The 243,793-nt window shown below is 47.8% G+C and overlaps 2 protein-coding genes across 7 annotated transcripts; both read left to right on the forward strand.

Moving 5' to 3' along the window:
* The first annotated feature begins 87,763 nt into the window (after window positions 1–87,763).
* SALL4 (spalt like transcription factor 4) lies at window positions 87,764–107,649 on the forward strand. 4 transcript variants are annotated; one of them, XM_026503753.4, is made up of 4 exons: window positions 87,764–89,537; window positions 99,701–102,031; window positions 103,087–103,367; window positions 105,597–107,649. In XM_026503753.4, exons 1-4 carry the CDS (start codon window positions 89,408–89,410, stop codon window positions 106,014–106,016), a joined length of 3,162 nt encoding a protein of 1,053 aa, XP_026359538.1. In that variant the 5' UTR covers window positions 87,764–89,407; the 3' UTR covers window positions 106,017–107,649. The 4 variants fall into 4 exon arrangements, with proteins under 4 accessions (XP_026359538.1, XP_044241841.1, XP_044241840.2 ...); XM_044385906.3 differs by having other exon boundaries at window positions 88,688–89,537; window positions 99,701–100,711; XM_044385905.3 differs by lacking the exon at window positions 87,764–89,537 and having other exon boundaries at window positions 97,660–102,031.
* A 9,449-nt stretch (window positions 107,650–117,098) lies between these two features.
* On the forward strand, window positions 117,099–242,975 carry ATP9A (ATPase phospholipid transporting 9A (putative)). Of its 3 annotated transcripts, none has more exons than XM_026503749.3 (28): window positions 117,100–117,223; window positions 146,156–146,300; window positions 147,799–147,912; window positions 152,969–153,077; window positions 166,024–166,082; window positions 167,369–167,420; window positions 169,129–169,223; window positions 172,573–172,653; window positions 173,429–173,504; window positions 181,121–181,197; window positions 182,650–182,810; window positions 184,953–185,095; window positions 186,598–186,710; window positions 195,673–195,885; window positions 211,545–211,706; window positions 219,800–219,892; window positions 220,560–220,643; window positions 222,049–222,219; window positions 224,721–224,819; window positions 227,561–227,650; window positions 227,776–227,920; window positions 228,705–228,769; window positions 230,078–230,233; window positions 233,282–233,346; window positions 234,772–234,880; window positions 235,557–235,614; window positions 237,206–237,409; window positions 238,671–242,975. In XM_026503749.3, exons 1-28 carry the CDS (start codon window positions 117,156–117,158, stop codon window positions 238,805–238,807), a joined length of 3,144 nt encoding a protein of 1,047 aa, XP_026359534.2. In that variant the 5' UTR covers window positions 117,100–117,155; the 3' UTR covers window positions 238,808–242,975. The 3 variants fall into 3 exon arrangements, with proteins under 3 accessions (XP_026359537.2, XP_026359534.2, XP_026359536.1); XM_026503751.4 differs by lacking the exon at window positions 117,100–117,223 and adding an exon at window positions 134,343–134,461; XM_026503752.4 differs by lacking the exon at window positions 147,799–147,912 and having other exon boundaries at window positions 117,099–117,223.
* The last annotated feature ends 818 nt before the right edge of the window (window positions 242,976–243,793 follow it).

Genomic DNA, 243,793 nt, shown 5'->3' on the forward strand with positions numbered 1-243,793 from the left:
CTCAAGTATTTCAAATGATACACATTATGACTGTTTTTTTTTTAAGATTTTTATTTATTTATTTGACAGAGAACACAAGCAGGGGGTGCAGCAGGCAGAGGGAGAGGGAGAAGCAGGCTCCCCGCTGAGCAGAGAGCCCAACATGGGGCTCCATCCCAGGACCCTGGGATCATGACCTGAGCTGAAGGCAGACACTTAACCAACTGAGCCATGCAGGTGCCCCAACATCATGACTTTTGTCCCTAAATCCCTCAGGTTGTGTCTCTAAAACAATAGAGAGGTTTTTAAAATACAATCGGTTTTCCCCAAAATATCTTTTACAGCAAGTTTATTCAAGCCAGGATCCAAGCAAGGACCATGTGTTACATGGGGCTGTTATATGTGCCATGGCCCTTGTAAAATCCAGAATATTCCCCACTCCTACCCCACACTTTTTTTTTTGGTACCCCACACTTTTTTCCCCCCAGGACATCAATGTTTTTTAAGAGCCCAGGCCAGTTGTCCTTTTCAAAAATCTTCCTTCAGGATGATTTCATACAACTTTAAACTTGTGTCTCATCACTGTTTATATCTGCATATCTAGCACAGATGAATGCATGTTTTGTTTGGTTTCAGAGAGAGCAAGAGAGAGCAGACACATGCACACGCACTCGGGCAGTGAAGGGGAGGCGCAGAGGGAGAGGAAGAGAGAGAATCTTAAGCAGGCTCCAAGCTGAGCATGGAGCATGACGTGGGGCTCAGTCTCACAACCATGAGATAATGACCTGAGCTGAAATCAAGAGTCCAATGCTTAACCAACTGAGCCACCCACGTGTCCTTTGTATTGCTTTTTTTTTTTTTTAAGATTTTATTTATTTGAGAGAGAGAGAGAGAGAACAGGGTAAGGGGCCGAGGAAGAAGCAGACTCCCCACTGAGCAGGGAGACCGATGCCGGATCTCGATCCTGGAACTCCAGCATCCTGACCTGAGCCGAAGGCAGACGCTCAACTGACTGAGCCACCCAGGCAGCCCTGCATTGCTTTTTAAGATTCTTTTTTTCCCTTTTTTAGGGGGAGGTCTGTTAAAAGTTATAATTTATAACGGCATACATTTAGAATATTCTACAGTATTGTATATCACGCAGTTTAGTTGTCATACTATACTTTCAATTTTTCTGTATATATTATATATAACATATTGCATATTATGAATATATAGCTATGGTTATATATTATATATTATATATATAGAACATTCTGTATCATATATATAGAATATACTAAGCATGCTGCAATTTATACAGAATGTATATAAATTATTCTGTGTATATAGAGAATGAGTATATACCAAGAAACTCAAGCAATGGAAGTGATTTGTGACCCTCATAGCCACTGATGATATGTTCAGGGTAAATGTGGGCTCATCCTAAATTGGGGGGGTTCTCGTTCACTCCATGCATCATTATTTATTCCCAGTCATGTAATATAGTCGTTACTACGCCCAGAGCTGGCTGCCCCAGGGCATGTCACCTGCAATACGAATTTGTCTCCAGCATCGCCAGGCCGTTTCGGCCACGTCTGCACCAAGGCCTTCCCAATACTCCGACAATCACTTCCTGGAGATTAAGCTGAATTATTTAGCCAGCAGCTCATGACTCTTTTTTCCCTTGTCACCTTAATTTCATGCCAACCTTTTCTGGGATGGAGGAGTTTTCCTCCTTCAGTACAAAAGCCCTCTGCTTGCCGGTAGCATAGATTCTCATCTGTGTTGCCTGGAAGGATTATTCGATAGGGAAAGGTCGGCTGAGCTGCCCTCGATGGGATGAGCTAGGTAAGCAGTGGTTGTATTCAGCCATTAAGTGCTGGGGTGGTTTCTTATGAAGGAAACAGCTGATTTTTGAGAATGTTAAGTTCATTGCTAACACTTAACACTTAGGCACGTTTACGAAAGAACTCAGATCACTGGTTCTTTTGACTAATGGGCAGGTGTGGCCACACTAGGGTTGTTCAGGCACATAGCTACAAGTAACCGGCTGTGGCCAAGGTCATCAGTCACTCCCACTTCTGCTACAGAGAGGGGAGCAGAAGCCCTTAGAGGGCCATGTAGGGCCACGTAGAGTCACCCAACAAAATATATTTAACAACTATTATGCACCAGGCAAAAGAGTAAGCAAAAACAGACACAGTGCCTTCCTTTGAATATTCTAGAAGGTGAAATAGATAGTAGTCCAGTGGACAGATATTAATCACTCCACAAATAATGACTGAGCCCTACCTGGTGCTAGACATGACTCTAGCAGGAGATAGAGCCGTGAATGAAGCAAAGTCCCCATCTCGTGGCACTCACTGTGGGGGGGCAGGGGGGAGGGGGAGAAAAGAGACACAGACAAGAAACAAAATAATCTCAGTAAAACAAATAACCTGTTAGATAGCAGTATGAGCTATGGATAAAATTAGTAGAGAGGGGAACCAGGATCAGTGGGTAGGGATTGCCACTTTATATCCAGAGGTCAGCGAAGGTCGCAGAGAAGGTGTTTTGAAAGAACAGAGCAAGGGAGGCAGGGAGGCGTGGAGGCATCTGGGAGAAAGTGTTCCAGGCTGAGGGAACCACCAGTGCCGAGGCCCAGAGGTGGGATCGTGCCTGGCATACTTGTGGAGCAAAGAGGCCAGAATGCCGGAGGAGCTAGCAGGGGACAGTGCCAGGAGAGCCACGGCCAGGGAGACTGGGGGGTCGGCTTTTCCTGACCTGAGCAGATGGGCCATGCCGCCGACCTGCACCTTCACAGGACCCCTCTGTCTGTCTGTGTTGAATGATGTTGGAGAGGGACAGAAGGAGGCACGGGGGTGCAGCTAGGAAGCCACCGCTGTGCCCACACTTGAGCGGGAGGGAGAGATTCTGGTCAGATTCTGAACTGTTTGAAGGTGGAGATGGGTGGGGGGTGGATTGCAAGGGGATGACCGAGAAAGAAAGGAGTCAAGGAAGTCCCCTGATTTTTCTTTTAAGATTTTATTTATTTATTCATGAGAGGTGGGGGGGGAGCAGAAGCAGAGGGAGAAGCAGACTCCCCACCAGGCAGGGAGCCTGAGGCAGGACCCTGAGATCATGACCTGCACCAAAGGCAGAGCTTAACCGACTGAGCCACCCAGGGGCCCCAATTCCCCTGTTTTTTTGCCAAGTGGTAGGATAGAGTTGCCATGAGCAAAGCTGGAGAATCGGTAAGAGCAGCCAATGTGGGGAACACCAGGAGTTTGGTTTTGAGCATGTTACCTTTGGGGACTTCTCTGGGCCTAAGTGGAGGTGCTATTTGAGCCTGGAGTTCGGACACAGGGATGAGCTGATGCTTTGCTAACAGACAGTTGGTTTATAGCCATAGAAGCTGGATGAGACCACGAACAGAGTGGGTGTCCAGAGAGATGAGAGAGTCCCAAGACTGAGCTCTGGCCATGGCAGCGTGACAAGGGTGGGAAGATGAGGGAGAACCAGCATGAGAGACAAAGGAGTGGCTTGTGAACTGAGAGGAAAACCAAGCCAATGTGATGATCTGGAAGCCAAGACTATGTTAGGATATATTATGTTGATGCTGCTGGCAGGGTAAGAAAGATGATCTCTGAGAATTAATTGACCATCGAATTTAACAACGTGGAAGGGTCAGTCTCTTCTGGTTTCTGGATTCATCCCCCTTCAGTTAACAAAATCATCCATCCATTCATTCAAATTCTAAATCAAGCACCGTGCTAGCCATTCTCCCAGAGGGCCCGCAGTGATTCTTGCCTCCCACCCTGAATAGGGCTAGCCTGTTAACCAACGGGATGTTGCAGAAATGAAGGTGTATGACTTCTGAGACTAGGTGTTAACAGACATATGTCTGGGATTAGTAGTGATGATTTTGCAACTTGGTGAATATACCAAAAAAAAACCCAAAACACTGAATTGTGTACTTTAAAAGGGTGAATTTTATGGTATGTGAATTTATCTCAGTGATACACACACACACACACACACACACACACACACACACACACGAAATAATTGAGAGGATATGAGTCAGACCAGTCACGTCAGTTACCATAATAAATGTGAATACAATGAGTTATTCTACTTACCAAAATAAAGTCATTGTGGCCACCAGTCTGCCTCTCCCTCAGATCTCTCACTGGTGCCATGTTGGGAGGATCCTCAGGTAGCCCTGTGGCAAGGTCCACGTGAGGACACTCAGGTAGCCCTGTGGCGAGGTCCACGTGAGGACACTCAGGTGGCCCTGTGGAGAGGTCCACGTGAGGACACTCAGGTTGCCCTGTGGCGAGGTCCACGTGAGGACACTCAGGTGGCCCTGTGGAGAGGTCCACGTGAGGACACTCAGGTGGCCCTGTGGCGAGGTCCACGTGAGGACACTCAGGTGGCCCTGTGGCGAGGTCCACGTGAGGACACTCAGGTGGCCCTGTGGCGAGGTCCACGTGAGGACACTCAGGTGGCCCTGTGGCGAGGTCCACGTGAGGACACTCAGGTGGCCCTGTGGCGAGGTCCACGTGAGGACACTCAGGTGGCCCTGTGGAGAGGTCCACGTGAGGACACTCAGGTGGCCCTGTGGCGAGGTCCACGTGAGGACACTCAGGTTGCCCTGTGGCGAGGTCCACGTGAGGACACTCAGGTAGCCCTGTGGCGATGTCCACGTGAGGACACTCAGGTAGCCCTGTGGCGAGGTCCACGTGAAGACACTCAGGTAGCCCTGTGGCGAGGTCCACGTGAGGACACTCAGGTAGCCCTGTGGCGATGTCCACGTGAAGACACTCAAGTAGCCCTGTGGCGAGGTCCACGTGGTTGTGCCATCTGGAAGGAGGGCCCTCCTTCCCCAAAGCTTCAAATGACAGCTCTCCAGCCTACATCTGGACCTCATGCGGAACCATAGGCCAGAGCCATCTGAATAAGCCACTCCCAAATTCCTGACCCACAGAAACTATGAGATAATAAATGTTTATTGTTTTAAGACACTAAGTTTTAGATAACTTTCTGTAGCCGTAAACAATACAAGCACTGACTCTGCTCTAGGCTCTGGCGACGGCAAAATGAGAGAGGTATATGATTGCCCTGTGGACTTAGTCAACTCCCAGGAGAATCATCTCCATTACAGCACTCAGCCCAGTGCAGGTCATGTCCCTGTGATCCCCATTTTCTGGGTACAAAAAACGAGACCAAGCAAGAACAGTGACATGACCACTGTGCTCTTCCGGACACAGACAAGAGCTGTGACAGTTGCCTGAATCCAGAGCTGTGCAATCGCAGAGGATGGAGCTTTTCACTCAGTTTGAAAGTCTAACCAAGAACAGAGGAGGAGCACACCTGTCGGAATGGCTAAAGTCAACGACATAAGAAAAAACAGGTGTTGGTGAGGATGCGGAGAAAGGGGAACCCTCAGGCCCTGTTGGTGGGAACGCAGACTGGTGCAACCACTCTGGAAACCAGTATGGAGGTTCCTCAAAAAGTTAAAAATAGAACTACGCTAGACCCAGCAATTGCACAAGTAGGTATTTACCCAAAGATACAAAAACACTAATTCAAAGGGATACATGCACCCCAATGTTTATAGCAATATTATCCACCACCATTATCTATAATAGCCGAATTATGGAAAGAGCCCAGATGTCCAATGACAGATGAATGGATAAAGAAGATGTGATTTATATATTTATATATATGAATATTACTTAGCCATAAAAAAAAATGCGACCTTGCCATTTGCAACAACATGGACGGAGCTAGAGAGTTATAATGCTAAGCAGTATAAGTCAGCCAAAGGACAAATACCATGTTTCCAGTCGTATGTGGAATTTAAGAAAGAAAACAAATGAGCAAAGGGGAAAAAAAGAGACAAACCAAGAAACAGACTCTTAACTCTAGAGAACAAACTGATGATCACGGGGGCGGGGGGGGGGGTGATGGGGAAACAGGTGATGGGGATGGAGGAGGGCACTTGTTGTGATGAGCACCAGGTGATGTATGGACGTGCTGAATTGCTATATTGTACACCTGAAACTAATGTTACACTTGTGTTAACTAACTGGGATTTAAATAAAAATTTAATAAAAATTTTTAAAAATTCAAAAAAAAAAAAAAAAAGAAAAAAGGAACAGGGGAGGTATAACGAAATACTCCTGCTGGAGAAGTATAACCCCAAAGCCTCTTGAGATATATCCGTATCAATATCTATACCCACATCCACACCCACATCCATATTCTTATCTATCCATAGATAGAGCTCTCAGAAATAAGAAACAAGGCTATTATGGGGGCACCTGGGTGGCACAGCGGTTAAGCGTCTGCCTTCGGCTCAGGGCGTGATCCTGGCGATCTGGGATCGAGCCCCACATCAGGCTCTTCTGCTATGAGCCTGCTTCTTCCTCTCCCACTCCCCCTGCTTGTGTTCCCTCTCTCGCTGGCTGTCTCTGTCTCTGTCGAATAAATAAATAAAATCTTAAAAAAAAAAAAAAGAAACAAGGCTATTATGGAAAACTTTGTGTCTTTAAAAAAGTGTGTTCTGCAGAAGAATCTCACTATCTGTTCCAGCTTTTCCTTCAAGTCCCAATTCAAATGTCACCTTGTTGGTGGAACCTTCCTGGAGATACTCCCATAATGCATTATCTATTCACTGAAAAACATTTATTGAGCACCCACTTCATACCAGCCTTGTGCAAGGAGCCAGGAACACATCAGGCAAATTCACAGCCCTCAAGAACTAGGGTCAGTATCTGATTGGGAGACACGGTGGCTAACAAGTACAACAGTTTGAGTCGCACAAGCAGCCAGGTGTACCGGGACGTGCCATGCAGCTTTATGGCAGAGAACGCTACCTTTGGAGAAGAGCGAAAGGCAGTGCGGGGGTAAGGGTGGTGACGATATAATGGCTACACAAAGAACTCCTCAACCCTTCAAAGATCAGGAATGGTTTCATGGGTGAAGTGACATTTGAGCTGGGTTTTGAAAGCTGTATCAGTGGCAAAGAAGTGGCCATCGACACCGTGCTGGTCTTGTTTTCCCAGCCTTACCGAGGCATAACTGACAAATACGGATGATGCGTACTTACGGTGTACAACGTGATGATTTGATAAACGTGTGCGACGTGAAATGATTATCACAAATGAAGGTAACTAAGCACCTCCGTCGCCCCACGGAGTTACCGCATTGTTGTTTTTAATGTGAGAAATCACCATACATTTATCAAAAGCACTGCGTGGGTACAGTCGTGTGGGGTAGACCAAGGCAGAGCTCGTCCCCAAGGCTCCCATGTCCATGTGAAAAAGAATTACTGAATAAAATTTGCTTTTCTCCTGTTCATCTATCTGCCTTGCCTCAACTTCATTCTCAGGCCCACCCAGAGACCCTCACTGGTAGGGAAGAGTTTGCCTTCCCTACAGTACTAGCTTGCTTTGCTAACAGCCGCATCTCATTGTCTTCAAAGTGAAATATTGTTAACATTGCCTTCCAGGCTTTGTCCTTAGATGCTGGGCCAGCCAAAAGAGGACCATAGTCAAGGACTGAAGTCCGTCTGAGCTGCTGGCCTGAGCCTTCCCAGGTAGGAGCGATGGGAAGTCATGGTTACAATAAATTGTCTTAGGACAGACAGTCAAAGGTTGAATGGAGGGATCAGCTCTGGAGAGGGACAGAGCTGAGAGACCAGCTCTTGGGGTGGGGATTTGCCAGGCTCCAGGAGAAGTGCGGGGCCCTAAGCCTGGGCCTCCAGTCTTCCTTCCATTCTCTCCAAGCCCACTTCTCTGTGGTCTCCCCACCAGCACCCCCCACCCTACGCTCTTCCACTCTTCTGTGGCCACACCAGCTCTGGGGGCCAGCAGAGCCTCACTGATCACAATCTAAGGAAAAGCTAAAACAACAGTAGCTCCCACTTCTTGAGAATTGTCCTCAACATGCTGTATATATACATATGTACATGTATAAAGTATTGCATACGTAATGTGATGTATTATACGGTATATAGATGCACATAAAGATCCATGCAATGTTATGCACCGTATAACCTCAAAACAACCCAGCAAGGGAGGCACTGCTATCAGCCCATGTTATAAGGAAGAAAGGAAGTACAGAGAGTTAAGGAACTTGGCCAACACCAAGGCGGGGGAGGCATGGGTTTGGCCCCAGACAATCATGTTCCAGATTCCACCTGCTTAACCACTATGCCATACATTGAAAGGGTTATGAACAGGTGAGAGGGGTCATCAGAAAGCTTTTTAAACCAGAGCACATTTGATTTAAAACATTAATGCTTCTGGGAATATCTCAAGCCACCAATTCTTCTGATTTCATATTTTTAATACCCAAATATTGCACAAATAGAAATGTCAGTATTGTAGTTCTTGGAACGAGCACCATATACAAGGATATGAAAATATCCCAAAATGGCTCTGCAATGAGTGATTGCTAATTACAAATACCATTTAAAAGGAGAGGGGAGTTCCTGTTAAGTAACTACAGTCCTAGACACAGGGTGCGTCGGATAAAGGATTGGGTTCCCACAGAAGTCTTTTCACTGTGGCTGTCCAAGAAGAGGGAGCCCTTAGCCTGCGGTTTTTTGTTTGAACATGCCTTCTTCTTGGATCACTCGCAGGACCCCGATTGGCCAAGCTCCTGGCCATGCCGTAAAAAGGCATTGTCCCCAGAACATATTTAAATTTCAAATACATGCCTAATAAACCCAAGCTCTGTGCTGATTAAATTCTCTGCATAACTCAAGGGGTCATTTCATTTCACTCCAGTTCTGCACTTGGGTTTTGTCCACCCGCCCCCAAGCCTGTCTTCCTTTTTTTTCTCTGCAATTTGCTAGTGGCAATTAGCCTAAAAGTGTACCTTTCTGCTCTGGTTTGGTTTAAAAAGGCATTAATCTGGGTTATGGGGAATACTCTATGCTAATGTGTGTCTTATTTTCAACAAGTCTTAAGGATCTGTACTTTCCATTCTTCCTTATTAATGTCCAGCAACCCAACTTATAAAGGGTCAGATTTCAAAGAAACTACATCCTCTCCTTGGGAAGTACTCCCCCCTTGTATTTCTGGAAACTCGAGTAGGCTATCTGGCCCCTGATCCATATGCATGGATTGGTTCATGCAAGCATCCTGTGGGTCCGGGGCCCTGAATGTAATGGTACCCAAAGGAGAATTTCTCCAGGTTACTGTAAAGCTTTTTTTAGAATGCTAAGGGGGAGAAAAACGTCAACATCTCCTCTTTAAATGTGAGAATCTCTATTTTCCATTTTGGAACTCCCTAAACTTAACATTTCAATACTTGCCTGATCTTAGTGCTGTTTATAGAAATGCTATTTATAGAAATTCCAAGTGTGGTCATTCTAGGGACTATTGTTAAGGGCACCAACAGAAACTGAAAAGCTGAAAGATCATTCCAACTTCAGAACTTACCTTTTTAAAAGAAATTTCTTACTTGGGAACGATTTTAAGTTTACGGAAAATTGCAAAGACAGTTTTGAGAGTTCTCACATACTCTTCACTCTATCTCCCCTAATTTTAGCATCTTACATACAGTGATACATTTGTCAAAATTGGGAAATTAACAGAGGTAAAAAAACATTAAAGTCCAGGCTTCATTATGATTTCATCCGTTTTCCGCTGCTGTTCTATTTTCTGTTCCAGGGTCCAATCCAGTATACCACATCACATTTTTAGTAATATTTTTCCTAATCGTATTTTGTTTTCAGCACCTTTTTTTTTTTTTTTTGCCACTCAGTAAAAATATCACAGGACAGTGGATTTTTGAAAGGAATCCTAGAGTCTATATCTTTCAGTAATTCCTAAATGGTGATAAACATTCTCACTAGTGGTACACATGAGCTAATTTTAGGTAGTATACTGATGAATATTTTTAATTTAAATTATTATTATATTTTAATGGCTTTTAGAAAAATATGTAACAAGCCAAGAAGACCATCGTACAGATATTATTTCCAAGGATGAGTCTAAATGTAAAAAAGTGAGTCCATATAAAGATAGCTTAAAGGAAAATATTAAGTTATTGTACAAGGGGATTCACAGGAGAGTCAAGGTTGGAGTTTGGAAACACTCATCGCTTTTGAACCCTTCTTTTATGCACATGAGGGAAACTGAGGCCCAGGAGGGAAGCGGCTTATGCCTCCATTTCTTCCCTGGGTAGCCCCATCCCAATGAGGGGCTGGCCTCTCTGCAGACCCAGGGGCCTGGGTGGTTTCGTGCGTCCTGCCAGGCAGTGGGTCCAGTTACGGGCTTGAGATCATTCTGGTCTGTGAGACAGAGAGCAAATCCACTAGAGGCTTCAGGAAGGTTTTCTTCTATCTTTAAAAGGGACCCAGTCATCAACCATGGACCAGATCCATTAACCACGGCGCCTCCACGAGAACGAAGCACAGGAACAAGGACTGCATGTTTATATACCCCACTGCAGAGGGATCGCCAGAGCTTGCTGTCCTGAGGAAAAGCCGGAAGAAGTATGTCTGGTACGTGTGCCACCATCCATCTAAGGGAGGGGATCCGGGACACAAATACATATACATGGGTGCCTGGGTGGCTCAGTGGGTTAAGTGTCTGACTTCTGCTCAGGTCGTGATCCCAGGGTCCTCGGATCGAGTCCCACATTGGGCTCCCTGCTTGGCGGGGAATCTGCTTCTCCCTTTACCCCTCCCCCCTGCTTGTACTCTCTCTGTCTCTCATGCTCTCTCTCTCTCAAGTAAATAAATAAAATTTAAAAAAAAAAAAATACATATACATGTTTGGCTATATTAAAAAACAACATAAAAGGGAACCAAAAATTTTTAAAGACTGGTTACCATTAAGGAGTGGGAGAAGAACACAGAAAGTCATGCCAGAACCTTCTCTGAAAATTTTTTACTTTGATTCCCTTTAAGTATCTTGCATAATGAAAATTTAAATTCAGTTCTTAAGAAAGCAATCCCTAAAATACGAAAACAGAATAAAAAAATTAAATGAACGGGGCGCCAGGGTGGCTCAGTCAGTTGGGCAACCGACTGTTGACTTCGGCTCAGGTCGTGATCTCGGGGTCATGGGATTGAGCCGTGCTTCAGGCTCTTTGCTCAGTGGGGAGTCTGCTTGAGATTCTCTCTCTCTCCCTGTCTCTGCCTCTCTGCCCCCTAAAATAAATAAATAAAATCTTTTTTTAAAAAATTAAACAAAGAACCTGACTGCATATTCACTTAGTAGCATAACCACACTCAGGGGAAAGGTGTCAAGGGACATAACACATGGAATTTAACTGTATATCTTTGGTTCCCTAAGGACAAAGAGAACTGCAGATAATGAATCTTTAAAACTATGTTTCCAGGGTCACCTGGCTGACTCAGTCGGTGGCGTGTGCAACCCTTGATCACAGGACCATGAGTTCAAACCCCATGCTGGCTGTGGAGATTACTTAAATAAAAACTTAAAAAAAAAAAAGTAGAATTAAAAAAAAAAAAAACTATTTTTCCAGAATCATACTGTTGGTAGTGAAGTTGATACTGCTATTCTTAGATGGTTATGTATGTACAGTGGGATAAAACAAGAATTTGTCTCCGAGGTTAAATGATTATCTGAGGAAAAAAAAATCCTTTTAAATACATTCTTCTTCCTCATTAATATGTATTTATTCTACAAAATGTTGAAGGAGGCAAGTAACCTTCATGAAAATTGCCCCATAATCTCATTGCTCAGAGATAGCTGGTGTTATCTTTGAATATCTTTAGGTTGTTTTTCTCTGTGTGACAATGTACTTCTTTTACAAAAATGACATCATCCTGAATATATGTTCAGTATCCCATTTTTCAAACGTTTTGTGACTGCATGACATTCTTTTCATATTCCTCAAGTGTTTTTCTGCATCTGCTAGACGGTAAATGTCATGAGGGCAGAGCCTTTGAACAGTGTTTCTCCAACCTTATTTCCATACCCCAGTCTCAAGTTTTGCCATATATGTATAACGTCTCGACAACAATTTACTTAATATTTCCCTTTAAAGCAGCTCACATTTTTTTCTTAGCCTAACCTTATGCAATTGTCTTCTTGACATGATAGGCTTGATAAACTAGCTATACGTTCTTTTTTTTTAAGATTTTATTTTTAATCTCTATACCCAATGTGGGACTCAAACCCACAACCCCAGGATCAAGGGTTGCACGCTCTACTGACTGAGCGAGCCAGGTGCCCCTAGCTATACATTTTTCTAATATAAATTAATATAAATACATAACGAATATATTCAAACATTCGTCAGGGTATGGCTGTTAATCATCTTTGTACACCCAGAGGGGTGTATACCACATTTTGACAAAGCTCCATAGGATCATGTCTAAATAGATTTTAGATTTTATTATCACCTTTGGGTATGTGTCTACATTCTATGAATTTTAACACACTTTGAGAGAGTTGTGCAACCACCACACAATTAGGATACAGAAGAGTTCCGCCTGCCCCCAAAATTCCCTCCTGCTGCCTCTTTGTAGACTTCTCTCCCCTGGACAGACCACGGTCTCCTACTGTTGGGTCATCAAGTTGTTTCCTAGTTTTCTCTTTGATGATTAACTTGCTTCCTTTCAGTATTGTTGTGTTTGAAGCCCTCTGGGATAGCTTCGAATTGTAATCAATCTGGGACTTTAAGCACTTATATAAATACCCAGACAGACATAACTTATCCGGTTTTTCTTCTACTTTAATTCTCTGCCTCCCCCAAGATTTTATGCATCCAGAAGGAAGTCATGGTTTCTGTTGTTTCTGAGCACAATTAAAGACGAACAGTGGAAACAACTCAAAGATGGAGTATCTCAGCTCTAATACACAACACACATGAAGCCTGATTTTTGGTTTGGGGCTTGTCTCTTTCATTCCCTCCGTCCTTCCCCCAACTCTAGTGGTCCGCAGTCCAGCCCTTATGCTAACAATACTACCCAGCATGTGGGCCACCTCTCCACTAGCCTGTGTCCGTGAGAGACATCACTAATCAATCACTGCACTCTTCATCTGTCCCTCGGATGCCTCAGAGCCCTTCTCAGCCTAGCATCCCAGGCGGCTGGCTGGAGGGAGCCCGCCAGATGACATGTATTTGCTGTCCTAATTCAGTCTCACGTGAAGGTTGAAGTCATGACTCTATCTCGACCTGCTGGGTCTCCTAGCCCACATGCCGTCAATCTTCACAGCCGAGTTCACTTATCCCCAGGGTAGATGCAGATCCAATCCCAGCTTAGGGCTGGGGAGAGGGTATGGCTAGAAAGGGGTAGCACAAAGTAGTTCTTTGGGGGTGATGGGACTGTTCTGTGTTCTGACCGTCGTGGTGGTTACACAAATCGGTATGTGTGTTAAAATGCATCAAAAGGTATACCTCCCAAAAAAAAGAAAAGTTCACTTTAAAATGTTAACACAAGCGGGAGTGGGTGCTTTTTATTCCAGAGGTGATTTTGAATCTGTTCTAATTTATTTATTTTAAAATGTTCCTTTATTTTTTAAGATTTTATTTTCAAGTAATCTCTCCACCAGCATGGGGCTCGAACTCACAACCCCAAGATCAAGAGTCTCATGCTCTACTGACTTAGCCAGTCAGGTGTCCCATGAATCTACCCTAATTTATAAACAGAAAGTAGTGAACCAGTTTCCGGCCTGGGTCCTCTGCCTCGTTAGGCAGGTTGCTTGGTGTACTTTCCACATGTCAGTGTCCTTATGTCCTGACCCCAGGGAGGCTGGAAGGTATTGGTCAAGGGCAAAGCCAGCTATCTGGTTTTGAGCTTTTCTGTCTTGGCCATAGGTATTCTCATTTCCTGGCAAGCAGGGTCCTTCCTAGTGGGGTGGTTGTTAACTACCTGGGGACCCTACAGCCTTCTGCCTGCCAGCCTCATTTCTCGGTCAACTCTTCACCCCATGCTGCCCCTGGAGCTTGGATCCCAAGTGTCCTGGAAGAGCCAGCTGTGTCTCCTTCTCCTCACTTACCCTGGTCTGAATCCTGCCTGCCTTTCCGCCCCAGCCAACTCAGACGAAGAGACGACTTCATTTCACTTCACACAGCGCCTGTCCTGATCTGGGCCAGGGGAAAACTTTCTGGAAGTGGATTAAGTCAGTGCTCAGCATGGTCAGTTCTTAGAAGGGAGAGAGTACAGTATAGTGTCCATCATTACACACGCTCCCCCGACAAGAGGTGTTTACCAAAGCTATTCTTTTTTTTTTTTTTTAAGATTATATTTATTTATTTGACAAGAGAGAGGGAGCACAAGCAGGGGGAGCAGCAGGCAAAGGGAGAAGGAGAAGCAGACTCCATCCCAGGACCCTGGGATCATGACCTGAGCCGAAGGCAGACACTAACAACTGAGCCACCCAGGCACCCATACCAAAGCTATTCTGATGGCCACCTAACGCTGTGGTTTGCTCCGGATGTGGGCCCAGGCCAGCAGCGTCAGCAGCACCTGTAAGTTTGTCGTGAAAGCAAATTCTCGGGCCCCACCCACGACTTGCTAAATCAGAAACTCTGGGGGTGCCACCTGACAGCGTTTGCACAAACCCTGCAAGTGATTTTCACACTTGCTGAGAAGCATTAAGGTTTGAGAGCCACTGGCCTTGGGACCCAGTGGTCCCCGTCTCCACTGCATCTTAGAGGGGGCCATTAAATCCCGACACCCAGGTAGGCAATGATGGCGTCTGGGACAAAGCTGGCAGTGTTGGAGGGGCTGAGAGGTGGTCAGACACGGGGTGTATTTTAGTGGGAGAACCAGCACAATTCACTGAAAAGCTTTGGAGGAGGATCCAAGAATTAGAATCACCTGTGGGGCTTTAAAAACAGCTGAGCCAATCCCCGTCTGCCCCGATCCTAAGCATTGCTGCGTTTCTTAGAAGCTTTCCAGACATCTAATGTGCAGCCAAGAGCAAGCGCAGACCTAGAAGAGCACTTCTCGAAGTGTGTGTGCACGGGGAGCACCTGGGAACCTCAGGAAATGTCCGTAGGTGGTGGTGGAGACTGGGGGTCTTCATTTCTAACAAGCGCGCACTTGATACGGGTGTTGCTGGGGCTGCTGGCCCGTGGACCCCTCTTTGAGGACCTAGAGCTGGATCCCAGCTCCATCTGAGGCTCGTCAACCTGCCAGCTTCCTTTGTCTCATACCCTGCACCCAATCAAAGGTAAGTCCCGTCAACATTGCCTTGAAGTATCCAGAATCTCACTGCTTCTCACCTCCTCCACCACTCCAGTCCTAGCCACCACCCTTCACTCACCCGGTATATCCCCATTTCCATGCTCCTCCACTGATCACTGTTCTCTGTGCAGCAGCTAGAATCCCCATCTTAAACCCTGGCTGAGATCACACCATCACTCTGCTCAGTTCTGATCACTGGGCTGACCTCATCTGCAATACCCCTCCTGTCTTTCTGACTTCATTCCCTACCACTCTCTCTCTCTCCCACATCTCTCCAGCTATGCCAGCCAGAACCACAAGTACATTCCTGCCACAGGGCCTTTGCATGTGCTCTTCTCACTACCTTGAAAGCTCTTCTCCCGTATCCACATTGCTCACTCCCCACTTCATTCAGGTCTCTGCTCAAATGTCCCCTCAACAGAGAGGCCTGCCCTGACCATCCCATTTAATTAGCACTCACCCTGACACCCTCCACCCCATCACTCATCCCCCTACATTAGTGATCTCTTATTGTATAACAGATTATCTCCAAACTCCATGGCTTAAAGCAACAATAATGATTTATCATCTCACTTCGTTTCTGTGGGCCATGAATTCAGAAAGGGCACAGCAGGGATGGCTTATCTCTGTCCACTCTGATTGGGACTTCAGCTGGAAGACAAAAAGGCTGAGGCCTGAGATCATCCGAAGGCCTCTCGCTCACATGCTGGCTGTCACCTGGAACCCTCGGCATGGCCACTCCACGTGGCCCTAGCTTCCTTTCAACATGGTAGCCAGATTCTAAGGACAAGGGTCCCAAGTCACAAGAAGAGGGCCCGGCAGAATCTGTATCCTCGGAAACCACATCGCAGGGCTCTACCACATTCTGTCTGGAAGATGTGGGCTCTCAGTCCAGCCCACATTCGAGGGGAAGGGGATAGACTTCACCTCTGAAAGGAGGAGGAGGGTCAAGGAATCTGCAGACATATTTTAAAAGGCCCCCCCTCCCCCTTACCTTGGCTGTATTTTTCCTTAGAACCATTTCGCTTCCCGACATACTGTTTCTATTTCTGTGTGTTTGTTGTCCGCCTTTGCTGTCCACATGTCAGCTCCTTGTGGGTCCTGATCACTCCCCTACCCGCATGAGGAATAGGAGGTGTGCAATATATATTTTCTGAGTGGGTCCATTACCATGTAGTAATGCCTGTTTGATTGAGGAAACAATCAGGCTGTTTTCTGGGAATCCAAGGACACCGCGTGAGGGACCAACAGTCGGCTAATGGAGAAGAGGACCAGAGAAGCTCGAGAGTGGCTAACAGATGTGCCTTGTCATCCACCTCCTGGAATTATTCCAGATCTGTGGTTCCAGTGAGAGGCCTCTGCGGCTTGCTGCCACAGGGGAGGGCCGTGAATGTGCCCTCGCGCTTTGCTGTTACGTCATGCAGCATACTTCAAAACCACCGGCTACCTGGATGGGAGTCGCCAAGCTTTGGAGAATAACGACAGCAACGGCTGATCGGGTGTGTGCTCGGTGCCGTGCACTGTGGTAAACATCTGATGGGCCCCAGCTCTTGATTCTCAACAAGAATCGTGTCCCTGCCGGGATGAGCACACCAAGACCCAGAGTGATAAAGAGCCAGAGTCTGAAAAAAGAAGAAAAAAAAATTGGGTTAAGGAAAACAATGTATACCAGCCGCGCCTGGCTGGCTCAGTCCACAGAGCATGCGACTCTTGATCTAGGGGTCGTGAGTTCAAGCCCCACGCTGGGTGTGGGGTTTCCTTAAAACAAAAAACCCGAGTCTGGCACACTGTTGGGAACTCCGTACGTAGCTGTAGAATGATTGGATTCCTGTTATCTGGTTACGCCTCCGCACTATATACTGTGTGGAAATACATGACTGACGTGTATAATTTGGAGGGAAATAAATTTCTCATTTGGCCGTAGGCTGCCAGCTCCTGAGATGCCACATCCAGACGAAAGCAGGGGAAGAGGGCGCGTCGCCTAGAAATACTCGGATACTGAGGTGCCTCCTTTTGGGTAAGTCTGCTTTACTAGATTAACACTGGGTAGCTGAGGTGGCATTTTTGGACTTTTGGGCAAAGAAGAAGGATATGTATGTCTGTGTGATTCTCCGAGATTGCCGGCCCCCGGAGTCGGGCAACAGACTGCGCCTGTCTTCCAGCAAGCTTTTCTTCAATGGCCACTCCACTTCCTTTGGGGAACACCCGCCCCCCTGGGATGATGGGGAAGCTGCCAATCAAGGTGTCTTATTGTATATCCCCTTATTGGATAGCCCCACCCGCAGAGATCCGCCAATTAGAGGACTCTGTTCCAGGCTCCTCCTACCAGCACTGCCTCCGTGATTGGTTCAGAGATGAACAAGGGATCACACTGAGCCAATCAGAGTACTCCCTGGGACTCCTCTGCCGGAGTTAACATGGAGAATGAATTTAGCTTTAAAGGTTCAGAGAGCTCCCCAAATCAGCTGCCTTTAGTCCCATGTTGTGCTCAGCTCCTCCTCTGTCCCAGGTAGGCGACTTACTTAATGGCATCATCCTGAAGGCAAAGAGAGATTTCTGTCCCTCTCCATAATGGCCGTCCTCACAATACTGAGTCACATAGAGTGGAAATTTGATACGGGGACGGAGAAGGGCTGGCAATTATAGAGCCAAAGAAAGTATTGGCCTCCTTTCTTTATATTGAGAGTATTCTTTTTTTAAAAAGGGTAGGGGCGTCTGGGTGGCTCAGTCGGTTAAGTATGCGACTCTTGATTTTGGTTCAGGTCATGATCTTGGGCTTGTGATCTTGGGGCTCCATGGGAGTTTGCTTGAGATTCTTTCTCTCTCCCTCTCCCCCATTCCCCCCCCCACTCGTGCGCACTCTATAAATAAACAAATAAATAAATAAAATCTTTAAAAGAAAAATGGAGGGGCGCCTGGCTTGCTCAGTCAGTGGAGCATGCCAGTCTTGACCTCGGGGGTTGTGAGTTCAAGCCCCATGTTGGATGTAGAGATTACTTAAAGATAAAATCTTTTAAAAATTAAAAAAAAAAAAAAAAAGAAAAGAAAAAATCTCTGGTTGCATATTGGTACCAGCAAAGACCATGTTTAAGTTGGGGTGGCAGATTTCTGGGACTGAGCCTCTCATGCCCCATCATGTCTATTGCACAGCAGTTGGGTGCTAGTCACGGTGATAAGTGGGGAGGGCATAACTGTGAGAAGACACTGTGCTGGGCAGAGCAGCAGGACATGCGAATTCAGCTCCCCCTTGCCAGTAGCTATGAACATTGTTTTCTAAACCCACTTACCAGGGGCTCCCACGGTAGCCTGTCAGCCCCAGCTGTGTAGCCTCAAAACCGTCGGACTCTTCCTCTTCCTCAGGGCACTTGAAACCCTGATAAATCCTAGCAGATGCTCTCATATTTGCCCTCCACCCATGTCACCTGGTCACTGAGCTTGCAAAAATTTGATATCCAAGTTGGGTTTTATTTTGTGGGGTTTCTTTCTTTTTTGCTTCAAAATAAATTCAAATACTGTATGAGTACATGGTATTAATAGGGAAAGTCCACAACATGTCCCAGAAAAAGCCACTACTTCTTGTTTGGTGGATTTTCCATCAGACTTGTTTTAATGTGTAAAGTGACATATATTGGAGCACCTGGGTGGCTCAGTCAGTTGAGCGTCTGACTCTAGATTTCATCTCTCGTCACGATCTCAGACTTGTGGGATCAAGCCCCGAGTCGGGCTCCATACTGGACATGGAGCCTGCTTGGGATTCTCTCTCTCCCTCTGCCTCTCCTTTCTCTCTCTCTCTCTCTCCATCTCTAAAAATAAATAAATTAATTAATTGAATTTAAAAAATAAAGTGACATATATTGTTTATTATCTTTTAAGGGAGTCATACTCTTCACACTATTTTTCAGCTAAACTGTTCTTCAAATAATATTCTCGATGTGTGCTGTCCAACACATTACCATGCACCTCATGTGAATATTTAAATGTAAATAAATAAACAAATAAGTAAATAAAATCAAACCTTCAGTTCTTCTGATGCACTTTGCACATTTCTAGTGTTACATGTAACTGGTGACTACCACGCTGGACACAGAACATGTCCATCATCACAGAAAGTTCTATTGGACAACAGTGGTGTGGATACCTTTCTACATCCACATATAAACTTCCTACTTCATTCCTCTTTTGGGGGGCCATCCTGTCATTTTTCTAGATATGGATATACAGCAATGTATTCAATCATTTCTGCTTTTGGCCATTGAGTTTCCAGTTTTTCGCAGTTGCAGACAGTGCTGCAAAGCACAGCCTCATGTACAGAACTGGGCTCATCGGAGCCATGTCTGTGCGGAACGAAGTCCCAGAAGGGAAAATGCTCAGATGAAGAGTATAAAACTCTACTCACATTTTTAGCTTTGAAAATAAAAACTTTGTTTTCCAGGAGCTGAGACTGAGAGGAAATATTCTCATTGGTTAATATGTCTGGGTCTATGTCAGTATAGAATAGAAGAAAGGAAAAGTTCTGTGCCTTTGGGTTATTTTAATATCCATAAATTATAACAGTACAATTTACGAAGTTGCATGTGAAGTGGAGATTCGATTTTGAAGCCAGTATGGAAAGTAAAAAATGCATATAGTCCAAAACTGTCCCTCAAAAAAATCCCTTAAATGGCCAATAAAATACAGTCTGAGTTGGTGCACATTATACCTTCCCTTCGTAAGCCTGACATAGCCCATCATTCCTCTGTGGCAGGAAGCGCTGAGCCACGAACTGAATAAAGAAGTGGCCTTGTATAGAAGGGCCAGTGGAGCCAGGCCTGCTGCTGGCCTTCTCCCTCCCGGAAACTTCGCTAACCAGACCCAGGCAGCCTTCTGGGAGCCATGACTTTTGGTGTTTCTTGATCCCAGGGCTGACCTCCAGCCTCTCACAGAAGCATATTTTGTTACTCTTCCTGTCATTGCTCTGAATAACACAGACTCTCCTCCACGTGGTATGGACATTGCCCTCCCATGCAACAAAGAGAAAGCTCATTCTGTGGGTCTGGTGTGGTGGGTGCTGGCCCAGGAAGTCCTGCACGTTCTTGGCACCATCTCCTGTGAACACCCACAGGAGGCCTGTGTGATCACTGCTTCTGCAGAGATTCCAAAGAGACTGAGAAGGAAGAGCAGGCAGCTGCTGGAAAGGCTATGACCCAGGAGGAATTGGGTGCTAATGGACTGCTCTGGCTCCCAAGTTCCCCGCTGCTCAACCCAAGGTCACAGGCTGATCTGAGGGCATGCAGGTACTCTCTGTGCCCGTTCAGTGGTTCCTTGGTGAGGACCACAGGGCTCAGCCCACCACTGAAGACTGACCTGCAGCTCCCACTGCTCAGGTCACCAAATAGGCAGGAATGACTTCTGAGCAGTCTGAAGCTGTTCTTCCACAAAAGCTTAAACAGAAAATGGAAATAAGTTTGGCGGAAAATAAAATTTCTAGAAATAATAATAACAGTTGAACACAGTGTAGAAAGAGAGGGGGAAATTTTTATACTGGAGAAATTTAACAAATACAGCCTGAGCCAGGGGATCAAAGTCAACATCAACTGTGGTAAGTCATGTTGATAGGATGTCCCCCTGATGTGATGGAATGAGACTGGCCTTACCTCTGTGGTCTTCCTCCCACAAATATATAACATCAGACAAATCCCAACTGAGGACATTGTACAAAATACCTGACCAGTAATCCTCAAAACTGTTATGGTAAAAAAAACCACAGGACAGTCCGTGAATCTGTCACAGCCAAGAAGCCTAAATTTAGGACAACTAAATGTCATGTGGTGGCCTGGAAGGGATCCTAACACGGAAAAAGGACATTAGGTGAAAACCAAAACAATATCAGGAAAGTATGCATGGTAGTGAAAAATAACAAATCTATCCTGGTTCATTAATTGACATGAATGTACTATGTGAATGTAAGAGGTTAATAGTAGGGGAAACTGAGTGTGGGGTGTGGGGACCCTCAATATAATCTTCACAGTTTTTCTGTAAGCCTAAAACTTCTAAAACGGAGGGGTTTTTTCTTCAAGATATTTGCTTAAAGCAAAAATAACAAAGCATTTCAGGGTTTTTAACATAAGTAGCGGTAAAATTTATGACAAATATAGCAAGAAGTATTTTGGAAGCATTTTGTGACGGGATTTTTACATGATATGTGAAGTATTTTAATAACATTTGACAGTAGGCTGTGATAAGTTAAAGATCCATATTATAAGCCCTCGAGCAACAACTAAGAAATAAAGATATAGCCATTACTCCAACAGTGGAGATAAAATGGAATCCTAAAAAATAATTAATCCAAAAGAAAGCAAAAAGGGGGGGGTACCTGGGTGGCTCAGTCATTGGGCCTCTGCCTTCGGCTCAGGTCATGACCCCAGGGGTCCTGGGATAGAGCCCTGCTTTGAACTCCCTGCTCAGTGGAGGCCTGCTTCTCCCTCTCCCACTCCCCCTGCTTGTGTTTCCTCTTTCACTGTCTCTCTCTGTCAAATAAATAAATAAATAAATAAATAAATAAATAAATAAATAAAATCTTTAAAAAAAAAAAAAAAAGGCCAGAAAATATAAAAGAACAGGTGAGAAAAATCTCAAAGAGCACGATCGTAGACTTAATTCCAACCATATAAAAAATTACTATAAGTATAAATGACCTAAACATTCCAATTAAAAAGTCAGAGATTGTCGGGGCACCTGGGTGGCACAGCGGTTAAGCGCCTGCCTTCGGCTCAGGGCATGATCCTGGCGTTCCGGGATCGAGCCCCACATCAGGATCCTCCGCTATGAGCCTGCTTCTTCCTCTCCCACTCCCCCTGCTTGTGTTCCCTCTCTCGCTGGCTGTCTCTATCTCTGTCAAATAAATAAATAAAATCTTAAAAAAAAAAAAAAAAGTCAGAGATTGTCAAGCTACATGAAAAAGGCAAGAGCCAGGAAACCAACTTCAAATATAAAGCTACAGTTTAGAAGTAAAGAATTGAAAGAAATACACCATGGAAATACTAAGCACAGTCAAATGGAATGGCTATACTAATTTCAAAGTAGACTTCGGTACAAAAATGAGACGTCACAAAATGAAAAAGGGGTCAGTTTACCAAATGACATAAACTCCAATGTGTATGTCCTTAACACAGAACTGGAAGAATAATACATGTAGAGGTGCCTGGGTGGCAGTCAGTTGAGTGTCCAGCTCTGGGTCTCAGCTCAGGTCATGATCCCAGGGTTATATGATCCAGCCTCACCTCAGGCTCCGCGATTAGTGCAGAGGCTGCTTGGGATTCTCTCTCCTTCTCCTTCTGCTCCTCCTGCTTGTGCTGTCTCTCTCTAAAACGAAAAGAATGGATCTTAAAAAAAAGAAGAAGAAGACATACATATGCATAGAACCCAAACAAAAATAATCTGTTTGACACAGAGACTGGGGGTTTATCTGTCAGAGGAGTTCCTCTAAATTGAATTACTGGGTCAAAGTACATAATGATTTGAAATTTGGTGGATACTGCCAATTGCACTCAAATGAAGGTATATCAATTCATACTTCCCCAACAATGGGAGACAAACGAGTGAAGGAACAATTGCTGTTAACAATAACCAAATAAGAATAACAGCTAAACCCTATGACCCACCAATTGCACTACTGGGTATTTACCCCAAAGATACAAATGTAGTGATCCGAAGGGGGACCTGTACCCCAATGTTTCTAGCAGCAATGTCCACAATAGCCAAACTATGGAAAGAACCTAGATATCTATCGGATGAATGGATAAAGGAGATATGGTATATACACACAACGGAATACTACTCAGCCATCAAAAAAAAAAAAAAAGAAATCTTGCCACTTGCAACAATGTGGATGGAACTAGGGGATTATGCTAAGCAAAATAAGTCAATCAGAGAAAGACAATTATCATACGACCTCACTGATATGTGGAATTTAAGAAACAAGGCAGAGGATCATAGGGGAAGAGAGGAAAAAATAAAACGATAAAATCGCAGAGGGAGACAAACCGTAAGAGACTCTTAATCCTAGGAAACAAACTGAGGGCTGCTGGAGGGGAGGGGGGTAGGGGTACGGGGTAACTGGGGGATGGACATTAAGGACGGCACGTGATGTAATGAGCACTGGGTATTATATAAGACTGAGGAATCACTGACCTCTGCCTCTGAAACCAATAATACAGTATATGTTAATTAACTGAATTTAAATTTTTTAAAAAATGGAAAAAATAAATTGCATTAGAGAGAGGAAAAAAAGAGAATAACAACTAAGATTTTTGAGCATCTACTGTATGCTGGGCTATTGCCATTTGTTAACTTTAACTCCTATGAGAGGGGCACTCTGCTTCTGTCCCATTTTGCAGAGGATTCTAAAAGGGGCTGCGAGTGCGGGGGACACAGCAGGTTACGACTATCACAAATGCTGGGTATCTTCGCTTATACACATTTTTTATTTTTCCTGCACAGTTGGGGGGCTAGAAATGGAGAACACAGTAGCTAATTCGTCTTGCATGTTTCCCTCTCTCACAGGATTTCTTTGCTTTGCTTTACTATTTTATAGCTCCAGAGGCTGGACGCCGAATTCCAGTAAAGTTTTCTTAATGGATAGTGAAGTGTAATTTTGTATTATTTTCATACATCATGAAATCGCCTTCTTTGGTGTTTTTTGTTTTTGTTTTTTTTACTCTTTTTCAACCATTTAGCCAGAATAAAGTGTTTCACCTTTTTGGGCGTGTGCACTACACAGTAAACTGAACACCAGTAAACTGAACACTGCGCCCCTCCCTTTCAAAGATTTTCAACCACTTCCACACCCCCACCCCACCCCCACCCAGCTTAACATGTTTCCTTCTATTGTGAAAAGAAAATTCCATGAATGCAGAAGCTGAGACTCATGAATTTTTTTTCTGCTCAAGGTGCTTACCTAAGATGAGCTTTGCGATTGGAATGCAAAGGGGCATCAGACGGAATCTCAATCGCATTAGAGAAGATAAGCAGTTATCAGATGGCCTGACTGATTGGGTGGTTAAGCATTTTACTAAGGAAACCACTTTCAGTATTGCATTCAAGGGGCTTAACGAGAGGGATCTGGCCTGGTGAAGTCCTCTTGCTAACTTTTGCTCTTGGTAACGCCATTTCTTTTTTTCTATCACTTGCAGGCAACGCAGGTTTTGATTTTCCAAAGAAAAAGTCTGGACAATCTCCCTGCTTTCTTGCCCACGGAGGCAGTCCCCAAAACACTGAGGTCACATCCCCACTGTAATCAGAGTCCTCTGTCTTCCAAAACGAGGGTGCAGAACAAAATTAGGTTATGGGGGGGGGTGTTCTTCCAACACGCACTCCTCCATTTCTGCAAGTAGAATTCCAAGGCCAATTGAGAGGCAGGCACTGGCGAACATTCTTAGAGACTTAGAAACCCAAATTCACCCTGAGCCCAAAGCAAACTAATCATTTTGAATCAATTGCTTTTCTTTCTCACTAAAGACATTCTCAGCATTTGAAAAAGCCCATTCACTGGGCAAGATGTAATAATTATTATAATCTTAAAAATGACAAGGATTTAAAAAGCCAGATGCCAACCCAGTGAGAATAGGGCTTCACAGGGCTTTCGGGCAGAGGGACCCAGGGAGGTTTCCCATCTGCAGTGCGTAACTTGAAGGGAAATCCTGACTCCAATTATAAAGCAAAGACAAAATCCCTTGAATCCTTTCAATACATCCATCTCCTCTGGCCAAATTGTGTTCTTTCTCCTCCCCCCACCCCACGCCCTCCCGCATTTCCATAAACAATATGACTATCGGCTGAGCCCCTTGGTCAGCAAATAAAGGCAGAGGGCTAAGTAAATTTGCTTCCCAGCAATTATTTTTGTGAGGTCACGGAGTTAAGCATTAAAAGAACACTACTGCGGCTGGGGGTATTCAGTAACTGTATGATTTGTGCTCAAAACTGACAAAAGGACCCGGCCAGTCTTTTACTTCCATACCCACAGAAATCATTGACCACAGGGTCTTTGTTCTCTAAATTCATCTAAGAGGAATCTTTCACATGAACGCCCCTGCATGGCAGCTAATCCCCTCCTGCACTCTGCTTCCCAAACAAAGTCCGTTTGGTCATTTGGTCTGAGTCTACACCTGCAAATTATCAGGATAATTATGATCTTTTAAAAAATGAAAGAAAGTAAAAGGAACGTCTAAGGGGTTGAGGGGAAGAAAAAGAAAAATCTACCAAGATCTTTCATCTCCACAGTAAAAATTAGCAAGCTTTTTCTGGAACGCGGTAGAGGAGAGTGAGTGTTTTCAGCTTTGAGGGTCACACGTAGGGTTTCCGTGGTGAGACCACGGACTCTGCCTTGGGCGTGAAAGTAGCCACAGATTAAAGCAAATGATGGCCACGCAGGCTTCAAAACAACTTCGTTTGTGGACACCGGAATTTGAACTGATGTAATTCTCATGTGTCATAAAAATATGATTCCTCTTTTGAGTGCTTCTCAACCATCTAAAAATGTAAAACCCATTCTTAGCTTGTGCTAAGATTGGCCCAGGGGCCATAGTTTGTGGATCCTCCTTGATCTACAAGAGCCAGCCTTTGAAGACCCCTTTTGGTCTTGGTGATATGGATCGTTCTTGATGGGTCTCACTACACTGCCAGGGAAGTATGGACATTTGAAGACACAGCCGGATAATGGTTTCTGGATCTTAATATCCTATGCAGAACGCAATGAGGAATTCCGGGAATGGAAGCCAGGAACTGGACATCATGCCACATACACTGAAAAGTCCTCATCAGGCTTTTAATTGCAATTCATCCATCTAAATCCTGGGAAATTTAGCATTCTGGTCAGACAGAGAAAATTGTCACCCAAGTGACTTCCTGTGAACCACGATTCTCAGCCTCAGCACTACGGATGTGTTGGGCCAGGTGATTCCGCTGTGGGGCTGGCCTGGGCGCTGTGGGAGAGTTAGCAACATCCCGGCCTCTACCCCCTAGACCCTAGTTGCGTTCCCCAAGTTGTGTTCCCCCATCAGAAATGTCTCCAGACATTGCCAAATGCTCCCGGATCTAAATCAGCTCTGTCAACAGAACTTTCTGTGATGATAGAAATGTTTTCTATCCCAGCTGCCTATGCACCACTCTTGAGTACGGAGTACTTGAAATGTCCTAGTATGCCTGAGGAGCTGAATTTTTACTTTTTTAAACTTTCATTCCTTGAAAATTAAATGGAAGTAGCCTCATATGGCTAGTGGCTACTATTTTGAATGGTGCGGCTCTAACTCAGGACCACCACCCCGAGCACCCCTAGCACCGTCCCAACCACTGCGCCAGACATGAGAGGAAGCACAGCTTTGTGTCTGCAGCAGGGACTCCCCAGACACTGATTCTGAGCTTCATTCATTCATTCAGCTAACGCATTTATTGAGCACCTACTGCATGCCTGGGAATAGGTACATAGATGAACAGAAGGATAAAATCCCTTAGGGGACTTTCATTCCTAGTAGTGAAGACAGACCAAAATATAAATTTAAATGAAGTAATTGAAAGTCATGATCAGGACTTTATGCAATAGAAAAAGTGGGTTGGGAGAGGTTCTCCTTTACAGCAGATGTCTGGAGATAGCTCTCCAAAGTGCTATTTAAATTAAAATTGCAATGTGAATTGCTTAACACAATGCCTAATGCCTGGAACAGAACAAAGACTTAATGAATGTTACCTGCTCTTCCTTTTAAAAGCCAGCATTCCTTAACCTTGTAAGATGTTTACTACTTGCCAGGTATTCTTGTAAGGCTCACACAATGTTACATCTATCATGCCCATTTTTACAGATGGGAAAACTGAGTCCCATTAACTTGTTCAGTATTACACATCTGGGTTGTAATCCAGCTAGGCTTAGACACCAACCTGTGCCTGCATTACATGGATCTGAACAACTCATTTGGATTTTCCAGAGCTAAAATATACTGAATTTTTTTAAATCTCATTTTTAAATTTGCCTCAGTTTTTAAATTTGCCTTACAAACTAAAGATAGGGGGCTAATTAGATGTGCCTTTCTGTCCTGGGGAAGAAGGACTTCTGCAGCCTTCATCTCCTGATTGAAATCTCCCAGCCACCAAGAATTCTTCCATAATAAATTGCAACTTGTCCTGAATGTGTACAAATCTCTGGTTTATAGGTACAATGAAAAACACTGCTTTTGCTTCCTAATTCCTGAAACACGAGAAGCTGGGTCAGCTGGGAGACTCTCAGCTATAAACAGGAGAGAAATTTTAATTCGACATTTCTCCTTGCAGTAGCCTGGCACCTTGACCATCAGCACAAGGAGGCTGCCTCGTCTGACCGAATTCACACAGAGGCGGGCTTCAAAAGGGAGTGTATCCTCATCATCCCAGAAATGCATGTTTTAGCCTGCCCCCTATAATTTCTTTCCAACCCCAAAACCAGTACTCTGGGTGCTTTCTCCGTCATTTGCAGACATATACAGAGCAACACCTAGTACACATTGCAATTTCTTTTTTTCTTTTTTTTTCAAGATTTTATTTTTCAGTCATCTCCACACCCAAGGCGGGGCTGGAACTCACAACCCCGAGGTCAAGAGTCGCACGCCCCACCGACGGAGCCAGCCGGGCGCCCCATACATACGCTGTCATTTCTCATTTCAGCTCTCATACTGTACATGTGGCCCTTTCCCATCTGTTTGGTGCCATATTTCACACATCTTTTTGCTTTCTGTTGGTGACTCGGTTGTTTAGAATGGCCCCCCCAGTGCAGGGCTGAAGAGCGGGCTAGTGTTCCTGAACTCGGGAAGGCTGGCGTGTGCCTTAGCAGGGAAATCCCAGTACTCCTGAGGCTTCCTCCAGCATGATGACTTCCAGTGATGTTGGCCATGGGGTCCATGTTAATGAATCAACTATGTATATTAAATAAGGTGTCTTTCAGCAGAGACACACATAGAACATCGGTTGATAAAAATGTTGTGACCAGAGGCTCACAAGAACCTAACCCTGTATTTGTTCTAACAGCAATGGTTTAGAATTTGAGAATTCGGTGTTCATGGTGACTACAGAACACTACCTTGAATGAGGAGAATCAGTGTATGTAGCTAACGTGGGGGAGTTCCATCAGAGCACATCCTGGGTATAAACCCGCTGGATGGTTCCCCCAGGTCATGCAAGCGAATCCCTGCTTAGAGCTGGCCCTAACAAGCACTTATTATATGTCGGCAAGGTTTATACTGCTGATCTTGTTTTCTCTTTTATGGCGTGGATTTTCAATGAGTGTAAGATGGAGACCAGAAAAATGTTCTAGGCTGTTTTTCAGGTACACCATACTAGTGCAACCTTGGCATGAGGACTAATGACAACAGCTAACATTTACTGAGTAGAAACTAGATGCCGGCCATTTTTGTAAGGGCTTTACTTGTATTTGCTCATAACTCTCCCAACCACTCTGTAAGGGAAATTTTATTATTGTGCCCATGTTACAGATGAGGAAACTAAGGTCTTAAGAGGCTAAAAATACTGGCGTCACCTCACACAGCACATGGAGCCGTTGAATCAGGATTTGAATTCAGAGCCCATGCTCACAACCATGAAATCGCACTGCTGTCTGGCCCCTACGCCCTCTCTCTCCCTCCCTGTCCTGCCACCCTGTGCCTTAGCAGGTGTCAAACAGGAAGGAGCACATCTGCTCTTTGGGTCAGGTTCAACAGTACAAACTGGCTTCTCAGAAGATCCTGAAGGCTGGCTTTCTCGAGGAGCTTCTATAGAAAGAAAGGTTGTTGAATTTTCAAGATGTTCTTTTGCAGCAATGATCTAACCACATATGACTAAATATGCAAGTGTCCCTTAATTCAGATTGTCAAATGTCTTCTTTATGCCTTACCCGATGCATCTGTGTCCAGAAATCCCGAGACTTTTCAGCATCTTACTTATTAACTCCTAGTCTTTCTTTCTTTCCTCCCTCCCTCCCCCTTCCTTCCTTCTTTCCTTCTTTCCTTCCTTCCTTCCCTCCTTCCCTCCCTCCCTTCCTTCCCCTTCCTTCCTTCCTTCCTTCCTTCCTTCCTTCCTTCCTTCCTTCCTTCCTTCCTTCCTTCCTTCTTTCAAAAGAGAACCCCAACGAGCTGGGGACGGGCAGAGGGAGAGAGAATCTTAAGCAGACTCCCCGCTGAGCACGGAGCCCGACTCAGGGCACAGGGCTCGATCTCGGAGATCATGAGCCAAACTCAAGAGTCCAGTGCTTAACCAACTGAGCCACACAGGCACTCCTTTGAACGCAATTTATTAAGTGCCTACTGTGCACCAGGCCTATTCTAGTAGCTAACAGTGAACAAAGCAGACACAGTGCTGGCATTCGGAGCATCTAATAAGAGAGGCAAAATTTTAACAAGAATTTATACAAATCATTTAATTTTGCTTTTGAGCAGTGCCACAATGCTTTTGAGCATCAGGAATGAAGGGCAGGGAGAAGGTTGATGTGGCTGTCACATGAGAAAAATGGCCCCAGAGAGCAGAGAATGAGGTTGCAGATGCGACTGGGGCCATATCGCCAGGGGCCTGGTGGACGGCAGAGAATGGGGTCTTTCTCCTGACACAACAGACAGCTATGGAAAGTGGAGGTTGTTTCCTCCAACGCTTTTTTTTTTTTTTAAGATTTTTATTTTTATTTATTTGACAGAGAAAGAGAGAGAGAGAGCACAAGCAGGGGGAGCAGTGAGCAGAGGGAGAGGGAGAATCAGGCTCCCCACTGAGCAGGGAGCCCGATGCGGGGCTCGATCCCAGGACCTGAAGGAAGATGCTTAACCAACTGAGCCACCCAGGCGCCCCTATCTTTTTAACTAAGGCATATATGTATATTTCATATACCGTAAAATTCACCCTTTTACCTATTTTTCTAGGTAAGATGTTATTTTTTTAGGTAATCGCTACACCCAATGCGGGGCTGGAACTCACAACCCCGAGATCAAGAGTCTCACGTTCCTCCGACAGACCCAGCCAGGTGCCCCTAAAATTTGCCCTTTCAAAGTGTAAGATTCAGTGCTTTCTTAGTATATTCACAGAATGGTGCAGCCATCACCACTATCTAATTTGAGAACATTTTCATCATTCTCCCCCAACCCCCACAAGAAACAATGCCCATCAGCCCTGACTCCCCATTCAGCGCTCCCTCCAGGCCCTGGCAACTACAAACGTAGTATCTGTCTCTATGGATTTGCCAGTTCTGGACATTTCACGTAAATGGACTTACGCAGTAGGTGGTCCTGTGTGTCTGGTTTCTTCGCTCAGCGTCACGTCTTCAAGGTTCATCCATGTTGTAGCCTGTGTTACCCCTTGTCCCTTTTTGTTTGTTTTGTTGTTTCTACCAGTTTCTTTCTTTTTTGTTGTTTTAGGTTTTATTTTGTTTTTTTAAAGATTTTATTTTTAAGTAATCTCCACAACCAACTTGGGGTGCAAACTCACAACCCAAGATGAAGAGTCACGTGCTCCACTGGCTGAGCCAGCCGGGCGCCCCTGCAGTATTGTTAACTACGTGCCCGTTGTGCGTTGTGGCACAACAGATCCCTAGGACTTACTCATCTTCCAGGACTGAACCCTGTACCCACGGAACAGCAACTCCCTGTTTCCCCCTCCTCCCGGGCCCTGGCAACCACCCTTCTTCCTTCCTTCCTTCCTTCCTTCCTTCCTTCCTTCCTTCCTTCCTTCCTTCCTTCCTTCCTTTCTTTCTTTCTTTCATATTTTATTGATTTATTTGAGAGAGAAGGGGAGAGAGCACAAGCAGGGGGAGGGGCAGAGGGAGAGGGAGAAGCAGACTCCCCACTGAGCACGGAGCCCAATGCGGGGCTCGATCCCACGACCCTGAGATCGTGACCTGAGCTGAAGTTGGATGCTTTTTTTTTTTTTTAAGATTTTATTTATTTATTTGACAGAGATAGAGACAGCCAGTGAGAGAGGGAACACAAGCAGGGGGAGTGGGAGAGAAGAAGCAGGCTCACAGCAGAGGAGCCTGACGTGGGGTTCGATCCCACAACACTGGGATCACGCCCTGAGCCGAAGGCAGACGCCCAACCGCTGTGCCACCCAGGCGCCCCTGAAGTTGGATGCTTAACGATTGAGCCACCCAGGCACACCTACTTTCTATTTTTATAAAGTTGATTTTTGATACCTTATATCAACGGAATCATTTGGGGACTGGCTTATTTCACTTAGCATAATGTCCTCTGGGTTCATCCCTGTTGCAGCACGTGACGGAATTCCCTTCTTTTTTAAGACCACATAATACTCCGTCGTATAGATATACCACCTTGTCTTGATTCAAATGTCGATGGACATCTGGGTTGTTTCCACATCTTGGCTATTGAGAATAATGCTGGAACGAATGTGGGTGTGCAAGTATCTCTTGGAGGACCTGTTTTCAACTGTTTTGTATAAATACCCAGCAGTGAGATTGCTAGATCGTGAGGTAATTTGTTCAGGAAGCTTCATACTGTTTCTCACAGTGGCTGCCCCATTTTACAGTCCCACCAATGGTGTGTAAGGGTTTTGATTGCTCTACATTCTTGCCAACACTTATTATTTCCAGGTGTTTTGACAGTGACCCCCCTAATGGTGAGTATCTCATTGTGGTTTGGATTTGCATTTTCCTGATGATTCACAACGCTGAGCATCTTTTCACGTGCTTTTTTTTTTTTTTTTAAAGATTTTATTTATTTATCTGACAGAGATAGAGACAGCCAGCGAGAGAGGGAACACAAGCAGGGAGAGTGGGAGAGGAAGAAGCAGGCTCATAGCGGAGGAGCCTGATGTGGGGCTCGATCCCGGAATGCCGGGATCACGCCCTGAGCCGAAGGCAGGCGCTTAACCACTGTGCCACCCAGGCGCCCCTCACGTGCTTCTTAACCATCTGTGTATCTTCTTTGGGGAAATACAAGTCTTGTGCCCATTTTTAAATCACTTTGTTTTTCTTAATTATCGAGTTGTAGGAGTTCCTTTTTTTTTTTTTTTTAAAGTACTCTCTACGCCCAACATGGGGCTCCAACTCACAAATGACCCCAAGATCAAGAATCACATGCTCCACTGACTGACCTAGTCAGGTGCCCCAAATGTTCTTTATATATTCTGGATATTAACCACTTATCCAAAATATGGCTTGCAAATACTTTCTCCCCTTCCACCTGGGAGAAAACAATCAACAGAGTGATCAGGTCAATCAATAGAGTGAATCAACATCTGTTGATTGTTTGCCTTGCTTTGCAGACGTTTTTAAGTTTGCTGTGGCCCCATTTGTCTATTTTTGGTTTTGTCACCTGTGCTTTTGGTGTCATATCTGAGAAATCATTGCCTATTCCAATGTCATAAAGCTTTTCCCTATGTTTTCTTTAAAAAAAAAAAAAAAGAAAGATTTTATTTGTTGGAGAGAGAGAGCATGAGAGAGAGCAAGAGACTAAAAGAGAAAGAGAGCACAAGCAGGGGGAGCAGCAGGCAGAGGGAGAAGCAGACTCCCCACTGAGCAAGGAGCCCAACGCAGGGCTCGATCCCAGGACCCTAGGATCATGACCTGAGCCAAAAGCAGACACTTAACCAACTAAGCCACCCAGGCGTCCCTTCCCTATGTTTTCTTCTGGGAGTTTCATAGTTTCAGATCTTACATCTAAATCGTTAATCCATTTTGAGTTAATTTTTGTATATGGTAGAAGATAAGAGTCCTTTTTTTTTTTTTTTTTTTGCATGTGGACACCCAGTTTTCCCAACACCATTTGTTGATGAGACTATCCTTTCCTCGTGGTATTGTCTTGGCACCCTTGTTGAAGGTCATTTGGCCTTATACGTGAGGGCTTTCTCTGGTCTCTGTTCCACTGGTCTACTTCATTCCCTTTTATGACTGCATAATATTCCATCGTATGCACGGACCACATTTTATTTATCTAGTCACCAGTAGCTAGACATTTGGGTTGTTTCCACTTTTTGGCTATGGCCAATAAGGCTGTGATAAACATTTGTGTACAAGTTTTTGTATAGATATATGTTTTCAATTCTCTTGATTATATACCTAAACATAGAATTTCTAGGTCAATGGAAATTCTATATTTAATATTTTAAGGAACTGTGAAACTGTTTTCCAAAGTGGCTGCACCGTTTTACATTCCCATCAGCAATGTATGAACATTCCAATTTCTCTACATCTTTATCAACCTTGCTATTGTATTTTTATTATTGTAACCACCCTAGAGGATATGACATATCTCATTGTGGTTTTTATTGGCATTTTCCTAATAACTAATGATGTTGAGCATATTTTCATGTGCTTATTGGCCGTTTATGTGTCTCTTTGGAGAAATATCTATTCAAACTTTTGCCCACTTTTAATTGGGTCATTTGTCTTAAAGGCAATAAAATGGTTAGGTTGTAAGAGTTCTTTATATATTTTGGATACTAATCCCTGAGCAGATATATGATTTGCAAATATTTTATGACAGTGTATTAATTGGGCAGGAAATTACCAGATTAATGGTATACAAAGATACCTTGTACGGTTTCATCCATTCCTACCTGTTTACCAGGGGATGGAGTCGATAATGGTACATTTAGATTTCTTTGTATGTTCAACTCATCAACTAGGAATGGCACAGATTTTAAGAATATTATTGGTGGCTAGAATAGTGATACATTTATAAGTATGTGAGTTACCATGTGTCAGATACTGTCTTAAGCATTTCACATGTTTTAAACTCATTTAATCCTTCCACATTTACTCTATCTGCATTTTATAGATACAGAAACTAGGGTATAAAGAATTTATGTACTTTGTCCAGGGTCACACAGCTAGTAAATGATGGATCTCAGATTTGAACCGAGGCTTCTGGCTCCAAAATCTGAGTGTTTAACCACGGCACTGCAGTGAGTTTCATGGGCAGCTGGGGATCTTTCTTCTTTGGAGTATCTTTCCTAGTTTGTGACCCAAGGTAGGCTTCCAGCCTCATCGTTCTAAAATTGGGTTGTTTAATGAGATGATTCCAGTTCCTTTTTCTTCTCAAAAATCTGTGATGTCATGGCCACATCTCTCTCAACCAGGCATTTAGAGATGACTTTACAGCACATAGTCAGTCTCATTTACATCATCCCAAAGAGGCAGCTTTACATGGAGTGATTTGGGATATAGTTTTTGCCATCAGGTGTTCCTGGGTTCAAATCCCAGCTCTGCCACTTGGAGGCTATATGACCACAGGCAAGTCACTTAACTTCTCTGTGGTCCAGGATCTTCACCAGTCACATGGGGGTGCTAATAACTTCCCACTTTATAAGTTATTTTGGAAATTGAGTGACATAATGCATTATAGCACCCAGTTCAAAGTTTATACCCAATCAAAGAACTTTCAATTACAATGAAAATAAATAATAATACTTGAGAGCAATCAGGGACATAGATATTATCAGTTCCATTTTACTAATAAAAATATTTGGGATCCCTGACAATGAGTCAAGGCTCACGACCACACTATAGCTAAGTGTCGGGATATGCCTTTTACTCTGGCCTAATACCAAGTCTTATGGGCTTTTTCTCCCCTCATATCCGCCAGAGGATCTAGGAACCCAACATAGACATTTCACATATGAATTATTTATTCAGTTGGATTCTGAAAACACCATAAAATCTTGCATGACAACACATAATCTTCATACACTTTTCTTTTTCATATTTCACCCAGGGAGATATAAATATGTATTTTCAAAAAATAATATGTATATGTGTAGTTTAAAGTTAAATATAAATTGTATCCTGTTAAAAAAAAAAACTATGAAAATCAAATAGGGACCGTGTAAGGTGCTGATATTATGATTTAATAACAGTGAAAAAATAACTAAGCTGCACCTGTAAGATTTGAGTAGTCAAGAAGGGTCAATATATATTGTGGCATATGTGTTTTTTTTAAAAAAAAAAAAGAAGCTTCTGGGGCACCTGGGTGGCTCAGTTGTTAGGCGTCTGCCTTTGGCTCAGGGCGTGATCCTGGCGGTCTGGGATGGAGCCCCACATCAGGCTCCTTGGCTGGGAGCCTGCTTCTTCCTCTCGCACTCCCCCTGCTTGTATTCCCTCTCGCTGGCTCTTTCTCTCTCTGTCAAATAAATAAATAAAATCTTTAAAAAAAATAAAAATAAATGAAGCTTCCCAAATGGGGAGGATAAGGATTGACCTATTTCCTTGTTCTTTCAAATTATAGATTGCAAGATTAAACCTGAAATATCTGCCACACACTTTGCTTTATTTCTCATCACTGGTGGGTAGCACAGCTTTCTGGGGTGGGGGGAACCCTCAGCCATAAACGAGCTCTATTTCAGGAAGAATGTCAACTGATTAGAAAAAAACAAAACAAAAAAACCAACCCACTGTGTTTATTTGTCCAGCAGCTCCTCTCCCTGCTGAGAAGCAAAAGTTGCTTGGCTTTGTTGATTCTCGCACCGTCCCTGTTAAATTCCTCACCAGTGGGGAGAGGCGTGTGAACAATCTCGAGACGCTTTCTGTCCAAACTCAGTAAAAACGTGCAGTCCTGTCGGGGGACCCCACGAAGCTTCTCAGAGCTGAGCGGCCTGGCGGGGAGAATCCTCGCGGATGTTTGATAAGGTTTAATTCCCTGTGCCCGCGCGGCTTAGGCGTGTAAATTACAGGAAGCACGGCCGCAGCAAAGACGCTCCCTCGGAAGCTCGGTCAGGAAGGGGTGGTATCAAGGGTCGTAAATTGCCCTGTGGCTTTTCAGGACTTTATGAGCTCCCAGGCCTCCTCCACAATAGGCTGCAGGATGACTCTTAACACCTCATTAAGGTTGTTTTTTACCAAATGCTAATAATAAAAAGGAGCCCTAAAAGCCTGGCTCATTTTTATTCAGAATCCTCTCCTCTGGAATATAAAAAGATGTCATAAAATGGAAATACAATGGAGAGCCCACATCTTGGGGAGACCCATTGAAATTTTCATGTTGACAAGAGTCCAGGGAAGTCAAGGCTAGCCACCTGGGGTGGAAAAGTGCCTTCCCCTCCCAGCAAAGGTACCTTCAGTCTCGGGAGAAACGTTAATGCCCCTGAGGTCCCTAATTCCCATATTGCTGCTTCTCCTGATACAAAATATTATTTTGGCTTTTTCTTTCTGATCACAACGCTGGGGCCTTTTCAGAGCTGTCTCTGATGCCTTTTTATTTATTGTGTAGTCTACAGCCTCTATTAGGGCCACAATTAATTAAAAAAAAAAAAAAGGGGTCAGTGCTAAAAAGAGGGGTATACTCATAAATCCCAGGACAGGGAGAAAAAGATACTGCATATGAGCCCCCAAAGCTGTAGTCCTGGTGTGAGACAATGGAGCTCAACAGGAACCCTTAGAGTCATTGTCCAGCTATATGGCCCCAGCATGAGACCCCTTCTCTCTGCGCCTGCCTCTTAAGGTCAAGGGTGGGAGTACCTGCTTCCCAGATGTGGGAAGATCTGAGGATTGTATGAACGATCTGGGAAATATGGTCACCTGGGTGCTTCGCAGACAGAAAGCCCTCAGTGAATTGCTACTTAGTATTCTTTCGTCCACTCATTCAGCACCTGTTTCCTGAGCAACTACTTTGTGCCCAACACTTGCAGCAGCAAACAAACAAAACAACCATCTCTTCCTGGACTAACCTTTTAGTTAGTAATTGTTCTCGGAGGTACCTGACAGTAAGGGCAGAAAGGGTCTGTCCATTCACTCCTCTGCCCCTTGAGAGGCATGGGACATCCTCGCTCAAGATCTGGGGTGAGGGGTCCCCCAGGATGCACAGGTCTTTCCTTGGTTTAGACCAGTTTCTCAACCTGAGCACTATTGACTTCTGTGGCTGGAAAATTCTTTGTTGCGGGGGAGAAGGGGCTGGTTCTGTACACTGTCGGCTGTTTAGCAACACCCCTGGCCTCTCTCTGCTGCATGCCGAGAGCACTTCTCCCCGAGCTGTGACAATCAGAAATGTCTCCAGAATTGCCATGTGTCCCATGGGGGGTGGAATTGCCCCTGGTTGAGAACCCCTGCTCTGCCTAACTCTCTCAAGCTCCCCACACCTCAGTATCCTCATCTCTGAGCTAAAATAACAATCTTATCTATTTCACAGATAGTTAGATGTGAGAGGTGAGTGGAATAAAGCCTTGGCCTGGCACATAGTAAGCCCTCAATAAAAGTGATCTATTAGCTGATACTGCTGCTGTCCCGTATCTCACCTCTGAAGAGGACTTTGGTGAGGCCAGGGTTTCCCTGTGGTCACAGGTGCTCTGAACTCTGAGAGTGCCCTGAATTTGGTGGGGGAACCTCAGCCCAGCCTGGCGCTCGTCCTCGCCAGTGCCGGAGCGAGCAGGACGGCGTTTGCGCAGCCTCAGCCAGTGGACATCTGTGAGTGATTTATGGACCGTCCTTCCAACTTGGCCTTTGCCAGTGAAAAGGTCCAGACAGTTATCGAAAATTAGACTTGACTTTTTAACACGCAAATGCATTTCAGCTGCAAGTCTGACCCCTCGCGGGGCCTTCTCCTACCATTCTCATGAGCAAGTTTGCTTGCTTCCAAGTCTCTTTTTGTGGGAGGCTTCTGGAAACTCCAAAACTCCCAGTTTGTGCCGGAGGCGGAGTAAGAAAGAAGAGGGAGAACAGAGCAGTTCAGAGCACGAGCTATGGAGACACAGACACCATCCGAGCGGGACCTGAGACAAGTCACTTCGGCGCTCTGAGCCTGTTTCTGAGCCTGTCAAATAGGAACAAATAGGATTTGAGGGAGAAAAAGCAAGTAAAGAGCTGTCTTGCCTGACGTATCATAGAGCCCAATAAATGGTAGCTAACAAAGGAAAAAATCCTGTGGCCCTGCCCTGGGACTCACCAGGAGAGGCTCTATCCCCCCGGAACAGAGGAAGTCGGGTGATGAGTATGTCCAGGTTTGCCTGAGACTCTCTGGGGTTTAGCCCTGAAAATCTCAGGTCCCAGGAAACGCTACGGTCCTGGGCAAAGAAGGACAGCAGGACACTCTATGGAATGACTTTGAAAGTGATTTTCTGGTTCAGTGTCCCAGGCAGAGAGCCCAGGAGGGTTCAACTGTGACTAGCTGGTGGTTTGGGAAGAGCCGCGAGCCCCCCTCACCCCATGGGCCGCTCAGGAGAGAATCTGCTTTGTGAGTTTGGAGAGGAGGTTTACGAGCACTCTGCGTGATGGTTTAATGGTCCCGGGTGATTTATCCTATCTGGAGAGTCATTGCTCTAAGGAGAAACCTGCTTCTCTGAGCTTCTGCTTTCCTTTATCATCAGACCTTTCATCTTCCCTGAGAGTGGTCTCCATCCTCCATAAATAACCTTATTACGGCCACACAAAGGCAGGGCCCGGCCGCCTGGGAGACTGGACTTCTCAGACTGTGGTTTCATAAACCAGTTCGACCAGAACCTGGGAATACTTAATAGGATCTACTGAGGACGTTTTAAATGGACGGGAAGATGCAGGGGAGACTGGGGTGGTGGGTCCATGGAATGCTAAGCTCAGAATCACACACAACCCGCTCTCCGAAGTGGCAGCTTAACAAGGAGAAGGCATCCGCTGAACTCCCCTCTCCTGGACATCTCTGAGTCCTTAAAATGCAAGAACGCCTTCCCAGGGCAAAAATCCTCTCAAATGAGGTGGGCAATGCTTTAAATCAGTACTATTCAGTAGAGATGTCCAGATTGATGGAAATGCTCTATAATCTACATGAATATGTAGGGACCCACCACAAGCAACTATTAGGCACTTGAAGTGGTGCGAGTAGGACTGGGGAGCTGAATCGCTGATGTCATTTAATTATGATTAATTTTAACTTAAAGAGCCACATGTAGCTGGTCGTTGCCATATTTGAAAGCATAGGTTTTGTTTTTATGATTTTTTACAAAATTGAAGTATAGGGGCGCCTGGGTGGCTCAGTCGGTTAAGCATCTGCCTTCGGCTCGGTCATGATCCTGGAGTCCCAGGATGGAGCCCCGTGTTGGGCTCCCTGCTCAGCGGGGAGTCTACTTCTCCCTCTCCACCACCCCGCTCATGCTCTCTCTTGCAATCTCTCTCTCTCCCCAATAAATAAATAAAATCTTTTAAAACATTTTTTTAAATTACATGTTCATGGATTTTTATATGAAAATGGGATTGATTATGCATACTAATGTATATCTTAATTTTTAATTTAATTTTATAGGAAGTATATTAGAACATTTTTGTTATAGAAATGTTAAATCACACAGCACAAACAGAAGGTCCACCTCATAGTGCTAGTTCCCTACTCCCTGCTCAGAGGGAGTCGCTGATATCATTGTGCTGTGTAGACAGATCTTTTTCAGTGTATTCATACCTGTATAGAAATACATAGCTTTTTTGTGTGAGTAGGTTTTTAAAAATACATAAATTAGATCAAACTGTAAATATTGTTCCATAACCTCCCTTTCTCACTTGAAAATAATGACAGCATTTGTACTAGGAGTTAATCTTACTCTCTTGAACCACTTCATCCATTTCCTTAGCGTGAATGCAATCATTGGTTTCGCTATGTCTATCAATAACAGAAAGCAAGGTGGTTTGTAATTTATCATTACTGAACAGCACTGCCAAACGCACTTTATACCTACCATGCTGGGAACTGGGGAGTACTCCTCCTGGGTACGCAGCCCAGAGGGGATTGCAAGGAAGAACGGGATTTTCTTCCTTTGTTTTCTTTTTTCTCTCCTGCTGAGCAGGGAGCCTGATGCAGGGCTCAACCCCAGGACTCCCGGATCATAACCTGAGCCAAAGGCACATGCTTAACCAACTGAACCACCCAGGTGCCCCAAGAATGGGATATTTATTTATTTATTTAACATGTTTTTTTGTGGGGTTTTTTTTTATTTTATTTATTTATTTATTTATTTATTTATTTATTTATTTATTTAATAGGGATAGAGCCAGAGAGCACAATGGGGGCAGGGAGGGGAGGAGGGAGAGGGAGAAGCAGGCTCCCCACTGAGCAAGGGCCAAATATGGGGCTCAGTCCCAGGACCCTGGGATCCTGACCTGAGCTGAAGGCAGACACTTACCCAACTCAGCCACCCAGGCGTCCCCGGGATTTTCATTTAAATCACTCTCTGTACTGGATTGATTACTGAACTTCTAAAATTCTTTTTCTTCCTAGAACCTCCAATGTTGACCTTATTTGGAAATAGGGTCATTAGAGATATAAGTAGTTGAGATGAGGTCCTACTGGCGTAGGGTAGACCCTTCACCCTGGGACTGGTGTCCTTGTAAGGAAAGGAGAAGAAGAGAGCATTATGTGAGCACAGGCAGAGATGCGAGCGGGGCAGTGGCAAGCTGAGGGGCACCAGAGAGTGCCAGGAGCCACTGGAAGCTGGAAGAGGCAAGGAGGGATTCTCTTCGAGAGCCTTCAGAGGGAGCATGGCCCTGCCGACACCTTGATTTCAGACTTCCAGCCTTCAGAATGCTGAGTGAATCATCTCCATGGTTTTATTTTAATTTTTTTCATAAAGATTTTATTTATTTATTTATTTGACAGAGAGAGAGAGACAGCCAGCGAGAGAGGGAACACAGCAGGGGGAGTGGGAGAGGAAGAAGCAGGCTCCCAGCGGAGGAGCCTGATGTGGGGCTCGATCCCAGAACGCTGGGATCACGCCCTGAGCCGAAGGCAGACGCTTAACAACTGAGCCACCCAGGCGCCCCCATCTCCATGGTTTTAAACCACCTCATTGGTGGTCCTTTGTCGCAGCAGCCCTAGGAAACTAACAAACCCCTAAAAAGGTTCCACTGGTCGATGTCCCTACAAACCAGTATGTGAGCGTTCCCAACAGTCCCTAATTCCATATCCCCACCACCACTAAATGTTACCCCTCTTTTTTTTTTTAATAAACATTTTGTTTCGGAATAATTTAAATGTACGGTAAAGTTGCAAAGGTAGTAGTAGTTCCCATATGCCCTTCAGCCAGCTTCCCACAAAGTGAACATGTTACCCAGGAGCATTTGTCAAAACTAAGACATTCCTGTTGGCAAAATGCTACTAGGTAAACTACAGACCTCATTTGGATGTCACCCATTTTTCCATTATTGTCGTTTTTCTGTTCCAAGATCCAACCCAGGAACCTACAATGCATATTTTTAAATACGTTTTTAAAATATTTTTTTTAAATACATGTTTTTCATTTACAACCTGGTGGACACATTTGAAGGATTCTTCTAATCTTTTAACGAAAGTTCTGATAATCTTGGGGCACCTGGCTGGCCCAGTCAGAAGAGCTTGTGACTCTTGATCTTGGGGTTGTAAGTTTGAGCCCCGTGTTGGGCATAGAGCCTACTTAACAACAACAAAAGTGTAATGATCTTATATTTGGAAGTATTTCAAACATTCGGAGAAGTACAAACAAATAATACAACAGGGGCGCCTGGGTGGCTCAGTCGTTAAGCATCTGCCTTTGGCTCAGGTCATGGTCCTGGGGTCTGGGGATCAAGCCCCACATGGGCTCCCTGCTCAGCGGGGAGCCTGCTTCTCCCTCTCCCACTCTTTCTTTTTGTGTTCCCTCTCTCACTGTCTCTCTCTGTCAAATAAATAAATAAAGTCTTTAAAAAAACAAACAAACAAAAACAAATAATACAACAGACAGATGTTTTATACCATTCAGATTTAATAACGCTAATACCTACAAATCCATGATTCCTTATTTGCAATTGCAAAACGTAAGAAGCCCTAAAAAACAAAAGTTAACATGAAGCTATTTATAGTCCTCAGATTTCACGTAATTTGAAATACATATGTTTTATTGTAAATATATCAGTATGTTTGATTACAGAGGCTGCCCCAGGTCCCACTGGGAACATAATGTAATATAGGCATATGCGCCATATTGCATCCTAAACTCTAGAAAATTATAAATTTGAAACATTATCTGGCCCCAAGAGTTTCAAATCAGGCATTGTAGATCTCCATCAAATTAGTTTCAAATCTCTTTTTATATAGTTTTGAAGAGAAAAATGTCATCACAGATAAAGCTAACATCCCACCCATCCTATATGATCTCATTTCCCTCCACCCCTCCCCAGAGAAAACCCCAGCCTGAAGCTGGAGTAGATGTCCAATAAATAGTGAAGAAGGAAAAAAAAAAAAACATTAAAATAAAATAAATAAAATAAAATAAAAACATGGTGCAAGATAATTAGTTACCTATAAGGAGACAAATAAAATTAGATCTCACCCTCATATCCTACATAAAAATCGATTCTAAAGGGTGAATTTTATGGTATGTGAATTATATCTCAAAACCAAAAGCTATTCTGGGTGCTCAAAGACTTAAAAGCGAAAGGCAAATGTTGAAGATATAATATAGGAAATGTTTTTATATACCTGAGTTATGAAATGATTTCTGTTTTCTTTTGTCTTTTTTTTTTAAGATTTTACTTTTAAGTGATGTCTGCACCCAGCATTAGGCTCAAACTCACAACCCTGAGAGCAAGAGTCACATGCTCTACCAACTGAGCCGGCCAGGTGCCCCTGGAATTATTTCTTACATAAGACGCAGAAGGCACAACCATAAAGGAAAAAAATTGATACTAGACTACATTAAAATACAATAAATTGATAAATACAGCTACAGCAGAGACACCACAAAGAAATTGAAAGGATGAGCTAGTATATGGGAGAAAAATACATTTACAGTTATTAGAAGGTTATCTGGAATATGTAAAGAATTTCTGTAAATCAATAAGAAAAAGACAAAGAATTCAATAAAAATGGACAAAATACTTGAACAGGCATTTCACAGTAGAGGAAACATGAATGCTTAACAAATGTGCAAAGTCATTATCAACCTCATTAATAATCAATGATGATTACATAATAATTAATAACTGTAGTAAGAAAATGCAAATTAAAACAACCAGATTAGCAAAAACTCATAAATCTGAGAACATCAGTATCAGTAAGGCTGTAGGACAACCAGGACTGTTTTGCACTGTTGGTGAAAAGTGTAATTGGTGTAATCACTTTGAAAAATAATTTTGAAGTATCAGGCAAATCTGAAGATGCATATAGCCTATGACCAAGCAATTTTTTTTTTTTAAGAGACCCAGGATCATTTTTTTTTTTTTTTGAGAGAGACAAATAGCAACAGAGAGACGAGTGGGGAGGAGAGGGAAAAGCAGGTTCCCTGCTGAGCAGGGAGCCCAACGGGGGGCTCGATCCCAGGACCCTGGGATCATGACCTGAGCCAAAGGCAGATGCTCAACCAACTGAGCCACCCAGGCGCCCCAGACCAAGCAATTCTACCTTTCGGTAATGTACCCTAAAAACGTATTGCATATATGCAGCAGGAACTAGTACAAGAATACTCCTGGCAACAGTGTGACAAATAGCAAAAAACCTGGAAACAACACAAATGCTTCTTCATAAGAAAATGGGTGAATAAATTATGTGATGGCCATACATGAGAACACTATACAGCAGTGAAAAGTAATTGTGTTCCTAGATGAAACTCAGGAACGTAATAGCAAAAACAGGACATACAAAGGAATGCATGTAGCGTGTTTCCATAAAAGTATGCAAGAACGAAAAGAATAGTTGCTTAGTGGTGTATGTATATGCAGTCAGTATAAAAAAAAAAAAGCAAGGCAATAATCGATCGAAAATTCAATACACGGATGGTGTCAGAAGAGAGGCTAGGGGCTAAGATCTGGAAGATTCGATGGTGATGTTTCCTTTCTTTGGCAGGGCGGTGGGTAGATGAGCATTTGTAGGATTGTAATGATTGTGATTCTTTCTACTCATATGTCTTAAAGATTTTTTTCATATACTCAAATTTTAATTTTTTAAAAAAGGTGATTTTTTTTCATGATAAGTAATAGATACGCAGAGACTTGGGTTCAAATCCCAGTTCCCGCCTTTATAAACTGAGAGCCTTGGGCAATTATTTACCTCCCTAAACTCTAGCTTTCCCAACTTTAAAATAGGAATGCTTGGGGTGCCTGGGTGGCTCAGTTGGTTAAGCATCTGCCTTTAGCTCAGATCATGATCTTGGGGTCCTGGGATCAAGTCCCACATCAGGTTCCCCGCTCAGCGAGAAGTCTGTTTCTTCCAGTCCCTCCCTCCCTACTCATACTCTCTCTCTGTCTCTCCCAAATAAATAAATAAATAAATAAATAAATAAATAAAATCTTTTTTAAAAATAAAATAAAATAAGAATGCTCTGCAACTGTCATATAAGTAAAAAGAAAGGGAGAAGGTAAAGCAAATGTGCCAAAATGTTAACTAGTGAATTTAAGCTAATGCTATGGTGCAATCATTTTGCAACCTATATCAAATCAACACATTACATAACTCAAACTTATACAATGTTATCCGTCAATTATATCTCATTAAAGGTGGAAAAAATTGGTGCGGAAAAAAAAAGGTGAACCTTTGACTATAAATCTGATTTCTTAATCCCTTAAATACTACTTCCTAAAAGATAGTTTTTAAAGTTTATTTTTGGGTGGCTCAGTCGTTAAACATCTGCCTTTGGCTCAGGGCATGATCCCAGAGTCCTGGGATTGAGCCCCACATTGGGCTCCCTGCTCAGCGGGAAGCCTGCTTCTTCCTCTCCCACTCCCCCTGCTTGTGTTCCCTCTCTCACTGTCTGTCTCTCTCTGCGTCAAATAAATAAATAAAATCTTTAAGAAAATAAATAAAATAAAGTTTATTTTTGAGGGGCACCTGGGTGGCTCAGTCGGTTGAGTGTCGGCCTTCGGCTCAGGTCATGATTTCCGGGTGCTGGGATCAAGCCCCACGTCAGGCTCCCCACTCAGCAGAGTCAGCTTGTCCCTCTCCCTCTGCCCTTCTGCCCCTCTTCCCCCTCGTGCTCTCTCTCTCTTTCTCTCTCAAATAAATAAAATCTTAAAACATAATAAACTAAAATTCTTATATTTGAAAGAGAAAGAGTAGCATAGTGGCTGAGGACATTGGCTTTAGCAACAAACAGATTTAGGTTGTGTCTTACAGCTGGGTGACAGTGGCCAATATGTCTAAGTCCCAATTTCCTGATCCCAAAGTGGGGATAAGAATAACACCTACTTCATGAAGATGCGAATGACAATGAAATGCTGGGCTCTTTGAAAGCTCGGTTATGTCTTATTTACGTGTGTCTAGCTTCTATCTGTAGTGCCTGCTCCATGAATATGTATTGAATGATCTTGATAAATGTATAAGCATATCCTCCCCAATATGGTCATGATTCCAACGAGATTTCTCATTCAGACTTCTCACGTGAATGTCAAAGCTGTATCTACCCAATAGTTACTCATTCGTCCAGTTTATCCACGCAACAAATACTTAGTGAAGACCAGGCTGAGCTCTAAGCTCTGGAGACGCGGCAGTGACCAGGAGAGACAAAGTCACTGTCCTCATGGAGCAGACGTTCCCCTAGGGTGAGGAGGACATTAAATACATGAATAACTGAACAGGAAAAATATCTTGGTATAAACTCACACAAAAAGATGGAGTAGTGGGGAGGGTAGGATATGTTGACTAGATGGTCATGGAAGGTCTCTGTAGAGAAGTATCTAGAAATACCTGGGCAGTGCCATTTCAGAATGACAGCAAGTGCAAAAGCCCTGAGGTAGGAACAAGTTTGGCTTGTACAAGAAAAATAAAGAGAGCCAGTGCAACAGATGAGAGTGAGCACAGGGAAGAGTGATGGGGAAGGAGTGATGGAGTGTCAGGACGGGGGAGACCAGCTTGTGCAGGGTTGTGAAGACCAGGGCAGGTGCTCCGGATTTTGTTCTAAGAGTGAAAGGTAGTCCCGGGGGGACTTTTGAGCAGAGGAATGAGGGGCCCTGGGTGACTTTTTTAAGGTATAATTTACATATACTAAAATTATGCAGTATTATTATACAGTAATAGTTCAATTAGCTTAAGCTTTAATAATCAGCACCCAAAACAAGATATAGATTTTTTTTCCCATCATTCCAGAAAGTTCCCTAATGCTCCTTTCTGATCACTCCACCCTCCCACTGGCAATTGTTTCTTTTCTTCTTTTTTTTAAGATATTTTTAAAATTTATTCATGTGAGAGAGAGAGAGACAGAGGTAGAGGGCGAAGCAGGACTCGATCCCAGGACTCTAGGATCATGACCTGAGCCAAAGGCAGATGCTTCACTGACTGAGCCACCCAGGCGCCCTGGCAATTGTTTCTAACTTACGTCATCACAGATTCATTTTGCCTTTTCTAGAAAGTCATGTTATATAAATGAAATCATCCGGTATGTCCAGCTTCTTTCACTCGGCAGAATGTCTGTAAGATTTATTCCTGTCATTGCTTGTACCAGTAATTCATTTCTTGCGTTGATGAGGCGTGTTCCAATGTATGAACATACTACCATTTGTTCATCTCTTCTGCTGATGGATATTGGCGTGGGTTTCGGTTGGGGGCGTTATGAGTCAAGCTGCTATGAACATTCTTGTGGAAATGTTTTTCATTTCTTTGGGTAAATATCTAGGAGGAGAATTGCTAAGGTTATAAGGTAGATGTACATTTCACATCATAACAAACGTCTAGACATTTATCCCACACGTTTGTACCCTTTTGCATCCCCACCACCCGTGTATGAGAGTTCCAGTTACTCTAGATCCTCGTTGGCGTTTGATTTTGTCGGTCTTTTTATTCTAGCCATTCTTGCGCGTGAGGCTTTCCGATACTGCACACAACTATCCAATGTGGGGTGCTGTCCATCTTTTTTATTTTAGCCATTCTAGAGGGTGGGTCTATGGTGACATCTCCTTGTGGTTTAATTTGTATGTTCCCAGTGACTAAATGGCGCCGAGCATCTTTTCATGCCGAGTTTCATTTTTATTAGAGTTCACTGTGGCTGCTGGTAGAGACCAGACCGGAAAGGTTCAAAAGAGGAAGTGGGGGATCTCTTAGAAAGCTAGCTGGGGAGAGGACCAGGAGGGATTCGAACAGGGATATAATTTGAGATACAGTGAGCAGGAGTTCCTAACAGGTGGGCTGTGGGTGGTGAGATGAAGAGAAGAATCAAGGAAATTGCTCAGCTTTTGCCGTGAAACCAGGGGTGGCTGGTGAGGCCAGTCCCTGAGATGGAGCCCACTGGAGAGAGGCAGGTCGGGACCCATTCATTAATCTTGCATGAGGCGATGTCTACGAGGCATTTCAATGGTGCTGTTGAGCAGAGTGATAAGCAGATCTGGAACTCTCAAAAGTGGTCACAGCTGACATCACCTGCATCTTGAAGCCATAGAGATGGCCGAGGCTACCAGGCAGTGGATGTCAGCTTCGCCTATGCTTTGGAATCACGTGGGGAGCTCTAGAAATACTGGGGTGCCACCCCAGGGATGCTGATTTAATTGGTCTAGGGGCGAGGCTCAGGCATAAGGATTTTTAGAAGTTTCTCTGGGGATTCTAAAGTACAGCCTCCCAGGGTTGAGAACCACTGATGGGAGGCCGTGGAAGGGAAGAGAAGAACTTTGGGAGTCCTGGCACGTTCTATGTCACCGGTAAGGTCTACTGTGTAGCCTCAACCCCATTTGCCATGTCTTATTTCCTACTGGAGCTCAGCGTCCCAAGCTTCTCCAGTCAAGCTCAACAACACATATCCACGGGGAGTGCGAATGAATGTATTGACTCTGTGGACACCAAACTCACCGGACCACTGAATCTCAGAGTTGGAAATGATGTTAAAGGTCACGTCACCTCTGTGATATGGGAAGTTTTCTGCCTCTGGTTGAGCGCTCCTATCAGTGCGAGACTCGCTGTCAGGGAGATAAAAGTGGGGGGAGAAAATAAGTCGGAGAAGAGCATTCCAGGGAAAGCTTGGGTGGAGACCTGGAGGCAAGAGAATCCAGCTGGAACCAGGGGCATTGATTTGGGGACAAGGCAATATTCCCTGCCTGTCCCGAGGAGTGTGATTTTCTGGGAGATGGATTTCAGGGGATAGCGATGCTATTCCTGGAGACATGTGGTCTTTCCCAGTAAAGAAACCTCTTTTATACTTTTGATTTCTTTTCTATGAGTCCGTTTCCCAGGGACTCTGCTCCTGGTAAGAAGACCTCCTGTGGGCCTCCTCCTCCAGACCTGACCAGGACCCATTCAGAGAATCTTCCTCAGGTCCAGGGAATCTTCCTCGGGTCCAGGCCGGTACTTTCACCAAGATTCATTTAAAAGAATGGTATGTTGGAAATGCTCAGAGAGAGACTCTACCTTTCTCTCCAAATAAAATGCTCACAAATAAAATGGACGCTCACCATGGACCCATTGCACTTCTATAAATCCAGCTCTATAAGCACAGCAAAAAAAAAGTGATGATAAAACACACAATAACTTGTACACATTTTTTTCTTTTCCAAATGGATTTGGTGATACAGTTTGGTCTTCCCAACTCTGCGGAAATATTTTTTTTTTCTCATTTTACTGAAGCTCTGGGGTTTTTCCTTACTGGACCCAAGGTCTCAGACCCAGAAGTAGTCAAGTGCAGAGGTCTTCCCACACTTCTCCCCAGGGACCCACCTCCTCCCTGCTGAAGAAGCAGAGGGTCTTCCCAGAGACTCTCAGTGCACCACCAGCCCAGCCTTTTGCAGCCCTGGAGTTGTCTTCCCAGCAGAAGGAGAGCAGGAAAAACGAGGGACTCACACATCCACACAGTGGGACGCGGGGTGGCGTCAAGCCCAGAAAAGGTTGGGACGGAGTCTGCTCGTTCTCCCTCCACGTCTTAGAGGTAACAGAGAGGAGCGCACAGCCAGCCTCCGTGACGCACACAGGCCCCTGTGTGGTCACGTGACTAGAGTCACATCTGTGACGTGTGTGGGCATGCCCGAGAAGCTTCCCAGGCAACTCCTTCTGGGGCTGCCCCCCCTTCACCCTCTTCCCTTCCTATTGGCCAGAGGGGGGATGTGGAGGAGAGCCCCCCGACCTGGAGACAGGGACCACTCCAGGCACGGCAGCAAGATGGAAGGCCGGACCCAGGTAGCGGAGATGCTGTCCCAGGCCTGGACGGCTGGGACTGGAGGTTGGCGTGTGAGAAAGCCATTCCTTATGTTCTAGTTCCATCCTCCGTTATGGTGTGTCCCTGTCATAGCAGTCACACCGACACCCTCAATGAGTACCAGCCCAGTGGCAGCTGGTGTCGGCCCCTGGCTGGTCCCTTCATCTGACCTGGAGTCCCCTGACCTCACCCCACCACGCCACACCAGCAGACCTTTGACCGGGCCAAGTGGTTCTCTTTCTGCAGGAGTCGGCAAATGTCCTCTGTCCAGGGCTGGATGGCAAATATTCCAGACTGTGTGGGCCAGCAGGCCTCTGTCGCAACTGCTCCCCTCTGCTGTCATGGCGGCGTTGGCCCCACGGAAACCAATGGGCAGGACTATGTTCCAATAAGACTGTGCTGATGGACCCTGACATTTGAATTTCAGATCATTTTCAGGGGTCATGAGATAGTATCCTCTGGTTCTTCTTTCCAACCATTTAGAAATGCAGAAACCATCCTTAGAGCACAAGCTGTCCAGAAATATGCCTGTGGCTGTGGTGGGGCCAGCCCTGATCTTTGGCAGCCCCTTAGCCAGAGCAAGCCCTTTAGGGACAGACCTGCGACCCGAGAGGGCAAGCCAGAGTCAATCTTGAGGCTTCTGGTGAAACTCACGGGAAAGAGAATCTCCTGTGTTTCTTCTGGGATTGCCCAGCACACAGCCTGTGAGCTGCCCCTCCGAGGGACTCATCATGAGTTGGCTGGAATGAGCCAGGAAAGCAGATCCAGAGATTGAGAGGTCAGAACCTGATGACACAGCCTGAAACCCTGGATTCAGCTGTACCTGCAGCCTGGAGGGGTTTTGTGGGGTTTTTTGGTAATTTCTTTTTATTGTGGTTAAAAATAATAACATGAGATCTACTCTCTTCATATATTGTTCAGTACAAAGTACAGTCCTATTAACTAGAAGCCCAGCATTGTAGAGCAGATCTCTGGAACGTTTTCACCTTGTATAACAAAAACTTGATTCCTGCTGAACAGCAACTCTCCCTGCCCCCTTCTCCTCAGCCCCCAACTGCTGTCCTACTTTCTGCATCTGTGTGTTTGGCTACTCTATGCGCCTCGTGTAAGTGGAATCATGCAATATTTGTCCTTCCTTGACTGGCTTGTTTCACTTCCACATGATGTCCTCAAGGTTCATCAAGGGGCTGGTGTATATTACAGGATTTCCTTCTTTTTAAAGGCTGAGTAATATTCCTCTGTGTGTCTGTAAGAGAGAGGGAGATTTCCTTCTTTCATTTGTCCGATAGACATGTAGGCTGCTTCCATATTTTGGCTGCCGTAAATAACATGCAGTCAACATGGGTGTGCAGATATCCCTTCAAGATCCTGTCTCTGGTGCTTTTGGGCTCATATCCAGAAACGGGATTGCTGGGTCATTTGGTAATTCTATGTTTAACCTTTCGAGGAGCCTCTACGCACCATAGAGTTTTGACTCCAGGAGTTTTTGATTACATGAACCAAAGCATCGGTACAGAGGGGCGGTATAAGTGGCCTTCATTGCATTCTGAAGTCTCCCTGCCTGGGTTCCAATCCACCATGTGACTTTAGGCAAGCTGTTTAACCTCTGTGAACCCGTTTCTTCATCTGCACAATCAGAATTCACTTGTCAGGGAAATATTTACTGAGGCTGTAATATTTCTGATGCAGGGGATGGAATGGTGAATAATACAGAAAAATTCCATTCCTCATGAAGCTTACATTCTATTTGAGAAGATAAGTAGATTTTTTTAAAAGGGTGGCAAATTTATAGAGATAAGCATTAAAGAAAAAAATTAAAATAGGAAAGAGTCATAGGAAGCATTGAGGGGGCATAAAATTGTATGCAGGATGGCTTGGGGAACTATCTCTAGAAGCTGAGGTTTAAGTAAAAACCTGCAAGAAGTAAGGAGCAAGCCATGCAGATACCTGGTAGAAAGGAACAACAATGGTAACAGGAAGTGCAAAGGTCCTGAGGCCGTAGTTGCATGACGATTTCAAGGAACAGCAAGGGGGCCCGTGTGGTGGAATGGAGAGAGCAAGAGTGAGACTAGCAGGAAATTACATCAGAGAAGTAACGGGGGCCAGATGATATAGGGTCTTGTACATCATTTAGTCAAGATTTTGGCTTTTATTCAAAGTGAGGTGGGAGCCATGGAAGGGTTTTGAGGCAAGGATCTCACTTAGGGTTTTGTTTTGTTTTGTTTTGTTTTAAGTAATCACTATGCCCAATGTGGGGCTCAAACTTATGACCCCAAGATCAAGAGCCGCATGTTCTACTGACTGAGTCAGCCAGGTGCCCCTTCATGCTTCTTTCTTGGTCTCTCCTGATAGATATTGAGCCTCATGAGGACAGGGCTGGTGACCATTGTCCACGCCTGGATAAAAAACAGCAGCTTGGGGTGCCTGGGTGGCTCAGTCGTTAAGCGTCTGCCTTCGGCTCAGGTCGTGATCCCAGAGTCCTGGGATAGAGCCCCACATTGGGCTCCCTGCTCAGCAGGAAGCCTGCTTCTCCCTCTCCTATTCCCCCTGCTTGTGTTCCCTCTCTCGCTGTGTCTCTCTCTCGGTCAAATAAATACAATCTTTAAAAAAAAAAAAAAAAAAAAAGCAGCTCCCTGGAGGCTGAGGCAAAAGACTGTAGAAACTAAACACTTTCCCAGGTTTTCTCTCTCTGTTCCCTTCAGGATTGAATGCTCCCTACAACCAGAGGCCTAATTCTGCCTTCACATCTAAACTGGGGTCTCTGTGGAGTCAGAGGTTATGTTCTGTTTGTTTCTGTAATCTCAACAATCTGGCAGCGAGCAGCAGGCAAGGAAAGCATCAGTAAGCGCGTGGGTAGGTGGATGGATGGATGGGTGGATGCATGCATGGGCGGACAGCATATAGAAGAAGGAAGGTGGGAAGAAAAGAAATGAAGGAAGTGTGGATTGATGAGTGGACAAATGCATAAAAGGAAGAAGAGGTGGGTGGATGGTTGGGTAGACGGGTGGTGAATGAGTGATTGGATAGATGGATGCAAGAATGATAATAATAGTGAACATTTTTTGAGCCCTTATTATGTGCCAGACAATTCACACAGATCCTTTGATTGAATCATTCCCACTATTTTCAAAATATCGAAAATAAGCGTCAACAAGGTTTAATCACAAGCCCAAAATGACACTATATTCTGCTGACTCCTGAGCAAGCATCTAAACCATTATATCCTAATGCTGAAAAATGGATGAGTAAATGAAAGATTTGTCTGTAAATAGAATTTTCCCAAAGTATGTACAAAAGCTAAACAAGAACAAAACTGATCTGATGTCTTCAAAATTACCTTTGCCAGAAGCAGACCTGAAAATTCTGCTCCCATAGCTTTGCAAACCAAACACCATATGTTTGGAGTTTGGAGCATTAAAAACAAACAAAATACATAGTATGAGTGTTTAAGGGGGTTCCAGCTTACAAATTAGCCTGGGGCCCTTGACCATAAAAGGGTAGAAAAACTATGGGTAGAGCCTAGGTAGAAACTGGGTTCTGGGGCGCCTGGGTGGCACAGCGGTTAAGCGTCTGCCTTCAGCTTAGGGCGTGATCCCGGCGTTATGGGATCGAGCCCCACATCAGGCTCCTCTGCTATGAGCCTGCTTCTTCCTCTTCCACTCCCCCTGCTTGTGTTCCCTCTCTCGCTGGCTGTCTCTATCTCTGTCGAATAAATAAATAAAATCTTTAAAAAAAAAAAAAAAAAGAAACTGGGTTCTGCCCCTGGTTGTCCCTGTGTGACCATAGAACTCAGAATCCTATCAGTCCTGTCAGGAGGTTGGATGATCATAAATGTCCTTTCCAGAGACTGTTCTGCTCAAGATTTGCACACTCACCCTTGACCAGGACAGGGTGGAGTCCCCCTGAGCCAAGAGGCAGCCATGACCGCACGAGGATCCCTCTGGGCTCCCGATTCAATCACCCGGGCCTCTGATTCCGACTCTGTGTGGCTTTAGACTACTGATTTCACCTCTGTGCCTCAGTTTCCTCCTCTGTAAAATTAGACTAGAAATACTTTACACCCCATAGGGCTGTTGGGAAGTATTATCACAGTGTTGGCCACTGGTAACCTCAATTCAGTGTCAGTTGTTGGATTTAAAAAAATTTTTTTAATATTAATTCAAATATGAAAATACATAGGTAATTCTGTTTCTTCTTTTTGTAATGCAGTTTATTCTAGAGTGTTCTAGAACAAAGTTATCGTATATGTCCTTCTAGAATTTCTTCTACATAAATACAGTCATTCTGTATGAAGCATTTCTGCCACTTGCTCTTTTTGCTTGATAATGGGACTTGGAGGGATTTCAGCAGAGTGGATATGACTCTGCCCCATTATTTTTCATGCTGCATTCTCTTTTGTGGGTTGTTCAGGTTATAATTTATGTAGCTATTCTTCCATAGATGGGCTTTCTTCTTTTCTTTAATTAATTTTTAAGGTCACTAATAATGCATGAACATATTCTCTTTGCAACAACTTTGCAAAAAAAAAAAAAAGCCAAAAAACTAAAACTAAGACATAAGTAAGTCTATAGTCCCCTTTGATGACCTGCTGACCCAACTTCTTTTCCTCCCTTCCCCAGTTAAAACCTCAGCCATCAATTTGGAATGTAGGTTTCTAGAACTTTTTCAATGCCTGTCCATCCATAATTATGCATCTATAGGGAACATACAGCCCTATTTTGTGTTTTCTGTCTTTTGTCTTACAACTTGCGCTGACCCCTCAGTAATATACGTGGAGCCTCCAAAGTCAGCTCATAGGGACTGTCTCTTTCTCTTTAACTACCGCAAAATATTTCCATAGTTCGCGTACCTCCCCCGGCTTCATTGTTTAGTTCCCTATTGATTGACGTTTAGGTGGTTTTCCTTTTTCTCTCTCACCATTAATGCTACAGCCCACATCCCCTCCATGTGCACATGGGACATCCATCCGTCAGTTACTGGAAAGCCACCAACGTGACACAGAGTCATCGACCAAGTGAAGGAATTCCTCCTCCGTCCGTTTAGACTGTGTGATCTGGTAGAAGGAGGGAGGGCAGCAGAACCAAACAGAACTCATTTTAACCCCAACCCCTTACCAACAGCTTTGAAACCTTGGGCAAAAGAACTTGTCTTTCAGAGTTTGGGGCATCCTCAGCTGCACCCCTCACGGAACGGACTTAAATTGCGTGTCAGGCACCTGAGGGAAGCCTCAGTCGATACAGACCTGTCACTGTTAAAATATAGTCAGTCTCTCTCTCTCTCTCTCATCCCATAGGATCTGAGGTGTCCGGTGTAGACTTTCCATGCCGCTAACTTTGTAAAAATTACTTCTGGCAACCTCTTTCTAAAAGTGGTGCTAAAATAACAAACCAACGTTGAAGAGAAATCTGAATATTTATATTTCCTGCCAAGACACCAGCATTATGTGGTGAAACACGGCACTCGAGAGACAGGGACACTCTAGGAGACTAACTCTGACAAGATTCGAGCTTCTCCCACTCACCCCAACCCGATAATTAATAGGAGCCAGGAAGAAGCCCCTGGATTTCTAAGTGCCGATTCCCGCTGTACCAGCGCTCCAAACATCTGAAGGGAAAACAGTTTGTTAATTGCTGTCTAGACAGTTTATTGCGGCAATAAGATCAAAACCCAGAATCCTAAGGTTTGTGGTATGAATCATGCAGACTAAACAATTGTTTTATTGCATTTACAGAGAACTTGATTTATAATGCCACTGGGTAATAAAATTCCTTCATGGTTTATCCAAAATAATTTTGCTCCTTTTACACCACTCTGTGATAATTCCACCTCTCTGGGGCTGTTAAAATGTGTTCTCTGTCACATCTAAACAGTTTCTTGTCAGATGTCTTGTCATCAAGGGCCAGGATTCATTCCGTCCTGGCAGAGCCCCTGGGAGGACAGGCAGCCTGGCTGCAGTGGCCTTTGTAACCCAGCTGTCATAGCTGCGTCCGCCCACCCCGAGATGAGTGGACAGTTCCTGAGCCTAACACCTTCCTGTCTAAGGTTTGTTGGCAAAGGCCAGTTTGATGGCTCCCCCTTCACCGCACTGAGCAGCTCCTGGATGAAATGGCGAGCCAGCCAGTTCCTTGGTGCCTCGGACCTAGGGCTGACCTCCCCTCTGCCTGCAGCCCCCTCTGTCCCCTGGTAATCTATGGAGTATGAGAGAAGGAAAGAACAGGCCCACGCGCACGCACCCTTACTTCCCCCATCCTCGCAGCTGCCCAGTAGAACGGGGCTGCCCGCTGTTCAGAGGAGGCACTCAAAGCGCAGAGAGTCAAAGCAGCTCGCTCAGGGTCAGATCCTGGAAAGTACGGGCTCTTCAGGCTCTGAGGCCAGTGCTCCCGGATGCCAACAGCCACTCCTGAGCATCTAGTCCAGCAAGATGAGAACTTCACATTCACACAAAAAACTGTGCGTGAATGTTTATAGCCGGTTTATTCACTGTCCGCTGGAAGTGGAAACAACACAGATGTTTCTCAACAAGCGCATGGTTCAACTGTGGTGCATCCTCCCCACGGAGCACCATCAGCAATAAAAAGGAACGAGCTGCTGACCCACTCAACCACCTGGTGAGCCCCCAGACTTATATGCACAAGAAAAGCAAACCCCCCAAAGTGACATAATGTATGATTCCACTTACGTAACTCCTAGAAAGGACAGAACTGTGGAAATGGAGACCAGATCAGTCCTTGACCCACCACCCCACCCCACCCCACCCCACCCCCTCCCCTCTCTAGTCCCCCCCCAACACCACCCCCTCCCTTTCCCCCCCACTCCCCCGCCTCAGGATGGGGAGGAAAGTGGGTGTGGCCACAAATGGACAACAGGAAGGATCCCTGTGTCTTGATTGTATCAAAATCGACAGGCTGGCTGTGATATTGTACTCTGGTTTTGTAAGATGTTACCATTACGGGAACTAGGTAGAGAGTACACTGAGCTATCATCTCTCCGTATGATTTCTTACAACTGCATATGAATCTACACATATCCCAAAATTAAAAGTTTAAGTAAAAAAAAATATATATATATACATATATATTATATTGAATCATATCAAATTTTTGTGTGTATATGCCAAAAATGGTTTAATATTGGCACTTTGACATGGTTCAACCTAATAGTTTTTTGCTGCTCAACTGAATTGGTAACATCTAAGACACTGTGGCAGCTTCTTTTTTTCATTCTGCTCTACTCTTGATAGAATATTCCATATCAGTCCAAACAGCTGCCTCCAGCTGCAGAAGTATACCATATTATAGATGACCATAACTTATTTTGACAGTTTCCTCTAATGGACTTTTTGGTTGTTTCCATTATTTGGCTTTTACATACAATGTTGCAGTGTATTTCCTTGGACATACATCATTTGTCATGTGTTCAGTGTGGATCCGTAGGATAAATTTCCAGCAGAATAATTGTTAGGTCAAAGGATATGAACATCTTTTATTTTAGTAAATGTTTCCAAATCCCCCTCAGGGAGGTTGAACCAATTTTAAACTCCCACCCGCCGAGGCCATGTATGAGAGAGCCTGTTGCCCCACACTTTACAGAGACAGTGTTATCAAACTTTGGTATCTGCTAATCTGATAAATCAAAAAAAAAGAGAGAGAGATATCTCATAGGAATTTATATTTGCATTTTTCTTATAATGCCTCGGGGTTAAGAATCTTTTCTTATACAGCCTTGTTAACCTAATCCACAATAATCATTTGCAATCTTGTAAAGGGATTTTGTTTTATATTTCTTTTTTATCACATAAGTATTTGCATTCGGTGGAAGATTAAGAAATACTTGAAGATTCATAGCCACACCTGCACCCAAGCCCCCCCCTTCTGAGCCTCACCCTCACCTCCTGAGGCTACGATGGGCAAATGGCGATGAGGAATTAGAAATGTGCTTTAAGATGAGTAGCAAATGGAATTGGAGGTAGGTGTGGGTCAGTTCCATTAGAAAGCCCAGGGTTGCTCTTGGGGTTATTTTTACGGGCTGCTGGGGCCCTAGATCCAAGGTCTATGAGCTTTGCAGGAGCGGAAGAAAAATACAGAACTCATAAATAGCTACAAAATGTAGCATCATGCTAACTGCGACCTGCTACTGAACTACAGAGTTTTTAGGGGTCTTTCGCTCTGAAGGGCAAAATATTCCATTTTTAACAAAATCGACCATCAAACATTTAATTTTTGAAATGTTCAAAACTTATGTGTGTGTCTTATATATGTATCATATAGTAACATACATATAGCAAAGTTTAAAGGGCTGTTTTATTATTCCTTGTCACTTAACATAAACAATGAGGCACTCATTAAAACTTTCCTTAAAACATTCATTGAAAAAGTATTTATATGAATTTACAAATCTAGACCAAAGGCAAAGACCTCTGTTGACCCTGTAAGAGATAGCAGAAGCTTCTTATTTTGAAATATGGGTGGGACTCAAGCTGATAAGAAACCTTTTATGCATTAATGAATGCTAACTAGGAAGATAGTTGGGAACATTCCAGAAGTTTATTCCTTTTTTTTTTTTTCCCCCTCTCGCTCTCTCTTTGGGTGCTCCTCGATAACCATCATGGCCCTTGGAAAGCTCTTTTATTAAGCTGTCCCATTGTATGCTAAGTTATGGTGGGCTCAAGACTGATCCCTTCACAAAAGTCCTTTGTTTGGGGATTCCTTCTATAAACTGGAACCCAGTGAATTATGCTCCTTCTGGGAAACCTTCCTTAGCCGATTATATTTACCTAAATAAGCATTATTTTCTGCCTTGTTTTCTTCTTTTTCTCAAGCATAATTCAGATCTCAGGAAAGCATGAGAAAGACAAGGAAATTGCCCACAAACAACAAGGTATTTCTGACTTCTATACTTAGAAAAGCATAGACAAGCATGTGCCACTTTTTGAAAAATTCTATTTCCAGTGGGCTCTTACAGAGGACCTGTTTTCTTCCCCCCAGCCCTGGAGATGACATGAAATCTTCTGATTTTGACATAATTTTCCTTGTCGACAGTTCCTATTCACTTTCATTTTTCTTAGTTTTGTTTCAGTAGTCAGGGTGGGAGAAGAAAGGGTCAAACCAGCTTTTTCCTGTTCATCATTTTTATTCTAGAAGATCTTTATTCTTTTTTAAAATGCAACGGGGGGGGGGGGGGTGTGCTTTAAAAGCAAAATTACAGAAATTTTTATTTCCAGTACTCTTGAAAGAAAATTGGTGAGACATTTAAGAAAAAAGGCCGAGCCCCATGAATTGAGAGCAGCAAAAGATGAGACGCCAATGAAGGGTACATGGGGGGGGGGGTGTCCCTTAGGATGGAGAATGTCCCTCTTCTCCCGTGAAAAGCAACTTTCTTTTCATGGGAAGCCAAGCCCCTGGGTTATTAGGTTCACAATGAGTTCCCCAGATGTAGTTCCCAGGAGTGAGGCTTCTCAGAGGAATAAAGAGAACCCTAGAAGCTTCTGTTTGTTTTGTTTTGTTCTTGTTTTAGTAAAGTTTTGAATAGGTAATGCTTCCAAGTGGTTCAAAAATCACAAAGTATCACAAACAGCGAAAAGTCTCTTTGCTGTGTCCTGCAGCCACCTGTTTCCCTTTTTCTAACCATCAAACACAACTACTTGATTTTATAGAGGATAATATTGGGCGGTCGATTGTGCATACGTCAGCAAATAGATATACATATTCTGTTTATTGCCTTTGGATACAATGTTAACATACCTTGCAGATTGGTCCTTTCTTCCTTGCATGACCCGTTTCTCTTGGCTATTGCTGCACTAGCTCTATGCCTGCCGAGCCCATGATCTTTTCCACGGCTGCATCATGTTCCACTTCATCTATGTAGCCCTTCCCAGTTGATAGGCGTGAGTTGAGACGGTCTTCGATCTTCTGCTATTATAAACAATGCTCCTTTGACTCCCCTTCCCCGCACATCATTTCACACGCGTGTGAGCAATTCTCCAAGTGGCATCACTAGGTCAGCCGCTGGTGCGGAGGAAGGATTGAGACACACGTATTCGTTGTCAAGTGAGCTTTGCTTTTCTTTACTTTCTTTAAGGTACATATTTTTAAGTAGTCTCCACACTCGGTGTGGGGCTTGAACTCACGACCCCGAGATCAAGAGTCACAGGTTCTACCCACTGAGCCAGCCAGGCGCCCCAGACTTTTCTTTTCTTTTTTTTTAAGTAATCTCTACATCCAAAGTGGGGCTTGAACCTACAGTCCTGAGATTAAGAGTCACACGCTCTACCGACTGAGGCAGCCAGGCGCCCATATAAAGCGAGCTTTTCATGTCCTCATGTCTTCAGTTTTACACAATCTTTATATTTAAATTTGAGTTACCCTAGTAATACATTAACAGGTTCTCCCTATAGATTAAACCAAAAAATAAACAATCCGGAAGGATGGATGGTAAAATGTGAAATTCCCCCCTTGCATTCCCAACCCCCTACCTGTCACCAACATTCTCCTCCAAAGCCATTCATCCTCTCAAAATTAACCTCTGTGAGCAGTTAGAGCCTATAATTCCAGACCTTTCTACACACTTCTATTTCTATGTATATCTAGATAGATGCATGGATAGCTACAATGTGCATATAGGTGTCTATGTGGTTCTGCAAATGTAAAAGTTTACAGTAATACTTGTAAAGCTCTTACACGCTGAAATATTTTGTTAAATTGCAGGTTTTGGTTCAGTGCGTCTGGGGAGGGAAGATAGTATGGATAAGGCCTTGCAAATCTAATGAACAGCTATGTACATAATGATATTATAAGTTTTGGGGGGAGGTTTGATATTATAAGCTTGTTTTCTTTAAGATTTTATTTTTTTATTTCTTTGAGAGTGAGCAAGAGAGAGAGAGAGCACAAGAGTGGGGAGGGGCAAAGGGAGAAGCAGATTCCCCGCTGAGCAGGGAGCCCGATCCTCAGGGGCTCGATCCCCAGGATGCTGAGATCACGATCTGAGCCAAAGGCAGATGCTTCACCAACTGAGCCACCCAGACGCCCCAATACTATAATCTTTCGTGAAAAAAAAATTGCTCTAATTGATTTTCAACTTGCGAAGCCTCTAAGACCTTCCCAAACTGATTAAACTGAAAGTAAAGATCTGTGGTGGTATTAGAAGCAGTTTTTATTTGCTAAAGAAATGAAGCTTTACACAACATAATTGTTTCTGATCAGTTTGCTCTCCCATCCTGGCACTGAGCCACAGCGTGTCTTTTTCGAGAATGCAACAGACATGAAGAGAGGAGAAGAGATTCTAGGGTCTCCTCATAATTCACATCACTGACCAAAAATAAGTTTTCATTGGGCATTTTCGGTAGCACAGAGAAAAACAAGAGCCCCGCACAGTCCTATCTTCAACGGAGAGATTTTCACGTGCGTTCTCACCTGTGTGAGGCAGGGGCGGGTGGTTTGAACGTGGGAAGGTCACTGCAGGATCTACAGCTGCTCTGGTCACTGGAACTGGAGGCCAAGGATCCCTGGGTCCCCTGCTCCCCTGCTGCAGCTCCCGATGTCCGAACTACATCATGAACCCATCTGTCGCACCTCCACGTGTTACCATCGTTGTCTCCAATCAGTCCGTGGGGTGCAGGGACCTTCCTCACTGGTCTTGCCATCCACTCTCACTCCCTCCAGTGGGTTCGCCAACTGCAGCCAGGTAGACTGACTGAACCTGGAGTGAATCCCCTGAGTGCCCTATGCAAGACCCCACAGATGCTCCCCACATCCCTCAAGGCCGCCCTCAAGGCCTTTCTCCCGTAGGTGGCCATCTTCCTCTCCTGGCTCATCACGGGACCCTCCTTGCTCAGCACCTCTACTCACCCAGCTATCTGTAAGAGCGTGCTGTTTCCTCTGCCTAGAATGCTCTTCCTGCCCCCTTCACCGAGAGACCCCATCCTATAGGTTTCAGCTCAGGGGTCTGCTCCTCAGAGAAGCCCCCTTGCACTCACCCCACCTCCTCCCAGCCATCCGGAGTGTGATAGCATCTCTTGACGTATCTGGGAATGACTATTTGCCTGGTATCTCTCTCCCTGCACTAGACCATAGGTTCCATGAGAACGGGAAGGCGTCTACTTCTGCTTATTGTCTAGACGTAGGGCTTGGCAAGTAATAGGTAGTCAAGTAATAATTTTGTTGCTCGTGGGGCGCCTGGGTGGCTCCGTCGTTTAGTGTCTGCCTTCAGCTCAGGGCGTGATCCCAGCGTTCTGGGACAGAGCCCCACCTCAGGCTTCTCCACTAGGAGCCTGCTTCTTCCTCTCCCACTCCCCCTGCTTGTATTCCCTCTCTTGCTGGCTGTCTCTCTCTGTCAAATAAATAAATAAAATCTTTAAAAAATAATAATTTTGTTGCTCGAATAAAGGGAGAAGAGAGGACTCAGGGCACGTTGGCTGTTGTTTTCACCGTGATGACATGATTTGGTGAGGATGTTGAGGGAGGAGGTGACAAATTACAGTAGATTGGGTTGGGATGGTGGAAGGGGCCAGAAAGTAAGCTAGAGCCTTTCTTTGTACCCAGGCCAGAAGGTAGGATGGTGGGTATTGATGGCCCCTCAGAGGTCTCCTGGGGCGACTGAGTCTTGCCAAGGCTCTCACTTGATGGGGGAAAAAGAACAGTCCCTGCCTGAATTTCAAGGCTACTTTTTTTTTTTTTTAAGATTTTATTTCTATGTAATCTCTAGGTCCAACATGGGGCTTAAACTTACAACCTGGAGATCAAGAGTCCCATGCTGTATGGACTAAGCCAGCCTGGCACCCGCAGGCAATATCTTGACACCAGCCCCCCACAAGGAAGTGAGTAAGACTCAACCAGACTCAACCAATCTTAAGTAACAGTGTCGAGTGGTGAAAAGCACCCACTCAAGGGTCATTGGGATCGTCTCTGTGAGTGATCTCCCCCAAGTTACAGACCAACTATGACCTCAGTCTGGAGAGATGGTGATAATCGAAGGTTCCCCCTCAGGGGGTACTGCATAGATTAGATTGGTCAATGGTCGATAGCATCAGGCATTGGTAAGCATTCAGGAAGTGGGCTGTCCCATTGTGCAAGCAAGTCCTGAGCCACAAAGGACAACCTAGGGATGCAGAATGGGACACCAAGCGAAGCAAGACAGCCAGGGAGGGCATTTAATAACTCTAAGGTGAGGGGTGGGCAAAAAACCATGTTTCTAGAACCAACTGAGCACCACATATCCAGCCCCAAAATGTGGAGACTTGATCACGTATCCAGCTTTATCTCTTTTTTCTTCATTTGTTTTGTTCGCTGCTATAGTCTTCGGGCCTACAACAGTGCCTGGCATGGTATGCGGACAAGAATGGGGCAAGGGACGCTCCTCGCATCTTGTGCCCCAGGTCCCCGTCTGGTCTCGCTCTGGACCCCAGCCTGGCCTAGCACGGGCAGGTGTTCCATAAGTAGTGCTGAGTGAATGAATGCAGATATGCGGAAACAGCCGGTATCTTTGAGTTCAGCTTTTCTCCCAGATGTTTTGACCTCAGGTTTGAGCAGCCTCGGGCTAATTTGGTGACAGTTTCTCTGATCTTTGCCTCCCAGAAAACAAACATTATGATCACCAGAACTTTGGCGATAATATTGCTGTTCGGCCTTTCTGGAAGCTTGCGTCTCTGTCTTCTCCAGTTCTTGCCAGAACATGTGAAGGAGTTATATTTGCTTTTTATGGGCCAGGACCGTGAAATAGGCCATGAGAGCAAAAGGGGAGAGAGAGAATTGGCTTCTGTTGATAGAGCTGATTTCCATGTAGAAAAGGGAATAGAAGGGCCGACTCCATCAGTGTTCCACTCCTGTTCTGATCTGCTTGCCAATTAGTTTAGTTCTGCAATTGACCTTCACATCAAAAGCAGAGTTATGCTGTTTTAAAACTTTGAGACATGTTGCCTTTGCGTTCCTGAAAGTTTTTCTTCATTTTCTCCTGTTTCTTTTCTTTTTTTTATTCATTTATTTTTATTAAGATTTTTTATTTTTAAGTAATCTCCACACCCAACATGGGGCTCGAACTCACAACCCCGAGACCAAGAGTCGCACACCCCACCAACTGAGCCAGCCAGGCACCCCTTCTCTTGTTTATTGTAAATGTTAAAAAAACAGGGCGCCCGGGTGGCTCAGTTGGTTAAGCATCTGATATCAGCTCCGGTCATGATCTCAGGGTCCTGGGGGGTCACTCCTCGCTCCGTGGGGAGTCTGCTTGTCCCTCTCCATCTGCCCCTCCCCCTGCTCGTGTGCTCACTCTCTCTCTCGAATAAATAAATGTTAAAAAACTTTTTAAATTTATTTTTTTTAACTTTTAAATTTATATTGCCACAGAAGGTTTGGGGGGAAAAAATTCAAATGGTCAAACGGGTGATACATTCACATGATCCAAAAACCTAGACAGAAGAGGCAGAGTGGAAAGACGCCCCCAGCTCCTGTGCCTTCTCCACCCATGCCCCGCCCCACAATGTCCTGTGGATTCTTGCAGTGCGTCTCCCCGCAAATACACTTCCCGTTTCTTTTACATATGATAGCAAACTGTCCACGTTTTCCTGCCTGCAGCTTGCTTTTTTGCTCTTTGTCACACTGCCTTGAAGAGCATTTCATATCTGTTTCTAGGAGCTTCCTCATTCTTTTGTTTCTCTCTCTCTCCCTCTCTTTTTTTAAAGGCATGGAGCCCAATGCAGGGCTTGAACTCACAACCCTGAAATCAAGACCTGAGCTGAAATCAAGAGTCGGGTGATTAACCAACTGAACTGCCCAGGCACCCTGCTTTGGGTTTTTTTTTTCCTTAATTGAAGCAGAGTTGACTCAGCTCCCTCATTCTTTGAAACAATGACATTATATTCCATTGCATGAACGGACCATAAACTCCAGTCCTCTGTTGATGACTATGTGTGTTGCTTCCTATCTTTTGCTATTTAGATTAGATGTCATCTGAATCTCCCAAGATGCCTTAGGTATTTATGCAGACATATTTCATTCCCTCTTTTGTGTTTTGATAAAACAATACATGTTTGTTACCAAAAAAATCAAGCAGTACACATGTCTATAAAGTGAAACTTTGCATCTGTAAGATTCAGTCATAACTCAGCCCTGGTTCTTACTCTTTGGAGTTTTTAACCCACCACTGTTAGTAGTTTGCTGATTATTCTTTTTCCATTCATACACAAATATATTAGAATAATCCGAGGGGCGCCTGGCTGGCTCAGTCAGCGGAGCACATGACTCTTGATCTCGGGATTGTAAGTCTGAGCCCCCCATTGGGTGTAGAGCTCACTTAAAGACAAAATCTTTAAAAAAGTAAAATTAAAAAAAAAAGAATCTCTAATATTTCATGTTATTAATATAAATTGAACATACACAAAGCAACACTATATGTATATATATGCATATATGCATATTTAAAGACACATAAATAAAAGTGCATATATAGAAAATGGATTGGAAGGATTCACTTTTTTTTTAAGATTTTATTTTTAAGTAATCTCTACACCCAACGTGGGGCTCGAACTTACAACCCCGAGATCAAGAGTCACATGCTCCACCGACCGAGCCAGCCAGGAACCCCGGAAGTATTCATCTTAAATACACAAGAGTGGCTGCATGTGTCAAAGAAGGAAATGGGATTAGAGGTGGAGATGAGGGGGAAGAATTGTAAAACAATATTCTACTCCTGCATATTGATCCTGTAGATATTTGCACATGTGTGATATGATGTACACATACGTATGTGTAAAATTATAGATACACTCTGTCCTCCCCCTCCCAGGGCATTGCTGATAATACAAAATACTAGAAACAGCCTAAATACTTAGGTATAGGTCAAGGGTTCTGACCACATTAATCACAGTCTATCCATATGGTGAAATATTATGCAGCCATTAAAAAGAGCGGAGTCGCTCTACAGGGGGCGCTACAGAATAAACTCCAAAATATTTGTTAAATGAAAAAAAAAGCAAAAAGCAAGACACTGCATCAACAGAAAGGCAAGTGTGTGTGTGCATATGGACTCCCACTCTCAAAGGACACAAAGAAACTTCCCCCAGAGGGACCTAGTGCGAGGGAGAATCTGGTGGCTGGGGCACGGGGGGAGACAGACCTTCTTTCCCTGTTATACGCATTTGAACCTTCTACATTTGCTAACGCGTTCATGTATAGATTGCATAAATAAATAATAGATTTTAGAAGCGTCTTCGTGCACAAACCAATGATGAGAGCGTGAATGGAGGCACACGGTTCTATTCTGTGCCCTAGCGGTTCCTCAAAATCCATCGGAAGGTTCTGTGAGACAGTGCAGGTGATAATACCAGTGAGCATTGTCCGTCGTCCGCCGGGCATCCTTTGATGGGCCCAGCCCCTGCTCCTGTTGGCTCTGTGAGCGTCGGCAAGTCATCATACCTCTCCGTGCCTCAGTGTCTTCGTCTGTAGAATGGGGACAATAGCGTGACCCTCCCCCTAGCAGCGCCGGGAGTATGAAATGAGATCAGACACGCGCAGCATTCGGAACGGCCCTGGCCCAGAGCCCACTCCTAATGCCTGCCACTTCTTTCTGTTTTGCCACATCTAAGTATTTCAAACTAGATGACGTCAGGAATCCAAAGCACTGAACCTTAGGAGAAAGGGGGGGGGGGGCTTAATTTCAGAGATTGATCCAGAATCTGCTCGCGGTGAGGCTCCTTCTGGCTTCCCCTCCTGGCCTCCACCTTCTCTGAAGAAAGAACTGGAGACCCGAGGTTTCTACAGGCTGTGAGGCTGTGCAAATTGCCTAAGGGCCATCAGGCCAGGGCAACCCCGGGCCATTTATTCTCCCTCTTTCAGCCTGTTCCTGTGTTTATACTACCCTGTTTAGCTTAATGCACATCCCAAGATTACCCCTAATACACAGCCTCAGAAATGTTTATGGAAATTCTTTATAAGCAAACGGCTTTATTTCCCTTGAGTAGCTGCAGATACAAAGCAGTGGTCACTTTTTTTTATTGACAGGCTTAAACACCTCGCGATGCCCCAGGCCCCCGCCCCGGGTGGATCTGTTACCCCAGCCCACCCACGCTTACATCGTGGGATACTGCAGTTATGACAAGCCAGTGCCTGCCCACTCCGGGTCCCTCCCGGATTCCCAGCCCCTAGCCATCTTCCCAAAGCGGGGTCTTGGCGGCTCTTTTAGACATCGGGCTCTTTCCTTTGCCGGTGGTTTCGGGCAGGTAGGGGGAGGGAGAGGGAGGACAGAAGCTATTTGTTTCTCCTCCCCCTCCCCATCTAGAGTTCCTCGAAGCGCCAGGGGGTGTTCTAGGCTCTGGAGATTCTGCAGTGAGCAAGGCAGTTCTCAGCTACCAGGGAAATTGCATTCTGATGACAGAGGCAGATCATAGGTTAACAAGCAAGGACATAAATATGATCGCTCCTTAGGGTGACCCATACTGTGAGGACAGTAATAGAAAATGAGGCAGTAGGGACCCCTGAGTGGCTCAGATGGTTAAGTGTCTGCTTTCTGCTCAGGTCTTAATCTCCAGGTCCTGGTATCGAGCCCCAAGTCGTGCTCTCAGCTCAGCAGGGAGTCTCCTTCTGCCTCTCCCCCTGCTTGTGCTCTCTGTCTCTCTCTCAAATGAATAAAATCTTTAAAAAAAAAAAAAAAGAAAGAAAGAAAGAAAAAGAAAATGAGGCAGTAAAGAGCTGAGGGAGCAGGAGAGCCAACATATCTAGGAAATGGTGGTCAAGGAAGACCTCTACGAGAAGGTAAAGTTCAGGCACAAACCCCAGGGAAGTGGGCAGAAAACCAAAGTTCTGGGAAGGGTATTCCATGAAAGGAACAGCAAGTGCAAAGACCCCCGATGCTAGATTCACTTGTTATATTGGAAGCGGAGCAAGAAGGCCCATGTGGCTGGAACGCAGAGATGAAGGAGGAGAGTAGAAAGTGATGTTGGAGGGTCAGACAGAGACCAGTATATTAGGGCCTTGGAAGCTAGAGCAAAGGCATATCGATTTTGTTCTATTTTTTTCTTTTCTTTTTTTTTGTCTTTTTTTATTCCAGTAGATTTTGTTCTAATTTTAAAGGAAAGCTACTAGGAGCTTTAAGCAGGGAAAGACGTGATGTGGTTCATGTTTTTAAAGGATCCCTTTGGGGGCGCCTAGCTAGCTCAGTCGACAGAGCATGCAACTCTTAATCTCGGGGTTATGAGTTCAAGTCCACATTGGGTGTAGAGATTACTTTAAAAAAAAAAAAAGATCTCTTTAGCTCTTAGCTCCTATACAGAGGATGGTCAGTAGGTAAGGGAGTGAAATAACAACAATTAATTTAGGAGTCCACTGTTTGCTCAAGCGATTGTCCAAGAGAGGATGGTGATGGCTCATTGTGACATCTAACTCGTAGAGATGGAAAGAAAGTGAAAGGATTCAGAAGGGAAGCGTCCAAGGAGAGATACCAGTCGGGCTCATGGATGGTGTGAGATGGAGAGGACAAGAAGAGAGGAATCATGGGGCATCTGGGTGGCTCAGTTGGTTAAGCATCTGACTCCTGATTTTGGCTCAGGTCATGTTCTCAGGGTCCTGGGATCGAGTCTCGCATTGGACTCCATGCTCGGCAGGGAGTCTGCTTGGGATTCTCTCTCTTTCCTTCTGCCCCTCCCCCTGCACTCTCTCTCTCTCAAATAAAATAAATCTTAAAAAAAAAAAAAAAAAAGGGGAATCATGATGGTTGAGCAACGGGTGTTTGGGTTGCCATTTTCATTGGTGGGTAAGATTGAAAAAGGAGCCAATTAGGTGAAGACACCTATTCACAACCAAATGGGCACGGTATCTACAAGTATCCCATTTTATTTTTTTAAGACTTTTTAAATTATTTTTAAGAAATCTCCACACCATGTGGAGCTCGAGCTCCACCCTGAGATCAAGAGCCGCGTGCTCTACCGGTGAGCCAGCCAGGCGCCCCATGAAGTGTAACACTTAGCAGTAACAGTAGACCCCGATTTGTTCAACATCCGCTTCGGGTGGTGCCCTTGAAGCATTCTCACACATGCTATTTCACGGCATCCTTGCATCATCCTGAGAAATAGTGGGGCGATATCACCTTCATTTCTCAGATGAGGAAATAGAGACACTGAACAGTTTAGGGACACCTGGTGGGCTCAGTCAGTAGAGCATGCGGCTCTTGATATTGGGGTGATGAGTTCAAGCCCCACGTTGGATGTAAAGTTCACTTAATAAAAATTTTTTTTTAAAAACCAGCAAACAGTTTAAATAACTGGATTTGAACTCCTGCACATGAGACTCTGTTGTGGGTTGAATTGTCTACCCTCAAAAGAGATATATTGCCGTCCTTTCTCCAGGACCTCAGAAGGTGACCCTATTTGGAAGAAAGGCCTTTCCAGAGGTAATCAAGTTAAAATGAAGTCATTAGGGTGGGCCCTGGTCCAATGTGACCCATGGCGTTTTGGGGAAACGTAGACATAGAGACGGACCTGAGAGAGAGAAGACCGTATGAAGGAAGAGACACGGGGAGAAGATGGGCATCTACAAGCCAAGGAGAGAGACCTGGAGCAGGTTCCTCCTCTGAAACCCCCCCCCCCCCAAAGAACTAGCCCTGCCGACACCTTGATCTTGGACTTCTGGTCTCCACAACTGTGAGACAATTCACTTCTGTGACTGAGGCCGCCCCATCTGTTACAGCAAACTGAATGCCAGACCCTTACACCAGTACTCTAACTGCTAAATCATGTTCCTCCTCATAGTACAGTTTCTGGTTGGATTCTCTACATAGACGTTTTCTAGTCAGCTGAAGTCATATATAGCTTGCCTCTAGTCACCGATGTAATAGGCACCGAACTGATACCAACTATTCCGTGTTCGGCTACAGTTTTGAGCTTGACCTCTCAATGGTGAGGATTACCTTCCACTGGGACAGGAAGCCATCATGATATAAGGCTCAAGCTCCTGGAATATTTTGATTTCTAACCATAATACGATATTAAGAAGTGGGTCCCTTCGGGGTGCCGACAAGAATGAGAAAGCTCACCCACGCAGGCTAACTGAAGAGCGTTTGATAAAGAGGATTCTACAAAGGTGCAGGTAGGGTGTGGAGAATCCAGTAGGAGCGGTGAGGCACCCTCAGGCTACCAGCAGCAGGGGGCCCTTACCTTCTCTGGGCCTGAAAAGACAGCAGGAAATGACCTTGCGAGAGCTAGAGGAGAGGGCCACCCACAGGAGCTGTGGCTTCAGTAGACAGGCATGATGACTGCTAAATCCAGTCGGCCAGGGAGTCAAGACCCCAACCTCACTCTCCCCCCACCTCTCGTCTCCAGCCCCTGCTCCCTTTGGGCTGGAGTCAGCAAAAACCTTGGGGTCAGAGGAGCCACTGAATGCAGTCCCCACGGGTCAGCCTCCTGGGTACAGAGCGGGGAGGAGAACACAGAGAGTGGATCAGGAAGGGCAAATCGAATATTCTGCACACCCAGATGTCCGCAGAGCTAACCCTGGTTGAGTCGACAGACCCCATTTCTTGAAAACCATCCAATCCCTGCTGGTTATTTACGTTGCTACTTTTCTGCAAGAACCACATAAAATATTTTACATGCTTTTAAAACTCATACGTGTAATGAAGCCAAGATGTTTCAGCAAATGTGCTTGACAGACAAATCCTGCCGAAGATCTGCTCTTAGCTGCTGTCAAGACCAAGGGCGATCTCGTGACCTGCAGAACATCTGACATCGAAACTAATAAATTCATCCCCTGGCCCACGCGGCTCCCAAGATGTCCAAGCTGTCACTAGATCTCGAGAACGTATCTATTCCTTCACTCGCTTCCTGCCGTCATCTCTTGCAATATTTACTGCTCTTTAAGAACTGAATGTGGCCAGTTGGAAATGCATCCGTTTGCAAATGCGAGGAGAGATCCCTGCGCTTTGGGCATTGTGCGTGGAACCTCCAATACGAACTTCCTGAGACATTAATAAAAGCTCATTACCCAAAATTTGGGTTGATCATCTCTAGGGGCTAAGTGTAAAAAAATCAGTAACAGTTTAACACAAAATCTAGCATATGAAAATAGTTAATCTTAGTATACATCATGTGTCAAGTATGGTTCTAGCCTGTTCCGTGTCGTAATTGTATTCACCTTCCTAGCAGAGGTAGGATGCGTGTGTTATTATTCCCATTTTGCAGATGGGTAAGTGTGGCCCAGAGGCGGCTGAATCAGCTTCCCTGGGGCCACATCGCTGGCAGATAGAGCCAGGAGTCAAATCCAGGCAGTTTGATTCCAGAGGACCTTTCTAACCTCTCTGCAATGAAGGATATTCTTGGGAAAATAGTTTAGGGCAGTAACATATGTGGATGGCATGGGCTTGGATGTTCAATAAATGGGCACTGATGGTATATTTGTAATTTCAGTCTTCAGATCTGGAACTCAGGCTGAGCCACGGTTCTGATACATGAGTGGGCCCAAAGGCCGTAGCTTAGGGTACCTGCTAGGTGTCTAGCACTACACGAGGCACTAGGGATACAAGATTGGATCAATGAGGGGCGCCTGGGTGGCACAGCAGTTAAGCGTCTGCCTTCGGCTCAGGGCGTGATCCCGGTGATCTGGGATCGAGCCCCACATCAGGCTCTTCTGCTATGAGCCTGCTTCTTCCTCTCCCACTCCCCCTGCTTGTGTTCCCTCTCTCGCTGGCTGTCTCTATCTCTGTTGAATAAATAAATAAAATCTTTAAAAAAAAAAAAAAAAGATTGGATCAATGGATGTGACCCCTACTCAGATGGCCCCTATGGTCTAGAGAAGGAGAGAGATCTTAGTCAAGTAAACTCATGAATAAAGCAAAATTGTAACTGATAAATGCTAGTGGGGAGGTGCCCAGCTCTCCAAGGGCCATGTGTGAGGGAGCCTATCCTAGTCATGGAGGAAGGGGAGAGAGAACTGAACTAGGGTTCAAGGTTGGGTCATTCACAAGATTGGAGAGGCAAGAGTGTTTCAGGCAAGGAGGTGCAAAGGCACTGTGGTAAGGGAGAAGGTCTTAAAAGAAGCTGGCAGAGGCTTGGAGACTCAAAGTGAGGAGGTCACGAAGATTTCATAGGAGCTGTGACTTCTTTCCCTGGGAGAAGAATATGCAGGCATGCACAACATTTTTTATGGGGTGGCAAAGGGTCTTGGCCCCATCCCCAGACTTTAGACCCTGGTTAAAAATCGTTGCCTTAAAGAAGAGCTTCATTTACACATGAAAAGGGCTCAAACACTTTGACAAGCAACTAGTATTTGTATCACAATAACTGGTGATATTAAGTCACCTGATAAATTAAGCAACAACCTTCTCTCCCTCCAATTTAGATTTTTTTCAGCCACACCCATCAGACCTCAAGCAAAAACACTAAAGGAACGAAAGAATGGCGGAAAGTGGGGGAGGAGGTGGAAATACTCGGAGAATATTGGAACAGAAGCATAACACAGGAGATCTCAGAGTCCTGAAATCCTAGAAAAAGATTTCTCCCCATACTGGGATACACCTCAGACTCCACCTTGGGATGCTTCCCATTTGCTTTTTCTGATTCAGAAACTAGAAGCATTTTAGGCAACTGGCTTAGAATCATGTCTTAAAGCAAAGGGAAGAAGTGGGTACTTACTGTTGTTGCTGGGATGGGCTATGGGATGTGGCAGGTCCGGGTTCAAATGCAGACCACAGGAACCTGGCAAGCTCACTTGACCTGTCCGTGACTTTGTTTTCTCACCTGTAAAACAGGTACAATAGTTAGGTACTGCTCATCCTCTTGCCTACTCCGGGGCTTTCCGGTATTTCTGCCAAACCAGCCACTCCTCGTGAACAACACTCTTGTCAAGATGGCTTGGGGGTCCCCTTGCCTAACCCCGGAAGCACAACCCCGAATCACACCACTCTTCACTTTCTCTAGGGGCCTAGTGCCACAGGTCCTCAAATACCTGACGAGCTCCTCCCCCCCCTCACCCCAGCACTCCAAGGAACACCGGAAGGGGACTCTATCCGAAGGGGAAACCCCCAGCTTGCCCACCCAAATATATAAACCCACTTTATTCCTAGATCCATTCATTCATTCACAAACAATTCTCAAGCATCTATCGTCTGCCAGGAGGTAGGAATACAGCCGGGAGGAAGCTGGACAAAGGCATGGAGCCTAAATTCTAATGAGGACAGACAGATAATGAACAAATAAATGGAAAACACCTAATCCAGCACAGGACGGTGCCGTGCAGAGAACCTGACGCAGGATGAGGGCACAGTGCCTTTGATCACGAGGACCTTGAAGGCAGAGGATGTCGTTACTCATGGGATGGTCGGGGAAGGTCTCTGGAAAAGGGCCATGAGGGGCTTCTGGGCGGCTCCGTCAGTTAGGCGCCGGACTCTTGATTTCAGCTCAGGTTGTGATCTCATGGTCATGGGATCAAGCTCCTCATTGGGCTCTGCACTCAGCGGGGAGTCTGCTCAAGATTCTCTCCCTCTGCTCCTCCTCCTGCTCGCAAATAAATAAAGAGACAGAGTGATAAAATCTTTAGGAAAGAAAAGAGAAAAGAAAAGAAACGAAAAGAAAAGGAAACGAGAGCAGACATGAGTGCAGAGACCCAGTGGAGTGAGGGGCCAGGCCACGGGGGGCTCTGCAGCAGGTGCCCCCGGCACAGGGAAAAGAGAAGCAAAGGCAGGAGCCTGGCTAGGGGCTGAGCAAAGGCAAGGGGGGCAGGTGGCCGAGCGAGTGGGGAAGAGGCCCCAGCTAGATGAGCTGGGGCAGAGCGAGGACCCTCTGGGAGGGATTTCCTGCCTTGGACTATCTCTGGCTTTGGCCATGTCCGCAGCTTCTTTCCTCCTGCTGAAGGTTGCTCTCCTTCTCCCTAAGGTCCACCCCTCCCAGCCCCTCCTGCCACCTCAGAACCTTCCCGCTCTCTCGCCCTCTCGAATACTGAAGCTCGCCTTGGGAACGGTAGCCACTCCTCCAGCGAGTCAAATCTCTCCTGTCTTTAAAAAAAAAAAAAATACCCTTCCTTGGGGCCCCTGGGTGGCTCAGTCAGTTAAGCGTCAGACTCCCGATTTCCACTCGGGTCATGATCTCAGGGATTGTGGGATCGAGCCCCGAGCTGGGCTCCGAACTCAGTGTGGAGTGGAGAGTCTCCCTCTGCCCCTCCCTCCATGCTTGCTCACTCTCTCTCTTTCTCTCTCTCTCAAATAAATAAATAAAATCTTAAAAAAAAAAAAAACAACCCTCCCTTGCCCCCACCTGCTGCCCCATCTCTTTCCTCTCCTCACATGCCCCCCTTATTCCAAGGCCCCTCACTTCAGCCCCCACCCTTCGTGGAAAGAGTCCTTACATGTGTCGCTGGGAGCTCTCTCCCGGCCTCCCAGCCCTTATCTCTCAATCCAATAGGCATTTTGTCCAGCCCTTAACTTGATCTCGGAGCAGCATCAAGATACGGAGGAGTGTAGACAAGTCGGGCCTTCCTTCCGGGGAGAGCCCCTCTGTTAACCATCACTCACCCTCGGGGCTTGGCCTTCTTTGTGATTACAGCCCCGAAGCACCATCCCTTGTCCCAGCTCCTGGGGGGGGCACCCAAGGACCTGGTCCCTTCCTCCCGAACGCTCTCTCCCCAGACCATCCTCTGCCCCCGCACGTCCTAAACCTTGTACAAACCAGTGTCCCCCCACGTTCTATCCCCAGGCCGGACTTCTCCTCTGAGGGCCTTCTGGAACAGTCGCATGGGATTCCCTGCTGGGAGCCAAACCCTGCTGGAAAGGCTGGGATTCAGAAGCGAAAAAAATCGTCCCAAATCCCAGCTTCTGCCACGCTAGGGGATGTGACAAAGAAATGTGCAAATACTACAATGTTCAGTGTGAAACGTCTTCTGTAAAAACAAGAGGGCAGCAAGTGACGGGGGTGTCCTGCCAGCTGGCACGGTGGCTCTCGGTGCCCGGCACGTAGTAGGTATTCAGGAACTAGCCAGGGAGCAGGTGTCAAGGTTGCGATGTGGCAAGGGGAATCTGGAGACACGCAGTGTCTCTAACAGGCCCACACCAGGAGAAGGGTGGTGCGCGGTGCGGCAGTCAGAAATCTGGATGGAATGCTATGTTGTATTTGTGTAATATTTATGAAACTATTTTGTATTCGCGATGATGCCGTGCGTCGTGATTCCTGGGGGGCGCTCCGTTGGAGGCTCCGAGTGGCAACACAGCTGTGGTCTCCGCTGATCCCCCGAAGAGTTTTCAGTTGGGTCAAAGGGAGCTTTATTGGCTTCAGAGTCACGCCATCTCCCTGTTGAGGACTGTGGCTCAGAGAGGTCTTGTTGAAAGCTAGGGGTGGGGGTGGGAGCAGCCCTCCAGCACAACAGGGACGGGGTGCATAAGAATGCAGGACTGGTAGCCGTTGACCCCCTCCGTGCCTCAGTGTCCCCAGGGGCAGTGTGGCGTCTAGAGCAGGGATTCTCACCCAGGAGCGATTTTGTCCTCCTCTCTAGGGGAGACAAGGCAATACCTGGGGCCATTTTTGGTTGTCAGACTTGGAGGGGGCGGCAGGGAGGCAGGTGGCTACTGGCATCCAGCGGGTAGAGGTCAGAGATGCGGGCAAACACCCCGCAGTGCACAGGACAGCCCCACAGCGAAGCACTGTCCGCCCCCAGTATATCAATAGCGTCAGGGTTAAGACACTCTGATCTTGGGTTTAGATTTAGGACGGTGGGGGTGAGCACAAAGGCCCATTTTTCTCCCCAGAAAAATGCCCCAAATCTGGCATCCAGAGTCAGAGAACCCAATCAGCCAGGGAACCTACTTCTGCATCACAAAGCTCGTGAGCCCTAGGTTTCCCGTAGGGTCTCATTTACACAGGAAACGTGTTCAAATTCTTGGCCACCATGTTGCAATTTAAAAAAATGGCAGGTATCATGTTTTCGCAACAACCGAGCAATCCATTTCCACATGGATTGTTGTCCTATCACCAGTGAGATCTTGCACCCCCCCACTAAAAATAGGAAGAAGAAAAATGACATAGAAGAAAGAGTACAAGGAACAAAAGAAAGGCCCCTTTTCCCTCCATCCTGTTGAGTGCTGTGCAGACCAGCGCCATCACTGAACGAGCACACCTCCTCCCCCTCATCCCAGCCACCCCCCAGCAGGACGCATAATCTCATTTAATTCTCACAACTTCCCCTCGAGGCTGGAACCCCGTTCCTCCCACTTCACAGTTGGAGAAACTGAGGCTCAGAGAGGTGCCGACCACTGCCCAGCTGGCCAACAGTAGAGCCTCTGACCCCAAACCGTCTAATTCCAGAATCTGACTTTCTCCAAGGCTGAGCCAGGGTCTCGAAAATCTCCTCCGGGTTTGACCTTCTAGGCCTTCCTCATTTCTGGGCTTCAAACTCTTCAAGCTCCTTCCTGCCTTGGGGCTCTTCCTGTTTTCGAGAACATTCTTCCCTCAGCTCTACAGGTCTCAGGTCAGAGGGGTCACCCATGAACATCCCAACTCAGGTGGCCTCCACCTTGAGTCACTCGCTGATGATCTTACCCTGTTTATGCCCTTTGTGACCCACAGAACAATCTGGACTTACCTGTGGGTGGTTTATTTGTTTATTATCCATCCTCCCCACTGGGCTGTGAGTTCCAAAGAGCAGTACTTCCATTGCTGAATCCTGGGGTCTAGGACCTTGCCTGCCCAGCGAGTTGTGTGAGGAAGCAAATGGACAACCAGCCGTCAGACAAGCCAACACAAAGCCTGCGTTTGCTGCTTCCAAGATGTGTGCCCTGGGACAGGTCACAGTTATCCCCATCCTTGGTTTCTGCATCTGTGAAATGGGAACAATAATATCTATTTCTCAGAATTGTGAGGACAGTTGAGGACATTGCCTTCGATTTAGTTGAAGCCAGTAAATACTGATCTTTCCTGATAAACTCTTCTCCAGACCAGCCCTCCAGAATCTTCTCCCATACCTCCCAACCACACCCATATTCCCTATGAAAATATCCCAGAGGTATATAGGGAGGACTTTCTGCATAGCAATGGAATTTTCTGTCAGGGGTCAGATATGGAGGACAATGGTGGATTTGCTCAGATTCAATCAGCGCTGCTTGGGTTTATGCCTAACAAATCCACCCTCCCCTCCAACAGCATTTCTGAAACTGAATTCACTGTTCCTGACTTTCCCCCTCTCCATACGCTCTCTGTCATGGTGAAAGGTGCTGTCAGTTTCAGCCACCCCCATGCCTACCTCCTCTCTCCTCCCACCCACTTATTCGTTCAAAGGCTAACATTTATCCGGGCGCCTGGGTGGCTCAGTTAGTTGAGAATCCAACTCTTGATTTCAACTCAGGTCATGATCTCAGGGTTAAGGGATCGAGCCCCATAGTAGTGGGCTCTGTGCTCAGCAAGGAATCTGCTTGTCCCTCTCTCTGAAGACTCCTCCCCTGCTCTCTCTCTCAAATGAATAAATAAGATCTTTAAAAAACAACAACAACAACAACTAACATTTATCTTATACCTTTTGGGTGACACCACAGGGCCGGACTCATAGCCAGCTTGGTTTTAAGTCCTATGAATTAGGCGCCGGTGATGATAACGCGGTCAACAATAACAACCACATTTATTGAGCATTTCCTCTACTGAGAGATATTTGAATACAGTCCAGGGGTTAGCAAACGTTTCCTGTAAAGGACCAGGCGAAATATTTTAGGTTTTGCAGGCCAAGAGGCAAAACAGAGGATATTACATAGATTCTTACACGAAAGACAAAAAACAAAAAACCAAAAAAACCCCAAAAAACCCAAACAGATTTTCATAAATGTTCAACTGATAAAGGACAAAATATAATAATAATTGATTATAATTTTTTCCAATGCAGGTCTACTCGCGAGAAGAATGGAATTCTTTGGGAGGATAACATTTTGTTTGGGTTTCAAAGTAAATATTTCTTGTCATCAGATAGATGGCAAATGATCACCTGTAAAGTGAACATTCTTAACTTGCATATCACGCAAAAATAAAGAGCAGGTGGATTTGGCCTTCAGGCTGTGGTTTGCTCGATCCCTGATATGGTCCTGAGGAAGTCAGTTGGTTCTGAATGTTGACCTAAGATGGTGAGACCTTGGGCATGTCACTTACCTTTCTCATCTTAACGTCCTCACCTGGAAAACGAGTATGATAAGAGTGTACTTACCACCCAGAGTAGATGATCAAACACACGCACAGTGGTTAGAACCGTGCCTGGCCCCAAGCAACTAAGTCCATGAATCCATTACTTCTGTGACCCAATCTCCACCCCACCCCCAACCCCCCAACTTTTCCCCAGTGTCTTCTGGTCCCTCATGGCAAAATCTCCCTTATGCTCACCCTTTTCTCAGAATGTCCCTGTATCTTTTTGTTCTAATTGACTCTTGGTTCCCCCTCCAGCCCTCTCACGGGGTGGCTAATTCCCTCTGACACCACTGTCCACCATCCTGGAGTTCGGTTAGGTGAGCTCTTTCCTTATTCCCTCAATTATCCCTTTTTTTCTCCCTCAAACCATTCAGTCCCTTGGAGGTCCAGAATTCAGATATTCCTTTTTTTTTTATTTAAGATTTTATTTATTTGGGGGGCGCCTGGGTGGCACAGTGGTTAGGCGTCTGCCTTCGGCTCAGGGCGTGATCCCGGCGTTATGGGATCGAGCCCCACATCAGGCTCCTCCGCTATGAGCCTGCTTCTTCCTCTCCCACTCCCCCTGCTTGTGTTCCCTCTCTCGCTGGCTGTCTCTATCTCTGTCGAATAAATGAATAAAATCTTTAAAAAAAAAAAGATTTTATTTATTTGACAGAGACCGCGAGAGAGGGAACACAAGCAAGGGGAGTGTGAGAGGGAGAAGCAGGCTTCCCGCCGAGCAGGGAGCCCAATGCAGGGCTCGATCCCAGGACCCCAGGATCATGACCTGAGCTGAAGGCAGATGCTTAACGGCTGAGCCACCCAGGTGCCCCCATTATTCAGATATTCCTACCTGCACCCCCTCCCCACCGCATCATCTGCAGATCCCTGAGATCCTGCCCCTCCGTTCTTTTTTTTTTTTTTAAAGATTTGCTTATTTATTTTAGAGAGAGAGAGGGAAAGAGCAGGGGGAGGGGCAGAGGGAGAGGGAGAAAAAGAGAATCCCAAGCAGACTCCCTGCTGAGCACGGAGGTGACGCGGGGCTCGAACTCAGGACTCAGAGATCATGACCTGAGCCAAAATCAAGAGTCAGATGCTCAACCAACTGAGGCACCTCCTGCCCCTTGGTTCTTAAAGATTTTGTTATGTTTTGCTCACCTACAGTAATTCTTGGTGTTGTCTACACCTATGAAGAGGGTCCTTTTTTTTTTTAAGATTTATTTGTTTGTTTGTTTGTTTGTTTATTTATTTATTTATTTATTAGAGAGAAAGCGAGCATAAGCAGGGGGAATGGCAGGCAGAGGGAGAAGCAGGCTCCCTACTGAGCAAGGAGCTGGATGTGGGGCTCGATCCCAGGACCCTGGGATCATGACCTGAGCTGAAGGCAGACGCTTAACTGACTGAGCCACCCCGGCGCCCCAAGAGGGTCTTCTTTATGGCTGGGATGCTCAGTTCTGGGACCACCTCTCCACTAGGGAGCTTTGCACACACTCCACTGCTCATACTCTCCTCATTTCCAATACTGAAATCACCTCCAGCACCTCAATCTCAAACGTCTCTCCCTTCAACCGTGTCCCATTATCTTTCTAGCTCAGTCCCTTTGGGACCCCAAGCCCACCAGTTCCATGACCTTCCTATAACCTCCACACTGACTGACTCTGTCACTGTTTTACCCTTCACCCCTTTCTGTCCCGCTAGGTAAGGGTCCTATGGTCCATCCTTACACTCCCTGACGTTCACCCTGAACGCCCTTGCTCTTTTCTTTCTCTGCTGGCTTCACCCAGCCCAGGTTCAATCTTGACTCTTAGCCCATTCTGCATCTCCACGGAAACAACTGAAGAATTGGGGAAGAAACACCCAACCCCGAGAACTTGTCTTTAAATGTACCACCACCCACGTGGTTCCAGCCACCCCCCTGCATTTCCCTCTCCCACTCGTGCTCCCTCTCCTGGAAGACAGTTTCACCCCCTCCTTTCTCAACAACCTCTCCCCTTCCTTGCTCTTATTTCTAACCTCAGGGACCTGGTAGACACAATAGTGGAGGACTTCCACGTGCTCCCAACCTCAATCAATCTACCTTCCGTGATGCGCACCCAAGTATTTTCCTTCCGTGCTGTTATGGATGAAGTGTGCAGTATCGTACGGTGGCCCAGCACCCCATCCCTTCCCACCTTCTTAGGATCATGGCTCCGTAGTTGTTCCTTTTCTCTCCCACATTATCCGCAGCTCCCTTCCCTTGGAGCCTTCCCGTCATCCTCTCACACCTGCTATGGTATCTCCCTTGAACTTAAACTCCCCCTGCTGCTCTTCTTCCCATCCCACTCTGTCCCCTTCCCCCCACTCACCATGAAACACCTGCAGAAGAGTGGCCCCTCCTCACCCCTCCTCCCATCCTTCTCAACCCTCTCTAATCGGCTTTTGCCCTATGGCTCCACTGGAGAGTCTCCTGACGACTGGCCACCTCTACGTGGCCCAAGCCAACGGTCAGCCCAGTGCTTGTCTGCTTTGACACAGACAGTGGGTCCGTCCCTCCCTTACGAAGCACGTTCTTTTCTCAGCTTCCGGGCGGCTCTTTCTTCGTCCTTCTGTTTCACTGGCCGCTCCTTCTTCGTCACCTTTGTAGGTTCCTCCTCGACTTCCCTCTGTTCAAGTCCGGAGCTCCTCAGGCCTCCTCTTTGCGCTTGTTTCTTCCTTATCTCCCTTCCCTGGCTAGAAGATCCAGCCAGTCCTGAGGCTTCAAATACCATCTCGTGCTGCTGTCACCAGACTCCAGAGCTTCACCCCTGAGCTCCAGACTGGTCTAGCTTCCTCCTGATAGGACTTTTCCGCTTGAATGTCCAATTGGCATCTCAAACCTAAGTCCCAAATAAGTAGGTCTCTCATTCCAGACATCCCTTCTCCCCCACCAGGAAATCAGCTTGTCCCGCAGCCATCCCCGGGCGGCACTGGCACCCTTCCAGGCACTCAGCGCAAGAACCCAGGAGTCATCCTTGACTTCCCTTGCCCATAGCAAGCCCCATCAGTCGCACAGTCAGGACATATCCCCCCAGTCCAGGCCTTTCTCCCCCACCACCACTTCGCCCTTGATCCAAGACTCCATCCTGTCCCTCCTGGACTACTGCTAAAATGTGCTCACACCCCTTCCCTGCCGCCCCCCAACCCCCAGCATGCCACGGTCTACCACGCATTCAGACTTCTCCTAAAACCTAAGGATAACATGTGATTCCTCTGCTCAAGCCCTCCAACAGCTTTTCATCTCAAGGGGAAAAAAAAAAAAAGGAGGGTGGTGTTTTACTGCTATTGTCTTAGCATTAAGACATTAAGATGAAGCCTAGTTAAGTATTTCAACTCTTAGATGGCTTTGGTGCAGGACAATTAAGACTTAAGCATTCCACTCATCCCCGCTTTTGAGTTATGCTTTACATCTTGGACGCGTCCTAGTGGTTGTTCGGGTGTCTGGTAAGGTGCCACTGTGGGATGACGCTTAAAATAAATGGGGAACAGCAGCTTTTGTTGGGCAGAAATATGCATATATAAAACCTAGAAAAAGATGCCCAGCATCGCTTATAGTTAGGGAACTGCAGATCAAGACCGTAATGGATACTACCTCACACCCATTGGATGGTTACTGTAAAAAACCCCACAAAACAGGGGCTCCTGGCTGGCTCAGTCGAAGGAGCAAGTGACTCTTGATCTCGGGGTTCTAAGTTCAAGCCCCTGTTGACTATAGAGATTACATAAAATATAAAATAAAATAAAATAAAATAAAATAAAATAAAATAAAATAAAATAAAATAAAATAAAATACAACACCCACAAAATAACAACTGTTGGTGAAGTGGCAGAGAAGTTGGAACCCTGTGCACTGTTAGTGGGGGGGAGGGGCACACGGAGAGTTATTGTTTAATAGGAATGGAGTTCCGTGGAGTTTCAGTGACACACGATAGAAACAGTTTTGGAGATTGCTCAACGATGTGAATGTTCTCAATGCCACTGAATTGTACAATTAAAAAGGATTAAGATGTTGAATTTCATGTAATGTCTATTTCACCACAATTTTTTTTTTTTTTTAATTAGAAGAAACCTAGGGGCACCTGGGTGGCTCACATGGTTAAACGTCTGCCTTCAGCTCAGGTCACGATCTCCAGGTCCTGGGATTGAGCCCCACGTCGGGCTCCCAGCTCAGTGGGGAGTCTGCGTCTTCCTCTCCCTCTGCCTCTCCCACTGCTTGTGCTCTCTCTGTCTCTCTCTCTCTCTCTCAAATGAATAAATAAAATCTTTAAAAAAAAAAAAAAGAAAAAAGAAAAAAAACCTAAAAAACCTAGATCACTAAAGCCATACAACTCCACCCCCATGACCTCTCACTTACTCCACTCCAGCTCCACTGGCCTTTTTAAGGTTCTTCAAACACGTCAAACATGTTCCTGCCTCAGGGCCTTTGCACTGTCTGTTGCCTCTACCTGGAATGCTCTTCCCATAGTTATCTGTAGGGCTCACCTCCTTCATGTCTCTGCTCACATGTCTTCTTATCAGTGAGTCCTTTCCTGATCACCCTACAGAGAAGCATCTACTGACGTTCTCTCTCCCTTTACCTTTGCTTTAACTGTTTTCGTGGCACTAGCTTTTGACATATATTAAAGGTATTTGTTTATGTGATGGTGAATGTGATGACCACGGCCCCTGTCACGGCATGTCTAGTCTGGAAGGGGATGTGTCCTCAGTTATGTCTTTCATGACTTCATCCCACCCCAGCCCCATTTTAGGCAGAGTCCATGTACCATACATCACCATGTCTGTGTGAACCCACAACGCTGACATTAAGCTTTCACACATTCTGGACTGTGACCGTTTGAATTTTTCATCTCTAAAATTCTTGGCACCTGGCTGAAGGCCTGGCACACAGTGGACAGAAGAATTACTCGTTGAATGAATGAACGAACAAATGAATGACTTAGTAAATCAAATAATTCTGGTCCCTGAACTCTCACATATATGGTAGGTCAATTAATATGATGAGGTTCCTTAGATGAATATTCATGCTGTAAAAAATGCCTGAAAAAAATGTGTACCACAAGGATAGATGTTTCCTAAACACTAGTCACATGCCAGAGATTTGACAAAAATCATTTCTAATTTTCAAGGCAATGCCACAAGGAGAGAGATTAGTCTCCCCGTTTACTGGGGAAGAAGACATAGTGAAATGGAGACAGCCCGGACAGAAATTGCAAGCGCAGGACCCACACGGGGGTCTGTCTTCGTGGGCTCTTCCATACTATGGCTTTCAGACATTAACCTTCAGATCACCTGCAGTGTGAGCAATGAATGAAAACTTTCTCGTGCTTCCCCGTGCTTAACTCTCGTTCTGTTTCCTTGGAGTATGATTCCTTCTCTTTCGCTGTGTTGATTTATTCCCCTGCACTCATCATCCCCCTGTATTTTTCTTCTTTAGCATTTGGTTTCTCCTGCTCTTGTCTGGGCTTCGCTCCCCCCCCACCCCCGCCTCCATTCTGGTACCCCCCAGTCCTTTTGTGACCCAACCAGACTGGGACCAAGCCATTTGTTTATTTCAGAGCCTGAGCCAGGAGGGGGGTGGGGGAAGAAGTTAAAATCTCTCCACACATTAAAACAAAGAAAAGAACATTTTATATTCCCTTTCATGGTCAAAAGATGATCCTTTCTTCCCCTTCACAAAATCCATTTAGGTGTTTATAGACCAGTTATCTTAACAATGACTGTCCTTTGCTTTTCTCTCTGTGCCAAATAACATTCTTAATTGCCTTGCTCCAACTGTCTCACTTTTTGTGTGTTCGGGAGAGTTCCCTGACAAGTTTATTTTCAATTATAATTTATATTGCAAAGACGGATAGATATTTATGACCGTAAACTTCCCTGCGTGCTGGGCTTTTAGCTCTCGAAAGGTCTGTTATAATAAAGAACGCTTGTGGCAAATTCACAGAAGCGACTTCTCAGTGATTTTTTTTTTTTTTTTTTAGAGACAGAGTTCAGAATAAGCACATTTGGGGAGGGGGAGGCAGTATTTGTGTCTGGTAGATAAAAAAGCGAGAGAATGCTTTAGAAAAGGTTGCGGGTGCCAAGGCAGAAATGTTTTAAGCAAAGAATATATCAGAACTGCTCAAAAAAGGAAATGAAAAGCAAAGCATTTTTAGCTGAAAAATTGTTCAATCAATTGAACCTTCAACTTGTTTTTGAAAATCTATACGTTTCTCCTGTCCAGTTACGAAACATGTGAGTGCCCTGATAAGCATGTTTATGGGCTTCCCCATTTAGCTTGATCACTCATGTTACCGAGGCTCGTGTCTTGCACAAGAGCCTGCAGAGGGAATAAGATAGTATTTGGAAAATGCTCGTGAAGGGTTGTGAATTTGGAGAACACCGACATTCATTTCAGAACAACTCAGGACAGGAGGCCTTAAGGAAAGAAATCCAAAATTTGAGCAGAGCTCTCTGAAGGGGATGCCCCTGAATAGGGTCCCTAATAAAAAACACACAACTCAAAATGTAGAACAGGGGCTGGTTAAGCAAATTAAAGGTTTGTTTCCAGAGTGAAAAAAATTACATTATAAAACACGTTTACAACGTGTTCGTTTTTTAATGCGGTGGGAAAGGCTTATGACACCCTGGTTCAGTGAAATAAACAGAACACCAGACTTTATTTTCAAATTGATCTCGATTACATTAAAGGTACGATATTCATGGAAGAAAGATTAGAGGAAAATTCACTAGAATGTTATCTTTCTCTGATCTGCAGAGGAAGCAGATAAATTACTCAAATCATCCCATGAGCGAATATAAGATTGCAGTTGTGCAATCTTTGAGGGAAAAGGCAAGAATGCAGGGGTTTGATTTAGTTGGGGGAGGTTAAGAAGGCTCCCCTGGAAAAGATAAGAGGATTTGATTGTGATTTCGTATTTCGAGTTTTATTAGAAAATGTCTTACTATTAAAAAAACGCATTAGGTCGATGCTAACATGGTCTTGAAATCATATTGCCTATAGTCCCCAGTTTTTCAATGCCAGCGCTACTGACATTTTGGTCAGATAATTCCTTTTCGTGGGGTAGCTCTCCTGGGCATTGTAGGCTGTGAGTAGGACCCCTGGCCTCTACCGTCTAGATAACAGTAGCCCTCTTGAGTTGTGACAACCAAAAACCGGCTCCAGACATTGCCAAATGTCGCCTGGTTGGGGAGGGAGCCAAATCACCCCCCATTGAGAACCTCTGCAGTGGACTTAAGAGAATCAACATTCTGGAAAGCACGTGAGTGCCTAAGATTGACCTCAAGACCTGCATGCCTGGGCTAGAGTGGGCTGGTCAAGTGGCTGAGGGACAGAAGTGCCCCTCACATCAGTTTTCCCTTTCTTTGTCCATCTCGTCTCCGACTGAAGAACCGGCAGGAGAAATTGTTGTTTCTGACATTTCATTCCCGCTTTAACGAACTCTGGAGTATTAATACTTTTTTTTTTTAAGTCTACACTTGTAGGCTTCCATATATTAGCAGCAACGAGGAAGACTAATTAGGGCAGGAAATTGTTCGATACCAATTTGGGATTGATAAAATGGCAACATGTTGAGATATCAAAACGAGGGAGGGGGAGAATCATCAGTTAAGTGGGGATTATTGCAATTAGCCAGCCTTTGCAACCATAAATCATCCTCATCCAGGGGCTCCGGGCCAGGACGCTCAGAAAAGTGGGCATTTGGCCCCATAATAAAGCACTCCTGGTGAATTACAAGCATGATTTCTGAAGCAATTTTAGCTCAACTTCTAAATCTCTAGAATTTGAAGACTTCCTTCCAGAAATAAAGACTTCCATGAGGCAGGCAGATACCAAATCGATGCAAGTCTGTAGCCTCCAAGAGGTGGACCCATGCTGAGAAAAGGCCGCTCTTTATACTTCCCGAATCCAAGCCTCACATTTCCCAAATTAAAGCAGCAATGGTTACCATGTCGGTCCACGTGGCCGTTTCCTGGCATGAAGAATTAGAGACCCAAAGGGGCATATTTTGCATGGCAGATCATGATTTATGGACACCAGCCTTGCCACTTTAGCCTTTTCAAGCTTGCGATGCTGGGAATCCCACATAGGAAAAAAAAAAACCACCCCCATATTTATGGCCCTTTCAATTAGAGGGATAACCAGATATCTAACTGCCTTCCTAAAAACAGCTTCCTTTAGGTGTGCCTTACATACCCTAAAATGCAGCTATTGTAAGTGTACCGTTTGATAGTTTTTATAAATCAATACAGTTGGGCAGCCCTCAGTTTGTAATTGCCTTGTTTCCCCAATTGTGGTAAAATACCATTTACCCTCTTAGCCGTCTTTAGGTGTATCGTTCGGTGGTATTAAGAACATTCCCGTGGCTATGCAATCTCTAGATCTCTTTCCATCTTGCAAAACTGAAACTCCATACCCATTAAACAACAACTCCCCATCCCCCCTCTCATAAGTACCTCCTGTAAGTGGAATCAAATAGTATTTGTCTTTTTGTGACTAGCTTATTTCCTTTAGCATCAGGTCCCCAAGGGTCATCCATGTGGTAGCACATGCTAGAATTTCTTTCCTTTTTAAGGCTGAATAATATTTCTTTGTATGTAGACACCACATTTTGTGTATCCATTCATCTCTGGATGAACTCTCGGCTTGCCTCCACGTTTTAGCTCTTGGGAATAATGCTGCTACAAACACGGGTGTACACATATCTCTTCCTGTCCCTGCTTTTGGCTCTTTGGGGCATACACCCCAACGTGGAAATGCTTTATCAAATGATAACGCGATGTTTGATTTTTTTGAGGAACCACCATACTGTTTTCCATAGCAGCTGCACCAATTTGCATTCCCACCATTGGTAATTGCCTTTAATACTTTATTTTGTATTCCAGCCTGCAAAATCATTTACCCTTGATGGATTCATTCATTATTATTTATTGCGACTTCCGTGTTCTATTGCCGTGGCGAAGGGCTGGGGACTCAGTGGTGAGGTGTCTGCTTTCGTGCGGCCTGTGCTGTGAAAAACAAGCAATAAACAGACATTCAATTAAATCTATCATCATAAATTTCAAACCATGCTATCAAAGGAAAGAATTGGCTTCTGGCAGACTAAGAGGTGAGACCCGATTTGGATGAGTAAAGGGGGGTGTTAGGCAGGGAAATCTGAACTGGAGACTAGAAACTTAGTAGGGAAGGGCCGGGTGTCACAGAGGTGGGATTTTTGGGGAAAGGGGTAGAAGCTCTGAGAGCCAGGGGGACCTATGCCCTTTCACTGAAAAGTGATGGAGTTCATACATGGAGCGTGCGTCTGTTAGGACCTGCAAGGTGCTGACAGGAGCTCCAAGCTTGTTTTCCCATCGTGAAACAGGAATAAAAAAAGGATTTTAATGAGGATGAAATAGGATTATGTATCCCAAATGTCCTCATTGACAGTAAAGCCTCAGTTTTCATAGACTGCCTGAAAGGTAGAGCAAGAAATGAATTTCCCAACGATTTCTGCCTGGGGCAAACAGTGAGAATGATTGGATTATATAAACCCAGTCACCTAACAGAAGGCATTAAAAAGCTTAATATTATCTTTTACTTTGATCTTTTTTTTTTTTCTTTCTGGTTCCACCGGGTCTTTTGATTGTTCAAGGAATATTAAATAATTTTTAAAAAATGCCTTTGATTAGGGACTTGCCTGTAGCCCTCTATTCTCCATTCTCTTGCTCGGGTCTTCACCCCCTGCTCCTGGCTGCTCGCTGGAGGTAAGTTCAAAACGTGGATGACAGCTTTCTTCCCTTGACACGATGTTCATGGAAGGTTTCCGCTGGAGGAGAACTTCTCCTTGATTTTACCAGTAGAATTTACTTCTACAGAGCCTGGATTTTCCAGGACTGGCTTAATGTAGCCTATGTTTTCTTTTACCCCAATTCTTTCTTGTTCTTGTTTTCTTGTCTATATTCAGCCTCAGCTGAATGACAGGTTTGGGGATACGATAAGAAGAAATTTGGAGCCGGGTTTAAGGGATCGACCACCAACTCAGACACTTCCTAATTAAGTCACTTCACATCTCTGAGCCTCAGTTTCCCTGGGAAGATAAAACAAGGGAGTGTGCATTTAATGAGTCTGTGGCACAGAACAGGGGCTCAAATAATCATCATCATCATCACTTGGAGAGGCAAGTGGCAGTTTTCTGACCTTGTTCTAAGTAGAAATGATGAAACTATCAACTAAAATAAATAAATATAAGAAACTGTATCTTTAATGAGGTCTTCCTTAAACCACTGAGATGTCTTGAGCTGTAAACATACTGTACATTCATTCATTTAGATTTGTCAATTACATCTCCTGCCCCAGCCATGTTCAACAGGAAAGGTGTTGGGAATATAAGTAAATTAGTCAGCCAGGCAGGTGTTAATTGGCTTTTTTACTCAGTATGAGAATTCTAAACAGCTTCCATGTATTATTAAACCAAATCCTTACCTTCCCAACTTTGGCCACTGACTGTAATTCTATTTTTTTTTTTTTTTTTTTTTGCTTTAGGAGACTTACAGAAAACAATGCAAAGCATTTTCAAACACAGACCCAAAATTGGAGTTTAACCTTCTTTCAGTAAACTTTTACTGATGGCCATGAGTATCAAAAAGATCCTCAAGCTGATTTATTTTCTGCCTTGGGACGTCCAAACATCCAGGTGAGTGTATTTATGAGCCCAGCATTCTATTTCGCTTGCATTTCTGATGAGCTTACAAGAAACTCTTACAAGCTGGGAACTTGATATATAACTAATCGAGAAAATGCAAGGCACAAATGTGGATGGCTTACAGTTCTCTTACAATGAAGTAAATGGCAAATAAGGACGCAGGCCCAGAGGCTTCACGGAAACACCAATCAAAGACTTAGAAGGCTGAAAATTTCATCATTTATTCGACATTTATCGAGCATTTACATTGTGCAAGGCAGTTAGTGCAATTAAATATAGAGATTTACTGGATCGATGTATAGGCATGTAATATTATACACACACAATTTTAGAAAATGCCAGGTATCCCCATGTCAGGATGATGCAATCACTTTGAACTATACTCCTTTTGCATAATGAAGCCCGTACTGCAAAAAATTCCAAAAATGATTAGTTTAGTGACACCCAGTTACTCTGACAGTACTCACTGCTGTTCCATGGGCGATGTCAGAGCATTGTCTCAGCAATAAAATATGATGTTATCAGACATTTATGGCTTGTGGGGGAAAAAATGCAATTGCTTGCCGTTTTGATATTATCTGACTATACTGGCCTTTAATCTGCCTTTTCTGTATTTAGCATCTAGTCATTTTAGAGTAAAAAGAGGCTTCCAAACCAAAAATCAACGTGGCATTGTAACAACAAACCAATCCTTGTGAATATGAACCCTGGGGCTATAATTTAGCATTTAAAGGAAATAAATCATGGTGAGAGGATATTCTAAAATTTTGGAAATTCCAAGGCCACTTTAAGAGTTGAGATGAATTGGGAAGGTTGAATAAACCACCATTTTCACAATTCTTCAGGCACCTCGAAATTCCATTTAAACATTTCAATCAAAAATAAGATGGAAGGAGACATGTGTCACATCTCAGTTTTTTTGTTTGTGGGTTTTTTGGATAGATGTAAAAATTGAGTCAAACTACTCCACTGAAAAGACCTTCCAACCCCGGCTTGCGCGGATATCAACTTTACAAAAGTAATTTTTGGAGCACACCACCAAATAGGTTCGTTCCAAAACTCTTATGGACGATCCTAGTTTTTAATAAGCACACAATTATTTTTATTCTTCTCTCCAAGGACTCGGATAGCTGGAGCGAGGATGGGTCCCCCTCTGATTTCGTGCACGATCCAGCCAATCTGAGCCCGGATGCTAATTAGTTGCGCTCCCCCGATGAACACGCCTTTGTCGCATGTAGGGCCGGACTACAAAGCCCAGAATGCCTCGCCCCTCCCTGATCAATGAGGGCTTATTTAAATGATCTCTGAGGTCTTGGACCCAGGCCAATCAGCTGTCAGGGCTCATGATAAATCGCAATGCATTATTGATAATAATAATTACTGGGACATGCGCGTTCCGGCCGAAGGGGGGTAAATTTCCTAACTCCAGGAATTTGTGGCGGAGTGGGCAAATAACCGCGGCTCTCCAGGCGGCCCGATGCTCGCACCATGTCGAGGCGCAAGCAGGCGAAACCCCAGCACATCAACTCGGAGGAGGACCAGGGCGAGCAGCAGCCGCAGCAGCCGGCCCCGGAGTTTGCAGATGCGGCCCCAGCGGCGCCGGCGGCGGGGGAGCCGGGTGAGTGGGGCTGGGGGCGCGCGCCGGGGGCGGGCAGTTTCCCGGACGTTCGCTGGACCCTCGAAGGCGCGAGCTTCGGGGAGCTAGCGGCTTCTAGCACAGATTCTGGAACCAAGATCTGGGGGCTCAGTTCTAGAGAAGGCACCCTCGTTCCCCCCCACCCCCGCCCTTGTTAATTTTACACTTTTACCTCTTCCCTCTCTTGTGTAAGTTTCACCGCCAGGTCTCGCTCCTCTTGTTGTAAGATTGACCCCCCACCCTCTCTGTGTCCCTCATTCCTGAAAGGTTCCCTTCTCGTCCCTTGCCCTTCTCTTAATTGGTTCCACTCCCCTCGCTAGTAATCTCCCCCCCCCCACTTGTAACTTAGGTTCCCCTCCTCCCTCCCTGGCGCCGCTTTTAAAAGAAAGACCCCGGGGGTCCCCACCTTTTCCCTCACCCCTTGGGGCTTTTCTAGGAGGCCGGAGAAGGGGCGCACCCCTGGAAGACCCCCGGGGGGGAGGGCGATCTGTTGCACGCGCCCCTCCCGGGCCAAGCGGGGGGAGGGGGCGCGACCTCTCCCCACCTCCGGGAGCTGGGGTGCGGGCCACCCGCTCTGAGGGGATTGGAGGGCCCGAAGAGGTGGCGGAGAAGGGCACAGTATTTCCCTTTTCAAAAATTTCTTTAGGGTTTTGGCTTTTTCTCCCCGGGCTTTGCCGCCTGCCGATCTTCGCCCTAACCTTTCGGGGCCTGACCTCCAGCCATCTTTGATTTCCGACTTCCTAAAAATAACCGCGGCGAGCCGTAGGGGTGCAGGCCCCCAGGGGCCGGGGTCGCGGGCGCGCGGTAATCCCTTTGGGGTACACTGGTCTGGAATTTTGCGGGGCTTTCCTGGGGCGCCCGGCTTTCCAGAAGCGCGCCCCGGGGCCAGAGGGGAGAGGTCGGGCCAGGGCTGGGCGGTCGCGGCCGGGGTGAGCTCCCGGGGCTGACCCGCCCCCACGCTTCCGCGGCGCGCGGCTCCGGGGTCGGAAGGCGTTCGGGACCCCAGCCCAGCCGGGAGCGGTGGGGCAAACTCCCCTCCTCCGAGTCACTTCACCGAGGAGGTTGTAGGAGCGAGTCGATTTCCCACTATCTCCCCTCCGTCCTGGCCCGCCAAATTGTCGCCTGATAAGTTTTTAGCTACGCGTGGGGGGAGGGGGCGTTGTTAACCTCCTCTTGGGCCTTGTGGGTTGTTTCCCCTCTTCTCTCCGCCTGCTTTCTAATTTCTCAGCCGCTGATGGGGGTGTGCACTGCAATCCCAGACGCTCTAAGTCACAACTCCGACGGGAAGGCTGCGCTCCTTCTTGGCTATCTCCCCCCTTTTTCGGGGAGGGAATGTAGTATGTTTCCCAAATTTATAATAGGTTAATGTAAATCCCTATTTTTTTTCTCCCCGCAAGTAACATTTTTTCCAGGGCAAATTAGATCGGCTTCACGAGGGGCGGCTGTGCGTTTTCGGGGCGTCTGATGGTCAGGGCTGCGGGCACCCGAGGTCTCAGGAGGATGGACTCTCTTTGTGCCTCGGGTGGGGGGGCAGTGGGGGGAGAGCATGGAGAGGCTTCGTCGCCTGGCCCACCTGGAACAAAAGGGTTAACCCTCCGCCCGCCCGCTTCCTCCCAAGAGGAGGGGCGAGCTTCGGGCTCTGACCCCTCCCCTGGTTCTTCTCTGACCTCCCCATTCTCCTACTCCCTTCATTTTTGGTGGGCGCACGCAAGTGGTGCTTTTGGTGGTGTTGGGCACCTTTGCGGGGAGCTTGTTACAGGGTGGCTTCTTAAGTTAATGCTGGTTGGAGTTTGCAATCTGTTAACCCGAGCTAGGCTTAGGATCTCAGGCCTGACTGTGCGCTCCCTCCACGATTTGGGAGGGGGGTGGTTCGCTATTGATCGTTGGGGTTAGAGCGGACCGCCGAGTTGCGCGCGGGCGCCCCCTGGAGGCCCAGCCTGGAGCCGCACACTTTGCTGAGAGGCGGGTCCCCTCACAGGTACCGGCTCACACCTGACGGGTGGGATGGGTTGGGGGGTGGGGATGGAAAGCGCCGGGCTGGGCCAAAGGATGGGCGCCCCTGGGGACTTAAGCTAGTGGCTTGAGCGCGCTCTGGCCGTACCTGGTATTCTTTGCCAAGTCTTTAGAATTCTTGAAAAGAATTCCTCGATGCTAGAATGTGTTCGCAGGGTTTCCAGTTGTCACCATGGGTCAGAAGGTAGTTTCCTCAAGCAGTACATTTTAATGGCTGCATTTTGCATTTAAGCAGCCTGTGTATGTATGTACCTATCTATATGTTACATATATGTAGCTATATAGAGATACATGGATCTGTATAGATCTGTATAGATAGATCTGTATAGACCGATAGATACATAGATATGTATACTTTTTAAAAACTAAGGTTGGGCCAGTCCTATTTTGCAAAACCAGTTTGAGATCCACTTGTAAAGAATGCAGTTCTTGAGGAAGGAAAATGGAGTTTGGAGATCAATTAGCAGATCAAAACATCTGCAGGTGGGCGGTGGGCTCACGCTACATACGGGAAAATTAGCATTTTCTCAAAAGAGTTTCGAATGCCCTTTGTGCTAAACTGGATTACAACCATCAACGATTAAGATCCCCAAGTTTCAAACAACTGCCTAGCCCCAGTTTCTAAACTGAAATGACCTCCACTGGCTGTAATGATTTTGAGAAGAGGGCCCTTGGAAGTTCCTCTTTTAATTGCGGGAGAGAGGGAGAGCTCGTTGGTAGTTAGCTTGAATGTTGCAGGCCGACTTTCTGTGTTTCCATCGTAGTTTCCGATAGAGAAAGGGGCTCCAGTTTGCTTGGAGCCCCTTTTGTTCCGTTAAGAATACATTGCAGAAGTTGGTACTTGGTCATTTCAGCCTCCCCTCGCTTCCTCCTGGGTGGGGAGTTGGGGAGCCATCTTGGGAGGCAGGAGATGGGAGTTAGCACTTCCTCTTTCTAAATGAAGTTAGTGTTTTGGTAAGGTTCTAGAGATGTGCATTCCAATCTGGTTGTATGACTTTCAGCTGTGTAACCTTGAGACCTGCTCGATTTCTCTGAGCTTTTGGAGTTAAAGAGTCCTGTTCAGATCATTTCAACTACAGAAGACCCACTGTGTGCTGGGAATGTGATTAGTAATCAGTTTTGTTCAAAATATGAGTGTTTCCAATTTTATATCTTCCTGTGTCAAGACAGTTCTGAACTGATAGTTGAGATGATTCTGCAGTTTTTAACTCTCGCCCACTGAGTGCCAGACACGAGGCTGGGGACCTCAAGTACATTATCTTTAATTTTCATTTGTACTCATTTTATGAGTAAACAGTAGCTGCGGGTTGAAATGGGTTGCTCATGGTTGATTTTAGCCATGCTTCCAATCCAAGGAGCTGTTTATCATGGTCTGACTCTTCGTTGGTTATGAGATGGGATTTTCCATCAGTTCCTTTGAAGGAGCCCTGATGAGTGTTTAGCTGGTCGAGTTTGGCCATCTCTCCTCCCTTTTAATGTTTGAGATGTGCCTTTTCGGACTTTAGATTAAGGGGTCTTTGGGGAGGAGAGTTGGAAATAAAGCAGTGTTTGCTTTCATGCTCTGGGCCTTACTGCCCTGGAAAAATCATGGGGAAAGAGTTCAACAAGTTCCCTCTTTCATCAGCTCTTTACCTATTGTACTTTTGATTCTTTAAAGAAAGCATCTGAACCATTTTAAAAGACTAAATCCAGGCAAGCACTGCATCACCAGTTACCCCCATCCTTTTTTTCCCCCCAAATGAATTTCATGACTGTCAGTCTTGGGGGGTGGGGGGCTCTGTAGAAGGGGACAACAAAAGCCCCTGCCTGCATGGAGTTTACAAGTTTGCTTGAAAGATGAGCTCCAGTCGAGGGAAAATGGGACCTATCTCTTAATGTAAATAGCAGAACTCAGACACATTAACAGCTGTTAGAACTTTCTTTGATTCTTTTACTGTTTTTCCTTCTCAGCGGAGTCTCTGAATTTTGATCCAAGACTGTTGGTGAACAAGTTTTTAGCTCTTGATTAAGTAGAACTTAATTATAGCTTTAATTTGCTATCTATGAATTGAGTTAAAGCCTTGTTACTTAACTGTTTCTCGAATTGCTGAATTGAGATGTAAAATTAAACTGGTAAACGGGCACTTTCTTTCAAGTGGTTCAAAGGACATCTCTTTTCCTTTTGTTTTTTGGTAAGCAATTATCCTGTGGGTGGGGGAGGGTAGAAGATATTGTATACTTTAGATAATCTATTCTTTGTGGTTCTTTTTAATATAGAAATGGGGGAGGGGAAGATAAGCTTGAGTCATAATGCTTTTCTCAAGATTGTACGGGTCTTATTTTTTAAGCATTTTGGAGTCTCCTCCAAAATTGGCTTCTAGTAGATGAGCTTTTCTTCTATACAATAGTAAGAGTATTTTCTATCCATTTGGCAGTGATTGAATCTAAGACCCCTGCTGGGTTTACTGCATTCTTCCAACTTATTGGATAACTAGATGCTGAGAGATAACATTCCTAAAATTCGGAGTGGGGGTGGGGTGGAAAGATGGAAGAACTAGTTGCCGGGTAATCTCTCTGAACTTTGCTTTTTTCCTCTTGGGAAGGGTTAACTTAAGCGGAGCAGGCAATCGTTCATAACCCAGTCCTCTCACTCGCTGTTTGCCCATGGCGGTCTGGATGCAGAAGGTATGTTTTACTGCACATGCATTCAGAGCTGCTGCTGTTTTAAGACTCAAGTGGGATGTTGCTGGCTTTGCATCCAGGCTACAGAAGAGGCCAGCCTGTGTATACAGGGAAGGCAAGCTGGTATTCAGGTTGTAAATCACTCTTGGAAACTGTTAGATCCTTCTAGTGCAGGGGAGCTTAACCTTTTTTGTGCCATAGATTCCTTCTCCACAGAACGTATTTAAATGCAAAAAATAAAATACACAGAAACACCAAGGAAATAAATTGCATTGAAATACAGTTATCAAAACCAAAAACATTTGTGATATAATAACATGCTTTATGAACGCATTAAATAAGATTAGCGCAGCTGGTAGGTAACCACCAGAATTTCCAGTAAGGCAGCAGCATTAGCAGCATATGAAAGGATCTGCTTTCTGTTGAAGGTTCTGCAAATACCACTGGGGTGTGTTTCCTACGTTTGTCATTGAAAGTCAAATATTAAATTTTAGTTCAGATTAGTGAAAATAAAGATCTCATTTTTTTCCTTATCTAATTTCATGGACTCCAGTTTAAGAATGCTGGTTTAGAACCTGCTTTCAATGAAGGAGTATTGTCTCCAAGGGGGGGGGAGATGTGAACATTTTTTTAAAAAGATTTTTGGGTGGGTGTGAACATTTCTTGAGGGGAAGGAGACAGAAAACTTGATTTACAGTGGTTTGTGGCCTTCCGAAGGACCATAGTACATAAACAGATCTGCAGTATAATTGTGGTATTAAAATTTCATGGGGGGGGGGAGGAAAAGAAAGCTTTAAAAGCCTCCATAAAAGGATGAAATGAAAAAAAGCGTGAGAAACTCTGCTCTAGAAGAAACCGTGATAAATGAGGCCGCTAAGTTTAGTGCCCTTCTGGATAGTGTTTAAGAGCGCAATTCCTGATCTTCTTTTTCCGGTTAGCAGTTTGTTACCCTGAGCCGCTTAATTATTTCTGAGCCTCAGTTTGCGCATCTGCAAATTGGGACCGAGGACGCTGGTTTGATTATGTGGCTGCGGAGATGCGTGGCTTACCGTGAGGGTCGTGGTGGTTCCCTACAGAGTGGGCTGGGCATTTTCGCGTGGGGCTTGATTGGAGATTTCCCGGAAGTTAGAATGGTCGGGTCCAAGGGTTTAAACATGCTAATGAAAAAGAAACCGTAGTACAAAAGTGGATACTTTTGAATTTTTCTCTTCCACCCTCCCAAGAGCTAGAGTGCAGCCATAGTTTCTCTTAACTTCAGACAGAAATGTTTCCACGTACATATTTAATATCTTTATCCACAAACGCAGATGGGACCACAGATACACATCCCATTCTCTTCCTCCTCTTGAAATAAATCCCGGGCGCTTGTCCTGTAAAGGAGCACAAATAACATAGATCTGGTTTATTTTTGTTGGCTACAAAGTAGTCCCTTTTTTTGGTGTACCCTGACTTATTTAACCAGAACCTCACTGCTTGACCACAGAGTGCATCTGTTTTTGTTTTTGCTGTTTGTTAATAGGAGAGATGTATCCTTCTATTTCATAAAGTAAACTCCTAACAAGGGTCAAAGGAGAATTGCACCAAGGCGATGTTGCCTGTGCCTGGAAGGAGCTGTATCTCTTTCTGTGCACCTGCCAACAGTGTGTATTTCCCTGCCAAGAGAAACTTGTTAAAAAGTTCTCCGTTTTAAAGTTCTTGACACATAATTGCCAGAATTGCTTTTCCAAAAAGAGTGCTATGTAACACCCCCTCCCACACCTCATTTCGAGTCTTAGGAAACTGTAGGGATAGATACTGTATTCTGGGAAGTGACCTATTTTTAACTTGATTCTTGAAATATGAGTGGGAACAGGAACTTACGTATTGAACACCTGGAAAGTAGCAAGGGTGCATTGTGTCCTACCTAACTTTTAAAGTAACTCTTGGGAGTCCCATAAAGATAGTAGTAGGGTGTGTCCTAGTCCCTTTCCCCTTCCTTGCCAACCTGACCCCTCAGGCTTTTCTGTCCTCCCTGGAATGTCTTTGAGAGGAAAGATAGTTGCAGTCTCAGCAGAAGAAACATACAATGGTAGAAAGCGTAGGAAGGAGGGAGGATCTGGGCGCTGCATGCCTGGGTTTGAATATTGGCCCTGCAGTTTATCAGATGTATTGCTTTGGGCAAACTGATGTCCTCTGTGCCTCAGTTTCCCCCTCTGTGAAATATTATAGCCCCTACCTCACAGAGTTGTTATAACCTATAAATTGTTTAGAATTACACCTGGTACATAGTAAGTGCTCAGAAGTTACCTGTGACTATTTTTTTTTTTTAAAGATTATTTATTTATTTATTTGACAGAGATAGAGACAGCCAGCGAGAGAGGAAACACAAGCAGGGGGAGTGGGAGAGGAAGAAGCAGGCTCATAGTGGAGGAGCCTGATGTGGGGCTCGATCCCATAACGCCGGGATCACGCCCTGAGCCGAAGGCAGGCGCTTAACCGCTGTGCCACCCAGGCGCCCCTACCTGTGACTATTTTTAATTGTGTTGCTTTGGGCAAGTCACAGTACTTCAGTTCATTGTTCTCAGTAAATGGGACAGATTTTTCATAGATTGGGTGAGTATAGTATGGGGCGTGTAGAGGTCCCTAGTCTGAACTGCAGATACATTATCAGGGTCATCTTTTCACCACCGTCGGATCCCTAGCTCCCCCATCCTGTGCCCAGTAGGAGGTGGGAAGTATTGGTAGATAGGCATTCAGTGACCGTTGTTACAGTCTTGTTCGCAGCAACCCTGATTGCCCAGCTAACCATTTGGGCTATTACAGATAGAAACTGTAGACACACTCATGCATTCACTGAATACCTACAGCATGCACTTTGGCCAGATCCCATCTAGGATGGTGCCAGGCACATTAATACGCACTGGACACATTTGTTAAAAACTTCACTTAACCCAGGCATATCGAACTTACGATGTTGTCATGATTATGCATGTTTCGGGCAGATTCTCAGGGGTAAGGCTATCCTGTCCAACCTGTAGTTCGCAGGCAAGTGCTGGGGCAGCCCTCACCTGCTTTCCCTACACTGGCAGGCCAGACCTGTTTGTGGCTGTTGGCTCTTCTCTCTGGCCCACCCCCAGACCACACATACCTTGCAAAACTTAATAGTGCCCGGTCTGAAATTAATAAAGATGAGGCCACCTTATGTAAATTTTAAAGAACCACTTTTTGAAACTGAAACTCAGAAATCTATAGATCCTCTCAAGAGAAATAAACTCTTTTTTAAGATCAACTCCTCCTCCATACTGTGGCGGTTTCCTCCGCCCCATGGTTTTAGGGGGTGTAATCACCCAAGACGGAGTTGAGAGGCAAAATATATTATTTTGCTTTAAAAAGTAATAATTTCCTGGGGCGCCTGGGTGGCGCAGTTGTTGAGCGTCTGCCTTCAGCTCAGGGCGTGATCCCGGCGTTATGGGATCGAGCCCCACATCAGGCTCCTCTGCTATGAGCCTGCTTCTTCCTCTCCCACTCCCCCTGCTTGTGTTCCCTCTCTGGCTGGCTGGCTCTGACAAATAAGTAAATACAATCTTAAAAAAAGTAAAAATAAAAAAATAAAATAATAATTTCCTGAAAAGTGAGATGGATCCTTCTTGGCCTTTCTCTCATGCATCTCAAACAGGTTTTAAGCAAAAGTGGTCACATTTTACATACTGTTCTGCAGCCTATTTCTTTCACCTAATTTCTGTTCCCATGTCAGAGCATACAGAAGTTATGCCATTTTCGCTGTATGGGTGAATCAAAATTTATTGCTATACACATTTCTGTGGAGAAAAAAAAATACCCCTTACCTGGATCTCTGTATAGTTGTGCAGTTACCTGTGTGGTTGAGATCCATATGCCTAGAGTTGCTGGCTCTGACGTATACCTCTGACTTAGTGGGGGAGTGTACGTACAATCAGATAGCCAGGAAATGAAAAGTAACTTAGGGAGACTCTTCACCCAACTTCTTGTGCTCAGGACCCAGGTGTCCAGATAAAGCCACAGCCCCAAGATGGGCATTTGAATATGCAGGCTAGCATTAACCCTGAAGGGAATAAGACCCAGTTACAAAAGATACCCACAGAGCAATCCTTTTTGGGAACGTAACTGCCCGGAATAGGAAGATATTTGGTTTTGTATATTTCATTTCCCATAAATGACAGTAATAGAAGTTGCAGGTAGAGGGAGAAGAATGAAACCCATGGTTCCCATCCCCTCTTTCCATTCCTTGGGTTTCTCTCTTTACACAATGGCTTATTTAACCCATTTAGTGTCCTGACTGTTAAGACATTTCTCTAGTTTTTCATGATTTGTAAGATCATCAGTCTTTTTTTCTATAGTCACGGCCTTTCTTGAACATGAAATCTTTTCTTTTGTCAGTGTGTCGTATGAAAATATTTCTAGGAGTATCCGCTTGGCCTTGCTGTGTAAATGGACCCAGTGTGCTGTTCTCCATATTTTCGGTGAATTTGGTACTGCTCTTGTAGTTGTTGGCACCTTGAAACCGGGAAGGTACACTTGTTACACTGAAAGAGTGATTTTTTTTTTTTTAAAGATTTTATTTGTCAGAGCGCGCGAGCACAAGAAGGGGGAGCAGCAGGCAGAGGGAGAAGCAGCCTCTTTGCTGAGCAAGGAGCCTGATGTGGGACTCGATGGGATCATGACCTGAGCCGAAGGCAGATGCTTGGCTGGAGCCACCCAGGCGTCCCTGAAAGATTGATTTAATGCAGTTTTGCTTTCAGTGGCCCCAAGGTGGGGATGAGCAGCCATATTTGAGCAGGTTTCCAATGTCATTTATAGTCACGACGTCAGACCCATTTGCCTTTGCAAACTTGTTCTGAGTGGGGTGCAGAGCTCCAAGGGAATTATTTTAATAATAAATTGTGTGAATTTCCTAGGGTTTCCATGACAAATTGGATGGCTTAAAACAACAGAAATTTAGTCTAATGGTTCTGGAGGCCAGACATCTGAAATGGAGGTGTTGGGGGGGGATGGTTCCTTCTGGAGACTTTGAGGAAGAAAGTGTTCCAAGCCTCCTTTCTATCTTCTGTTGGCTTCCAGTAGTCCTTGTTTAACAGACACGTAATTCCTTCCTAGGGCCTTGCTCGTTCCATCTCTCCTTTCCCTTCTTTTTAAGAACAACAGGCATTGGGTTAGGGACCCTCTCAGTTAGATGTGGGAAGACCCTGTCCCAAGTAAGTTCACATGCACAGGTGCTGGGTATAAGGACTTGGACATCTTTGGGGCAGGGGTGGGGGGACACGATTCAACCCACTACACCAGTGGTTGGTTCATTCAGACCTCTGGCCAGTGGATGCCTAGTTCCCTTCTACAGTCTTCTGCCTGTTCGGACACAGGTCACGAAGGCGTCTGTATTGCGCGTTGTGGTTCTTCCCTGGAAGTGGCCCCACATCCCTTTCTGGGCACAGTTCTTAGCTCGTGTTCTCTTGTCGCAGGTGCTCCAATGAACCACCCAGGGAATGGCAGCGAAGCCAGCAGGGATGGACTGACAGCAAAGAGGACGCGTCGGGAGGAGACGCACATCTGTGAGAAATGCTGTGCCGAGTTCTTCAGCTTCTCTGAGTTCTTAGAACACAAGAAAAATTGCACTAAAAATCCCCCTGTGCTCATCATGAACGACAGCGAGGGGCCAGTGCCTTCCGAAGACTTCTCCGGGGCTGCGCTGAGTCCCAGCAGTAAGGAGGGGGGCCCCCGGGAGGATGGCGGCGGCTCGGGGGACGCGAAGGAGAAGCTGGGGGCCGAGTCGGTCGTGTACTTGAAGACCGAGACCGCCCTGCCGTCCGCGTCCCAGGACATAAGCTACGTACCCAAAGGCAAAGTGGCCAACACTAACGTCACGCTTCAGGCGCTGCGGGGCACCAAGGTGGCGGTGAATCAGCGGGGCGCCGAGGCCCCCCCGGGCCCCCTGCCGGGCGCCAGCAGCATCCCGTGGGTCCTGGAGCAGATCCTGTGCTTACAGCAGCAGCAGCTGCAGCAGATCCAGCTCACCGAGCAGATCCGCGTCCAGGTGAACATGTGGGCCTCGCACGCCCTGCACTCGGGCGCCGCGGGGGCCGACGCGCTCAAGACCCTGGGCGGCCACGTGTCCCAGCAGGTGTCGGCGGCCGTGGCCCTGCTCAGCCAGAAGGCCGGCAGCCAGGGCCTGGCTCTGGACGCCTTGAAACAGGCCAAGCTACCTCACGCGAACGTCCCTTCCGCCCCCAGCGGCGCCGTGTCCCCGGGGCTGGCGCCCTTCGCCCTGAAGCCGGACGGGACGAGGGTGCTGCCGAACGTCATGTCCCGCCTTCCCGGGACTTTGCTACCTCAGGCCCCGGGCTCTGTGCTCTTCCAGAGCCCTTTCTCCACGGTGGCGTTAGACCCGTCCAAGAAAGGGAAGGGGAAGCCCCCGAACGTGTCCCCGGTGGAGGTCAAAGCCAAAGACGAGGCCGTCCTCTGCAAGCACAAGTGTAAGTACTGTAGCAAGGTTTTTGGGACTGATAGCTCCTTGCAGATCCACCTCCGCTCCCACACCGGAGAGAGACCCTTCGTGTGCTCTGTCTGTGGCCACCGGTTCACCACCAAGGGCAACCTCAAGGTGCACTTTCATCGACACCCCCAGGTGAAGGCGAACCCCCAGCTCTTTGCCGAGTTCCACGACAGAATGGCGGCAGGCAATGGCATTCCCTATGCACTCTCTGTACCTGTCCCCGTAGATGAATCGAGTCTCTCTCTAGACAGCAAACCTGTCCTTGTGACAGGGACCCCCACCGTAGGGCTACCTCAGAATCTCTCTTCAGGGACTAACCCCAAGGACCTCATGGGCGGCCCACTGCCCAACGACCTACAGCCCGGGCCTTCTCCAGACAGTGAGGATGGATCCCTACTATCTGGGGTGGGGCCAAACCACAGTTCCCCAAGGGTTGGTGGCTTCCAAGGGAGCGGGACACCGGAGCCGGGGTCGGAGACCCTGAAATTGCAGCAGCTGGTGGAGAACATCGACAAGGCCACCACCGACCCCAACGAATGTCTCATTTGCCACCGGGTCTTAAGCTGCCAGAGCTCCCTCAAAATGCATTACCGCACCCACACCGGGGAGAGACCGTTCCAGTGTAAGATCTGTGGTCGAGCCTTCTCCACCAAGGGCAACCTGAAGACGCACCTCGGGGTCCACCGGACCAACACGTCCGTAAAGACGCAGCATTCGTGCCCCATCTGCCAGAAGAAGTTCACCAACGCGGTCCTGCTGCAGCAGCACATCCGGATGCACATGGGGGGCCAGATCCCCAACACGCCCCTGCCCGAGAATCCCTGTGACTTTACGGGTCCCGAGTCCATGATAGTCAGTGAGAATGGCAGCGCCGGTGCCGTCGGTCACGATGATGTTATCGAAAGCATCGATGTTGACGAGGTCGGCCCCCAGGATGCCCCCAGTGGCTCCTTGAAGGTCCCCGTGCCTCTTCCCAGCGTCCACTCGGCATCACCCACTCTCGGGTTCGCCGTGACGGCTTCCCTCGATGCCCCGGGGAAGGTGGGTCCTGCTCCTCTTGTCCTGCAGCGGCAGAACAGCAGAGAAAACGGTTCAGTGGAGAGCGATGGCTTGACCAACGACTCGTCGTCCTCAGTGATGGGAGACCAGGAGTACCAGAGCCGAAGTCCAGACGTCCTGGAGACTGCGTCCTTCCAGGCACTGTCCCCAGCCAATAGCCAGGCAGAAAGCATCAAGTCCCGATCTCCTGATGCTGGTGGCAAAGCAGACAGCTCCGAGAACAGCCGCACTGAGATGGAAGGTGATAGAGCTTTGGATTTAACTTAGGTCCATTTTGGGCACGAGGTCATCCAAAAGGAACCTGGGTTGAACTTGGCAAATGGACAGTGTGATGTATGCAAAGCAGCTTCTTTGTAGGGCAGTTAGCCGCTCTCTACTTCTGGGTAGAGGGGCACGATAACTACCTCTGTCCTAGCGCCAATGTCCTTTCATTTGTGGTGGTTACTGCAGGCGGGTATAGACAGTGCACTCGTCGGTTTTTAACTCTGTGGTTGAGCCCCAGGGAGACACTGGGTAATCTTCAGGAAATGATCCACTGGGAGAATGTTTGAGAAAGTAGGCACTGCTTTTTGGGCACTGAGATAAGCCACAGTCCTTTGATTCTGAGGCCCCACGCCCTAATGTAAGGTTCATAGATGAATAGCTCTTGGTGGGAGGGGGGCGTGAGGAGGAGAATCTAACCCATTTTAAATGCACGTAATAAATTTGTGGGGTTCCTGTTGATGTTGTTCATGGTGAAATGGGGAACAGCTGCATCATAGAATGAAATAAAGTTGCTGTCCGGGCATACTTTCTTTCTTTCTTTCTTTCTTTCTTTTTTTTTTTTTGGTGGATAGCAAAGCAAGATTTGAGTGATAGCACAAAGCTCCCAAGGAGGGAGGGGACCCAAGAGGGTTGACCTCCGGGCATAAAAGAGAACTTTTTAAAAATAGTTTTAAGGTATTTATTTTTAAGTAAACTCAACACCCAACATGGGGCTCGAAATCAAGAGTCACGGGACTCTACTAATCGAGCCAGCCAGGCTCTCCTTAAAGATAACTTTTTATGCAGGAACTTGAATTTCAGAGTTCTGCATTTTGCCCATACCTTAAAGCTAAAATGGTGACTTTTCTGAATGAGTTGTTACTCCCTGGGCAGGTCAGCGTGCTCCAGAGGAAGACTGCCTCCGAGGTACACATTGCCCAAAAGCTGTTTCCAGGCTCTCGGTGGGCAGTTGTCATCAAAGCTCTTTTGTGGTTTGAGAAGAAATGAGTATGGGATGATAAAGGTTTGGGGTTTCTTTTCTCTGGATACCAGGTCGTAGCAGTCTGCCATCAACGTTTATCCGAGCCCAGCCAACCTATGTCAAAGTTGAAGTCCCTGGTGCATTTGGTGGACCCGCGACCATGTCCCCAGGCATGACACCTTTGCTAGCGGCCCAGCCACGCCGACAGGCCAAACAGCACGGCTGCACACGGTGCGGGAAGAACTTCTCCTCGGCGAGCGCTCTGCAGATCCACGAGCGGACCCACACGGGGGAGAAGCCCTTCGTGTGTAACATATGTGGGCGAGCGTTCACCACCAAAGGCAACTTGAAGGTGAGGTTTTTCAGGCTCTCAGCGGGGGTGGGGTAGGTGGTGAGCACCGGGTCTTTCTGGTGTTCATCCATCCCTGATGAACTCTTCCATTAAGACCAGTGGGATACCGTGTAGTCGTATCTCAGCTGGCTCTTGAAATAGACATCAGAAAATACGTTCTCTCACATCACGGTGTCTCTGAAATTGGGATACTTCTTGCCGTCAGTGTCTGAAATGGGTCATTTTTTCCCTCTAATCTTAGTGGCACATGGGATAATACTAATGATGTATTTTGCAGATGATGCTGTCTAGGAACGGACACATGGTCTTTTGGATGTTTCTTAGTATCAGATATGTTACATGTAGGGTAGGTTTCCCCCTCCGAGACTGGGGCAGACCAGGACCTCTCTCAACAGACGGGAGATCAGCCTGGAAACAGGTGTTGAATGGCACGTGGTGTCACATGGTGGTGACCAGTCATTTATGGATGCGTGTACGCTTCCAGACTTGATGATCACCCGGTGTGTTGGTTTCTGTTTTTCTAGTTTGCTAGGTTGAAGTAAGTACCATGAGTTAAACATACATAGGATAACAGTACCTGTGGAGTTAAAGGAAAGTCTCCAGGTTATTGGCTGTGCTTTTAAAACCGAGTGGCTGGGTGCTTCCAGAGAATGGCCTATAACTGTTGTTAGATGCCACCTAAGATTTTACGGAGGAGATGGGGAGGAGACTCACCCACATAAGGACTGAATGTGGCCTGTATAAGAACAAAGGATGGGATTTGGGGACCCGGGTTTTCCCTCTGGCCCTGCTTGGTGGTTTCCACGAGATGTTCTCTGGATCTCTTTTCTACCTCTCTCCCACGAGTAGACTAATTCTTTGTGGCTCAAATAAAGGTTAAAACAACTTCTTTTAGTCTTACACATAGTCTTAAAGACCTATAAGACTGTATATCATTTAAAAAATTAAACATACATAGTATGAAAACAAGCTCTATTTTTTAAATTTTTTAGTTGGCAAAAATGTCAGGGAAGGAGCACAAAATAACTTAATCTCTAATACCGACCTCTGGTTAGTTCACAAGCCCTGGGATCAGCCCAGGGAAGGACTAGAGCTCCTTTTGCTACACAAATGGCTTTGGGCAAATGGCTCCTCGTGCCTCAGTTTCCCAGGCATGGGGATAATGGTAGTGACAACTTCAGAATTGTCCTGGACATTAAATGAATTATATTAGAAAAGGGTTCAGATTATGCTTGGAACATCTTAACAGCTTAGAGCTATGAAGAAGTCACTTCTGAGCCCACTGGCAGGATAGCTACTAACTGCTGAGGATATCGGTGCTTTGAAATGAGGTGACCTGAGAAAGTAGTGCCCACCACATTCTTTGAAAGGGATTTAGACACTCAACAGCTGGATCAGAACAGTAATTAGAAAGGGGGCCAAGTGGAAGGAGCAGTAGATGGTAGGGTTTCTGTCATCAGAAGAGGTCTTGCCTTGCCCACCACCCTGGAATATTAGCGCTCATTCCCCACGGTGGCCTTCCATCAGCGCCCCAGCATGGCTGGCTGGTTCTCTGTGATGACGATCACGGATGACTGTCACTGACATCGCGTGTATGTGGCAGATCGGCTCCCATCAGGACAGCGTCTGGTTTGTTCAAAAGTTAATTTCTTCAACTCAGATTTTTGTTCAGGTACTTGGAGACCACGTGCCGTGAGACTTCATAGACCCTTCCGCACCTGGCGCTGTATCCCCCAGTGGCAGGATTTTGCAAAACTCGAATGTGAATAAATAACACAACCGGGATATTGACATGGATGTAACCTACTGGTCTTACAGATTTTCCCATTTTATTTGTACTCGTGTGTGTGTATGTGTTAAGTTCTGCACAGTGTTATTTCCTGTGTGGGTTTGGTCTTCACAAGATTTAACCCCAGCGCTGGAGAGAATGCCTGGTACGTAGTGAGTGTCCCTGTACTCGCTTACACGAACAGATGGGATGGGGACAGAATTGGAGCAAACGTGGAACAAATGTCCTTGCCTTGTTGTCTTTACTTGCCTCTAGGCAGGAATGTGGGCCCATTGTTGCGAGATCATCTGATTTTCCACGCCCCCCCCCCCCCACACACAAGAGAACAGATACCTGGATTTTGACAATGTTCAAACCCACATGTAGACGGACTAGCTTGCCAGCCCGCACGCTATCAAGTCTCTGTTTAGGTGGAAACCTTTCTGTCCCTCTTCCCATAGGTCCACTATATGACGCATGGGGCCAACAACAGCTCGGCGCGCCGTGGGAGGAAGCTGGCCATCGAGAACACCATGGCTCTGTTAGGTACTGATGGGAAGAGAGTCCCTGAGATGTTTCCCAAAGAAATCCTGGCCCCTTCAGTGAACGTGGACCCTGTCGTGTGGAACCATTACACCACCATGCTCAACGGCGGTCTGGCCATGAAGACCAATGAAATCTCTGTGATCCAGAGCGGCGGTATTCCTACCCTCCCGGTTTCGCTGGGGGCCAGCTCCATTGTGAACAACACCACCGTGTCCAAGATGGATGGCTCCCAGTCCGCCATCAGTACTGAAGTGGAAAAACCAGGTGCTGCTGACAGTGTCCCCAAACACCAGTTCCCTCACTTCCTCGAGGAAAACAAGATTGCGGTCAGCTAAGCTCTAGGAGAACCCTTATTGAAGGAGAAATGCAGGCAGGATGACCTCCCGGAGTCCTTTTTTTTTTTTTTTTTCCTTTTTAAAAGAACCCATCTCCTCCTGTTTGTGTTCTTACTGATGTGCAAATGATGTTTACAGTTGGGACCACAACCTCAGGCAAGTCCTACAATCAGATGTTGTTATGCTGCTTTGCAAAAAAAAAAAAAAAAAAAAAAAATTAGAAAAAAGAAAAAAATTTGAAAAAAGAAAAAGTTGAGAAAAAAACAACAAAAAAAGAAAATACATACTAAAACAAATACAGACTAGAATTTTTTTCTTTAATTTTGGAAAGAAGCGGGTCTTGCAGAGTAGCTTTGTTACTTGGCGACAAACTGTATACATAAAAACCTTTGTACAACCGAGAGTAACTATTTTCCAAAGACTATGCCCCTATTTCAAGTTGGAGCTTACGAACTGCAATGGAAAAGACAACTGTTCGCCTAATTGGGGGGAGGGGGTACTAGATACTTCCCTGGTGACTGTATGCGGGTACGTGGACACCATCTGGCATCCGTTTAGGGACCTGTGTTTTGTATGACCCCCAACCTGCACCCATCTTTTTTTTTTTTTTTTCACCCCTGAATGTACTATTTTTTTTTTTTTTTTTTAAACTAAGGTGGTACAATGACAAAATTGCTTCGACCTTGGAACCTTAAGTAGGATGCCCTCAGATGGACTGCGTCTGGTCCGGAGGGAGTCAGTGTGTGTTGCTGCTTATTTAAATACAGTTGGAGCCCCGAGAGTGCCAATGTACTGTCTGCTGCTGTCGGGATGCCCCCTTCCTGAGCCACCAGGAGAGGTGGGCACCTGAGCAGGGACCCTCAGGTGACTTAATTTGGTTCGCCAGTGCCTACCCGATTGAAGAACTGGGTTTTCATTCTTGAAGAAACTCACGGAAGGGCATGTTCCTCACAGGTTCACATACTAATTTGTACAAAAATGTCCTTGGTGCAGCTTACGCCAAGTTACTATGAAGATTATTCTCGAGCATTGCATGAAGGCTACGAAGTTGGAACAGGCAAGTCATGGGTGTGAAAGCTTTAATTTATCTACCTCATTTATTTTTTTATTTTTGTAGCCATAGCGTCTATGTTCCTATTTTCTGACCGCTGAAGTGTTCCGACGCCCTGTCTTAACCTGAGTTGATATGTGGTGGGAGCAGCTGGACGTTTAAGATATTTTCGTGTTTTTTTTTTTTAACTCCCTCCCCTTTTTGTATATGTAATGATGAAACCTGCTCTAATGGTTTAACAAGGAAGGAGAAAGACAGACCTTAATTTCTGAGCGGAGAAGTCTCCCTCTTTGTGGGAAAGTAGATCAAGACTGTTATCAAGTCTGTGCTATCGCACCTGACTTTAGGATCCAAAAAGTTTTTTTGCCACGTTGTGCCTTTCCTTCTGGAATCGTAAGTTGAACACAATGCTAGGACCTGTTTACACTGTGAAGTGGAGATTGTTACAGAGACACACCGGAGCCTTTCTCACTGTTAAGCAAATAATGCCCTTGTGAATGTATGATCTTTGGAGAAACCCCTGTAGTTTTACCTGCTGATGCTGTCTGTCTTGTTGGAGAATAAATTTTGGATGTTGTTTTTTTTTTTTTCTTTTCTTTTCTTCTTTTCCTTTCCCCCACCAGGCGCGTATGTAAATTTTTCTGGTTCATTTCTGCTCTAAACCTGAGAATTCTTACTTAACCATCATTTTGCCCTCAGGAGCCTGCAGGTCCTAGAATCGAAGATGGACATCTGGTTACATCCATGCTGGCCCCATTTCTCAAGCACGCACAAGTAACTGCTTGCTCTCTTTCTTTGTTAGAGTAAACTCATTCTAGAGAACTTGCCTGTGTTCGCTTATGACCACGGAAGGCTTATGGTGCCAGAGATCAGCCCACGTTTCCGCCCCTCCTGATCTGGTGGCAGTCATTGGGCAGAGAGACACTGTTTTGTATTGTCTACTGAATGGACTGCTGAGAATCACATAGGATGGGCACTTGAATTCCAAGGGAGGATTCTTTGAGAGGGTGGTGGAAAAAGTACTCAACTGGGGAGAGACAACAAGGGCAAGACCAGGTTAGCATACTACTGGGAAAGTATCGTGTTGCGTGTGTCTTGCGGTATTTCTCTTCGCAAACCCACTGGCGAGAAACCGGCATCAGGCTTGAGAATCTTTCGGGTGTTGATGAGACCTCGTCTGTGAATGGATCCTCGTGACCTCGGCGGGGGGAGGCCAGGGATTATATTCTCACGGCCTTTAATCTGGTGTGAGCCCTGCGTGGCTACATCCTTTACAGGTGGGTGCCCTCTCCTCCCTCCAAGGGTTGTCTGTCCTTTAGGCTCATCTCTTCTAAATCTGCAGTGTTTTATTTACTCTGAAAGCAAGATGAACTCGGCCTTTCAGAAAGTTGAAATGGAAGTATCTAAACCCTTCTCCCACTTGAAACCCACAGCGAAGTTTTCTATCAGGATTGAAATGTATGAGGATTATTTTTACTTCATAAAAAGCTAATGTTCCTCTTCCCAGTGCATCTCACATCTTTCCAAGGTTTCCAGCCGTTTCTGGCTAATCCTTTTTAAATACCTGCAGTAATAGAAAAATGTTTAATCGGCTCTTGCTCTGCACTACTCCTATTTTCCCCAAACTCGTAAATAATCCCAATCATCGAGGCATAGTTTTCCTTCCACCCAGTTGACCTCAGGGTAGCTTCCTACCGGAGGGATTGCTGGGGCAACAATGAACGTTTCTGCAGGTGTTCGTGTGAGTGGGTTACGTGTTGAGGTGTATTTTCTCCACCCTGGTCGGTGACGCTAATCCTCCCGTGGGTTGTGATGTGCGCACACCGCTGTAAGCCAGCGCATTGTCTCTGCTGAAGGAGCCCAGAAAGCAGGCAGTACAGAGGCCATCAGACTCGCTCATTTTGAGACCTGCCTACCTCTTGGCATTTTCCATTATGGGTTCTGTGTTTTCAAAGCTCTGTTTCTGATACCCGATGGAAGATTTAAGGGAATCTCAACTTCTCTGCTTTTAACTGTCAATTGTATCTCAGTGAAACGGGGGGAGGGGGGAAGGATAAACTTCCATATTTCCCCCTGACCCCCTGCTTTTAGTTGGCACCACCCCCCCAGAACCTGTTTGAAGACAAGTGTTCTGGGAAAGAAATTGCTGCTTTGTATGGGGTAGCTGGCGTTTGCAGAGAGGGTCTGGGGAAGGTTGGAGGAGGCCCTGCCGTCCAGGTGCAGTTTGTACCTGGTTTGACAGGCAGACCTGTCTTGCCAGGTGTGCAGGAGGGGAGGGCAGTCTGGAAGGTGGTGGTTCCTCCCTTTGTGTCTGGAAGTGCCAGGTTGAGCCAGGTGACAGTCTGAACCACAGCATCAAGGAAGGTATTGAAATGCCTGCATGTTTACAGGAAGCTCCTCAGTCCTTACAAAGGCAACCCTCAGAGCAACAGGACCTGCTTACAACACGGTAGGTGGCTTGAGCCCAAACCGGAAAGTTAACGCATGTTGGCATCCATAGAATGTCTAGGAACAGTCAGTCGGGTTAGAGGATGCGGGTACATATCAAGGCAGGAAAGGATGGGTTCACGAGATGGCTGGCTGGTCATTTTGGGAACGAAGTTCAGGTCAAGGCTTAGCCTGGATGCCCTGGGGCAAGATAATTTGTAGGACATTGGATACCTCATCTGCAAAATGGAGAGAATATTTGATTCATGGGATTATGGTGAGGTTAGACAAGAGCATGAAAACAATCTGGGACACACCAAGCTTTTGGTATGGTAGTCACCCTTGTTTCTCCTTTGGGGCTCTGAAAATCGACATTGTCTTAAGGCAGAATTTGTCCCAGCTCTGGGTCAGGTGGATTCTGATTCAGTGTGTTGAGACTCAGGGAGGAGGTCACCTGGGTCAGGAGAGGGCCAGCAGTGGGCAGCTCCTTTATCTTGAAGGCGATGTGTTTGTAGCTCAAACCAGAGGGCGTGCGTGCAATGGCCTATTTCATCATCCGCTGATGGATTGCTTTGAAAGTTTAACGTGCAGGGGGAAATAGAGGCCAGTAGGGGTAATTTTTAAGGTGGGTTTTCACCTAAGCAACTGGGATTCAACAGGGCTTACCACATTCCATTGGTTCCTGCATGTACATTTTACCCCCCCCCCCCGCCATTGACACACCCCAAGAAATCCAGATGCACGTGGTTGGAAGTCCAGGCCCCCATTCCTTGGTGTTGTGGAAGTTCATTCTGAGTCTGTCAAAAAGCTGTATTTTGGCTAAGCCTGTGGTTCTGATGCGGGGCTCGATTCCAGAACCCTGGCTGGGATCATGACCTGAGCCAAAGGCAGACGCCCCCAAATGTATTCATTTAAAGAAGGCGCTTTTTCCAGTGGAGAAAGCCTAAGGTTTTTGTAGAGCCTTGATCCTACCGGTTCCCTCACTTCCGTTCTCTTATTTCCAAACAAAATCACGAAGCACTTAAATGAGGAATGCCCATTTCTTTTAAGATTTTACTTATTGGAGAAAGCTAGCGTGTGCAAGAGTGCACACGAGGAGGGGGAGGGGCAGAGGGAGAGAAGCAGGCTCCCCGCCTGAGCTGAAGGCAGATGCTTAACCGACTGAGTCACCCGGGTGCCCAGGAGTGCCCATTTCTTTTGAAAAAGAAAAAGTACTTTTTTTTTTTATTGCTTTTGCATAACAAGTACATCTCTTTGGCCACCTATTTTGTTTGAAGTCACAGGCAGTACATTATTCATAAATGGCAGAGAATGTCATTTATCCTTCAGAAGGATCTAAAAGTGAATCTTGAAGGAAATATGAATTCAAAAGTGAATTTTCTAAGGAAAGCTGGGGAAAGGTTTAGATAGAAAACTAAAGTACATTTTGCCGTAAGATGTAACTGGCAAAGTGGAATTAACCCCAAATAGGAATTACGATCGTATTGAACTTGTATTTTTTTACTTGAGGTATATGTCATGTGTCCTACTAGTGTCAGGCATAGGACATAATGATTCAGTATTTGTACGTTGTGAAATGTTCATGGTGACTAGAAATCCCCATTTTTGTTCAAAGAAAATGGGTTGGCTTTCAAAGCGATCAGTCTGATAACCCCAAAGAAGCCATGGCTTTTGGTCACGTATGGCTGTGGGGGAGGGATTTGTGATCTTGGCACACATGAAAATTCAGACTTCTTGCCTAAAGAAAAAGAAAAAGTAAACCAAAAAACCCTAGGTCTGTATTTGTTAGCCGTAACCAAGTCCAACTATTTCTGAATTATCAAAAGAAAAATGGAGCGTTAGTTCAACTAGGATAAGGAAGTAAATTTACGTCTCAAAAGTGGACTTTGCAATTGTATTTAAGATAAGACCTTGCAAATGTGTTCCAAAGAAGCATCAGGCTCTGCATTTTAAAAAGTATTTGAAAGAGAAGAAACATCCCTAAATGGCCCTGCAGAACTGCCCCTCCGCCCCTTCCCCTAGTCTTTCCACCCTCCAACCTTTGGTAAACAACTATTTCAAGCAAAGAGTAAGTTGAAAGGAATAGTGTCCTAAAGACTGAGGCATGCTCTAGCTATACCCAGTGTTGACACTTGTCCCCTTTGTCCCATAAATCCGTTTGGGGTTTTTGTTATCTAATGTTTGCTGATACTCTGACGGGAAAAATTATTTCCACTGATTTCTCGAAATGTCCTGAGTTAATTGACATGTCAGAGACCGATAATATCTTCATTTTTCTCACATGGCGAAAACCCCAGAGAAGAAGAGGAGACGCTCATGGAATTTAAGATTGCTGCCCCCTGGGACCTTACAGGCCAGTGAAATGGGGGGAAATCAGAGGGGACGGCTGAGGAGACCAATTTTCTATTTTTATCAAGAAGGATTAACAACAGCACAGCATCTTCCACATCCACGTGGCATTTTGCACTCTTAGAATGTTTCCTTATTTGCCATCTCCTCTTACAATATTTACAAAAGGGAAAATCATGGCTCCTACAAATAGAAAAGGACGGTTGTCAAAGATTTGACCAACAGATTGACCCCCGATTCAAAGGAGAATCAACCCCCCAAAAGCAGGCTATCAGGAGTATCGAAGTGAATTTACAAAGAGGTGGAAAACAGTATCCACGGGGCAATAGTCGCTTGCCTTTCACTGGATAAAATTCATTTGCATTTCTATGGTCAAGAGTCCTGTGTATTTTGGTGGTTTCTCAACAGAGTTGTGAAATAGCTCAAAAGACAATGAAAGGCACAGGTAGCCTGGATAATAACTTCTAGAAACCAGCAGTCCTGCACCCCAGGGAGCAGGGATGGTGTGTGCCTGTTAGCTGTATCCCCAGTGCCCTGAACATTGTTGGTCCTCAGAGGTTACTTGAATGAATGAATGTTCTGTGGAATTTCCCCTAAACTCCATGTGTCTTTTTGGAGGTGAAAACAGTACTGTACAAACCAAATAGTATTATTAAATCCTAGGTAGATACTGTTGCTCCTGGAAAGCCCTTAAGGAGTTCTTATTTTTAAACAGGGGTCTGTGCTGGGGGGCGGGGATGGGACAGGGAGGGTGAGGTTAGGGTTGGAGACATAGCTTTGCTAGAGGGTTAAAAATTATTTAACCTCACATTCTAGCCCGGTGGTCTCAACCAAGGACAATTTTGCCCTCCAGGACATTTCACAATATCTGAAGACATCTGTGGTTGTCACACCTGGGAGGGGGGAGGGGAGCTGCTGCTGGCTTGTAGAGGAGAGAGACCTGGGATGCTGCTGAACGTAAAACACACAGGAAAGCCCCGGGGTAAAGGAATATCCAGCCCAAATGTCAGTAGCACCCAGGTTGAGCAACTGTGCTCTAGGGAACACCTAGAGCATTCACCCAAAATCATTCAGAGAGAAGATTCCAGGCACCCAAAGAACTTCACTTCTCCCCAAAGCTGGAATTCACCCCAAAAGATTTGTAATAATTCTGAGTTCCCGGGGCACCTGGATGGCTCAGTTGGTTAAGCGTCTGACTCTTGACTTTGGCTCAGGTCATGATCTCAGGGTCATGGGTTCGAGCCCCATGTTGGGCTCCTTGCTCAGTGGGGAGTCTGCTTGAGAGTCTCTCTCTCTTTCCCCCTCTGCCCCTCCCCCGATCAAGCTCATGCTCTCTCTCTTTCGTGTGCTCTCTCTCGAGCACAAGCAGGCAGGAGAGGGAGAAGCAGGCTCCCCACTCAGCAGGGAGCCCCATGCAGGACTCGATCCCAGAACTCTGGGATCATGACCCAAGCCGAAGGTGGATACTTAACTGACGGAGCCACCCAAGCACCCCATAAATAAATAAACCTTAAAAATATAATAATTCTGAGTTCCCGTGTTCCTTGTCTCCATTTCATCTGTGCCCTTGACCTCTTGTCTACTTACTGCCAACGTGCTATAAACAGCAGGAGCCAGCTTGGAGATCGATGGAAACAAGGCTTCAGGGTGGGCTGTACCGAGATCTCAAAATAGATCATGGCCTCAGCCGACCATCTGTTGATGATGTTGGGTGGCCTCTGCACCTCAGTATCTCAGAAAGCAGAAGCTGTGGACTAGGATGGCTTATCTGTTAAAGACCTTTCTGTTCCAGGTATCAGTACCAGGAGCTTCCTGGACTCAGGGCCTGCTGGACAGAGAGGGCTCTCAGGGTTACTGAAAGAGACTGCAAGCGGAACCCCGAGGTGACCATTCCTAGGACCACGGGGAGAAGGCAGACCCGGGCCAGGAAGAGGAAAGCGGTGTCCTGCTGAGTGGGACCCCCGTCACCCGCCCATCCAGTCGCTGCCCTGTCCTAGCTCGGCTCCTCTCCTGGCCCCTAGCGCTGCTCCAAGGCCCCACGGGCCTCTCTGCTGCCTCGTGTACGTAGATCACTCTCAAGATGAGATAAAAGCTTGTAAGGGCCTCTCTTCCTGGGGACTGATTGTCTTGCTGGAAACCTTTTGAAAAGTATCTTCTCTGATGTTTATAAAAGTGTGCTGGAAAAAAATTGGGAAAAAACAAAACCAATAAAATCATCTCTTTTTTTTCACATGAAAATGTTACTACCTCTGGAGGGTAAGAGGGGGCTCCTTGTCTTTTAAAAAATTATTCATTTAGGGGCACCTGACTGGCTCAGTTGGAAGACCATGTGACTCTTCATCGCGGGGTCGCTGAGTTTGAGCTCCACATTGGGTGTAGAGATTACTTAAACCCCAATTTTAAAAAGATAAAAAGTATTTCTGTAAAAACATTGTAAAAGTGATACATGTTCACTGAAGAAAAAATAGAATAGATAAAAATAAGGAAAATCGTCAGATCCCGTGGATGTACCGCCCTCAGGCAAGATGTTGATGACAAGGGAGCTGCTGAGTTCGGGGTGGGGGAGTAGATACGGGGGGGTATACTGAGCTCTTGCTACTATCTGCTCAAGTTCTCTGTAAATCCCAAACGACTCCAAAAAATAGTCTATAAATTAAACTATATTTTAAATATCTACCTAGAATCTTTTTGTCCAGAGATGACCACTGGATAGATACTATGGTGCTCGTTCTTCAATTAGGGAAAAATAAAAATATTCCTAGCAGTTGGGGGAGGAGGAATTGTAATAGCTTCCCTTCCACGAGTATTACCACGTGCGCGCATTGTGCTAAGGGCTTCCCGTTCCCATGACTGCCCCGAACTCTTCCAACTCTGTAATAACAAGCCTTACAGAGTGTTTCCTCTGCGTAGCCACTCTTCCAGTTGTTCTGTACTTACAATGAACTCATTTAAACCTTCCAACAATCCTGCGAGGCTGGCACTGTCCCCACTTTACAGATGAGGAAACTGAGGTTTGGCCATTTGTAAGTTGTCTTGGAAAGTGTTGTAGGATCTCTGATGACAGAACCGCTATCACTACTCCAGCTTTTAGAAAAAGAGAGCACAGGGGCGCCTGGGTAGCACAGCGGTTGAGCGTCTGCCTTCGGCTCAGGGCGTGATCCCGGCGTTGCGGGATCGAGCCCCACATCAGGCTCCTCTGCTATGAGCCTGCTTCTTCCTCTCCCACTCCCCCTGCTTGTGTTCCCTCTCTCGCTGGCTGTCTCTATTTCTGTCGAATAAATAAATAAAAAATCTTAAAAAAAAGAAAAAGCACAGTCTGATGATGGTGGCCACAGATGGGTTCCACAAAGCCGCAGGGAACTTGGAGATATCTGGAAATCGGGATTAGGAGGTGGCTGGAAGTGTCCTAAGTGATTTAGTTGATCGCTGGAGGCCCTTCGTCCTGCCTTCTGGGGGCATGAAAAGCAAGGCCCTGGAGCCCAGCCTCGTTCCCTCCTAACCTCGTTTTGTGCAGGTCACTCTGGGCTATTTCCTCACCTGTGAAGCGGGGTTGATTGAGACCTCGCTGGCAGAGCTGTTGGAGGATTAAATATGGAACCCCGTGCGTGTTTTAGGTGCATGATAAAAACCAAAGCTCACCTTTATTGGGCCCCAGCTGTGTGCGGGAAGCTGCACTCCAGGGTCACAATCTCTGGTCTTTTCTGTTAGTCTGTGTGGGAGTGGAGTGGAGTGGAGAAGAGGGCCTGGGGTTTGCCGCTGAGGGGAGGTGGGCGGGGCTTAAGGGGGACTTCCAGGGGAGCAGGTGCGAGAGGGTGGGGCCTACTTTGATGCCGTAATCAGTGCATCCAGGTGTTTACATTCCCTCTACTGAACAAGCATTTATTGAGTGTTGACTGTGTGCCGCCCCGTGTGCTCAGCACCGTTGTAAAGACAGGAGAGAAAGCAGGCTGTGTTAGCCAAACCATGCTGTTTTCCCTTCAAAGGCGCAATGCAGCAATTCCAATGGCATGCTTCTTTTCATGAGGAACTTCCTTGTGACATGAGATAACTCATTCTTCTCGGCTTGGGATCAGCTTTCCTTCATCCAGGGTCCCAGACACAGATACCTGGTAGCTCACAGCAAACATATTAAAAGGCACCCATACTCCACGTGAAATACATCAGGTGTAACTGCTTAAAACTTTGCTTTGGTTACATACAGCAGGTTAATTTATAGGGTTTTACACTTCGCGGTTCTTCAATTACATATGGATTTGTAATTTCCCCCCTCCTGTCTTTCCTTCTGTCACCACGACTCATTTTCTTCCTGTTCTCAAAGCTTTAACAGGCCCTTGAAAGTGAATGGATCCTAGACACTGTGTGGGAGAGTGTGAACCAGTCAGCGTGGATGTGGGTCTGGGTGCAGGAGTCAGGTGTGTGAGACTCCCAGCATGCTCGAATGTGTCTAAGCCCCAGAGGTAGCTGAGGGAGTGTGAACATGAGTGTGTGCACGTGTGCGTGATTGTGAATCCCAGGGATCCAGGTGGGAGAGCGAGGGTGGGTGAGGCAGACCGAAAGCGGAGTAAGGTAGGGTGCACGTCCCTGTGCGACTGATTCTGGGGCACACGTGTGTGAGGCCTAAGATTCAGAATGGGTAGATGAGGGGGACCGAGAGGCGGGTGAGTGTGGTAGGGTGTACAGGTGTTTGATCGTGGACGTCAGGGGGTGAGGCGGCAGGGTGTGCATGTGCTTGTGAATGGGGACGATGATGGGGAAGAAGCGGGTGAGAATGAGTGCGTGTCTGCAGGGCTCGTGTGTGCCGGTGCATGTTGGTGGCAGCGTTAGCACGCGAGGAAACGCCCGCGGTGGGACCGGGGAGCGCGGCTGGGCGTGTGCGTGTGCGGATGAGCGGCGGCTGGCGGTGGGCGGGCGGCCGGCGGGCGCGCGCGCGCACGGCGGGGCGTGGGCGGGGGGCGCGTGGCCGGGTGGGCGCGCGTGGGGGGGCGCGCGGCGCGGGCGGGGGGCGGGGACACTGCGGCGGCGCCGACACAGCCGGCCGCCCCCCGTGGCAGGCGCTGCGCGGGGCCAGCGGGCGCAGCGCGGAGCTCGGGCCCATGGTGCGCCCGTGTCCGTCGGTCGGGCCGCGCGGGCGGCTCCGCGCGTGGCCCGGCGCTCGCGAGCTCGCCCCCTCGCTGCGGGCCCGGCCCGCCCGCTGCCGCCGCCTCCTCCCCCGGGGCGGCGCGGCGCCGGCGGGCGGCGGCGCGGAGGCCGGACCGGGCGGCGGCCCAGGCGGCGCGGGGGGCGCGGCGGCCAAGGCGGGCGGCGCGGGCGACATGACGGACAACATCCCGCTGCAGCCGGTGCGCCAGAAGAAGCGGATGGACAGCAGGCCCCGCGCCGGGTGAGCGGGGCCCGGGGACGCCGGCCGCCTTTGTCCGCGCGGGCCGGGTCCAGCGCTGGGGCGGCCTGGCCTGGCTTGACATGTTGGCCGCGCCGCAGCCGGCGCCATGAGCCGGCGGCCAGCGGGGGAGGCGGGCGGGTCATCCCAGCTGTAGCTCCGGCCCGGGCCCCGTGGGCGATCCTGTCCCTTTTGGGCCCGAGCGCGCGGCTTCCTTGCACTCCTGCCCACCTTCCTTTAGAAACCCCGAGAAGCCGGACCCGCCCTAGCGCTGTTTACCCGCGCGCAGAGTTAGGACCAGCCATAGCTTTTCACCCTTTTATTGTTTCCTGATTACTCCCTGTCGTTGTGATTACGATCTGATCCACATGAAACCGTGCTCTGCGCCTGCAACAGCCCTCGGGAGCCCGGATATGCTGAGCTTACTGGTGGGGGGAGGTTCGGCCGCCTCCGCACGCAGACCCGCCGCGGGGTCCCCCATCAGCGCCTCCGGGTCCCTGCCCCAGGACGCCGCCTTCTCTTCCCGGCCTTGGGTGGATCTGAAACCAGCAGCCGCAGGAGGCTGGGCGGGGCTCCTCTTGGTCGACTGGAGAACCTCCCGCTCCCCACAATTTGAGGGAAGGAGCCCCCTGGCAGGGGTGGGGGTTGCCACCTGCTGTGCCTTTCCCGCATTGGCAGACCCCAGGGCAGCCTAGGCGTGGGTTTCTCTCTCCTGGAGAGAGAGAGAGAGGACGGTAGGTATTTTGCGCCCTGCCGTCCTCCCGTTCGGAGGTTGGCAGTGACCTGTTGAGATTGTGAGGGACTGTGGCATCGTCTGCGACAGATTTACCTGGGGGTGAGGGTTGATGGGGCTGGTTAAAATAAATGCACATTCCTGGCCCCTGCCAGGCCCGCCGATCAGAGTTCGTGGGGGTGGGGGTGGGACCTGGAAATGTGCTTTTTCCCAGGCTGCCCAGGTGAGGTTGACGTGCCCTGACGACTGAGACCCGCAGCTGGGCGGGGCTGCGGCCTTGGACCGGCCCTTTCCCTTAACATCCTGTGCTCTCAGGCCATTTCCTTGTGGCCGCGGCTTAATGTGGCGTCAGTTGCTTGGTGCAGGAGATGCGGAGGGTGAACCCTTAGGGTTGCTTGCTTCCATCAGGTGTCCGTGGAATTAAAACAAAAAAAAAAAAAGTGATGCTAGCTGCCATTTTGTGGGGTCTTTGTCCCCGTCTTCCTTGAATGTTCCGGAGGCCCGGGTTTATGTAAAACAGAGGAGGAAACGAGCTCAGGTTAAGGACTTCAGGGGAGATGCTGCAGAATGGTGATGAACTCAGGGTCGTTCGGCCCTAAGACAGACAGCCCTCCATCCCTTCTTTCACCGTTCTCGCGTATTTTAATCCTGACTACTCAAGGCTAAACAATAATTAACTTGAGCTCTGTGCCCGGATAGTGTCTGCGTGTAATATACACCCTGGGTAAATACTTTAATGAATTTGTGTGATCAGTGGATTCAAGTCTTCTAGTTACCAATTTGTGTTTAAAACAATTATGAGACGCCTACTCTGTGCAGGGGCGGTGCCAGGTGACTGGGATGCAAAGGTTAATTAAACAAGCCCTGCCCGGAGCGCCTGGGTGGCTCAGTGGGTTGGGCATCTGCCTTCCGCTTGGGTCATGATCTCTGGGTCTTGGGATCGGGGAGTCTGCTTCTCTCTCTCTCTCTCTCTCTCTCAATCTCTCACCCACCCCCTCCCTCTCTGCCCCTCCCCACCACTCATTCTCTCTCTCTCAAATAAATAAATCTTTAAAAACAAACCCAAGCCCTGTCCAACTCACACAGGCCTTCTGACGCTGGTTGTGTATTGCGATCACCTGGGGATCTTAACAACTACCATCCCTGCCCCCGTGTTAAACCTTTGAAATAATCTGGGGTGGGACCTGGGTGTCTTATTTGTTTTTAAAGCTCCCCGGATGGTTTTACCGTGCTGTGGTCGTTGAGAACTCCTGATTCAGTGCATGACAGAGAAATGAGGGTAATTATTTAAAAGTGGTAATTACCATGATAGAGATATGTATTGTCAAAATGGGGGCGCAGAGGGAGTGGTGCTGACAGTTAAATATGTTTGGTATTGGAATGGAGGAACATACCCCATTTTTAGAATTTGCTAATTGGAACTAATTTATTTGCTAAACAGTGACAGTGATTGAGATTCAGATCCTGTATCAGGACAGCCAGGCTTTTATGTGTATTTTCTTGCATTTAATTTGCTTTTTTAGGAGGAGTAGCCCACATCAAGGTGGGAATCTTGGGGTCTGGAAGCACTTTTGTAAGCAGAGTGATGGAGAGGCTCCTTGAAATATGGGTGGGGGAGTTGAAGAAGAAACTAATATAGATGTTCTTGGACTTTCAAAGCGGTTACATGCTCATAAACCTATTTTAAGTTGAAAATAGCTTCAGTGTGTTTACTCCACTTAACCTACTGAACATCGTAGCTCAGCCTGGTCCACCTTAAACATGCTCAGAACAGTTAAGTTAGCCTACTGTTGGGAAAATCGTGTAACATAAAGACTATTTGATAATAAAGTGTGGAATATCTCATGTAACGTATTGAATGCTGTACTGAAAGTGAAAGAATGCTTGTGTGGGAATGAGGTGGTTGTCAGTGTATCAGTATTGACCCTTGTGATTGCTGTCCAGCGTCATGGCGGGGGATCGCATCACTGGGGAAAGATTACAATTCAAAATACAGTTTATGTCAAATGCATATTGATTTTGCACCATTGTAAAGTTGAAAAATCCGAAGTCGAACTGTCATAAGTCAGGGACTGTCTGTCTGTGATTGGTCAGGCTCTCTCTGCTGGGTACTTGACATAAATAGCCCTGTTTTGTTTTGTTTTTTAAGATTTTATTTATTTGAGAGAGAGAGAGGATGAGAGAGAGAGAGAGACCAGGACCTTGGACCTCAATCCCAGGACCCCGGGAACAGGACCTGAGCCAAAGGGGGACGCTTAACCAACTGAGCCACCCAGGTGCCCCAATAGCCCTGTTTTTGTTTTTGTTTTTTTTTTTTAAAGATTTTATTTATTTACTTGACAGAGATAGAGACAGCCAGCGAGAGGGGAACACAAGCAGGGGGAGTGGGAGAGGAAGAAGCAGGCTCATAGCAGAGGAGCCTGATGTGGGGCTCGATCCCATAACGCCAGGATCACGCCCTGAGCTGAAGGCAGACGCTTAGCCGCTGTGCCACCCAGGCGCCCCACCAATAGCCCTGTTTTAATCCTCGTAATGATTATGTGAGTTTTGGGGAGTTAGTTTCCTCATTTTATAGACAAGGAAATTTAAGATTCAGTGATGTGAAATAATTTGTTTGAGGTCACAGAGATAGCCGGTATGAGGGGGTGGATTTGAACCCAGTCGACTCATTTCACCTAAATGGCTCTAAGGTATAGGATGGTTGGGGGTTTTGTGGTTAAACCAAAAACGTAGGTGCAGTGAGTCCCAGGAGACAGTGTAATCAACGCTGGGGTCACTCAGCATATGTTGCCAGGACATGGAGTTTATTTGCTGAAGGAATCCTGTGGCTCCGATGCTCTTTTCTCTCTCGAGAAAGTTACCACATCCTGATGCTGGGAAACCTTTAGCAGCGGTTCAGTTAGGAAACAGGGCTTGTGCACGGCTTTGACTGAAACCATTCTCTGGCTTTCCGTGCTTTGCCGCTCGCTGAATGGAATTCCCTTTTTGGTGAAACACCAGACGTTGGTTGATAGGAGTGTGGGTTCTGGAGTTGAGCATGGTTCAAGCCCAGGCTCCGTCACTGACAAGCCATTTGACTTTGGGAAAATTATTGTACCTCTCTGGGTCTCAGTTTTTCCATCTGTAAAGTGGGATGAATAAGAATTCTGGATACCTCAGGGGGTTGTTTCAGAGACTTAATCCATGTAAAGTTTAGAACAGTGAGTACTCAATACAACTTAGTATTTGCCGGAGCTAATGGTGATAAATAAGACAGGCTTTTGCATGAGGTTTGCTACTGGGGGCTCTCCGGAATGCTCCTTTGAGAGGAAGGGGCCTTTGATGATGGGACATTAAAAAATATTATGGATTTCATTACTCTGTTCTTTTTTTGGGGGGGGGGAGCACAAGCAGGGGGAGTGGGCGAGGAAGAAGCAGGCTCCTAGCAGAGGAGCCTGATGTGGGGCTCGATCCCAGAACGCCGGGATCACGCCCTGAGCCGAAGGCAGACGCCTAACGACTGCGCCACCCAGGCACCCCAATTCATGACTCTGTTCTGATCGAATCTGGGAAAATGATTAATTGCATTGAATGATTCCAACCAGGTATGTTGAGGCTCTGGTGTGATATTACAGGCTGAACTAAGACTTTGCCTTTGGGTTTTATGGCTGGATTGGATGAGGATGCTTTGATTTTTGATGTATTTGGACTAGGAAGTTCTGGATATGAACTGGGTTTAGAAAGAGCTGATTAAGTTCATATTCTACTGAATTTTTAAAACAAATTTATTGAGGCATAATTTACCTCACATAAAATATATAGTAAATGTACAATTCATTGATTTCTTTAAAAAAATATTTTATTTATTAGAATGTGAGCATGAGCAGGGAGGGGCAGAGGGAGAGGGAGAAGCAGACTCCTCCCTGGGCAAGGAGCTCAACGTGGGGCTAGATCCCAGGACCCTGAGATCAAGGCAGATGCTTAACGGACCCACAATTCGTTGATTTGTTTTTTTTAAAGTAAAGTTATAGGGGTGCCTGGCTGGCTCAGTGGGAAGAGCGTGAGACTTTCGATCTCTGGGTCGTGAGTTGGAGCCCCACGTTGGGTGCAGAGATGAGTTAAAAATAATAGAAGTAAAGTTAGCGTTTGTGCAGCGATCACCACAGTCTAGTTTTCAAACACGCCCATCACCCCACACAGCTCCCTCATGCCCGTTTGCACTTAGTCCTGCTGATCTGCTTTCTATTTCCATAGGTTTGCATTTTTTGGAAATTTCATGTAAATGGAATCATGCAGTATGTTGTCCTTGTGTCTGGTTTCTTTCAGCACAGGGGTTTCAAAGTGCCTTTTTATGGCTTAATAGGATTCCATTGTATGGATAGATCACATTTTTTTTTAACCAAGATGGACATATGGGTTATTTCTGGTTTTTGCCCATTATAAATAATATCGTAAAGAACATTCAAGTCTCTGTGTGGACATGTGCCTTCATTTCTCCTGTCTGCCCTGAGTTTTAGAGACGCAGCTTGTCATCGTTTCCTGTATCCTCCACGACGGTATGGTTCTGCCTCCTCTTTCACCATTAAGTGTTGCGGTTGCTTAAGATTTGGTCCTGGACCTCCTTCCCCTTGGAAGTATGGGTGCAGTTCACCCATACGCATGGCTTTAGTGACCACCTTAGCAGAGAACCACGTCTTCTGTCCTCCCCCTGACTCCTGCCCTCAGTCTGCTCGAGAGCAAACTCACGGGCTGGCTCCCACCGCAAGCCTGGTCTTCCTTCCTCCTTCCTCCGGTGTTCCCAAGCCCCGAGAGTGGGTGCCGTCTCTTCAGTGACGCAGTCTGGAAACCCAGGCATCATCCCGGATGCTGCCTCGCCCTCCCTTGCTCACCCTTTACTAAACCTCCCACGTGTGCCCCCTGCCAAATTGCCTGGAATCTGTGCACCTGACCCTCACGGCCACCATCACCGTCATCACTCACCTCCCTGCCTCCGTGGTATTGATCGGCCAGTGAGGTCTCCACCCTGCGGCCAGAGCAGGTGTGGCCAGATGTTCTGCTCGTGAAAATGTTTTGCCCGAAGCCCTCTTGTGGCTTTCCATTTCTGTGAGGTCCCATGCTGTCCACCATGGTGGTCCTGAGCCTCATGTGGCTATTTACATTCAGAGTTAAAATAATTAGAATTAAAGTTAGAAATTTAGCGCCTCGGTGGCGTGAGCCACTTTTTAGTTCCCAGTACCCACATGTGGGCCGTGCCTGCATGTTGGATGATGGAGGTACATGCTTTTCCACCATCACAGAAGATTCTGTTGTGGCCCCTCCCTCCTTCCATCGTCATCTTCACACACCGAATAGTATAGCCTGGGCCCTTTCTCCTCCAGCCACACTGTGCTCAGTATCTTCTCCTGGGCTCTCTCTTGACACAGGACCTTTGCACATCCTGTTCTCCGCCTGGAATGTCCTCTCCCCTCTTCACCTAGTCAAAGCTCAGTCTTCCGTTAAGCCTTACCGAGGTCTCACGTCCTCGGGGGAGCCTTCCCTGATGTTCCTGACTAGAGATCAGGTTGCACTGGGAGCCTCTCAGAGCACCTGCTCCTTTTCTGTCTCACACAGTGGGAGTGTGACGTGCTCGTGTGATCATTCAGCTGGGAACAGCGGGGCCCCAGTTGGTGACAGCTTAATCACCATCACGCAGAGGCTGGCACAGAGTAGGTGCCCAGTAAGTCCTTTTTGAGAGGAGAAATGCCTGCAGCCGATCTCCAGTGTCTGATCCCCTGGGAATGGGGAGGGGATAACCTTTTCTAGATGGTCCAGGCAGAAGTCTGTTGGACCTTCTCAGATTGCTGCTTACTCATTCTTCTGATGTGACTCTGTGGCTCAGAGATCTTCCCTGGTTGATGGCATCAAGTCTTAACCACATGATTTGAGTGTGGGGGTGGGGGGGATTTGGGGTGTGAGCACCAGAAGGGAGCCTCAGGCAAAGAGAAGGCATCCCCTCTGCCTTTGTCTCTTTTCCTCACTGAGGGACAGCAGCTTGTGAGCTGAGTTAGTTTCCATCTTTAAATACAAGACACATATTCTCATGAAGAGTTTTTTCAGTGGATGATTTATGTGAAAAACACTGTATGCTATTGACGCAAGAAGTCAAGCATTTAAGGGAAAAGAGTAAAAAAAAAATCTGGATTGTTGCAGAGGTGGTGCGATGGGCAGAATATCGGCCCGCGGGGCCTGTGGGCAGGTGACCTTCCGTGGCAAGAGGGGCTTTGCCGATGTGATTAATGATTTCGAGATGGGTTAGCCAGGTGGGCCCAGTGTCCTCACAAGCGTCCTTGAAAGAGCGGGGAGTGAATCTGAGAGACATGGCAGGACGCTCACTGCTGGCTTGAAGATGGAGACGGGAGCACACAGGGGGGCGTCTCGAAACGGGAAACCTCGAGCAAACAGCCTCCAGAGGGAACCCGGCCCTGCTGACATCCTGACTGGGGGCCCACGAGACCTGCTACGGACTGCCAGCCTCCAGAACTGTAAGATAATGAATTCATGCTGATTGGCCACAGCAGCAAGCGGTGGCCGGTGCAAGGTGGGCGTACCCCCGGAGCCCGGGAACAGGTGCCTGCCCTGGCTTCACATCCCAGGGAGGCTGGGGGTGGGGGCACCTGCCTGCCGGCCTTGGCCAGAGGCGTCTCAAGGCTCATGCTTACCTTTTGCTTGAGGGTGCAGAATTAATTAATTAATTTTAAAGATTTTATTGAGAGCGAGAAGGAGAGCACAAGCCGGGGGAAGGACAGGCAGAGGGAGAGGCAGACTCTCCGTTGAGCAGGGAGCCCGATGCGGGACCCCATCGCAGGACCCTGGGATTGTGACCTGAGCTGAAGGCAGACGCCGAGCCGTCTGTGTCACCCAGGCGTCCCAGAGGGTGCAGAATTTAAACCGACGTGTTGCAGGACCCGCTCCCTGACCGCTGAGGGGGAGAACCAGTGCTTACTCGAGATCTGCGGTGTCTTGGCTCTGAACTGAGGTTCTCTTGCCCTTCCCGCACGGTGCCCCTTTGAGGTTGGTATTTTTTATGCTTGTTCTACTGATAAAGGAAACTGAGGCTCAGAAAGGTTAAGCAGTTAATCCTGGCCGAGCACGTGTGGCAGAAACTAATGCAAACTCAGGTGAGCCTGTCTCCCAGTTAGAACTTGGGAGCGTTCTTTGGGGCAGGTGTCCAGCCAGCTCTGCTCTTTCCCTCAGTTGAGTTCTTTTCCCCCCCAGGAACAATGAATGATTTCCCCCCCCCCCGCCCGGCTGCAGGGTAGAGAATTTGGGAGCGGCAGCTCTTTAAGCTATAGCACGTTTTCCAACCGCTGCGAGAACCAAGGTGAGAATTTTGTAGGCTGCAGTTTCAATGACCCAGGCCAGACTGACCGCGGGCTTTGTGGATTTGTGAGTTAAAGAGTTTGGATTCCAGGGTCACACGGACTTAGGTGAATGGACCAGTTTGGCGTTTTTCTGCTTGTATCAACCCGGGGGACTGTCTTCTCCCCTCTGAGCCGCAGCTTCCTCTCGTGCAACACGGGGACATGGGAAGAGTGCCTGGCTCGCCGGGCTTCGTGCGTGCAGGGAGCGCTAGGAGCACTGGCGAGCACTGGAAGTTGTTCTTCTCCCAGCCTGGAGGCTGGATTTCTAGCACTGGATGACATCTTGTCCTCTTTCTGGGTCTTTGGAGAGGGCCTAGGTGAGTACGAACTCTAGCTGGAGAATGCCCGCAGAGGACTTGATGCCAGGAGAAGCCATCTCAGACCTCACATGACCGAGTCTAGTGACAGGGCTGTGGCAGGCTCCGTGTGCGTTCGCAGCAGTGCTCGGCACCGCGCCAGGACCCGGGTCCCTCAGTAACGTGGGTTTCACTGTTTACGTGAAAGAAGAAAGATAATGCCGGCGCGGGGAGTTCTTCTCATACATTCCTTTATTCCACTGAAAGGTCTGAAGCTGTCCTTTCTAATTTGTGGGGTTAAAATGCCCTTTTCTCTTTTGACACAACGGAGGTAGCGTTAGACACAGTTTGGTTGATTCTCGTTATTCACAGTGGTTATGTTCCGGAAGGTCCCTGCCAGCCCTGAATTAGCGAATACTGAACCATTGCCCCCAAAGGGAGATACAGGGTTACTTCTCTGCAAGCCTCTGGTCCTGTTTTACCTTGTTTTAAAGGTATGTTTTGGTTTAAAGACTCTGTATTTAATGTATGTTGTTGATTCATTAACATTGAACCCAGGACCAACAGCCCTGCAACTCATAAGCTTCCTGTTCTCAGGACACGGGACAGCATGTCAGCACTATGGTTGGGGGCTATTTTAAACAGGGATGTCACTGACAAAAAGCTCCGAAGTGCAAAAAGTGTGGCCCTATTTAGGTCTATTTGGACTGTGGAAAGGACACATATGTACTGTATGGAGCTGGGACCGGAAGTGTTGCCTTGTCCCCCCTCACCTGGGGAAGTCTCGTACATGTCTGTGAGTGACCACCACAGTGCTGTGAATATTGATTTTGAGGTTGTAAGTTTTACGCAGTAGGTGAATTTGCAAATACAGAAACCGCGAATAATGAGGATCGAATGTATATAGGGGTGTGTGTGTGTCTGCGCGTGCGTGCAGTGTCCTCTTGACACGGTGGAGGTGGTATTAGGTACACTGTGTATAGGGTGTGTTTGGGGGCAGGATGGAGGAGGGGGTCGTGCTGCTCAGTGACATCCATAGACCCCAGGCCTTCCCCTCTCTTCCCCTCCCTGTGCTGGAGTGGGGAGTTGTGTAAACAGCCCTTTGCCCCTCTGGACGGGAACAGTCGGGACGAGCCTTGGCAGCGGCCCACTGGAAAGTGCCCGCGGCGTCCGCTGCCAGCCCGCTCAGCTGCACTCATGCCATCCATTTCCTGTTACAGAGTCCCTGCGCAGAACCCGGCCCGGCGCCCCCCCAGGCAGTGACACCAGGGGATGTGGAATTACAGACACAGGCAGGGGTGCTGAAGGGTAGAGGTGGATACAGGAACCATGCTTTCGGGCGCTTTCCGGAGAAAGACCAGGGACTGGAGGCCCTGCAAGCCGGTCCCAAAGAAGGAGTGTGGCCATTTGACCTTGACCTAAGGCACCCATGCCACGAGCTGGAAGAGGCAAGGCACCGACCAGTCCATCTTTGGACTTTTGGTGGCTACTTCTCAGAATAGCGCTTTCTTTTAGTACTGTTCCCAAATGGAAACGATGAAAGTCATGAATTAGCTCTGGTGGTATTTGTGGCCACTTTTGGGAATGGATGTGGGGTGCCTCCAGCTTTACTTACGACACTGAGTGGACTTTAGTTTAATTTCCAAAGAAAAAGACGACTTGTAATGTTCTTATTGATGACTTTTACCGAAAGAGCTATAACAGTGCTGAATTCTTTTTTTTTTTTTCCCCTAAGATTTTATTTATTTAGTTGTCAGAGAGTGAGCGAGTGAGCACAAGCAGGGGGAGCGGCAGCCAGAGGGAGAAGCAGGCTCCCTGCGGAGCAAGGAGCCCCGTGTGGGGCTCGATCCCAGGACCCTGGGATCATGACCTGAGCCGAAGGCAGAGACTGAACCAACTGAGGCACCCAGGCGTCGCCCCCCCCCCCCCGCAACCTTTTTTTTTTTTAATTTAAAGATTTATTTATTTATTTTAGAGAGACTGACAGTACAAGCAGGAGGGGCAGAGGGAGAGGGAGAGAGAATCTCAAGTGGAGTCCGTGCCAAGGGTGGAGCCTGACATGGGGCTTGATCCCAGGACCCTGAGGTTATGACCTGAGCCAAAACCAAGAGCTGGGGGCTCAACTGAGCGCACCGGCTGGGCGCCCGCAGCAGTGCTGAATTCTTAAGCTAGTATCTGTTTTCTCTCATTTGTGTGACTTGGAAGGATTGACGGAGAAACATCGCCAAAGATCACTTTGGGTGGCTCGTGGCCGGTGAAAGGCTAACAATTATTTTTTCGGTTCTTTCTGTTTGTGCCAAGAGATACTTGCTTTCTTTTTGTAGTATCGATAGGGAGTTTCCTTTTAGAATACACTTACACGAGAAACAGAAGTGACTTAAAGAACACTGTGAACTCAAAGATCATGAGGTTTGTAGATGCGCCCCCAGACGTGTCTGATATTTAGGGAGCGGCCGCCTGTGCTAAAATGTTGCTTTTAGTCTAAAAATACTATAATATTGCTATAAGGGGGAGGACATGGGGAAATCTGATTTTGCTAATAGATTAAAACATTTTTTTGTTTTGCCAAGTTATCCACGAAAAGCTTTTTTTTTTTAAAAAAAACGTGATTTTTAAACAATGGTTTGTTTACCAGGTTGATTGGGGATCTTACTGTTGCTTTTATCATTGTATAAACAGTCTGGGGGGATTATGGGAGAGGCAGTTGGAAGGGGCCCCAGGAGAGAGAGGCTCCCTGTGGGAAATGAAGGGCAGCCGGATGCTTTTGTCATTACAGTTGGGTCTCTGTGGCATTTGCCAAATGCCAGGAGGAGGAGCCTGTTGGCCAGCCTCCCCGAGGAAGAAGCAGGGTGGAGCGTGGACAGTGCCCTCCCTGTAGAATGGGGCCTGGCAGGATCTCTCACCCTCTGCCAGGCCATCTGCTGTGACACAGGGTGAAGTCAGACCTGGCCAGGTTAGACCTCAGCAGTTCTCAGCCTCGCCTCTGTTGATCTGTGGGGTGTGACAGTTGTCCGTTGTGGGGGCTGTCACGTCCATTGTAGGATGTGTGACAGCGGTCCTGGCCCCTGCCCACTGGATGCCAGTAGTACCCTCCACCCAGTTGTGACAACCAAAGATGTCTCCAGACATTGCCAAGTGTCCCCCTGTGCCAGGGGTTGGGGAGTGGGGGGTGGGAGGGGGCAAAATTGCACCAGTTAGGAGCCACTGGACGAATGGAATGAATATTCACTATGCTTGGCCTTGTCTCTTAGTGTCCTGTGAAGGTTTCCCGATTCTTTCTCCCTCTCTCCCTCTCTCTCTCTCTCTCTCTCTCTTTTTTTTTCAAAGAAAAACCTGTTAGGCAAGAAGTTCATGTTTGGACTGTTGTTCTTCAGTAGGAGTTCAGCTTTCTGATTCAGTGGCTGCAGAAGCCTTGAGTGGTTGGAAGAGAGCCTCTGGGAAACGCTGGGGGCTGAGGTGTATCCCTTGTCAGATTCTCTGTGGACGCCTTAACCTCCAGGCTCTCCGATGGTGACCCCTGTATTTGGAGATAGAGCCTTTAAAAAAGACCCGATTAAGTTAATGTGAGGCCATTAGGGTGGGCCCTGTTCCAGTCTGACCGGTGTCCTTATGAGAAGCAGACATTAGGACACACAGTGAGGTGCCTGGGGTGGGAGGAAAGACCTCGTGAGGACCCGGGAGCAGGGCAGCCCTCTGCAAGCCAGCAGGAGAGGCCCAGAAGAAACCCACCCTGCCCACACCTCGATCTTGGACTTCCAGCCTGCAGAACTGGGAGGAAATAAAGTCCTATTTAAGCCAGCCAGCCTGTAGGCTTTATTACGGCAACCCTAGCAAACTCGTGCAGGAAGTATCTTCCTTATGCCCATTTTGGCAAGCGTGGTATCTGTGGATGTTAGTCATAAACCTTCATTCTAAATTGACGATGAGTTCCTTAGCGGTTTTCTTTAGGTAGTCCTGTCTCCAGCGCTCTCTCTGAGCATGTTGCAAAGTCATGCAGACTGGAGCTGACCACCCCCCTCCCAACCTGAACCACGTGCCACGTGCTCTGCCGGGTGGAGGGGCTGCCGGGCCTGGCCCCCGCCGCTTCCTTTGCTTCAAGGGTTCACGTAGTCCCGTATCCACCTTGGGCTTTGTGTGCTTTGTTGTCGTTCTGGTCACTTGGATTGTGCTGGAGGAACTTGACGAGAATTTTAAGAGTTGCTAACCACTACTGTGTGCTACTAGGTGCCCAGCACTGTTCTAGAGTTTGAAGGGCATCACCCTCTTCCTCCCGACAGCCCTATTCAACAGATGATGACACTGAGAACAAGGTTTTTTCCTTTGAGAATGGTTTTAAGGGCGCCTGGGTGGCTCAGTTGGTTCAGTGTCTGCCTTCGGCTCAGGTCTTGATCTCAGGGTCCTGGGATCGAGTCCCACGTCGGGCTCCTTGCTCAGCGGGGAGCCTCCTTCTCCCTCTGCCTGAAGCTCTCCCTGCTTGCGCTTGCTCACTCTCTCTCTGACAAATAAATAAATAAAAATCTTTAAAAAAAAATGGTTTTGGTTTAGAATGACAAAGACTTCATTTCAGTTTTCCTTTAATTAATTTTTTATTTATTATTTTTAATAGTTTTTTTTATTTGCGAGAGAGAGCACACAAGTGGGGGGGAAGAGGGGCAGAGGCAGAGGGAGAAGCAGACTCCCCAGTGAGCAGGGAGCCCGATGTGGGGCTCGATCCCAGGACCCTGGGATCACAACCTGAGCTGAAGGCAGATCCTTGATCAACCGAGCCACCCAGGTGCCCCTCAGTGGGTTTTGTTTTGTTTTGTTTTTTTAAGATTTATTAATTTGAGGGAGAATGCGTGTGTGAGTGGGGGGAGGAGCAGAGAGAACCTCAAGCAGACTCCCCGCTGAGCACAGAGCCCAGCCTGGGGCTCGATCTCACAACCCTGAGATCATGACCTGAGCCAAAACCAACAGTCAGACGCTTAACCCACTGAGCCACCCAGGTGCCCCTCATTTCAGTCTTTAAAAAGACTCATTTTAATTTGAACTCAGGCAGTAAATTGCATTTTGTGACCTGTCTTGATGACTTCTACTATTTGACTTTTTCTGTAATATCCATTCGGAGCAGGTGATTTTTGTTGAGGGGGAAGGGACTGAGGGCTTGTGAGACTTGGCAAAATGGTCACATCCCAGTGGCTTTCCTCTCTGACCAAGCACCTTCTTCTTCAGTAGCTTACATTACGAGGGAAGGGTAAAAATATAGGGAATTTATTTTCGTTGTACAATGAGTGCAGTGTATTAAAGAAAACTTGGAGAACGGACAAGACCGAGGAGTGGAACACTGCTGTTGACTTTCCCTTCAAGGACAACTGCCCTTAACGGAACATCTTAGACACTCTGTTTTCTCCCCGTCTCGTTTCTGTGTGTACATTGTTTAATGAATTATAACCATTTGTTTCTGTGTGTACATTGTTTAATGAATTATAACCATTTGTTTCTGTGTGTACATTGTTTTATGAATTATAACCATGTAGCGCGTGTGTTTTTATTTCCTGTTGTCGAGCTAACATTTTAATATAAGGCTTTCTCTGTATCATGAGGTACTTTGGAAATGACATTTTTAATGGCAGCCTGATATTTCTTTGAGTCGGATGGCTAATTTACTTTCACCAGGACCCTATATTTTCACAAGTTGTTATTTTAGTTTCAGTTAACAAATTTTTTTAAGGAGATTTTATTTATTTATTTGACAGAGAGAGAGCACAACCAGGGGGAGCGGGAGGCAGAGGGAGAGGGGAAAGACTCCCTGTGTGGGGCTCGATCCCAGGACCCTGAGCCGAAGGCAGACGCTTCACCGACTGAGCCACCCAGGCACCCCTTCGTTTCCCTTTTTAAATTCTGTTTTTGTTCCGGATGCCGGCAGAGTCACCCCAAAGACGCAGAGAGGGAAAGCTGAGGGAGGAGCAGACCCCTGGGCTTGGACGTCACCTCTCTGGGGCTGGATGAGCCAGTCTGCAAAGTGAGTCTCGCAGAACAGCAGTGCGGCCTGCCCCGCAGAAAACCAGAAACCTAGCCGCGAATTTTGGACGTTTCGGAGGGTTACCGTTCGTTCACCCCGTAGGTATCTGCCGGGCACTTACTCTGCCCTCGGGAACAGTTTTAATGTCGGGGATCTAGCTAAACACAGGAGACAGGAGTCCCCGCCAGCACGGAGCTTTCTTCCGGTGACACGGAAGGGGTGTTCTGGTAGGAGTTTTGTTAACGCCTGGCTGCTTAGGGGCCAGGACCGCGGCCCTCGGTGGCTTCAGTGGATTGTCCTGTGGCTTTCACGCATAGTCCTGTGCCAGGAGCCACTGTTCCGTTTCCTGGGAAACCAGGGCTTCGAGGGGTTAAGAAGCTAGTCCCGGCGCACACAGCTCGCAAGCTGCTGCTGCCTTCTTGTCTCCGCGCTCAGCCCCGCTGTCTCTGCTCCAGAGAGGTCTCCCCAGCCCACCTACTCGGAAGGAGCTGCCTCCCCCGCAGGACGTGGTCTTGTGGATGTATTTGTTCGCTGTTTCGAGTTGCCACCCTGCCCACCTGTGACAAAGTAGGCTCCCGGAGGGCAGGGCCCTCATTCCTCTAGTTTGCACGGCCCAGTGCTGAGTACCGAGGTGCACGTAGTAGGTGCACAGTTAGTATTTGCTAACCGACTGAACGAGCCAGTAGACGACAAGGAGCCACAGTTCTGAGCAGGTCTGCCTACTTCCAAAGCCCTTAGTTTTATTTGGAAATGTCACCCCAAGAGACATCACATTGCTGATTCATCAGGGGTGTATGTGGTGTGCAGGGCACAGGGGCTTTCGGTGAAGGTGTGTGCTGAGTATTGGAGTCCACAGGGGGGAAAACAACAGAACCCTTTCACAGAAAGAAAGGGGGATCCAGGCTTTCCTCTGTTTCCTCTCTCTCCTCTCTCCCTCCTCCCTCGTTCGTGTAGCCTGTTGCCGTAAGGAATTAGGCACAGAGGCCTTTGTCGGAGACCTGGGTTGTAGGGCTCTAATTGATCCCATATTTGCTACTTGGCTGGAGATGCCCCCATTCAGTCCACACTGGCTCCCAGCAGCTCTTCCTCCAGCATGGCTGAGATTTATAATGTTTCCAGGGAATTGCATTAACTGGGGCTGAGCCTTTGTCAGTAGTCACTGGCACCCGCCTGAATAGCATGCTAGGTGATGGAACTAGGGGCCTGGGGCAGCAGGCCTTGCTTGAGAAAGACCCGTGCACAGGCAGAGGTGGCCAGTGTAGCCCAGGAAGTGCTCAGAGCCGGGTGCAAACGCCCTTCCCAGCCCTGGGACCCTGTGTGGAACTTTTATACACTAGCATTCTATTTTTTCCATTATGAAAGTAATAATTCCTGTTACAGAAGAGTTAAAGATGTGATCCTTAGAATTATTTAAAGCCTTACCTGCTATTGCTAACATTGAATTGTATATTTCCTTTGATCTATATTTTAATTTAGTGAGTATAAAGTGACATGATTTCAGTTTGTTTTTGCTATTGTAAATTAGAGCTTAGTCTAGGGAGGATATCTTGGTATAAGCTTTCTCCTTTGGAAAAATTTTTTAAAGATTTATTTATTTGAGAGAGAGTATGGGGGGGGCAGAGGGAGAGGGAGAGAGAGAACCTTCAGCAGAGACCCTACTGAGCATGGAGCCTGATGTGGGGCTCGATCCCATGACCTCAAGATCATGACCTGCGTGAAAATCAAGAGTCCAATGCCAACGGACTGAGCCACCCAGGTGCCCCTACATTTGAGAAATTTTAATAGGTGAGAATCTCCAGTTCCCTGGGCTAAATGGAAGGTGTGGTCAGATAAGGGCTCTACCTGTGGGGCTCTAACTAAGTGGCTTTCTGGAAGGGCTCTGCCATTTTACACCCTGTGAAGCCAGAATTGCCTTCTGTTCCAGGGTCAGAGGATGAGTGATGGCCTTCTTCACCCACTATTTTATTTCACCTTTTGGCTAGCATACCATGTCCATGAGATTGGGAAGGTTTAAAAACAAAGAAAAACAAGTAAAAACACGTCCCCCCCCCCCCTCTGGTTACCATAAATTGGGCTTCCTGTTGATTGATGTGTGAGGTGGGTGCGTATGGAGGACAGAAGCAGCCTGTGATTGGTTGGGGAGATGCTCTCTACGCAGCGTTCTTTGTAGCTGTGCTGGTGAACTGGGCGGCTCACGGTTGTATGTTTGGGAGTTACATAAGGCGTGTGCGAGAGTCGGCAAGCATTCGATAAATACTAGTTGAATGAATACAAGGAAATCTTTCCGTAGACAGTTGCTCAGGACAGCTGTGTGTGGACACCAGGGCCAAGTGCCGTGATGTCTGGCTTCCCTGCAGAGAGTGGAGGTCTTCGGCACAGCTGTCGGAGCCCCCAGCAGGGACGTTAGAAAAGGGGTGGACTCGCTGCCTGGGGAGTGTTCCTCGCCACCTGAGCGGTCCCTGTGCCAGACCCTCGGCAGCTCCACCACCTGCTTCCAGAGGTAGACTCCTCAGAAGGCACTGGCGGTGTAACCTCTGGCGTTTTGCAGGCGGGCGCCCCCGGAAACCCCTCCCACGGCCTTGCTGGGGCGTCTCCGCCGGAGCCCCGCCCAGGTGGAGCGGGGCTGGAGTAGCAGCTGCTGCCCACGTCTCCATGGGAGCAGGGGAGGAGCCGAGGCTGGGAAGGGAAGGGCTCCTAGCGGGGCAGGTGGTGGCTCCCCAGGGCCACGGTTGGTTGCTGAAGATCGTGAGGGGTTGAGAGCGTGGATTCAAGCAAGACTGTCTCGGTGCAAGTGTGGGCTCTACCGCTTACTGGCTGTATGACCTTGGGCGAGTGAGTTCCCGTCCCTGTAAATGAGCGTGATATTAGTGCAAGTGATTTTGAGGGCTAAGTGAGTTCGTGTGTGCGGAGTGCTTAGACCCCGAAGCCTGTGGCCCGTGGAAAGGAAAGCAGCCACTGTTAGCCACCGTGAAGGCTGACGGTGCTTGGAGGGAGGAGCCAGGCAGCCGGGGCAGTGCCCCTGGGGACCCTTGGTGTGTTCCTGCTGTGTCCCTGTCATGGGGTGCCTCCCTAGGTTGCTGTCTAGACAGCTCAGAGGCAGCTCTCAGATCCTTGGGAGGGGGGGGGTGAGATCTCCAAACGCAGTGGGTGAATGCTGGCTGTGAGGCCAGCCTGCTGGACTCCTGGTGGGACTCTGGGAGTATAGTTTCCTCCTCTCCAGGGGGGGAGGGCCTTGCGGCGGGACTCTGGGGAGCGGTGAGAGAAGTGACACGGCTGGCTGTGCTGTGGCCCCAGACCTGGTCTAGAACCTGTGAGCAAATGCCCCAGATACAGTATAAACGCACGAGGTAAGGCAGCAGGTCTCTGCGTGCTGGGGACCTGGGGCGGTCAAGAGGCCCAGGAAAGATGCCTCAGCCCACTCAGGGCAACTGAGCACCTTCTGTATACCCGATCTGGGGTGTGAGGCGAAGAGTATCTGGTTTCTGACCTCCAGGCTTGTGGCCAAGATCCGAGGCTGCAGATGGAGAGCTGGGTGCTGTGTGGGGAGTGGGGTGGGTTTTATTTGCTTTGTTTGTAAATTAAAAAAAAGAAAAGAAACAGTCAAGATAGTTCACTGTACTTTGTAAACTTAGCCTCCCTCCGTCGCCTGCTTTGGCTACTCCGTGCTCCTGAGGTGACCACTTATCAATTTCTTCTGTGTCGTTCTAGAGAATTTTTAACCATTTTCCAAAAGAAGGCCCATGGGTTTTATATTTATCTATCTAGACACACATACGTGGATTTTGACCTTTTTTATTCCGTTGTTAGTCTGCCTTATACAGCACAACATATTTCTTTCCCTTAACTGTACACATTGGGCTTGTTCCGTATCAGTACATAAAAAGCTTTTTGCATTCCTTTTTTTTTTTTTTTTAAACAAAATGGCTTTCGAGGATTTCATCGAATAGACTTACCATACTTAATATAAGCAGTCTCCCACTGAGGGACGCCTGCGTTATTCCTCATGGTACGTTATTCCTAGCCAAGTTACGGAGAGTGATGTCGAACATAAGTCTTCGTGCCCATGTTAGAACATACGTAATATCTCGAAGGGGAATCACTGGGTCCGGGTGAATGCATTTGTGATTTTGAGAGCTGCCGCCAGCTTGCCTCCCCTCAAGGGTGTACTGATTAAGACCCCTCCCCGCAGTGGAAGTGTCTGTTTGCCCATCCCAGCCAACACAAGTGGTATTAAACTTTTTGATTTTGGTTATCATGCTAAGTAAAAAATTATAACTCAGTGTGCTTTGAGTTTTGCATAATAGCTAAGCATTGCGTCAGTTACCAACATTTAACAACCGAGGGTGTGCGCTTCGGAGCCTTTTTTGTCTTCGTCATGAGGAATCTTACGGTCTGTTGTGTTAGGTTTGTGTGAGAACGTATCCTGGTGAAGCTAGGTGGCCCCTTCCTTCCCACAGGTCTAGGCGCCTCAGTGTGCCCTGTCCCGCCAGACCCTGTGTGTGTTTTTGCTCATTTATTATTATATGTTGCTCGCTGGGCTTCCGTAGATTTGAGTTTCCTAGAAAGAAGCAGGCAAGTAAAGTCTAAGAGAGACCAGCGCTGCTTTCTCTTCTCTTCCCGAAGAGCCCAGAGCTGGGTTTTGAAGGACAAGTAGAAGAAGGGGAATGGGTGGCTCAAGGAAATCTGGTGCGAATGAGTCTTGCCAGAGGGGTTGGACGTTGGAGAAGAGTAGAGTTCGGGAGCTCATTTGCCCTGGCAGCAGTTGGAGGCTTGATAACAGAGGACCTGGGATGAGCGGCGACAGGCTTGGACTTGAGTGCACAGTGATTGACTCATCGTGGGGGCGGGACGCAGTATGACTCATACTTTTGTAAGAGGTGTCCTGCGCTGCTGGGCAGCCGGAGACCAGCAGGGAAAGACTTCCGGCAGGAGAAATAGGGAAGGCGACAGATCCTACCATCGATGACTGCCCCCTCCCCCCAGGAGAACCGGAATTAACAGTCTGAGTGTGTGTGTGCGTGTGCATATTTGTTTCTCAGTGTTATTTTCCCCTGTATATATTATCTTGTTATTTTTATTAAAATACCGCATAATGCATATCTTTTGCTTCACTTTTCCCCCTCCCCCTTCATCACTTGGATCTTGCCCTGTCAGTGCGTGTATCTGTTTACCTTATTCTTTTAGTTAGTGCAGGTCCGGGGCGCCTGGGTGGCTCAGTAGGTTAAACATCTGCCTTCAGCTCAGGTCATGATCTCAGGGTCCTGGGATTGAGCCCCCGCATCAAGCTCCCTGCTCAGTGGGGGGTCCGCCTCTCCATCTCTCTCTACGCCTCTCTCCACTCATCCCCTCTCTCTCTGCCTCTCTGTCTCTGTCAGATAAATAAATAAAATCTTAAAAAAAAATAGTTCAGGTCCATTGTGCAGGGAGTTCCTCTCTGATGGGTGTTTGGTCATTTCCAGGGTTTTGCTTTCTTGCTGCTGGGAGCATCCTTGTACCTTTCCTCTTGCTCACCTGTACCAGAATTCATATCTAATCCATCCCTCCAGTAGACTTGCTAGATCAGAGGACCTGTTTCTATTTAAAGAGAAATTTCCACATTGACTTGGCTTTTTTCTTTGATATGGCCCAGTTTTTCCACCAGTGGGTAGCATTGCTGTGGCCAGAGATAACGTTCAGACTTCAGTGAACTAGCTTCCTTTTTTGCATTCTTTCTGACTTTAGATTTTATTTTTATTTTTAATTTTTAAAGATTTTATTATTATTTTTTAAGTTATCTCTATACCCACCATGGGGTATGGACCCAGCATAGGGTCACTTATAACTCTGAGATCGAGAGTCGCATGCTTTACCAACGGAGGCAGCCAGGTGCCCCTGACTTTAGATTTTATATTCCTCTAGTTTAAAAAAATTTTTTTTTCAGCCTCCTAGATATTTTTAGAACACAGAGCAAAAATTTCCCTCCTACCTTCCTTTCCATGCCTTCCAGCACCCCTCCCCAGGCATCTAGGCTTGTTAACCACTTGAATTCCATCCTTCTAGAACTGGCCTGTATGGTTCACACTAGATCTATGTGGCTATTTAAGTTCGTTAATGGAATAAAATTTGAATTTCACATTTTGAGTGTTCAGCCACACGTAGCTGTGGCTGCGGCTGCTGTGGGAGACCATGCAGATAGAGAACGTTTGCAGAAATGTATCAGACAGTGCTGCTCCGGTCTAGGGTTCTCAAACTCGGAACTGTTGACACTTGGGGCTGGATAATCCTCTGTGTGGGGCTGTCCTGGGCGTTGTAGTACGTTGGGCCTCTACCCATGAGATGCCGGGAGTCCCTCCCTGCCCCTGCAGTTGTGACAACCAAACATCTCTGTAGACACTGACAAGTGTCCCTGGGGCAGGGGGCAAACCCCCCCCCCCAGTCCTCCCCTTCCATTGAGAACCACTGCTGTAGGCTGCTTTTTTGTTTGTTTGTTTGTTTGTTTCCCATATGGCCTTTAGTTCTTCTTTAAATTCTTCCTGGATCTTCCCAGTATCAACACAGAGACGATAGCTTCCTGGACTCTGGCTTCAGGAAAGTTCAGCACACCATGGGGGCAGTTTAGCAAGTATTTACTGACTGCCTGCTGATTGTGGTTACACCCAGAGCAGAGATGATCATTTCTTTGGAGGCCAGCTCCTTGTTACAGTAGCTACCTTTTCCAGAAACATCGTTCCTTTGACGCTTCCCCTTGTAATATGTGCTTTCCCTTGCATTTCAGCCAGATTGTATGAGACCACTGCACATCTGGTCAGCAGTCTGTCCACCATCAAAACCTTTGTTTGTTTTAGAGTCAGATCATAAGAAAATTTACTTTGGTTTTCCTTTGTTTAAATGGTCAAAGCTGGAAGCAGTTTATGTCAACTGAATTATTTCTGGCATTACAGCTTTTTTTTTTTTTTTAAAGATTTTATTTATTTATTCGACAGAGATAGAGACAGCCAGCGAGAGAGGGAACACAAGCAGGGGGAGTGGGAGAGGAAGAAGCAGGCTCATAGCAGAGGAGCCTGATGTGGGGCTCGATCCCATAACGCCGGGATCACGCCCTGAGCCGAAGGCAGACGCTTAACCGCTGTGCCACCCAGGCGCCCCTCTGGCATTACATCTTAACCTCTTTGAATAGCTGCTGCTGTCAATAGGTAAGAACATTGATTTATGTTTTCTTATCTGGAAAAAAAACCCTTAAATCTATGTACTATGAGTTAAATGCCTGTCACGTGCTATGTATTGGCCTATGCCTTTCCTATATAAATTCCTTCATCCTCATAGTTATTCAGCAAGGCAGGTCTTACTGTCATCTTATAGACAGAAAAAGTGGGCATCACAAAAGGTGAGTGGCTCGAAGCCACGTAGCCAGTGTGGAGCCGGGCTGGGCTTGGCACCCAAGTCCATCTGACTTAAAAGCGGGTGTTCCTTACTCTGCCCCTTATGGTCCTGCTATTTCAAAACTATGGCTCTCACCTGTTATTGCTTCTTTAGTCTCTCCATTAATTTCTCATCTTTTAAAAGATTTTATTTCTTTGAGAGAGGGAGAGAGCACACGCACCGGGGAAGGGAGATGCAGACTCTCCGCTGAGTACGGAGCCCAGTGGGGGACTCGATCCCAGGATCTTGACATCATGACCTGAGCTGAAGGCAGAAGCTTCAGCGACTGAGCCACCCAGGCGCCCCAAATTTCTCCGTCTGTCTTGTAGCCCATCTCCTTAGCCCGTGTAGAAGGTAGGAGTTCCTTTGTGATGGCAGGTGGCAGGCAGCTTGGTTTGGTGTGAGGAAACAATAGCCATAATTCACGACACTAGGGTGACAGCTGCCGCAACACAGCTCTGGGTGACTGCCCCTCTCGGGCCCCCAGGGGACCGAAGTCTGGGCCCTAGACAGACAGGGTGTGGTGGTGGCAGCCACCAGGGGTAGAGAGAGTCGCAGGGATCAATCCAGATGTTGAGAGGGAGCCTGGCTGCCACCACTGCTTTTTGTGGGGGGCGGGAGGGGAACTTGGCCGCTTGTAATTTTGCCAGCGCAAAGCTTCTCCTGTGGGACAGGAGTTCCCCAAACGTGGGCAGGTGAGGGCTCCAGGTGCAGCCGTGATAAAGTCCCAAGTAATTCATGGACGGGAACTAAATCACGTGGAGACGTGCAGTAAGGTACTTCCTTCCTTTTTTAGTTTTCCTTCCGTGTTTCTAACCCTGTCAGGGCTGACGTTTTGGTAGCCAGCCCTCGTCGTCTCGGCAGTATAAACAGGAGAAGCAGCAAGAGCCGCTGAATCCGGCCCGAATTTAGTAACACTGTTTGCTTTCCATTGTGTTGGTTTTGATGTTTACCTTGTGTTTATGGCAGTGATACTGGTTTTCCATTTATGATAGTAGTACAGAGTTACCCTTTAAAATTATGTAAATGGAATCTAGGGCAGGAGTTCTTGACCCTGGGCACTGCTGTATTTGGGGTTGGACCATGCTTGGCCGGGGGGCTGTCCTGCTTACAATCGGATGTTTAGCAGACCCCTGGCCTCCTCTCACTAGGAGCCGACAGTAGCTCCTTTCCCCAGGTGTCACAACCAAAAATGTCTCCAGACATTGCCAGGTACTCCTGGGCAGGGGGACCAGAAGTGACCCTCGCTGAGAACCCCCAGTTTAAGGCAAGCAGGTTTAGCCAGTACCATGAAGTTAGAAGGTAGAGACAGTTGGATATTCTAGGAAATACTGTGCGCGTACGAAAGTCGCTTCGCCTGATGGCTGTCGGTCGTGAGGGCCACTTGCTGATGCTCACGTGTGTGTCCTTGGTGCTGGTGTCAGCTGAAGAGCGAGGTGGAAGGAGAGGTCTTGAAAGGGATGCTCTGAAGCAGTGCTCTTCAATACGGCTTTCTGTCATGCTGGAATGTTCTGAATCTGTCCATAGCTTCAGGCCAGCACTCAGAATGTGGCTAGTGGGATCAGGGGACGGAATTCTTCTATTTCAATTAATTTAAACGTAAATAGCCACCTGTAATAGGAGCTACCCTATCGGACATCACTGCTCTGATGAAGCCAGAGCAGAGAGGTCAGGATGGTACAAGGCAGGCTTGAGGGTGTTGACTGCACTCGTTAAAAGCTTGGACTTGGAGACACACGAAACCAATAGGATGGCGTCTTTAAGGACAGCGCAGCCGTGTGGCCCCCAGGAATATCAAACAGACCCAACTAAAACTGGCTTGAGCAAAAGTAAAAACCAATTAATTGACTCCTCAGCCTAAAAAGCCCCGGGAATGGACAGATGGGCAGACCTATGCAGTCTTCCAAAAGTGTCAGGAACCTTTGCATTCCTCCTGGTGACTCCCATTTTCAGGCCGACTCTTCCCTAAACAAGAACAAAGGGGCCACCTGCAGCCCCTCGCTTGTCTTCTGCCACCGTAGCCACCTCACGGTGAAGGGCACTTCTTTCCTGGTGTTTCCAGTGATAATCTCAGCCGGGGGTCTCGCTGGCCTTTGTTGAAACCGTGACCATGTCAAGGGTTCTGCTTGGCTATGCCTGGATCCTTGCGCTCACCACACCTGGGGCTCGGAGATGGGGTTGGCCCAGCTAGCTCAGGTGGAGAGATGGAGGGAACTGACTTAGTAAATTAGGATAAAGGATAATTATAGGATAGAGGAAGACTCTGGGGTAGTCTAGGCTGAGGGAGTGGACCCAAGGAAGGATGCAGTCGGAAGGGGGCCTTTCCCTAAGGCTGGGGTACAGATGTAGTTGGAGATGGTGTCGTTCAGTGCAGGCTGCTGGAAGGCAGGGCGAGAGCTGGTCTGCAGGCACGGGGCAAGCAGGAAGTGATCTCGGGGTGCAGGTGGGGTGGCAGGCCCAGCCGGTGGTTGACACACTGGGTGTGCAATGGGATTGGGACATCGGGGGCTACAGGGACAGGAGGACCTCGGGAGACAAGCCGGGGGTGAGGGATCAGGGTGCCGGTGCAGAGGACACAGGATGGCCATATTGTGGGGCCCTGGGAACGTCTCCACTATGGGCCTTGGAGATCTCCAAGGGACTGCACATCCTGGGTGGGTGGCTGGGCACAGCACCACTGGGTGGCCCCACACCCATGCCACTGATCCACTGGGTGCTTCTGCCTGGACAGCACAGGAGAGCCTCTCCTCCCTTGGTGTCCCCCCAGTGTCCTCTACTGAGAAAGCGTAGCAGTGTGCTTGCTGTGGAGGAGAGCAAAAGGGAACTGAGTCCATGATCCCAGAGCAGGTGGTGAAGGGTGGCTCTGGAGCTGAGAGGCAAGACATTCGTCACTGGCATGCAGATGAGCCTGTGGAAGAGCATCTGAATCAGCGTGGCAGCCACAGCTCTCGTGGCCCCTAAAGATCCTTCCAGCTTTATGAGATGATGTGAGCCTAGGGAAAAAAAAGGCTGTGAAATAATTGTGCTGATGAGGCTGTTCATGGCAGTGCAAGGTGCTCTCAGGCTCTTAGCTCAGGATCTGGATCCCTCAGGCCTGGGCTTAAGGCCAGCTTTACCCACTCAGCATGGAACAAATGGAGTAGTAGGTGTTGGGAAAGTCACTGAGTCCTCTTGGGCTTAGTTTCTCCGCTGTGAAAATGGGGGCGTTGCTCGTATATACCACGTAGGATTATTATGAACATTAAATGAAATAATGTGTTTCTCTTTTTTAATTATTTCTTAAAAAGATTTTATGGGGGCGCCTGGGTGGCGCAGTCATTAAGCGTCTGCCTTCGGCTCAGGGCGTGATCCCGGCGTTCTGGGATCGAGCCCCACATCAGGCTCCTCCGCTGTGAGCCTGCTTCTTCCTGTCCCACTCCCCCTGCTTGTGTTCCCTCTCTCACTGGCTGTCTCTATCTGTCAAATAAATAAATAAAATCTTTAAAAAAAAAGATTTTATGTATTTATTTTAGAGAGCATGCGTGAGTGGGGGGAGGGGCAGAGGGAGAGAGAGAGAGTGTCAAGCAGACTCTGTGCCTAGCATGGAGCCCGATGTGGGGCTCGATCCCACGACTCTGAGATCATGACCTGAGCCAAAATCAAGAGTCAGATGCTCAACTGACTGAGCCACCCAGGTGCCCCAGTGCTTTTTTTTTTTTTTTTTAATGTTTAAAGACAGTACATTTCTGTGTCCGTAACATTTTGAAAATCTGTACCCACGGCCACCACTCCAGTCTGGACCACTGGCTCTGCCTGCCTGGATGAGGACAGTGGCTTCCTGAATGATCTCCATTTCTACTTTTTTTTGGGGGGGTTTAATATACAGCTTTATTAAGATATAGTTCACATACCCTGCAATTCGCCTATCTGAAGTGTATAATTAGCAGTTTTAAGTATATTCGTGGAGTCGTGGAACCGTCACCACAATCCGTATTCGAGCATGCTATTACCCCAGAAAGGAACCTCACACCTCTTCATCTGTTTTCACTCTTAACCCCCTGCAGCCTCTTCTCTGCGCAGCAGCCTGACCGAACTTTTAAAAATGTCAGTCAGATTGTGCCGCCTTCTGCTCGTAACCCTTCTGTGATCCCCACGGTGCACAGAGTAAAATCCAGCCTCCCTGCCCCAGAGACAAGCCCGGTGTCACCTGGTCACTCTTCCTCCTCCTCCTTCCTTCCTCCTTTCCCCTGTGGTTGGCATGCACCGGTCTTTCTAGACAAATGTGTAACCAGGCTGTTCCCCACCTCTGGCTCTTTGCCCTTGGGGTTCCCTCCCAGTCTGCCCAGATTGTACTTCCTTGTGTGGTTGCCCGGCTCTTGCTACATTTCCCGCAGCTCAGCTCTCTCACCAGCCTCCCTGACCACCTAGTCTTCCCTGGCCACACCCCTCCCCCACGCCCTCTCTTGCCCAGGCCTTATTTTATTTTGGGTGGTTGTTTACGGTCTGTCTCCCTCCCCTAGAGTATAAGCTCCGTCTTGTTCCCTCCTGAATGCCCAAGTGCCCAGGGGAGGGCCCAGCACAATGGGCACACAAGACATAGCAGGAGAATGTGAACAGGTGACAAAAAGGCAATGCTTACTTGTCTTATATTATTGTTGTCATTAGTGTTCAGTAACTACTGTTGACCTGAAAGTCGGACTGATCGTGTATTGGAAGTGTGCAGGTTACATACATCCAGTGCATGCAGAAAGTGAGTAAATGCGGTGACTGTCAGATTGGCTAAAGGAGATGGCCTTGGGGCCAATTATACTGGGCCCGAGTGACACAAAGTTTTTCATTTGTCCTGTGCTGAACACTTACCCTGTTTTGCAGGGCGATTGTGAGGAAGGAGAAGGCAAGGATCCTGTTCCAACATTTGGTCCCCATAGGACCTGGATTAGTACTTTGTACCAGCTGGACATTTAATAAATGCTTACTCTTAGGAATTGAGCTGGGAAGGAACCACATTGAGTCCCTAGACAACGTGAAACAACGTAACTAAAGAATACAGAGCGAAAGGTCTCCCTACTCCGTCCTTCCCACAGGGAACCAATGCTGGAGATTTCCTGCATTTGAAACATGTCTGCGTATGTATCCTCTTGTGTTCATGCAAAGAATAGCATCCTGGACACGCCTTTTAGCCTCTCGCTTTTCGATTTAGCCTGTCTTGCAAAATGGGGCCACTGAGTGCGTGCAGCTCTCTCTCTTCTTGAAAGACTACCGTGGCTGTTCCCTGTTGATTTCTCCAGCCCCCTCTAATGGATCGGTGAGGCTCATGTCCAGTCTTTTGCTGCCACAGTGCATGCTGCAGTGACTGTCCACCCACTTCGTGCACGTGCACAGATCTGCAGGTTAAGTAATGAGTGGCTTAACCTGATAACTTGCTGTGCAGAACCTGCAACAACGCAGACAAAACTCAGATAAACGGTGGACCTGATGCTTGGTTTTCTGAAATCCATTCTTCCGCTTTCATTGGAAAGCTGCAACTATGGGAGCCATCATTACAGGATTATTACAGGGTGGGGAGAGGATTGCTGGTTCACAGAGGGTCAGTCATGACCAGCAGGATGGCTTCCACAAGTAAGAGAGGTGTGCTCCCTGTCCGGTGAACCCTCCCTCCCTCCTTCCTGCGTTCATTCAGCGCTTAGAGCGTGACCCCCCTCCCCCCCCGCCCCCGTGGCCCACCTGGGTGCTTCCCATCCATGGGCAGTAATTGCGTTGGACTCTTTGAGGCTTCTGTCCCTGGCCTTTGGACAGCTTAGAACAGGGCCAACACAGAAGAGTTACTGGAAGTGAAACCTGTCCTTGTCACATAAACTCCACCGAAGCACCGGTTTACTGGAATGAAGATGCTATTTTTAAGAAAGAGCATTGTGTTTCATCATGGAAATTTTGAGCATCTGGGCAGGCAGCTTGCTGATGCCCAGAGACCGTGTTTGCTCAGCTTTGTACCCCAACACCCCACCAGGACCTGACTGACCCATAGGAGGGGGGGGAGAAGGGCGGGCCGCAGCGGGCCAGTATTTATGTAAGTCCTAATCTCCCTGTCTGCTTGGTTTCGCTTCACTTGGCAGCATCGCGAGCGGCTGGCAGGACTGGGGTTTCTCCCTCCCGCCTGTGTATGTGGGGGCAGAGGCCAACAGTTTGGCATGAGGTGTTTCCATCACAGTGCTTATGGGGCTTGTGATTCTTGAAATGCCTTATGCATGGGTTCTCCAGAAGGATGAGCTGCCTTTTTGGGGTGTTTTCAGAGTCTCTGTTCCGCTGGAGCTGCCCGCATTGCCCTGCCTGGGGCGGGTACCCGGGAGCAGGTGCACTAATGAGCTGACCTCGCAGGACAGCCCGGACAGCTGGCCGGGGTGCGGGGTTGGAGTGGGTGCGGTCAGTTGGCCTGCAGCTTGCACTCTGGGCCGGCTCCAGAGGACCCTGGGCCCTGAGCCATTGTCTTCCTGGCTGGCTCCTCTGGGGTGCTGCTGAAAGGAGATCTGGGTGTGGAGAGGAGATTCTTCCCCTTCTCCTTTCCCCGGTTATCTTGGTGGGACCAACAACCTTGACAGCATGGGGTGCTGGAAAGTCGCTAGATTTTCAAATGAGATGGATGTGGTTTAAGGCGAGACTCCCCTGTTTCTCACGTCCTGGCAAACTTGGGTACTTTATTTTTTAATTTAATTTTTTTAAAGCAAACAGACATTTACTTGGGTAATTAAAATTGCAATTTGGGAGACACAGATTGAGGTAGAAATCTGAATTAGGTCCTCCTTGGGTGCTTTATTAACTGTCGCGAGCTTTCCTCTCATCAGCAAAATGTGAAAGTAAGAGTGGTAATGTGTTTCTGTATCTTTGCTTTTTTAAACTTAAATCTCATTTTAAAAATGAATCTTACATTTTGAAATTACTTACATTAAGTAATTTGGGCTTGGGCACAAACCGTCTTTTATCTGGACCACAGCTTCTTAGAAGCCCTGGCTCTGTGTTCCCTTCTCATGACGGATGAAGCCCCATTTGTGGCTGTTGTCCTGACCCAGTGCAGATGCCTGAGAGAAAAACATTTGGAGAAGAGCAGGCGGGTGTGGACGTGGCCTTGACACTGTGACTTTGCCTTTCCCACAGGTGCTGTGAGTGGCTGAGATGCTGTGGCGGAGGGGAGCCCAGGCCCCGCACTGTGTGGTTGGGGCACCCCGAGAAGAGGGACCAGAGATACCCTCGAAATGTCATCAACAACCAGAAGTACAACTTCTTCACCTTTCTTCCTGGGGTACGTACGGCCAGGGACCATTTTTAGGAGACCCAGGTCCCCGTGGCGGAAGAGCCTGTGTGTTTTCTCGGCTGCCCTAGCCACTGGCTGTTCATCTTCTAAAAACCCCCCACACCAAAAAACCCACAAAAACCCCACCATTCCCTAAATGCCACCCCCTGTCATCATGAAATGCATATTCACTCTAGGAAAGCCTGGAGATACAAATATAGAGAAAATTTTTAAGAGGTCAGTTTCATTCCTACCATCCAGAGAGAATTTCTGTGGATATTTTTGCTAATGACTGTTTCTGTTTTACTTGGTATTTTCTGGTCTGGAGTCACAGCATTTCCACATTAACTTAGACCAATCCGTGGATGTGTACTCTACAAACCTCCCCCCCTACTTAAATTGAATACCTATTTTTACCCACCAGAGCCTCCACACACACCAGCTGACTCTGGAAGCAGTGGCGGCCGTCGGTTCCCAGTGCTGGAAGGAGAAAAAAAAGTGACTCTTTGATTTATTGGGAGAGATTACAGAAACACAAACGTGTAATGCCGTAGCTTAAGGTCAATTTTAATGTTGTTTTAGGGCGACTCCGACTGCGTTCATTGCTCCCTTCAACTCCCCCCCCAAGTCTCAGTATCTTCAATCAGGAAAAAGTTTATTTCTTATTGATGGAAGTTCTGGTGTAGACGGGACCACTGTCATCCATGTTGTAGCTACGCTCTCTGGAATACAAGGCCCCCAGAGCTCCATGACTGAGCGAGAGTGAGGTGGCCGAAAAAGGGCACTCGACTGCCTTTGCCTCCGAGAGACACGTCATTTCTGCTCCGCGCCCCAGACAAGTCCTGCGGCGCCAGTCCCACGCCCAGGGCGCGTGGGCTCGGCCCAGGCTCTGCCAGAACCCACCTCCACACAGGATGGGATTCTGCTATATTTATCTCCTGGTGTTGAGATCATATCGTGGAGATGGTGGTTTACCTTGTTTTCTTTTCTTTTTTTTTTTTTTTTTAAAGATTTTATTTATTTATTCGACAGAGATAGAGACAGCCAGCAAGAGAGGGAACACAGCAGGGGGAGTGGGAGAGGAAGAAGCAGGCTCATAGTGGAGGAGCCTGATGTGGGGCTCGATCCCATAACGCCGGGATCACGCCCTGAGCCGAAGGCAGACGCTTAACCGCTGTGCCACCCAGGCGCCCCTTAAAATAGTTTTTAAGAAGTAAGTCATAACAGATAAAGTCGAAGGCCCCCAGCGTGCCTTCCCCCGCCCCAGGGGTACCCACTCTCTTGAAATTTATAATTTCCATGTGTATCATTATTTATGGTTTTACTTTTAGAAATGATATTTTTATTACCCGTGTGTATTTCCCTAAACAATATATAGAAGTGCTTAAAGTTCCCACGGAAGGTACCGTGGGAGTTGTTTTTGGGTAGGAATGCTTTCAACAGCGGTTCCCCGACCTCATCAGACAGACCGTGACTGTCTTCCCTCTCTTCTCTCTCCTTGTTCCAGGTGCTGTTTAACCAGTTCAAATACTTTTTCAACCTCTATTTCTTACTTCTTGCCTGCTCTCAGTTTGTCCCTGAGATGAGACTCGGTGCCCTCTATACCTACTGGGTCCCCCTGGTGAGTAAATCGGCCTGGTTTGTGCAGTGACCTCGGGGCTTTGGGAACAGACACTTCTTTGTCTCTGTCACCCGGGCATCTGGAACGGGATGTGGCCTTTTAAGAGAGAGGACACCCCCCCAGCGCCCCGAGCCTCTCCTGTCGAAGCCCTCTTTCATATGCCACCAGGATCAGACTGGTGAAGCCTGTGCTCTTGAGTCATTCCGTCTGTCAGTTGTTCGGTCATTCATTTTTTCAGCTACCAGGTGTTACATGCTTACTGTGCATTTCACGCCCTTCTAGACTCTGGGGACACAGCGGCAAGCAAGAAAGATGAAGTTTCTGTCTTTGTGGGTTGTACTATTTGAATTGTTTTCTGAGATCGTGTTTTCTGTTTACGTAGAGTCTGTCGGCACGAGGGTTTGAAAGGTACCAGGTTCTGTGCTTTGTGTGTGAAGTCAGACAGAACTGGCCAGAATGCCCCTCCATTCTCTCCCTTACCTCCTTTTGGCAAGTGGTTATTGAGTACCTGCTGTGTGCCAGGCACTGTGCTGGGTGCCGGGGACACAGATTGAATGAAACAGATAAAAACTCCTGCCCTCGTGGAGTTGGTTTTCGGAGGGAATAGACAATAAACAGACGAATGAAATCATTTGGAACTGTGAAAAGTGCCACAGAGGTTATAGAATAAGGTCCCAGGTGAGACAGGCTCTCCCAGGCACATTTAATATTTGTTGAATGCTTGAAGGTGGGGGTGGAAGGTGTGGAGGGACAGCCTTCGCCGGTGTGGCCATGGAAGGCCTCTTGAGGAGGGGATGGGCGGAAGAGTAGGAGGGTGGGAGCATTCCAGCTACAGAGAGCAGCCGTGCAAAGGCCCTGCGGTAGACATGGTCTCAGAGCATTCGAAGAACAGAAGGAAGCCCAGTGTGACCGGGGGGGGGGGGGGGGTGGAGAGGGTGGAACTGACATCTCTTCTCCAAATAGAGGCTATTTATTTCTGAGTTAAATGGGACTTGGGGGAACACTTGGATTCTCTGTTCACAAATATTGTTAACGTTTTAATTGGGAGAAGACTGTTAAAGTAGAAAATATTTAAGTCCTCCTTGAAGAAATAACAGGATTTTTTTTTTCCTTTAAGTGGCAGGTGGGAGATGATAAGGATTCGGTGCACAGGCACTTACAGTGTAGAGGGAGCCACTTGCTAAGGGACCCCTGAGTGGGTGGGTGTCTACACACTGTGAGTGTCGCGTTAGCATACAAGTCAGGCCAGCAGCTCCAGCCCTGAGAAAGAAGGGATTCATTTTTCCCACACGAACAGCAAAGGGGCTTTGGGGATGTGCAAACTGTGCTGTCGTGCTGTCATTTGTAGGTGAGGGCAGGACTCTGGGAGCGGGAGCAAACTTTTGTTTGCATCCTTTCCTCGTGTAACGAACATTCCAGTCTGCACGCTGTGTTCTTACACACAGAATGGAACGCTGCAGGCTCCGAGGCTGGGCGGACACAATCAAACCTTGGGCGAGCTGGGAGCTCTTGGCCCATCCAGAATGGAAGGTGCTACTGCATTTCCACAGGTGCAAATGTGGGCCTGGAGTTCCCAGACCCGAGTTAGACACTTTAGAGTTTTATATGAAATACCCCAATTTTATTTGAGTTTTTTCATTCCACTGTTTACTACATACTACATAGAGAGTCAAACCTAACTTATTTTTGAAAAGTTAGTCTATATATAAAATATAACGTATCACATTGCCTTTTTTTTTGGTTCCCTTTTTGAAGTGTAGTTATTTGAAAGGGAATACATTTACACGATGCATGAAACATAAAAATATTCCCAGTGAAGCTCTCCCTCCTTTCCCAGTCCGGGTGGGCTGGGGCAAGTGGTGGGGACGGGGATGGCCTAGAGCACCCCCCCTTCTAAATTAGAGGGCCCGGCCCCAGCTCCTGCCTCCATCTCCTCGCTGAAGTGATGGCTGCAGTTTGCAGAAGCCTGACCTTCAGTGCATGCGGTCGCTGTGGCCCCTGCCCCCTCTTCCCGCTCCCCTTCTCCCCGCGGACTTGCCTGTTTTCCCAGAACTGTGGCCGCAGGTAGAAACCCGGCGGGTGGACAGCAGCCTCTGGTGGCCCTGAGCTTCCTGCCTCTGCATGGTGTCTCTTTAGAGCCTGCGTTTCCTGTGAAGGGTTGGGACTGCGAGGGGGGTGGGGCTTTCGTGTTGCTTCTTCCCAGGGGGTGCAGACAAGGAGGTTTGGGGTCAAAGACAAAGTAGATGGCATCTATTTCTAGGTGACTATAGCCGATTTTCCCTCGATATTTCTGGACAGAGCCTGTTTCCAGTTCTGGACTAGAACACATTCTGAAATGTCTCTGACCAGCCCGAAAGACCTCCCGTTCCAAACCCAGTTCTAAATAAGCACCGTGGTTCTGGATGAGGGCTGAGAGCCATGCAGCTGAGGTGTGACTCCTGGCTACACTTTGAGAAATTACGTAATTCGAACCTCAGTTTTCTCATCTGTAAAACGGGACGTTCATGTCCGCTTCCTTGACTTGTCGGAAGAGTTAAATGAAGTCCTACAGATGAGATGCCTTCTATTGCTCCCAGTGGACAGAAAATTCTCAGGAAATACTCTCATTTGAATTTTAAAATTCTGGCAATAGTGACATTGTTCATTGTCTGGATGAAGATTTAGCATTTTTTTTTTTTTTAAAGATTTTTTATTTGTTCATTAGACAGAGAATGAGTGAGTGTGAGAATGAGCAGGGCGGAGAGTTAGAGGAAGAAGCAGACTCCCCACTGAGCGGGGAGCCCGATGTGGGGTCTTGATCCCAGAACCCTGGGATCATGATCTGAGCTGAAGGCAGCTGCTTAAACGACTGAGCCACCCAGGGGCCCCAAGATTTTGCTTTTGATAACTTTTTTCTTGGTACTAATATATTAGAGGGAGAAATTCCTCAATAGATAGCTGAAATGATCCATAAAATTGTATGAAGACCAAATACCCTAGATTTTTTGGTACTAAGATATACCCCGTGTACCGTAAGATGCAGATATTGTATTCGCAATGCAGTGAGTGTTGACATCTGTCAACACCCATGGAAACGCACCTCAGTCAAAATACAGAACATTTTCATCACCCTGGTTCCCTAACGCCCCTTTCAGTCACCCCCTCCTTAACCAGAGGCAACTGCTTTTCTGATTTCTAGCTCATAGATTTGTTTTGCTTTAGTAAATCTATTTTTGATGTACAACTTTACAAAAGGAGGCTTAGCACCTTCAGAATGGCTTGTCTGGGTGCTAATCAGAGGCTATCACTGCCTCTGATTCCTTTACAAGCTCAGACAACCCCAGGCCTCCCTATTAAAGCCTCTCTCTAAATATCTGTGGCTGTGAAGGACCTCTGAAGTTGCATAGTTGGGATTTATTTCTGGACTACATTTGCATTTCTTTGTGAAAGCATTTTCTAGCCTAAGGGATGGCATGTCCTCTGGGATTAATGGGAACTGTGTGTTTGGGGGTGGGGTGGGGGGAGCAGATATGATAATTTCAGAGACGGTGTTTATTTGCAGCAAGGAGGTTAGCGGCTCTGTCTTTGTATGAGCACACACTTTCCGCTAGCATCAATGGGATTTAGGCCCACGCAGAGAGAACTAGAAACTGGAACATTTGAAAAAACAAACAGCAAACACCTGGGTTCTGGCCCAGAACAACAAAAAAACGGCAGCTTGGGAGGGGGAGGGGTCCTGCACCCCGTGTCTGCGCTCTCCCAGAACAGGTTTCCTCGCCCCTCCTGGCCCGGTTATGCTTTTATTCTGAAGTGTACCCGTTTTGCTCTGGCTGCAGCTAGTACTTTACATCTGATTGGAAACAGGAGTAATCCTTTGATTGTAAAGATGAATGAGCCCTCGGAGGAGTTTCACAAAGCCGCACATCCCTGGCTAGATTTACATAAGAGATTTAAAGTTCTTTGAATGAATCGAAGTTAATATATTTCACGGAGTAAACAGTATGAAAATGAGATGCTCAAGGAATGCTGTTAACCTTCAGGGTGATGGTGCTTTCCGTATTTTTAAGAAAATGACTTTAAAAGGAGATGACAAGGCTATTTTGTAAGAGAAATGAATGAGTGTTCTTGCCTTCACTGCCACGAGAGGAGAAATCTAGATGGAAATAGATTCTTGTTACGGCTGACTCATACACCAGTCCCCACCAAATTTTATGAGTTAGGGTACCCGGCCCACGAAAGCTTGGGCAGTTTCCAGTGTTCTTTTTATTTGTTGCTACTTATGCAATTAATACTTCTATGTGTTCTCTTTATAAGGATTTAAAACAGTACAAAGAAGACCGAAGTCCCCTTTGGCCCCTTCCTCCCTCTCAGTCCCTTCCTTGCAAAGAAATCTAGCCGCTAGTTGTGGAAATTGGGAGCTCTTCACAGAGGATGGTGGCTGTCCCGTGTTGTTTGTGTGCACGGTGTGACGTTGTACGTTGTGAGAAGTTGGTTTCCCTCCTTGGCAGGTCAGTGCGTGGGACGGATCTCACTCTTTCTGTCTCCTGGTGCTCCATTGTACTGGCTAGTAGGTTTTCCAAGTTTCTCTGGATGCAGAACAATGTGGCTGTTAGGAGCAGGGACTCTGGGGCCCGATTTCCTGGCAGTCACTTAGGAGCTTCATGTCCTTGGGCAAGATGACTCCACCTTTCTGTGCTTCCGAGGCTCCGTCTCAGCAATCATGAGCATGGGGTTGTTGTGGGGGTCTAACGTAGTTGGAAGGGTGCCCAGCACATGCCGAGTCAGCAGGCGCCATCCCTCTGTCACTGCCTGTGGACGGACCCCCTTTTCCTCTTAGAAACCCTGCAGTGGTGGTGAATAGGGCTGCCAGGGTATATGTGTGTCAGTGACTGTTTCGCCAGGGCATGTGTGTAGGAAGGAGTCGGAGAAGTGGGCTTGCTGGGGCGTATGCGTTTGGGGTAATTAGCAGACCCTGCCCTGCTGCCCTCCGGTGTGGCCTCTGGCCTTTTCTGTCCCAAGCACCAGAAGAGGAAGGTCGCCTTCAGCAGGGCTCACCCTCTCTCCGCTCTCTCTGCAGGGCTTCGTGCTGGCCGTCACTGTCATCCGGGAGGCCGTAGAGGAGATCCGATGCTATGTGCGGGACAGGGAAGTCAACTGCCAGGTCTACAGCCGGCTCACAGCGAGAGGTCAGCCTCCCAGCTCTGCGTGGGCCACCTCCTGCCGCTCGGCCTGGGGCCACAGGGTTGCAACTCCATCACGGGCTGTGCACAGTCAGGGAGCAGAGTTCAAGGCCCGGGGCTGGTGGGCGTGCAAACGCTGCGTGGTGGGACAGTCACTCATAGTTGCTGGCACCAGGGAGGCCAGCGTGTGCTCGGGGCTGCCACAGTCTCTCTCAGAGCCGGGCCTGTTGGCCGACTTGTGTGTCAGCAGCCTGGAATTAAACTTTGTTCACTGGGTATCCTCTTCTGGCTAACCCTGTCCCTTTGCCTGTCCCTGGGCTGACTGAGGAGGGAAGGAGGGAGCCCCTCTCTTTCAGGCCTTGGAGGCTGCAAAGTCTGTCCTACAAGCTTTAAAAGATATTCTTTCAACATTACAAAATGAATACTGCAACTTCGCAACATTAGTTTTTAAATAGGCACTAGATTTATATAAACACTGCATCCGTGAAGATTTCCTTGAAAGGCATCTTATAAATCCTGAAAATTAAGGTGGGGAGTGTATATAGTCAGACTCAAAGAGAAGCGACTAGATAGCCTTTAATCACTGAATCCCTTGCAAGATGCATGCATTTTAAATTGGTGGAATTAAAAAAAAAAAAAACCACCCAAACACCCCATTGAAAACCCACAAAGCACCCCAGCCAATGTTAACTTCTATTTCAGCTACAAATTCTACAGGAGATTACCTGTAAGGATGTGTTCAGAAATGAAGGCGTGTTACCTAAAATTCCAGAAGATGACTGATCCCAATCAGGGATTAGTAATGTTTTAGGAGCAGCAGAGACGGAGAAAAGCTGTGCCTTACCTTCAGGATGTTATGAATTCTGAAAAAGATGAGATAGATGTCTCAGGGAAGGCGTATCTGAGTCAAGTCAAGCTTTCCGATGCTTTAGTCTTCCCAAGAAGGCGTCCACACGTGGTTTCAGAGTTTTTCATAGAATTGCTCTTCTAGGAATAATGTCAGAAGAATATGTTTTAGGCTCAAAAAAAATTTTTTTAAACAAAATCCCCCGAGGGCATGAACGTATTTCGTTTAGTGCATTTAAATAGATTTTCGTTGTTGGTGGTCTTAACGTTTTACAAATCTCTGGGTGAAGTGGGGGATGTAGAGTTGGTATAAAAATGCTTTATTATTGCTAAACTACTGTATTTAGGACATTTTGCTACATAAAGAAAGAAAACCCAGCATAATCTTTGCAAAGGCAGGTGGCTTGGGCTTTCCACGTGGGTAATCAGAAGACCCCTCTGCAGGGTGTTTTTTTGTGGTTCGTGTATATTAAATCCTCCCTTAATAACATATTCTGACTATAACATTTAAAATGCTAGGCAACCGACAAAAGCCCCATTGGAGAGGGTGCGGTGGATCTATTTAGAGGGATTCCATTCATTCATCTATCCAGGCTCCAAACCTTCTTTGGTTCTTTTCATATTGCAATTGCTTTTCCCGTGAATGATTTTTCTGCCCTCCCTTGCAGACCCCCTTCTCAGCCCCTGCTTTATCTTCACTCAGTTCTTGGAAAGATCCTAAGGAGAATTGGCAGATGGCTCTAGCATTAAAAACTTGTCTTCCTTTGTTGGTCTCCTTTTGTGGCCCGTGGTTTCCATTGTCATGCCAATGCGACAGTAGGGGAAACCGAGCAGAGTTGTGAATATTAACCCAGCCCCTGCTCGGTCATTTGTTTTGAAAGACCCCAAAAACACTGAAGAAACTGTCAGCTCAGAAAGTGATCGAGGTGAGTTTCGTTATTTGATACACTTTGGGGGTGGGGGCGGGGAAGGGCCACAGTAGGAAGCCCCAACTGGGAGATTGCAGAGAGAGGAAGAGAAAGAAGCCTTTTTTGACCTTACTGTTTAATTACTTACTACTTTTCTCGAGTGAGGCTTTTCACCAAGGTCTTCGTTTAGTAAGTTTAAACGCAAAATGAAACAAATATGTGTATGTATATGCACGCAGGACCGGTTCCTTTTGTATCACATGATGCCTTAAAATGTATTTTTCAACACTATTTTTGGAGTTCAGAAACCTTTAGAAACCGGAATATCGAGTTCCTGATCACTGGATTACAGGCCACAGGATTTACCTGCATTCTGCATCATTGCCTGGCTAATAATAGCAGTCCTTGTGCTGATAAAATTTTAAAAATTGGGGGGTGGTAATTTCTAGCTAGGAAAAAAGTTGCAAAAGTCACGTGGTGAACTCCGCCGTGCTCTTCATCAATTGTTAACATTTCGCCACGTTTGCTCTTTAATATTCTCTCTCTCATTAGAGAATTAAGCTGCAGACATTAATTCCTTTTACTCCTAAATACTTCAGTGCCTAATGCGTAATAGGACATTGTTCTCACATAACACAGTACAATTGTCAAAATCAGAGAATTCGATATTGGTACGTTACTATTAGTCTCATCTACAGTCCTTACTCCAGATTTGCCATTTGTTCTTGAAGTGTCCTGATTTTTGTTGTTGTTGTTTCCATCCCCCACGCCCCAGGGTCTAAGCTATCCTGTTTTTAATGGCATTTTTTTCCTGGTGCAGAAACCAGTACAGGTTTTCCGGGTGGCATTTAATTGTCCTTGTTCCTTAATCTCTTCTAGCGTGGCATAGCTCCTTGGTTTTCTTTGATGCGACGACGCTGACATTTTGAAAAGGACCGGCCAGTTTCAGGACAGTTGCTTTGTAGCTCATCCCTCAACTTGTGCTTGTCTGATGTGTCAAAATTAGATTCGTGGCACGCATTTTTAGCACGAGTTAATATAGTGTCAGGAATGCTGATGGCACAGATTTACTGTTGGGACTTTGCCAGAGTTTTAGAGGCATTATGGTAATCAAATTGAAAAAAACTTCAAACTTTGAGAAAAAAGTGGATTTTAAACAACTAAAAATCCTGGAAGTAAGGCACTCATCACCGTGAGGAAGAATGGATGATAGTTTTTGGTTTTTTGTTTTTTTGTTGTTGTTAATTGCTACTTCCATTGAGATATCTTCATTCGAATAATTTGTTATCTAAAACAACACAGCAATTAGATTAATTTTTAATGTTGTCACGGTTTAATGAGAAATACTTGACGTATTTTAATGCTTCACGTCAAAATGACCTTTTCTTCGTTTTCTTGAGAGTTTTTTTGACTATCACACTTCCCAAGTCTATGATAGGCTTCCATATTATATTACAGAGGTGAACACAAGGGGCTGGGGATTCTGGGAATTCGTAATTTATTGAAGTATCCAGACATTTAAATAGATAATTTAAAAAATGCAACTAATACTTACATGTCAGGGGTGGGAGCATTCCTGGTTCTGAGCACAGTGCCTGGCAGTTAAGACAGTGGTTCTGAGCCTGTGCTCTGCCTGGACTCAGGAGTCCTGCTTGCCCCCTGCACCCTGCTCTGTGAGCAGGTCCCTCACCTGTCAGTAAATTGGGGGTAATCATAGTGCCTACCTTACGAGAGCTGCTCTAAATATAACTCTTGTGTGAGAAGAACATAACACTTGCCTGGGATTTGGTGTCTGCTCAAGAAGGCCAGTGGCGATGGTATTGTAGCTGGGGTCCGTTAAATGTTGGTGGGTGTGAATCAGTAAATGGAGGCATGAGCCAGGGTCATGGGAGGTTACGGGAGCCAGTCAGAGAGGAGCTGATAGGTCTTCTCAGAAGAGGTGACCTTCATCTTAAGTCTTACAGGGTGGAAGAGAGGAGGACTGGTTGCGTGTTTGTGGTGCATAGTGCAAAAGGCACATGTGGGGCCTGTTCAAAAATTAAGAATTTCAAGATGGCTGCAGGCAAGCATGAAGCCAAGTCCAGGACCCTTCTGAGCACAGCGCTCCGTGCTAGTACCCAGACCGCACAGGCATGAAGTGGCCCTGGGGAAGAGTCTCCCAAAGGCCGTAGGTGTGGTGGCTGGGAGTGTGGGGTGCATACCCCAGCTTCTGGCTCCACCTTGTTCTTCCCACTTAGGCCATGTTTCCTGAGTCTCCCTTCTGGGAAAACAGAGGAGAAGACCACGCAGGTCAACGAGGGCCTAACACCATGGGAAGGTCCGTTCTGTGGTCTAGGTATCTGTGTACAAGGCATATGAGGGAGTAGGTGGCTTTGGAAGTGTTCGAAAAATTCTGTCAAAATTGGAAAGCTGTGGAAAAAAAAATGAAAGATCACCCACTGCAAGCCAGCCAGATGCTGGACAGGGTCTAGTGTGTCCTCTCTTAAACAGCCGTGTGGAGGTGGCTTTTATAGACTGACACTGAGAGGCTCAGGGGAGGCACCGCGTCTCAGACGGTGTAGCGAGCTGAGGGCAGGGCTGGGACTCGAACCCGGGCCTGTCTGAACGCTCATCCTGGGCCGGTAGGTCTAGGCCCCCACGACGTGCCAGGAGCTGGGCTCGGCACTCTCCACGTGGACCATCTCACCCGTAGCTGTGATGGTCAGCCTTAATATGTATGCTACAGAAGGGTTTTTAGATTGAAATCATTTTAAAACATGTTTCTGAGTCCAAAGGAATTTATTAATCCAGCATCCTCATTTTTTTTTTTAATATTCATTTATTTTAGAAAGTGGGTCGGGGGGAGGAGAGAGAATCTCAAGCTGACTCCCCACTGAACGCAGAGCCCAACCTGGAGCTCGATTTCAAGACCCATGAGATCATGACCTAAATCACAAGTTGGGCTCTTAACCGACTGAGCCACTCCCGTGCCCCAAGCATCCTCATTCTGAGGGGGACAAACTTATTGTTAGACAAAGTTGTCGAAAACCCTGTAGGGATCCTGCTTTCAGATAAAGAAGCATCCCCTCTCTTTCTCCTCGAAACCCACATTTGTAGCATGATCAGACTGGAGGGAGGTTCTCAGGCCCTTACGAGTTTTCTAGACCTGTCTTTGCCAGCAAGAGTTCAGAGGCCCTGGAAATACCAAAGCCGAAGAAAAGAGGATCTCGAAGTGGTAGCTGACCACTAGCGAAATGTCATTTTGTTACTGCAGGGATTGGGGTTGGGTGGGGAAAGAGTAATTAGTAAATGGATCGTTTCTCTTTCTAACGTGTCTTACCTAAACCAAAAGTAATTCTAGGGCTGGAGGGGTTTGCCTTGATTATCCCGGGTGGCGAGCGGCAGTTGGGTTAGCAGTTTCACCCGAGGAATTCGGAATTCGTAGGTCTTCCTACCAGGCATGTTTTCCAGACTAACCTGCGATCAAGGGCTAAATGAGGCACGCGGATAATTAGCTTTGAAAGAAAGTGCAAACAGAGGCACAATTAACACAATTGCTGATGCTTCTTTCCCGCTGGGGACATCTGGGCACCCCAGGAGCCATAAGTCATAAGCCAAAGGTCCAGGTGAAATGGAGAGAATCCCTCCTATCTTTAGTTTTGGAGTACTGGGTGGTGTTAAAAACCAGCTGAAACGTTTGATCTTCCCCATTTCTTTCCAGATAGTTCTGCATCTTTCCAAGTGCCCTGTTCACCTTTCCCAGGTACTGAATAACCTGAGGATCCATTAAAGAGTGCTGTCTTTTTTTTCAATTTAATTCAAAATCCATTTTGGGCCATGACTTAGGATTGTGTTTCCTGTGACTGAATTTTGAGGTCAAAGTCTATCTCTGTTTTTCTTTTTGGCAGTTTTATTCCACTGGAGTTCATCAGGAGAAAGTAGGATCGTGTGGGGAGGATGCGTTATTAATGGGGCATTGTTTAGCTCATGGGTAATTAACTAAATTGAAATTCTGTGTTCTTAAACACAAGTACCATTTGTGTTTTCAAAGATATGTTTTATACTTTACAAATTTTATTTTTTTAAGTTTCAGATACTTACTAGTGTAAACCCCGTCACAGTACACCAACATGATTTCGGCATTTGGAGGGGAAATATTTCCTGGATAAGTGGAAAATTGTGCAGACAGCTTCTGGAAGACTTTCATTCTAAGCACCTTTATATATAGTGAAACATTTCATTTAGAAGTCCGGACTGTCCTCAGTTTGCTGCATTCAACATTCACTGGTTAGCACTTGTGTTGATCACTGGGACCCGTTTTGTTCCGGGCTTCTGGGCTATTCTTCCCATCCCAGCTGACATCTGACACTGATTGGACAGTGCCAGGTGCAAGACCTAGAGTGCTGCTTCAATACCTCCCGCTCCAATAAATGGGAAGAGGGGGGATCAAGCTCTTAGGCTTCTTGGCCTGATCCAGGGTCTGGTGTGACATGGTAGAGGCTGAGGCCTCCAGTCCAGAAGAAAAGATCAGATCTGCAGGGTGCCCAGCATTAAGTTGTCCCTACACTGACGGCTCATCCCTGTTTTAAACTTTTTTTTAGAGAAGAGAATTACAGTAATGGTCTTTTCGATATCAACTACAGCAAAAGCACTACAAAAGTCCTTTACTAAGGATCTCACAGGCAGTTCAGGAAGCAAAGGATTCCCCTGCCCAAGCTTCCCTCATTAAGATTCAGAGCATTCGCTTTTACAAGTCTTGTTTAAAACAGATCTTGCCAGACACTTGCTCATACATTCTCTGACAGATGCAAAGTTACTTCAGACCCATATGTTTCTTTGTTTTTTTTTCAGAGTACTCAGTTTCACTTTATTACAAATCATTGGTGAACCGATGTATTGTTTAATTAAAAAAGAACCAACCCCCCCCCTGAAAATAATCTCACATGCACATGGCACTGTTATCTTTCCCAAAAGGTGTCTACCCCTCCCTGCCCCACCACTGCAGCGGCGTGGGTCTGGTTCTTCATTATTGGACACCAGACGCAGGGAGGACCATTTATATATTTATTTTAAAAGCCTCTGTTGGGTAGAAGCTCGTTACGCTTAAACCTCAGCCTTTCTTTTTTAAGATCCCACTATTTGAAACAAAAGACCCAGGATGCGGCCACGGAATTTATAATAATACATCTGAACCCTTTGCTTGTTTTCAAATAAGTCTTTTCTTAGGCTCCGGGGAATGCAGACCACTCTATTGGAATATGAAAATTTCAACTCGGAACCCAGGAGCTCTGCTGGGTCCGCAGAGGCGTTTTAATGTCAACCCCAGGAAACGTACACGCTATAGCATTTACAACTCATCACTGTCACAGAGTGTGAGCGCGAGAGTAGTACGTTAACCAGGGCTGGTGCGTAGACATCGCGGCTCGCGATCAGCAAAAGCGATCAATGTCCTGCGTGCGCGTTGAAAAATAGAAGCAGGGCTTGAGGTGTTTGGGGTCAACACAGAGGCCCACACATACGAGTGCCCTGGAATTTATTTTTAAAAAATTTCTTTCTTGCGGGCTGCTCTGCAGTTTGACTGAATTGTCATTTGCTTGTTTCGACTCAAGGGAAACATCTGGTTTCTCCCTGCAATGGAGACAAACTGCTCTTATCCTGAAGCTGTCATCCATGAAAAGCATGGTTTGGGCTCAATAGCTTTGCTTATGAAAGGCTTGGGGTCCATCTCTACAGAAATAAACAGCTCTCGTAATTGGAATTTTGTTCCCTGTTACAAACTCTGGCTCAGAGGTGACTCGGGTAGAGTGTCGAAAGCTGCAAGGGATGAATTTATTTTATAGAAGGCATTTAATGATTTAGGATGTGGCCAGCAGACAGTTTTCCACTTAACCTTTGTGAAAATCTCTTAGCCAACTTCTGTTCAAGTTTCTGCAAATGTATCTAAAAATCCCAGAGGCTGGAGGTTGGAGGCTGGGTGTTAGGGGACCCAGAACAGAAGGGCGATCTGGGGAGGGGGAAGGGCTGTGGCCTTCCGTTCTCAGAGGGCGGCCAGGTTTTCCTGTGCACCGTGTCCTGGAGATGTTACTGGGTGCTTTTACTTCTGTTCAGGGGCAGCTACATAATTTGGGGGGACCCCATGTAAAATGAGAAGGTGGGGCCCCTTGTTGAAAAGTTATTAAGAATCTTAAGGTGACAGCAGGTCATTCACCCGAGGGTGGGGGGGCCCGTGTGAACACGCAGGTTGCACACCCATGGGGCTGCCCTCCTTCGGCCGTAGGAACCTCAAGGGAGGTGAGAGCAAAAAGGGAAGCAGTGCTTGGGAAGTGTGCGTGCTGACTTCTCAGTGGGGTGTCGGGAGAGTGTTTTCTTCCTGGCAGAGAATGGGCAGCAGGAAGCTGTCCTCCTCTCTTTGAATACTCACTGGAGACGTGTTACTTTTGTGAGGTAGACGGGGAGCTCTGCCAGAGTGCGTCTGTACCTTGTTCTGTCTTTTTTTTTTTTTTTTGCAAGAATGTTTGTAGAAAACTCAGAAGAGTGGTTAAGGTAAGATCAGAAATCATGTGTTTGGAGCCCTTTCCACAATTTGAAGTGTTTTTCATTCTGTGGTTAATCCCAGCCCCCGAATGCCGGGCTTGTCAGTCTCACTTTGTCCCCCTTTTCTCCCTCTGCCACCCTGGCCACGGCAGCGGGGGCCACCGCGAGGGCCCTTGCTCAGATGTCCACAGCGGGCCGTGGTACGTGGCTGGTGGAAAGCCCCGTCAGCGTTGCACTGTGCACCCTGGTATCTGCTTTCCTTTCGCTTTTCTTCCTGCCACTCTTCCTGCTTTTCATTCTTCTGGTTTTACGTCTGTCCTCGTTCAGAACACACACGTATGCAGACCCCCGCGAACCAGGTGCCCTGCCCGCAGCCCTGAACGGCGGCACGTTGTCGATCGCCAGCAAGTGGCAACGTGGAAAGGGAAATCCAAATTTATGGTCAAGACTGCGGGGTTAGCTCGATAGAGCAGGAGAATCTGAGGATCTCTGCCTCTCCCTTCCGTTCTCAGAGGGCGGCCAGGTTTTCCTGTGCACCGTGTCCTGGAGATGTTACTGGATGCTTTTACTTCTGTTCAGGGGCAGCTACGTAATTTGGGGGGACCCCATGTAAAATGAGAAGGTGGGGCCCCTTGTTGAAAAGTTATTAAGAATCTTAAGGTGACAGCAGGTCATTCACCCGAGGGTGGGGGGGCTTTTTAAATTTTAAAGAAATTTGTGGAACCTGCAGAGCCCCCCCCAACCCCCCAAATACTCACATGCTAATGAGGGAGCCATGGCTCAGAAATACTAGTGGCCTCTTGGCTGAGTGGCTCCCGCTGCCCCCCTCCCAGGACGGAGCCTGCTGGCTGGCGGACAGATACAGTAGAAGACCTCGTCTGAGGGATCGGCCTGCTGGCCTTAGTCAGAATCTGCTCTGCGAGCGCAGCGGATTAAAAGGGGTTTTTGTTGAAGTTGAGCAGATGGACAGGGAGAGGCAGAGTTCACATTAACTGATCGTAAATCAGACTCCGTTGTAGAAGGGAAAGATCTGGGTCTGGTCACTTAGAAGTCGGAGCTAATTTAATTTATTATTCTTCTTTCTTATTAGAAGAGCACCTCATGCTTATAAAAAAAGAATCCCTGTGAAGAATTTAGAAAGTATGTGTGCCAGAGAAAGGGATAAATTCCATGTGTGCCCAGGAAGAATCACCCGTCAGCCCTTCCAGCATAATCCCCCTGATTTTTCTCTGTCCCGCCAACATCCCCGTGTATACAGTTATTATCTAATAAGACTTAAAATACATACTTCTCTTTGAGTTAAGTACAAGAGAAGACTTACAGCCAGGTCTGGAAGGTTGGAACACAAGCTCAGTGATCCTTTGGGTCAGGCCACCAACTTCAATTTTAGTAATAAAACCAAGACAATGTGTAAATTTATGTTTGGGAAAGCCGGGGCAAGCTTAGGTGAAGGAAACGCTCATTGGCACAGAGGGCCATGTTGAATTTATGATCTGCCTTCCAGCAACGCCTTGAGAAACTCCCTGGGAAGAAGAGGACGACAGTCTGTGTAGATTTTTCCTGTTGCCCCCTAGTGGGACCAGGAGAAGTGTTCAGGCAGGAAAAGAATTCTGCATGTTGGACTCTCTTCCCCCATTTCTTTTTCTTTCTTTCTTTCTTTCTTTCTTTCTTTCTTTCTTTCTTTCTTTCTTTCTTTCTTTCAAAGAATTTAATTTTATTTGAGAGAGAGCGTGAGATTGATGGGAGGGAGGGGCAAAGGGAGAGGGACAAGCAGACTCTCTGCTGAGCTGGGATCCCAGGACCCTTGGGGCTCCATCCCAGGACCCTGGGATCATGATGAACGAATGGATGTCCTCCCTTCCCTCTGCACATGTTTTGACATAACAAACATTTGAGGCTCTGGGTCTCTCTCTAGCAGGATAGGGCTCAGGCCCACGAATTGAATTTAGTCCCGTGTTTGGTGAAAATGAGGCACATGAAACACTCATGTCCTAGCGTGAGATGCCCAAACTGGGAGAGTCTGGAAGTCCTCAGAGCAACCGAGGGGTGGTCCAGTTCATCACCACTTGCTGTGTGTTCTGTCTAGAAGACATTATTAGTGTCTGGGTGCTTCCCTCCTAGCGTCAGTTCTACTGACTGTTACTGTGACAAAATTTAATTAAATACAAGAATTAATTGAAATGAAACCCTATGGAACCTATTTGAAAAAGTTGTTTCAGTAGAGATCATTGGAATGCTATGGGAAATCTCGGCGGTGGTAAATTATTAAAAAGACACATTGAATTATGTGAAAAGTATATGATACTGTGAAAACCCGTAAAAGCTTGGAGTTGTACACTCAGATTAGTTCATTAGTGTGTTTACGTTCTTACAACTAAAGCAGCTCAGGCTAGAAATCCTGCTTCGTGAATGCTGGGTTTTGTTGAATGAATGAGTTCAGGGAGAGAATAGCAGACTCATGATTCCCATTCCACTTTTGCTCTTGCTGCTGGATAAAATGATACTCAATTATTAAGGAGGATTGAGAGTCATTATTCCTTCCTCTCTCTCGTGGCCGAATGTTTTTAAGTTAAGTGGGCTTTTTACAAAAAGCCAGTGACATAAAGATTTTATGGTGTTGGTCCCTTGTGCAAGAATTTGACCGGTCACCAGAACCAAGGCTCACCTCCTCTCTGGGCTTGTTTGTAGGACCCCTGGCCCTGACTAGCCCTTCCACCTTTCTCTCTTGCTGTTCCCTGCCTTCTGTGCAGTGCTTTTGGCCTTGCTGAAGGAGGTGCTGCCTGTGGCCACATGCAGGCAAGATGACTCCCATGTACCCCTTTCTCCCATCTCCTCCTTCCTTTCATGGGTTACTGGTAACCGTGTCCTTCATCTGGCCAATTCCGGTGCCACCTCTTCTGCAGAGTGTATGTTCACGCCTCCCTTACCCCACCCCATTCACTCCTTATTTACCTGTTGCCTCCTTCCCTCCGCAGGAATGTGAGTTCCGTGTATCCCCACCTCTGGGTCACCTGGCATACAGCAGGCATTCCGTAAATGGTGCTTGAATGTTGAATGCATGATCAAGAGCCTTCTGTGTGCTGGGCAGTGTTCCAGGTCCTCTTCCAAAGGGGAGATTCCCCCCCTTTCTGCTCCTTAGCACACGGGACTCACCTGTATCATTTCACACACGATTTTGCACTAACGGCATCTGTCTGGCTCTCTTTTTTCCAGTCCATGGGTTTGCAAACTACAGCCCGAGGGCCAAATTCAGCCTACCACCTTTTGTTTTTGTTTTTGTTTTTGTTTTTTGGTATGGCCTGGTTGCTAAGAAAAGTTTTGAGCCTTTGGTGGGGAACGATTGTTGGCAGTTGGGCACCTCACCTCTTGGCCTGTAAAACCCAAACTGTTCACTGCCTTGGCCACTGCCAGCACGTTTGTTGACTCCTGAAGGAGACCGAGCTTTTTTCCTAGGATGAGGAGCTGGTTTTGCATCTTTGAATTCCCACGACATAGCACTCAGTAAATGTATTTTTGTCGTTGAACTGAACTCACTGTTCTGTTGTTGTTGTTTTTTTTTTAATTCACCCTCTGGAGTCAGATGGGGGTGTGAATCCTGGCTCTGATCTGTTCTGTGAGGCTGGTGGGGGGTGGGGGTGGCGCAGGTCTGAGCCTACTTTCCCCGTCTGAAAACTTCAGGTGATAATACCCGTTTCTGGGGCCGTTGTGAGGACTAAAGGAAGCTGTGGCTGTGTCAGTGTCTGTACGGTGCTTAGCGCAGGTTTGGTGTTTAATGTCAGCTGTTACCGTTTATCCATCTAAATATCCAGCTGAAGTGTAGTCCGATCATAATCAGAAAGAAAATCCAGAGCAATCACAAACTTTTTAAAAGATTTTCTTTATTTGAGAGAGAGAGAGAGAGCACAAATGAGAGGCAGAAGGAGAAGCAGACTCCCCGCTGAGCAGGGAGCCTGATGCAGGGCTCCATCCCAGGACCCTGGAATCAGGACCCGAGCCGAAGGCAGACGCTTCACCAACGGAGCCACCCAGGCCCCCCACCAATCGCAAATTATAGAAAATGAGTCATTTTAGGATGACTTTTTTCTTTTCAGTGGTGTCGAAAATTAAGAGTTGACCTTCAGGAGTGCCTGGGGGACTCTGTTGGTTAAGAATGATCTCGTGATTCCAGCTCAGGTCATGATCTCAGGGTTGTGGGATCGAGCCCCACGTCAGGCTCCATGCTCAGCGGGGAGTCTGCTTGAGATTCTCTCCCTCTGCCTCTCCCCCAACTTGAGTGTGCTTTTTCTCTCAAATAAATAAATAAAATCTTAAAAAAAGAGTTGACCTTCAGTCCATGGATCTGATTCTTAATTTTCTTTCCCTTTTCTGTGTTGTTGTTTGGTTTCTTTTGAGGTTGAATGAATCTCATGGTACCAATTTAGAAAAGCATCTAAGGTGCCGTTAAGACAGGCGGCCTTATGTGAGGGGGTGAATTATTCCAGAGCTCTGAGAGGTGGGGATCCGTTCCTGGAGCAGGGGAATCTCTTCCCGGAGAGGCAGGCAATGCTGATGAGGTTGGCTGGGCCGGGGAGGGACATGCTTCTGGGTATACCGGATTGACTTTGCAGGCTCGTGGGCACTCTGCAAAGGCGTGAGGAATTGAAATGCATTCATACGTGATGTGTCTTGGACCTCTTTCTTTGCAGGGACAGTGAAGGTGAAGAGCTCCAACATCCAGGTTGGAGACCTTATCATCGTTGAAAAGGTGGGTGGGACCCCACAGTTTGTGACCGGTTGCTGTGTGAGTGTGTAAATGGGAAGTCATTGCCACCGCTTCATAAATCCTAACATGTAATTGGTATATCTGGTAGATGAACTGAACGTAGGCTTTTTGGGATTCTCTCCTAAAGCTTTGCCTGGGGAGGAAAATTTCTTTGCTATGACACCCACATGGAATACTTTCTCAAGGTTTATGTATGCTGCTTAGCCAAAAATTCTGCTTACAAATCCAAGTTTTGATTTCCTATCCGATGTGTTTGTTTTGGTGTCTGTAAAAAAAAAAAAAATTGCTATAAAGCCTTTCCTCGAAGTCTGCTTGCTGCATAAGCAAATAAAAATATTTGTCATTTACCGTTTCGAGCGATTTTAGCTTGCATTTTTTGACTTAAATAAACATCGTGCTTTTCCGTCGTTTTGTGGGGAGCAGGGATGAAGTGTAACATGAGAATAGTAAAAAGGGCCAAAAGTGCATTTTTAAAAATAGCACCGTTCATACATTTGTGACTTCAGCAAACATTCCTGTCTCTTTTTGCTGTCTGTTTAGAAGGTAGTGGGTTTTGGGGGTGGCCCTGGAGAGGCTTGGAATAATATTTGATTAGAAAAGGATTGTATCGTAGCTTGTTTCTGTAGGAAGTGAACTATGCTCTTTTAAAAGGATTAAATCCAAGAACTCAAAGTCGATTTGAGGTGAAGTGAAGCTCTTCTGGGTGGCAGCTCAGAGAAGCCACACAAACGCTTTATGTTATCACATACTTCTCTGTTCACAATTAAATGAGGGCTGCCGTTGGCTTACGTCTTGTTTTTTCTTGAGAATGGCTTTCCTTGCTTCTTACAACTTGACTTCCTTATTAAAATTCCACTCAAAGCCAAACATCAAGCCCGAAAATTGGTAGGAGCAGAAAGCGTGAGCAAGTGTGTGTGTGTCTTTAGTTTCAGCAGACCCCCTGGAAGAAAGCCAGCGAGGGTAGCCGGCTCTCGGCCCGGGCCCTTCTGGCTGGAATTTCAGGAGGTAATGGTTGGATTCTCCAGAAAACTAGAAGCTCTCTTTCCGAGATAAGATTTCAATAGGGGATTAGTAAAGTAACAGCAGCGTGCAAGATTTTTCAGATTCAAAACAAAATAAATCCCCAAATCTGTCTGTGACAAAGGCAGAAATGTAAATGAGGCTGTGGGTTTTGTGCCCCCCCCCCCCAGGGGGCTGGTGGTGGTGGTGGGGAACGGAAACCCCACACATGGCTATTCAGGGTAACAGTCTTTCTTTTCATTACACAGAACCAGCGGGTCCCTGCTGACATGATCTTCCTGAGGACATCAGAAAAAAACGGTAAACATCTGGGATCAATTTTGAAAATAACCATTAACCTTTCAGTGGTAATTTGGCAAAATAATCATTTGAAAATGGAACAGAAGTAGATGATCATTTTGGAGCCAGGGAGGGAAATCAAAAACATCTCTTTTAATAGAGCAGTCTTTAAACAAAACAAAACAAAATGTTTTCGGTCCTCGCAGGTCAATAGATTCTGATCCTCATAAAGGTACAGTTAGTTGGGCCCAGGCTGGGTCCCAGCTGGTGGAGCCACGGGCCGTGGCTGTGATTTTCCTTTCTGGGCTGCTGTTGGGCTCAACTTCAGGACTTGGTGGTATCAGGAAGCGTGTTTCACAAATAGAAGCACACAGAAATGTGGGTGACCATGGAGAAGCTGGGGAGAGAGGTAGGTGGCCTTTTTGGCCCTTGGCTCCTGAGCGGCGGGGCCATGCCTACCTTCACCCATGAATTTATTATCACAGGCCACTTCGACCTGGGCGAGCTGCTCCAGGCTCTTAGAAGACCCCACTCATTCCAAGTTCTTTCCCGGTGTGGCTGACACCACTGCCTGCCTGCCCCATCTGTCGACGCTAATCTCTTTATTCTTCTTCTTCTTTTTTTTTTTGTTTTTGTTGTTGTTTAAGCTGTTTTGAGGAAGCAAGGCTGTTTTTCACTTGTGTACCGGCACAATCAGATCTTTGAACATCTGAAAAAAATCGCCTTTATATTCCTTCAGGATTGCTGCAGCCTATTTTATTATGAATCAAATAAAAGTATAGATGAAATTTTATACTAATAAAATATTAACATATCTGGAGATGGAGTGGAAGGCACTAGTTTAAAAGTCTTCTTTTAAAATCTCCAGCTTTGCCCTCAATTGGTTCTTGTGTCCTTGTCTGTGAAGGTAGAGGGTTATGGATTAGGGTCCCTGAAACGCTTTCCTCCCTGCCCCCCCCCCCCCCCCCCCCCCCCCCGCCCCAAGGATTAGACATGCTTTTCCTTAATAGTGCCCCGAGGTCCTAGCTGCGATGTCCTGAATTCAGGGCATTCTGGGTCTGATGAAATCTATAGCCGACTCATGCTGGGTTTGCACATCAGACAGAAATAGGCATCCACGTGCAAGTGGGTAACAAGCACGTGCTTTCGTAGCCCTTTGTGCATTTTGAGCAGTCTGCCAGGATCGACTGTGGAGTCCGCACTACGTGACCTTGGTGCTGTTCTGTCCATTTTTACACTCAGGGAAACCAAGGTTTGGAAAGGCTAAGTAACTACCCGAGGACGTGCGGCTAGTAAGTGGGGCTGCTGGTCTTGAATCCAGGAGTCTGGTTCCTAATAAGGTATCTGTATCTCCTGCCCAGAATGGCCTCGAATGCTAGCTGCCCTGTGCCAGACCCCATGATGGGGGTTCGAGCACCCCAAATCTTTATAGCAAGCTCCTGAGCTGTGTTCCTCCCATTTCACAGACAGGGCCTGCTGGTGTTTAGTGAAGTCAAAAAACTGGCCCAGGTTCCTACTGTGAATGGATGATGGAGGGAGGATTTGAACCCAGATCTTCTAACCTGAGAGCTTATAGAGGAAGCAGGAAGTGGGGTCTTTGTTTTTCCTTGTGGTTGGTGGCCATTGATTGGATTTTTACAAAGGCCCGAGCAGGAGCTACTCAGAGCTGCCAGGGGAAAAGGATCCTTGACGTGAAAGCGAACAGACAGTGCCCACCTTCCTTCCACAGGCTCTTGCTTCCTGCGGACGGATCAGCTGGACGGCGAGACAGACTGGAAGCTGCGGCTCCCCGTGGCCTGCACGCAGAGGCTCCCCACTGCGGCCGTGAGTAGCTTTCCTGCAGAAGCACAGACGGGCAGCGGTGTCCTTGTCGGGCTCTCGAACTCAGAGGCCCTCAGGGGCCAGATGTGGGATGTCAGGTGTGAAGGAGGGCTGACAGGATGGGGTCCTGGGGGGCCCCCTTGAGCGCCTATTGTTTCAAGTCATATGGCCAAGTGAAGTGCGGGTGGGGGGGATGCGGCGGGGGGATGGGGCGGGGGGGTGTTCTTTGGAGAGAAGCTCTGAAACTTTAGAAGCCTCAACCAGGTGCCCGCATAAAGCTAGAAGGTAAGGCAGGTATATCGTCCCTCTGCTCAGGGCCTCCGGAGGCTTCTAGTCACTGAGAACGCATACTACAGTCTTTGCTGTTGTCCTCAAGCCCCATGTGACCCATGTTCCTGCCAGAACCCCGACCTCAGCCTGGGTGCTCCGCCCACCTGTGCCCTCTCCCCCCGATCAGGCATCCTCTGCGTCCCAGCGCTTGCCCTAGCTGTTTCCTGGGACGGTTCTACTTCAGCAGATGCCCGGTTGGGCCACTGCAGCATACCTCCTGGGTTTTGCGCACAGGTCTCATCCGAGAGGCATTTTCTGACCACCTTCCCCTTGCCTTCCCACCCAACTCACTTCAAGGCAGTATCTCTGAGAACAGAGTTTTGCCTGGTATGTTCACTGCTGAATGAATACCCCATGCGTGGAACAGTGTGAGGAACAGCACACAGACCCTCTCAGGGGGTGGCCTAAGGAGTTAGAACCAACAGGCTGTCAAGGGTCTCCAGGGCCCCACACTTCTCCATTAGCGCATCAGTCAGGCCATGATCTATAAAGGGAGGGCAGGGAGCCAAAGAGTAAGTTTAAGCACAAGCCTCGTGGATTGGATGTAGCCCACAGACTAGGTTACAAAGTCGCAAAATGTAACTTAAATGCCCAGAGACCAGCATGCTCCAACAGTGGTCTGAAAGGATTAGGCAGAACATGAAAGCTTTTCCTGGGCTTGTTTTCACGTGGATTGATGCCGTTCCTTAACCACGTTCTGTGAGGAAGGAGTGGGCAGGAGAATGTTAATTTGCCACTAAACGTGCCCCTGTCCTAATGATTTTTCATGGTCAGTGACAAGTGAAATAGCACCATTATTAGTATTAATTTTAAACCAGGAATTCTAGAGCAGTGAGTTTCTAACGATGGTTGGGAGCCCCTGGGAATCCTTAAAAGGCACCGTCCTGTCCCTGAGATGGGGTTGATCTAATGAGAGGGTTCTGATTTTTCTGGGTGACACATTTTAACTTCCTGGTAAGATTTCTCCAAGGGAAGCTTTCTGATCCTCAAAAGGATTTGAGGGGCTCTCTTTAAGAGATGGTCTAGAAGAGCCTGGAACCGTGAAGGTGCTTTCCTGTCTGTTGCAGAGTTGCATTTGTTGGTGTGTGCTTTGGATGCCTCAGTTTAATAAACACCCTGCCACCCCCCCACCCCCACCACCCAGTCTGGCCTGGGCCTGGGCTGGGGTCCAGAGAAGGAGGAGATGCCACTGTCTTTATTATCAGGAAACTCCTCCTTACTGGGCCAGAGGGATCTGAGTGGGGAGTAGCCATTTAGCAAAAGAACTGTATGAAAGGATGACCTGGGCATTACATGAATATATTCTTGTTTAAAAAAAAAAAAAAATTGTATCAAAAGCCCCAGAGGAAGAAATGAAAAGTCTTGCTTATGGCCTCTGCCCCAAACCTTACCTGCTTCTTTCTGGGGATCACGTAAAGTCAGTGGTGATCTTCCCAGACCTCTGCCAGCACACTTTCCACAAATGTACAGCTGTGAACTTGTTGGGGGGAGCTCACACATATATGAGATCACACTGTATTTCTGATTCTGCAACTTTTGCTCCTGTCTACTTTGAATGTGTCTCTGGGCCTTTTTTTTTTTTTTTTTTTTTTTTAAGATTTATTTGTTTGAGAGAGAGAGCAGGGAGAAGGGGCAGAGAGAGAGAAAGAAACTCAAGCAGACTCCCCACTGAGCACAGGGCCCGATGTGGGGCTCGATCTCACCACCCCGAGATCACGACCTGAGCCAAAATCAAGAGTAGGACGCTTAACTGACTGCCTACCCAGGCGCCCCTTGAGGCCTTTTCTTATTAGTACATAGAGGCCACAGAATAAACACATCTGTACATGGGGCCTCCTAGCTAGTTAGTAGAGGCCTCAGGCCCTGTCTGTGGGGGCGGCTGGTAGCCTCCACCCCCCTCCAGGCCCCTGTAGCCAAGGAGAACTGTGGTCCAGATTTGCCTGATCACCTGATGGGAAATTTTTTTTTCCCAATTTGTTACTGTGGTAACATACACATCAGATTTACCATTTTATCATTTTAAGTGTGTAGTTCAGTGGTGTTAAGCACATCCATGTTGTTGTGTAACCCTCACCACCATCCGTCTCCAGAGCTCTTCATCCTGCAAAACAGAAACTCTGTAGCCATCAAACAACAATTCCCCATTGCCCAGCCCCTGGCACCCACCAGTGTGCTTTCTGTCTCTACGAATTTGACTGCTCTAGGGACGTGATCTAAGGGGAATCATACAGTATTTGTCCTTTTGTGACCAGTGTATTTCACTTAGCGTAATGGCCCGAAGGCTCCTCCATGTGGTAGCCTGTGTCAGAATTCCCTTCCTTTGTAAGGCTGGGCAATATCCCTTTGTATGGATACATTTCATTTTGTTGATCCATTTATCCATCGATGGACATGTGGGTTTGTTGCCATCTTTCGGTGATTGTGAATAATCCTTCTATGAACATTCTATGTACAATATCTTTGAGACCCTGCTTTCAGTTCCCAGCAAGTGGATTGCTAATCGTACGGTAATTCTGTGTATAAGTTTTCAAGGAACCGCCATGCTCTTTTCCATGGTGGCTGTACCATTTTACATTCCTGCCAACAGTGCACAAGCGTTCCAGTTTCTCCGTGTCCTCGCCGGTACTCTTTTGATGGTAGCCATCCTAATGGGCGAGAGGTGTTCTTTTTGCTTTTTACGTAACCTCTGCCTTTTCCGGGACTTTACACGGAATAGGGCCCAATAACCACTCGTTGACTGAGCACGGGTCTTCATTGGTATGAATAACTCTCGGCCACTGCAATGGAGCAGAAGGGGGACCTAGGCCGTCAGCCAGTTTGGGAAACACAGGGTGTCGTGGGATAGCGTGTGGAACGACTCCTAAACTTAATAGAAAATTTTTTCTTCTTTTTTCCCTGTACTTTTGAGAGCCTGCTTGCAGTTTGGGAGATAGAGTTGCTTCTGAAAAATCGTGGGGACCTCCCGAAATCTCTTCAATCATGGACTTTGTTTTAACTCCAACATGTTACCTCTGTTGAACAGGATCTCCTTCAGATTCGATCATACGTCTACGCAGAAGAGCCAAATATCGACATTCACAACTTTGTGGGAACTTTCACCAGAGTAAGTAGCCGTGCAATCTTGCCTTACTGAGAGCGCGCGCTGGTGATGGAGACCTAGGGAGAAGTGTGGACAGGGCTTTGTCAGGGGGTAGCTTTGCTCTAGGTAGGGGTGAGGTTCCCTGAAGAAGTCCCACCTCGAAAGCTGACATAGACTTTCTCAGGTTGGCACAATGGGGACTTTCTTCTGGCCTCTGAACAGCTCGAATTACCCAACAGCGTAGAGCCGAGTATTGTTAGAATTAACGTGAACTCTGTTGTGTGAAGGCCGGTACTCTTTCTGTCCCCTTCGGACACATCCATGACCTCTTCTGTTCACACAAGTCCCAGCTGGCATTGTCAACAATTTTTAAGCCATTTTCCAACTATTCAGGATAGAAATTAATTTGGATTTCAGTTACTTGAAGAATCTGGGGCAGTAGATTTATAGAACCCACATTAAATTCATGGTCTCTCTCTAGAAGCCATAGGACTGGCCAGCAAAGGGCTGTTTCTGTTTGATTTGCTTCTGCATTTTAGCTGTTGCCTTGTAAGACATGTCTTCAGTGTTGGAAGCCTGTCCTTCTTCAGTCACAAACCAGCCTTTTCACAAATGGCCCTGGGGATGAAAAGCATGCCAAGGACGGTGGCTTAGGAGCGTGGCCCTTCTCTCCTAGCTGACCTGGGGGCTTCCAAATAGGGGTCATCCTCTTTTCCTGTCTTGGGAAGAACAGGCTGAAAACAGCCTGTGGATTCTGCCAAAACCTCAGTGGATAAATGTGTGTCTGTTGTCTTTCCAGGAAGACAGCGACCCTTCGATCAGCGAGAGCTTGAGCATAGAGAACACGCTCTGGGCCGGCACTGTCATTGCGTCAGGTAAGGGCTCCCTTCCCAAGGAATGTGTTAGCAATTTGAAAAGGAAAGAAAATCCTTTTGTGTAATTAGAATAATCATCTGTCAGTTGGGAAAATTAGCCGTCGGTCACATGGTGTTTTCCACTTGCTCCTGCCCCTCCAGGGGCTCTCACTGACATCTGATTGCCCCTCGGACGCTTGTGGACGTCTCTAAGAGAAGCTGCTCTGGCCGCGGAACTTTCCGGCAGCGTCCACTCTGGGAATAGCCCTTAATTGCCACCTGAGATTGACATTCTAATCTCTCCCAGAAACTGGGCCAGCCTGGATGTTCTGGCCGGAAGTTGTGTCCGTGGGGGCTGCCGAGCCAGTGCTGCCGGTCCTGCCACCCCCCACCCTCGCCCCGTGCACAGGAAAGGGCCATGGGTCTGAGATGGAGCCTTGGTGTTTAGAACACCGAGATGATGTGGAAATGGGTGTCTTTTAGTTTTTGAACCCTGGGGTGAAACTGAGCAGGAGAGGCTCCAGGGGCTGAGCAGTGTGTCCGGTAGCAGTGGTTGACCGCAGTGGGGTGCCACCAGTCTGCTCGGCACCTCGTCGAGCCCTTTACGTGCATCACCCATTTCACTGACCCCTCCCAGCATAACCAGGGGAAAGGTGCCAGCGCTACCCCATTCTGCAGATGAGGAAATTGAGGCTCAGTGAGGCTAAATAACTCGCCCAAGGTCACACAGCAGGTAAAAGGCAAAGTTGGGACTTGAACCCAGGCACTTTGCTCGAAGCAGAACAGATTGTGCAGCTATTGTTACTATATTATGTTACATATATTATGTAATAGTATATGCATTATTAACATATAGTGACACTCCTGGCAACTTCCTGTCTCTGCTGTTGGAGGGTCCCTTTTCCCCTCATCAGGCACATTTCCCTCCTGCCAACCTGTTTCTGCTTGATGCTGCTTGCTGGCTCTTCGGTACAACAGGTGCTCGGGATACAACGTGGCTAGGGAAGGGAATGACCCGCACAGACCAGCACCAAGTAAACGCCGGCCTACCCTCCACGGATGAACCACTTAATGCAAATAGAGATGAGGGCTCCCTTGAGGTCTTCTGCCATTTTTCCTTTTCCACTCCCTGCCTGTATTTGTGCCCTAATCTGGAATGTCTCTCAATTCCTCCTGATGACTAAAGAAGTGAGAAAGGGGTCCTTAAAGTTCTGCGTGGGCCACAAGGCACTGCCTGCTGCAACGTGGCCACGCCCGCACCCGAGACCACGCCCACAGCCGCACCCACCAGCCCCTGCAGACCCTCTTCCCTCGAGCCTCTCCCCTGCCATGTATCCACCCACGTCTCTCAGAACTGGTTACTCTTCCTTCCCAGTTTTTCTCCCACTTTGAAGTCATTTATTAACAAGTCATTATTCCTTTTAATCTTTAATAATTTGACAGAAAAATAAGAAATGTATTTCGATATGCGTTTCCTAGAGTCCTGGAAGGTTGGCTTTCCTTGTGGTCTGTGTGGTCTCTTCCTTTGCCCCTTACTTTTTGTGCCCACTGGCTGTTTCTTCTCTTTCTCTTATTCATTTGTGAGAGTTTCCCATTTCTGGTTTTTGAAAAGATTTTTGTGGGTATTTGACCTGCGGGAGTTTCTTAGCGTTACTATTCTTGTCCGGTCATAGGGGGTATCTTGTTATTATGGTATTGTTTATTTCATTGTGAATATAGAAAACATCTTTCTACATATAAGACATTTCTTAATGTTTTGGTCAGCCTACTTTGTTTCTTCTTATTGACCTGTAAGCATGCTTCATAGAGAGACTATCAAACTGTCATCTTGTATGTGACGCAAATCTCTTTTCAAAGTATATTGTTTGTCTTTTGTTTTTGTCTTTGATGTGCTTTGAGAAGTTCTAAATATTGATGTTATCCACATTTCCATAGAAACGGGATTCCTAGGGCAAAGGCCATATACATTTTACATTTTGGTTCACCCAGCAAACTTCCTCTTCTTCTGATAATCTGACCTAAACGTACACTCTAGCTAACACTGTCTTCTGTTTGACTTAATTTCTGCCCATTTGATAGACGTCGAATAAATATCTAACTTATCGATTTGCCTTTTAAAAGTTATTTGTGGGGGCGCCTGGCTGACTCAGATGGTGGAAAATGTGACTCTTGATCTCGGGGTTGTAAATTCAAGCCCCATGTTGGGTACAGAGATTACTTAAAAAAAATAAATTTTTTAAAAAGATTTTTATTTATTAGAGAGAGAAGGGGCAGAGGGAGAGAGAGAAAATCCCAAGCAGACTCTACAGTGAGTGCAGAGCCAGATGCGGGGGCTCGGTCTCACAACCTCGAGATTATGACCTGAGCCGAAATCAAGAGTTCGATACTTAGCTGACTGCGCCACCCAGGCGTCCCCAAAATAAAATCTTAAAGTTATTTGTGAAGTTGGATTTTTAAAAATGTTTTCTTTTCATTTGTATTTTTTTTTTGTATTTTTAAAATGCATATGTGAATCGCGAGTTTATGTCTGATGCCCATTTTTTTCTGTTGATGGGTTCATTTAAAAAATGATTTCTTGGGGCGCCTGGGTGGCACAGCGGTTAAGCATCTGCCTTTGGCTCAGGGCGTGATCCTGGCATTATGGGATCGAGCCCCACATCAGGCTCCTCCGCTATGAGCCTGCTTCTTCCTCTCCCACTCCCCCTGCTTGTGTTCCCTCTCTCGCTGGTTGTCTCTATCTCAGTCGAATAAATAAATAAAAAATCTTTAAAAAATGATTTCTGGGGCACCTGGGTGGCTCAGTCGGTGAAGTGTCTGTCTTCCACTCAGATCATGATCTCAGGGTCCTGGGATCTAATCCCCTACGGGGCTCCGTGCTGAGCGGGGAGTCTGCTTCTCCCTTTGCCCCTCCCCCCTGCTTATGCTCCTGCACTCTCTCTCTCTCTCTCAAATAAATAAATAAAATCTTAAAAAAATTTTTTAAAAGATGATCTCTAAGAACTCTTTATATCCTAAGAATATTATCCTTCTGTTTCTTACCGTAAACGCAGATACTGTCTCCCAGCTGATCTCCTTCGTATTTTGGCACAAAAATTTAAAATTTTTATATCCTCAAACCTATTTTTTTTCCCCTTATGGTTTCTGGTTTTTTGTGACATGCTGAGAAAATCTTACCTGCTTGAAAATTAGAAAAATGCACTGATGTTTCTTGGAGTGTTTATATAGTTTCATATGAAAATACTTGAATTCATGGGGCGACGTTAGGAAAACTTACTGGCAGAGGGGCCTTACCTGGGCTCCAGCCCAAGCTCCGAACCCTTCTGCCTAATCTGTGCATGTGGCCCTGTGTCCAGCCCACCCGCGGGGACTGGAGGTGTGTGAAAGGAGAAAGCGCACACTTTGGGATGCAGAACAGCAGGTAGAATCAGGGGTGTGAACGGAGATCAGAACACGAGGGGATAGAACTCCCCGTGTTGTGCTGTATGTGGCACGGGCAGAGCTGGAAGCTCAGGGGCCCCCGGGAAGTGCCCACCTCCTCACCAGGCAGTAAGGTAAATGGGAGGCATGCTGTTCCTTGCAGGCAGGTGTTCTTCTTCTCCCCTTTTACTGAAAGATAGCACACATACAGAAAAGTAAGCAAATCCCAAACAGAGCACCAATGCTCACATCCAGAATCAGGGTTTTGTCAGCCCCCCGGAGGCCTTCCGCTGCCTTCCAGTCCCCCCACAGCTACCTTTTTAAGAAGATTATTTATTTGAGAGAGAGAGAGAGCAGAGCTAGAGAGAGAGAGAACAGGAGGGGGGGAGGGGCAGAGGGAGGGGAAGAAGCAGGCTCCCTGCTGGGCAGGGAGCTGGATGCATGGGGTGGGGGGAAGGCTCCATCTCAGTACCCCAAGATCGTGACCTGAGCCGAAGGCAGATGCTTAACAGACTAAACCACCCAGGTGCCCCAAGGGTAATAGTTACGTTGATTCCTAATAGCTTGGAATTGTTTGGCTAAGCACTTGTTTTAACAGTATTAACATTTTAGTAATAAATACACGTTCACGTGTCTGTCTGGTTTTTATTCCAGTGATTTATTCTTCTCTCCTGCCTGCTTTCCTTCTTTCCATGCAGCAAAGACAAATAAACAAACAAAAAACTTTTATTTTTTTATTTTTATATTTTGAAAAAATTTTTATAGGATTTTAAAAATCTCATTTGAAGTATAATCTCCTCCCCAATGTGAGGCTCGAACTCATGACCCTGAGATCAAGAGTCACATGCTCTACTGACTGAGCCGGCCAGGCCCCCCCAAAAACTTTCTTTGGACGTCTCTAAGTAATGCTGCCACGTTCTGCTGCTAGGTCCTGGTGCTGCGGTGGCGTGCCGGAAAATCCTTGTCTCCACCCTTGTGGCGTTGGTAGTTTACTGTAAACTTAATACAAATTACAGAGGAGATGGGAGGAAACAGGGACATCTCTCTGAAATCCCTCTGAAATCAGTACAAAGGGAAGCGATTTATATGGCCGTGTGGGAATGCCGAGGTGGAGGGACTCGTCAGCCTTAATCTCAGAGAGGAACAGTAATGAGTCTTTTATTTATCAGGCTCTTTTTATTTACGAAGTGTTTTGCCGCCATTCTCTTGTTTTGGTCTCAAAACATTAAATGGGGATTTAATGGAATGAAGAATGGCATCTCAGAGAGGTTAAGCAACTTGCCTAAGGTCACACAGCCCAGGAGGGCCTCTCCTGGGAGGAAGAGAGTGGAAAGCAGGTTGGGATCTTGCAGATGGGAGAAAAGATTTCAAAGTTTGTGACTGGTGATGTGGAAAGAGAGGGAGCGCTGATTCCAGTGATCCAGTGGCATTGCCTGCCAAGCCCTTCAGTGGGCTTAGGTTTTGGAGTGAGTCTGAGAAGCTGGACATTTACTGTTTCCTTTGCTGGCCTGAGTTTCCCCTACTTCTCAGTGAGTAGTCATCTGCAGTCTGATTCTAATGCAAGCATGAAGTTATTTGCAAGCCATTTTCTTCTGGTGCTCCACTCAAGAAACAGCCATCCTTAGTCATCTTAATTCTGTGAGATTTCACTTCTTTCTTCTCTTTATAATCTAACCCTGTGTTTTGGTCAATCCGCTGTTATCTCTTGAAAGTTTAAAAAAATCAAAAAGCTTGCCAGGCAGAGCTTAGGACCCAGCTGCCATGGCCGGCATCAATCTGGAGAGGACGCAGTTACCATGGCAACCCAACCTGGCGCTGCTAGGCTGAGGAGTCACTGGGGTGAGATAGGGAAGCGATGGGGGGAGGCCTGGGGACTTGGCAGAGCCGGTGGCCTGAGTGTTTCTGAGCCTGGTTCTTCTCAGACTCTCCAGCTGGTCGTGTGGCTGCCTCCCCCTACCCCAGTCCTTAGCTAATCAGTCTGTGGCCCCGCGGCACAGCCAGCAGGCAGTCACGCCCTGTGCACTTTGCCACACGGGTTTGATAACGTCCAGCTGGTCTAGACCCCGTTCAGCGGGACTCATCCTGCGGTCACACGCTTGAATGTCGAAGCAGTGTCTAACTGCTGTAAACATTTATGAAAGCTCACTTTTGGGGGTAGCATTTATCTTGTCGCAGTCAGGGACAAAGGGGTCACAGAGTAGGCCCTGACCCCAGGATCGTGCTGTCGTGGAGAGTTCGGAAGAACTTGGTGTGACACCCGACCACAGCAGTCTGACTTGGAGAAACCAGCTGGCCGAATGGAGAGGGTTCTGTCCACTGGCCACTGCCCACTGCAGAGGGCGAGAGAGGAGTCAGTGGAGCGGACAGCTTAGGAAGTGAGGGGCAGAGAGGCTCAGCTCAGGAGGTCTTGAAGGCGTGGATTGGGCTGGGCGGAGACCAGGATGAGCTGAGAGCCTGCCCCTGGTTAAAGGGAGTGTCCGTGCTTGACACCTGCTGGTAATATGGACCCAGTGTCACCAGATCTTCTGATTTTCCAGGAGAAGCCAGAATTCTCAATTTTTTATATGAAAGTTCCTGTATTTAAAAGATGGCAATGAATTCAAAACCTTTAAAGCCCAGTATAGACCAAAGCAGCACGTGCGCACGCGTGTGTGTGGCTTCTCTCTGGGTGACTGTGGCTGGCGTTTGGCTCTTAAGGAAGTGGTTTTGGCCTTGGGCGCAGGCATTTTCATCTCAGCCTTGGGAGGCATCAGGGTTGGCCAGCGCCAGTGGGGGATCTGTTCAGGGGCCCTTGTTATTAGGACCCACTTGAACCCTGGACCTTGGTGACCAAGACCAACCACATCTGTGCAGGAGCGAGTGCAGCGGCCGTGTGGCCACCCCTAGTCTGAGCATCTGCTGTGGCCACAGGCCTGCATTCACCAGAGCCCTCTGTCCGCCAAGGAGCCAGCAAAAGAGCTCTCCCCGGCCTGCCATTTGCTGAGTCTTCCTGGACGACACACCAGATTGTGTGCAGTAAGCTTGGAGGGGGGACTTCAGTGTCTCCTCCCGGGGCTTTGTCGGGGAGACGTAGTCCCAGCGCTCTATCTGGGCTTGGGCTCCTTGACCAGCTCTGTTTGAAGGTCTCCGAAGTTTTGTATCTCCCTCTAAGGGGGGAGAGTTGCGCTGTTAACTGTTCCGGCGGAAACCAGATTGTCTGTGTGCCTGGCATCCTCCCTGAGAGCTTGGCCGGGTGGCCCCTTCTCAGGATTCAAGCTCCTGCTTAGGAGTGCTGAACTCAGAGACCGCTTCTCTGACCCAGTACCAACCAGCGGTCTTCTCCAGCTCCTTTCCCGGCTGTTCCTCCGCCTGATTTTCACGATGGCACCTGCCACCATCCGTGACTACCTGTTTCTCCTTTCCTCCCTCATCGTCTGTCTTCCCCACTGTGGTGAGCGTTTTCGTGGCACACACTGAAAAGGGGAGACAGAGGTAAATTTTTAATAGATATTACCAGTTCCACCCCAAACTAGGTTCTTCCCATTTATACTCCAGCCAACAGCGTGTTACGACAGGGCCCATTTCTCCCCCTCTTGGCGGAGACACTGGATGTTATCAGTCTGTGGAATTTTTGTTGTTGCAATAGGGATAAAAGTGCCTTATTTTGCATTTCTTTGATTATTCGAAAAGTTGAGTGTCTTTTCTAATGTTAACTGGCCTTTTGTCTTTCTTCTAGAAATTGTTGACCTTTAGAAAGATTGCTAAGCAGGGGTGGGGGGGCGGTGAGAGGGGGTGGGGGAAGTTCTCAGGAAAGAATTGTCTTCTGGACGGAGAGCCCCCCAGTATTCTAGTTAGACACAGAATCTAAAGGAATCAGGTGCAGCGGCAGGAAGGCTCTAAGAAGAGCGTGTTCATAAGTTTTCATAATAGTGTAGGAAGATAGGTATGTTCTGAGCACCTCTGGAAGCTTCTGAGGGCGGTGGCGTGAAGGACAGACCTCCCGACCCCCCGGCCCCCCAGGGGACCCCACAGACCCACGCTGAGCAGTAGGCCTTTCAGCAACAATGACAGCACTCTGTATCTTCGCTGGGACTTCCAAGCGCTTGCAACTGGTGGAAGCGGTGGGAAGACGGGGAACTGGATATACTAATTGCAATTGAATCAAAGTTGAAACGGCTGCCCATGGCCCTGGATCGTCGTCTGTGTTAACATTTCTTTGCGTTGCGCTCTTCTTGTTTCAGGTACTGTTGTGGGTGTTGTTCTTTACACGGGCAGAGAACTCCGGAGTGTCATGAACACCTCCAATCCCCGCAGTAAGGTGTGTACGTGGTCAGAGGGTGCCCTTCCTCGTCCGAACTTTCCGACTTGATGTAGTTTGATGACTGTGGTGGGCGAGGAGCTAGATTTAAAGACAGGAACACCTAACAGTGTTATTTCGTTTATACAGACCTACTGTCTTTTTGTGTGTGGGGGTGTGTGCACACGTGTGTGGGGGTGTGTGCACACGTGTGTACCTCCACACGCGTCCGTATAACACATAAGCATGCATTCCTATGTGTATGTGTGAATTCATAGAATATTTAAAGCTCTTAAGTGCAGACAAACCGATGAGCACGTCCTGCGTGCCCTGTGAGATGCTGCATCCTTCACAGGCACAGACCCCTTCGGTCCCTCTCCCAGCCCGGAGCCCGGTGCTCCCAGCGCTTCCGGGGGCTCGTCTGAGCCGACCAGTGGCCTTGAGAAGCCCCATGTTCTCCTGCTGCCCACTGAGGAAGGGGGGGCTCAGACTCACCCCCCGGTGGACACTGGCGGTGGCATGGCGAGCGGGGGCAGCTCTGCGACCTCCTTGGCGGCCCCCGTTCTCACTCCCCCGTTTCACACCACGACCCGCCCTCCCAGCCCCACCCCTCCTCCAGATTTTAAGACTTAGCCAGAAACTGCAGAATGATTTCCTTTGTCAACACTGTGAATGAACACTGTGTTTCCCAACCTCCGGTCATCGCCGCCCATCGTCACGACCATCCTTATGACCAGAGTGCTGTTTGTTCGATGTTTCGGCCTTACCCTGGGCCATGTTTCTGTGAAGTTACAGCTTTGGTGTGCTTGTTACATTTGTTTGCAGACACGTTAAAATAAATATGTCATAATGAAAATCGTGCTCATGAGTGTAGCACACATCAGGTCCCACCAGCGAATCCGTGTTGGTGCGGTTGCAGGAGTGAGGGGACCGAGCGCGTGTACAGACCGCAGCGGAGGATGGCCCAGGTCACGCTGCGCACAGCACCAAATGCGGCAGTGACCTGCTTCTGTGTTTCCAAGTCTAAGTCTTCTCGATCGTTCTTTTTTTGTTGTTTTAAGATTCTATTTATTTGGGAGAGAGCGAGCATGAGTGGGGGGGTAGGGAGTAGGGGCAGAGTGAGAGGGAGAAGCAGACTCCCCGCCGAGCAGGGAGCCCAATGCAGGACTCGATCCCAGGACCCTGAGATCGTGTCCTGAGCCGAAGGCAGAGGCTTCACCAACGGAGACACCAGGTGCCCCTAAGTCTTCTTGTTAAAAAAAAAAAAAATTCAGAATTCTGGGAGGTCCCTTGGATGTCTTTTAGGAAGCCCAGCCCTGGAGCCCAGTGTTCTCCACCGCAGGTACAGGGGTTGCTGGGTCGCACTGTCTCGCCGGGGGGCAGGTGTCATTCAGGGACGGACCAGTTCTCCGGCTGGGCTCCGGGTCCCGCCAGCTAACTAACCCAAGCCCCCCTTTGTGCGCCGTCCCACAGATCGGCCTGTTCGACCTGGAAGTCAACTGCCTCACCAAGATCCTCTTCGGTGCCCTGGTGGTGGTGTCGCTGGTCATGGTCGCCCTTCAGCACTTTGCCGGCCGTTGGTACCTCCAGATCATCCGCTTCCTCCTCTTGTTTTCCAACATCATTCCCATCAGGTAAGCGGAGCACGAGCCGTGACGTTTTCCTCTCTTTGCTCGTGCGCCCTTTGAAGCACGATGACGGAGAGCTGTCAGGAGTGTGAGGCCTGCCCTGTGGCGCTGGCCGGGGACGTGCAGCTCCTCCCGGAACCACCTGTCCTGAACTAGTCTTTGCTCAGAAGATGTCACCTTGCCTGCGCCATGCGAGGGATGCCATTTGGAGCCCGTCTCACCTGCCGGCCCAGGAGGTTGGTGGCGGCCGCCGGGATGCTGCGTTGAGACAGACCCGGGGCCCGAGTCTGCGCTCCAAGGGAAATACCATGACTGAACAGCAGCGGTGGCACAGGCCCGCTGCTCGCCTGCCTTCCCTGGAGGCCGAGTCACCGCTCTTAGAAATATGACACAAGTAATTGTCGCAGGAGGAAAAAACAAAGATTCACAGTGGCGAAATCACCTCTAATCTCCCAACTAAGTGATGGGTGCTCTTAATATTTTGGCATATATTTTTTCTAGCCTTTCTGTTTTAAAGGGGGAATTCTTTCTGCCCTACATAAAATCTACCTTTTTTTTTCTCTGCACAGAGCAGTGTGTTGCAAATAGCTTTCCCATCAGATATACTGGTTACTGTACCCCGATGTGTTTTAGAACTGCCCTATTATATAGTCTAGGTTTAACTATTTAGCTCTGTGGTGTTGGGGACTTGTTTCTACTTTCCCCCATAATTGATGTTTAGGAAATCATTATTAAAATAAATAATTTTTTTCCCCCTGAAACTTCTAGTGCTTATAATCTCTATCTTAAGCTCAATATGTTGCCTTATAATTTGTCTTGCTCTTTGGGGTGTTTCTATCATCCCAGCTAGAATTCATGTTTTCCTGAAGATTGGGATTGTAGTTTTGGCACTGCAGTGTCCCTAGGACAGGGGGGATTGAACCCCTAGCCAGTGTGGTCTGGATCATGGTTCCAAGAAATAATTACATCTGCTTTATCACCAGCAAAAGTGTTAGTGGTGTAACGTGAAGTGAAGTTGTAATCTTTAAAGTTCTGTCTACAACATGATTGAAAATTAGTGAGTTGAATCTTCCTATGGCCCAGGGCAGCCCGTAAAACAGTAGGCAGTTTGGTTAATATGTAGGAGTATGAACGAAGTTGACAATTCCTTTTTATTTTATTTTTTTGCAATAACATAATATTTCAAGATGAATAGAGTATATATAATGGAATATTATTCAGCCTTAAAAAGGAATGGAATTCAGCCACACAGTACACCGGGGATGAGCCCTGAAGACGTTACGCTGAGTGACATCAGCTGGTCCCAGAAGGACAAATGTAGGAGTCTTCTCATGTGAGGTCCTAGAGCAGTCAAGTTCAGAGAGACAGAAAGGAGAGTGCGGGGGGGTGGGAGGGACACAGGGAGAGAGGAGCAGACTCCCTGCTGAACGGGGATCCTGACGCGGGGCTGGTTCCCAGGACCCTGAGATCACAACCTAGGCCAAAACCAAGAGTTGGAAGCTTAACCAACTGTGAGCCACCCAGGTGCCCCTTAATGGTTTCAATGGAAATTCGTTACGTGTATTTTGCTACAATTACAAAAATGTTATTGAAATAGATTAGCTCAGAGGACCAGTAATAGGAAAAAAAAAGTAAGACTAAGACAACTACTTTTTCAGCATTTTATTTTTTATTTTAAAAAAGATTTTATTTATTTATTAGAGAGAGAGAGAAAGAGAGAGAGTCTGGGGTGGGAGGCAGGGGGAGAGGAAGAGGGAGAAACAGACTCCCCGCTGATCTGATGTAGGGTTTGAGCCCAGGACCCTGGGATCATGACCTGACCTGAAGGGAGACTTAACCAACTGAGCCACCCAAGGCACCCCCCTTTTCAGTATTTTAAGAGCATTTTAAACTTCTGTTGTTTTATTTTAGTCCAAAACAGAATAGCTTCGTGGAAGTGATGATTTGTTCAGCGAGCTGAGAGTCTGATACAGAGTCTGAGTTGAGTCTTGGGAGATCTGTGTATCCAGCCACAGGGCTGTGTGGCTACAGGGAGGGTTTCCAAATGTCACAGCCCAGCCAATGTGTTTTAGAATCCTCGCCGTCTGCAGAGACCCAAGGAGCCTCGCGGACATCCTGTTAACCTGTTTGCTCTGGTTTTCCGACCAGCCTGCGTGTGAACCTGGACATGGGCAAGATTGTGTACAGCTGGGTGATTCGGAGGGACTCGAAAATCCCCGGGACTGTGGTTCGTTCCAGCACCATCCCTGAGCAGCTGGGGAGGATTTCTTATTTACTCACGGACAAGACAGGTGAGCTGTTTCCTTGGCCTTCCCAGGCTTCACGGTGAGAGGAGGTGCTCAGATTCTCTTTCTGGAGACGTTAGAGATGGATGCTTGCTGCTGTTTTGTCCTCTTCACCTTTTGATGAACGCTGATCCTTCGGTAATGATGCTGGTGACGATCGTCATCACCATCAGGCCGCAAAGCCTTACACGGTACTGATTATGTGTAGAACACGTTCCTGGGTGTTCATAGACAAAGCCTTACACGGTACTGATTATGTGTAGAACACGTTCCTGGGTGTTCATAGACAAAGCCTTACACGGTACTGATTATGTGTAGAACACGTTCCTGGGTGTTCATAGACAAAGCCTTACACGGTACTGATTCTGTGTAGAACACGTTTCTGGGTGTTCATAGACAAAGCCTTACACGGTACTGATTCTGTGTAGAACACGTTCCTGGGTGTTCATAGACAAAGCCTTACACGGTACTGATTATGTGTAGAACACGTTCCTGGGTGTTCATAGACAAAGCCTTACACGGTACTGATTCTGTGTAGAACACGTTTCTGGGTGTTCATAGACAAAGCCTTACACGGTACTGATTCTGTGTAGAACACGTTTCTGGGTGTTCATAGACAAAGCCTTACACGGTACTGATTCTGTGTAGAACACGTTTCTGGGTGTTCATAGACAAAGCCTTACACGGTACTGATTCTGTGTAGAACACGTTTCTGGGTGTTCATAGAGGGTTGTTTAGTTAACCCTCAACCTCATCTTGTGAGGTATGCATTTTTATCCCCATTTTCCAGTTGAGGAAATGAGGCATGGGGAGGTTGACTGCCTTGTCAAGAGCACAGGGTGACAGAAGCAGGCTTTGAGGCCTCATCACTGCACCCCAACACGCTGCTCCACAGTTTACCATCAGAGTGGCTAAGAGCAAGGATGGGGAGTGGGGACACCTGGGGTGAAGCTTCCTCTCTACCACTTAGGGACCACGAGTTAAAAGTGAGTCTGTTGCAAAGATCTGGGGTGGCTCAACACATCAGAGAAAAATTAGGTTTCAGGAAGGAACAGAACCAGAAAATTTCTGGGTGTGTCAGCACTGGAACTCCTGGGATCGTCTCTGTAGGACTCCCTCATTGGGGTGAGCCAGGCTCTGTTCATCTTCTGTCCGTGCGTCTGTCTGCTCAAGGTTCAGATTCCTTCCAGACAGAAACTCGTGTAAGTCATGTGCCCCCGTCTCAGCTGATGGAATGAGTCAGGTGCCCTGACGGACCCTCCCTCCAGACCGTCCCAGGGAATGAGGGTGGTCATTTCCCCCATGGAAACCCAGGATGCCATTTTCAAAAGAAAAGAAGTTTGATTCTGGGCAAGCCGACTAAACACCGCAGACATTTCCGCGGCAGGGGCAGTGCTGAAACCAGAGAACGACGTAGGGTAGCAAATGCTTGGAAAACGGCAGCTGTCCTTCCTGTTGCTAGAAGCTGCAGGATGGAAGCAGAGTTACTCATCTGTCTTGTGTTGCAGGAACTCTTACCCAGAACGAGATGGTTTTCAAACGGCTCCATCTAGGCACCGTGGCCTATGGCCTCGACTCCATGGATGAAGTCCAGAGCCACATATTTAGCATTTATACCCAGGTAATTCCTTCTGTTCTGATACCCGAAACCGTTATTTTGCCTTATTAGCACCTGTATTGAGGTATTATTCCTAATACTGTACAATTCACCCATTTCAAGGGTACGCTTCAGTGGTCTCTGGTGTATTCACAGAGTTGTGTAACTGTTAACCACAATCAGTTTTGTCTTCATCACCCCAAAAAAGAGACCCCATACCCATTAGCCGTCATTCCCTGTTGCTCCCGAACCACCTCCCCTTCCAAACCCGGGCAGCCATCAGTCCTTTACGTTTTGAATAAAATTGCAGTTGAAAGCCCTCCACCCCCCAGATCTTCCTCATTCCGAGTTACGCTGCTTTACTGAAATGCTTATGGATACTGGGAAAAACCTAAGAGAAACTCGTTTGCCAATAACTACTGCCCGAAATAGCTTCGCGAGCCTACTGGTTAGTTTTGCTTCCTTCCCTGGTTGGAGCCAAAGCAGCAGTGATGAGTGATCTGCTCATGACAGGCCGTCCCTGATGAGCTTCAGTTTCTCATCTGTGTTCAACCCCGCCATCACGTGGGAGGGATGAAGTTATCAGAGGCGACCTACAGCGTCTCTGTTCCCACATTTGTTTCCACAAGGTTTTTCAAAATCAATCCTTTTTCAGAGAAAGACATTACTGGAAGGTGTCCCAATATTCCTAAAAAGTTACACCCGTGGGTCCCTACCTTGGCTACTCAGAATCTCTAGTGATGTTTTAAAAACAAAATGGAATAAAAACAAATGGAAGGACGTCGACGTGGGCCTCATACCCAGGGGATTCTGATTCAGTAAGATTAGGGGAGAGCTGGGCTTCTGTGTTCCAAAAGTAAGATGGCACACGGACAGATCCTTTGGCGATTCTGAGACACATCGGGGCTGACGGACCAGTTGCACGTTGTGGCACTTGTCTGGAGATGAGAATAAAGAGACCAGGGTTTGCTTAAATTTGTCAAAATAGATAATGAGTTTGTTGTCAGAAGGACAGTTAGAAACGCGAAGGAAGTGTTTCCCAATACGGGGTAGAGGTGGAACTCTTGAATGATCCATGCCACGGTTACATTGGACACTGAGTTTTCTGGAACGTTCGCTGGTAGGCACGCCTGGATTTCTAAGGTTACCTCCTGAAAGTGGCAGAGCAGGGGCTACCATTTGGAGGTTGGAGTGAATTTTAAATGGAAGACAGTTAATTTGATCCCTGCGAGCGAAACCCCTATAATTCTTCTAGGCTCCCTGAGTGGGCATTTGTGGCTTGTCTCCAGATGAATCCTTGGACTGTTTTCAAAGATGTACTTTCGGACTCTTAAAAACTCATGAGGACTTAGTTGGACAGGAGGGAAAAACCACGTCCAGTGCCCTGTCCCTCTCTCTGACCCACCTTCCTCTGTGGCATTGGTGCCCCTGCAGCTCCGTACTGGCCCCCGTGTGTCCCTCTCTAGGCGGGCCCCTCCTCCCCCAGCTTCCATCGCCCTGCAGGCCCAGTAGCTCCCGTCTCTGTCTGCGGCCCCCACATGGAGCTTTAGACCGGAAGACACCTGCATGCTTGGCATGGCTGCTTATGGATCCTAAGGACAGTGTACCTACTGGCCTGAGCTTCTTCCCCCACCCACCACACCGGCTTCTCTTCCAGAGGTTCTCGTCTTAGTAAGTGCCACCCCCACCTTCCCACTGCTCCCTGCAGGGTTTGAGAAACGCCCCTTCCTTCCGCATCCCTACCCGCCTTCAGCCTTCAGTCCCAGGCCTTGGTGATGTCTGCTCCCACCTGATCATGTGTTCGGCCTTTTGTCTTCATCTCTTCTCACTCATTAGGCCCAAACTACACTCTCCCTTGCCTGGCGGTCTACACACCTCCCCACCTCCCGCCCTGCCCCGCACAGTTTCCTTGCTTCTCCTGGGAGCACGGGGTCCCCCTTGAACTGTCAACTCCGTCTTGCGGCTGAGACTTCGTTGTGCTCCAGGCATGGCCTGCGTCCCCAACCCATCCCTCCTGTCCTTCACCCTCTCCTCTGCTCTCTCCTTTGGCACTTAGGGCAGGGTGAGCTGCCTTGTTGCTGTGTCTTGGAACAGACTCTTCACTCTGAACCCTTGACCCCAAATGCCTTCCGGGCCCCACCCAGGGGGGTCCACTGTGTGGGTTGTCACGCTCACCAGTGCCTGGCTGAACCCCCCTCCCTCCAGCCCTCTTCTCACACTGCTGGCCCGCTGATATTGTACCGGCCAGCTTCACAGTCGTGGTGTGGCCCCCCCGCCCCCCGGCGGGAGACACCCCCTTGCCCATTTGGATGGTGTTTTTAAGAGCGTGTGGTATTTACAGAAACCAGTCCTTCTCAGGATATTTGCACAGTTCAGCTTTTACGGTCCATTTTTGCCTTAGCACAGATAACACTCTTTGTAAAGTGTTAAAAGTCAGAAAATGGCATTTTTTACCGTGAACACTACCCCATCCCCCTTCCTTAGCGGAAGCTCATAAATTCATTTACCCATCCTGGCCTTGGATTTAAAATAGTGTTACAGGGTTAGGTCGTCTCCAGGCTGGTGTGAGCTCAGAGTCTCAGTATCCGCTCACCCCGGGGAGGTGAGTGCGTTCTCTCACGACATCTAAAAATCGTGCAGTGAACACATGAATACCTTTGTGATAAGGCTTTCTAAGGCTTTCCTGGGTTTTTAAAACAGCTTTATGGAGGTGTAGTTTACCTACCATAAAATTCGGCTCTGTTAAGTGTCCAAGTCGATTTTTTTAGAAAATTTGCAGAGCTGTGGAACCATGACCACAACCCCAGAAAGATTCCCCTGAGCTCCTTACAGTCATTCACTCGACTTCACAGTTTAATAATGGGATTTTATGCCGGTGTTTCATGAAGTCCGCTGTGTGGAACTCCTGGGTCAGATCCCTTGGGACAGTTGGACTCTAGACCTACAGTTCTAACAGGTGGGCCGGGTGATTCCCAAGTACAGCGGCATTTGAGAACAGCTGCCATGAACCTGGGGTTTGCCCTGTTTTCCAGAGAACCAGGGTCTCAATCTACGGACTCCAGGACGGAGTTTGCAGGATGACCCGTTGGAGAGACGGAAGAAAAGATGAGGGCATCTGTTCGCTCTGCATTTGCTTCTTTAAATTTAAAGCAAAATTTTCAATCTTAAATATCGATAACATTGAGATCGAGCCAGGGACCCTCAGTCCGTATGTCAGACGGGCGTCGGTCAGGGCCGGTCCTTGAGGTGTCCCTGTGGAAGGAGTTGCAGGAGTCAGGGTTCTGTGGGGGTTGATTTTCAGGGCACGGAAATGTAGATTGCAGGAGATGAGTGACCGCGTGACCCGTTTGAGGGATGTCATTTAAATTAACCTTATAAAAAGTGGCTTTGAAAGATTTCTGTAGGAAGACTCCAGATTATTAATATAAACCCAAGTAAACCGTAAGAAAATGTCCAACACACTTTGAGAAAAAAACCGTGATACGCTGAGGAGATAGGATGATTTTTCCTTTGGCTTCTTTATTAATACCTTTAAAAAATTGAGCTACTGGGAGGTCTGGGTGGTGCAGTCGGTTAAGCATCCGACTCTTGGTTTTGGCTTGGGTTGTGATCTCGGGGTCGTGAGCTTGGGCCCCATATCGAGTCCTGCGTGGGGCTCCACACTTAGCACGGAGTCTACTGAAGTTTCTCTCTTCCTCTGCCCCTCCCTCTAGCACACGGGTGCGCTGTCTCTCAAATCAATAAACCTAAAAAATTTTTTAAAAATTGAGATGGGGCGCCTGGGTGGTGCAGTCGTTAAAGCGTCTGCCTTCGGCTCAGGGCGTGATCCCGGCGTTCTGGGATCGAGTCCCACATCGGGCTCCTCTGCTGGGAGCCTGCTTCTTCCTCTCTCACTCGCCTGCTCTGTTCCCTCTCTCGCTGGCTGTCTCTCTGTCACATAAATAAATAAAATCTTTAAAAAAAAAAAAATTGAGATAAATTTACAAGGGTAATGTTTGCTCTTTTAACGTGTACAAGTCAGTGTTTTTTCTTATATTCTCAGCACCGTGCAAGCGTTGACACTATCAGATTTCTGAACATTTTCATCACCCTAGAAAGAAACCCCAGATCTCTTTTTTTTTTTTTTAAAGATTTTATTTATTTATTTGACAGAGACACAGCCAGCGAGAGAGGGAACACAAGCAGGGGGAGTGGGAGAGGGAGAAGCAGGCTCCCAGCGGAGGAGCCTGACATGGGGCTTGATCCCAGGACCCAGGGATCACGCCCTGAGCCGAAGGCAGACGCCCAACAACTGAGCCACCCAGGCGCCCGCCCCGAAACCCCAGATCTCTTAGACTCCCACCCCTACTCCTTATTCCCTCAGCCCCTGGCAGCCGCCAGTCTACTTTCTGTGTCTGTAGGTTTGCCTGTTTTAGACATTTCATATAAACGGAATCTTGCAGTGCCTTTTGCACCTGGCTTCTTTTGGAAACTTAGCATAATGGCTTTGAGGTTCCTCCACGTGGTGACATGCGTCCGCGCTTCATTCCCCTTTGTGATGGAATGACACATGTGACCATTTGAAATGTCATTTCAAATCTGTAATGCTCAGTGCCCCTTACCCTGAAGGCTTTGGCCCATTCTGTGAAAAATGCTGTTTTTCCTTTTTATTCTGTCATTTCTAGAATTCATCTTTTGTTGTTTTGTAAGGCACAAAGTATAAATACTTTGTATTTATACAAAGTTAAATATACATATGGAGGGTACGCGGGAATTTTTCCCCAGTGTATTATGTGATCATAATGTTTTGAGACAAGTGTTTTGACACACACATGCGCGCGCACACACACACACACGCACATACACCTTGGCCTTACTACATTCTTTAGGTATAGGGGGTCCAAACATATATTTCTTAAAATCTCTATTGGTTATTCCAAGAAGCATTTCCGGCGAAGAACCACTGTTAGACTCTTGCTGTCAAACTTCCTTTTTTTCACTCATGTCATTGATGACAATCATTTTTAATGGTTTTATTTTTTGTTTTTTAAAAGAATTTATTTTTTTGAGAAAGACACAGAAAGCACACAAGCAGGGGAGAGGCAGAGGGAGAAGCAGGCTCCCCGCTGAGCAGGGAGCCCAATGCAGGACTCGATCCCAGGACCCCGAGATCACGACCTGAGATGAAGGCAGACACTTAACCAACTGAGCTACCTGACCCGTCCCCCCAGCAATGGTTTTTTTTTCTTTTTTAAAGATTTTATTTATTGAACAGAGAGAGACAGCGAGCGAGAGAGGGAACACAAGCAGGGGGAGTGGGAGAGGAAGAAGCAGGCTCCTAGCAGAGAAGCCTGATGTGGGGCTCGATCCCAGAACGCCGGGATCACGCCCTGAGCCGAAGGCAGACGCTTAACAACTGCGCCACCCAGGCGCCCCCAGCAATGGTTTTATAACAGGGCCAGGACTAGGGTAAGGAGACTGAGGTACGCACCTAGGGAGCAAAACTTAATGAGATGCCAAAAAAACCTCCCACAGCAACCCACAGCACGGTGATCAAGATAAATCAGATTATAATGCAATATTTTAAAAATTCAGTGTAAAACTCCGTCATGAACACACTTCTGAAATCTGAAGGCGACAGGGTACCAGCACTGGGAAGGCTCACCTCGCTCACCCCAGGCCTGGGTTTATGGTGTCAGGGACTTTATACCCCAGTTCTCAGCCTTGGCCGAGGGACATCGCGGGCTGGATCCTACTTTGTTGTGTGGGCGCTGCGGTCCATCGTCGAGTGTTTAGTCCTGTCCTTGCCTTCTCCCATCTGGATGCCTGCGGTGCCCCCCCGCCTCAGTTACGACAACCAGAAATACCTCCGGACACTGCCCGATGGGGGGCAAAACCCTGGGTTATATGGGGTTCGGTTTCAAGAAATTGAAGTTTGTTGCTGTGTCATGCTGGAAGATCTCTGTGAGGTAGGAAACATTGAGTTTATTTAGTCACTTAATCGTCGCATAGCTTAGTTGACTCATTTGCAAGTAGAAGCTCTGAGCTTGTCGCAGTAGGGGTGACCCTTTGAGGTTAATGAGCTATCCGCTTTGAGCTTTATTTGGGGGGCAAAGTGGGACTTCCGAAACAGGAATTCTTCCTCTTTGGCGTAAATGTATTTCTACCAGTTGCAACCCATTCCCAGTGTCCATTATTATGAACGTTCCTAAGTGGTGACGTTTTAATTGCATTTAGAAAGAAAACGGGTATTCGTGGGGAATCAACGTTTAATTTTTGTATTAGTCTTTTCTTTAATACCGACTGGGGTTCTTGTTGGGAAGGGCCCCTGCCGTGGATCGCTAGGGAGGCATGGTGGTCTCGTGTTCATTTTCACCTCTGTGTCTCACGTGTTGGCTGGGACGTGGAGAATGACCCTGAAGGGTTCGTTATATGGTGTGAGGTGGCCACCCAAGGGCCCACGTCAGGGGCCTTTGTACGTGGAGGCCTTGATTTCCTCTTCTAGCTCCTGACCTCGTGTGGAGCTCTTTTGTCCCCCCTTGCACAAGGGGACCCATGGTTTCTCCCCAGGGCAGAAGGAGCTGTAACCTGCCTCTGCGGATACCACATCTGTTTTTGTTTTCCCCTGGTATTTTTTAAGTAAGGAGAAATGTGCGTAGGTTCAAGGCCTATGGGGAGGAGGCTGCGGATAAACACTGTACGATGTGAAACTCTTCCATATGGGGAATGTGAGGATGTTTGAAGACTGCGCCCTCCTCCTGACGCTGGCCGAGCCCCTGGTAATTACCAGCACCTTCAGCGTGGATGTGGGTTTGGTGTGTGTACGCGCCTTTCCTTTGAGAATTAAAAGAACGTTTCAGACTCCACGATTTTAATTCCTCCTCCCTGAAACGTCTTTGGTTGGAAAGGGGGATAAGTATTAATTTGAGAGAGAAATAAACGAACGGGGAGACATAACACCCATGGCCCGTGGTGTTGGTTGGGGTTAATCACCTCCGTCTTCTGATTTGATGTCAGCTAGTTCCCTGGTCTGGAAGTGAGGTCTTCGCAAAAAATCTGGGGCTACTGTGTTTCTCTCTCTTTGCCTTGCTCTCGACTGGTTTCACCTGGCGTACAAAGCCCCAAAGTTCAGTGTTATCCCCCGTTTGAAATACTAGTGGAGGTTTCTCTGGAGACGTGAAATCAGATAGCTTATGCAAATCAAAGGTTTGCGAAGGATCGCTTGTCCTTTCCTTCAAACCCACTGTTACTGAAACTTGCCGGCCAAAGCGAGGACGTTGTCAGAGGCCTTGTTATTGCCCCTAATGTTAAATAATAATTTGGTCCAGGTGCCGAGCAATGTGGGCAAAACGAAGACACGTGGCCGTGGCTAGAACATAAATTACAGAGCTGAGAGAGGATGTTCTGGATGTAGTCTTTCCAGCCGAGAGAACCTTTCTGTAAATCTTCAGTCCTTGTTATAATTTTAGAGTTAAATTCTTTATAATTAAAAGCACTTGGCAAATAATGATTCATTTAAACTGTAGTTCTGATTCATTGCTCTAATTACCGTAACCATGCCGTGCCCTTTGGCCTGGAAGTGAAACTCGTGTCCTCTTGACACCAGAGGTTAACGGAGCAGGAAGCCGGAGCAGTATGTGTGCCTGCATGACCAGAATAATTTAGTAATTGTCTAATTACCTGGGGAGGCTAATGCCACTGCTAAAAATAGTATTAAAAAATTAAATGAAAGTCATTTTCTTATTTCTCATGATGCATCTGTTCTCTGTTTGGGCAACCATGTGTTCACGGGTATAAAACGCATTTCATTCTGCGGGATTGGATTGCTTCTCTTCTGTAGGATAAAATATGTTTCTAATGGAACGCAGCATCCAGTAAGTCCAGAGACTTCTCGAACTTCCGGGACTCCGTTAGCTGTGGAGGAAGACCTTTGCAGGGGTTCCTTTTGTCCACAACTGTGATTTAGAACCTGGAAGGGATGTTGGTCAATTTGATACTTCTTTCCTCCTGGAAATAGAGAAACAGTCATGTCAGGGGAGGATGCCCCACCGTCACCTTAGGGATCCTGAGTTGTTAATTTGTTCATCTGTTCAGCAAATATCGATGCGTGCCAGGCACTGCCCTGCGTACTAGGCTTGCAGTGATGAGTAACACACACGGACAAGTTCTGTTCTCAGGGCTTAACAGGAGAATCCTCAGGCGAACGAGCCCGTTTTAGACTGAACACATTGCAATGTGGGAGCGTGACTTCTGGTGGGGGAGACAAGCAGGGCACCCTGAACTGGGGGACTCAGGGAGGGCCTCTTTGAGTCTGTAACATTTGAGTTGAGACCTCAGTGATGAGACAGAGTGAGCCAGCCCTGCTGAGATCTGGGAAATGATGTTCCAGGCAGAGGGCAAGGCAGGTGCAAAGGCCCTGAGGCAGGAGGGAGCTTGGCAGTATTCAAAGAACAGAAGGGCCAGTGTGGCTGGAGCAGAGAGGAGGAGGAGGAACAGGACCTGAAGGGAGGCTGCAGAGGTGGGCAGGGGCTGGGCGGGTAGGCCCCATGGGCCATGGGAGGGCATCCGAGTTTTACTGAAGACTGAGCGCAGGGCAGCCCCTGCAACAGAGGATTATCCTCCCCAAGTGTCAGTCATGCTAGCTTGAGAGGCCTTGGCCTCCACAGCAGTCTCACTTGCCATGTAGTGGGGGTCTCACTCTGTCAGAGGCCCCTGATACCACCCAGAGGAGGAGGACATATTCACATGTTCAAAGGTAGACTCACCCACATTCACGGCATTGTCGTGTTTTTCTCTGTTTTGCATTTATTTGTTTGGTTTTTTCCCAATTGTAAATGATTGAGTCCCTAACAATTACATGCCATTTATTGCCGTGTCAGTGTAGTTGGACCTAAGAGCTGTGTAATAACGCCATGGAAAGAAAATCAGTATCTCCACATGGCGCTTCTTCTACACATTCTAGACCCTTCCATGTCTTCAGTCATCTTGTTTTTTCCCTTTCATGTAGCAATCCCAGGACCCACCTGCTCAGAAGGGCCCCACGCTCACCACCAAAGTCCGGCGGACCATGAGCAGCCGTGTGCACGAGGCTGTGAAGGCCATTGCGCTCTGCCACAACGTGACTCCTGTGTACGAGTCCAATGGTGTGACCGACCAGGCCGAGGCCGAGAAGCAGTATGAAGACTCGTGCCGCGTGTACCAGGCGTCCAGCCCAGATGAGGTAAACCCCAGGCAGAGGCGGCCAGACACACAGAGAGATGCTGTGCCCGTTTTCCATGTGCTGGGGAGTGGGGTTCCCCGAGGGAGCCCTGTCAGCAGACACGAACCAGGAGGATACTGTGCCGCTAGGGAAACGCGTTTTCAGATGTGTGTAGGACTTGCTTCCCTCCAGAACAGATACTCTTGGACCTCAGCTATATCCCAAATAAGCAAAGAGAAAGAGATCGTGTTTAGATGGCCAGTGCATAAGGGCTCAAGGTCTCACTTAAACCACACCTTCCCTTTTCTAAAAAATACCAGCTTTATTAAGTTACAGTCCACATACCATACAATTGCTCATTTAACATACACAGTTCAGTGTTTCTTTCTAGTATATTCACAGAGTTCTGCAACCATTAGCACAATCATTTGAGAACATTTTCACCCCCCTTAAAGGAAGCACTCCATCCCGTATTCTTCTGGACTCCTGCCCTCCCCCAAGCCCCTGGCAACCACCAACCCTGCTAACTGTCTGGATCTGCCTATTCTGGACATTTCATACAAGTGGAAATGTACAATATGTGACATTTGTGTCTGGCTGCTTTCACTTAGCATTGGTTTTCCAGATTCCTCCACGTAGTGGCGTGTACCAATCCCCCAGGTCTTTTTATGGATAACTCATATTCCATTGCATGAATAATACTACATTTTATTAATCCATTGATCAGTTGGTGGACATTCGGATTGTTCTTTTTTTTTTTTTTTTTTTTTTTTTTTTTTTACTAATATGGATAATGCTGTTGTGATCATTTGTGCACAAGTGTTTGGGTGGACACACGTCTTCATGTCTCTTGGTGTATCTTGAGGAGTGGAGTTGCTGGGTCCTATGTTAACTCCGCGTTTGAGCTTCTCGAAACCGCCACACTGCTCCCTGTAGTGGCCACATCATTTTGCAGCCCCGGCAACGATGCGTAAGGGTTCCAGTTTCCCTCCTCCTTTGCCAACATGGGTTCCTGTCTTTCCTTTTGACCCTGGCCCATCCTAGTGAGTGTGGAGTAGACTCTCCCTTGCGGTTTTCATCTGCAGCTTCCTTGATGGCTCAGGATGCTGAATATCTTTTTCATGTGCTTATGGGCTACTCGGGTAGCTCCTTCTCTCCAGTGTCCTTTGCCCCCTTTAAATATGTTTCTTTTTGTTGTTGAGTTGAAAGCGTTTTTTTGTACATTCTAGATCAAAGTCTCTAATGGGATATATGATTTGCAAGTATTTTCTCCTATTCTGAAGGCTGTCTTTTTATTTTTGTGATGGTGTCCTTTGAAACCCTTAAGTATTTGGTTTTGATCAAGTCCAGTAGGCCACATATTGTCAAGTTGTTGTTTCTATGTAAGCACATTCTCTTGCTAGAATCAGGACTCATTTGATTTCATGTTCAAGAGCAGAGGGTCTCCTAGCATGGTTGCCCTTTATGGTTTTCTGTAACAAGCCCCTAATTGCTCCCCCTCCTGGGGTATCATGCCCTCAGCATGAAAATAGGATCTTTTATATCTTCCTGACCTGAGTGTGATTCAGACACAGGGATAGTTCACCAAGCTGGTAACTTTTCTGGTCTTTTCCTTCTCCCTCCTTCCCTTCCAGAAAACTTGCATTCTGATTATGAGAGCCATTACTTTTCAGTATAGGACATTTGGACGTTTCAGACAACTGTAAAGAAGAGACTGGGTCAGGGGCGCCTGGGTGGCACAGCGGTTAAGCGTCTGCCTTCGGCTCAGGGCGTGATCCTGGCGTTGTGGGATCGAGCCCCACATCAGGATCCTCCGCTATGAGCCTGCTTCTTCCTCTCCGACTCCCCCTGCTTGTGTTCCCTCTCTCGCTGGCTGTCTCTATCTCTGTTGAATATATAAATAAAAAAAAAAAAAATCTAAAAAAAAAAAAAAAGAAGAAACTGGGTCAGCTGCAATCTCATTCTTGAAAGATGACAGTAATAACTTTCCGTGAGCATTTGGTGCCCATCAGATCCCATCTGAAGTACTTTCCATGTAGTATCTCATTTAATCTTTCTAGCAACTAAGGGGCCCCATTATGACCCCCATTTTCAGAAGAGAAAAGTCAGAGACAGGTTAAATATTTAGCCTAAAGTCACCTGAATTTTTAAAAAATTTTTTGTCTTGAAAATAATTTCAGACTTAAAAGTTGTAAAATTAGTACAGAGAATTCCCCATTACGTAAACTTCCCCTAATTCCTCAAATGTTAACCTTTTTCTCCCTGTGCTTTATCATTCTCCCTCACCTTAGAAGAGTCAAGAGTCAGCTGCAGACATGATCTTCTTTTACTTGCATTTTATTTTTTTTCCCCTAAAAAACAAGGACATTTATCAGAAACGGGAAATTAACATTGAAACAGCACTATTATCTCTCCTGTTGATGTCATCAGTTGTCCCACTGACTTAACGTACTTCTTCACCAAAAAAAGAAAAAGAAAAAAAAAAAAGTGTTTCTCCCCCCAGATCTAAGTCCAGTCCAGGAATACACACTATACTCAGTTGCCGTACCTCTTGTCTCTCTCTCTCTCTCTTTTTTTAAGATTTTATTTATTTATTAGAGAATGGGAGCACGAGTTGGGTGGAGGGGCAGAGGGAGAAGCAGGCTCCCCGCTGAGCAGGTAGCCTGACGCGGGGCTCGATCCCAGGACCCTGAGATCATGAGCTGAGCCGAAGGCAGACACTTCACCGACTGAGCCTCCCAGGCGCCCCTCTTCCCTCTCGTGTCTTTTAATGTGGAATGGTTCCTTGGCTTTCATGGCCCTCACACTTCTGAAAGATACAGGTCATTAGAGAGCATCCCTCAGTTTGGGTTTGACGACATTTTTTACCGTGAGGACTCAGTTTATTGCTCTTTGGCGCTGTCCTCAGTGTGTGTTACAGGGAGACCTGCTGTGGCTTGTCGGGCTATTCAAGACCCTCACTTAAGGTCACATGGATCACCAGGTTCCTTCATGGTAAAGTTGCCGTTCTCTCTCGCTAATTAGTCTTCTGATAGAGCCCCCTGACTGACAGGGCCAGGGTTCTCACCCAGGTCGTCACAACCCAAACTCTTAGTCATTTTACTTAGTTATTTTTCAGAAGCCACTAAGAACTCTTTTTTCCCCCCTAAGAATCTATTTATTTATGTATTTATGTATTTATTTAGAACAAACTCGGAGAGGGGCAGAAGGAGAGAGAGAGAAACCCAAGCAGACTCCCCACTGAGTCCAGTGTGGGGCTCGATCTCATGACCCTGACACCATGACCTGAGCCAAAATCAAGAGTTGGACACTTAACCAACTGAGTCACCTGGCGCCCCACTGCTAAGAACTTTTTGATCTTCCAACATCTTTTCATACTTTTTTCCCTAAGAAACGGGAGTTTTTAACATAGAGTTTTGTATCCTCCGTTTTAAACTTAATATTTCATTATGGCTGTTTCCCCAATTTTTTGAATGTCCTTAAAAGACAGCTTTTTATGATTACTGTTCGTGCATGTACGCTAATATCTGTAACTGTTCTCCTTTGTAGGGACTGAGGGTATTTCTAATTTTTAGCACAACATTTATACACATTGTCAGTGAGCATCCTTACACCTAATATTTCTAGAAATGGTATGACTGGGCTCATTAATTCAGCAGGCATTTTGGAGTGCCTACAATGGACAGGGCACTGGGGAGTCCGAGTTTAACAGGACAGCAGCTCCTGTCCCCAGGGGACCGTTGAGCGTGTGAGTCTTGGGATCCCAGCTCCACCCCCGGGCGGCCGCACCTCGCTGTACCCCCACGCGTCTGTGACGGGTTGTCATGAGCCCCTTAACTGGCAGTCAGTCCGTCCTGTGGGTCACAGTGAGGGAGTATTTTTAAGGCTCGTGGTATAAATTATCAGATAATTCCTAGAATTATTTTTAAACCATTTTATTCTTCTACCAATGTTACAGGGGCTTCCAATTATTTTTTTGTTGTTCATTTTACGAAGGAGGGAGAGGGCTTCTCCGGTGAATAGTGTCGTAGAGGTCTGGGCTAATTGGAGAATATCGGGGAGCCAGAGCACGGTGGTTGGGGGAATACCGCAATGATAACCTTTTCCAAAGTTCAGAAAGGAAAGGACATTTGGATGTGGCTCTCCTTGACCAGTAGCTACTTTATCCTTCTTGGGGGCCCTGGGAGGTGGCTCCTTGCTGTCTGCTTGGTGTTTGTGGAACAGCTCAACTTTGAGCCCAATCTGTCAGTGACCACTGACACTGGATTTTTAGGGGTGAAAAATGTCACCCTTGGCCAAATTCTGAGATGGGCATTGTGTGCAGAGAGAAGGGGGGGGAGGATAGATGAGGGAGGGTAGAGCTTCAGATTTGGTCATCATTTCTCCACCGGATTTAGTCTGTTGGATCTCGCTTTTCCATTTGGAAATGGGACACAGTATCCCTGAATGGGAGATGTATGAAGGGGCCGGAGTCTTGGTAGCTGTGCACTGGGAACCGGTAGCTGACGGGTGTTTGATGGGACTTGAACTTGAACAAGTTTCAGATGTTGGCGATCTGATCAGCACTGCTACCTGTGAGCTCCCAATACCGGCTCTTGTCTGACACGCACATGGGAGATCTTCAGCGCCTGTCCCCCACTCCTGCTTCCCGCTGAACTTTGATACATTTGTTTTAGGGCTGGGCAGAGTTTTTCCGTGAGGGTAAATTTTTCACGGAATGCTTTGTGCTTCTCAGCTCTTGTTCATTAATTGTGCTCAGATTCAGATTTGTCTTGTTTTTCTAAGATTCTGAGTAGTGATTGGGGAAAAAAAAAGGTATTTTCTTTTGGTCTTTGGTATCTTCACAGAGGTCAGTGTTACCTTATTAGGATCCCCCCCTTCCAACAACTTTATTTATTATTGCATAGTTATTTCATGTTTATGGCAGAATATGTGAAAATACAGATAAGGAAAAGAAACAAAAAGCAAGCCGTAATCCTGGTAACTAAAGGTGTGGCCACTGTTAATATTTTTCTGACCTGACTTCCAAATTATTTCAAAAGATGTATACTGCAGAATACAAGTCTGTGTCTATAAAGACACCACGGGAGAGAAAGGAGGCTACATCAAGTTCCAGCAAAATCTCTCAGAAAGCTGTACGGTTTCTAATTCCCTGTGGGATTCCACCTAGACTTGGGTGGGTCTAGAATCCTACCTTTGAAATTCTATATCAATAAAACCTTGCTGGTCTGGGCAAGGTCAGTGTCTGAAATACACATAGAAACCAGCATCTGTCTTTGGAGTTGCCAGAATAATCTCTACCAGTCGGGGGGAGGATTCATTTCCTGTAACAGAAAGCAGGATTTCCTAAATTTGTTTCCTGTGCACATTCTGCTTTGGAAAAAGCCTCGAAGTGTCCTTAGTCAGCCATTGACTACAGCCTGAGGGGCGCTGGGCCCTGCCTGCCACCGTTCGGGAAGGAATCCGGCCAGAAGAAGTAGGCGCTCCTGGAGTGCTCAGCCCGGCCCGTGTTCCGTCTCCTCCGGACGCCCGATAGCGTTGGAAGTGGGGCTCGCGGCGGGAGAGGGAGGAGGGCTCCTGGAGGTGGTCGTGATGCAGTTTTTTAATGTATTTGTTTCTTGGCAGGAAGAGTCAAGGAGGCGCTCTCCTAAGAGCAAGTCGAATCAACCCTAGGACTCTTTTATTTGTCTTTTCCAGGAATTCTTTCATATTGGAAAAAGCTTTTCTAGGCATCTAAAATCACAAGTACTAATGTGCTCATTACAGAAAAAGTAAAATTGTAGATTCGAAAAAGAAGTGGATAAACATTAATTTTATCCACCACCTAGAGATTACTGTTTGTGTTCTGCTATAGATTTCCCCCAAGTGTCTGCTTCTATATGTGGAAACATAATTGCATGTTTCTGTAGTGCAGAATCGTACTGTAGCACAGGGAAGGAAGGAGCGTAGAGTGAGTTCCGTGACATCCTTTAGCAAGTCTCCTATGTTGTCATATTCCTGGAGAATTTGTGTGCATGAGTGTGTATGTGTGTTCTCTGTATGTAGGCATGCGTATGTGCACACGTGTGCCCTATGAGCACATGTATGTGGACTTGTGAGGGTGTGTGTGATGTGTATATGATTGTAAGTTTTCTGATGTCTCGGCCATGCCTTTGAATGGCTCGCTAATTTCAGAGTAATTAACTACAAGTTCTAGGTCATGTATGGGATGTTCTGCAAGGCTGCTCCATGCTGGCGGCCTGGGGTGAGACTCGTGTCTCCTTCTTACCCCGAGACCTTCATTCTTGCCCTCTCTACATGGGACCTCCTCCCTCCCTCTGAGACACCCCTTATTAGCAGTATCTGAGTATCCTTGCAGAAACAATTCTTTGCATGGATCAGAATTTTCCTCGCCCCTCCATTTTTAACATATTTTTTAAAATGTAAAAGCGCAGTCGTAAATTACAGACTCTGTTTTGCACCTTGCTTTCAGCATGTCAGTACCTGTAACGTCACGGAGTTGTGACGTCAGCAGAGGCCTGAGTTTTACTAAAACGTTGAGGTACTGTGTGTTCCCATTGTCTCTCCGCAGCATTTCAGGACCCTCCTGTCCACTCACTTTCATGGAAGATGAGGGCATCACACTGGCCTCCTGACTCCCCCAGTGCAGGTGTGAGCTGTGTTTAACTGCCATAGGCTGACTTTTTATTTTGTTATTTAATTTTTTTACTTTAAAATATTTTTATTTTATGTTCTTTTCATTCCAGTACAGTTAACATACAGTGTGGTATTAATTTCAGGTGTGCAGCATAGGGATTCCACCCTTCATACAACACCCTGTGCTTGTGACAACCGCTGTCCTTCATCCCCCTGACCTGTTTCCCCCAGTGCCCACCCGCCTCCCTTCTGGAGACCATCAGTGTGTTCTCTAGAGTTAAGAGTCCGTTTCTTGGCTTCTCTCTTTCTTTTTTTGTCCCCTTCCTCATTTGTTTTGTTTTTTTAAAATTCCACACGTGAGTTGAAATCATATGGTTTTTGTCTTTCTCTGACTGATTTCATTTGGCGTTATACACTCCAGCTACGTCCATGTTGTCACAAATGGCAAGATTGCATTCTTTCTTACGGCTGAGTAATATTCCATCGTGTGTATGTATCTGTTTATTGCCTCCCCTTTATCCCTGCATCTGTCGATGGGCACTTGGGCCGCTTCCATAATTTGGCCGTAGTAAATAACGCTGCTGTAAACATGGGGTGCATGTATCCCTTTGTTGTTTTATTTTTTGGGTAAATACCCAGTAGTGTGGTGACTGGATCATAGGGTAGTTCGGTTTTTAACTTTTTATTTTTTTTATTATTTGTTTATTTTTAAAATTCTTTACACAAATTCAATTTAATTAACGTATAGCACATTATTAGTTTCAGAGGTAGAATTTAGTGATGCATCAGTTGCATGTAACACCCAGTGCTCATTCCATCACGTGCCCTCCTTCATGCCCATCACCCAGTTACCCCATCCCCCTACCCACCTCCCGTCCAGCAACCCTCAGTTTGTTTCTTAGAGTTAAGAGTCTCTTTTTTTTTTTTTTTAAGATTTTATTTCTTTGACAGAGAGAGCACAAGCAGGGGGAGCAGGCAGGGGAGAGGGAGAAGCAGGCTTCCCGCCGAGCAGGGAGCCCAATATGGGGCTCGATCCTAGGACTCTGGGATCATGACCTGAGCCGAAGGCAGACACTTAATGGCTGAGCCACCCAGGTGCCCCAAGTTAAGAGTCTCTTATGGTTTGTCTCCCTCTCTGTTTTCTTTCTTTCTTTCTTTCTTTCTTTTTTTTTTAAGATTTTATTTATTTATTTGACAGGGACACCCAGCAGAGAGGGAACACAAGCAGGGGGAGTGGGAGAGGAAGAAGCAGGCTCCTAGCTGAGGAGCCTGATGTGGGGCTTGATCCCAGAACGCCGGGATCACGCCCTGAGCCGAAGGCAGACGCTTAACGGCTGAGCCACCCAGGGGCCCCTCCCTCTCTGTTTTCATCTTATTTTATTTTTCCTTCCCTTCCCCTCTGTTCACCTGATTTATTCCTTAAATTCCACATATGAATGAAATCGTATGATATTTGTCTTTCTCTGACTGACTTATTTTGCTTAGCATAATATTCTCTAGTTTTTATTTTATTTTTTTAGGTAATCTCTATGCCCGATGCAGGCTCAGACTGCGGGCTCCAAGGTCAGGAGTTGCAGGCTCCACGGACTGAGCCAGCCGGGCACTCCTGTTTTTAACTTTTTGAGGAAACTTCATACTGTTTTCCACAGTGGCTGCACCAGTCTGCATTCCCAACAACAGTGCCAGAGGGTTCCTTAGTGGAGTGACGTTAGGCAAAGCGTGGGGGAGCTGACAGCAGTAAGAGAAGGCCGCCTGCTGCATACCTGCTCTCCGTGCCAGGCACTGTGCTCTGGGCAGCCCTTACGACCCGGTTACTGTGACCATGCCCGTTTTGCAGAAGAGGTGTAGGTTGGCTGTGGGGTGTCCCCAGGGCCACGTGGCTAGCAGCATTAAAACGAGGCAGCCCATGTCCAGAGGCTGGCCGTGTGACTCTGCGGTACTGCTTCCCTACCCATGGGATGAGGGCTTGAACGTGCGTTGTCGCTCACGAAGGACTGCTGAGTGCTGTGCCCCTGTGTTGGGAGCTTAGGGCTGATACTGGGTGAGCTTCCAAGTGTCTGCTTGTTCTTGCCTGTTCTGAGCTAGCATTCAGGGTCTGTTTGCCTCCCAGGCTCAGTGAAGTATATTTTTTGGTCCCTTCCCTCTCTCATTTTGGGCAGCTTCCATGCTTGGTGCTCAGAAACCTTCTAGCAGACCCCAGAAGCCTTCCCACAGTGTCTTGTCTTCACCACCCATCTCCCCAAGTCCTGTCTTTAGAAGGGAAAACCAACAAGGGTGTGTTTCTCCTCTAGTCTCCAGTAACCTTGAAACAGCCCCGTTGCAAATGTACAAGAGATAAGCAAAGAGCTGTGTGTACAGGTCTCTCCCGATGGCCTAGGGGCAGGAGGGCGTTCCTGTGTCCAGGTCACCATGCTGGGAGCTAGAAAAGTATAGTGAAGATAAAGCTCACCTAGAAGCAGATTTTATTATTGCCCCCCCCCATTGTAAGAGTAACTAAGCTTGTTACAGAAAAAGGATGCAGGGGCAGCTGGGGGGCCCTGTCTGTTAAAGGGTCTGACTTTTGGTTTCAGCTCAGGTCGTGATCTCAGGGTCCTGAGATCAAGCCCCGCATTGGGCTCTGTGCTCAGTGTGGAGTCGGCTTGAGATTCTCTCCCTCTCCCTCTGCCCCTCTCCACCACACTTGTGCGCTCGCACGCTCTCTCTCAAATAAATAAATAAATCTTTAAAAAAAAAAAAAAGAAAAAAGTAAACAATTAGAGAAAAAACCATTTTGATATTTTCCCTTCCCATCTCTCTTCTCCACGGAGAATTTAAATGTTTGGCATCATTGCACATTCCATCTCGATCTGTCCACTTGGTAAGACACGGTCTCATCCCTGTCTAGCAGCCTCTGTGGCAACATGTTCAGTGGCTACACTCATTCCTGCAGCTGCGGGCACCACAGATGACTGACCCTGTCTCCCACTTCTGGCCGTCCTAAGTTTCAGCGTCCTGACATAGCCTGGTGGATCGGATCTCTCCGTGCATCCCCGAGTGTGTACGTCAAAGCCCCAGTTGTCTCCTTCTGCATCTTCCTAACCCTGTTGCAGAGAGTGTGGCTGAGAACCACCAGGGAAAGGCAGGCGTGTGGCTCCTCGGGGGGCCTGTGAGCTCAGTCCTTCCATGGTGCCGGGAGGTTTTCCCCTCCGGGGCCATGTTCATCTCTCAGGGGCGTGCGCTCCCCCGAAATACCTCCTTGTACCTGCGCTCCAGGCGCGCGGACAGTGACCACATTCAGACGTGGGCGCACAGGAGGGAGAAAGATTTAGGAGGTGGGTAGGGCTTTATCATCGTCCTGCCGGGGCCTCGGCCTGGAGGGTGTGTTCAGAGAACAGAGGTCAGGAACTTAAGGAGAAAACCCTCCTCCATCAATGTTACTTATTAACCATGGGGGTAAAAATCTTGAAATAGAGTTTTGTTGCTCAGAAGACACAGGGTGCTGTGAGTGTTTTCGGGACACAGGAGGAAACTATCAAATGAGCCATCCTTGGTGTTAGGGCCTCCGTGGGCCGGAGATGGAAAAGTTCTGTCCCTTTCTTATTAGGGTTAGCCCAGAATGGACTTAAGGGAATAGTCATTTTTTTTTTTTTAAGATTTTATTTATTTGAAAGAGACAGCCAGCGAGAGAGGGAACACAAGCAGGGGGAGTGGGAGAGGAAGAAGCAGGCTCACAGCAGAAGAGCCCGATGTGCGGCTTGATCCCAGAACGCCGGGATCACGCCCTGAGCCGAAGGCAGACGCTGAACGACTGCGCCACCCAGGCGCCCCGGGAATAGTCATTTCTAAAGGGCTGAGTTTTTATGGAGATGATGTCATTCTTTTCAGATACTAATTTTCGTCCGATTCACTGATAGGAGGCTGAATTTCAAGTACTGGATCAAAGAAACTTGGATCAGGGAGCGGCCTTTTATTCAACCACCTTGCTCACGGTTTCTTTTTCTTTTTTTTGTTTTTTTCTTTTTTTTAAGATTTTTTTATTTATTGATTTGACAGAGATAGCCGGCGAGAGAGGGAACACAAGCAGGGGGAGTGGGAGAGGAAGAAGCAAGCTCCCAGCGGAGGAGCCTGATGCGGGACTCAATCCCAGGACTCTGGGATCACGCCCTGAGCCAATTTGCCCACAATTTCTTAAGCAAAACTGGCCAGGTTTTGTTTGCTCCATGCTGTGTTTTTTTTTTTTCTTTTTAAAAAATATCTGCAGCAATATTTTAAAGATAACTTAATGGTATCTAAGAATCAGCTTTTCTTGAGAAAGATCCGATCTGGAAATGGCAGGCTCAGTTCCTACTGGGCAGTGGTTAGCCGAGCTGGGTGGCTGCTGCCTCAGTTTACCCCGGCCCCTTGGGGCCCGCCCTCCTCCTGTCTGCTCCCTGTCCAGCCCCAGTGGTGCCTTGTTGAATCAATTTCCTCATTAAGCAAAGAATGCCTTAAGTCTGTGGATGCATTCATAGTCTTGACGGCCGGATGAGGGCGGACTGGCCAGTCTTTGTGAGCCCCAGTGTCGATCTTGAATACCAGCAAAGATATCAGATTCACGCGTGCTCTTATGATTACTGTGTATCCTGCTTCTGACAAGAATTCAAGGCTCGTTAGCCTGACCTGGCATCTTTCCCAAGCACACATTCCCTGGTACAAAGGGAAAATTATTAAAACTTGTCACAGGTGGTTTATTGCTGACCCACAGATGATGAAAAAGCCCTTTCATGGATCGTTCTGGCATGAATTCTTCAGATGGGCATTTCAGGGAGGGAGCGTAGCAGCCTGTCCTTTTGATTTCCTGACCCAAACCAGAACACCCAGGCGACTGACTCAGGACCCCAGCTCCCCACCCTCCGCCCCGTCTCGGTTTTCATTTGACTGAGTTAATTTATTTGTTCATTCATTCATTCAACCTTAACGGGGTTTCTTTTTCTGCTGCTGTTCTGACCTCTGTATATTCTGATCCAAAGCCCCAGAGACCCCACTTCAGGCTGTTAGGGACAGGGAGACTCAAAACGCCCCAGATCCTTTCTGTTTGGGTGATATGGGATGATTTTCTTGAACGGAAGCTCGGACCCACCAGGACGAGAAAGAAGTAGCCTCATTTTCTATCATCTTGTTTTGGAAAGAAATGCAGTTGTCTCTCCTGACCCCTAGAATGTTTGTCCCTGCTGCAGTCGAGAAGGGTCAGGGAGCACCCCAGTTCCAAACCAGTCTCTTCGCAGTAGGACCTCAGGGATTGCTGCTAGAAAGCAGCTTCAGATTAATGCTGACTTAGATTAACGTGGGCCAGAGAGTGGATGGCAAGACTCAGAGATGCCCCCCCACTCCACCCCCACCACAGGCTCAGGTCCTGGGGGCGTCAGTCCCCAAGGAGACCAGGGGGATTTTGATGAAGAAGTTGGACCCCAGGGTGGGGAGCGGGAAGCATGGTGGTGGTTGGTTCCTTTGCTCAATTGAGAGGTTTGCTTCAGAACAAAATGCACTTAGAAGGCGTTTGCCTACAGGTGTGATTCACCCGTCAGCATTTGTCACTGTTTGTCATCTCGGATTTATAGACTAACTGTTCCTCCATGATGGTCCCTTGGGTCCCTGGCATGGGGGCTGGGCTGGCCAAGGCCCGAACTGCCTCACAGTCCTGGAAGCCACTTCCGGGTCTTGAGTTCCACGTTCTTTCTCGATTGACGTGAGGACCAGGCTTTGGGGGAATTGATGCATTTCATTGAAGCCCAGTGCCACCAACTTTTCACATCTTTTCAGAACAGTGAAGTCACAGCAGCTTGGAAACAGGAATGGAAAAACCCCTTTCACTAACAATGATGGTTGAAGGCCCCCAGAGAAGAATTTTTCTTTGTTACTAAATTGGTGTGTAAAGGTGTGAACTTAGTCAAGCTTTTTCAGCTTGTGTGTCCTTACATATTTGTAATACCTTATGTTGGGATATGTGTTTACTTAATTAACATTAAACATAGAAGAAATGCGTGTACGTGATAAAAATACTTCAGTAGTACAGAAAGGTAAAAGTAGGGGGTAGAAGTGCGGCGTCCCGCACGCGGCACCCAGTGCAGCGTTTCCGTGCAGATGGGATGATTTTGTGCATACCCTCCTTCAGTGATTTTGTTCATTTTAGACTTTGAGAGAGGATCGTTAGCGGATAAGAGAGACACTAGTGAAAGTCAGAGTCATTGCATTAAACGACTTCATGAATGGGTTTCCAAAGGCTGATGTAGGCTAATAGCAAAAAAGACCGAAAACAATCATTACTTGACTAGTCCGTTCTTTGGAGGTGGAGGTCCGTGGGACCACCTTCCATTCATGTGACTCCTGGTTGACTTGCTATGACATCATTCAAACAGGGTAGAGTTTCCCATTCTTGCAGACAGACCTCTGGCTAGCATAAATGCAGTTCGTGTCCACTGCAGAAACCTAGTGAGGTATCCAGCATAGCCCACCAGGGATGGATGCCCAGATGTTTAGAGCTGGACTGGAAACAGAAAATAAGCCACCTGGAGCCCCACACTTCGCAGAGGCTGGAGGGGGCGCGGGGGCGGGTGGCAGAGCTGGGCCGGAGCCTGGGTTTGATCGCTGCTTCAGGGAGTAGCAGCCCAGCGGAGCTTCGGGGTTCTGGAAACAGCAGCGGGTATCTGCTTGTGCAGAGTCTCTTGGTGGAAGGAAGGGGGAGCTCAGGAAGCACCCCAATGAAGTAGAAGTGTGGGCGTCTGATTCCCTGGGAGAGTGACTCTTATTGCCTTCGGGCCCCGCAGGGACCCTGTGAAATACTGCAGACGGTTACAGACGGGCATAGTGGGCACCTGTGTCCCCACTTCCAGAACTGACACCTCCCATGCGCCCCTTTCTCTGTCACCCTCTGTCACCCCCCAGGTCTGCTCTCTCCTAAAGCCTGTCTTCTTTTCTTTCCCTAAAGATTAAATTTTCTAGAAGAAAAAGGGAAGGGGTACCTTTTCTTTTTTACACCCCATGCTCTTGGACTTGGATCAGAATAAAATGGCAGCTTGTTTGGCATTCAAATTGGAAGACTCTTATACACGTTTCCCATCACTGCTGTCGCCAATTGCTGCAAATCTGATGTTCTGAAACAGTACGATGTATTCCAGGGGTGCAGGTGAGAGGCCAGGTCCGGGGCTCACCGAACTGTCATCAGGGAGTTGGCAGGCGGCCCGTGTTCCTCCCGGAGGCTCCAGGGGTGACCCGTTGCCTTGCCTTTCCCAGCTCCTAGAAGCTGCCCCTGCTCCTTGGTTTATGTCCCTTCCTCCATCTTCCAAACCAACACCGTCTCATTGCCCGCAGTTCTCTCCCTGGCCACAGCCGGGAACATTCTGCCTTTGAAGACTCCTGTGATTCCATTGGGTCCACCTGGATAATCCAGGACAGTCTCTCCCATTGCCAGGTCCCTAATCTTCATCACCCCCTGCCAAGCCCATTTTGCCCTGTAAGGTAACATGTTCACATGTCCAGGGATTGGGATGTGGGCCTTTGGGGGCCATTATTCTGCCTGCCGCACGTCCTGCAAACTTTCTACCAGTGACAGCGTGTTGGGGGATGTCAGGGGTGGAGGCCGGACTGCGGCCAGTCTCCCCCTGCAGATGCGGCGGTGCACGTGGACCCCAGCTCTGGCCCCTGTGCTCTGTGGCTGGGCACCCGGATGACCTGGGATTGGCAGTTTCCCCAGGGCTTTCTACTTGGGTCAGTTAGACCCGGAATGAGATCCCATGTCAGCCTGTCGCTGCTGGCAGCCGAGAGCAGCCGCCACGCTTGCCCCTCTGAGTCTCAGTTTCTGCACCCGTCAGGTGGAGTTGGTCCTTCTTAGCTCAGCGGACAGATGAGCAAGCAGGCTGCCCCTGTCACATAGACCGTGTCCGTCGGGCGCACCGTGGGCTCTTCACACTTACTTGTGTCTCCTTCTGGGTCAGTGAGGGGAAGGGCCGGCGGGGGTGGGGACCCGCTGCTGTCCCACCCCTCCCCAGCTCCCCTCTCTGTCCCCACCTTTGCTTCCCTTTTCCACTCGTATTTCCTTCTCTTCCCAGAGACCTCAGCCAGATTCATCTGTGGACGCACCCCCCCCCACAGGCTTTTAAAACATGCACATTAATTGTTTAATCTACAAGGAGATGTCAGGGACAGGTCCAGATTTCTGGTTTTTCTTGAGAAGCTGGAAGCTCTGGCTATCCTGGGCTGCATTCCCTTGGGGCAGCCTCCTCCTTCAGTGCGACAGGGGGTCACCGCCCTGTGGATGGGACGCGGGCTCCCCTTGCCATGTCCCCCCCCTCCCCCAGCCCTCTTCACTCTCTTGCACAACCAGTCTGGCCCCTACCTTGGAGTTTGCAACCCCCCTACCTTTGACCTGAAGTGAAGGAAGCCTCACTGAGGCTGCCAGAAGGTTCCAGGAGGGGACAGAAGCCATGCCTCCAGGAAAGGGCAGTATGTGGTGGGTGGGCTTGGGCGCCAGTAAACCCAGGTGCCTGCCTGGCCTGGCCACACCACTGCCCAGCGGCATCTCGTGCAGCTGAATTACTAACTTCACCCAGTGCGTTTCCTCATCTGATCTCACCCTCAGCGGTACTGCCTTCTGGGGGGGGGGGTTTGATTCTCTGGGTGGGGGGCTGTCTGCTGTGTGGTCCCCAGGCTTGGAGGAGAGTGTGAAGGTGGAGTGCTACCCTGCATCGCTCCCTCCTTTCCTCATACTGCTGTGGGCCTGGTGCGAATCCTCCAGAAGGGGTCACTCTCGATCCTATGCGCTCTCTCTGCCTCGGCTCTGGCATGCAGCCTGCTTTGGGGCCTGGGAGAGAAGGTGAGTTGTACCGCGTGGAGGGTGGCTGGGCGGGTGGCAGCGCCTGCAGGCCCGGAGGAACCAGTGCTGTCACTGGCACGCCCAGCCTTCCCCAGGGACACTGCCAGCTTGCGCTTTGCCGGTCGCTGCAACCCCTTCCACCTTGGCGTTCATTTGCTTGACCTCTGACCCGGGACCCTGGCGGTATATCTGACCTTTGACCCTATGTCACGTTTAGGTGGCCCTGGTACAGTGGACCGAAAGCGTGGGCTTAACCCTGGTGGGCCGAGACCAGTCTTCCATGCAGCTGAGGACCCCTGGCGACCAGATCCTGAACTTCACCATCTTACAGATCTTCCCTTTCACCTACGAAAGCAAGCGCATGGGCGTCATCGTGAGGGTGAGTTTCCTTCTCCGGGACTTGAAATGATTAAAAACTCACGTCTCCTTTGTGGGTCCCTGAAGCTCAACATTCTTTCTTAACCCTTTCTTACCCTCTTTGCTGTGATGTCTGTTGTCCACACTAACGAGAGAAGGGAATTGCCCCAACAGAAAGGTTACTCGTCCATCAACGGGACAAGACCTCGGGTGGCTGGTCCGTTTCTGGTTAGCCTCGTTCTAGAGGGAAAGGTCTAATGCGTGTGGACTGGGCACTTCTGGGTAGCAATACAGTCCCCACTGCATACGCTTCTGTTGAAACACGTATCTGCTGAGGTGAGACTCACATAGGTGAACCATTTTAAAGTGTAGAATGCAGTGGCATGTAGTACGTTCACGGTGTGCTGCACCCACCGCTTTTTTTTTTTTTTTTTAAGAGAGAGCACGCATGTGCCGGGGGGGGGATCGGAAGAGGGAAGAGGGAAGGAGGGAGAGAGAATTTTAAGCAGGCTCCTCACCCAGCGTGGAGCCCAGTGCGGGGCTAGATCTCATGACCCTGCAATCATGACTTGAGCCGAAATCAAGAGTCCGACGCTTAAGTGACTGAGCTGCCCAGGCCCCCACAGCTCCCCCTTCAGTCAAGTTTCAAAACGTTTCCATCACCCCCGAAAGGAACCCTCATACCCATTAAATAGTGACTCCCCATTCCTCCTTCATTCTAGTTCCTGGAATCACCAGTCCGCTTTCGGTCTCTAGGAATTTACTGGTTCTGGATACTTCATGTAACTGGAACCCTATATGTGACCTTTCGTGTCTGACTTCTTTCATTCAGCGTAACGTCATCAGGGTTCATCCAAGTTGCGGCACCAATCGGAGCTCCAGGCCTTTGTATGGCTGAGTAATGGCTTATCCGTTCATCTGTTCATAGACATTTGGGTTGTTTCCCCCTTTTGGCTGTGGTCAGTAATGCTGCTGTGAGGACTCACGTACAAGGATTTGAACACCCGTTTTCAATTCTTTTGGGTGTAGACCTAGGAATGGAACTGCTGGGTCATGCTGGGTCCATTACCCACTTGCTAGATAATTCCATCTTTTAACTTTATGAGGAACCTTCAAATGGTTTTCTGTAATGGCACACCGTTTTACATTCCCACTGGCAATGTAGGAAGGTTCCAGTTTTTCCACATCTTCACCAACATTTCGTGGCCATTTTCATGGTTGGGAAGTGGTATTTCATTGTGGTTGTGATTTGTGTTGACTTCATGACTGATGATGTTGAATATCTTTGTGTGCCTGTTGGCCAATTTCATATCTTCCGTGGAGAAACGTGTATTCAACTCCTTTGCCCACCTTTTAAGTTGGTTGGTTGTCTTTTTGTTGTTCATTTGTAAGAGTTCCTTGTATAGTCTGGGTATCATCTGAGAGATGATATGCAAATATTTTCTCTTATTCTCTACGTTGTCTTTTCACTTTCTTGATAAAATACCTTTGATTCACAGAAGTCACTAATTTTGAGGAAGGCCAATTTATCTACTTTTTCTTTTGTTGCTCTTGACTGAGGTGTCATATCTAAGAATTTATCGTTAAATCTAAGGTCATGGGGGCGCCTGGGTGGCGCAGTCGTTAAGTGTCTGCTTTTGGCTCAGGGCGTGATCCCAGCGTTCTGGGATTGAGTCCCACATCAGGCTCCTCCGCTGGGAGCCTGCTTCTTCCTCTCCCACTCCCCCGGCTTGTGTTCCCTCTCTCCCTGGCTGTCTCTCTCTCTGTCAAATATAAATAAAATCTTAAAAAAAAAAAAAAAATCTAAGGTCATGAAAATTTATTCCTATATTAAGAATTTTGTAGTTTTAGCTCTTTAAGTCATTGATGCATTTCGGGTTAATTTTTGTATATGGTGTGAAGTAGGGGTTCAACTTCATTCTTTTCCATGTGTATATACAGCTGTCCCAGCACCATTTGTTGGAGAGACTCTTGTAGTCTTGGCCCCCTTGTTGTAACTCAATATTTTAAGTGTTTTCTCATTTGTACAATCACAGAAGTTATTGGGAAAAAATACAGTGCTCATTCGGCACCATCATTTTGTCATATTTTTTCAACTTTTGTTTTCATATATTTTGAAACTTTTCTTGAAATACAGCATCCACAGAGAACAGTGCAGACATCCAAAGTGTGCAGCTCAAGTGTTTTACACGGTTAGCACACCCACGTGACCAGCATCCAGAGCAAGGATCAGAATCCCAACCTTGGTTACCCCAGCAGCTCCCTTGTGCTCCTTCCTGGTCACCTACATCCCTCTCCCCACAGGGGTAGAGCCACTCTCCCAGTTTCTACCACTGATTAATCTCTTTTTGAGATTTTCTCCTCATATAAAAGAAATCATGCAGTAGATTTTCGTGTTTGAGTTCCTTTGCTCATATTTATATTTGTAAGATTCATCCCTATTTTTGTAGGTATTGTAGTTTAAATTTTCTTTTTTTTAAAGAAATAAAACACTGTGCATTCGGTTGAAGGCCCATCTGCCCCCTGCTGGATGTGCCTCCTTTCCATTCCTACAGGAAGTTCATAATTTTTAAGGAATTTTAAGGTACTATTATCAGATACGTTTGGGTATAAATAATGTATATTATGGTTTTGCATATTTTTATTCTTTGTATATGTGGCATTGTCTCATCATCTCATTTCATGTTCTTAACATTAAAGAGAACTTTATGTTCATACACTTAATCCTACGTGGTTAATTTTAGCCATGTTAGAGCGTTACACGGTACGAATATACCTCTCTTCCTTCAGTTTACCGGAGTTCCCTGTTGATACACTTTAGATAGTTGCCACTTTTTTTTGCCCTTAGAAACAGCACTGCCATGCATGTCCTTGTCTATCCTGGTCTCCATTATACGTAATGCTAATGTCTCTCTGTGGAGCTGTCCAGAGGCCGGGTTGCTGGGTTGGCAATATATACATCTTCACCTCTACCGGAGATCACCGACTTTTTCCCCGAAATGCTTGCACTAATCTTGGTCCCACCGCTCCTTCACATCCTCACCATTCTTTGAGTGTCAGATTTTTAAAATTTTGTCACTTGTCTTATTATACCATTTGCTCTTTTACTCAAAGAACCACACTTTCCATTCTGGGAAGCCTGGGAACCCAGTGTTCCACACACCACTGTGTTCTGTGACTCTTACACCTGGCTGATGATCGGAATTACCCAGGGAGCGTTAAAAATGCAGATGACTTTGTCCCATCTGGACCTGTTCTGGTGTTGGGTTGGTTCCTTGGCATTCATAAAGGTTTTTCACATCATTTGGCTTGATGGGAGAAAACGCCGCTCAGAGCTTGGGCACCTGTGGACTATGACTCATCTTTTTTGTTTTGTTTTTAAAAGAAATGAGGCATTGAATTTAAAATAAATTAAAAAATTAAAAGAAATGAGGCTCCCTTCCACCCTGATCTACCCAAGTGTTTTATGAATAAAGAGCAAAGAGCTGGGGATTCTGCGGTAATAAATCTTTAACAGTAGTGCGAGTAGTTCGTGATCAGGGTACTTAGTAGTAGCAGAGGTCCTAGTACTAGAAGCTGAGGAACAGCAGTAACGTGTTGATAGGTAACACTTAATGATGCTTATTGTGTGCCAGACGCTGTTCTAAATGATTTGCATAAACTCATTAATTCTTACCGTAAGCCAACAAGGTAGGTGCCATTGTGATTGGCATTTGGCAGAGGAGAAAGTTGAGGTGTAGAGAGGCTAAGCGGTCTCCGCAAGTTCACAGAATGGTGGAGCTGGGACTGGACCCCAGGTGATGTGGCCCCCAAGTCCATGCTCTTTAACCACTAGGACCTGGGAGTTCGGGTGCAGTGAGTGGGGCGTCGAAAAGCTCCTAGGGCACCCATAGTGATGTGGGGGTGGTGTATCACACATTGCCGGAGAGTAGATTATCCCACACTTAGGGCCTTCAAGCAATAGAAGGTAGAATCTCACGGGGTCTCTGGGCCAAGAATCTGGGTGCAGCTTCTCTGGGTCCTGCGGCCCGTGGTATCTTGCAGGCTGCTGACATCCAGGGTTCAACTGGGGCAGGATCCACTTGCAGATAAAATCAGGGTTGTTGGCAGGACTCAGCTCCTTGCGCTTGTTGGACTGAGGGCTTCAGTTCTTCTCTGTTTTGGGGGGAGGCCACCCTCATTCTTGGCTCCCCGGGCTTCTCTGTAGGTCAGCTCCCTTGTCAGCAGGCTTCGTCAGAGTGGACAAGTAAGCTTGTGAGCAAGAGGGCAGACACAGTCTTTGTAACCTGATCTCAGAACTGGCCTTCCATTCCTTCACTTCTGCGTCGCTAACCAGAAGCATGTCACCGGGTCCATCCCCCCCCCCCCCACTCAGTGGGAGTGGGTCTCACAACGGCATGAATGCCAGGGGGTGGGGGTCCTTGGGAGCCGTTGAAGAAGCTGCCTCCCGTCCGTGTAGAAGAAACAGCTTCGTGAGCTGCTGTCCTGATCACCCAGCATGAATGTGCTTTGACAATGACACATTTTTAAGGGATTTTTATGTCCCTGATGGCCAGTAGGTGCCTTCAGACTCAACAGGACGCATATCCTTGGCAACTTTTGGTGGGAAGGGAGCTTTTTCTCCCACGCTGCTGCTGCTTTCCCCACGGGCCCATACCTGGCCTGACCCATGGCTTCTAAACCGTATCTCGAGCACACATCTGATGTCAAGAACATCCGTGGCCTGGAAGCAACAGCTTAAATCAGGTGGGTGGGTGTTTCCTGGTGAATCAGAGTCATTATCTCCCACGGATTTACTTTTGTTCCAGCTTTTATGTTTTCAAGTTCTAGGACCATGGGCTCTGCTGAAGTCATTTGAAGGCTGACTCATCCTCAGATACCCAACCAATATCAGCCATTCTAGGATACGTGAGCAATACCCCCACCCTTCCTTTAGCGTGAAGGGCTCTTGGTCCCAGATACGCGTCATATTTCATGAGCTGTGGCCCCGTGTCTTCTCATAGCAGGACCAGTGGGGGATACTTGTCGGATGGGCAGATTGTTATTTTAAAAACACACCCCACCCTTCCAAGGTTTTAAAAAACAAACCAACCCAACATGAGGCATTCAGAACAAATACATATGTAGAGAAAGAGCTCAAGCTCTAATCATCTTTATTTTCACCACCCAAAAATGAGTCCCTCTTCCTTTCTTAGAGAATTTCCTGTGGTTTTTTTTTTCTACGCATATTATGAGTGTAAACATCCACACACATCTTTATGAAATTGGGATCAAATATCCCATCAGGCTTTCTAAACCCTCCCCGCATCAAACAGTATATATGGTGAAAATTTTCTCGTATTAGTAAAAGGTGATTTTTATGATCTTCATGTGTGCCTGGTGCTCGGTTGAAAAAAATATACCATTATTTAATTAGATATTCCTTTCTTGGAGACTTAATGTTTTTCATCTCATTACTGAAAGTCAGTCTGTGAGCAGCCATCTTTGCTAGGCTGTCTTTAACGAAATGTCTATTATTGTTAAGTTTTCTAGTTTGCTGACCTGTCTGCCTCTCTGTCTGTGGTTTTGATGGGTGGAAAGCAGCCTCCAGGGCATGTGGGCAGGTTCTCTACTCCAGTAGAAATCTCCTTAACTCCTCTAACGAAGGCCGTTTTGCCTCCAGGGGACACTGGAGACTGTTGGGAGATATTTTTGGTTATCACAACTCAGGGTGGTACTCTTGCCATCATCTGGTGGGTGGAGGCCAGGACAGCCTCCTGACAGAGAATGATCCACCCCAGGTGTTCATTGTGCCAGGGCCAACAGCTCAGTTCTGATGCACCCCAATATCCTGTTATTTGAAGATACCTGCCCAATTACCCGATGGGAGGAAGGGTTAGCTCAGCTCTAAGACGTCTTGGTTTCATGACTGTTGACGGGGTTGTGCTCTCACTTGGTTCATCAGCCCTCCCCCCCCCCCCCCCCCCCCCCCCCGCCAAATGCGTGTGAGCTCGTGGACGGTCCTTGGCAGGTACTTCTTGCACTCACACAGCGAAGTCTGGTCTTGGCGCGAATCTCTGTCTTCTGAGGGCTTCCCTGGGGCTAGTGTGCTTGTCTCTCTGAAGGAGGGCTGCGCGGCCTGCTTTGGTTTTGTTGTGTGCAGATGTTCCACTGCCCGCCCCGCAACCCGTCCCACGTGGAATGATGGAGGCGGGTCGTTGCTGTAAATCCTACCCCTGTCATTGTTTGCATAAAGGAGGCCTTTGAACAGGGGCCAGAATCAGACCACAGTGGAAAAAGATGAGGCCCCAAAACAATGCATTACAACCAGCAGCTCTCTGCAAATGTACAGCGCAGTCTTGTCATAATATGAGAGCGGAGTAACCTTGTGATGAACTGGGTGGGAGGAAATGAGTAACGGGAGGAGATGGTTTATGCCGTGTTTATATTGGACGAGCTGTCCGAGCTCTCCTGAGCACCCTCTGCAGGAGAGGAAGCTGGGGAGGGGGAAGCTATTTCCTACCTCTGTGTCGTTATGCGCCGTTTGGGTGAAGGGAAGAGGGAAGAAAGCCCTGGGATGCTTTCACGCAGCTACCTTTGGCCTGAGTTGCAAGCAGGCATAGATGGCGCCTATGCGGCAAAGGTGAAGCGTGCAGCTCTTCTGCTTTGAAGACGCAGGTGCCTCTTGGGGTGGCCGGCGGGCGCTTTTATGAGTAAGCATGTCGTTCTCGAAGATTGTCAGTGATTAGAGGGTATGAGAAAGCTGTTTTAAAGGAAGAAACTTAGACCACAAAGTTGGCTTTGGGTGTTTATTTCGTGTTAATAACGAGTTTACAGGCACCCATTCTGGGCTCCCGAGGGGGGCAGAGTTAGCAGGAGGTGGTGATGGCCATGCTCCGTTCCCTTGCCCATCTCTGCGGCCTCCAGGCTCCCCATGATGGGAGTTGCCGAGGAAGGAATGTCAAGGAATAAGAACCAGGGACTTGACCACCATTCCTCAAAGCCAGGATTTCTCAGCCTCGACACTGTGGACACTGGGGCTGGCTGATTCTTGGCTGTGGTTGTCCTGGATGCTGTGGGATGTTTCGCGGCATCCTTGGCCTCTACCCACTGGATGCTAGCAGCATCCACAATCCCTAGTTGTGACAACCAAAAAGGTCTCCAGATATCAGCAAATGCAAAATCCCCTCCACTGAGACCGCTGGGCTAATAAGCCTTGATCTCGAGGGGCGTATAGAGTTACCATCCCCCAAGCAGGACTGATGACATTGAGTGGACACTGTGTGTATGTCCACCCCTTGGCTGTGTGCTCTGTGTAGGTGACGTCATTTAAGCCACAATAGCCTGTGTGGTAGGAGTTGTCAGTATTGCTATTTTACAGATGAGAAAACTGAGGTTTAGAGAAAGAAGAAGCATGTCCAAGTGCACACAGCCGAGAGCTGGTGTCGGGTCTAAGCATTCGACACCTGGGCCGTGGTGTTACCTACACCCCAGAAAATCTGGTCACTAGCTAGGTCCTCAAGTAGACATTGGGGTCTGGAATTACCAGGATTGGCAGTTCTCCCTGAAGGCAGTTCGCTCCCCAGGGGATGTTTATTTATGTCTGGAGACATCTGGGTTGTCCCCAGGGGGGTGCTGCTGGCAGCTGGTGGGGACAGCCCAGGGACGCTGCAGAAGGTCCTGCAGTGCACAGGTCAGCCCCCACATTCTGCCCATATGTGAATGATGCCAAGGTCAAGAACCCTGCTCTAGATAATTACCTTACTTCCCCGCTTGTCCAGGTCGACCACGGTTTGATAATCCTGGCAGTCCCGTCTATAAATTTAAGGTGATCTTCCAGCGTGGGAGTCCATTCCTGTTGGGACAGTAATGACTAGAAACAACGTTCTTAAATCCTTTTGATCTTGCTTTCATCATTTAATGCGTTTCCAAATGCTTTGAGTTTTCTTCTATTTTCTTGTGGCCTTTGCCCCAAAGTGAGGAGCCCCCTCCTTCTTGCTTTTCATCTTTGGCCAAGTGAAAAAACATTGGCGTCCGCTAAGTACACTTTGTACACCATCTGTCCTGGGAAGTGGGCACGGGAGCAGAAAGTGGGTGTTCCTCTTGGGCATTCATTCCATCGGGCCCCCTCTCTAGGATGAATCAACTGGAGAGATCACATTTTACATGAAGGGAGCGGATGTTGTCATGGCCGGCATCGTGCAGTACAATGACTGGCTGGAGGAAGAGGTAAGTGGGGTGTGGGGAGGCACAACGGGGCCGCAGAAGCATGTCTGGAGGCTGCCCCTTGCAGGGCAAAGCGCGACGGGTCTCTGTACTCATTACCTGTGCCTATGTAACAAGTCACCCCCAGACTTAGCAGCTTAGAACAACATGCTTGTATTTCTCATGGTGCTGTGGGCCAGCTTAGCTGGGTCCTCTGCTCAGGGTCTCCTGAGGGTTTGCTTGGGGCTGGGGTCTCATCTGAAGGCTCAGGTAGGGCAAGACCGTCTTCCAAGCTCACTCAGCTGTCCTGTGCAGGAGTCAGCTCCTCAGTGGCTTTTGGCTGGAGGCAGGTACCAGGAGGGTGGGGATCCCTGGGGGCCACGTCCCAGGCTGCCTATCCCAGTTTGTGATGTGGAGAATTGGCCACAGCAAGGAGAGAAGAAACATATACTGTGCCCATGGACGAAAACCTATGCGTAGGCCACGTTTGTCCTGCGGGCTGCCATGTGGCAGCCTCCCTTGAGAAGCTTTGCTTCAGGGAAGGTTGCTTTAGGGGAAAACCGTATTCTGATTTGCCACTTTCCCCGTGCCCCTGTGTCCACTGTAGCGTCCAGTCCTCCTCAGTGAGAGTCCGGGGCTTGGAGACAGAGCCCTTAGTGTGGCTCTCCACTGACTGTGATCTGCTTTGCAGTGTGGAAACATGGCCCGAGAAGGTCTGCGGGTGCTCGTGGTGGCGAAGAAGTCTCTAGCAGAAGAGCAATATCAAGACTTTGAAGTAAGTGGTCCTGGGACCGTTCTGTTACTTTTTGCAGCCCTACCCTTACCTTTCTGGTCATGTCTCCTCCCCGTCTCCCCCTCGCTTATTCTGCTGTAGCCATGCTTGAGGTCCTTTCTGAGCACCCCACACTCACTTCTGCCACAGGGCCTTTGCACTTGCTCTTCTCTCTGCCTGGAACTCTCTTCCCACACAGAGCTCCGTGGCCTGCTCCCTGGCTTCCTGTGGGTCTCTGCTCAAATGCCACTGCCTCTGAGAAGTCTTCCCAGATGCCCCATCTAAGGCAGCCCCAGTTCACTGCTCGCCACCCATCACCCGCTTAACTTTCTTCACTGTGCTCATCCCCATCTAGGATGACCTTGTTTCTATGTGTCTATCTAATATTCTTCTTCATATCTCCTTCCTGGAATAAAATCTTTCCAGAGCAGAGACCGTCGTCAGTCTAGTTTGCTCTTACATCCCGATACTTAGGATAGTCACTGACGCAAGGTATACCCTCTGGAAAATCTGAAATGGATCACCCCCTTGGAGTCCTCATCTCTTTACGTTGTAAAAAGAGTTGAACTAGAGCACTGATTTTCACGGCCAAGGGTTCCAGCGTAAATATGTCTGGCTTATTGTTCTCTTGTGTGTTTATTGTCCATAAATTGTGTGTTTCTTGAAGGAAAGGTCCTTGTATCCCCAGGCCTGGCACAAAGCCCAGTGCACGCATGGGCGTATGACCGAAAAGGAGAGAGGTGTGGATGGGGACAGGTTTCTGGGGTCCTTGTCCTGCTCCACCCAGAGTAGCTGTGCCTGAGTCTGTCTCTTCCTTGTGCTTGAGTTCTTTGTAAGGTTTTATTTAGCAAGAATTCTAGCCCTGATAAATTCTACCATCCTTTCAAGTTTAAAGGCATGTGTTTGAAACAACCCATTAGGGGATTTTGATTTTCTTCCATGTCTTTGCTAACCCTATAAAGTGGCTACACTGAAGGGTTGGGTCAGTGGTCTTTGGAGGTGGGACTTCGTCTTCAGAAAACCCAGTAATCAGAGTCCTTGGTCACAAAGCGTGTGCTGTGTGTGGGAGAGCCTGCCGTTTGTTTTTGAGATCTTGAGTTGTACCAGTCCTTGCAGCAACCCAGGGAGGTTGGGGCTGTTACTGCTGCTTCATGGATGAGAACAGTTGAGGCTCAGATACGTTGAGCTACTTGCTCGAAGTTGCACAGCAGATAAGTCTAGAGAAAAGGGTGGAACCAGGGCCTCTGCAGGGCCTGGGCCCATGGACTTGGAAGGACGCTGGAAGTCTCCGTTCATCCCTTTGAGGTCCAGCCATGCCTCGGGGTCCCCCTCTTGGTGTGCCGCTCTCCATGCCTGTCAGCCTGGCACCTCCCCACCCTAAGCAGTAGCCGTGTCTCCCGTGTCGCAGGCCCGCTATGTCCAGGCCAAGCTGAGCGTGCATGACCGCTCGCTCAAAGTGGCCACCGTGATCGAGAGCCTAGAGATGGAGATGGAGCTGCTGTGCCTGACGGGGGTGGAGGACCAGCTGCAGGCGGACGTGAGGCCCACCCTGGAGACGCTGCGGAACGCCGGCATCAAGGTACGGGGGTGCTGCCGGAGCCCGGCAGCTGCCATTCACGTCCCCGCAGCAGAGTGTAGCGATTAGACGGGGGCAGGGAAGGAGGTGGGAATAGAGGAACCAGGCGGGCACGGACAGCGACCCACGGCCCCGTCTCTGATGGGCCACTGCCTTCCTCCCGCCCCTCCCGCCCTGCTTCTGGAAGACGTCTTGTGTGTTTGCTTTCACCGCTGTCTCCCCCGCACTGGGCTCCACGAAGGCGGGACCATGTGCCTCCCCTTATCCCTCCAGCAAGGCTGGGGGTGTTGGGCACATTCTTGTTGAGTGACCGGCCGGCCAGCCATCTGCCTGTCGTTCTGGGTGAATGAGTGGCCACTCCGTGGACAGACCGCCTGTACCAACAAACTGCCATGGGTACACTGTTTGGGGCCACAAAAAAAAAAAAAAAAAAAAAAGCAGAAGTTTAATCCAGAGAGGCCAGCAGAGGGCGTGTGAGCAGCATGCTACGGGTAAAGGACCTGAGCAAAGCAGGCGCAGCCTCGCTGGCCGGAAGCTCCTGGATGCGGTGTGCTTGCCGCCTGCCTCCTCCCCAAAGCAGCGCTCCATCCTGTCTGTGGGCCGGTACGTGGCACAGGCCCCAACGAGGGGGGCCGCAGTAGTAGATGATCCCCAGCCACAGTCGTGCCCATGGGGGGCTCCCTCGCATGTGGGCGTGGTTCACTGTAAACCAGATTCTGTCCTTTATCTTCGGGCCAAAGGCCTAGTTCAGTGCAGGGAAGTTGTCAGTAAGATCCCATTTTCGGAAAAACAGTCCAAAATAAAAAGGGCTTGCTTCTGTCGCCCCGTGGTGCTTAGATTTGTTACTGGCAACTTCCGTAGACCTCTTCTCTCCCAAGTTTTGGAATTCTGGTTTCCGCTTCTGGCTCCATCCTGAGCTTCTCCTCAAAGCTGTTCTCTCCAAAAGGCGGGATGCTTTAGTCCCAGAGTGTAGACTGGACTTCTCTTTCTGGTTTCCCTGGTCAGATGGGAGGGGGAAGGGAGTGCAGGGGTGAGGGGTCAGGGGGGTTTGTAGGCAGGGCTGAGCATAAGCTCCTTCATAGGCCAGAAGCTGTTGGAACTTGGAAAATTTCTACTTCAGCCCCTTCCCAGATGCGGCAACCAAGGCCAAGCAAGGTGGGAAGTGTGCTGCTGGCCCTGGGCTAAGGTCTGGGCACGTGCCTGCAGTGTCCCCCTGTCGTCCTGACCTGGGGCACCAGTCACGTGCTGCACCGATGACTTTCCATGGTTTTCTTTCTTTCTTTTTTTTAAATATTTATTCGAGAGAGAGAGTGAGAGAGAGAGCACGAGCAGGGGGAAAGGTAGAGAGAGAAGCAGACTCCAGGCTGAGCAGGGAGCCCCATACGGACTCGATCCCAGGACCCTGGGATCATGACCTGAGCTGAAGGCAGATGCTTCATCAACTGAGCCACCCCAGCCCCCTCCGTGGTTTTCTAGAACTTGAGTCTCCCAGCTTCTTCCCTGTGTTTCAGTGAATCCTGAACACTGGCACCAAACTGGGATCACTTAAAAGAAAATTTTTTTTCCGGCCAGAAGGGATGTTGAGAGAAGAGGCTGACACCCACCAGGGTTAAGCCCAGAGGCCAGGGCCCCCCAGAAGGGCCCGGTGCCTGCGTCCTGGCTGTTTCACTGCCTGGGTTTGAATCTGGTTTCTCCACTGACTGCTTTGGCAGTCCTTGGCAAGCGGCTTGACTTCTCAGTGCTGTTTCCTGCCTCATCACGTTACCGCGAGGGTCAAATGCACTGAACGTGGACGGCACTTGATGGGCGCCTGGTATGTCGAACGCTCTGGGAACCACTGCCGTTTGCTTTCCTGTTCGTCCCCTACTGCCGGCTTGTCCTTTGTGCAGTGACTCTGGGCCCTTCCTTGCTGGGGGCAGAGAGAACAGAGGGTTAGTGGGTAAACTAGCGGGGCAGGAAGCACATTCCGTTTGGACTTGGAACACTGGGATTCTGGGCCTGTTCGGGACAGGAGCTAGCTGTGTGACTTCGGGGCAAGTCACCTGCCCCTTTGAGCCCGCGGCAGCGAAACGCAGAATCCTCTGTTACGAGGTGCAGAGGAACTTGGCACATTTAGCATTGGCTTAACCCACCACATAGAAAGACAGCATGCAGCGTGACAAATCAGTGTTTCCCGTAGGACATGCAAGTGACCCCTCACCCATTCTGCCATCCCCTTCTTTGAAATTTTTTATTGCTTTACGAAAAATTTCCAGAAGGGGGGTGGTGAGGTCGGAGGCCGAGCTTCATGATGTTTGTGGAAGCGTGTGGCCAATTGGTTTTCTAGAAGTGTTGCGCCAGCCTTTGAAGTGGGGGGTTCCTGTGGTGTGCTGGGGACACCACGAGCCGCGAGTAGCTTGGAATAAAGGAAGTTCAGCTTGATGTTCTTGGAAACTGAACGGACACAAGCTGCAGGCTGGCCTTGAACACTGACCACGAGGAGCTCCTTTCTGCTGCGGTTCCAGGTTTGGATGCTGACAGGGGACAAGCTGGAGACAGCTACATGCACGGCGAAGAACGCACATCTGGTCACCAGAAACCAAGACATCCACGTTTTTCGGCTGGTAAAGTATTGTCTGCGCTGGGGCCTCATGGGGGCAATGCTGCCGTTTGCCCAGGGACCTCAGAACCTCCAGTGCACCCCCAAAGAGGGGGCGGAGGCGCGTGTTAACCACCTGAGGTGGGGGGACGTACATCATCGGTTTGGGGGGAGTACTGCGTGGCCCCGGTGAGACTGCAGATTCCTTCTCGTGGCGGTTCAGAAGCACGTAGTTATAGCCCTGTGTTCTTCACCTGGTGGGGGTCACAGTCCCTTTGAGAAGCTGACACGAGACACAATCGGGATGAAGGATGCAGATAAGCCCATACGGGAATTTGTACAGACGAGTCCAGATGCCACTGGACCCTTGAAGACCAAGTCCTTGGATAAGTAAATTCCAGATCACAGATAGTGGCCTGTCTGCCCTCCTGAAGGAAACCTTTAGGAACCTTTAGAAGGAGGTTTACGGGGTGGGCAAATGGGAAATTTCCTGCCCTTGTGGCAAGCACTTGACCCCAACAGTGCAGCCACGAGGAGCTGCTCGAGGCTAGAAGCCAAGGGCCGAGATGGGCCTTACCGAGCTGCGCGGGGAGGAGCGGGAGGTCCCCTCGGGGCACGGTGCAGCAGTCCCGCTCCCGAAACGAGAGCCCTCGTGCCCCGAGAGCGGAGGGACTCTGCCTGTCCTGGGCGTGTCCCCTGGACCCCGTGCCTTTGGTCCACGGCACACGCCGCCTTCTGGAGACCCGGCAGTTTGGGGGAGTCGCATGTGGAGGCCGATCCAGTGCGTCTCCAGCAGCCATGGATTCCAGATTCGCAAATGCACTCACTTCCTGAGCTGTTTCCCCAGCCCAAAGCACAGTCCTCAGGGCGCTGTCCGAGTCCTCCACGGACATGTGCGGAGCAGGGGGAATCGTCGTTGCCTGACGTGCATTCCCAGCTGGGGTCACACGAGGCGACTCCCCGCCTTCTCTGCTCTCGTTCTGCACGCGAGCACAGTGCACGGTCTACCGAGGGCCTCCCCCCCCTTTTTTTTTTGCATTTTTGTGCCGTCAGTGATTTCACTGTTTGAAATCCCCCCTCCCAGCACAGTGCTGGAGTGCTGTCTAGCGTCGCGAAGCGCCGGAAGGCTCCAATGTGCCCTGTGGAGAAAGTGCTTGTGTCGGGCGGGCTTCCTTCAGGCATGGGTTAGAATGCTGGTGGTTCAGAGTTCAGTGATCGTGAGTCAACAATATGTATTTCAGAAGACGTGTTTAGGGGCGCCGGGGAGGCTCCGTCAGTTAAACACCTGACTCTTGATTTCAGCTCAGATCATGATCTCAGGGTCATGAGATCGAGCCCTGTGTCGGGCTCTGTGCTGAGCATGTAGCCTGCTGAAGATTCTCTCTCTCCCTTTCCCTCTGCCCTTCCCCCTGCTCGCAAGCTCTCTCTCTCCCTAAATAAAATCTTAAAAAAAAAAGATGCGTTTAAATAGAAACACATATAAAACAAGGTATGTATTGATTGACAAAAATCTTGTGGCCAAGGGCTCATAGGAACCTTGCCCGTGTTTCCCCTGGGAGCAGTGAACGGTTCCTTATTTGTCAAGGCAGTGTTCACAGTGACTTTATATATAGAGTGTAACTACTGAAAATAATGAGAATCGACCGTATGTTCTGTGTATTCTCTACATTCTGGATATTCAGGGGTTGCAAATGGCAGTCCGTGTGGCCACCTGCTTTTGTAAATGAAGTTTTATTATTTTTTTTATTTAATTTAATTTTTTTTAATTTTTTTAAAAGATTTTATTTATTTATTTGACAGAGAGAGACAGCCAGCGAGAGGGAACACAAGCAGGGGGAGTGGGAGAGGAAGAAGCAGGCTCCCAGCAGAGGAGCCTGATGTGGGGCTTGATCCCATAACGCTGGGATCACGCCCTGAGCCGAAGGCAGGCGTTTAACCGCTGTGCCACCCAGGCGCCCCTAAGATTTTATTTTTTTGAGAGAGAGAGCACAAGCAGGGGGAGCGGCAGCCAGAGGCAGAGGGAGAAGCAGACTCCCCGCTGAGCAGGGAGGCTGAGGATGCAGGACTCGATCCCAGGACCCTGGGACCTGAGCCACAGGCAGATGCTTAACTGACCGAGCCAGCCAGGCGCCCCTGTAAATAAAGTTTTGTTTAAACGGATACGCCCCCTTATTTACATACTGTCCGTTGCTGCTTTGGCTCTACAGCAGAGTCGAGTACTTTCGACAGGCGCTGTAGGGTCCGCAGAGCCCGCGGTGTGTAGCATCTGGTCTGCTACAGAAACGCCGGCCACCCTGCTGGGTGCCTGGCTTCTGACGCCTGCCTCACAGCCCCTAGATGTGTTACTCGAGGCGGGCTCGCAGATCTCGCCGTGCCTTCGTTTCCTTCGTGTAAAGTACAGCTCTTATCATGATGCACCTTGTAGGGTTGCTGTGAGAAGTAAATGGGGAAAATATCCGTGGAAAGTGCCTAGCACGGTGCCTGGCGCACAATGAAAGTGGGGTCACTGTTAGCTCTTTTTTTAATTATGTGGGCCACAGCCGACCTGGGGGAAGTGCAAGGCGATAGTTGGTATACAGGCCCTCCCACTTCCCACAGAATCGTAACAAACACGGTTTAATTTGGCTCCTGGTCTGGCGGCAGGGGCGGGGCAGGGGTCCTTGGCTGGGGTGGCCATTGTCTTCCTCCCGGCTTCAGGAAGCCGCTGTTTGTTTTTCTGCCATCTCCGGAGAGCAAGGCCTCCTCCACCCCTCCGTTCCCTTCCAGGTGACCAACCGCAGCGAGGCCCACCTCGAGCTCAATGCCTTCCGCAGGAAGCATGACTGTGCCCTCGTCATCTCTGGAGACTCCCTGGAGGTGGGTGCAGGGACCCCGCCGGCCGGGTCCTCCCGGGAGTGTGCGCCCCTCCCTGCTTCCCTGGCGGGGTGGGGGGGTGGGGGCAGGGACCTCGGTTGACCCACCCCCTCCGCCTTTCCCCCCAGGTTTGCCTTAAGTACTATGAGTACGAGTTCATGGAGCTGGCCTGCCAGTGCCCGGCCGTGGTCTGCTGCCGCTGCACCCCCACCCAGAAGGCCCAGATCGTGCGCCTGCTCCAGGAGCGCACCGGCAAGCTCACGTGCGCAGTAGGTAGGCCGCTGCCCCCGGCGCCGTCCCGCTGCGGCGCCCGATTCCTTTTCCGTAAGAGTGGGCGGACTCGGCTGCGGGGTTCCTGATCCCCCAGGCCCCTTCACGTAGGTCATGCTCTTTTCCCCCAACAGACTTTGGCTCTGTTGTTGTTATTATTATTATTTATTATTTTTAGTGTTTCCCTTTGAGTAAGAGGGGATAAGCGTGCCCTGGGGCTCTTCTCCTGAGTGTGCTCTTCCTTTGCTCGGGAGGCGGGAAGCCGCGTTGCAGAGAGGGCTGCCGACCACACACGGTGGAGCTGGATCTGGGCTCCCTGGGCCACTGTCCGAGCCTCAGCCTGCCCGTTGGTAGAATGGGGGCATAAGCACTCAAATGGTGCTGCCGAGGATGGAAAAGGGGTAGATTTAAGAAGCGCTGGCCACGGGCCTCGGTACAGGCTCAGTAAGCGTAGAGGCCGTCACTCTCCCAGGCAGGGGTGCGGGGGTCGTGAACACCGGCGTGGCGTGGCCACGGTCCCCCTGCCGCTGCTGGATGCTGGGGCTCTCGCCAGTCCCCTGGTGTTCCTCTGACGCTCAGCTGCTCTGTCTGTGAGACGGGAAGCTGGTGCTGTGGGGTGTGGCAGTGAGTCCACGGAGCAGGGCAGAAGAGGCGCTTAGTGATAAGCAGGCACACAGTGAAAGGCAAACCGTGCACCATGATTCAAAGGAAGAATGAAATGTGGGGATCCTGTTTCTCGCCTCTCCCCAATTTCCCGGCTTTTCTCTCTGGCGCGTGTGGCCCACAGGTGACGGAGGCAATGACGTCAGCATGATTCAGGAATCTGACTGCGGCGTGGGTGTCGAGGGAAAGGTGAGTGAGGGTGCGGGGGGCCTGCTCGCTGCCCAGCGGTCTATGCGAGGGTGTCAGGTCGTTGTGCTGGGCTGGGAGGTGCCCTGCTCCACTAGCTGGGGCTTCCTTTTCCCTCAAAACACACCTTTGATGCTTCTGAAAATTCTAGATTCCATCACGAAGCATAAGGAACCACGAAGCATGACCACTTGGTCTTATTACGTGGGAGGTGGAGATCTGCATCACCCCCTCTTACAGACAACAAGTGCTGATTTTTCATGTGCCTAGGCTTAAAAAGAGTGTTTTGCTCTATCCTTAGGGCACAGTGAATGTACTCGGCACTTTTCCATGGCTGTCGCGGTGTCCATGAAAGTATCAGTTATCACGCCATGTGCTGATGTCGTGGGGATTAGAGAAGAATGTGGCATGGTCTGCCCCTTGCTAAAAGCTGCATTTTTTTTAAAAGCTGGTGTGTTATAATAGTTTTTCTCTTTCTGTCCTCGTCACCTGTGTGCTTGCCTCTTACGGTTTCTTCTGTCCTAAGTTGTGATCTCTAAATGACAATAGGCAAGAAGATTGGTTACCAGGTTTGTTAGGACTTTGTGCATAACAAGGGTACAGAGGCCCTGGGTGAGGGCCAGGGATGTTGTCCTATGCGTTTTGTTCACAGCGTCATGAATCGGGCTAATCTTTTGTTGTATTCTTTCCCCCCTTTCTGATCTTGTGGTTCTCGTCCAGCTGATAGTTATTCAAAGTTACAGAATTCAGTGATCTTTGAATGAAGTGTTATTGGAACGGACTCTTCTGATGCTGCCCCCCCCCCCCCCGGTGGCACCCATCATGAAGCTTTTAAAATGAGAGAATTCTAAACGTTGCACTTCTATGAATGTGTGAAGCCGTAGGCTCAGGAATGTTCCATTTGGTGTTGTTCGTAGCCTCAGCCCCTCCCTGCAGCCTTGCATTTCTCTTAGAGGAACAGAGTGTTGTGAAGTGCCCGTCTCTGATGATTCTTGGCTTCTGAGACACAGGATGGGGTGGGCCTTACCCCCGCACCCCCCCTCCCCTCGGCTCAGTCCTAGATTCACTTGACCTCCAGATGATAACTATGGGTGATTCAGAATGTTTTTCTTTAAATAAATTCCTCTTTTTAAATCAAATGTAGACTTAAGCCACCTCCCGAGTACAGCTTGAAACCGAAGCAGCTCCTCGTTGAAGTTTTCCAGAGATCTCCTTACACCATCTTGCTTTTTCAATGAAAAACAAAACAAAACACGTGTTTGCCTTGACCTCGCGTGCTTCTCACGGTGCCCAATTTTGTGCGGGTTTCAGGAAGGCAAGCAGGCTTCCCTGGCTGCAGACTTCTCCGTCACCCAGTTCAAGCACCTGGGCCGCCTGCTCATGGTGCACGGCCGCAACAGCTACAAGCGCTCGGCCGCGCTCAGCCAGTTCGTCATCCACCGCAGCCTCTGCATCAGCACCATGCAGGTGGGCGGGGGCCCCTGGCTGGGGGGCGGGGGGGGGGGCGCGGGAGCATTTACCCAACTGGTTTAAATCCCTATGGGCCACATTGCAGCCCATAGACTTTGGATGGGGCGGGCCATCCTTGCTGCAGGGGTGGGGGCTGCAAGCGTCAGCAGGGGTGCCTGTCCCGTGCTTGGCAGGAAGGAGGTGTGGCGTCACTGCCCAGAGTTGTTCTGATTGGTTTGCTGGAGGGAAATGTGCAGAGTGAAATGCTGGGCGAATCCTCCGGTGCTGACATTTCCCAATGTACAGATGAGGGCCAGCAGAGAATAACCACTAAAGAAGCACTTGGTTTTCTCGAGCTCTTCCTATACCCTGGGCGCCCGGCTCACGTGTTCACAGCGAAGTGTCTTGTGCAGTCCTGACAGTAGCCTGCGCCCATTGTACAGACGGGGAGTCCGAGGCTCCGAGGCTGAGAAACGTGTGCAGTGCCTCTCGGGGGGTTAGTCTCCATTGGGCGGGGACTCCAGAGCCCGTGCTCCTCATCGCGGTGTCTCCTTGAGTGCCCCCGATCCAGGGAGCCCGCAGCTGCCTCGGCTTGCATGGGCTCTCAGGCAGGGCAGCGTAGCCCGTGGCCCTGACGTGCCTCCGATGTCCCAGTCCTGCCTCCAGCCGTCCCGGGGCTGGGGGTTGGTGGTGATGGAGTCGAGCTGGGTTGTCGCGATGGTTCGTCTTCTCAGGCAGGAGTAACATCTTGTTCCCATCTTGTTAATCACGAAAGGATTCTAGAGTGTTTACCCCACCTTCTCTCTCACCAGCAACTTCGACATCTGTCATCAGGCTGTAGCAGCTGAGGGTGCAGTAGGAGGAAGGCCAAAGGGTAGAAAAGAAAACACTTTGGGTATTGAAAAACTATTGACTGATTCCCCTTCGTGGCCATTTGGTGAAAATACCGCAGTGAAGTAGTGAGAACGTAGGGATGATGTGACTTGAAACCACATCTCTTTCTGACCACACCACTAACCATCTCTGAGATCTTGGGCAGGTTACCTCACCCCTCTGGGTCTCAGTCTTCCATCCGTGAAATGGGGCTGGTAAGACTGCCTTGCTTAGAGGACAAGGCTACTTTGAGAAGCAGAGTCCTATAGGACATCGAGTGCCGAAGGCATCCTTCCCACTACGCTTAAAAACCAAACAGGATGATGTATCCAGTAAGGTGACATTTTAATCTGTGGGAAAGGTGCTTCCTCACAACATAAAAGGCGTCCTGCCTTTCCGAGTAGGTGAAGTGATGCTGTTCTGTGGACAGGAGACCTCCCCCTCCTCTGGCCTCTTCCTTGCCTTTTGGGGGTGATTTTATGTTTTCAATATCTATTGTATTTGTGAGCATTAGAGCCTTAACGTGATTTTTTTAATCAACACGATCTACACCCAAACAGCTGTTACGGTTCATCAGACCACGTCTGTACTCTTAATTTATGTTAGCTCCTAGATATCGCTACGGTTTAATCGCTGGGAGATTAATCAGCTTGTCCCTGGGCCTGTACACACGCTGGGCTGGGTGAGCTGACTTCTGTAATGCCTGTCTGTTGTTACTCTGAACAGCAATTTAGAAAAAAATGCCAGGATGGGAAATTGTTCTTTGGGCTGTAGAAAAAGGGCCCTTCACCCCTGTCCACTGTGCTGAAAGTGGCTAGCTAAGGGCAAGTCCCTGTTAGAACTGCACCTTGACGTTGGTCTCTTTGGTAGATGCGGTGGTAGTGCTCCCTGTCCCCTCAGGTGTTCCCTCCAGGATGAAGGCTCTACGGCCGCCCGGCCCTTTTAGCGGACGGAGGCTCTTGACGTTGATTTACAAAACTAAACACCAGATTCTTGACATTTTTACAACCATCCTTTCTGTCCTGGAGCCCAGCCTGGGTGTAAAGTCATTTGAAAGGTGGTTTTCACCTTCCAGTTCTGAAATAATGACGAGGGTGCAGCTGGGGCTGCCCAGGTCCTCGGCCCCAGGTGGCACCCGTGCTCCGGGCTCTGTGCCAGCCACAGCAGGTGACGGGGGGGAGACGCCTCTGGTTACACAGCCTTTCTAATCACCGGGCTGGCTCAGGCTCTCTCTCGTATTCAGCTCTTGAAAAACCTCTAGTTGTCTCTGGCCTCTTTTTGGTTTTATACGAATAGGAATTAGCTTTGAGGCCACTTACCTTCCATTAGCCTGTAGATGCCCAGAGGTGGAAGTAACGGAGCATCAGGTCTGATTTTATCTCCCCGGCCTGGTTTTCACTGCCAGGAGCTACTGTTTTCCAAGTCAGGAAGCAGATATTTCAGGGAGGGTTTGGAAGTGTCTTTATTGCTCTCGTCTATCAAAGACTGAGCAGGTTATGGGCTCTTTGTAAAAATTTCCAAAACCGGTAGAATGTGTCGTGTAGGAAGGATTGTGCCTTCTCTGCATAATCCTCCGGGGTAATGGGTGTATGTCCTCAGGGTGGGGTATCTTTCCACGTCTCGGTGCCTCCATACCTACACCAACTTGTTTCTCAGTCGCATGGCCAGAGAGCTGGGGCTTCTGAGCTGTCAGGAGTGTGGGTTCTGGAGACAGAGCTGGGCTTGAGCCCCGCAGTGCCCCTTACCTGCTTCGATTCCTCTCCTGTGAAATGCCGGAGATATTAGGACTTGATCTTACGGGGGTTCTGGGGATTCACGGAAATCACACAGCGTATTCCTGGGTCCGGCCTGTGTCACTTAAAGTCGGTGTTCACAGAGAGGCTGAGAGTGGTCTCTGGAGCTAAACCACCCGGGAATGACTCCTGGCTCCCGTCACTTACGAGCTGTGTGATCTTGAGCAAGTCCCTTAACCTCTCTGTGCCTTACTCGTGTCATCTGTAAGTAGGGATTGGTGATAACAGTACCTACCTCCTAAGGTGATTGCAATTGTGAAAGGAGCTGATTGACTTAAAGCACTCAAACTGTGGTGGGCAAGTCTGTGCCATGTGACGGGTTGGGTGTTATTTTATTATATAATAAGCATAGGGATTTTGTCTTAATGTTTGGTAACACCCTCCTTTCTCGTTGGCACAGGCTGTCTTTTCCTCCGTGTTTTACTTTGCCTCCGTTCCTCTCTATCAAGGATTCCTCATCATTGGGTAAGGAAACCTAGGCAGGGTATTAATTTTTTATGAAACCTCCTTAAAATGCCACAGATGAGAGAAGAAATGTGGTGTCTAGACTGTTCAGTCCCCAAGTTGCCAGCGATGAAATTTAGAACCTTCTCGAATTTGTAAGTTTTTTTGAACTGGCAAGCCTGTAACCAGATTGAGGAAGTGGAGTACAGTATGTTTATGGTTCCTAGCCCTTGGCCGTTTGTACCTGGAGATGGACAAATGCTTGCCCGTGAGAGTCTGAGCTGATCGGTGATTGGCAACCAAAGCAAGATCGAAGGCTCACAGACTCAGTGATTTCACTGGGGTCTTAGAAAAAGTGAAAGGGGAGCTCTGGAAAGTGCCCTCCCTGCGGTGGGCCTCAGTAGGACATTCTGCTGCTGGGTCTCTAAGGCGGGCCAGAGCCCTGCTCTCTTGGGGGACGTGCCTAACAGGAGCTTCACTGCTGCATGCCGCTGACCTGTTAGACTAGGCTGTCGCTTGGGCACTTGCTGCCCTCAAACCCAGCCCCATTCCTGACTTGGAATTTATGACGTTCCTTTTGATCCTTCAGAGAATGTGCTCAGTCTGTGAATTACCCAGGTAGGTGGAGTTTGGTTACACACGCCCTCGATGGAGACGCATGTAGGGCACACTCCTGGTCGTGAAGAGGCGGGAAGCACAGAAAGGCGGGCTGGCCCCGGGGGAGAGTCTTACCAAGGACGCCTGCCTTCTTTTTATGTTGGCCAGTTCAGTCTGAGAGTAGGCAGTGGAATTCTGCTTGCTTCTAATTGGACAAGTGGACTGTCTTTTGTCAGGTCCCAGAAGAACGAAAGAACATGCCAGAGTGTAGGCTGGGGCTCCCGGAGCTTTGCTCCATGTGGCCTTCCATGACCGGACCCCTCGTCCCTCTCTGTTCCCATTTCCTTCTCCCCCCCCCCCCTCACTCAGCTCCAGCTGCACTGGCTACCTTGCTGTTCTTCAGATAAGACGCACTCTCGCCTCAGGGCCTTTGCACGTGATGCTCTCTCTGCCTGGGATGCTCTTCCCTCCATTTGGGCATGACTGCCTCTCATCTTTTATGGTGTTTACTCAAATGTCACATCCTTTGGGCACCCTCTCTAAAATCACACCACCCCCATGTCTCTTTCCCTTTCCCCCATTAGAGTGTCCGTCTTAGCACTTACCTGCAACACACAGTGTAGTTTACCAACTTTGTTGACTCACCGACTAGCATGAAAGCTCTCCGAGGGCAGGTGTTTCTGTCGGTTTTTCATCTGAGTCTCCCGTGCTTAAAACCAGCCCTGGCACAGAGTAGGCACACCGTGGATGGTTGTTGAAGGAATGAATGGAAATTGGGCTGCAGAGGCTGGAGAAACAGATTGCTCATTTTTCTTTCTTACCTGTGGTGATTTCCACCCCCCGCCCCAGGTACTCCACCATTTACACCATGTTTCCTGTGTTTTCTCTGGTCCTGGACAAAGATGTCAAGTCAGAAGTTGCCATGCTGTACCCTGAGCTCTACAAGGATCTCCTCAAGGTTCACTGGACTCCCCCTTCCCTCCCTCATTCCTTCCTCCCCTTCCTCCTCCTTCCCCTTCTCGCTCCCTACTTTTAATTTATTTCACGCAGACCCTCCATATCTGGTTTGAACATACTAATTTGAACTGGTGGTTTCTTAGAGGAAGGCACGGGATTTTATTTAATTTTTCTTAAAATAGTAGTGTATGCACTTGTAAAGAACGTTAAACAGTGCAGTAATATGTGAACTGCAAACAGACCAACTAACAACTTTAGGAAAAAGCCCCTGACGGTTCTATCCTGCAGCTTTAGCTGGTGTCTGCTCCTGGAAACGTCCTTGTGTCACTTTCAAAAGGTGCATGTGGTGTGTGTGTGATGTTTGGTGTGTGTGTGTGTGTGTGTGTGTGTGTGTGTGTGTGTGGCATGTGTGTTTTGTGTGTGTGGTGTTTGTGGTGTGTGTGTGCATGATTTCATTTATTTGTCCTCAAGGAATTTTACAGAAGAGCAGATTTATTTCCACTTAATATCAATTCTCTTTAAAAAATGTAATTCTCTAATGTGTCCAGATACGTGCAAGACACTGGTTTTGATGGAAACAGGCAGGTCGCCCGCTTAGTGGAGGAGAAGTGGGGGGCAGCTGACAGTGGACGGGCCAGGTCGGGCAGTGACCTGCTCTCTCTCGCTCTCTCATTTAGGGAAGACCGTTGTCCTACAAGACCTTCTTAATATGGGTTTTGATTAGCATCTATCAAGGTAAGGAAAGCCAGACCACCTGTGGTCTCCTGCTAAGGGTCAGCTTTTCTCTTGTCCATGGAACCCCAGCTGGAACCCTGAAGTTTGGTTAAGGAGCGGGACAGTGCACCCCAAGGGAGCCCCTGCTCGGCACGTTCCAGGGACCAGTACTCTGAGCCCGGTGGTGGATCTGTGAGGGGGTGCTGTCTGCCCCATGAGATAAAGTCAGAGAAAAAGATAACGGATACTGCTCCAAACCTGCCAAATGCTTAAGCCATTGTAACAAAAAGTGGTTGCTTTCTGGAATGTTCCAAAACTTTTTCTGAGGTCAAGTTCTAGTTTTTGAAAGATGTATTTACCTCAGTGGCCTCCAGGGAGGGTCCCTCAGATTGCAGAGGCTGTAAGATGACTCATAGGGGAAGAACATATCAAAACCCCTGTCGGTGTTTATTTCTATTTTGATGTGTGTTTTATAATGTGCACATAATTGTGCTGCCTGCCCAGGTACCAACATATAATTTACAGGTATGCATTGTATATTGGGGGGTCTTACTGATGGGACATGCACCATCTCTTTGGTTTCTGCTGTGCTAGAAAAACACGTATCTGTACCCTGTAGCCTCCTGCACTTCCTTGCCTTGTTACGGGGCATGACACTTTGAGCGTCTCTCAGTTACCTCCGTCATTTTGTGTGTGTGTTGGGGGGGAGTGGTTAAAAAAAAAACACATGACCTAAGATTCACTATCTTAACTCTTTTTAAGGGCATGGTTCAGTCGTGTTCAGTGTATTCACAGGGGTGAATTACGTAGTACATTTATAGTGGTACATTGTTGTAAGACAAGGTCTCTGTCCCCATTCCCTCTTCCCTTTCCTCTCTATGAACATGACGACTTTAGATTACCTCCTAGAGTTAGAATATCCACAGTATTTGCCTTTTCCTGACTGCTCGCCTCTGTCATTTTACGTATTTTTTTTTAAAGATTTTATTTATTCATTTGAGACAGAGAGAGACAGAACACAAGCAGGGGGAGAGGCAGAGGGAGAGGGAAAAGCAGACTCCCCGTGGGAGCCCGACATGGGGCTCACTCCCAGGTCCTGGAGATCACGACCTGAGCCGAAGGCAGATGCTTAACCATCTGAGCCAGCCAGGTTCCCCTTACCTCTGTCATTTTAAATAATAGATTTAAGTTTAAATTTCTCTTTCTTGTTCCATCCACTCCAGATAGTTACTGTCTCCTGCCTCTCTTTTGTTTTTCTTCTTTCCATCTCTTTCCCTCCCTCCTTCTCTCTTTCCCTTCCTCTTTCTCTCTCCCTTCCTCCTCTCTCTCTCTCTCCCCTCTCCCCTGCAATTATAGACTCCTTATTATGTAAGGTCCAAAGGGAAAATAGGAAACCAGAATGGGACACCTCTGTAAGACCTCCATGAAGCCCCACTCATCAGCCTCATTTAGCAAGTGCCATCTTCCATGTCTAAATGGAAAATAAACAAAAGGACCCCCTCCTGTGCGCAGGCCTGGGGAGCTCCCGGGAGCCCCGGGCGGGGAGCGGCGGGGGCGGCCGCTGCGGAGGGGGCGGGGCCGTGGGGGACGCCGGCTTCCGCTCCCTTCGCAGGAAGCACCATCATGTACGGGGCCCTGCTGCTGTTCGAGTCCGAGTTCGTGCACATCGTGGCGATTTCCTTCACATCGCTGATCCTCACTGAGCTGCTGATGGTGGCCCTGACCATCCAGACGTGGCACTGGCTCATGACGGTGGCCGAGCTGCTCAGTCTCGCCTGCTACATCGCCTCCCTGGTGTTCCTACACGAATTCATCGGTAAGACACCCCCCCCCCCCCCCAGCTACAGCCTGGCAGTTGGGTCCGGGGGCATTGCAGGCTACTGGAGGAAGGCCGCCTCCCCTGGACTCACCCTGCGCTCTCTGTCCTGCAGGCCTTGGCACTCGGCGGCCCCCATTTTGTTACTGGCGTCCCCTTGGGGCAAGTGGTAGTTGTGGATCCGCTTCCTGGAACAGAGGCTGTCGGGCGTGACGTCGATAGGGTTTCCTTTTAGAAGCACACTGTGTTAACTGGCTTAGAAGGGAGTTCATTTAATTCAGCAAAGACCGGGGGGGGATTCTCGAGGGCGCTGGCCACTGTGCCGGGCTCTGAGGGGGCTCTGCGGAGGTCAGACGTGCACGTCTTGCTCATGAATAAATGATAGCCCTGCAGGATTTGTCCTTATCCTGACGTTGAGAAACTCTGCCTTTCCCTGAAAGCACCTCTTATTACGTCTCTTGTTGATGAGCAAACGGTCCTTAAGGTTTTGGTAAAGGGGCAAGGAGCACCCGTGAAGTGACGTCTTAGAGCACTTTCACGCTTGTCCTGGGGGTCTATCCGAGTGGGCTTTGTGAGCACCTGCTGTGTGCTCAGTGGCTTGGGGTGCTGAGCTCTGCTCTCAGGGAGCTGCCACGGGGCCGGGTGGGACCGTGACCGTGGCCGCTGCCGCCCACTCTGCATCCTGCTGTGGAAGCCCCGCGAGCCGTGCTCTGCTCTCGCGGAACGCTCTGGGCTGCGGGCTTACTGTCCTGCAGCGGGGGTGCCCGTCCTTAGCTGGAAGCCCGCCCCACTGAGGCTACTCCTGTTTCCCCGCTTGGCACCACCCTCAGACCCCACCCCAGTGGCCGGGGATTTGGTGATCAACCCAGGGGCAAAGGAAGGGAAAACGTTTCTGGTGTCGGAGTGTCTTTCTGCTCTCGGGCGGCGCGGTGTACAAAGGACAACCCCGGCTGTCGGATTCCACATCCGAAACACCTGTAAGAGTTGTTTGTGCCCCGAGTTTTCTTTCCCTGGTGTTGGAAACAGCATCTCAGTGACTGTCCGTGAATTCAGCTGCAGAAGCAGGTCAGAGAGAGGAGGGAGTGGGGAGAGTCTAGACCCCGAGAGACTGAGCCCAAGGAAAGGGCCAGTGCCAGGAGGCCGTGTGTCGGTGACGGGACACAGCTCCCCGCGCCCCCACAGCTGTGCTGGCTACTCTGAGCTGCACATGCCGTCTGGGACATTCCAGCCTGCTCACCGCTGTCTTCCCGTTTGCTTACAGATGTGTACTTCATCGCCACTTTGTCGTTCTTGTGGAAGGTCTCTGTTATCACTCTGGTCAGCTGTCTGCCCCTGTATGTTCTCAAGTACCTGCGGAGACGGTTCTCCCCGCCCAGCTACTCGAAGCTCACGTCGTAGGCGTGCGCTGGCCCAGGGCACGGCGGCCTCACGCTCTCCTGGCGGACAGAGTTCAAGTTGCGTTTTTCTTAACCGCCACCTGTGGATCTTGCAGTAATCACTAACACGTGCAGTTTTGACATGAAGAGGCTCTGCGTGGGGTCCTGATGCCGAATGAACGGGGAGGTCCCTGGAAGGGGCCTGCGTGGGCCTGCTCGGGCCCCTCACCATTCGGCCCGGAGTGAATGTACATACGTTCAGGCTGGTGGCTCAGCTAACAGGTTTATACATGGGTCACTGTGCAAGCTTCCTATGACTTGAATTTTGTTGTCACGTGATAAAAGTTTCTGTCTAGTTGACGATTATAGAGGGGTTTTTGTTTTTGTTTTAAACAGTCCTAACGTGTGTGTACTCTTTATGTCTTTCTCGCTCTTACAAACCGGTTTCGGAGAAACGTAAAAGCTCTTGGTATAGGTTTGTGGGAAGAGACAGTGACTTTGGTAGAAAGTTACCCAGACAGTAATCTCAAGGTGGAAATGCGAAATATCCTGTCCGAGGCAGTGCTGCTTACTGAGGCCGCACCGGCTTCCTAGAAACACACAAAGCAAATGAGAGGAGAGAGAGAGGGCGTCATGAATCCAGCCCGGTCTCCTCCCTCAGATTCAGCATCTCCGGCACTTGACTTAGCTTCACCTGCCACCTTGTAAAAGAATTTCAAAGGTGTTATCCTGCTTCGTTCGGACCTGGTAACAATGCTGAAGCCTGTGGCTGTCTGAGGACGCCCGCAGACATTTCCAGCAGAGTTGTTTTAGCAGGAAACGTGCCACTGAACAGCTCCTAAATGTGTCGCCAGAGTGATAAGAGCCTCAACTAATTCTTTAGACAGCGTTGCACGTGTGGCCGGGCCCCTCCGAGTCCCGCCTGCAAGGTCAGGCATGGGGGGCTCTCCGCTCCCACGGGAAGTCTGTTTCCCATTAGGAGGCTGAATGACAAAGGTGGAGGCATCGCACATGTTGCCGCCGCGCATCGTTCCTCGGTGGCAGCCCCGGTGGGAGGAGGCCCGGGCTGCAGCCTCAGGCTCCGGGCTCCGGGCTCTGTCGCACTGCCTACAGCTTTCAAGGGGAACTTGCTGCAAGGCAGCGGGTGGTAGTGATCCCTCCCCCACGGGGCTAGAGTACACGCATGTGTGTTTCTCAGAAAGCTGTGGCTTCTTGGTTCAGAGGAGGAAGGGGTGTGCAAGGTCTTCAGCAGGCAGGGCAAGGCATTCTTGGGTTTTCGAGGCTCCCAGCGCTACAGCCGCACGTGCGTGCCGTCGGGGTTCGGCTGCTCAACCTTCCGGAGCTGACCGTGCTTGAGAACTGGGATTTGGATGAATTCCTCCAGCCCGTTGGCATGGCGCTGTGTGTGCTTCAGGATGGGGGGAGCTGGGGCGGGAGGAGCCGGCGGTGGTCCCGTGCCCGGGGAGCACTGTCGATATGCTCATGTGTTTATGTTGCCCTTTTAACACTTTATAATGTGACCGTAGGTTTCAGGCCCTGGTAAGCTGGCCCGTGACGTGGCTTCCGTGTTAAGATTCTGCAGTCCTGTTTGCCTTCCTGTGCCAACCATTTCTGCTACAGAGAAGGCCTGCAGAGAATATAGGTTGTGGTGAATGAATGGTTATTTAGGAATTAGGACCTTGGTCCAAAAGTCTCAGATTAAACAGGTCTGACGTCTTCCTGAGTGATGTTAATGGAGTTTCAAAGGTAGGGGAGGGGAGCATGGGGCTCGGAGTTTCACACTTCAGTGTGTGTTTTTGGAAGTCTGATTAGAAGTCTTAAGTCGTTCCGTTCTGAGTTTGCAAACCCCGAACCTGGCCTTCTTCACAGACAGGTGATGGCTCCTACTGGTAGGTCTTATGGAACCATTGCTAGGAAATTTCAGACCTTCCCGGCAGATAGAGGGAGATGGTGTCTCTGGTTTTTTTCCTCAAGTCCCAAGTTTGATCCTGGTGTGTGAGTTGACTTTTGAAGTCAACAACTGAGATACTGTTTGCCATCTCCAAGGAGGGAAGCTTCTCGGAGAGGCTGAAGAGGTCCCCCTCCCCCACCCCAGAAGTTGAAGGATGCATGTCCGTGCCATTGCAAACCTTGTTCTGTTGTCTCGGCCACACTTTGGTAGGCGGTCAAGGGCCAGAAACCCAGTGGAGCCCAGACCACCGTGCCGTGGAGCGGCCCCATCAGTGGGCAGGCTGCTCGCACCACCTGCTACGGGGCCTCGAGTGTCCAGGAGCACGAATGTTTCTCAAACTCCGGAGCCCCAAAGGGCAGGAGCCTCCCCTGCACACGTCGGACGTATCCCTGCAGAGAAGGGGTGCACACGCGGGTTGCACGCGGGTTACCTTAGCTGTGGGGGAGGATAAGCACCCAGGCTGCTTTAGAGGAGGCTCCCGAGTTCATAACCCTTAAGCATAAGGATCTGTTGACCTTTTTCTTGGTTTACCAATCTGGAAAGAATTTAGGAAGCATCACTGACCCTTACCCCTCCCTTTGGACCTCAGTGGGACCTAAGTCTCTGACAGCTGATTTAATTCGAGGCCGGAGGCCCTAGGGCACGCAATCAGTGCTGTGCAAACATTTCTCCTTAAAGTAAAAACTACAACCCCTCCCGCCCCACCCTCTGACACCGCTACGTATTTCTGTCACAATAAGCACTTTTTTATGATGGTTTTTATTCTATCTTTCGGTGATGGTTGTGTGTGCGTGAGGACAATGGGATCCGTTTTGTGGTTTCTCCTTTTTCCCTCCTTCCTCTAATGACCGGATGAGCTTCTCCATCTTCAGTGATTTAAGATGCCCGACAGTGTTGTTGGTCCGAGGTTGGCGGCTGTGCGGGCACCGGTGGGTGTTGTGCGAGGTGCTGGGCGAGGCGTTGCACTGACTGTGGCCGCTTGGGCAGCGGACTCGGCCACAGAGCCTTGGAGGGCATCTGGGGAGCATCCTGACATCGGAGCAGACCACCTGTTCACAGCCACCGGCAGCTGGAGGACCAAGAGCTGGGGCGTCTCCCACTTTTGGGGTCATTCTATCCGGGTCCCAGGCCAGCTTCCCTTAATAAGTGAAGCCCTTTTGTGTCGCGGTAATCTTGAATACTGATGTCTGCTTGCCCCTCCCTCTCTGCTGAAAGTTTAGGTTGTACTGACAACTTTTGAATGTATTTTTTGAGTTTTGTGCTCATTGGAAATTGCCACAATAATGCCTCTTCTTTCTCCGGACTTTTGCTTTTATATTTTGTTTTGTTGTTACTGGGGTGGGGATGGGAACGCCCTCATGCCTTTACGGGGCAGCATTTTCAACCTTTGCCAAACTTGCCGGTGGGACCTACAGGAGCTTCCGCTCCGTCCTGTTGAAGGCAAACACCTGTCAGCTGTTTTTTATCTTTAATCTTCTGTGCGTGTTTAAATGTGTGTGTACGTGAGTCTCTGTCACCTCCAGTTTTTTGATGAGATACTTGGTTTGCATTAAAATCCCATTACTCCCAGCTTTGTTTTCATTTAAAAGCATACAAGGAGTTTTGTAAATACAACCGATTTTCTTTCTCCTCCCTTCCTTTAATGTAAAGCCTTTTGTCGTGTATACTTATGGGGAAATATTTCCATTAATGATGTTCATTTTGTCTTGGAGAAGTTTATATTATGTTTTTGAATGGAACGGAGAGGCGCACCACGGCGTGAGCGGCGCCCCGAAGACCTTGAACCCCGCGGCACCTGCTCACGCCGCCGCCGCTTTACCCGCGGATCCGCCCTGGTCACTGCGTGGTCGGAGGTGTGGTCGTTCACGTCGCTGGGCAACGTCCGTGAATACTGCGTTTGTGGGGTGGGGGGCAGGTGGGGGGTGCACAAAAAAGTTGTGGCTCATTTATGATTTTGTTGCAGTGGGGCTAACTGTAAACTCTCCTAGGAGTCCGTGGCCGCCGCCCTGTTAGTAGGTCTCTATGGGTGACCTGCCTTGCAGATCCTCGGCAGGACAGCATTTTGTCATCAGAGGGAAGCTCTGGTATAGGACGCTTTAATTTAGCAGGGACTCCCAGATGACTGAAATTCTTGATCCTGTGATGATACACATGTGATCCTGCGTGTTTCTGAGCGGTTCTCCTTTCATTGCTGCCAGCCCGGCCCGTTGCTGTTGCCCAATAAAGCTTGTGTACTTCATGCCTTTGGGAGATCATTTAATTTGTGTGGAAACATGAATTCTGGTGTCAAAATGAAGGCTTCTTATTATAATGCTGTTTTGTGTGTAACTCATGGTACAAAAAGTGTAAATAGCTTTTTCTCCAGTTAAAGTTATTTCGATTTCGGCAAAAAAAAAAAAAAAAAAAATCTCATCCCAAACCCATGCATTGTTTATTATTCTCTGTCGTTGTCTATTCCAGAAATGTCAGAATTTCAAAAGGGGATTGGTATAAATAGGACAAAGAAGAAAATTTTATAAGATTGTTTACTTATATACATGGTCCTTGATCAGTTTACTTTTTTTTTTTTTTTTTTATCAAGTGATAGATTTAGGAATGCAGTCACCATGGGTATCAGGAGGGCACGTGTTGTGATGAGCACTGGGTGTTATACGCAACTAATGAATCATTGAACACTTTATCAAAAACTAATGATGTACTATACAGTGGCTAACTGAACATAATAAAAAAAAAAAAAAAGGAAGGCAGTCACCTAAGTTTTAGGCAGAAGAAGTTTGTAAGCTGTTGTGTAGGAAGCAGAGGACATGTTTTAGTAATTTCACCCAATGCCTCTCAGCCAGGGGTGCTTTTGTCCCCTAGGGGCCTCCCAGTAGTACGGGAAGGCATTTTTGGTTGTCACAGCTGGGGTGGGCTGCTCGGGGACCTAATGAGGGAGAGGCCAGCGATGCTGCAGGACAGCCCCCACGGCATGCAATTACTCGCCCTCTAATGTCGAACGTGCCACGGTTGAGAACCCCTACAACCCGCGCGTGTCCGTTTTATCATTGGCAGGAGACT

This window comes from Ursus arctos, unplaced genomic scaffold (assembly GCF_023065955.2).
Source record: "Ursus arctos isolate Adak ecotype North America unplaced genomic scaffold, UrsArc2.0 scaffold_16, whole genome shotgun sequence".
NCBI lineage: Eukaryota > Metazoa > Chordata > Mammalia > Carnivora > Ursidae > Ursus > Ursus arctos.

Excerpts from the sequence above, each read along its gene's own strand:
- SALL4 (XM_044385905.3), top strand. The coding sequence starts at position 99,418 with ATGTGGGAAGACCCTGTCCCAAGTAAGTTCACATGCACAGGTGCTGGG. Across the intron at positions 102,032-103,086 it reads CAGCCGCACTGAGATGGAAG|GTCGTAGCAGTCTGCCATCA; the intron begins GTGATAGAGCTT and ends TCTGGATACCAG. Across the intron at positions 103,368-105,596 it reads CCACCAAAGGCAACTTGAAG|GTCCACTATATGACGCATGG; the intron begins GTGAGGTTTTTC and ends CTCTTCCCATAG.
- ATP9A (XM_026503749.3), top strand. The coding sequence starts at position 117,156 with ATGACGGACAACATCCCGCTGCAGCCGGTGCGCCAGAAGAAGCGGATG. Across the intron at positions 228,770-230,077 it reads GCGTGGGTGTCGAGGGAAAG|GAAGGCAAGCAGGCTTCCCT; the intron begins GTGAGTGAGGGT and ends TGCGGGTTTCAG. Across the intron at positions 235,615-237,205 it reads TTTGATTAGCATCTATCAAG|GAAGCACCATCATGTACGGG; the intron begins GTAAGGAAAGCC and ends CTCCCTTCGCAG.